The 288,358-nt window shown below is 37.2% G+C and overlaps 10 protein-coding genes across 31 annotated transcripts in view; 5 read left to right on the plus strand and 5 right to left on the minus strand.

Moving 5' to 3' along the window:
- Positions 1-1,993: 1,993 nt before the first annotated feature.
- On the plus strand, positions 1,994-64,176 carry card11 (caspase recruitment domain family, member 11). Of its 2 annotated transcripts, none has more exons than XM_088612164.1 (24): positions 1,994-2,170; positions 24,783-25,006; positions 34,370-34,507; positions 35,288-35,613; positions 36,978-37,157; positions 38,715-38,867; positions 40,893-41,018; positions 42,423-42,620; positions 44,319-44,486; positions 44,807-44,858; positions 45,042-45,151; positions 45,478-45,587; positions 45,950-45,987; positions 52,990-53,122; positions 54,839-55,040; positions 55,447-55,573; positions 56,119-56,359; positions 57,196-57,280; positions 58,223-58,318; positions 58,704-58,821; positions 59,537-59,716; positions 60,201-60,325; positions 60,594-60,709; positions 61,383-64,176. In XM_088612164.1, exons 2-24 carry the CDS (start codon positions 24,805-24,807, stop codon positions 61,585-61,587), a joined length of 3,429 nt encoding a protein of 1,142 aa, XP_088468290.1. In that variant the 5' UTR covers positions 1,994-2,170; positions 24,783-24,804; the 3' UTR covers positions 61,588-64,176. The 2 variants fall into 2 exon arrangements, with proteins under 2 accessions (XP_088468290.1, XP_088468291.1); XM_088612165.1 differs by having other exon boundaries at positions 24,786-25,006.
- Positions 64,177-73,113: 8,937 nt separating this feature from the next.
- Positions 73,114-132,208, plus strand: gna12a (guanine nucleotide binding protein (G protein) alpha 12a). The gene is made up of 4 exons (XM_088613431.1): positions 73,114-74,020; positions 96,803-97,018; positions 125,039-125,089; positions 127,498-132,208. Exons 1-4 carry the CDS (start codon positions 73,703-73,705, stop codon positions 128,065-128,067), a joined length of 1,155 nt encoding a protein of 384 aa, XP_088469557.1. The 5' UTR covers positions 73,114-73,702; the 3' UTR covers positions 128,068-132,208.
- A 2,705-nt stretch (positions 132,209-134,913) lies between these two features.
- Positions 134,914-148,247, minus strand: LOC148645076 (archaemetzincin-1-like). 5 transcript variants are annotated; one of them, XM_088613428.1, is made up of 8 exons: positions 148,110-148,247; positions 145,374-145,706; positions 143,118-143,222; positions 139,674-139,850; positions 139,422-139,550; positions 138,805-138,965; positions 136,941-137,117; positions 134,914-135,980 (listed from the first exon to the last, which is right to left on the minus strand). In XM_088613428.1, exons 2-8 carry the CDS (start codon positions 145,675-145,677, stop codon positions 135,393-135,395), a joined length of 1,641 nt encoding a protein of 546 aa, XP_088469554.1. In that variant the 5' UTR covers positions 145,678-145,706; positions 148,110-148,247; the 3' UTR covers positions 134,914-135,392. The 5 variants fall into 5 exon arrangements, with proteins under 5 accessions (XP_088469554.1, XP_088469552.1, XP_088469553.1 ...); XM_088613426.1 differs by having other exon boundaries at positions 138,805-138,968; XM_088613427.1 differs by having other exon boundaries at positions 138,805-138,968; positions 148,045-148,247.
- Positions 148,248-149,402: 1,155 nt separating this feature from the next.
- On the minus strand, positions 149,403-161,494 carry brat1 (BRCA1 associated ATM activator 1). Of its 4 annotated transcripts, XM_088612936.1 has the most exons (14): positions 161,436-161,494; positions 159,307-159,444; positions 158,691-158,845; positions 158,017-158,164; positions 156,384-156,804; positions 155,851-155,970; positions 155,599-155,690; positions 155,363-155,481; positions 153,027-153,213; positions 152,833-152,906; positions 152,652-152,736; positions 151,302-151,400; positions 150,808-150,977; positions 149,403-150,547 (listed from the first exon to the last, which is right to left on the minus strand). In XM_088612936.1, exons 1-14 carry the CDS (start codon positions 161,479-161,481, stop codon positions 149,831-149,833), a joined length of 2,571 nt encoding a protein of 856 aa, XP_088469062.1. In that variant the 5' UTR covers positions 161,482-161,494; the 3' UTR covers positions 149,403-149,830. The 4 variants fall into 4 exon arrangements, with proteins under 4 accessions (XP_088469062.1, XP_088469060.1, XP_088469059.1 ...); XM_088612934.1 differs by having other exon boundaries at positions 149,403-150,544; positions 152,652-152,906; XM_088612933.1 differs by having other exon boundaries at positions 152,652-152,906.
- A 181-nt stretch (positions 161,495-161,675) lies between these two features.
- eif3ba (eukaryotic translation initiation factor 3, subunit Ba) lies at positions 161,676-172,884 on the plus strand. The gene is made up of 19 exons (XM_088612937.1): positions 161,676-161,922; positions 163,000-163,192; positions 163,701-163,820; positions 164,132-164,189; positions 164,667-164,795; positions 165,333-165,490; positions 166,278-166,409; positions 166,839-166,905; positions 167,108-167,154; positions 167,637-167,847; positions 168,291-168,363; positions 168,447-168,569; positions 169,731-169,809; positions 170,848-170,986; positions 171,267-171,392; positions 171,603-171,680; positions 171,800-171,908; positions 172,056-172,170; positions 172,414-172,884. The coding sequence occupies exons 1-18, from the start codon at positions 161,820-161,822 to the stop codon at positions 172,157-172,159; spliced, it is 2,049 nt and encodes a 682-aa protein (XP_088469063.1). The 5' UTR covers positions 161,676-161,819; the 3' UTR covers positions 172,160-172,170; positions 172,414-172,884.
- A 151-nt stretch (positions 172,885-173,035) lies between these two features.
- LOC148645079 (kinesin-like protein KIF19) lies at positions 173,036-204,580 on the plus strand. 8 transcript variants are annotated; one of them, XM_088612927.1, is made up of 21 exons: positions 173,036-174,284; positions 174,914-175,290; positions 176,497-176,577; positions 182,228-182,338; positions 182,759-182,846; positions 182,989-183,125; positions 183,531-183,656; positions 186,199-186,393; positions 186,887-187,039; positions 189,124-189,246; positions 193,875-194,034; positions 194,377-194,551; positions 195,262-195,457; positions 195,582-195,852; positions 196,750-196,871; positions 197,401-197,561; positions 197,920-197,983; positions 199,329-199,790; positions 201,416-201,581; positions 202,057-202,164; positions 202,587-204,580. In XM_088612927.1, the coding sequence occupies exons 2-21, from the start codon at positions 175,249-175,251 to the stop codon at positions 202,697-202,699; spliced, it is 3,054 nt and encodes a 1,017-aa protein (XP_088469053.1). In that variant the 5' UTR covers positions 173,036-174,284; positions 174,914-175,248; the 3' UTR covers positions 202,700-204,580. The 8 variants fall into 8 exon arrangements, with proteins under 8 accessions (XP_088469053.1, XP_088469051.1, XP_088469050.1 ...); XM_088612925.1 differs by having other exon boundaries at positions 174,975-175,290; XM_088612924.1 differs by having other exon boundaries at positions 173,036-175,290.
- Positions 204,581-205,338: 758 nt separating this feature from the next.
- Positions 205,339-213,077, plus strand: LOC148645080 (carbohydrate sulfotransferase 12-like). Of its 7 annotated transcripts, none has more exons than XM_088612599.1 (3): positions 205,345-205,461; positions 208,636-208,703; positions 210,251-213,077. In XM_088612599.1, the coding sequence occupies exon 3, from the start codon at positions 210,324-210,326 to the stop codon at positions 211,629-211,631; it is 1,308 nt and encodes a 435-aa protein (XP_088468725.1). In that variant the 5' UTR covers positions 205,345-205,461; positions 208,636-208,703; positions 210,251-210,323; the 3' UTR covers positions 211,632-213,077. The 7 variants fall into 7 exon arrangements, with proteins under 7 accessions (XP_088468723.1, XP_088468724.1, XP_088468722.1 ...); XM_088612602.1 differs by lacking the exon at positions 205,345-205,461 and adding an exon at positions 206,037-207,574; XM_088612597.1 differs by lacking the exon at positions 208,636-208,703 and having other exon boundaries at positions 205,339-205,461.
- Positions 213,078-255,296: 42,219 nt separating this feature from the next.
- grifin (galectin-related inter-fiber protein) lies at positions 255,297-264,294 on the minus strand. The gene is made up of 4 exons (XM_088612725.1): positions 264,195-264,294; positions 258,279-258,358; positions 256,094-256,256; positions 255,297-255,765 (listed from the first exon to the last, which is right to left on the minus strand). The coding sequence occupies exons 1-4, from the start codon at positions 264,204-264,206 to the stop codon at positions 255,601-255,603; spliced, it is 420 nt and encodes a 139-aa protein (XP_088468851.1). The 5' UTR covers positions 264,207-264,294; the 3' UTR covers positions 255,297-255,600.
- A 7,657-nt stretch (positions 264,295-271,951) lies between these two features.
- On the minus strand, positions 271,952-278,529 carry litaf (lipopolysaccharide-induced TNF factor). The gene is made up of 3 exons (XM_088613401.1): positions 278,334-278,529; positions 277,420-277,576; positions 271,952-273,714 (listed from the first exon to the last, which is right to left on the minus strand). Exons 1-3 carry the CDS (start codon positions 278,527-278,529, stop codon positions 273,606-273,608), a joined length of 462 nt encoding a protein of 153 aa, XP_088469527.1. The 3' UTR covers positions 271,952-273,605.
- Positions 278,476-288,358, minus strand: part of rmi2 (RecQ mediated genome instability 2) — a 19,919-nt gene continuing 10,036 nt past the window's right edge. The window contains exon 3 of the mRNA XM_088613403.1: positions 278,476-278,541. The gene's annotated coding sequence lies outside the window, so the exon portion shown is untranslated. The remainder of the gene's footprint in view (positions 278,542-288,358) is intronic.

The raw sequence follows: 288,358 nt of genomic DNA on the forward strand, positions 1-288,358 counted from the left end.
TTGTAGCTGGTCTCTTGGTCACTTCTCTGACAATTACCCTTCTTGTAGTGTCTGGGTTGTCCCATGGTCTGCCATTTTGCTACAATGGACTTTATGGTGCTCCCAGGAAGGTTCAAAACTTTGCCAGTCTTTTTATAACCTTATCCAGCTTTTTTTCCTCCTAACAACCTCATCTTGAAGCAGCTTCTTGGTCTTCATGATAGGAGGATTGATCTGATCTGCTATTTCAGTTGTGAAACCTCACAGTCAGTGATATTTATTGTGCACTCAAGTAATTGAACACAGGTGGATTCAAAATGAACACCGGTGTACTTTGTTAACGTATTTAGTGTGATCTCTCAAGATAATTTAATACCTCACCCAATTAACGTTGTTAAAACAAAAGGGGTTAATACTTATGGCCAGCAGTCATATCACCCTGCAACTCACAACTGGTAATCCACTGAAGCTAAGCAGGTGTGAGCCTGGTCAGTACCTGGATGGAGACCTCCTGGGAAAAACTAAGGTTGCTGCTGGAAAAGGTGTTAGTGGGACCAGCAGGGGGCGCTCACCCTGTGGCTCATGTGGGTCCTAATGCCCCAGTGTAGTGACGGGGACACTATACTGTAAACAGGCGCAGTCCTTCAGATGAGACGTAAAACTGAGGTCCTGACTCTCTGTGGTCATTAAAAATCCCAGGGCGTTTCTCGAAAAGAGTAGGGGTGTAACCCCGGCGTCCTGGCCAAATTTCCCATTAGCCCTTATCAATCATGGCCTCCTAACAATCCCCCTCTATGAATTGGCTTCATTACTCTGCTCTCCTCCCCACTGATAGCTGATGTGTGGTGAGCGTTCTGGCGCACTATGGCTGCAGTCGCATCATCCAGGAGGATGCTGAACATTGGTGGTGGTGGAGGGGAGTCCCCATTACCTGTAAAGCGCTTTGAGTGGAGTGTGCAGAAAAGCGCTATATAAGTGTAAGCTCTTCTTCTTCTTATTATTATTATTATCAATTAAGTAATTTTCAGATTTTTATTTTTTTATATAATTCTGAAGACATCTAAATACTTTATTTCATTTTAACATTAGAGAGAATTACTTCTACAGGAATAGAAAAAATATCATGCTTTAATTTTACTTTGCAACAGAGCAGAAGAAGAAATAATCAATGAGGGGTGAATATTTTCCAAAGGCACTGTTCTAGATTAGATCATATCAACCTTGAACTGATAACAGTTTCATCCAAATAAGATGTTCTCAATAATTTTACTCAACGTTTATTCTTACATAGTTACATGTTATTTAATATAAGTTAATGTGGACTATAATGGAATAGTCATTTTTGTTTGTGTGTATGTGGGGGGTGCTTTGCATGTAAACGTCTAAATGATTAAGTCAGTGATTATACATTATGCAGGCTTCAGTGCTGATCCACTGTTAAATGAGGTACATCACATACTGTGAATGCTGCCTTTAAAATGAGAACGCACCAACAAGGCATTTAAATTAGACGATACCTTCTACAATAACCCCACTTCCTCAATATATTTTTTTATATATGCTTGATAACCACATACACTTATCATCAGATACAAAAGCAGTTAACTTATTCTCCACGAACTCTTATCGAGGACATCATACACTTTCCGATCCCACACATTTCCTAAAGGTCATAAGGAATATGTGGAGTATGGACACATCATGTCATGGCTCCGTGGTTTTTTTTTCAAATATCACGTTTTGCAAACAGGCGTACGTATTGTTAAAGGATTAAATGTAGCGTACTTTTCCCCCTATTTGTATCGAACATCGCTCAACTAAATTATTTTTAAAAAGCATTCCCGGTTTAATTTCTTGTAAAGGTTATACGATATAAAAATTGGTATCTTCTCGTTCGTAACTTTTATGTTTATTTCTTAGAATGGAAATAGTGCATTCGTGCCCTTCTATACAGTACGTACTAAGGCAGTTTTTTCTGCCCCTATAATATTTCCACGCCCATCACCATGAGCTTGACAGACTCTGACAGTAGTGCTTCCAAGTATGTAGCTTAATGTTGCGCAGGTGAAATTAGCAGAGACAAGAAGGCAATTTTCTTGTGGAACGCAACGCCCCTTGTTCATGCTTAAAAAATGGACGACTCTTGCCACTGATCGTGACAGCTAACTGAAGAGAAGTATTCTAGCAACAGGTAAGAAGACCTTTTTTTCCCATACTGGTAAAGACTTTACTCACTTTCAGTAAATTTCACTTTTTTTCTAGCTGACCGGTCACAAAAGTATAACTTCCTTGATAAAATTATCAGATAACATTTTTCGCACAAACAGAAAAGTGGAAATAGTGCGTTTCTACAGCAGAAAAGAAACTTATTGCAGGTCCTCATCTCATCTTTTTCTATCAGAATTTTAATATTTTGAATATTTTGAATTCATTATCTGGGAAAGTTTGAAGCAGGTACATTCAGACGATTATGCTATATTTCAGTACAGTAGCTAAATTAGCTTTTCTACTTTAACTGCAGTAGTGCAAATCCGCGCGAGAACTGAAGCCAATTTTGAACACTAGTTCAGAGGAAGAGCGGGCGTAGCTAAACTAGTTTGAAACATACAGTAGGTTGACTTTCCTTATTAGCAACATTTAATGTCGGGTATATCTGAAACATACGGAAAAAAATAAAAGTTTACTTTCTATTTAGTTATTTTTTCCATAATTAAAGAGCACATTGAACAGTAATTTATAGGAAGGAACAGGTAATTGAGTCTTAATATTGTAACAAAAATATGTTTTTAAATATCAGTAAAACTTTTAATTATCTAATGATTTTAATAACCATCACCATTTAAAATAGTTGATTACCATTTCTGAAAACCCAACTGATTAATCTTAAAATAGGACTTTTTCATTGCTCATAATATTTTTAATTTCATAAACTGCAACATCTCTCACGCTTTAATTTTTAAACTTCAAGCATCAAAATATTTAATCCCGATTCCCTTGAAAGCAGAACAGTTAAGATTCTATGGATTAGTGACTCCCTGTATCTCTTTAACTGTTTTGGTATGTGATTGGTTCCTGCTAATGTATACTGTATTTGCGATTCTGAAATGTGTAAAAAAGATTGTATGAAATTACACTGAAAATTTATAATTTGCTTTAATTTGAAGTTGAATTTCTTTCCTTTCCAAAATGCTCACATTCTCCTATTGTAAAATATATGTACATTATATTCTAAAAAGTTTGTTCTTTGTTACCATTCACCAATTCAGGTAGTTTCACTTCACTTAAGCTACAGTATAATTTATTTGGTAGCTATTCAAAACTATGAGCTTAAATTCAAAGTTGAATAGTTCAGTTTCATATATTTATGTCTAAAATGTTAGAATTCACTGTAGTCTATTAAACATTTGACAAGTAATGTGAATTAAATTAATACCTTTTTAAGCTTCTGAAGTCCAGTTGAGTTTGCCCGTAGTGTTAAGCACTTTGTCCAAAAATACAAAACGATTCCCTGCAGGAATTATAAGCAACAGCAAGGCTGTAAGTGTACAGTAGCAATATAACACAAACACATCTAGGATGAAAGTAATATCTGAAGCCCAAAAGACTATGGAGGAAAGATTTAATAGGTTACATTCACTAGATAACACAAGAGTGACTTGTACTGAGCAGGTTTGGTGGGAGTGGGCTATAATTGCTTTGATAATACTTATTGCTCCAAGGCCTTAGAATTTAGCTTCAGTTAAAATTGCAGAAAATTGAAGAATTTTCTCTTTGGCAGTTTGACAGAAGGATCTCTCACCCAACAGTTTCTTAAGTAGAAGCCAAGACATAGACTTCAATAACAGCTTGTTCCATACTCTCATAATCCTTTTGCATAGAGAAGTGCTGCCAGTTTTGGTTTTAAACTTCCAGACGTCTTCCCCACAACTTCCATTTGTGTTATCTTGTTCATGTTTCACTCTTGATCCTAAAGAAGCACATTGGGTTGACTTTGTCAATGCCTTTGATAATTTTGAATACTTCTATCAAGGTCCCTTCATAGTGTTCTCTGTTCATGACTAAAAAGATTGAGTTCCTTTAGTCTGTCTGTGTAGTACATTCACTTAATCCTGGGAACGTATCTAGTTGCTCTTCTAGGACATATTTTTGTAACATTGTGTCCAAAATTGGTAGTAAGTCTTGAATTTAATTTAAATCTTTTTGCATTTCATTACCTTCATTTACAACATTTGTTAATCCTTCTGTTTTGGTATTTTCAGGAAAACTGGCTAATAATATACTAACTCTACCAAAGTCTAGATGCTTAATATAAATTAGGAAGAACAGTGGTTATATTACAGATCCCAACACTAATTCAAAATTTTGTTATTATTTCAAACCCATGTGTGCACTTAATGATATAATTTATGGTATTACATATAAGCACGCAACATAAACCAAACAGAAGCATGAAGAAGCTAGTTACCACAGTGTTTTGTATTGTTTTGTAACAATATTTTAGATAGGGCTAAAGCAGTCACTGCAAATGCTGCAAGGTGCAGTATCTGAGCAAAAAGTATGCAGAACAACATGAATTGAGCACGTAAACTGCTCCTGATGTGAAATTCTGTTTTGTGAAGTGGAGAATACCATGCTGGTTACAAAGCACAAGCTGCAATGCAGAGAGTTAGAGTACGATATGCAGTTTTGTGGATTTGCTGGAAGATGGTTAGGAGTGGTGAGGTTCTGTTCACAGAATATGGTGAGAGGGGGTTAGGGGAGGAGAAAGTATTGCAATGTAGGTTTTCTAGATGTAAGTTTCTGTGAGATCAAAGTATAAACTATACAGATGTTAATAACTTTGACATGCTGGAGGAACTAACCATTGATCATTATTAAAATCATTAACAACATTAGCAAGGAGAAAACTCATACAGACATGCAGTAAGAACATAAGAAAGTTTAAAATTGAAAAGTGGCCATGAGATCCATCTAGCCTGTTTTGTAATTAGTAGTTTATTGATCCAAAGATCTCATCCAGCTGTTCCTTGAAAGGAACTAGGATATCATCTTCTCTCTAATTTACCTACTCTCATAATTATTTGAAAGAACATGCTTACAACTTGGCTTGGTGCAAAATCTTGGCTGGATATGTTGGGCTATATTCCCTCAACCCTTTGGGTAAAGAAGTTCCTGATGCTCTCAGCTTAGAATGCACTTTAAAGTAGTTTCCACTTGAGCCTTCTGGTTCGTGTTTCACTGTTCTTTCTAAAGACATCTGCTGGGTTAATTTAGTCAGTGTCATGGAGGATTATGAACACTATCAGATCCCCTCATCATCTTCTCAAGATTAGAAAGATTCAGTTCTTTCAACCTTTGGACCATACCCTAACCATGAAAAGCAAGTAAATATGGTTCAATGTATATTCATGAAATATCTTAAAGATCTTTGGTTTCAGTAATTTTTGTCAGATTGAGGAATTTAAAGATTTTCTGTAATGTCATTTCTTAAGGTGATAACGAAATGGAATTTAGTTTTCTGGAAAAGAGGCCCGAGTTTTGTTGGACAGTAAATGATTTTCCACCCTTGTCATTCTTGGTGTGTGATTTTTTCTTTGTTCATTTCATGTTCTTTTTTTCGCTCTTTGTGCTTATGACATTTTTGCCTAATAGCAGCTCTGGCAGATATAAATACAGTTTGGATTTGCAAATGAAGGACAATGAAAGAAATTAAGAACACTATATAAATTAAATTCTTCATAATGTCTTGTAGTCAATACTATACTATTTAATGCACTTGCTTTGTAGGAACTATTTAACACAAACATTTTATAAGTTAAAAAGAAGTACTAGAATTTCATAACAGATAATACAGATCTTTTTTGGTTACCTATAATAGTAGTGTTGTAGAATATAAACAACGTTTGGGGGCATATCTGTGGGGGTTAAAAGCTTTCCTTCTTTTACATAGCACTATATTTATTTTAATTTTACTCCTTGTTGTATTAGGGGTGAGTGTACTGTGATCTAATCTTTCTCATTCTTTTACCTGTTTTGTTTGTATTACATAAACGACAATGTACCATACTATGAAAGTGCTTATAAGTAAAATGTTTTATTATTATTCTCTAAGTTAAAATATGGTTTAGCATTTTTCCAAAATGGGCTTTTTTGAGGTATTAAAATGCTTTTTACATAAAGTAAGACATTAAATGCTGTTAAAGCATCTGTTGAAATTACCTTTTGATATGTTCTTCACACTATTTGGACATCTAGGCAGCATCCCATGAGCAGTGTAAGGAGCCTAACCAATGAGAATATATTTCTACTACATACGTTATGAGAGATGTGTGTTTGCAGCAATTAAAAAAAAAATAAAAGCAAAATGCTGGGTACATCAGGTACATGTGGCAGAGTTTGAAGAGCAAGAGGATTATCCTGGTGCTTAGTTGAAATCCCACTCAGGGTGTACCCAATTTGGCCTCCCTAAATGTTTACCTCAACTCCTGATATATCTGATGTGCAGAAGAATGGAGTTCCTGGTGCATATTATCTGCCATGTATTACCCAAGTGAGTGCCACTTTAGTGGTAGGTAAGGTGGATCCTCTCCTTATACAGTTTGTGCAAGTAATTGTAATTATTATAAATTGAGACACTGGTATACAGAAAACTAAACTTTAATGTCCTTAACCATTTTATGAAGAACTGAGGAATGGCAAGTTAAACGATGTGGTATCTCAAGACATTCTGGTGCAAATACTATTCCACTTGCTCTCAAGGCCTTCTGCAGTATGGTGCGGCGACAATACCCTGAACCTATCAAGGAAACATCTGATTACGTCACTATCGCGTTTCTCTTCCCTCTGGAACATAGATCAACTTGCAGCTTTGGGGCCAGCAGCTCCAGCTCCAGGACGTTTCCTTATGAATTGTGCAGTAGGGAAACAGTAAGTTCCACAGCCACCTCCTACTTCCCAAGTGACAGTGCTGGATGCATATTCCCATCTAGCTAGGAAACTTAGGAGCACACTTCAGGGTAGAACCCAAAGCTCTGAAAAAAAAATTTGTCCAATTTTTGGTACCTTTACAGTTCTGCATGGGGACTCAATCCTTTAGTTCAGTTTACATAGAATGATAGAAGAATAATTAATCCTGAGTAGGTGCTTCAATCCTGGTGGAGCTCACTGCAAAGTGCTCGTGAGTTCTGAACTTTTTATAGATGTTTTTCTGTGTGCATTTCACTTGTGATTACCTGGGAAAAACTGAGTGTTGTGCATGTACCCTCACATTTGAGAGTAGTGGGAGTGTGAGAGACTTCGTTTTGCTACCGTGATTACAGCTGCAGATGCTAAATTTAGCAGGAGCAGGAGGAGGGGCACCTTCACTTCCCTTTTCATTTTGGAGACGTAGGTAGTTTCCGATTGAAACTCGAGTATTTTATATCTTCAATAACACATAAGCTTTATTTACCCGTAAATGCTTACTAATAATTCTTATTCGCATATACAGTACACTAAACAAGATGAAAGAAAGTCTCTTGGACTTACAAAATTTCATGATGTTTCTTACAGTAGTTTGCCACACTGTGTCACAGAGCATAGTGAAAACTAAGTGGTTATTGTGTAATACGATATACAAGAACTTCTACAAGTCTTTGCTTTTTCAATGCTCTGTATGTTCTTTATTGTGATTTTACTTATGTTCTCCTTTGGTTATAGATAATAAATTCTTACTTTCCATAGAATTTTCTTTTACCTCTTTGTAAAAGCTAAAATACCACCATACAGATACTTTGTCAAGCTAACTGTAAGTAACTGAAGTTGTATAGTACAAAAACCAGAATAACCCCTGAGCTATTGCAAATATGGGTCCTACTTTTGCTGGCATTATATTGTAAGAACAAACCTAGTGAAAATAAATGTAATCAATTTAGAACAAATAATTTTGCTCCTAAAGAATCAATAAGTGTAATAACAAGTGCTTCAAAGTCTATTTCAAGTACATATAAAGCACTGAAACATAAATGTATTTCTGTCTTATATTAAAATATTTAACATTCCCCATATATTCCTAAAATATAATGAATAATATTTAGATTTAACAGTGTAAAAAATAAGTACAAGTGTATTACATATTGCTATATACCTACTGTATATCAATAATGTGTTATTATAAAAGTAAAGAGTAATGAGTATTTTGTTTATATACAGTAAATCTCCTGTTCTGTGACATTGTGCGGTATAATGAAATGTAATATCATGTAAATATTTCAGAAATTATATATTGAAGCTTTATGATTTAGCATTATACAATATGTAAACACAGCAGTATCTAAGTTACTGATTTTGGAATAATACTTAATTGAAGGCAGACATAATGTGTACAGTACCCTTGGTTGACTAATAATTAAGATTGTTTTAAAATGGATTTTAAACAAGGATTGAATTAGTTTACATAGTATCACCAAGATCAAGATTTTATCCTTGGAACTATCAAGACCGTATAATTGCTGTTTTTATGGCAGGTTATTGTTCAAAGTACTATTACTCATTTAATAGTGTGACTTCTTTACTTTTGAGACTGTTATTACTAAAAGTAGGATTTTAAAATATTACAAAATCTTAATTATGACAAAGCCTACTGTATGTATTTACAGTAACTAAGGCAATTTATTATTAGTACAATCTGTGAAATTGTGCAAAAACACAATGCAGAGTGATATAATATATAATATATATAATAGATATAATAATTCTCCAATATTTAAGCATTTCTGACTAATTGTTTGGAGATATAGTTTTGAATACATATTTGATCACAGTGAAAATATTTAAAAATTGGTAATATTTTATCTTTAAAATGTAATCTAAATCTTAAATTCTGAGTCTGATGCTTGTTGATACTTGAAATATTCATTTGGATTTCATATACCTATGTGATACCACAATACCTATGGCAAAAAAAAAACATTTTATGGGGAGAAGCATGGGTTAGTAAAGTAGATAAAAGATCACCTGGACCACAGCGGTGAACCCAGGTGGGCGACTGGGTTGGCTGACTCGGCAGACTCCAGGGCATGAAAACATAAACACCCCTGACTCGCTGAGTGTCGCTTGAGAGCCTCTGCCTCACCACTGGGAGCTAAGCCCTCAAGTATAGGGAAGGAATCAGAACACTCCATCAACTCGCTTTTAGAGGCTGTACCTCAAGACCAGGCACTGCCCTCAGGGAATAGAAAGGAGGAGATAGCTCTTGTGAACGAATCCCTCAAGGGGGAAGAGAAAGAACCCCCGACTGGAGGAATCAGGGTGGTCGTGTCATCCTGAGATTTGGGGAAGTGAGCTTCAATTACCCGCCAAAGATGGACCCCAGACCAACTCTTTCCCTCCCAACACTCGTGAGGACAAACAAAGTGTGTGCCAATGCATAATTAAAACAAACATGAGAAAAGAACAGGAGAGGAAGGTGAAGAGGCTATGTGTGAGCCTGACCGCACAGTGGAGAGGAAAAAAACCCTACAGTACATGCCAATTCAGGGGAAAACCTCTGAAGGCCCCTGCAGAACAGACACCCCCCACTCCGGGCATACTAGCAATAGATAATAAGCAGCTGAAATGCCTGAGAGAGTGGTGTTGATGTAAAGGTGGACTGCAGAAGAGGACAATTGGCCCGTTGTTTAAATAAGTTGAATATCCAGGGTAGCTCGGGCACTGGAGATGGCAGCTCCAATTCTGAACGAGGAGAGTAAACTGAGGGTTGAGACCAACGTTGGAGATTGAAACTCATAGCTGAGGAGAAAACATGTGTCTGAGAACTGAAGTATCCACAATGAAGTGGATCAGGCTAGAAAAAAAATGAGAGGCTGGGATACAAGTCAGGTCACTCAATTCTGGAAAATGGAATACAGACAAACTGGTAAATTGTGCCTCTTAGAATCAGCGGCAGTCAAACACATTGCATCCATAAGAGCATCGTTGAAGGGGTAAAATTTCCTTGTCTCTGGAAAAAAGCGGAGGATGTTGGAGGAGATAGGCTTCCTGGAAGGAACTCTTAGAGGTGCTGTCTCTGGATTCCACGAAGTGCAAGATGGAGTGCTGGAATAGAAAGCAGAGAGGACATCAAAGAGACTGAAACATGGGGCAGAACTGAATCCCAGAGGTAAAATCCTGTTGCACTTGGAAAACAGAAGAGAAGAGCGAGGTTAAAATGGAAATAAAGGCGGCTTGTGGAATGGGGGAAAGGTAGAGCATGCAGTCCTGGCAGAAGAGTAGGCTGTGTGGACAGATGGGCTAAAGTATTTAGTAACGTGTCCATTGAAGCTGGGTGGAGATTTGATTCTAGAAAACAAAAGAAAGCGGAACTTGGACCTTGAAGGGAAAAAGAGCTAAGATGGGCATGAGGATGCAGGATTTGGGTAACTGCGAATGGTAAAAAGCATTGTTTGTAGCATTGGAAAAGCCAGGGAGGTGATCCTAGCTAGAGCTGAAGGAAATCCAGGTGAGATGGCGAAGGAAACTTGAAATTAGGGGAAGAGGATCTTCCTTTATCGGAAATGGAAGTAGTGGATTTAATATCAGAAATAATAATAATAATAATAATAATAATAATAATAATAATAATAATAATAATAATTGCTTACATTTATATAGCACTTTTCTGGACACTCCACTCAAAGCGCTTTACAGGTAATGGGGACTCCCCTCCACCACCACCAATGTGCAGCACCCACCTGGATGATGAAATAAGATTGATCACTGGTTCTTAGGTGTCACAGACATGGATAGCAGCAACAATAGGGTAGAGCTCTAAAAGGGCTGACGATTGTACAAGGGAGAGAGAAAACCACTGGCCATTGAATATTCCTGAAAGACTGACAGAAGCATTAGAGATAAGGGGGAGGTTATGCAGAGTAGAACACCAATTCTTGTAGAAGATAGAGGCAGTTCTCAAGACGGAGTGGAGATCCACAGTCTGATATCCTTCTGAGCGTCGGCTGAAATAGAAAGTGGAAATTGAGAGATGACGGTCGTAAAAAGCAAGAAGATGGGAGAAGGATTTGGCTTGAGGTAGAATATGGATATCATAATTTTAATGCTCCGACTAGAATAGCAAGTTACATCAGTGATAATTTCAAAATCTGAAATGAAAATAGAGACAGCTGTTTGGAGGAAGGTGTACTGCAAATTTAACCGTATCTAGAGTGATAGGGCTTTTCTGCTGGAAAGCTTACGAAAAGCAATACCAAAAGGGGGTGATACAGAATGACGAAGAGGAGACTCTAGGAAGGAGCCAATGAGAAAACCTTTCGGAGCTCAGCTGTAATCAAGGCGGCAATCATCTCAGGCTCAGGAGTAGAGAATTGGGACAAGAATAAGATGGAATTAAAAATGGGCCAGTAGAAACATTTCAAAGAACATGTAGAAGGTAGTTAACAACAAGGGAGGGAAGATCCTGAAGGGTGCTTTCCCAGGATGGGAATACAAATGGGTGTATGAACTTGAAAGAAAAGAATCATTTTGGAGCAGTGGGACGGCTCAGTCTATAGAGGGTGAAACTGCTAGGTTATGAATATTCAAATAGGGGTGTGCCTTAGAACAGGAAAAGTGGATAAATTACAAATCAGTTCAAACTGAAAATTTCATTGGACAAAATAAAGAACCACGTTAACAAAGATAAGCAATAGTAGTCCACTCCTGACGCCATGGAAGGTGGAAAGAACAGATGGTGTACTTGAAAATAGAGAAATTCAGAATAAATTCTCAGAGAGTGAAACTTAAGAAAACATGGATTCCACGATTTAGAACAACTGGAGATCTCCAGATTCCACTACTCAGTAATTCCAATCAGAGCCATCTAATGTGAGAGAAACAGAATTGACATCTTCACCTTCATGGATCTGGCGGCGAAAATGAGGGTGGCCTGAGAGCAGCATAGAGTCTGAGTCTTTACTGTACTGAGGGTGGGGAAAAAAAAGAGACTGGAGATAGGCGGGGCTGCAAGAAGCAGAGCAGAATAAAGGGAATTTTCAAGCTTGAGCAGACAGGAGTTGATATCGGCTACAGAGCGAGAAAGTGGTTAGAGAGTTTGAGAAAGCTGCTGAGAAATCTGCAGAGAAAGAGAATCTGCTAGAGAGCTGGGTAGCTGTGGAGGAGGAGAAGGCAGAACTGGAGAGTTGAGAGAAGGGGGAGGGGCTGTCCGATTTGCAGACACTGCTGTAGAGAGAGAAGGATGGAGGATGGGTTGAGCTGAAATGGAAACGCATGAAAGTAGAAAAGAGGGCTTAATGGTCAGGGTGAGGAGGAATAGGAATATATCTGTCGAACAGTGATTTGAGGAGCCTTGGAAGAGACCAGTCCTTGTAAAAGAGACAAGTCGGCGTACAGTATCAGAGGTGGTGTGGCAGCGTTTGAACGGCGTAATGCGGGAGGCTGGATGGGAGAAGCAGAAGCATGGCGACGGGGGAGAGGAGGATAAGGTGGAAAATTAGAAGGTCGAGATGGCGAAACAGTGGAAAACGAACGGCGTGGAGAATCTTCAAGGTGCTGTAGGAGAGGAAGGTGGTCTGGAGATGACGGAGAATTAGGTCTGTGAGCCATTGTAGGTCTAGCGCTCAGAATTCAAGTAAGTTGAATTCAAAACCTCTAGACGTGTGTGTTACCAGGGTTAGGGTTTAAATAGGAAAGAGATAATTGAATGATAGAGGAAGGGGCTGAGCACCTCTGCACACTTCTCCCCTAGAACTCCACCTATCGGTTTCCATTTAAAATATGACATTTCAGTATTGTTTCTAAATAAACTATATACAAATGAAACAGAGTTTTCCTCATTAACTTGTGATATTACCAAATTAAACACTCTTTAATTGTGCATATAACAGAATTCTAATTTACATGACAGGCACAGTGCCTAATCTCAATACCATAATGTGCCTGTTGGCCTTTCTGTCTGATAATTTGGAGCATTATCAGACTTTATACTTTTTTAGAACTTCTTTATTGTCTAGTCTGTGGGCTGTGGGTTTGTATCAGTAAAAAGGAAATGTTTTGTCCTTTGCTGACCACAACTCCATGAAACATAAGAAAAAGAAAGTATTTGCCCTCTATCATTCTGTTGAATGGAAGTGCAAAGAAAGTTTCTCTCTCTGTATACCCCTTCACTCCGTTTACTCCTCGCTCACTGTTGAGATAGCCTTCTACCTTCTCTTCGCTTTATTTAATCTCTGTTTACTGGATACTGACCCTGCTTGCTTCTGACCATGTTTCCGTCTCTGACTCGCGTTATTTGGATTTGGATACCTCACTGCCTCGATCTTTGGATTCCTGACCCTACTCTGCCTCCGACCTCGACTACTTCTTTGTCTCGCGTCTTTTGGATTTGGATACCCTGCTGCCTTTGACCTCCAGATTCCCGATCTAGCTTGGCTACCCCGACCTCGAACCTCGTCCTACGTCCTTTGGAAGTCTGAGTTGATTCCTGTTAGCTCCACATAGGGTTCGTTCTTTACCACCGGTTCATACACTTTATTGTGACATACATGTTATCTTAACAACTTTTGATCACTGATATGACAGGAACTGGAATGTGCAGTCTGTGATGTACAATTCAGTGCATGACTATGAATGATTCATAATTTGAAATTCCTTGTTTCATTGTTTTTTCTTTTTCAATTATAGTGACAGTGAAGCTAACTATACTGTATACAGTAAATGAAACTAGAAGGTACAATTTATATAAGTATATAAGATTATTAAATGCTCTATATTCACATTTGTTTATCTATATGTTTTGTATAACATTAGATATAATAATTTATAGGTAGGAAACATGATAATATTTACTGTAGTACTTAATAGAGAGAAATCATCAACATGCCTCTAACCTGGGAAAGACAAAAAATATATTGAAATGTATTAACATGTCTTCTGCCAAAGGGACAGAAATACTTGGGTACAGAGATTTCAGGGCCTGTTGGTATTCTATCAACTGTAGCTTAAGTAAAATGATATATTATTCATAGGCCATTAACAGAGCTCTTGTAACAGTCAAGACAGGGATGGTCCCCAGTTCATGGACTGGAATATTGTTCATGAAGTGCCCAACCATAAGAAAAAATTGAACCAAGTAATTACAAACCAGTAAGTCTATCTTCTATTACATGTAAGATAATGGAAACAATCAAAATTAAAGGATCATCTAATTTAAATGAAATTCCTGGGGATGGTCATGTATTAAGAATAGATAAGTTGTACTTAATAAGTTGTTAGAGCTCTGTTGAACAAGGAACAGCAGAACAGGTCATGCGCTGAGAATATGATATGGTATTTAGATTTCTGAAGGCTTTGATTAAGCTCCTCAAAAAAGATGAATTATCAGTTTACATTCAAGGGAATGCTTGTATTTGGATTAAGAATCGGTTAATGAGTAGCAAACAGAGGATACAGATAAGGGGTAAATGTTCCTATGGTGTGATGTGATTAGCAGAATAGGGTATCTGTACTAGAACAGCTGTTCTTCCTAATTTATATCAGTGAACTAGATTGTGGTGGAATTATTATATCAGCCAAATTTGCAGATGATAGTAAATAAGATGATTAGGAAACTCTATAGAAGCTGCAAAGGAAATTAGCTAATGACATATAGTTTCAATATATAGTGTTACTTGCAGTTGACAAACTTAAAGATAAAATAGGATGCATAAACCATCACTCCTCTAAAGCAATGGCTGAATGTGACCTTGAGGTCATTTCACTACAACACAATTTGGACCTGAATTTCTGAACTATAGCATTACATAAATTAGTCTATAACAGGTATTGTCTTCGGGATTTACAGTATAGCTAATTGCTAATCAAATGTCTCCTTTAGCTTTCTCTAAAATACTATATACTCTACATCTACAGTAAATGCACCTAGATTTCGAGCATGTGCCACAACATTTTTCACATTGTATTCTGTTTGGTTTTGCTTGTATCTGCAGTAGAAGAGGTCACTGTGCATGTTACCTGCTCTTTAGCCAGTTTTATGCCCACTGTTTTCTCTGGACCCAGGGATCCCACCTTTCAGATATATTGTGCAGCTAATATTTATTTTCACCCTAATTAGCCATGGGTGTTTCATGTGATGAAATTATTTTTTTCAGTAGTCCAAATGGTACGAAGCACTCATTACAAAAGTTTAAATTCTCTTTGCCTGATGAATCAACATGTGGATCCCGCTCCTATTTTATACAGTCATGCTTTCAGCCCCAGCACTGAGCCACATTGGTAGCACAACTCACACCTGCATGCAGCCTGGGCCTTTTTTCATTTCTGTTTTGTTTTAGCAAAGGTTCAGATTCATTGTCAGATTCTTTAAAATAGTTCTGTTAGTTTTTTTAATGAAAAAAAGTTTATTTGACATCCTTTGGGCTATTCGGACACAACCAGTGTGCAGATTCAAAGTTAAAAAGGATGTTACATTTAGAAGCATTTTAAAACCTTCTTTAAAAGAAATTAAAAACAATCTTTTTCTATCAACTGCTCCTGCCCATTGTAGTCAAGGCTGTAATCTACTTGTCCAGTCCAGTAAATCATATCAAGAGATTAGCAGATGACAGAGTTGAAATAGTTGACCATTCCTTCTTTAACTAGTTCATAAAACACCAACTAGAAACAGTACAACTATTGATACAATCTTTTTAAAAAACAGGATACCATAATCATCTTTATTTTATATGGCATGTTTAAAAGAAATAATCTCAAAGTGATGCTTACATATTGCAAAGGTTTACATATTGCAAAAATGTTTTTATAAAATATGTTTCGGACCTGAAATAATACATTTTTCCCCATTCTACTTGTGGTACGGTATGCTTTATTCTTTCAGTATTTTTCTTTCCTATTCTTGTTTTCCATATGCATACTGTAGATGTTGTTCCTCATGACAAATTATCTTCCTACATGAACAGCACAGCTACTAAACTAACTGCCCATCTGTTAAAAATACAAAAACAATTTGAACAGCTGTATGATGGATTTTGTATAAAATAATGACTTAAAATGCTGTGTTTAAATCTGACTAGAGGCAAAGAAAAAAATAATATATTCAGTATGAGTTAATTGATTTTAGGTACAAACCTGTAATTGGAGAAAAGCACTGATTTATGAACAAGCATATATTCAGTCGTAGTCATATTTGTAACTGATTCATAAGAATGAGAAAACATTTAAATCCTGTATAAGAACATAACAGTAACAAACAAGTAACTGTGAATGGAGACTATTTGCTCCATATAGCTATGATTATATTAATTGTATAAATATGTGTCATGCTAAGTACTGATTATCTTTTCTAAGAATTGATGTGGATCAGAATCCTCAGTATTGTCTTTCAAGGAAAAGTTACTTTGATCAAGCTCCAGTACCTTTCTTTAGGGAGGTTTCCATTCTGTCAATGTGAATTCTATCAGATAGGCACAACCCTTTAGTTCCGCTGACCTGATCTCGTAACAATAGCCTGTTTGTTAGCATAGAAAGGATAAAGTATTAGTTTACCACTCAGGTATCTGTGTGGGCTTTTATTGGATGCAGCAGATTCTCAGAACAACTGAGTCTTTGTTTTTAATATTTTGTTGAAAACATACATCATCTTTTTCTCCTTATTATGGAGTTGTAAAACCTTATGACCTCTTTGCCAATCATAGGAGAAATTTGAAATGGACTATTCAGGAGCAGGCATTATAAATAGTGGACCTTCTCATGGGTTTCAGTACACTAATGCTGGACATTGTGTTTTTGTGTTTTGCCATCTTTTGTGTATTTGGTGTCTTTTTATAAAGTCATCTGTAGATTACAGGATGTCAAATGAAGGTGTTACTGCAGCTTTGAAACAGAATTACATCCCATATGTGGTGAATGATTTTTAGTTCAGAACTATCACAGGATATTATATTGTTGTAGATGGTGCTATCAAACAGGTTTTCAATTTTCTGTTTGCTTGGAAAGAACTGCAGTAAGGCTGGGCAGAAGAGGAGGCTAATGTTAAATGTCAGTGTTTACCGATGGCATGCTCTGTGCTCTGTCACAGTCTTGCATTCTCTTTGGAGAAAGATGGTTGTGATGCAAAGTGTGTCATTTTCACACTGGCTATTCAAAGTGTTAATAGAGGCTGTCATGGGACTGCTCATTTGTCACTTCTCATACATGTTTATCCTAAAGCTGAAACACTAAAAGTGTGAGAACCACCTTTTCCTGTTTAAAAACACTTCTCAAATTATTGTATCCCCTGCTAGCCCCCCCTGGCTCTATCTTAATTATGTGTTGCTTCCAAGACAGAAAAATAACATTCACAAATTTTGTCCTGAACAGTGAGATTAATCTCTGCAATAATATTTAATAGATCATTTTTTACTTGCAGGTGATGTTAAATTCTATATAAATCTAAACATCTGAATTTTGACACAGCCCTGATAACTAATGAGGAAATCCCTGATCAGGTTCTAGGTAAGCAAATGTACAGAGAGAAAACAGTAAAGGAAAACAGAACATGAAGAATCTTTAGCTTAAAAGTTGGAGATCTTCCAGGTTTTTGTCAAAATATGAGTATATTAGATTACATAAAGATTTTTATGGATGTGCATCTCATGAATTTCATGTTATCTAATACATTTCTTTCTACTTTAAAAACTATAGACATCAGCGTTTCTACATACTTCAAAATATGTAGAAATAATATCTACTATTTAGAAAAAGTAACTGTATAGAGAAACAGGCTTATTAAACATGCAAAGGCTCTCAGATGACAAAAGATCCTTGTGCATCCTCCCAGATTACAAGTTGTTTAGTAAAAGGAGGACAAACTGAGGACATATATATCAATATCTATAATATATTATTGAGCAGGCTGTTAAATTATTATGGAATCTGCTAAAACAATTTTCCTGTTCTGTGGTGTTTCCAAACGTTTGAAGCATATGGAATTGATCCATCTCCCTGTATATAACATACACAATATTTGAACATATCTTTTTCCTAATGCATATGTTTTGATTAATTGATCATTCACTCAAGTTATTAAGTCCATAACCACTAGATCATCTCATTAGTGGGGAAATGAGGGGATGAGGTGATTTAACCTGTTGGATATCAAACCTGGTGACAATCCAATAATGCAGGACAGAGAAAGGAAACAATATTCTTATCAAGAAAATAATGCCTTTGTGCTATCAATATGTTGGAAGCTGAACTAAGTCAGTGACTACTGGATACTGACTGAAGTGTTCACAATCAACAGTTTCTAATAGGCCAAGATGTTACAGCCAATCAAATGATAGGCCACTCAATATCATGTTCCATGTTCATGATCATTTTTGCACTGCTAATTCCATTGTCATATACACGCCAGGTTGCAACAACCTGTGCATCAGCAGGTCTACTGTGTGGAGGTTGCTAAAGAGTCATCTTTTGCAGGGTAGATGTCTACACATGGGCCCAGTTCTCACCAATGTTAATCAATGCAGCAGAATGAGGTGGTGTGAGCAACACATGAAGTGGACTCAACAGTAGCCAAGCCAAGTTCTCTTAAGCAATAAATCAGTTGTGTACATCAGATCTTCACATTTGGCACATGGTCTTCAAATTTGGCCAGGGCAAGAGTGTCTACTTGCAGTGATTGATGGCATTGATCAAGTCCTGGAAGCCCATTTGGTGCCCTTTCTGAAAGGTTACCCTGGCATTACAACAATCTAGCAGGACATCATGTGTCGTTTTCCTGTTTGTGTAATAACAGCTTTCTTGCAAGATGAAAAATGTAAAAGGTTACGCAGTGAATGCCCTTCTCGCCACGGCATCCACATTCAGGTTTGGAATTTGAACTCGTCATACTTGAATGAACTTGCTTGACATGAGCTATAACAATATTCTAGAGCTCAGAGGCCATTGAACATGCACAAGTGTGTCCGGACTTTACAAGAGGAATGGAACAGAATCTCATAGTATGCACTATAGCTGTGCTTCTTGTGTTGCTTCCTACAGTGACCACACACTTACTTTACCTTGTCATTTCTGTTCAGTTAAATGTCAGTAAACGTGCCAAAAAAGATTTGGACTTTTTCCTGATCATGATTTTGTGAATCTGTTTTAGTTCAAGACTATATTTATGAATTTTATCTTCTGTTTTATTTTATTATGTATAATGTAACAGCTACAATAGATCACTGTTGTAAACCTCAGATTGGAACATGGACTCCTAGTTCATATACACTGATATTTTATTTTTGCATAAAACCAAGGCTCTGTGCTGTTCCTCTTAAGTCACAGATAGAGCGAAGTCAAAGTTGATTGGCTGCAGACTTGCTGTTGGTTTGTGGTTGTTCTATAATCAGATCAGGCTGATAGAGCACATGGTAGGTACTTCCGGCAGCCTTACTCTCTGTGTTCCTTTGTCGCTGTGTTTATACAACCCGGTCGTTACACAAAAGAGTTGTTTAGACTTTTATTCATTGTGTGCAATTGAAGATTTTGGAAGCGATATAGAAACACTTCAAACTCTGTCTTCTTATTTTAAAGAATTCTTCTTAGCACTTGCACCCAGAATCTTTAATGAGATCTAATTAATTAGGTGCAATTCACTTTATGTGATAAACTATATTTAATTTTGAGTTATGCTTTGTGTTATGCAATGACAGTGCTGCCTTGACTTGTTATCCTGTTGGATCTGTCACTATTCATTCACATTGCTATGCTTGGTTAAGCATGATTTGTTTTTGATTTTGATAGATTTTTAGATAATATTCTAGCACTTAATATTTATATGTAACAGATGAATAGATGTTTTATTCTTATTCTTTCTTTGGAACTCTGATTCACTATGTCACACAGGATGCCATATATGTGGGCTGCAAAATCTTTGCTGGCTAAGACAGGCCAACACATCTGTTAAAGAAATGAGGAACTAAAGACGGCTTCATTAGTCACTTATTCCAAAATAAGAGCAGATAACATCTTACCATGAGCCCTTGCAGCTGCATGGCAGGGCAAGTGAACACTTGCAAACCTGGCAAAAATTGGACCTATTGTGGAGACAGGATTTTGTGGCAACCACTAAACTCCTTTGTGACATGCACATTTAGGAATTAGCTACACAAAGCTCCTTTAAATTCTACCTAAATTTACATGTATTTTTCATGCATTACTAGAGAAAATGCTAAATTAAATCTAGTTAAAGAATACTGCAGACATAATTTCTTGTTTTTACATCAATTTAATTGATATTTAAGATATTAATAATAATTAGTTGTAATTAAAACTATTTTCTACTGCTTTTATGCATGCTTCTTATGCATTATTGAATACTTAGTCTTCAAAGCCAGATGCATATGGAAATTAATTAAGTTAGATCATTGTACTATATGGCTCTGTATGAAAGTGTTTAAATGCTCAAGAGCAGTTTTATTTTATGAATGAAAAGGTGCTGGGATTACCACCTAATTGTGGTCTATTAGCTTTCTTTTCTACCTCAAAGGACACAGAGCATTCTTGCAATTAGTTAGTGCTCTCATTTCTTACACTGATGAGCTCTTTATTTATTGTTACACAATTTGCACAAAAATCAGGGCTACTGCATGTAGTTTCACTTTTTTCTTTAAATTTAAATGAAGAAATTGATTTACACTTATTTTGCCACAGTTTACTATTTATGATGAGCTACAGTGTAGAAAAATGGTTATTGCACTAGACGTCTCCAAAAGGGTTAAGGATTGATATCCAATGTCGAGACACTGTTGCTGTACCCTTGAGCCAACTGAGCTTTGTACCAAAAATTATATGTATATAAAATTGGTAAGTGAAACTAATAATATGTTTCAGTGGTCTGTGAATTGCTTTAGATGTAAAATAGATTTATCATAATGTCAATTTATCAATTTATTTTACTCTATTAGAGCTTTTTCACATCCACTGGGAAAATACTGTTATTAAGGGCAAGAGTATGCATGATGAAACCAGAAATCTAACATGAAGCTTGAAATTTTGATCTTTGATTTGTCTGAAAAATCATCTATTATTGTTTTTGCAATGCTAATGAAAACTGAGCATGTACAAATAAGGCATTTCTACATAAAGTTGCCTTATGTAAAATTCATGTTTTGCAATATAATTTGACATATACCAATATCAGTGTAAAATTTGCAGATCATACCATAAGAAATTATTTTACTGAAAAAATATTTTGTAAAAGGAAGATTAATTCAATACAGATTTATGCTTAATGGCTACATGTAGACTGCCGAATAGGCTTCTTTTGATAAAAATATTTGTCACAAAAAGTGAATCACAGGGCATGTAATTAATACAGTATGTTAGGTGAAATATTGTTTGAAATCTCATGAAAAGTTAAAAACCCTTATTATGAAAAATGTTTTCACATCCAGATGAAAATAAATATTGAATCTTAAAAGTATTGTTCTCTTATCACATTGTTTTTACTGTGTTGCATAAGGAATAAAAAGAGATGCCCAAACTTTTTTGTGGCTTCATCAAGGACATCATTAGCATGGTACCAAATATGATTAACAATGGCTAGAGCAAATTTCTGTATTTACATTTTTGTCTTTGCTATAACATCGCATATCACAAGAAGCTCAGCATACATAAATGTTTTTTACCAAAACAATTGTGCTGTAGAAGCACATGAAGTAACAGCAGTGAAAATTTGGTCAATTTGCTTAAATTTAACACTTTTTCTTTAAATGCAATTGTAAAATTTTACACAGAGCTGTGTAAGGCCACAATTTCTGCATTGCACATCTTTAATCTTCAGTTTGGGATTTTTTTAATTTGCTTTTTTTCAGATTTTAGAGTTCCACCCTAGTGTGCAGGCTATATTTATAAATATACACCTCCCAAAGTGAGCAAGGGAGCCATGGTAGTTCAGACGGCAAGGCTGTCTAGCTCCTGACTGGAGGTCTTGGGTTCAATCTCAGGTACAGGCAAGCGAAGTAGCTTGCTCTAATTCCTTCCAGAGGGCTCCCAGGTCCACTCAGCCTGCTTTCCAAGTGAGTACCTGGGGGGGTTAATCTTTCCAGGGGTAATAGGCCGGCCGGAGCGTGAAGCTGACTACATCACCTCCATCTCCAGTGTCGGGTGGTCAAAGAAGGCCCTTGCCCCCGTTCCCCATGGGCCTTTATGGTTTGAAAAAGGACGTGAAGTGAAGTGAGCAAGACTGCAGTTAACTAACAGCCATTCACAGCCAGGCTCTGAGGATGGAAAAAGGTGCAGTTGTCTCCACATAATTAGCAAATTAGCAAAATCAGCTAGCATTCGATTTTTAAAGTTGGTAAAGCAAGATAATGAAAGATGAAAGTCATATGCAAATGCCATTGTAGGAACTGGGGTGATATCAGATATCTTTTTATTTGCAAAGTTGCAATAAGTAAAAAAAACAAAGCAGGGACTGTGCCTGCAAAGGTGATGAACCACAAACCGTGGCTATGTACATCTTTGTAGGTGAGGTGTAGAATATGCAAAATAGGCTTTTCTGCTCTTTCTGCTTTCTCTTTCTGCTCAGAGGCTGTTATTTGTTGATTTTTGCTGACATATGATACATGTATGAATTGACTCTCCTAATAAAATCTGCCTATACACATAATTTTTCACATTGACAAGCTGTAAAGTTCATTGAAAAAAAACTAGAATCATTAAGAATGTTTTTTTATCTTACTCATACTTTATTTAATTTTTTCCATGTGTGTAGTTAATGGGGAAAAGTAGAACCTTAAAGAGTAAAACCTTCTCACAGTGCCATCCATGTAGGAAGTGCAATAAGTGTATTATCTTTTGATTGTGACCTTCATCTTATTTTCTGTCTAAGGTCATTCCTTGGACTTGTGCTTTCGAAATTAATTCACAGTATTATCAATGGATAGCTGTTAACCCTGGTTAATTCTTAATTATTCATTTTTATTCCTAACGACCTTTCAGTGAGAAATACAGTTTTTATTTTACAATGATTACACACAGGTGTGCTTTGCTGATTATGGATATAACCTAGTGTGACACTGAACTGCTTCCTTGTTTCGTTTCCTCTCTTTCAGTCTGAAAGGATCTTTTCATAAGTTGTTAATTCTGACATTGTTAGCTTGCATTTTCAGGAAAACAATCAAAAACAATGGGCAATATAGACAACCGTAGAATCAGCCATTTCAATATCAAGAAGTTGCTAAACAGCAAAATGCAGGTGGTGTAGTAAATTTCTTAGAAATCAGAGGACCCAACAGGGAAGAGAGCTGTCCCTTACATGAAAAAGCTTTGCAGATTTTTGTAAGGGAAGTCAGTCACTATGGAATGATGATTAAATCTAGGAAGTAATGTTCTGCAGTAGCTCTCATTTATGTGTAGTTTAATGCCAGTAAGTGACAGGACTACTTTTTAAATCAAATAACCTTGCCAATAACAACATTGAGTATTTGCATGAACTATGAAGACTCATATTTGAGTTTAGTTTTATATTTTGTTTTTCTGTGTAACATGCTATATTTTTTAATCTTCAGAATGTGGTTGGAATACCACTTAAAGTGGAGTAACACTTCTAGTCTAACTCTGCAACAGCTAGGAAGATTGAAATGCAAATATAGGAAATAAATGTTCCCAGTTGTCAAGGGACAATGCTTTTTTACAAAAAGGCTCTACTGTACTTGTGATAAAGCATGCATATGCAGTTGCCTGTGGTTTACCTTTTAACGTCATGTGGAGGAGTGCTTGCTCTGGTGTTTCCTGCTCATGTTTTTAATTTCACCCAGATTTGAAACAAAAAAGACGTTCATCACTTGGGGATGGCAGAACATTTGCTAGGTTGTAAACTGTTGCAGTGACATTGTTTTCCCCCACTCAGCTTGCTTTTTTCCCTTTTTTCCTTACTTTCCCTAATGTGATTTAAGGTCAAGTATTTTTGTGCAGGTCCCCCTAGAAAAAAAGGTATCTGAAATTGCAGTATCATAGACAGCTCAAGTTTAAAACCTAGATTTCTACTGGATTCACCCCATCCCTTGACGGTGTTCTGCTCACCACCAGTGGGAGTGGGGGTGGGGGGGTCTGTTCTGCGCATATGCTGCTTACTGGCAGAGATAGATGTGGTGGAGGGTTGGGTTTACGCACATCCGCTTCCCCTCTGCAGACTTCACACTCACATCCAGGAGGCCTGCTCACACTCTCAGCTGGCAGGGGAGTGTTAATCAGATCCAGGAGACTCCTGGATGATTTTGAAATTCTGGTCTATCTGATATCAGACATATCCAGTTTTAAACACAGCTTATTATATTGACAAAGAATAAAAGGAATACAACAAATACTGTCATTTATTTGTCTTCAGATTGAAGGTTATAAGTTAAAAACAGGCCCTGACTAGCTTTCTAAACTGGGGAACTAAGCATGATATTATCCCTACCCTGTGATCAAGGAACGACTCTTGAGGTGCTTAAGCAGCAGATATAAGGTTGCCTTCTGTATTTTATGGGTACATTATTTCCTTTTAGAAAATATATTGTCTTCAGAGAAAGATGTACAGTGTGCTGTTTAGTTGTGTTTGACTTTGGCGAATAAGATAAGAATACAGATTGTTCAGTTAAATTTGGAACAAAAATATTTTTTTTATTTATTATTGTTATTAATTGCAATTAAATGAGAAAAGCTTTAATTTCAGGTGCAAATACTGAATAACAAAATGAAGTTCATCAGCCAGTGTTAAGGGATGTGGTATTTTAAGATCCGTTTGAAACAGACATATCGTGAAATATTAATACAAAAAGATCTGTGTGTTGCTGCAGCAAATATAAGGTAATTTATTTTTCCAGTAGGTTGCGAAGGTGCCAGAGGATGGAGAGTGGGTGCACAGAGACAGTGAAGGAAGATGAAGAGGCATTGTGGGAAAATGTGGAGAACAATCGTTATATCCTTGCTCGCTATATCAGTCCCAACAAGTTAACCCCCTACCTGCGCCAGTGCAAAGTCATCGATGAGCAGGATGAAGATGAGGTGCTGCACTCGCACATGCTGGTGTCCAAAATCAACCGGACAGGTAAAGTATCAGATATTGCCATGCGATCCAGCTATCACTCTCAGTGGCCTGTTGGTGTGCTTTGAGAATCTGCAGAAAATTCACTATCAGAAACAGAACAGGCCAGTTTAGTGTATTCCTTTTGAAACTGGTACCCCAAACATGCACACTCTAGAAATTAAACACTACAACCAAAAATGCATGGGAAAGGAAGAAAACAATGTTTTGTTTCTAGAATGTATATTTTTGTACAGTATGTAAGCATTGCATTAAATTGTTTGTTTTTTTTGTAAAATTTTTTGAATTTGCTCATAACTTGTCTAGAATAATTGCTATGCCTTATATTGTAAATAGCATTAGCACAGTAAGATTCATAGTGATTAATTTGGTCATATTGTACTGGTGTGTGAAGTGTGCTTTATTGAAGAAGAGAACTGATTGAAAAGGCAAACGAACATCTAAAGTAAATTAAAATGTTTAACCTTTTGTGAAGTATGGTGTTGGCTTCAATTGAGCCTGTTTTCCTGATGTAAGAGCTGTAGCAGCCACAAATAGTTACAAACAACAATAGCATGCTTCCCTGCAATTTTTAAGCTTGGGGCAGTTTCCAGAAGAACCTGGAAGATCCATTTTGTTTGATCTAGAAAACAATCCTTATTTAAGTCCGTGGGAAATGAATTATGGAATTAATGGTTTCTGAATGTTCATACATAACTTACAGTAATCATTTACATGACTACTTCCATAACATCCTAGAACAGGTGTCCGGACCATTCCAAGCTATAGCAGACATTCTTTTAAAAACATCAGTTCAACCATGCACAAGGCATTATGGGGCCTTAGAGTAAAACTTCTCTACTTTTTTATTTTACTAGGACAAAAAATGGAACAAAAATTAACTTCCCTTCCTCATGTGTGTCCTCCATCACTGCCATCACTGAGTATGTCTAACCAAGGGCAGTTACTAACTGCAACACAAGAGCATTCTACTCAGAAACAGGAAAACAAAGCAGAAAAAAATCTGTGTTATTACACAGAACATTGTAGAAAATCTGTGTTTTATAAAAACCATTTATAGACACCATTTCCTCCATATGCCACCCTGCCCCCTTCCAAAGTTTATGTTTACAGGTGAACATGAGCACAGACTTTACACAAACAGACAAATAGTCCTCTATCTTGTAGGCATGTAGTTCAGAAACTTTTTGGACCAAGTAACACCCCTGATAAAACCAAAACATCCAAGTACCATCTACAAGTCATCTTCTCATAGGAACCCAGAAAATCTCAATGACCAACATGAGCGTGCGTGTGTGCACACACTCACATACACATATAATAAATATAATAATAAACTTTATTTGATATAGCACCTTTATAGGTAAAGTGCTCAATGCGCTTTACAGAATGACAAAAGGAACAACAACAATCAAAAATAAACAATAAAAAAGCACCATTACAGTGAGAGTGGTGAGCCTGTGTAGTTGAACAAAGCAGATGTGAATTCATTGGTCGAGACTTGTTACAATTCACAACAGAGTCTAACAGATTTTAAATCGTCAGGCATTTTCTTGATGGCCAAGGCCTCGCGGTGGATGCTGCAGTTCATATCTGGAGCAACCTCTCTAATTCATGCAACTACATCGCTGTGCCGGCTTGTCATTGCTCTAGCACCGTCTGTACAAACTCCGACGCATTTTATCCAGTCGATGCCATTCTCTTTGGTAAATTCATTCAGAAGCTGAAATATGTGCTCTCCTCTTAACGTGCTCTATCAGTGTACTTTAGACATCATCTGCCATTTCAATAATTCTATGAGTGACTGTGTCTTTCGGAGGGGGCAGTAGGTTGAGCTGTTCAGCAGCTTTTTCTCCACCTTTTTCTCCACATAATATCTGGCAGCTCTTTTGCCAATGGAAAACAAAGTCTTCACAAGTAGTGTGGGGCTTACCTGCTTTAGCAGTCCCCAGGCTTGCATTTTTCCCCTGAGTTTGTCTCAGAAGTTAAAAGAAGTTTTTATTTCATGTACATGGGAGAGAAACACAGAGACGCTCTGTGTATTTTTCTCATATTAACCGAGAACAGTTCTTATATATTATATATTATTCTGTTATCTATCACGCTTTCCTGTGCTCACAAGATTGCCAGCGTACATAGTATGCATTTCTATGCTTTCCTGTGCTTACAACATTGCCATTGTTCCAAAATCACACACATTCTCCTAACTCCCTATTTGCTGGAGATATCTTTTTTTAAATACAATTGGTCACTTACTTTGTAACACGCATTCCTATAGAATGGTATAGAATTACATTGTAGCTCTTGTGTCCACTCAAGTATTAGCGTGTGCTGTATCGTAGTACGTAGGCTGCGTATTTGACACAAACTAATTTTATTAAAACAGAAAATATGAAAACCAGTCCCAATTTTTCAGTGCACACAATAAAGTTCCAGCATCAAATTGTCAACGAACAGTTCTTTCCGGGCCCTATGCAGACAACACGATCCGGATGGTGAGGACACAGTAGGGAGAAAATCATGCAGGAGAGGGTATGGAGACAGGGGGGCGTGTCCAAGGTGAGCAGGTGTCCGGGGGAAGTTAGTCCGGGGCGAACAATCAAAGACGAAATTCTAAACAGGGTAGCCAAAACAGAAGAGTAGTCCAATGCCAGACGATCCATCCGAAAGAATTAAAAACCAGGAGCCGGGTCGGGACCGGCGGGGAGAATCAGGAACAAAGGTTTAAAACCATAACGGGTGCAGACGCAGCAGGACCCCGGGTTCTCACGAAGCAGGATTCAATGAGGAACCACGGGTGACGTCTGCGTCTGGCTTTTAAGGGGGAACGGAAATCAGAAACAGGTGCAGGTAATGGGGCAGAACAAGGAAGGGCTGGAGCGCCCTTAAGAGGAGGAGTAGTGATCGTGACACATATGGCGTACCGCCTGGCAGCGCTCCGCATACCACAACTGGTATGCGTACCACAGTTTGAGAACCACTGTTGTAGGCAATCAACACTCTTGGATAGTGCGGTAGAAGCCAGGCACAGAGATATCTTCTCCTTTGTTCACTTTGCTAGCAAGTGAATGCTCCTCTCTGGAAGGGACAGTTGTCTCACCTCAGTTTGACACAGGGGTATCCTGCTGTGTATCTTCTGGTTGCTGGTCCATGCACTCAAATCCTTTGTACCTTGATTCAGTTTAGGTGGTGAATCGTGGGATTTTCCCATGACTTGTCCATCTTTGTGCTGCATCCTTCCTTCAAATCGAATTATGTAATCCACTCTCATTATTTAACCAAATGGCATCCCCTCCCTTAAATGAGCCTGTGCTTTAACTGCTGTCACATGGCAGATGGTCCTAAGTGATAGAAAAAAATATCTCTGTGACTGCAGCTCTTCCTTTACTGTGTGGGGTAATTTGCTTTGTGTTGCTCTGGTTTTTTTTGATGTTCCTGTACACCCGCACGTAAAGACATCCATTTTCTTTCTTATAATCAGGCTTGCTTACCACAGAAATGGCACTCTTGAAAGGCTTGCACAGTGCAAACTGGCACCCCCTGCATACTCTGATGGGTTGTGCGACCAAATTTGCCATCTACCATGGGTCACTTCTGACTGCCTTCAGAAGTTGCAGTTCCATTTCCATCTAGGCTACAATCCAACATTGTAGAGAATAATGTCTCACTCGAGTGGAATAGTAATAGTTTTGTTATGACATGATAGCTCTTTAGGTCCCCCATGGCCATATGCTTCACAAGCAGCACCTTTTTAATTGCCACCATTAGTCACCTCTGTGTAGCGTGTAGTGTGTGTTCCTTTTGAATCACAAAGTCACAAACTGATGATGTCCGCTACCCAGGACTCATGGGCTATCTCCACAAGACCATTTCATACGTTGAGCATCCTCCTCCCGCATACCAGAGCATATTCCCTTGTAAACATTTGCAACGAGTTGTACACTAGTGATGGCTGCTGTCACGGATGTCAGAAGGGACGAACCGTGGAATGGCAGAAAAGTGGAAAAAGACCCTATGTGTAGCAGCGGCACGGGGGTTAGCCCGGGCTCAGCAGTTCAGGAGTCTTATAGAAACCTATGCCCTCAGGCAGCGGACGTGGGGCGACCTGGTGCTAGGCGGGTCTCAGGACATCCGAACGTCAGTGCTGAGCGAAGGGGAATGAGTGACCCGGAAATATATAGCCCCAGAGAGAGAGACACCGGAAGGAGAGCAAAGCACAGGAAACTTGGGACGGGACAGAGTGGGAGCGCCCTTTGGCTGCAGAGGGCATGACAGTAGTTGATATTACTTTAGTTTTGTTTCTGAGCTTAGAGCTTTCAAACACTGGTAATAGTGATTCAGGGATCTTCTGTATTTCTGAGGTGAGAGCTCCAGACTGTATAGTAGATCCTGGTATATAATGTTTGCTGGCTACTGTTAGAAAGACTCAAGATCTAAAGCTGCACAAAGGGTCTGGTGCTGCTTCTGTCATCAGGCAGTGCATCAATAAATTGGTCTCCTTCTTCTAAAATGTTAGGATTTGGTATAAACGGACAAAGGTGTTTGATGCTCTTAGCCCGCTCCAGTTGCAATAATTCATCCCAGAAGGAACCAATACTGCACTTCAAGCACTTCAATATCTAGCGGTCTATCTTCAATATCTATCCATCTGGTGACCATTCCTGCACAAACACAGCAAAAATCTATTTGTGTTGTGTTGTATTATACCTAAGAAGGGACATATAATCATATCTGTTCCAAACAGGCTGTTCTTTGTTATCAGCCATCTTGTGTGTCCTTCAGTTCTTTTGAATCATATTTCAAATACCATTTGTTACGTGGGTGTTTTTTCTGGCTCAGTTAAGATTGAGATGAAGACATGACAGTCAAAGACTGGAAGAAACTTTAAAAACTTTATTAGCTGTGCAAAGGGATAATCAGAAACTGGTAAGGATAATGAATAAAATAGCCAAGATTTTAATAATCTCTTTAGGATATAGATTCTGGCCACATACAGTACTTTGCCTTACCACCAAGGATGCTGGGTTTTTACCTTGGCTTGCCTCAAGATGTTATTGCTTATTTAAGAACTATAGCTAGTGCAAATGGCCTCATTATTGCACCATCCCAATAGCTTCTATTTATGAGCTTGAGCCGTCATCCAAAAGTATCCTTCAGATTGGTTCCACCTTCAGGGGTTCTGGCTTTTAAGCCTGTGGGACATAGTGTACATAATTATTTACATAACGCCTTCCTGGAAGTTCTTACTGTACATAACAACTAACATACGGTACCACTAACAACGTCCATAACTTTGCAAAACAGTCTAATGCAGAAAAGCTACAAAATAAAGCTCAACATTCCAATGAAACCAAAAAAGGGTATTTTTCTGCAGCAACTGAACCTCTGAACCCATGATATGTAGATTCTTCTGGGTGAATGACATTTATCTTTATCCATACATCCAGAAAATGGTTATCTGTGGTTAGTTAATTAATTCAATAATTAATACAACTGTGAATACAATTAAAATTGAACTGTACAGGATGATTCCCCATCTCTCTTTGCCTGGTTAATAGTATATAAGTATACTTTACATAGGTATACCATTTAAAAAATAATATTTCTGTTATCAGTATTCAAAAACAAAACATAAGAGGATAAATTAAAACACATATGTAACGAACAGTTCTTTCCGGACCCTATGCGGACGACACAATCCGACGAAGTGGGGGAACACTAGGGAAACGTCATGCAGGAATACGGGGCTGAAGACAGGGGGGCGTGTGCAAGGTGCGCTGGTGCACGGGGAAGGTGTGGCCGAGGCGAACAATCCAAAAGAGTAGTCCTTAGGGAATATCCAAAACACAAGGGTAAGTCCAAAACCAGGAGATCCATCAGAACAAGGAATTAAAAACACGAAGGCCGGGTCGGAACCGGCGGACAGGGAACAGGAACGGGAACCGAGATTAAAATCTTAACGGGACCAGGCGCTTCCAGGTCCCGGACTCGCACGATATGGAAATCAGATGCAGAGCCCGAATGAGCGTCAGCACCTGGCTTTTAAGGTGGGCTGGGAATAGGGAACAGGTCCACAGAATAAAGTCTCACGTGAAAGGGCTGGAGCACCCTTAAGGAGGGGGGACTATAATCGTGACAGTACGCCCCTCCTTTTCAGGGCGGCTCCGAAGCCCTAAGAAAAAAAAAAGGGGAAGAAAAAAAAACAGATGGAATCCAGGCTGCCAGGGTGCCGTCCGCGGGGTCCAGGTGTTGGCTCTGCATTCTTTAACGAACAGTTCTTTCCGGACCCTATGCGGATGACACAATCCGACGAAGTGGGGAAACACTGGGGAAACGTCATGCAGGAATACGGGGCTGAAGACAGGGGGGCGTGTCCAAGGTGCGCTGGTGCACGGGGAAGGTGTGGCCGAGGCGAACAATCCAAAAGAGTAGTCCTTAGGGAATATCCAAAACACAAGGGTAAGTCCAAAACCAGGAGATCCATCAGAACAAGGAATTAAAAACACGAAGGCCGGGTCGGAACCGGCGGACAGGGAACAGGAACGGGAACCGAGATTAAAACCTTAACGGGACCAGGCGCTTCCAGGTCCCGGACTCGCACGATACGGAAATCAGATGCAGAGCCCGGATGAGCGTCAGCGCCTGGCTTTTAAGGTGGGCTGGGAATAGGGAACAGGTGCACAGAATAAAGTCTCACGTGAAAGGGCTGGAGCACCCTTAAGGAGGGGGGACTATAATCGTGACAACATATTCATGTAGTGAAAATAAGTTATTGGATGAGTGCATTTGTTGAGACAACTAAATTGAAAAAGACAAATATCCCTACATACAGTACTGCGAATATTTTAAAACTAAAGTATACTGAAATAAGTATAATAATAAGAACAAGAATAATTGTAAGATTGGAAGTAAAGACTATAGATTTTTTTGGAGGTCCAAAAGTTTATATAGCAAAAAAGATTGATATGCTGTTATTAATTTAATTGCTCCCAAACAACATAATTTCTTTGACTTAAATGAAAGCCAGTTAAAAAAAATGACTTATTTTCGCTAGATATACTTTAGATTTATTTTATCTTGTGACAGAACAGTTTTTTTATACGGCAGTTTTGATGTTTAATAGTGTATATACACAGCTGAAAAGTAATACTTTTCAGTGAAACACACATGAAGATTGCAAAACATTTTATTGTCTGGTATACCAAATTTGTCATAACATTCATTTCCAAGTAACAATTTAAAATGGAAATTTTAAAATCTCAAACACCATTGCATCTTTGAATCTTCTCACTGAAGGAAAATTTTAAAAGGATGAAAAATGGTACATGGTATGTGTTTGCTTTGATTCAGGATTTAAATTTATAGGGTGTTGTGATGAATGTTGAATTTGTCAGAATGTTTTTATATTGTAAACAAAGGTTTTTGTACACAAAGGATAGAGAACTGCTGTGCACTGCTTACATGTGCTCAGTTGGAGGTTATGCATCTTTAAATGGTGCACTGTTTCCTGCTTGTACACTAGTTCCTGATCCATGTGCATATCTCCTTGATTTTCTATAGCTTTAATTTGATATTAAATCTGAGAAATTGCTCCTGTGTTCTTCATATTCTATGGCACAATTTTGGTGAAAGAGTAATAAATCGGAGTTAAAACTTGGACAATTAAACAAATAGTTATTAACAACAATTATAAACAACACAGAATGTTACTCTACATAAACTAGGTGCACTGTAACACATACACACAAGTCTATAGACCAGTATTCTAGCCCTGTAACTTGAAAAGCACTATAAATTATCTTAAAGAGGTCAAAAAGAGAAAGGCCTGTGTCATAATAAAATTTTGGATGGAAATCAATATCCATATTCTAAAAATGTAACACCAGTTTAGAGAAAATATTTTTAATCTGAGGATTCCACAATACAAGAAATCACAATTTCCTAATATAAAATATGACAGCAAGCACTCTTTCTCTCTGTTTCTCTGTGTTCCTGCCATTGTTTCTTCCTTCTTATTTTTGTAGGCTGTCATCTATTCTGTGTTATATATGCCTGTTTAATGCTCAAATGATTTACCATGAACTTAATAGATCAGAGTAAGCAACACTTTATGTGTGAAAATACATGTTTAAAGAGGTACAGTATTTTGATCCAAATGCTGAAAAATCCCAATTCTCAATATTTTAAACATTAGTGGTTTGAAATCTCTGTGTATTTGCCTTATAAAATTGGCATCTGAAACATTGTGTCTCAAAAATAAATAGGTGTTTAAATGATAATGTGACATTTTGTGAAAAAAAAATCACAAATTGCTTTCAAAATGCAAGAAGTTTGACATCTCTTAGTGGTATTGTTAAGAAACTGTTGAAGTACGAAAAATAAAGATCGAACGAATATTGAATTTCAAGCTAACTTAATGGTGGTGCATTTCAAAATCTTCAATCCACCAAATACTGAAAAATCCATGTCACTGGTATCAAAGCCGTCAGGTTTAATCAGAAAAGAAAACATCAGGCCAAAACACTGGAAATCCTGAAATCTGACAGAAAATTCTGATACCAATTCTTGCATGTGTACTCCAAATTTCGAGTTCATTCATATGCGTAGTATGTTGTAAAGAGTCAAGCATATTGTTTTTATTGTTTTTTTAACTTGTTTTTTTCATGGCTTATTTGACTTTTATTTCACATGCTATTAAAAATCCCATTACGCCCCAATAATGGCATGTGTGGCATAGGTTCCAACCCCTGTTCTGTAACATATGGTTGACATCTTCTATTATCATTATCCTAGCGAATTTACTACTTCTTTATCATTTCCTGTTATAATTTTTCTGTTATTTCATTCTTTACTTTTACTTTTGCAGTTCATACCTGATGAAGGCTTGACAGCAAAAGCTTTGTGGTTCCTCTTTATTCTTTTCAGCATGGAATTAACCTTTCCTTATTCCATTTTCTAATACTATTATTTATTAGCTTTTATCTATTTAGACATTGAGCTTGAATGGGACTTATTCAGAAGTATACAGAAGTATCTCAGTAAAAGATTATTTTAGAGTTTTCTTAGACTACTGTTTGGCTTTGTAAAGAGATGACCGGTACAGTAAGCCATTATGAGATCCATTCTCTGAAACTAGAGTGATTTCTAAAAAGTATTTGTTTCAGCTACAATACTAATGGTGTTAATGTCAATGATAAATAAAGTCACCAAATATCATTGGGAAGATTTATTTCCTACACTCAGCAAATTTACATGCACTCATCATTACCCTAGTAAGAATGTGTTGAATAGTGTAATTGAACACTTATGTTTGCTATAAACCCTCACATTATATTTAGGACCAATAAAAATTGTTTTTCTTTAAAGGGCGGCTATTGGATATATTGCACACCAAGGGTCAGCGGGGCTATGTGGTGTTTCTGGAAAGTCTGGAGTTTTACTATCCTGATCTTTACAGACTGGTAACTGGGAAGGAACCCACTCGCAGATTCTCTACTATTGTTGGTAAGCTATTTAACACAAACCTCCCTTCAGCAAGGAAAATTTACAAAAATAGCATTACATGCTGATGTTCAGAAAGAAGTGAAGGTCAATCACTTGGGTTTGGCCAACAGTTATGTGGACTTTGTGGTTTCATGTAGTCTAGATTAAATGTTACGCTCCATCACGTAACGCCTACTAAACGACACTATACTTAGTAAGTCTAGTCACGGTTGTCCAAACCTGGTCCTGGAGAGCCCGAGTCCACCCTTTTTATAGGTAACCATTAAGTAATCAACTTCTAAAGACTGGTAACAATTGATCATTGGTCAATTAAGCAAGTAATGTGTTCAGTTAAGTAATTTAGAGATTATTTTGAAAAAAACTTTATTACCCCTCTGTCCTCACTGGCAAGAGTTTCATTCTTTAAACAAATTGCTTGCTTAATAGGTCAAAGGCTTAAACTTTTTGTTTCTAAACTTTAAATAATAAATTAATGTGACGTATAGGAATAACTGGGCTGGAGTTCTCCAGGACCAGGGATGGAGTCCTCCAGTCTAGGTATTGTAAAGTGTTAAAATGGCATCATCAGTTTGCCATTTGAGGGACTTTTCTTATGCAACAAACACCAGCTCACAATACACTCCTGACTTAATTTTTTGTGGTTTTAAGTCTCCGACTCTTTGAGACTACCCATCAGTATGCAGATGGTATGGCATAAGGCATAAAATGAGAGAACTAGGTCTTTGTAGGTCAGAAGAAGAACTTTAAAAGCTGTCATATAATGAACTGTACTATTTTCAGTGGAGGAAGGTCATGAGGGGCTGACACAGTTCCTCATGAACGAGGTGATCAAACTTCAGCAGCAGGCCAAGGCCAAGGATGTGCAGCGTGTGGAAATCTTGGGAAAGCACCAGACTCTGGAAGATGAGCACAAGAAACTCCGTCTAGTCAATCAAGAGCTGCTCACCTTCCAGGAGCGCTACAACAAGATGAAAGAGGAGAGGAATAACTGCATGGACGAGCTCATGAAAGTCAAGGATGACAATTACAACCTGGCTATGCGCTACGCCCAACTTAGTGAGGAGAAGAACATGGCTGTCATGAGGAGCCGTGACCTCCAGCTTGAGGTGAGGTTTGTGCTTCTTCCTGTTGATTCCTGACTCCTCAGTGAGTTGGATAACTAAAGCTAAGGAGTGCCTGCAAATGATCAAGGCTGTGCTTGAGAAAAACAGTAGAACACCAAGATGATTATTCTTAAATTAATACATTTTCAGAATTAGTTTCTCATGCTGTTTCATTGAAAAGCGTTCTTTTATTAAACGACAAATTCTTCTCCTGACATTTTATTGGCTTGACTGTAAGGCTGTTGTTCCTTTTTTCTCTTTGGAACATTATACAGATAATATAAATAGACAATTTACAGTATATATACAGTATATCAGTTTATATGAGAGTATCTCACACTGCAGCAATTCCAGTGAACTCAATTGCAGTAAGTACTTCATTGCAACCAGTTTTACAGTTTCTAAATTGTTAACTAGTTGGATTAATATAGCAGTTTGTCCTCTTGTTATAATAAAATACTGCAACAGAGTGAATTGAAAGGACAGCAGTGCAGCGGTTTAAGAAAACCTGGACTATGCTGTATTTAGTATAGGGGAGGTGGGGGGGAAAGGTCTATATGGAAGGGAAGTATTTGGTATACTGTATGTCAGGCAATAATTAATGGCCAAATTTTTTAGTATCAATCTTACCTTTGACTAACCCTGCATTATACGGGGCTATTTAATATTTCTTTTGCTTGCTTCGCATTGAAAAACACTTTTTGTAGACACACTTGCCATAGTAATCAATAATTGTACTAAGCTAATTACCAAGTAGCATGTTAATTCAGTACCTGTATGAAAATATGCAGTTTAAATTATGATTGGGAGTATAGAATAATTGTGCACTATCTTACTGTATGTCATTCATAGAATGAAAAGAGTGCTGAAAACGTCTATAAGTTAATTGGCTTATTTTAAATACTCAACAGAAATATTTAAATGAAAGTAAATTTCACAGTTGCCACAGACTATTCATATCCAAATAATAAGAAGATAAGTATACATAAACTTTTGTTCATGAATAGACTATTTTCATGCAGGAAACCTTTGACTAATTACACAATTGACTGGCTGATGAGGTTCTGAATATTTAATTTCCAGGATTTCTTGAAATGAAAAATATATGTCAAGACAGCTTTTCATCACTCTTCTGTGGATGTAAGCTAAATTTATTTTACATTATTTTTACTTTCCTGTGGTGGAACTTTGCTCCACTAGCCCCAGAAAATGAACTGCCACTGATCACTGTCATTTAGTTTAGGATATTTAGTTTGATTCAGCTAGGAGTCAAAGTGTATAATGTTATTTTTCTGGGATGTTCATGCAGTAAAATGCAAAGTCTGTACCTGCCATTAAAAAAGGCTGGCAAATTGTTTTAATTTCAGATTGACCAGTTAAAGCACAAGCTGAACAAGGTGGAAGAGGAGTGTAAGCTAGAAAGGAAGCAGTCACTGAAGCTAAAGAATGACATTGAGAATCGACCTCGCAAAGAGCAGGTCCTGGAGCTGGAGAGGGAGAATGAAGTGCTGAAGATGAAGGTTCAGGAGCTGCAGTCCATTCTACAGGTATTCAGTCTGTGTCAATGCAGAAAGGCACATTGAAAGGCATAGTCCCTGAAAGCAAGAACCCAAAATCGTGCATTGTGACCATTCAAACTTGGTATGTTGCCTTTTAATACAAACAGATTTTTCTGGGTAGATGTCTGTAGGTGTGGAAGCAGTTGTAAAATGCTAAGCAGCTGTTTTTTCAGCCAGAAAACAAACTTTAAAGGAATAAGAAGACAAGATGATGAAAATGTAACCAGATACCAGATATAGGATAGATGAGCTAAAAGTTAAGGTAATGAGGTGATTTAACCTGCTGAAAGTCATGTCTGGTAAGAACTGAGAAAAAACAAAAAGAAAGTAACCAATATGCCCATTTATCATGAAAACAACACCTTTGTTCCACTGTTTTGTTGGAGATTTGACTAGGTTACCTCAGATGGACTCTCCAACAGGGGAGCTAAGTCCTTTTTAGTAATGAAGATGTGGAGAATGATTGTTGGGTGCAACAGTTCAGGTGATGAGGAAGTCCAAATACGATGGTCCAGGCAGGAATGTCTAGATGATTGATAGCAAATGGATTGCACAGTGCTACATTCATAAAGTCCTACATCATGAGACCCATCGAATATGTGTGTAATGAACTAGGATGACATGTTCATTGACTAGTAAAAGGACTCAGAGATCAGTGAACAGGCACATGCTTGTCCATGATTAACAAGATGAATGGAATAGAATCCCACAAGACACCTGGTTCAAAGCATGAGCCATAGTTACACAGCTTGTTTTACTTCCAACAGTAGTCATGCACACCGATAGCCTGTGACATTCAGTGTAACCCCCTGTTGATCAACCCTGTACACGATAAATGTTAATTAAGATAATGAATTTATCTTTGTCATGTCTGTTGAATAAAAGGTCAGTGCCCCTTACTGTATACTTAAAAGATTTGATCACTTTCCTCACAATGAATTTTGTTCATTTGTTCCAGTTGTATGCGAGAAGTTTCTATGTGTTATCAGTATATACTGTATGTAGAAGAATTCCTGATTCATTATTATAACAGAAGTTTAACTGAAAGCTATTTTTGCTGCTTGTTTGCTACTTTGATGTGTGTTTACCAGATTAGTTCCAGTTCAGCAGCTACAGATAAAGCTGTGATGTTCATGGATTTACATCAGCTTCAAAGTTGCAATTGTTTTTTAAATCAACTAACTTAGTGCAGAAATCTATACATTTCAGTGAAAATATGGAATGTACAAATAACAATGAAGTGTATAGGCCTCCACCTTCTGTCTCTTCACATTTATTTAGTCAATAATGGTGATATTCTTACATTTTTCTTAAATATTGTGATTTTTTTTTCTTTTGCATTACTTGGTGTGGATATTTGTCATATACTCCACAGTGAAAATATCAGTAGGAAATAGCTTTCTTCATTTAAAAATCTTACTTTCTGGAACATTGTGTGTTTTTATGAAGTTTCTTAGGCTCTAGGTCAAACAAGTCTTAAAGACAGTTGAAGACAAACACTAGACATTAACCTAACTCTCTGTTTTTATCTATTTTTCCCAATAGCCTGGAAAGCAGGTCCTGCCAGACTCAGAGAAGGCTATACTGGATATCCTAGAGCATGACAGGCAGGAGGCTCTGGAGGATCGACAGGAACTTGTTAACAGGCTGTATAACCTACATGAAGAAGTACGCCAGGCGGAAGAGCTAAGGGACAAGGTGAGAATGCATATAGTTACACTTTCTGAGCTCTGTCATAAGGACACTCGCCATGTGTGGTTACACTGTGGAGCATTGGTATTTAGAGGTGAAACAAGTGAGTACAGGATTTGACGATGACACAGTTAAAGTATGTGTTATAATTGTTGAACACAGAGAAAAAAATTATATCTAAACTGTTTTTTGACTTGATTGAAACTACAATAATAGAACATAGAACAAGCTTTGAAAGCGATGATTCCAGCAGAAGGAGGGGTTTTGTTTATTTTTGATTGGGTTTTATGCTTGTTCATAATTCTTTAATGATCTCTTTTAGTTTCTCAAATTTAATTAAAATAAATTAAAAAATCATCTTTGCTTCTGAAACATTCATTATGAAGATTTTTCTCCATGTTGTCATCATATTTGTTTTGCTTCCTCAGGCTTTTTTTCTCCTAAAAGCCAAAAGAGACTTTCACATAGTGTATAGACAGTCAAATATAGTCACATTTTCAAGTAAAGTTACTCTAGCAGCATTGCAGTAGATTATTGGTTTTTTATTGATCTATGAATCTGTGAAGTACAGGTGTTTTTTGCAATCCTAAATAAACAAGTTTACTAAATACTGTTGAGTGAACCCAACAGTACCTTTATGGCTACTAGGAATGCTAAGGACTTAAAGAAATACAGTATATTCCAATTTTATTAATACAATAATAAAATATGCAAAAAATGCCAAGATAGGGTATAAATATACAGTATATGAATCACTCTGCCATGCTAAATTTGGCTGATCACTAATTTAGGGATGTACAGTATATCAGTATATCAGAACATAGTTAATATATGCTGACTGTTATAATTTTATCCAACCTCATAATTTAGTAAGTCTCATATAATAACTTCAACAATCATGTGGTCAAAAGAAAAGTAAATATTAAGTTACTTTCTTAAATTGTTTGTAATAATATTATAATTCTCAAGTATTTCAAGTAGGTAGCTGCGTCAGCATGCGTAGGCTACAAAGGAACAAGTAAAGGTTTATTCCATGCTGAAAAGGGAAGAAAGGAAACACAGTGTTTCGACAATGATATTGTGTTTCCTTTCTTCTCTTTTCAGCATGGAATAAACCTTTACATGTTCCTTAATAATTCTCAAGTGTGATTATGTAAAAAATGGAATTTATACTGATCAAAAGAATGTTTGGCCAGGCTGTTCTGATGTTTTTCAAAAGTCCACAGGGAGAAATATGGTGGATTTAGTCACAGCATCCAGTCCTTTGTGTTGAGTTGATCCTGACACTAAGCCAAAGGTGGACAAGCTGGTGCAGTAGAAAAAAAGAGAGAGTTCCACCTTACATTGAAGTTGGCTTCCCTGAAATGTCAAAATAAGGAATATAAGTCAAGACTTAAATGGGGAAAAACTTAGAAAGACTGCTCACCTGTATTTTGTAGCTGCTTAAACTGATTATTCACTGATATTCAATGGTATCGACTGAAGTTCCACAGTATTATTTCATTGATCAGGCAAAACTACAATTTGGATCTTGCCACAAAACTTTTCCTTTGGCAGAGGAAGTCTTGGGCAGAATTCTGTTTTGCATATGGTCTCTCGGCCAAACAGATGCTTTCAGCTAAGTCAGGTCAGTTGCATGTTCAATAGTGCTGGTTGCATTTACATAAATTTTCTTGCTCTCAAGTGGTCAGGGGTCTTGAAGAATTTGTTGAATTTGTTGGGCAAAGCCTTTTATATTGTGTTGTTATGAGTGACAATTGGTCATGTTGTCATCAGATGTAGGGTTCATGTGGCATGTTCCTCGTTGACTTATAAATGGCCCTGATGTGGAATTATAACAGGTTCTCTCTATCTGTGGTTCAAACCCAGGTGTATCTCCCTCTTGAAGTTGCAGACTAAGAGGCATAATTTTGGGCAGGTCATTACAGGAAATATCATGAAGAAATCCATAATGTCAATGTTCCATCTCCATAGTCAATCTAAAGTCTTACCTATGTCACAACTCGTTTGTGTTTAACAATATTCCTGCAGTACTTGGAAGAAAAAGAGGATCTGGAGCTGAAATGTTCCACACTGGTAAAGGACTGCGAAATGTACAAGAACCGCATGAATACCATCATGATCCAACTGGAAGAGGTGGAGAGGGAGCGGGATCAGGTCTGCTTTTGGATTATCCTAAATGGGAGATTTTAGTGATTTGGCTCACCTGTGAAATACACAGATACTGTGAGGATGAATTCAGAAAATTATTTCAAGTAGGTAGCTGCATCAACATGTGTAGAATGCAAAGGAACAAGTAAAGGTTTATTCCATGCTGAAAAGAGAAGAAAAGAAACACAACGTTTCGGCTATAGAGCTTTCATCAGGGGTGAGAGAGAGAGGAAAATCGACAGCTGATAAAGCAAGGGAGAACAAAAGTCGGGAGTGGAGAGGGGGTTGGAGCAGGAGAGAAGCAGAGTCGACAGTGGTGTGAAGTCGAGAGAGCGAGAGAGGTGAACAGAGGTGTGAAGTCAAAATCTGCAAATGAATAGAGAGGAATAGAAGGAAATGAGTCTGTCATTCAGAGAACGGAGAAGGTGTGATCCTAGTTTTAGGATAATTTTGGTTTCAGGTGTCTTTCTGCAATAGGAGTTCTGAAACCCCTCTTTGGGAATGCAGACGGAGAGATCAGTATGGGAAATGGGAAACTATGGGCTTGGAAAGATCTTTGATCCTCACAGCCCTGACATGTTCCCTGAAGCGGTCTCCCAGTCTCCTTCCTGTTTCACCAATGTAGATAGCTGGGCAGAAAATTATATGTTTTCAAAAGCCATGCTTGATAGGAAAAACATGTAGGTTCTAACCATAATAAGTATGAGGTTGCCAAAGAGTCAAACACATTAAGTATTCCTGAAAAATGCAGGAGAGTTCTCATATAAGCTTAAAAACTGAATGTTATGTACAAAATCTCTGCTTTTGCCAAACCCCTTCTGTGTTCCTCAGAAATATCACAAGATTTTTTTTGGATAGGTGGTTTCAGATCTTTTCAATGTTTTCAATCTAGCAATGCTACTGTATATAGCAAGTAAGAATAGAAAATACTGTCCAGGTGTTTTGGAACTGGTTAAGGTGCAGACCATATTTGAACATAACCTTGATAAACACCTTAGGTCATGAGTGTCCCTTAGAGGAATCTATAAATATAGCAGTGATTGATAGGAAACTATCCATTCATCACCTCATCTGTTTTTTCCATTGTGATATTTAGTTTTTAATAGTGTGTCTAAAAGTTTCCATTATCCTCGGCTGTGTGTCCTGACTCACTGAATACTAGAGCACCATAATAAATCAATAATTGTTTTAGAATCTGCTTCCATGTCCCACTAAAATGTAGAATTTGATCTTTCTGATCACTAAGATTGCCAAATGTGAAACTGTGTTCCATAAAATTCTTAACTGATGCATTTGCAATTTGAGAAAAAAAAAAGACTTTTTGGAGTTTTATAGAATAGAAACTAACATAAAAGTATTTTCCTGGGAGAAGTAGCCTAATTTTTTTTTTGTTTGCCTTGGGTGTCTCAGGCCTTCCGTGCCCGTGATGAAGCCCAGAACCAGTTCTCTCAGTGCCTCATTGATAAAGACAAGTACAGGAAGCAGATCCGTGAACTGGAGGAGAAGAGTGATGAGCTGCATATTGAGATTGTGCGGAAGGAGGCCAGAATTGTCAACCTAGAGTCTAAACTCCGACGCCTTTACAAGGATGCCAATTGCTTGGATCAGGTTAGCAAGAATGAAGGAGTGTGGTCTAAGATTTTCACTTTTTAATTTCATGTAATTTAATTTCAGTCTTAAAATGCCTATACCTGTATACTCATCCAATATACTTATAAATAAGCAGAATTAGTTCCAAAACTTCTGCTTGAAGGCAACAATTCCTAAAAGCTACACTATTCCCATTAAAATACATGTAGAAGCCTCTGATTCTTACCAGGTTCTCATAACTGGACATAAAACAAATTAGCTTAGGAGCTTAGGTGTATGTGATGTATTTGAATATTTGCAAAGTATATGTTACAGCATTTTTGATGCAAGCTGCTATAGTATGTTTAAATGTATTATGAAGCAGTCATGTGGAAAAATAAAAATTGCATGATCTCTATAGTACACATAAAATGATGATAAATGACATGATCTAATAAAAAATTCTTACTAAATAAAAATTGTTTATTATTTAGTTAATACATTTTGTGCAGTCAAAGACAGAACAAAATCCATAAGATCAAAGCATCAAACTGTCTGGTGATATTGATACCATGCATTCATAGTGCACATTTAAAATGTTCAAATTCATCAATAAACATTAATTTTGAATTTTGCATTAAAAAAATATTCTGCACCTTATTTAGTATAATACATTGACGATAACAAAAATACATATGTAAACGTATTGCTCTTTTTAACACGGTCTTGTAAGTAAAGTGCTCTTTAGCAAGGTATGAATGTATAAATGTCCTTTATTTTAAAAAGGGACTTCTCCTATCCCAAGTACCAGTGTAATGAAAGTGGTTGATAAAGGGTGTATTGAGTTGTTTTCATGCTGGAGTATTTAACTAGAAAACATCAAATAGAAACCACATGGCTTTCCCACTTAACCAGGCTGGAAATGTAATGACCGGCAGCTAATGTGCCTTTGTGGTATAAAAAGAGAATATAGGACAAGAAGGGGTAAATATAGAAAGAAAGTAGAAGCAACAAAACAGGAGACAATGAGTTATAGCTTTACAACCCATTTTCTCTACTGGATTCCTCCTTGATGAACAGAAACCTATCAGGTATTTGGCACTGAAGGGACATAATGTAGACTAAAGTAAAGAAGTATAGTTTGTCGCTATTTGGATGTACCTTTGCTAGGAACCAAAGGGCACCTCCTTTGTGTCATTAATTTAGAGGGCAGGCTTATACTTTATTTAACAATGTATATTGAAGCCCAATTGATTTATGCTCTTCTGAGCATTAGCTAATAAATTTTAGCGGTCTAGCAGAAGAGTTTGGGTGATCTCTATCCTGTTGTACATTTTAATTTATAATAGTTTCTACATGTTGTGACTTTGGTGTGTTAGTTTAATAAATCTATGTCTTGTAATCTATTTCCTGTTCTAATTTCTCCTACCAAATTGTTCATGGAAAGCTGAAGAAGCCACATGACCTTGCTGAGTATTCCTTGGCTCATGAAGGAGAGTGAATACTTTTAGAAATTACTTGTATTCATACTGGTTTCAGATGAAATAATTATTATTTTCTGTAAGCATCCCTCCCTTTGTTAATAATAGTTTAAATTTAGAAATTAAAAATTAGCATGTGCTGTAAATCAGCATTACTTTGAATTCTTTTTTTTCATAGTAAAAGCAATGCTGTTTCATGCTGGATGTAATTGTGAGTTGCAGAATCTTTTTGTTTAAAACACTTTTCCCTCCACAGAGTTTACCCCGAGACATTCCCATAACAATCATGTCCCAGACCTTTGGACCTCAAGACCCAAAACCCAATGGCCAAGAAGAGGAATCTGATGAGGAATCTCCTGAAGACAATAAGTTCTTTCAGCCTGAACCTCGGCTAAAACGCAGGCCTAACCTCAAAGGACTGACAGTAAGATTCCTGTGCATAGAACTGCAATTTGAAAAAAGTATTGTCTGAGATGTTTATCATTACTTTTTAATCTCAACAGCTTTATACTGCTTAAAAAGTGTCTAAATTTGATTTAAAGAGTCAATAATATTTTTCCTTGCATTATAAACTTTAGCATATTGTACTGTAGTTTTTTTTTGTTTCAGTAACCTCTTAATGTTAAGAGTATCAGTGAGATGCACTACTTGATATTTTATATGGTTTGAACAGTACCTTTCTTCTGTAATTGTATACTCAAAGATTATGTATAATATAATGTATCTTTTATTTTTTATTTACAGAATGTAAGAGTGAAGTCTCCAATCACTGTTAGTAAGCCACCAGATTTTCAAGGTAATTAGCTAGAGTTCACTGCAAGTTCTCACAGTTAATGATTCATGGGAAATGAAATTTTGACTAAACATGACATTGTTAAATTTTGTTATGCAGAAAGAAATTTTCTTTGTTGTTTTGGGGTCTTTTAAGAAAATTAATAATACTTTTGCTGCACTTTTCTTTATCCCTCATCCCTTTCAGCCGCGTTAGCTGTATTAACTCCTGGGGAACTGTCTGATGGGGCTAGCACAGGGACAGACACCGCCTCTACAACCACAAACATGAACACATCTGAAGTGTTGAATAAACATGTGAGTTCTAATTGGTTTATTTATGGGTTTGTTTTTAATGTTCAGAAGTATAAGTAAAATAATTTATTGAAGTCTGATTCTACATTCTATCTAATCAAAACAAATATATTTCTTTGTGTACTAATTTAGTCACAACTTTTAGGAACATGCATGAACATAATTGTGAAATTAATTGTGCTTCCAGTCTTGACTCAGCATATAATATGAAAGCAGATTTTTGGTAAGTGTTTAGAAATATTTTAGGAGAAATGTAAAACAGGTTATGTACCTGTTGTACCATACAAAAGTGTTAATCTAGTTTTCTTTTCGTCTGTTTCTCTAAAAAGCTCTTACGGTGTCGAAATGACAGTATAATGTCCACAACCGCAGAGCCACCAGGGAATGACTCCATTGTCAGACGTAATAAAGAAGGGGATCATGAAACTCAACCAAGAAGGTAAATTCAGGAGACACTTTATTCCAATGCCAGTCTATCTGCAGGGATTTTCCTTGTCTTCTTTGTTGATGTTTCTGGGTAAATTTGCATTACTCTGTGCTGCAGAAAGACCTTTTGTTTTTTCCATTAGACAGAACAGAGAGCTCTGTAGTGAGTGACATTTTGCCCTGTAAAAGTCCTAGGCACTAAAGACTACAAATCCTGCTTTTTATGCTCATCAGACATTGGATATGCTAAGTATAACGCATAGTATGTACTCTATAAATCATTGGGTTTGGAGTCTGTAATTGACTGGTTAGTGTTTTTATTTAGTTCATATTTTCTTGTATTCCTTATTCTAACTAAATGTTTCTCTTTTTTAGCTTAATGGATTATGATTCTGACAGTGTGGATCTTTGTGGTAAAGTAACTATTTGTTCAAACTTTTTGCTATTTCAAGGTTGACACTTTTTAAAAGGGCAAGTCAGCATGACTAGAACTGTTCTAAACAAAAGTTCAGGAGTTGGTCAAACTGTATATCACTAATTTCTGACTACCTATGTATCAGTATCCCATTTCCTATTTACTTTTGTTTTCACTTGTGTTTTGTTTTTGCACTTATCTCAGAAATATTTATAAGACTATGGTAACAGCATCCCTACAGCAGCTCTTCTACCTGACTCCTGCTGTGCTCCCACAATCTTCACCTTAGACTGCCTGCTTTTGTAGCCCAGGCTGGCTATATTGTAATAATCAGTGGAAGATTGATTGTTCCCCATTCCACAGGATCCACAGATGCCTGCTTTTCCTGTCCCCCTTTTCCACACTTTGCTCACTTTAGGATAAGCCTCTTAGGTATAGCCACGCACGTGTATTCTGGTTAAATGTGCTTCATTATTGATCTCCCCTTTTTATAACTTCCCCGCTTGTGGCATTAACAATTCTGCTCCCTAAGACCTCTAGCATTTCCCAGGTACTGCACTGTCCTAGGCATTGGTTTCTTACAGAGGAAAATAGTTCAGGTCCTTTTGACCTCATGAATCTCCTCAGATTTCCCTGTAGAGATTTGTAATCTGTAACCTTTTGTCATCGCCCCTATTCCTTGGGCTAAGTTCAGTCATATATCCATTTTATATATTATAAATAAAGGCTTGTTAACTCATGGCATATCATGAATTTGCAGAAGTCTGTATTACTGCATTCTATTTGTAACCAATTGTTAATATGCTTTAGCACCACATTCTTTATTGCCATTTCTTTTTCGGTGCAGCAGCCATCACTGCTCATCACGGAATCCCAGTTGCCATGTTTTGATTCCTTGTGTGCTGGTCCTCTGATATACTTGAAGTTTAAATAAAATTTGAATGTAATCCTCTTTAATCATGCTCACCTTGTACCACAACTGAGTATTGGAGGTGGTGGAGGGGATCCCCATTACCTGTAAAAGCGCTTTGAGTGGAGTGTCCAGAAAAGTGCTACAGTATATAATTGTAAGCAATTATTATTATTATTATTATTATTATTATTGTTGTTGTTGTTGTTGTTGTTGTTGTTGTTGTTGTGGAGAAGCAGGATCATAGGATGCTTATTTGTTCCCCTTTTGCATTTTGCTCAAACTGTATTCCCAGGAGTATGTCCTGAACTTTTCTCTCTCTTTGATTCAGAAATCAAGCTAATATGCTAATAAAGCTTTCTTTTGACCTTTCATTTTAGGCTTTCTTTATCCTTGCTCTTATTCAGTTTCTTCTACATGGCGTTATATGGTCTCTCGTGTTTCTTTTGTGGATCCTGAAAGTCTCATTCTTAAGAATGGGTTGTCATTTTCCTCAGCCAGGCAAGTTACCCCAATAAAACACGCTGTTCTAATTGGACATATTGGACCTCTGCTTCATCTTAATGAAGGTTTTGACCGAACTACTGCTGAAAGACAGGAAAGGACTGTTAAAAACCTGTACACATACTGTATATAACCTAGCTAGTGAAGCAGTAAAAGATGTCGAATAAGAACCTAATTTATTTTCATAAGGAAGAAAGCACTAGAGTATTTGATGCAAAATATTTTAAAAATCACATACAGATGCAGCCATTCAAAATGCACAGTACAAACCTGTACCGCACACAACTACGTGTGAGCCACCACGCCATACCGTGGTATATGATTGGCTGGCCAAAATGACCGACAGGGGTACTCCTGGTGCATTGGTCGGCAGTGAAAAGATTTAATCATTTAATCTCTTTACTGTGTACATTTTAATCTGCTTAGTATTGAATATTTATATGGAATTTTACCACTAAAGGGAAATTTTAGTAGCTGAGCATAAAAATAATAGAGCATAACGCATCTGAAGGTCATAAACGATATTAATTTAGGAACATAAACATATTATGTAAACTCTATATTGCTGGTATTGGTGTTTTAAGAAAAAATACACATTCCATTTCTCCCTAAACATTTTAAGTATCAAAGTCTTACATGTGGTTATTTCTAAACATTTTTACGTGCTCCTTCTGACCATATTACTGTACGTTAATATACTTTGTGAAAATTGATCGTTTTAACCTTTTCTGCGAATACGCTCGTTATCTGATTAAACAAAAGCATACTTTTAGAATTGGATTATTAGGGAATATAAAATGGATTCATGTATCTAAATAAATTAATAACGGTATAACTATATTCATGTACTGTTGCACAAACAGCAGTATAAGACTTTCCATTGATATGTGTATGGCTGTTTCAGTGGATGTCACATGACTTGCCTTGGTGGCGTGACATCTTAAGTGACTGATTTATAACCCAGGTCGGGTGTTCAAACCCAGCTGTTGCCATGAGTTTTCTTTTAAAAAAATAAACATTTCTTTTACTAAAACTAAAATAACAAATATTATTGGCATTATATTGACATTTTTTATATTTCTAAATATCACAACATGTTCGTACTGTATGTACACAGCGGTACCGCAGGGTGTAGGGCGCAAATCCACGTGAGCCCGAAAAGCCTACATTAATATTGTGCATTCACCTGGCACTGTGCGATTTTCGCATCTCTCTGTCTCTCTGCGGGAGTGCTGGCTGTGCCATATTTCACTCCACTGTCCAAGTCTCTGTGTTTACATTGTTTGTAAACAAACCAGTTTCACAGGTATTTTCAAAGTAGAACAGGGCAAGTCTTCCAATGAAAGACACACACTCCATCTTCCCCCACAGACACGTTTTCTTAGAAAAACAGATTCACAACACGAAGCTGTCTGTCTTCTGTGTAAAAATAAATCGGTTTGAACACCATGTTCACCATGCTGTTTTTAAGATGGTGCTGAGTAAAGTATAGGAATTTCCTGCTGTCAGCAGTATCTTGTATATAGTTGACCTTACCTGAATGAAAATAGGACATAAAGAAAGGGTTTCAGAAATCAAAGAAAGCTTTATTCCTGTGCTTACAGTCTGGGTAATTGGAGGCTACGCTGTTATGCTTCCTATGGTGATATACAGGTTTTTTCGCATGAAGCCGTATTGAGCAGTTTTTCTTACGTTGTGAACATGTGTACACAGCGATCCCCTCGTGTTCCAATTAGTGCATAATTACGCATTGATGAAAAACCCGGAGGTTTAAAAAAAGAGAATTATCTCACTGCTAGTTTTATGTGCAAGCTGTGAACATTTTCACAAGTTGGGGTCTTTTAAATGCATTTGGTTTGAAGGTTTTCTGTGTTTCCCTTCCAAAGATGTGATCAAAAGAATATTCGAGCGTGGTAAAATAAATGGCTTAAAAACGACATAGTGAAGGCTGTGAAAACTTTGTACACACCGTAAGTGTTTTCGGAACTCTAGGAGGTTTCGTGAAAAAGCTACAGGTGTGCCAATATCATTTTCGAACTTCAAGCTAACGTTACCCCAGTGTGGGCACCGCATTGTTATTTCAATCACCTGCTAATTCGTTTTACACCACGGGAAGACGGGAGAATGTAATTGTACTGTATCTGTATGGAATGTGTGTTCCGTTTTCCAAATTAAAGTGTTTAAAATGTATAATTACAAATTTTAAAAAACTTGCAGCTTACTCAAAGATTCTAAGATGATCATGAGGAAGTGTATTGCATGTATAATGGTCTAACAAAAACTACAGTATGCTTAAGATTTGTTAAACCGGTTTTTATTTTTCAGCACAGCCAGCTGGCGTGAACCATACAGACACCACCTAGCCTGCTAGAGCGCCACAATTCACACTCAACCACATCACAGATCACAGATCAGTCCCAGTGTATGAGATATTGCTGTTTGATCTTTGATCTGAGCTTTAATAGAGAGCTTATCTCTATTAATATAAGTATCGAGTGGTATTAAATGCAACTTTTTTGTATAAATGACACTTTTCTAAAATGTATTTAAAAAATAAAAATGATTACACTCTAACCTTTCCTCTTTTCTAATCTAGAAAATTTGCTATTTTAGTTTTTCAAATAAATGTTTATTTGTTAAAACACATGAATATAGTTACAGTGCCTTGCGAAAGTATTCGGCCCCCTTGAACTTTTCAACCTTTTGCCACATTTCAGGCTTCAAACATAAAGATATAAATTTTTTATTTTATGTGAAGAATCACCAACAAGTGGGACACAATTGTGAAGTGGAACGAAATCTATTGGATTTTTGAAACTTTTTTAACTAATAAAAAAATGAAAAGTGGGGCGTGCAAAATTATTCGGCCCCCTTGCGTTAATACTTTGTAGAGCCACCTTTTGCTGCGATTACAGCTGCAAGTCGCTTGGGGTATGTCTCTATCAGTTTTGCACATCGAGAGACTGAAATTCTTGCCCATTCTTCCTTGCAAAACTGCTCGAGCTCAGTGAGGTTGGATGGAGAGCGTTTGTGAACAGCAGTTTTCAGCTCTTTCCACAGATTCTCGATTGGATTCAGGTCTGGACTTTGACTTGGCCATTCAAACACCTGGATACGTTTATTTGTGAACCATTCCTTTGTAGATTTTGCTGTATGTTTGGGATCATTGTCTTGTTGGAAGATAAATCTCCGTCCCAGTTTCAGGTCTTTTGCAGACTCCAACAGGTTTTCATCCAGAATGGTCCTGTATTTGGCTGCATCCATCTTCCCCTCAATTTTAACCATCTTCCCTGTCCCTGCTGAAGAAAAGCAGGCCCAAACCATGATGCTGCCACCACCATGTTTGACAGTGGGGATGGTGTGTTGAGGGTGATGAGCTGTGTTGCTTTTACGCCAAACATATCGTTTTGCATTGTGGCCAAAAAGTTCGATTTTGGTTTCATCTGACCAGAGCACCTTCTTCCACATGTTTGGGGTGTCTCCCAGGTGGCTTGTGGCAAACTTTAGACGAGACTTTTTATGGATATCTTTGAGAAATGGCTTTCTTCTTGCCACTCTTCCATAAAGGCCAGATTTGTGCAGTGTAAGACTGATTGTTGTCCTATGGACAGACTCTCCCACCTCAGCTGTAGTTCTCTGCAGTTCATCCAGAGTGATCATGGGCCTCTTGGCTGCATCTCTGATCAGTCTTCTCCTTGTCTGAGCTGAAAGTTTAGAGGGACGGCCAGGTCTTGGTAGATTTGCAGTGGTCTGATACTCCTTCCATTTCAAGATGATCGCTTGCACAGTGCTCCTTGGGATGTTTGAAGCTTGGGAAATCTTTTTGTATCCAAATCCGGCTTTAAACTTCTCCACAACAGTATTACGGACCTGCCTGGTGTGTTCCTTGGTCTTCATGATGCTCTCTGCGCTTTCAACAGAACCTTGAGACTATCACAGAGCAGGTGCATTTATACAGAGACTTGATTACACACAGGTGGATTCTATTTATCACCATCAGTCATTTAGGACAACATTGGATCATTCAGAGATCCTCGCTGAACTTCTGGAGTGAGTTTGCTGCACTGAAAGTAAAGGGGCCGAATAATTTTGCACGCCCCACTTTTCATTTTTTTATTAGTTAAAAAAGTTTCAAAAATCCAATAGATTTCGTTCCACTTCACAATTGTGTCCCACTTGTTGGTGATTCTTCACATAAAATAAAAAATTTATATCTTTATGTTTGAAGCCTGAAATGTGGCAAAAGGTTGAAAAGTTCAAGGGGGCCGAATACTTTCGCAAGGCACTGTATACCGTTAATATTTTATTTAGATATGCGAATCCATATTATATTTCCTATTAATCAAATTCTAAAAGTATGCTTTTGTTTACTCCGATAATGAGCATATTCACAGAAAGGGTTAAAACGATCACTTTTCACAAAGTATATAAATGTGCAATAATATGCTCAGAAGGAGAACGTAAAAACGTTTCCGAAATAACCACATGTAAGACTTTGACGCTTAAAATGTTTAGGGAGAAATGGAATACTGGTGTGTATTTTTTCTTTAAACTACCAAGACCAGCCATATACAGTACAGTTTACATACAGTAATATGTTTATATTCCTAAATTAATATCTTTTATGAGCATGTGAAAGGCATGGTGAATTGGAGATTCTCAAGACTTACTTTGTATGATTGGAAACGAATGCGTGATTGGATCAACGAAATGTTGTGGTGTTACTTATTGTCAATGAAAAAATAAAGTATTTTCATTTACAAAGACGGTTACAAAGAATGTGGACCAGGACAATACTTTGAGTTTACAGCTTGTCCAAGGTCATTCATTATTAATACTATTAGTAATATCTTCGCTAAAGACTTTGATGCATAAAATATTTCTGCATAATTAAAATATTTATGATAAAGGTGGTAGGTTGTGTACTTTTGTCCAACTGAGCAATCTTGCTTTCATAAAATATACCAACTTTTAATGTAGAATGAAATAAGTAAAATGCTGTAATACACAGTTTAAATTTAAAAGTCTAAAGAGTATACAACTTAAATTCTTAATTGAATAGATTGTCCCTCAGCACTGATCGGGATTCGAAACCGAGTGTTTTCTGGTGACAGCTCAAATGCTGTACATGAGAGGTTAAACTTCATTAGCTCCACCTGGCAGTTTTACAAGGTAATTCTGGATACTATTAACATGATCTAATTTGCATACAGTAGGGCGCAGTACGACGTGGAAAGACGCATTATGAAGCGTTTGGATGCAACACTCCCACCATGTTGTACCCCAGCATACCCCGCTCGTTTTGAATGGCTGCATCTGTATATATTTTAAGAACTATTATTTTGGTAATTTTATTTTGGTAAGTTTATAATAAAACACATGTATTAATTTGTGTTTATTATAAATGGTTTAAGGGAAGTATAAATTATAGTTAAAAGACAGTTGTAAAAGCTTACAGCTGCACAATGCATATACTGGGAATGGTTCTAAACTGAAAAACTAAGAATGCAAATTCTTAATTTCTAGGACAGTAGTCAAACAATGCACAGACAGTTCTCAGGCTTCTTCTCCACATCTTTGTTACAGATGAAGACACTGACACATTCTCCCATGGGCCTCCATCTGTCCACTCTTCTTCATCTTCTCATCAGTCTGAGGGCCTGGACTCATATGACCTAGAGCAAGTCAACAACATTTTCAGGAAGTTTTCACTTGAACGGTATAAAGGCATCACAGATAGTTTGTTCTCATTTACTTATTCATTGTACTAATTTTGTATGTTTTATGTAAACCTTAGAGAATGGTTCCTATTATTACCCTTAATAGAATCTGGCAATTTGGTTCTGTTCCTTCCAGGTCAGTTGTTCAAAAAAGGCCTGTATACTTTATCTCTGAAACTTTACATGAAAATCTAACAATAGTAATTAGTATTTATTTATACCAGTTTCACTACTGTTGCAGAGCTGTAAGAAGCTATTTTCTGCATTTTCATTGTAGCCATAATAAAAAAAAACAACATTCCTAATATATTATCAGGAGATAAAAATGTACTTCAATATATGCTTAAATGCCAGGATAAATTTTAACAGCAAATATGCTACCGAAAGTAGTTTCAGCTGGGGCTTAAATAAATTCATGTACAATACTATGTCTTTAAAAATATTGGATTCTGTAATGAACTTTATAATTCTTATTTAACAATTCTAACAGAATATGCATTCTTAGCTTCATTTTTTTCTTTTTAAATAAAATGTAGATAAAATCATTTTTAATATGCTTTACATTTAATATGCTATTCTTGTGATATAATCCAGTACCATCTGTATGAGTCATTATCATAATGTGTAGGTGTGAAACTGAGTAAGCTTTCATACATGAAGAACTAGAACAGTCATTTATCTCAACAGATGACAAAAGAAATACAGTCTTTTTAACCTTAAATGAAACTTTTAAAGACATCTACAAATCAACATAACATACTTTGTGAAATGCCATGTTGAATATCATTATTTCTCAAGCTAGGTTGCATTAAAAAGCAGAAGAAATTCTTGTCTAATAACTGTAAAAGTGAAAGCATTTTGAATTGCTGTGCCTGAAATTTGTATTAATTCAACTGTTTTGTCATTCATACTTTGAATAATGGTTTTTGTTATGAAAAGCATTTTTTACCCTGTTTTTAAATTTCACATCAAACCTAAAAGCCTTTTAGCTGTAATTGTCAACTTTTGTGTTCTAATTACATCAACAGACAAGGATGGAAGAACACTGTAGTACATGTTTTTAAAGTTCAACTGAGTCATGCACACTTTGAAAGAAAACTCTCCTATCTTTTTTGGAAAGAAGGAATGTATGAGTCAACACTTTATTTCGTGGAGGTCCTTCTTAAAACTATTCCTGTCAGAGAATATAAGCTTAAAGGTGTAAACAATTACAACACATTCTAAAACTTTTAAACATTTTTAATATTCATATAAAATTATTTAATTGAAGAATACACAGATTAACAAAAATGTGTATATGGAACAAAGTCAGAATGAGTATAGTAAAACCTTGGTATTCTCGAGTGTTGGGTGTTGAAATGGGGTATAGGGTTCATGAAACAACCATTTACGTAGTAAATAGTTTTGTTAGAACTGTTATCTATATCAGAAATAGTGTTACAAGTAGTAGTTATTTGTAGTATTAATAATGAAGGTGAAGTACTGGAAAAAAGCATTGTTTTCCACCTATAATTCAGGTTAATACAAAAAACATTATAAACTACTAACATTAAACTTTTCACTCCATAATCTCCCTCATAAGAAATGCTTTATAATGATTTTCTATCAAATATCTGAAATCGTCAATAATTTAAAAAATGTCCATGCAGTCCATACTGTATGCTTAGCGAATGCCTGTTATGTCTCAAAACTCTCTGAATGTTTTCTTGTTCCAGGCCCTTTAGGCCCTCAGTTACCTCATTCAGCCGTGTCAGCAATACCCTGAGGCCTGTGCAGGATCTTTCTCTTCCTGGGGACTCTCTGTTGTCAGAGATCACTCTAGTTGGAGGAAACGACAGTGGGATTTTTGTCTCCTCTGTCCAGCCAGGCTCCAATGCAGAGATGGCTGGGCTGAGAGAGGGCCATCATCTCCTGCTGGTAAGTATTACTACAGACCTGTCAGGCTCTAAGGTGTACAGAGGACCAGAATTATCAAACTTATTTTTCCTAACTTTTTTTAATTGATGTCAATGGTTACATCTAGTGATGATAACTGTGAGTGAAGGTGTGTTTTGATTTACTTAATGATGCTGAATGCAGGTTGTGTTTTGCCTGGGAGAGACTAGAGTATGTGACTTGCATAGAGTTTTATATTTAATTATTGCTCTAATAATGATGCATACACATTTACTACAGTGCTGTAATCTTTTGAATTTTTTAAATAATTATCCAAAGTCAAAACGTATTTCTTCTTAATGATCACTGTATATATATCAGTCTAGGTACAGTAGTTTAATAGTATTAGCTACAAACCTTTGGACTCATTTTGTTTCCTGCAATGTAGCTTGAAGGTTGTATAAGAGGAGAAAACCAGAAGGTCCCTCTTGATGCTTGTACTAAAGAAGAGGCTCGCTGGACACTGCAGAGGTGCAATGGAACAATCAAACTGCATTTCAGATCCAACTTTGATGGTAAGATGCAGTGTATCTTTATTTGTATTAAGTTGTTTAACAGTTTTGACTAGTTCTTTTGGAAAGCACTATGTACTGTATGATTGATGACACAGATATTCTGTGCTACCTGCTTGGATTAAATTCTGGGATGTAATGTTCTATGATACAAAGTCTCTTAAGTACTGCAAAGCAGTGACAGGAATGTAATTTCCAGCAGCAAGATCCAGTTAATTCAACCAAAATAAAATGGCCTAAAACCCAGCCTAAATAAAAAATAGCACAAAATTAAATTATGTTCCTAATGGTTGAAAGAAACACAATACAAAATGTCTTTTTAAATTTCACATCTGTTACAAACTCTTTTGACTGTTCTGTACCAATACTTCTGGAGTCCACTGTAGGAGTAAACTAAACTGGTTAAGTACTGTACATCAATTAGTCAAAAAAGTTATACTATTACAATAACATGGTTAATATTTGTGTTAAGGCTTTTCTGTTCAATTTCAGTGCCCCTGTTACTGATTTTACTTCAGATGGCCTAAAGCAAACTGTTCTCCTCTCAGCTTACAGGAAGCTGATGAAAGATCTGGAAGATGGGTCCCTGGTATCTGGAGACTCCTTTTACATTCGACTGAACCTGAATATCTCAGGACAGTCTGACAGCTGCTCTATGTGCATGAAGTGCGACGAGATTGTACATGTGCTGGATACCATGTACCAAGACAAGTGTGAATGGCTGTGTGCACGAGTCGACCCCTTTACAGACAAGGATCTGGAGAAAGGCACTATCCCAAGCTTTTCCAGGTAGTGTGTCACAAAGACCTTTGCTTTCAAATTGATAAGATGCTAAAAAGATCCAGGTGGCTCAACCCGTAGAACTGTTAGTTTGGTGTGGATCTTGAGCACGTAGTTATGAATAGAACTGCCCATGTGGCAGTGTACATTTGTCCTGATACAACTGAGTGAGTTGGGTTCAAGCAAGCTGAGGTAACCTTGAATTGCCAACAGAATGTAACAGAGCCTCCTGTATGGTAGCCAAGTGTGGGAGGAAATCTGCCACATTAACCCACAATTTAACCTTTGTAGGTAAGCAAGTAGTTTCCTGTTTTTAGAGGAGCAATGACAAGTATTTAATCTTGGTTGATTCCATTTGGCAAGTCTCATTCCACACCTGTCTTCTTTTTACCAGTGAGCAGACATGGAAACAACCAATGCCATTACTCTAATGAGAGCTTCCGTGCTCTTGGCAATCTGAATCATCGATGTCTAGCTGTTCTCTATTCCTAGATGTCTCAATCCTAACCTGAGAGTTTAACCATTTTCCACTACAGTCCGGTCTCTTCCCGAGACTTCCACTGGAGCTCCCTGTGTCTCTCTCAACAAATGCCTTGTCCATAGTGCTTTGGATATCGTTAAAATGCTTTTGTGTTTTGTGTTTATCAGACAGAATAATATTACTATATTGACTTAGTAATTATTTTTCCTTTTTAAAAAAACAATATTTTTCCAACAAGCTTTTTCTTCACAGAAAAAACCTGTATGTGCCAAAATGTTTTTTTTGTATCATATTTTTTGTATGACAATAAAAACCATTGAGAAGAATGTTCTATAATGAGGTTTGCTTAATCCTAATTCCTCAGGGCTCAGCAGCTGCTTCTTGTAAAAATTCAGAAGCTAATGTGCAGAGGGAGCAGAGATGAGACAGAAAATCTGCGTACACTCAGGGTAAGTTTGTTAATTTTGCCTAGCTCTTAGCAAGCTGAGAGTTTGACAATAGCCCAATCCTTTGTCAAAGGATCTCAGTAAGGGAATTTCCTGCTGCTATTGGTCAGCCTGACAACAGGGACTTTGTTACAAGCAAATTTAAAGCAATGTTACAAAAATGGAAGAACTCCATTCAATTATCAGAAACCTTTACACCCTGCGTTTTTAATGCAAAGTGGAAAAACATTCACTGTCTTTAGTTACATCACCATTTAGTCAGTACAGAAATAGATGTAACATGTTAAGTATCCTTAACAGGAACTTAAAAAAGTAAAAAGTCACTCAGAACTATCAGAAGTATTTCTCTTGGTGATTTCTTTCCCTGGTGCCTACATATTAAAGACTTACATTATATGTAAGGGGGCCAGCAGGGGGTGCTCACACTGCGGTCCATGTGGGTCATAATGCCCCAGTATAGTGACGGGGAGACTATACTGTAAACAGGCGCCGTCCTTCGGATGAGACGTAAAACCGAGGTCCTGACTCTCTGTGGTCATTAAAAATCCCAGGACGTTTCTCGAAAAGAGTAGGGGTGTAACCCCGGCATCCTGGCCAAATTTCCCCATTGGCCTTTACCAATCATGGCCTCCTAATAATCCCCATCTATGAATTGGCTACATTACTCTGCTCTCCTCCCCACTGATAGCTGATGTGTGGTGAGCGTTCTGGCGCACTATGGCTGCCGTCGCATCATCCAGGTGGATGCTGCACATTGGTGGTGGTGGAGGGGAGTCCCCATTACCTGTAAAGCGCTTTGAGTGGAGTGTCCAGGAAAGCGCTATATAAGTGTAAGCAATTATTATTATTATTATTATTATTATTATTATTATTATTATTATATGTCCTCATATATACTCTAAATAGAGTGGAGAATTTTTTTAAATGCCTCTGCTTTTGTTTCAGAATACGTTGCAGCCAGAGGAGTCTCCACCTCCCCCAGATCCAAAATCCAGCCCACGTCTGTCTAGGGCAAGCTTTTTCATCGGTCAGATCTTACAAGTAAGAGCACCACGTAATCTAGATCTCCATTTACGAAGCCACAGAATAGATCTGTGGGCTGTCACCTTCTCAAAGTGAAGGTGGGCTGCATTTACTTTAAAACTTCACATTTGATGCAGGTACCCTTTTGGTTTGGTGGACTGTGTTGAGATGATCTGGTAGTCATAGCTTGTATTTTAATCAACGCTGCCTCATATGCAGTTGTCTGAGTGGTAACTTATGCTGAGCTTTGTTTTGTCCTGAATTTTGGGAAACACCAAACTTAGATTGTTTCTCTTGGAGAAGGGGTTTGGAAGGGTTGCCCTCTTTAATAAAGTATGCTTACAATTTTTAATTAAGTCTAATTACAATTTCAATTGAATTACAAAAATCTTTCTTCCCTCAGTTTGTAAGCAGGACAGAGAACAAGTATAAGAGGATGAACAGCACAGAGAGAGTGAGGATCGTTAGTGCTGGGACCTCCTCACTTCCACGGCCCAGTTTTGAATCAGTGAAGACAGATGGTAATCTTTCCTTACCTTACATGATCCCAGCGATGAGATATAATTGGGCACCTTGTGAACACCGTCAGATTCTTTGTATGAATAATGACACCAAGGTTTCTGTAGAGTAATGTCTTCCTTTATAATAATATGAGAGTCCCAAATCAAAGATATATTACTTAAAATACTTCTTAAAGAATTTAATTAAGGTACAGTGACAAATAAAGTTCAAACTAAGGCATGACTGTACCTATTATGCTTCAAAATGGTTATTTCAAAAGTGTTTTAAAATAAAGAGAATGCTATAGAGAGGACTGTTGGGCATATAGTATTGATTTCAAGCGCAATGCACCTTTCTCCTGTAATCTAATTTTGAAACATCAATGCCTATTGTTGTGTCTGAATTATAACTGGTAAATAATTTTTCCATAAAACACAGAGAAAATCAGATTTTAAAACATTTACACTTTAAGTACTTTCTCCTATATTACTTATTTTTACTGAATGCAAAAAAACAACTTTGGACAGCATTTTCTACCCCTTGTCAAAGACAGATTTGTATCTGAATAATTGCATATCTGAAAAGAGTTTGTAATTTGCTGAGATTATTGTTGTAATCTGAGTTTTTAATTTCAATACATTGTTAGCAAAGGTTATTGCCTCATAGACTGCAGCATGATATTACATTTTGCAACCTAGAAATGCTTTTCATTTGTCGTGTGTTTTGAACTTTCAGACTTGGACACAGAGAATGACCTGAACAAGAGTTTAAACTTGATTCCATACAGCTTGGTGACTCCGCATCATTGCCAGCGTAAACGACCTGTCCTTTTTGCACCAAACAGTCTGGCCAAGACTATTGTACAGAAGTTCCTCAATTTAGGAGGAGCCATGGAATTCAACATATGCAAGCCAGGTAATAACAAAATAATACACATGCCTAAAAAAGACACAAAGGGACTATGAAATGAATAATGTAAGAATGTGCATCAGTACTGTATGTGACGGTGTATTAATCCCGAATATAAAGGATAAAGATTTATGTATGATTATATGATGAGTGTGAAGTTATGTGGTATAAAAGCATTAAAAAATACTGCTGGACCACCCTAATATAGCATAATATGAAATGACATTAAAGCTTCAACCTTAGAACAGCAGTGGAGAAATAATCTGAACCAACATGGCTAATTAGGTTTAACGTGGTTTAATGTTTAACATTATTTTTTTCCAGGATATGCCTTACATATAGAATGTTATTCAAAAATAGTGGTACTTTAATTTGGATTTGATTTTCATAAACATTCCAAAGGGATAATGTCCTCAAGTATTTTGCAATGATGTTATTGTACTTCTGCTGCTATTGTACAGTCAAGTCTGTCCCCTTACTTTCCTTTTAGATATTCTGACAAAGGAAGAGTTTCTTCAGAAGCAAAAGATAGAGCCTATCATATATTCAAAAGAGAAGCATGCCAATACATATGAATGTATCACAACAGAAAACATTGAAGCTGTTGCTGCCAAGGTATTGCCAAAATCTTTTAACATCAGAGTGATCCAGTGGCCATCAGGAGGGCATTACTGCCAATGTAGCTTCTTTTGGGCCAACAGCTAGTGCTGTACAATAGATAAACAGATTCTTTAAAACTGCTAGTGCACCTTTTTCTAACAGCAAGTATCCTCATGTACATTTGACACTCAATTTAGTCTTTGTGAGGAGATTGTGGTTACCTCAGTTGATTTTGCATTTTTTAAAAAGACCTAAAGAATGGATTTGAATTCTCGTTCCATAGAATAAGCATTGCTTGTTGGAAGCTGAACTCAGCTGCACAAAAGATTTGATCCGAAGGGAAATCTATCCCATCATCATCTACATCAAAGTCTGTGAAAAGAACATCAAGAAATTCAGGTACTGGTGCTGTTTGAATAATTTAATTTATATGCACAGAAGAAAATTCCATGAACAAAAAACCCAGTTACTATTGTGGTTTACGAATTATACTGTATGCCAGTGCTGCTTGCATAGTCCTGCATCATTAGGGGTTACATTTTCTAAACTGTAGAAAAATTGTAAAGCAAAGGTGCATATCATATGTTTTGTAACACATTTCAGTTTAAGTCCTGCATTCTTTCAGATTTTTCCAGTGAGGTTCTCTGTCTTCAATTGTTTACTGTAGATATCCCAAAACATTTGTAATTCTTATTTTTTAACTAAAAATATATCTGTTTGATTTTCATTTTGGACTTTTTTCTGTTATGAGTCAATTAATCCTTCCTCAAACAGTGTTTAAAAGTGGCTTGTTATAGGAAAAAGGATAACAGTAAATACAAGCCCAATAGTTAAAGGTCAAAGCTTTGGAAAGTAACAGAAAACTCTCTAGAAGATGCTGTCATTTTGATAAGAGAACATTATAAGCATGTATAGGGTGCATCCCACATTTTTTGATCAAACCAAATGACGCATATATGGGCATTTTTGGGGTTTCATTTTTAAAAAGATGTGGGAAAATCTGTCAAGTTTGAATTGACCATTCCACCCAGGGAAATGTAACTTAAATATCATTCAATCATTTTCTTTCCAGGAGACTGCCATTAAAGCTAGATTCTGAGGACGAGTTTCTGAGAAAGTGTCGCTCAAAGGAAAAGGAACTGGAGTCCCTCCCTTGTCTCTATGCTACAGTGGAAGCTGATTCGTGGAGTGGAGTTGAGGACCTCTTGAAAGTTATCAAGGACAAAATCCTGGATGAACAGAAGAAGACAGTGTGGATTGAACAGGACCTTCTCTAGTTAATGTTCCAGAGTTGCTTAATGAAGCAGTTAATTTCCGAACTTTGTGAATGAAGTGGTGGCACATACTTTAAGGATGGAACAATGCAGTCTTAACTTTTCAGTGCGCCCAGACTATAGCTGTTTTGACTTCAGTGGAAGTTTGTAAACCATGTACAAAGAAATGCACAGGAAATGACTGCAACCAGAATGTCTGCAGCTGATTAAAAATGTCTGCAGTAGACAGTCTGGCTAAATTTGAAAATGGCTTCGGCAGAAAAAAGAAGAAAGGATATACTTCTCTAATACCAAGTTGAAAGTTCTCAATTGCAAAACATCAAAGGTCCTAGGAAGAACCTTTAAAGATGTCTAAACTGCACAAGGAAGTTATATTGGGACAGAATAAATACAGTAACATTTACAACAGAATTTAATGAACTGTGCATCCACATATACAGTACATTACTTCCTTGTGTGCACAAACACTGGAAGCTTTTGCACTTTAGCCTTAGATAATTAGGCTAAATAATGAATTCCATCGATACGTCTATACATCTTAGTACATCTATATAGATGTACATCTATAACAAAGAAAAAGACAAAATATAGAAAATAATAAAAAAATACAGAAAATAATATGCAAGATTCTAAAATTGTTATGATTTATAGATAAGTAACAAGGGTACCATATTGACAATGGAAATTGTATTGTGTAGGAATAGGAGACTTAGATGCAAAATCATGTTTCCTGCAAATGTTTGAAGACAATGGACATTCAATGTTCCTGCACAAAGAAAGATGCTGTGATATATTTTTTTGTGCACGGCTTAACCAAAATCTGACAAAGAGATTATCTGGATTACCACACTGTGAGACAATGATTCTACTAATGCTGAACACTTAAATGACAAAACAGTAAACTGTCACTGTCATTTAAAGAACCATATCTATAGTAGTGTGTTATTTTAATTGTTATGTTGTATAAGTTTATATTAATACAAATTAATTATTTATATAGTAAGTTATATATAAATAATTACTATACCATACTTACATACTGTATAAGATATAGAAAATTGACAAATTGGAACATAACTGCATGAGAGCTGCTCCAGTACTTTTCCTTTTTTTCCAGCAAATTTGTGGCACTTTATTTGTAGAATTTTTGGAATCTGTGTACTGTACTGTAATTTTCACCCCACACACACAATTTGTATTTCAGAATCATTGTGTGCAGGCTTTGATCAGGCCGTTAATATCACAATACACACAGGGCTTTCCGAAAAAGTAATTAAGTAATTGAAAACTGGTAAAAGTAGAAAGATAAATTAGTAAAAATATGAACACCTTCCAGAAATATACTGTACAGTAGTCAATAACTGTGTTCTTATCATAGCTAACACAAACACAAAATGTTGAAAACAAAATGTTTTCTTCAGAAAGTAATTTGGATACATTAGAGACAAAACAAGGTTTTTAATTTAAGATGAGATTGTAGTTTGGTTCTGTTAGACATTGCCACATAACAAAAACTCAAGACATCGCCAGTTCATAAATAACAGTACTTTGGGGTGTTATCGACATGTTATGAAGATGTTTGAATAACAACTGATGTTGCCAAAAAGGTATTCAGTAACATCAACAGGTTTTATTTCTAAAAGAATCACGGATGGGCTGGACAGGGGGCAGATTAAATGAAAAGTAGAAATGGGCAGGAGGATTATTAAAATGTGATATTTGTTCAAGCTCTTTATTGAAAGTAAAGTTAATTTGTGCCTAAAAGTGAAACTTCATCCTCTTCAGCCTTCAGCCTGTATATCTTTTGTAGAAGTTTTTGACATAAATAGTGGATGAATATTTGAACCCCTTTTGTAGTAGAAGGAAGCCAATTTATGCAGGTCCTTTCCAAAACCACAGAATCATAAATTCTTTATTTTTTCATTTTTGTCAGTTTTGGGTTTTAGCTCTTTTGCTTTTCTAAACAAAATTCCTCTTGGGTACAGATTATTTCATGATATTTAATGTGAATCAGAATTATCTGACATCATTTTCTATTTACACATACAAAGATTTGGTTTGTAAACTGACAGTATTGTCCAGTCATCTCAAACCATTTTTTATTAGTTTATAGGCCTATATTCTCCAAATACTGTGGATATGATAGACAATGGAAACAGAAGCTTTATTTTAAAAATATTTTATGGCATCTAAATTCCTCTATTTATTGCTGGCAGAACATTTCATTTCTAAAGAATACAGAAAACACTTAAAAGGAAAGATTACACAGCACAGAGGAACTTTACAGTGAGCAACTGCTAATAAGGTCTGCAGAATAATACGTCTAAGGAATGTTTAGAAATAGTACTCCTTTTCTGCTGTTGCAATGCATACAACTTGAAAAAGGTTTCTCATATATAATTGTGACAGCAGGGTTAAAGTATAGTTGAAACCATTTCTGAAATACATTTGCTATGTTTTAGAATGTTCTTCACTGTGTAATTGAAAAGCATTTTGTTTTCATTTTGATTATAGTGTTTTATCTATAGATAGTGTTTTATCTAGATATCTATATATTTTAATAAAATATATTTATAAGACAACAACAGCAAACCTAACTAATCCTTTGTTTTAGAAACTGATATACCTAAAAAAATACTCCTATTTTTTCATTTTAAACCATATAGCCTTGAAAAAATATTCAGATCTTTCAAAGTTTTCACATTTAGTTCCTTTTAATGTTTGCATTCCTTATGCTTTGAACTAGTAGTTAATATTTGTTATTGTTATAATACCGTACACAACCTACTCCATATATTCAAAGCAAAAAACAAGAAGAAGGTAATAAGAATACATTTGCAAGGCAATGTATATAGCATTGTGTTATTTATTTTTTCAAGGGATTATGCAAAGATATAATCATATATCAGCCACTCCTCTAACCAAAATCTAACTACTAAAAAAACATCACCATGAAATTGCATCACGATGCTGTACAAAATATATGATATTCACAGGACATTGAACTTATACTTTACACAGTTCAAGACAGTTTAAAACATTATAAGAATGTGACATAATAAAGTAATTTTATATTTGCAAATGTCTTGCAGGTATTTTGGTATCTGCAAATTTTGACTTTCATGCAGCGTGACAGAAAAATGAATACATTTAACAATCAAGAACTGTACATTTCAAACATTGTACATCCTAAATTTCATTCCCAGTTGCAAGGAAGCATCTGCATAAATTCTGCTCAGGTTATGTAAAGCGTGCTTCACTGCCACATTGATCATAAAGTGCAGAGCAAACAAGCAGCATCTGATCCCAGCTCCTCTGATGTTATTTATGTCTTTGTCTGAGGCTATGAAGTGTACTCTTATCTCTTCAACCCAAGCCACACATTACTGCTTTTTCCTCTTCCAACTTAAGATTCAAATTCACATGAATGAAATGTAACCAGGAAGTGCTAGGAGGACATAAAACTTTCCACCTACTGCCAACCCACTCTTTCACTTGTAAGCATCTGCCCACATACTCTCAGAGCTGTCAATACATTGACACTTGAGGTAGATGGATTACTGTCAATGTACAAAAAATAGAAATAATAATAAAAATAAAAGATCTGGATTGTATGCGTCATCAGCAAACAGTGGAAAAATCAGTTAATCATAACTGTATACCACTGAATATTGTATAAGATGTGGTAGTTTGTTTCTGGTTATCCTTCCAGTGCTGCTGTCAATAACAACACTGACAGTAAATTAAATTTCCATTACAATCATTTCAAACGAGTTTGAATTCACAAAACCTAAACCGAGAGAGGTCAAAATTACAAAAGCACAGTACACAGTTGAAAGCAATCAACCACTTTTGAGCAGTATTAAACAACAAAAACAACCAAATGATTAGTGAGATTAAAATTGTTAGATAATTCTGTTTTGAGAGCTGACAATTTTCTTCAGGGAGTGTATGAGCTAAATGATTAGCTTAAATGGTTTGCTACTTGCTCTGAAGTCTTCTTTTGCTGGGTTCATAAATCAAAAGAAAGCTTTTTTGTCAAAAGAAACAAGTAATTTAAACAAATAAAGAAATTATCTGGAGGAGAAACAAATCTTACATTGAAGAGGCTAAACTGCATAAAAATGCTTTTGCAAAAATGGAAAATATAATTTAAAAAAGCACATTGTTCTTAATTGTGACTTGAAAGTAAAGTCCTTAAAAATCAGATACCCATGCTTCTAATACTTGAGTACTGGTAGGAAGGTTCTGTCTGGATTCTAAATATATATGGAAACTCCATTTGTCATTGCATGCTACTGTGTTAAAAAAAAAAACTAAATGCAAACATTTGAAAGTACCAAAATAAATTAATTTCAGACATTGCCTTGCACATGGAATTAAGACAGATATGTGGTATGGAGAGTAAAAGACTTATAGATTATAGGTACTGTATACCACAAAATAGAAATAACCTGTGTAAATCTATTTTACATACAGTATATCCTGACTGTATAAGGACGTAGCTACAAAATCAGATAAACTCCTATGAAACATTATTTTAAGGCTTTCTTTTACTTTGTCAGTACAATTAATAAATTAAATATTGGAACTAATCTCAAATAGATTTGTTTTGGAACAGTTGGTCACATATAAAGACGAGTAAGCATTAAAAAAAAAACGTTTAGTATTATTTATGCCAAATTAACAATAACAGCTTGTACCACTTGTGTACTATAGTCTGTATCTGGAATAGTTCAGTGGGGGAAAAAAAAACTCATGGGCTTGTTTTCTCATGACTAGCTACAGTATAGTCATCCAGAGTTGCCTACATTACCCCTAACAGTGACTTGACACTGATTGTATCCCTCCAGGACTGGGCAGTATCCCCTAAGTAACATAGAAACTAACATCCCTTTACTCAGTGTCCTTGTATACAGTACATCATTTCAGCAGCAGCTCTTTGCGAGACATTGTGCTAGTTGAGAAATAGAATTCTCCATTAAAAGACCAGGTGGAATATGATCAATCTGAAGTGTCCCAGTTGGTTGTGGCATATGGTTTGTCAATCTGCTTCACTGATATACTGTCTGTTAAAGAATAAGAGCAACAGCTGAAACAAAAATGCAAAAGGAAAAATCACTCTCAAAATGTATGTTTAACTGACATTAATTATTTTTAAATGAGAAAATGAGAAATGAGCTATAACACTGACCATTCTGACTCCATTCACAGCAACACGTGCTGTAAAGCTCTATTACAGCAATCTTATGAGCATTGCCAGAACCTATAACAACTATGAGAGGGATACTTCAAATTATATTTATACACTATCAGTATTTTTCTGGCTCAAAATTCAAAGACACATAAGGGGGAGAAGATGAAGCATTAATCCAATACACTAAAGCCATCCTACAACCTGTCACTATGTGCTTATATACTCAAAATTAAAGAACATTAGAATAGCAAGCTGTTGTAACAAGACTGCACATTCTTTCAAGCTTGAAAATGAATGAGGACATGGATTTTTGTTGATATGATTAAAATTTGTTTTAATTGAATTCTCACTGCCTCACTTCAAAATATGTGGCAAAAACAAACAGTATTATACAGTATACAGTGCCTTGCGAAAGTATTCGGCCCCCTTGAACTTTTCAACCTTTTGCCACATTTCAGGTTTCAAACATAAAGATATAAATTTTTTATTTTATGTGAAGAATCACCAACAAGTGGGACACAATTGTGAAGTGGAACGAAATCTATTGGATTTTTGAAACTTTTTTAACTAATAAAAAAATGAAAAGTGGGGCGTGCAAAATTATTCGGCCCCTTTACTTTCAGTGCAGCAAACTCACTCCAGAAGTTCAGCGAGGATCTCTGAATGATCCAATGTTGTCCTAAATGACTGATGGTGATAAATAGAATCCACCTGTGTGTAATCAAGTCTCTGTATAAATGCACCTGCTCTGTGATAGTCTCAAGGTTCTGTTGAAAGCGCAGAGAGCATCATGAAGACCAAGGAACACACCAGGCAGGTCCGTAATACTGTTGTGGAGAAGTTTAAAGCCGGATTTGGATACAAAAAGATTTCCCAAGCTTCAAACATCCCAAGGAGCACTGTGCAAGCGATCATCTTGAAATGGAAGGAGTATCAGACCACTGCAAATCTACCAAGACCTGGCCGTCCCTCTAAACTTTCAGCTCAGACAAGGAGAAGACTGATCAGAGATGCAGCCAAGAGGCCCATGATCACTCTGGATGAACTGCAGAGAACTACAGCTGAGGTGGGAGAGTCTGTCCATAGGACAACAATCAGTCTTACACTGCACAAATCTGGCCTTTATGGAAGAGTGGCAAGAAGAAAGCCATTTCTCAAAGATATCCATAAAAAGTCTCGTCTAAAGTTTGCCACAAGCCACCTGGGAGACACCCCAAACATGTGGAAGAAGGTGCTCTGGTCAGATGAAACCAAAATCGAACTTTTTGGCCACAATGCAAAACGATATGTTTGGCGTAAAAGCAACACAGCTCATCACCCTCAACACACCATCCCCACTGTCAAACATGGTGGTGGCAGGATCATGGTTTGGGCCTGCTTTTCTTCAGCAGGGACAGGGAAGATGGTTAAAATTGAGGGGAAGATGGATGCAGCCAAATACAGGACCATTCTGGATGAAAACCTGTTGGAGTCTGCAAAAGACCTGAAACTGGGACGGAGATTTATCTTCCAACAAGACAATGATCCCAAACATACAGCAAAATCTACAAAGGAATGGTTCACAAATAAACGTATCCAGGTGTTTGAATGGCCAAGTCAAAGTCCAGACCTGAATCCAATCGAGAATCTGTGGAAAGAGCTGAAAACTGCTGTTCACAAACGCTCTCCATCCAACCTCACTGAGCTCGAGCTGTTTTGCAAGGAAGAATGGGCAAGAATTTCAGTCTCTCGATGTGCAAAACTGATAGAGACATACCCCAAGCGACTTGCAGCTGTAATCGCAGCAAAAGGTGGCTCTACAAAGTATTAACGCAAGGGGGCCGAATAATTTTGCACGCCCCACTTTTCATTTTTTTATTAGTTAAAAAAGTTTCAAAAATCCAATAGATTTCGTTCCACTTCACAATTGTGTCCCACTTGTTGGTGATTCTTCACATAAAATAAAAAATTTATATCTTTATGTTTGAAGCCTGAAATGTGGCAAAAGGTTGAAAAGTTCAAGGGGGCCGAATACTTTCGCAAGGCACTGTATAGCACTAAGTAAGTTCCTAATAATTTCCCAAAGTTTAAAGCCATTAACTTAAGATTCATATTGGATATGTTTTACTTTTTGGAAAAATATGTGCACAAGAACCATTAACTTAATGTTGCACATAAAATGCACATTTTAAAATACACATTATGTTAACTTCATGCAACACTCAACAATTTCTGCAAATACCCACTGGGTATATTTTGGGGCTTTGTATCACTTTTTATTTTGGTAGAATCACTCAAGATTGTTTGCTGTAGACATAGCTGTAAAAAATGTGCTTCCTTGCAATATTTACTTGTATTCATATACATGTATGCATGCATGTATTCATATATGCATACCTACACAGTTTGTATCAAATGCAAAAGCAAATCTATTAATAAAAAAATTAAAGGTCTTCAAATACACTATGAAACTTGCATTGTTTCTTTTTATCTTTTGATACTTTTCATTGGTGTATAATTCCACCAAAACATGGGTTAAAGTAAGATCTTTCTCCCATGACCATTAGGTACAAACATATTAAATGACAATATTGCTAATAAAGACTGACAGTTAATCAATGTAAAAAAAATACTTGTTTGGAAAATTGATGTTTGTCACTAGGGTTGCTTGCTGCTAAAAGGGTCCAAAAGCATGCCCAGTGAACTGCAGAATTTGGAAGTGTAAGAATCACATTTTGCTCATGTCTCTCAAGTGGTTGATCCTGACTCTTTTAAAATGGACAAATTTAAAACAGAGACCAACTGAGAAAACCTCACTGGTACAGCATGTGCATGGCTAACCACGAGTGAGAATAAAAAAAGCATGTTTATTTGTGACCAACTAGGGGATATTGTAATCATTTAATAACTCTGGGCCAAATTATTAAATCATTTTCTCTACATGAATGAGAATGATTATTTTCTTAAAACATTAAAAATGGCTGAATCTGGCTAAATGTCTGATTTTCTCTGTTTTGACTGCTGTACATCACAGATCTACTTGTGCAGCATGAGTAGAGCAGTTTACACATTATTTTTCTCCACCTTTGCAGAACACTGGAAATTCCTGGATCCAGATTCCACTGAAAACTGCGGCAGGAGAATTAACAGAATGTCATTTTCAATATTTTTCCAAAATAATTATGGGCCAATTTCCTTCTCCCTCAGGGATGACATTTCATAACAAGGGAGACATCTTGTAACAACCCTAATAGATCCAAAACTATTCACAGTAGGTTTCCAAACTGAAATATAATTTTATTAAAAGAACTTTGTACTGTAAGTCAAGACTTTTACAGTAGTATAATCTACCTTTAAAAGATAATGCTCATACCAGACACAGCAGCTCATTGGGCCAGAACTCATCCTGATTTCTGTTGCATTCAGTGGACTAGAGAGCACAAGACTCCTCTCCTGATGGAAAGATACATCACAGTGATTACCCCCAACAATGCTGTTCACACTTAGAAAGCTGGTTGGACTGAACCAAATTGGGTAAAGTACTGTACCTCACTCATGGTGCAACAGCATATCTAACAAATGCACTGGCCTTTTCATGCAAATATCGCCCGCAAGCAAATGCACTACACCCACTTCTGTCTCCCTATGACACGAGCAGTTGTCTCAGCACCTATCCTTGGTACATAAAAATTTACCAGACCCTTGGAAATCAAAGAGACTTGGAAGTTCTTGCATGACAAGGCATGTTCTCTTTAATGCACAGCAATCTACTTAACAGGCTGAAAACTAGTAAAACCATATTGAGTAATAAAAAGAAAGGGTCAGACTTCTTAGCTAACTCTAGAGATTGAATAATTTAAAACAAGGCAAGAATATCACACTACATACTAACAAGGACTGAGCTCCAAGGTAAATTGCTGAGCCACGGGCAAAGGGTCAATGCAGAAGGAAATAAGAAATTATTTGCATTGTTTCATATATTACTTATTATTTTTGCTTTATTATTTTCTTTTCAAATAACCAGCGTTTCTCATATTGAACACAGAACAATAAGAAACAAGTTTGTATTTTATTATTACACAAGAAGAAATGGTGCTTATATAAAATTGTTACTAACATTTCTGTGGAGGAAAGATGACAATTTTTGTATGTAGTGCATGGTTATTTAATTCACATATAGAGAACATTCACGACGACGGTTAACTCGTGGTTGCTTCTAACTGAAATTAAAGATAAATTGTTTTTTAAAAGAAATTACAAAATTTAAACTCCGAATTTTCTTACTCTTTGCATCTGTTACCTATTCAAGATAATAGCCTTGTGGTGTCCATGACTTAACAGAAGTGCGTCAATTCAACGTTAAAGCGGTTAATGTTTTACCGCAGATCACTGCCACAGTAATTCTGTCGTGGGCAGAAGGAAAAGGACCGAACGATAGTCTCACAGTGCCCCCTGTCGCTGGCAATGAATAATGTACTTGTACCTGATAATTTTTGCGAGCCGTCTTCTATCACGTCTTCGGGTCCATATGAACCAAAAAATGACCTTTTGATGAAGTTAAGAACAATTAAGGATACGCCTAGCCTGCAAACAATCTGAAAAAAAATGAAAAATATAACTAGAATCAACCTGTTGTGGAGTTGATAAAGCGCTCTGCCATTAATAGAAAATCCTTCAGTAACTTAGAATCAACTAAAAAGGTACAGGTTCTTACACTGACATCTGCGTATCCATTTTTGAATGTAATCCTCGTGATTAAATATATCAAGAAGGTAGTGAAGACAGACTGTAAAGGTAATAAACACAACAGGAAATTGTGTGTTATTTATAGTTTTGGGACAAAAGACAATTGGTGAGGAGACGTGACTATAATGTTGCATAGGTTAAATAATTAAAATATTAAATGAAAACGAACCAATTTTTTTTAACAACAGACAAGACTTAGGTGACAAAATAGAAGTTAGACACAGTTCCCACAGTCAGGAAACCCTGAAGAGACTTTTCAGATGAGGAATTCCGATAAATTGAAACAGTAGAGTTTGTATTAATGTGGAATTCAGTGTTGTCTTGTAGTAATTTGAAAAACGGTAGTTCTCTTTGAAATTTTTGAATTGCTGAATTGCTGTCATTAACTGTATGAACGTGAATTTCTTCTCACAGTTTGAAGCTGTTATACAGATGCGTGAATAAAATATTGTATAAATGTCACACTTTTTCGAAACAGCAGGGCGCGCTGTTCTATAAGAAACTATTTCGCAGAAATTACCGTGACTCGTAAAGAAGCACATAGTGAGTTGTCATTTTGTGTACATGTGTGTACGTGCTCACAGCTGAAGAAGGCTCGACGGCCACAACGTTGAGTTTTCTTTCTTCTCTTTTCAGCATGGAATAAACCTATTACTTGTTCCTTTGCAGCCTACGCATGCTGATGCAGCTACCCACCTGAACTATGTTGTGTACATGTCGTATATGGTGCAGAAAATAAACGCTGACTAGGGAAATGTTTTAAAATTATGCATGGGTCAAAACTGACATTAACAGGGTAATATTTACCCTCGTGACTCATTAAAAATGACTGTTTCGTGCATAAAAGCAAAAAATAATAAATCAGTTTTATTAATAAATCAAAATAATAAATCAGCACTATTTAACTTTTTTAAAAAACATTTGCAGCGGTATATGTAAATTGTCTTAAACATTTTGACAACGCATATATTCCTAAATATAACATTTCAAATAGCATTTTCAATGTGAAAATATACAATGAATGCGATAGATATTCAAGATCTTTCAGTGATTTTACTATTTTCGGCTAGTTTAGATGCATTACTGGTACCTTCTCGCTCAGAGCAGTGCTGGATATTCAGGAGATGTATTTGTCATAAAGCTGACATCTATTTTATTAACGTTTCAGGCAATGATATTTTAAAAAGCATACCACGGTAAATGTTCCTAATTATATAAATGAATCAGAAGATCGACGTCATCTCTAATGAATAGATCCATTTTATAAAAAAGTTTCAAAACTTTTAAAAATACATCTTTTGGATGGTCTCCGACTTAACCGAGAAGAGTTAAACCGAGGACTGTGCATTTTTTAGAACGGTACTATTACACGCCCCCCCATTTAAAAAAACGCCCTCTCCATTCGATAATCACCATAACGCACTGCTTTTCCAGACTATGACATCCTATGGAAAAAATCGACCCCGACCCAAAGAAAATCATATCCCCAAGTTCAACACGATTTCAATCCAATAATGTCCTGACCTCTACGCACCTCCCCTTGCAGCCCTGCAACTTCGCTCCCCCTACTGGCGTTTCCCAGATGTGCGCTTGCAAAACGAGTTCAGATAGGCTGGGATCTCAATGGGCCGACAGCGGAACAAAGTTATCAAACAAAGCGGCGTATTAGTTTCAGAATTCCAGAAGTAAGGGGAGTGTTAGGACCAGCGTCCGAGGACTTCAGGACTGTTAGGTGGTTGACGTTTTCATTTTTGGGCCAGTGAAAGTTGTGTTCTAACTTTTGTGTTTTCTTTTTGATTCAGAGAGTATATGCGTTCTTCTGTAATTTGAGAATATTTTAAGGACGGATTTAACCAAGATAGTATTTTTCCTCCTGGATATTTCGCGATTTTTAAAAATCCTTTCCTAAAACCGAATTGGGGACAGCACTTATTCTGCAACAGATCAAACATGTTTAAGAAACCACCGGGAATACTTTAAATGTTGCAGGTCTCTTCTGTATGTTCATTTTGAGAACATTTTGGGATTTGATTTTTTTTAAGAATAAGAGGATTGTTAGATTTTAAAGAAGTCGACACAACAAAGCTGTTTACCGTGTATCTGAATTTGTGAATTAATGCTTCAAGGGCAATTTCCTACAAACAAATGCAAAGGGTTTTGAAATTAAGAACATAAAGCTGTCTATATTTCGCAACGATGTCTGGCGTGGTGCGCACCCTAAGCCGGTGTTTGCTCCCAGCCGAAGCCAGTCGGGAGCGAAGCAATAGCAAAGAGAGGAGACGGGATCGGGACTTGAGCCAGGAGCGAGAAGATCGTCGCCGCAGTCGGGAAATTGATTCCATGTTAGCCCGAGAGAGACGCTCCATCCGCCGCTTGGTTAAAATTTTGCTGCTTGGAGCTGGAGAGAGTGGCAAGTCGACTTTCTTAAAGCAAATGAGGATTATTCATGGCAAAGAATTTGACCAGAAAGCACTACTGGATTTTCGAGATACTATATTTGAGAACATTATCAAGGTAATGGCAATCAAGACCTACAGTAGATAAATAATTGTATACGGTAATCTAAAAAAACCCCAACGAAATGCGTTTTACATATAGGTTACTCTTGTTTTCAGATTTTGTAAAGAACTATTAAACTACATTTCCTTGAGAGTTTGTTGTTGGTGTTCCAAAATTCTAATGTTATTTTATTAGAAAGGACATATTCCAGCACAGTTACCATATATAGAATTTAAAGTGCATATTGTTAATTTACAAATTGGCAGTTTTATCGTCTTTCTTAATGTCCACTTATCTCGAATTTGCGTTTGCGCAATGTGCACAGGTCTTTCTTGACGAGTTTACGCAAACCGCGCAGCTGAACCCCCAAAAAAGGGTGACTGGTGTCCTGACTAAGTCAGGAAACACTTTAATCAGTGATTTTACAGTACGCATCCAGACCTGTAATTAATGTAGCAAACGGACAGTTTCACTTTCAGGCGTTTCCCAACAAAAAGTCATTTATGGCAAGGAACAGTTTGCCGTTTGATATCTGGTAAAAGTACAAAGTTGATGTTGAAGCTTTTCAAATTTACTTTAAAAAGATAAGAACTTTACAATCGTGAGTTGGGTCAGTTCATGAAGAATTGCCCCATGTTTTTGAGTATCATTTATACTCAGCACAGTTAAACCCTTGGGCAACTCTTCATGTGGTTTGTTTTTTTCAAGAGAGCAAGTGTTACATTGTATTTAGGAATAAAAACTCCAGAGTAAGCGGTTTAACTTGCACTTGATTCTAGGGGTCTTGCACTGCTTCAGGCTGGCATGTGAATTTTGCATCTCTAGGTAGAGTCTTCAGTAACCGCTTGACCCTGAAATATGTTGTGCTGAAGTCTTTGTGATGCTTGTTTTGTTGTATTGTTGTGTTGGTCTCTGCCACAAAACAGTTTTGCCCCAGGGGATAATAAAACTTTAATTGAATTGATTCTTAGAGGATCAAGGTGTGCCAGAGCGGAATCTTAACAAGGACAGGGTGCAAAATGGGACTACCTTCTGAATGGTGGGAGAGCATCTATCCAACCATCCTTCCATTTTATATCCACTTCTTTCAATTCAGGGTCAAAGTACACCTAAGAGTATCACAGGTGTTAAGCGTGAAGATCAGTGTTCAAGGTATTCACCATCCTTTTATTGCAGATGTGTACTGTAAATTGCTGGATGCTCTATCAAAAGAATTGATTAAATCAAAGCTGTTGTAAACATGAAATTCAGAACTGAATGTAAAGTAGCATCCTATGAACACTTGAGAAAGATTAATTTTATGCATAATTAAACTAGGTCAGTGAGCCCTAGGTGGAAACCTTGGTGGGAACTATGTCTGTTGGTTTTTGTCCCTGCTGAGTTCTTAATCACTAATGCTGACTAATTAATTGGTCTGTTTTTTTTGTTTGAACTGTTTGTAAATTTTGCACCATCTTTCATTTATTGCAATCTCCTCAACCTAGACTAGGGGCTTGTGCCCTCATTTCTGTCTAAGCAGCTGTTAATGGGTAATCAGTTTGCGATGAGCAGAGATGGGTGTGAATGACAGTGTATCAAGTATTCCCCACAACAAGCTTTGTTTTTAACATATGAGATGACACATCTAAATGTGAGGATTTACATCCATTTTCAAACCTAGGTGTCTCCTAGGACCAGTGTTGGGGACCACTGGACTAGGTTATGGAGTTAAGTGAGGTGCTGTTTTTGGGGGCTGACATCTTGGTGAATACAGGTAGGTGGGGAGGTCTGTAGTTTCATAGAGCTGAAGAGTAATCAAATGTCACGTAGGTGTGATAATGAATGGTTTGCTGTAAAAGCTGTGCGACATATTGTGGCAGCTTTTTTGAACTTTTAAAAGTACAATTACAATTGTGAGAAACAACTTAAATCACCTTTTATTCAGTGATGCTTGTACTCGTTTAAAGGGAAACTTCAACGCTATTTTTATATTTCTGGGTTAGAACGAATTGGCATTGATGAGTGCATTTCAAACCATAATGGAAGTAAAATGTACAGTGTGACATGTAAAACATCCAGTTATATCACAAAATAGACAAGTTTCAGGTATGCACAGCACCATATTCTGCGATTTGGAATGAGGCAACAGAACTTCAGATGATGAGAAATTGCCTTATTACATTATAAACAAGCAGATCTGTTATTTAATCTCTTTTAATTCAATATAAATGTTCCTCTTGACTTTTAGATGGTTCTGCAGACATATACTACTTGCTTGTTTACTGCAGATCTCGTTTGAACATGTCAGGCGCACAACCTGTACTTATTCGGTCGTATGTCACATTAGGTTAGACAGTACAGTGACTAGTGAGCAGGAAAGGCTACTTCATATTCCATTTTGCGCAAACTCTCATTCTTGTCAATGGCGAGACCAGGATTTTCAACAACATGGTGACTATTCAGTACTTTTACAAAGCTCACGATTTTGTGCTTAATTGAGAATTTGTAAAATGTTGCAATTCTGTCAATGCATTTATTCTGTGATGGAAATTTAATAACCAGTCTGAGAAATTGGGATAGCAGGTCCCCTTTAAGGGTTAGCCACACTCACACACCTGTCTTATGGTAGCTTTTTAAATTGTTCTTTATGAAGTTTAAACAATATTGATTTAACAAGGATGTTTACCAGGAAGCATGCATCTGTAAATATAGAATTTATGTAGTTCATGCCTGTCTCCTTTTCTGTTCAAATAAATGTGCAAGCAGTGAATTCTAAATACAGTATACGTATTTTTAAAAAAGTTCAAACATCTCAGTGAAGACTCTAATAATAGCTAAAATTGGTTTACTTGAGGAAAAAATGATTTAATCTAAGCCAGTACAACTGCACTGCTATATCTTTACCTTCATAATAAGCAGTTGCTCTAGCCTCAGTACATTTTGCCCTCGGCTCTGGTAACCATTTTAAAATCAGTCTTATTTTTTATTGCAGAGCTATAATTTTAAACGGCAGTAAAAGGCTAAAGATGAAAGTTTGAACAGCTCACTTTTAGCAGCTTGCAGCTAACCACCTTGGCTTTTTTGGAGCAATCATCAAAGGACAATTTATGTCCACCACTGTTTATAAGAGTAGAGAGAGATCAGATGGAGTTATGTAGTGTTCACAGATCTCTATCAGTAGTTATTGCAGAATTAATTATTTTGAGCAGATAAGATGTGGTAAAAAAATGACAAATAAACATCTGAGGTAATACATTTCTGACTATTGTCACTGCATTTTAGCAGCCAACAAATTCTGCAGACATAATCATGATGAATTGTTTTTGACTGAATATGTCATCTCCCATTGAAGAATCTGCTTATGTTGCAGTATGAGAGTTGTTAAGTCAAGGAATATGGTGGAATAATGTTGTTGATCTAGCCATGTCATAATGAATATAATGTTGTCTATCAATCTTGCCCCCTTCTCTGCACATTGTTTTATTTTGGATCTGCCTTGTGCTGTAATTTTTACCTGTGCTTGCCTTAAATCACAGTGCACCAAAATCATGCCAATCTTGAAATAAATACACGTCTTGGGTTATACAGCAGACTTCTAAAAGAAGATACAAAAGTACTAAAAAGTATTCTAACCCGGTTGCTGTGGTTATGTAATGTTTATATACTTATACCATAGGATTTGTTCTTGGAGTAAATTATATAGCTTGTATATATGCACAAATATAACTTTTGTGCTGTTGTCCTAAATAGCTACTCATTTGTTGTAATGCACACTAATATTTAATTCCTTTCACAAATATTACAACATATGCAATCATTTTCAATATGCAACATTAATAGAAAAATATTTACAACCTTCTGAATAAAGCTCTATTGTGCAAAACCAATTAATATTAGTTAACAGGAACTCTGAATTCAATGGCTTTTGCTTTAGGAAATAATCTCCCACAACACCCTTATGTAGTTGTCAGAAATGGAAATGTTCTGTACTCCCATTATTTTAGTGGAAAGCAAGCTATTATTGAACTAATAAATTTTTTATGACAATATAAAGAATAAAAATTGTTTTGCCGGGCAATTAGAGTCTATGTAACACAAGAATTGCTGATTAATTAAAGGTATGGGAACTTAATTTCTAATCAGGCTGTTAAAAACTTATACTTTAATGTTCTTGTCTATTTTTTTCTCTTAGCCAATAATCTTGCTGTTCAAACATGGATTTGTGAGGCACAAGACTGCTTTAGGTCCTGGGCATGAAGTAGATCAGTAGCAGTTGGGGATCCTTTTATTGATGCATGGTTTCTGCAAGTTGGAACAGAACAAGTGTTAACTTGCTTCAGGGTTTCATATTCTCACAATGACAGAATAACTTTCTTAAATCTGTTTGCTGGGATTATATGTGCATGTAAAATGGAAAGGTTTTTTGGATACAGTCTCATCTTTTTTTAAAGAAGGAAAAGAAAGAAGGACAAAATTATGAGCAAAAGAATAGCAACATGTCACCTCCAGAGCTTACCTGTCATAACCAAAATCAACTCGTACATCAAATGTGCAGCTCTCTATGTGAGAATGTTGCTGTCTTCTGTGCTCAGCGTTATTGTAAAGATGCAATGCCTCTTAGGATCAGGGAATGGTAGAGTTTTAGCTGCACATTTCTTTCCCCATCCCCTCTGCCAGCTCCCAATTCCAACAGCATTCCAACAGCATTTTCCAACAGATAAATTAGTGGTTCTTAACCTGAGATGTATATACTCCCTGGAGGTGCGAAATACCCTTTTTGGGGGTGAGAGACATGCCAGTTTTTTTAGAAGATTAATCATCAAAAACATAATAAATACAGGCACTTTAGTACAACTATTTTGTTTAATCAAATCTGGGTTTGAGATAACACATGAAGAATTAAATTAAGTTTTTTAATTTTACTGTGAAATTAATGTGTATTATTCTATCTCTTTCATTCTCTAGAGATAGAATGTGATAGATTCTGTTGTGATATATTTTAGGTTTAAAGAATTGACCTACTTCAATGATTTTTGATAAAGGGTGAAAGAACATACAGTATTTTGAGAACCACAGAGGTGAAGGCTGCAGTAAAGGTTAAGAACCACTGGTCTAAATCCTTCAGCTTTTGGATGATATCAGAACCCCCCACCCAACCCCCAGTGCCACTGTATTTATCATCTCTTTTGTTCTTTCAACAACACACTGTTGGAAAGTGACAGTCCTCTTGGAGAAAGTTGTGCTAGGTAGGTGGTCTTTTAATTCAGAAGATATTCAAAGTCTTTTCAGGAAAAACTGGAGGAATACAGAAGTTAGTTTTCCTTTTACTTGGCTGACCACTTTTCATGTGTATGACCTCCCCTTATCTCTTCTATATCTGCTTTTTTCTTTATATACGAAAAGGGAGGAGCAAAGGCCTTTGAGTTTATGAAGAACATGAAGTACTTGATTTTACGGTTATGATTTCAGATACAGAAGGACTTTCACTACTTTAGCATAAGTAGGTCATTTTGAGGAGATAACCTAGTTAAAACTGCAAATTGAGAAGATTGGGGTGGGTGAATTGTCCAGGATTAATGACGAAAAGAGGAATCTGTAGAAACAGGATTGGTTTGAATGATAAAACTGTTGCCTTGCATTTGAAAAGGCTAATAGGAAGTTTTCTGAACAAAACAGAAACAATGCAGAAGTTTGCATTCTGGTATGACAATGAAAAAGGAAAGTTTTATAAAAATGTGCTATATACTAGTGTACTTTTTATAATATTATAACAGTGTTAAAAAGGAAACATTGGGGTGTTTTGATGCTCTTCTGTACTGTAGATATTACCATTTACTGTTTGTACTTACAGTATAGTGCTGTGCTGATTGTAAGCTGTTAATAAGTCATCAGCTGCTGTCTGATACAGTATATTTCTATATTTCCTCTTTACTACTTTAGCAAGTATTTGAATGTTTTATATTTTTTAAGTCTGCTGCTAAGTTCCATGCATAAAATAATGCATTTTTGCTTGGACATTGTTCCTTTCATATGCAGGGTGTTGTCTTTTAGTCAAAGAGTTGTGAAAAAGATTCCTGACCATGTAATTTGCACAAAGAGTGGTCTGCAGTGCAGTCTCACAAGTTAAGCATGTTAACAGATGCTTTTTGTTTATGTGAAGATGATACATGATAAGCTCCAGTAAGTGACAAGAGCTGAGTAATAAAAAGACTTGCTTGTCTGTTTTGTGAAAAGAAGACCTGTTTTTTTTCACCAGGCAGGGGGAATCGAGCCTCGAGCTTGACCCCCCCCCCCCCCCTCCATTTCTGGAGACTTTTGATGATAAGGGTGATGATTCTTTCTGGGTGTGTCCTTGATTGTTTTAGAAGAAATCTTATCTTGCTTGATCTCCATGTCAATGGTTTTCTGGTAGATGCAAGCTGATGTAGACTTGTAAAATAGGTTTTGTTTTGTTCTTTTTGAAAGCAATGCAACAATGCAGTTTTCATATAAAACAGAAAAGATTTGTACATATTTGCACAGCTGGGATTTACTAAAGTGATTTTAATATAATATCTTGCTTAAGGCTACGACTTTTCCTACTTTGGTTTTGGTTCCACAGCCCTCCAGTAGTCCAGAGTCGTAACCACTTTGTCACAATACTGCAAAGTTGCACAAAACGTTGTGCGTTGAAATGATATAGGGTTGTTGTTGGCACACCCCTAAAAATAGCACACCCCCTAAACTGGTAACATGACAATATACCAACATATACCAATATACCAAGTTCTTATTTCATTCTTCATCCCCAGTAATACACTCATCCAACATTAGTTACGCAAGATTTCTTTCTACAGGAAATGACCCCTGACACTACCTGGTGTTGTTTCATTCTCCCTCAATGCACGTCACCACAGATTCATGTTAATTGCTTTATGAGTCAAAAACTGAAACCAAGTTTAGCTTGACCAAAGCAGTTATTACTGTTGTTCTAATGCATCTGTTTGCCACTGTTTTATGCTTGGGTATTAAGTCTCATTATGAATCATCTTCCTGTTAGTTTGTTCTCTGTGTCTTATGTGATCTACAGTAAAGCTCATATCGTCTCCAACATGCAGTTTGGCGTTTCCATCCTTTTGAAAAATTGAATCCCTCTAATCCAAATGCATTTCTTAGCTGAATAGTTTCACAGTAGAGCTACATAGAGCATTAACAGAGACAGTGGAGAGGTCACGGTAGTTTTATGAAAATGTCACAGAACTCATTGCAAAAAATGTTTGGTGTTCAGTTTAAAAAAACAGTTAAAAAAATGTAATATATAGTGTTTTGTGCACCAATAAATTCCTTGTAATCTAAAGATGACTTTACTTAAGTCCGTGTGCAATGAATTTTATGAATATTGAATATCTGGTATAAGTTAAGATCCCTGGAAAAGGGTGTTTTGGGGTTTATTTTCTTTAGTAAGCAGGAGAGATGTTGGAATTCTGTCACATGAAGTGCCATTTAAAGACACCTCTGTTGATGTTTCACAATGAATGTTAGTTCTTTGCTCAGTTGCTTGAGATGGGGAGTTTGAATTTGTTTGCACATTTCCAAAGGTCGGCAGCAGTATCAAGTAAGAGTCAACAAGAGTGCTGTGGTGAGCAGGGTGTATTTAGCCAGCAGTTGCTCTGCTATCAGTGATGATTTCAGAGTAAATATAATTTAACTGCCTGCCTGCAGCTGTGAGGCAGTTTGTTATCGTAGCTGTAAAGAAAAATTTCACTGCATGACTTTTTTGGAGGCTTTAGTTTAGTAAGTTTTGTTTTATATAAGATAAAAAACTGTACTGTACAAACTGCATGTTTGAGTGGGTGGTGGGCATTGGCTGCAAAGGACAAAGTAAAGATTTATTCCTCACCACAGAAGGCTCATTTTATCTCTGGAATAATTAAAACCTTATTAAATGCATTGATTAATTAAGCCTGTTTTGATTAGTTTCAGCTCCTGTAAAGTCAATATTCAACATTTATTGCAAATCAGTGTTTTTAAAAAGGTTTAGTTTACTAGCTTAGATTTCAATTGGAATATAAACAGAGAGACTGTATTATTGGGTTATTAATTTCAGTCAAACTTGATTTTTGTAGGGTAGATGCCAATGCACTTGATCATAAGCATACAGAATAAGTTTAAGATTAAGGTGCTGCTTAAGAAATTAGGTAACACTTGTTGTTGCTCTCCCTGAGTGACACTGTTTTAAATTAGTGTCAAGTTTTTTTGTTAATATTTTTGTTTATTTAATCTTTCTGAGCCAAATTTTGGATATGAAATCATCTATGTAACAGCTGCACTCAGATGATAACACAAAGCTTGTTAAATAACTGTTAGTTTAAATAACTGATAGTTTTAGTATTCTAACGTAATGCTTAAATATTATCCATTAATGTTAGGAATCCATTAAATATTTGTTGGTTTAATAATTGCCTTGTGGGCCAGCATTTGTAATATCCATGCTACCTCACCTTTTTCTAATGTTTTGAAAGAATATTGAAACCATAAAGTATTTCAAAGAAAGGTAAGTTTGGTTACAGACCTGTAAGCTTCCAAACCTGCTTTCTGTGTTTTCAGTATTAGGTGTGTCGATAAATTACAAGCACAGAAGTTGATCAGTTGATGCCTTAAATAGGAACTTGTCTTTAAAGGTTTTAACTGGGCAACATTACGTACATCATACTTTAAAACGTTTCTCATTTGTTTGATGTTAAGCTAGTTAAAATGTAAATGTAACTTGCAAATCTGACAAAATCATTAAGGGGGATACAGGACACTTTATAAACTAAGCTATTAGTTGCCTGTGGATTTTGTTTAGGGTCATTTACAGACAAATTAAATGTTAAACACATCTTTTCCATGTGCATGTTGCGATGGTTACCAATGTTTCTGTATTGGTTTTCAATAATTAGGGATTCTGTAATGCATCTTATGCAATGAAAACTCAATATATCTGGTAGATGATGTCCTGAGTTAACCACTGCTGAAGGATTTAAAACAATGTATAGAGGATCAACTGGTTAGCTTGTATGTCCAAAGATTTCTGGTTTTAATTGTAATATGTTTAAAATTTTATAATCAGCCAATTTGGACTCTCAGATCTCCAGCTGTTTTTTTTCTTTCAGTCCACAGCAATAACACAGATTTAGTTAATACCAAAATCTATTAATGGTCACTTAAACTGTAACCTATGCTGATGATTAAAATACTTGTTGTTTCTTAATATGAAAGAAGAATAGAAAAGTCACAACAACATAAGTATTCAAACCCAAATTAATTTAGGTTGCACAAATTTACCTTAATGAGCCACACAATTTTTTGAGTGACCTCTGTGCATGTGCAATAATAGTGATTCTCATGCCTCTCTGAGAGGTTCTTTGCCTAGATAGTCAAAGATTTAACTGAGAACTAGCTTTCAAAAATGGTCAAGCACAAAGAAATTAAAAGGCACAGATCAAGAGAGGGGTGAAAAAATATTGAAGTCTCTGAATATGCCTGTGAGCAGAATATAGTCATCAAGAAATGGAAAGTTTTGCTGAGCAGATATTTAAAGAATGTTAACATTAGATATAGATTTGTGCATTTCAAAACACTAATATTAATTAAATCATGTACACATTGTGTAGAACGTTTTTATGTTTTACGTACCCCCAAACACTGCCTAAAAGCACAACAGGCCATCCCTCCAGACTGAGTAGCTGGGTAAGGAAGAAATTGCTGATGGATGATACTGTGAGTGTAACAACAATTTTAATAGAGATACAAAGTTCAGTTGCCGAGGCAAGGAAAAATGTGTATCAGCTGTGCATATAGGACCTAGGTCCTGTAATCTGGCTTCTACTTGAACATTTGCTGGCTCCCAGCATTATGGTTTAGCCATTGGGATGATGAATGTTCTTTCACCCTGACTAACTCACCAGTCTATCTCCTTATGCTTATAATTTTATTACTACGTTTGTTGCTGCCGAGCCTATGAAAATACCCATGAAGAAACCCGTGAATTCTGCTTAACATCGATCCTGTGTATTATGTTTATCCCTTCATAGGCTTGAAGGTATGATTCACCCATTCTGTCAGATAAGTCTGAGGGTGGAATGCTGTGGTAAACACCTTTTGTGTCTTCACTTCCCTTAAAGAAATTAATCTAACCCACAAACTACCATAATCAACCATGACCAGGACCTTTTGATACTGCTCTCTATTCTGGGAAAATGGTATCTTAATATCTACCCCTAATATTTCTCCTGGCTCCTTTATAGCAGTAGATTGTAGGTAACCCAATATTGTCCTATTTGTCAGAAATGTGCCACAGTTAAAAACATTTCATATGTAACCCCATGTCTTTCCTAACTTGTGGCCAATAAATAACCTAAAAAACTCCTTCAATAAGGTCTTAAGTCTAAGTTAAATGTCTGATCAATGGGCTGTCATGGAAGTCATTTAAAATGTCTTTCCTGAAAGTTCAGTTGGTGGCTTTCTTGTTTGACTGGCACCCACCAAACAGAAAACCATTTGTGATGTGTTGTAATTCATGATCCAATTTCTAGGTAGATTCTATCTCAGCCTGGTCCACTGGTAGAGAACATCATTATCTGAGACTTGACTAATGCAAAAGCCTTCTCTCTGTCCCATTGTCCTCAATATTATACATGAATCCATGAGTATGGCATTGGCATTGTACCAGCGGTCCTCAAAACTGCTGCCATTACCCCTGTGCCAAAAAAGCCTAACATGGCTCTCAACAATCTTAACAATTTTCGCCCCATCTCCAACTTACCCTTTCTTTCAAAAATTCTAGAACGTGCGGTCACACTTCAGTTACCACCTCATGACAAACAACCTTTTCAAACCCCTCCAATCTGGCTTCCGTCAACTTCACAGCACAGAAACTGCCTTGGTCAAAGTCACTAACGATTTTCTAATAGCTTCTGATTCTGGTTCTCTTTCTATACTCATCCTTCTTGATCTCAGTGCTGCTTTTGACACTTTTGACCATAACATCTTACTTTCTCATCTCGAGACTGTGTTTGGAGTTTCTGACACTGCTCTCAAATGGTTCAAATCTTACTTCACTGATTGCTGTCACTTTGTCTCTCTTAATGGGTAAAGGTCGGAAATTGGTCTTGTTAAGTCTGGTGTTCCCCAGGGCTCAATACTGGGCCCCTTGCTCTTCAGCATTTATATGTTTCCACTTGGTCAGTTTTTAAGATCACATGGCCTCAGCTTTCATTTTTACGCTGACGATACTCAAATATACATCCATACCAAACCTGACACTGATGTGGCTGTCTCTATTCTATCTAATTGCATCTCTGACATAAAAATTTGGATGACTCAAAACGTCCTTCATCTTAACTGCGACAAGACTGAAGTCATGCTTATTGGCACCCCCTATCAACTTTGTAAAGCCAGTCCTGTAACACTATCTGTAGATGGTTCTGTACTTGAGCTTCAATCAAAATTGAAAATCTTGGGGTTATATTAGATTCTGGCTTAAGATTTGACCCACATGTGCAGCATACTGTCAAAACATCTTTTTTTCACCTCAGAAATATGGCTAGACTACACCCTATGCTATCCCTAACTGTGGCTGAAAAGCTGCTCACTGTAATGTTCTACTTGCTGGGGTATCTAAATCTACTCTGAACAAACTGCAGTATGTCCAAAATTCAGCAGCCAGAATCCTGACCAGGTTTAATGCAAGTGTTCACATTACTCCTATCCTGGAGTTCTTGCACTGGCTTCTGGTCAAATTCCGTGTAGACTTTAAAATCCTCATGCTCACCTATAAGGCTCTGCATGGCTTGGCACCTCAGTACCTGTCTGAACTATTATCGCTCTACTCCCCACCTCGCAACCTTCGCTCTTCTAATTCTGCTCTCCTTACTGTCCCCCAAGCCCATCTACATTGTATGGGTGACAGGGCCTTCTCCTGTTATGCCCCCAAGCTCTAGAACTCTCTCCCCAAGGATATAAGAGAGTCACCTTCTCTAAACTCCTTCAAATCCAGACTCAAAACCCTCTTCTTCAGAAAAGCCTTTACTTAACTGGTTCCATTCTTCACCCCTCTGCTTTTCTTAGTACCACCATCCACGGTCTCCTCTATATTTTGTAATTGTGTTTTATCTTGTGTATTCTTCTTATTTATTGTTGTTGTCATCCTGTGAAGTGCTTTGAGAAGCCACCTTTAAAGGCGCTATATGAAATAGTTTTATTATTATTATTATTATTATTATTATTATTATTATTATTATTATTATTCTCCTCATTGTTACAGGTTCCAGCATCTATTACTATAGCATTGATGTGCACTGGGAAAGGTTGGTTTTAAAAGGAAGTTAGTAATATGGGAAGATCAGTCAAAGATTGCTTTAAAGTGCCAAATGCTCTTTGGTATTTGGGGTTCCATGCTAATGGTGTAATGATCCGTGCGGCAAGATGAAAAATAAGTCAACAATGGCACACAAAATAAACCCAACACTCAGGACTGAAATTCAGTAGCGGCTAGGAAAAGGGGAAGCTCTGAAACAACAAAACAAATGTAAAAAAGAGAAAGATAACTGGTGTTATCCAAGAACTTTGGGGTAGCAAACACACAGGAGCTCAGCTAATGACAGTGCCCTGAGTGAAAGGCTAGGGAAGTATTTAAAGGAACACCCGAAGAAGGCTCCACAGCCGAAACGTTGTGTTTTCTTTTTTCTCTTTTCAGCATGGAATAAATCTATAGCTATATAAATCTATTACTTGTTCCTTAATTGGAAGACCGCTGTGAAAGCCTGCCTGAGCATGTCTTAACAGCGCAGGGAGGTGTGCTGTCCCATGTGTGCTTGCAGGACCGATCAGCGGTGTCCGCTCAGGCATGGCAAACAGTACTTTCTTCCTTCTTCAAGTATTTAATGGATCTGACTTGTCTGCCGAATCAGCTATGAAAAAATTATACCAACCAGCCATTCGCAAAAAATGCTACAGTCCATTCACATGGAATTCTGTATGACAACGTACCAATAAATCTAGGATCTACTTTGATTTGGGCCATCGGTTATGTCATTAGTGGTGTTTTGTTACTCAGTCATCTATAATTGTTACAGAATGTGTAACAATGACCATGGGGAACAGGAGGGTTGAATTAGGACCTTTGTTAGTATGTTCTCAACATCCTGATCTCTAACACTTTCCTTTGCTGGCAAAGGATGTTAAGTTTTCTTCCTCACAGGAATTTCATCCACAGTGTGAATGCTATACTTGACCAGCTTATTATTTTAAGAAATGGCTGGATGGCACCCTCAGTTCAGTTAATTTCTAATACATTGAGTTTTCAACATTTTTTGTGTTAGTATCCTTAAGGGGAGAATAAGAATAGGTCAGTATGCTCCTCTGAACCATTTATCCATTAGAGCCATTTATACAGACACCCAGCTATGCAATGCCTCACAGGACAGTTGGCATAAACCAGAGGAATGGTGCATCTCTGTTTTACTGAAAACCTGTTGAAGCCTGGAGGAGCATACTGTTGGAACCTCTTTTTCTCTAAGAACCAGGAAAACACTGGTCAACTAGTCCTAGCTTTGCCCTTGGGTACTATTGTCAGTTTGATTCCGAGACTGAGAATGACCAGTCTGAAGCTGAGCATTTCTTGAGGTGGTTGAGTTTGAAATTGGCCATGTTTTATATGTTTCTTTTTGTATGTCGCAGTAACACATTACTGTAGTTGTGTGAGCAACTTGGTCAAATGACCTGATGGAGAGCAGAGTAGGAGGTTGCAATGGGCAGTGTTGCAGATTCCAGGTTGATGCAGAGTTAAAAACAATACTCAGCCATTTTTAATTTGGAATAATTTGGAATTTTTAGTTTGTCATTTTTAGTGATTTTCATTTAAAATAAAAGTGGCAAGGTTTCTGACCCAGAAAATTCAACATCCCTTAAAGGAATGAAAGTTTATTCGCACCCAATCAGAACCTCAGGTGATAAGTGCTGTTAGATTTCCTATTGCTAACACCAGGGATTTGGTTGACTGACATGTGCATGGTTACTGTAGGGTTTATTTTCCCATTGCAGCAAATATGCTTTAAATGACAAAGGCACAGGGTTTCACAGCAGGTGACTTTATTTATCAGGACATGAAGGGTCTTCATATTTCATGGAAAATATCCCAATTCAAATAGGTGATGTGAGAGACACCATTAATGAAAATGAGCCAGAAAATGTGATACAAATAGTGTTTTTTTTAGAATTTTTATTAATTGAAACAATTGAATTAATCAAAGAGAATAAACATTCTTGTTAAAATTTAGAGTGATACAGCTTATGTTTTTCAAGTGTATTTTGTTATGCCAAAGATCTATATTTTCATTTCAGTAACATGCGATTTGGGAGTATTTTAGAAAGCATTATAAAAACTGAGGAGTAATAATTAAGAGTTTAATGTGTACATTTTTGGCACTAACAAGGCCTTTGGACTTATGAAATAAATATATAAAAGTATTTTATATGTTTAACATTTCTGTAGTAGAATATAGAGATCTGCTATGAAACAAGCCTAAATATTCAATTAAGATCTGCTATGATACACTTCCTTTTCTCCAATTTGTCTTTGAGTGGGGTTGGGGAATGCATCTCATTTTGGAGTGATTTTAAATTTTAAGATGTATTTGAAATGTTGGAAGCCCTATAAGTGTTTCTGTGTGCATTACCAGATGTATAATAAGTACCACTGCTTTAATATTTCAGTGTATCTGGGTGCTTTAAGATTGAAAAATTATACTGTGAATTATACTGTGCAAACATACTGGGTCGAAATTGTTCAATACTGAAATTATTAGACCTTTTTTGCCTATGTAATAGGACCCTCCTGTACTCCAGTTATGTCATAATGAACATAGTGGGCTTTTCAATTGTTTATACTACTTAGCAAACTTGTTTATATATTATTTTGTCAAATGATTATTCTATGTAATATATATAAATATGTAGGCCATTATTCAAACTATATCTCTCATAAACACACAAATTGCTCTCGCATACACACAAAATGCGTTCACACTCTACATTTTATCTCTCACAGTCATATACAATGCTTTCACACTCTGCATTTTACCTCGCATACACACAAAATGCTCTCACATTCACTAGTTTTACCTCTCACGTACACACAAAAAGCTCTCACATTCACTAGTTTTAATTCACACATCAACGTGTACATTATTTTGTGAAATGATTATTTCTATGTAATATGTATAAACAGTTATTTATTATGAGGTGCAGTTTAGGCCATTATTCAAACTATACCTCTCATACACACACATATTGCTCTCACATACACACAAAAAGCTCTCACATTCACTAGTTTTACCTCTCAATTACACACAAAAAGCTCTCACATTCACTAGTTTTAGTTCACACATACACATAAAACGCTCTTGCATTCACTAGTTTTACGTCTTACAGACACATAAAACACTCCTTCACACTGTAAATGTGAGAGACATTTGTGAGAGCATTTTGTGTGTATATGCGAGAGAGAAAATGGAGAGTGCATGTGTATGTGAGAGGTGAATTATGGCCCAATATAGGCGGTCCGTCTAAATGGCACAATATGATTGGCTGAGAAAATCTATCGACAAGCTTTCTCATTTTCTGCTGTGCTCCAAGATGTAGGAAAGAAATCAACCTAAACCACAACAAGCACTAAGCCAAGCCATAGCTTTATTTAATAACATCTTAGCCACACCAGAAGCAATAGCTTCCTTGTCATCGGCTACAATGCCTGCGATGAGTGTTCTTCCTTTAAAGCAGCATGCAGCTACCGAGGTTAAAATAAGTACTTTATTTCGACATAATTTCTTTGGGTTTCGTATCATACAGACTGTCTCCGAGCTGATACTGGTGCTAATGTTCCAGTCCCAGCTTTGACACCACCACCATTACGTCGCAATACAGTACTTATTTCAGCTTCGGTTGTTGCATGTTCAGACCCAGTGCCACCGGGGGGGGGGAAGGGGGTGTTGCCCCCTCAACTGAACTGTCCCGCCATATCAGTTTTGGACAAAATAATTTTCCAACACTTTTGCTTACTTAACTTGCTTAAGTTGTACTTTGTCAGAAAATTACACTAACACCGAATTCAGAGTTACTACATCTTACTGTTTGATGTGCAGGAGGGCTATCTGTCCAGGAATGGCACATATTAAATAGTGTCTACGCTATTGGGTGTAAACATTATTATGATCTTGTTTGCTCAGGTGGACTGATTCCTTGCAGTAGTTTATCCTTATTCCTACAATTGTTATATAACTAGGACTGTAGTTATAAAAGTTTGTGCTCTCTGTTGGTTTTACAACTATTCTTAATGATTCAGAACCTCGTTACCGTCTATGTAGCTGCAAAAATGAATGCATATGGTATTTTGTCACTCCAGGATATAAAGCGAGAGTGCTGATGAATGTGAAACTGTACTTAATCGCTAAATACCAGATTGCTCGTCATTATCTTCTATCATCAGTGGCATGGTTGCGAGAATTTACTTGGGTAGTTGCAATGGTTCTGTTTCACCGAAATATCGCTGCCCTCCTCAGAATTTCAGCCGCCCCCTACAGATTTTTCCCCTGGCGCCAGCCCTGTGCATGCTGCGTTGACGGAAGAACACTCATCGCGGGCGTCCTAGCCGATGACAATGAAGCGATTGCTTCTGGTGTGACTAAGATGTTATTACTTAAGGATACAGCTTGGCTTGATTTCTTTCCTCCATCTTGGAGCGTAGCAGAAAATGAGAAAGCTTTTTGATAAATTTTCTCAGTTAATCACATTGTGCCATTTAGATGGACCGCCTACATTGGGCCATAGTTAACATCTCACAAACATGTAAAATGATCTCACATTCATTAGTTTTACCTCTCACATGCACATAAAATGCATTCACATTCACTAGTTTTGCCTCCCACGTTCACATTGTGAAGGAGTGTTTTATGTGTTTGTGTGAGGTAAAACTAGTGAATGTGAGTGCATTTTGTGTGTGTGTACGAGGTAAAGCTAGTGAATGTGAGTGCTTTTTGTGTGTATGTGAGAGCAATTTCTGTGTGTGTATGAGAGGTAAAGTTTGAATAATGGCCTAAATGGCACCTCATAATTTATGCTTGTATGGCATCATCTCATTTTAATTTAAGTTGCATAAGTTAACAGCTATTGCAAAAGCCTAAACCCTTTTATTTGTATCTATTTATGTTGTAGTAGTATTTTCTTATTTTTTGGGCAGAAAAAAAATATTTTCAACGATTGAATTTTTCATCATATAATTGATCACAAATCACACATCAGGTTGCTTTGCACTTTCTAGTACATTGCTGTTTTCTTTCAAACTTCTGTTTTCTCTTGGTGACAGTTGGATTTTTGCTGGTTAGTCTGAATCTCTTCTCAGTATTATAGGGGTTGTAGTTTTGAAAGGCAAACCTTTTGTCTCTTTATTGTGTTTGTATTATTGAAGTGTTTGTAGCCCCCTCAAGAATAAATCGCAAAGCAAAGTTTCATGTCAACATACTGTCATCTGAAATCTATTATTTCTCTTGTAAAGTTTAAGAAAAAGATAGCAAGGGCATTAACAAACATTCTTTCTTCAGACCTTTTGAAGAAGTTCCTTTAATCCTTAAAAGCTGAGGTGAAGTCTATTTAACCATAGAACTCGGAGTATGTTTTTTTTTTTATTAAGCTGAACATCTTGAATATCTCGTTATCCTGGAGCCACAGGTGATGTACACCATTCCACTACCTTACATTTTGAAAAATATTTTTTAAGCTAAGTACAAGCACAAGCTATTCTTTTCATCAAGGAAATTTGACTTTGTCACATGGTCTCAGTCCAGACATTTTCAGAAATTTAAATGAACTGTAAATGATTTCCTGTTTTCAACATTGAATAGGGAGTTGGAGTGAATCCAGAAAACAATGCCTTAAGTAGCCTTTTTATTCTTGCTTTGATAATGACAAAGAATGAAAACATTAGAATAATTACAAATGAGGAGGCTGTTTTGCCTAACTTGCTTATTTGGTGGGTAGTACAGTACATGACTGATCCAAGGAACTTCTTGATTATGTTCAACAATTAAGCTAGGCAGTTTATTCAAGTCCTCCAAAGCTCACTTGGTTACCACTTTACTGGCATGACTTGTTAGTTACCTTCTCAACAGTACCTTTCAGGATTTCAAGACTTTTAGCAAGTCAACTTATAGTTTCCTCAGTTCTAGAATGAAGATTAGGTTACTTTTACCTGTCTGTGACAAACATTCTTGTAATGTGAAGAAAAAACCTTTTTGGCATTCTTTGAACTAATTCACAAGCAAATGTATCTTAAGTGTGAAACTATGAATTTTCTAAACAGTCAATTGAGTGCTATATGTCATGTACATATTTTAGTACTAGTTTGACGTAGCCATTATATTAAAAAGTTATTTTGCTTTAGTGGTGTCATGGGCTTAGTTTTATTGAGTGTCAGACGGATACAGTATGTCTGAAGCATATTAGAAAGCATGGAGTGGAAAAGGAGCTGTATTTATCTGAAATTGAACCTGGGTAGGACAAAAACAAAGGCTTTAATTAACAGTTTAAATTGTCAGTATTTCTTAAATGTGCTACAGCTTTACTACTCTCTACATAATAACTGTATGTGACTACTGTACTTGTTTTATTTGCTCTCTGTGGTCTTATACTTTACCATTTGTTTTCTAGTTGTAAGACTATCTGCTATCATGGAGGGCAAGTTGTGAAGCTTTCTCAAAGAACACTTATGCAAATATAAAAAACAGTGTTAACCAAAAGGGAATTTGCAATGGTAGTTGTGTATAAGCTCTTTCTCAGGCAATTCAATGCTTTTGTAGTGTGTGAACCCTGCAGCTGACCTCCAACTATGACTGAGGGTTCAGTGATAAAGCAGCCCCCTTAGTTGGAAGTTGTCTTGTGAAGCGCTGGAGGAAGAGCCTGTCTGTTCCCAGAAAAATTACACTGAGGAAGTGGGTGAAAGGTCACTGGTGGCTTGCGTGGGCTGGAGCTCGGTGGGGGCAGCTTGCTAGAGACCAAACAAAACTCAGAAGGAAAGAGGAGGGGGATAGAGCAGCCCACAGGAAGGTCCTTTTTACAGCACTTCAGAACATTGCTCAGATTGAGACATTTAGTTTGTCAATTTGGAGAATTCTCCAGGTGAAATGGGCTGGAGTGATCCTGAAGGCAGCGAGGGTGTGGTGTGTGTTGGGTCTTCAGCTGGCAGTGGAGAATGTGTTCTGAAGTAATGGGTGTGGAATGTACCTAAGAGTTGTAATTCTCTACATTCTTTCAGAAGACCATTGTGTATGTGCTACATGTCTTAAGGTTGCTTAATATGAATTTGTTCTTTCTCTTACTTATTTGTTGTGCTAACTGCTCCAGGAAAATGACTGAAACACTTTCCATAGCCATTAAGCAGAATGTGAGCAGAAGGAACAGATTAGCTGGTTTCTGACATATTGCTAACTATAATTTCTATAATGTCATCTACACTACTGTGTAAAAGTCTAAGAAATTATTTCTATTGTGTTCTATTGTGTGGATGTGTAGAGAGGATAAAAATGATGTGAGTGATGATGAGCACCAGCTAGTGACTCAAGTAGATTAGATGGATTAACTGTTGCAACACTTCATCTGCTTCTCATTCATAGTTTTCCTTTTTATTGTGTTTAAGATAAAAAGGATTTTGCTAAGTGGGAAATCAAAAGATTAGTTAATGACAAAATTGGGTTCTTTTCAACTCAGCTGAAGTGTATTAATAACAGCTGGATTTGTTACAGTAGTAGAGAACAATAGTGAATGATTTGAGCAAATTGATGCTCATAACATGTTTTGCAATGTCTAAAATGTTTGCACAGCATTGTATAAAATACTTTCTATTTATCATTCTATCTATTCAGTTTTTTTATTGTTGCCAGATATGATTATCTAATATAGCAAATGGCAATCTATTCAGAGAGTGCAGCAAGGAAGCACAATAACAGGATGCATAAAAAATAATAGGGTGAGTAACCCATAACAAAATACAATAATAACTTGTTTCTAATAAGTAGGCTGTAAATGTACCCCGTCTGTATTTTGCCTCTGTAGATATAATAGTTCTGTAGATGCTGTTTTTTACGTGGCCTCCAGCATGTTGCCAGTACATTGTAGAAGGGCATTTAAAAAATATAGCAGGAACAAATATAGCAGAAACCATGCACTGTAGAATATTTATATAAAGTGAAAAATATTTAGATAGTGTCATTATTTATAGTGAATTACTGGAATATGTTTACTAGTTGTGTAAACAAGAACTATATTGCAGTGGGCCCTATGTTATCTGATCATTTTCTGTTATGTTAGTTTAATAAAGAACTGGGTGTCAGCAGTAGAAAACATGCATTTTTAAAGCTTTCGTGAGGTAATTAAGCAATTTGAAAGTCTTTTAATTGCTCAACCATAACTAGTTTTAAGTCATTACTTTAGCATGAGCCTGAGGCTTTGTAATGGGAAAACATTTTATTGTTTCATAATTAAGACAATTATGCCCTAGCAGCCAAGCTATGCAAAATTTAAAAATTGATGCTTTTTATACTGCAGTAATACTATAGTTTCAAGCTGGTTGATTTTCACAAATCTTGACATTCATCAACAGTTTAAATCACCTTTTGATGATCACTATATAACACACTGATCTTGTAAGAGTCACGCTTCACAAAGTGGCTACAACCTTCCAACATTTAGTGAACTTGGATTTACCACCTTGTTTGTGGGATTTTTATATAGTTAAAGAGATCACGTATACTTTCAAGGTCTTTGGAACAGTGTATACCCACTGTTCACCTGAAACTACGACATTGTAGGGGAGCTGAGTGATGTCGTGACCCTGAAAAAACAATGCAAAGTTTTGTCATTGGAGCACAGGTGAGTGTTGAATGGACATGCAGATTCGTATGCCAATGGTGAGGTCCATTATGGTCTGGGCATAAGTTTCTAGTTGCTACAGGACTTCACTTGTAGTGTTTATTGGCAACCTGATTGCACAGCATAATTTTGGGTTTTTTTCTATCCTTTCTGGGAGTTCATCTTGACATCCACAGTCTGGTTGTGTAACAAGGCTTTCTGGCAAGGTGAGAGTTTGACCAAATGAAAATGTTTGTCCAAGTTTTATGAGAGAAATTAGAATTTCTGATCACAAGGGCTCCTGAAGGTCAAGGTGAGATCAATTCTAATCAACTGGCATAAATCTTGCAAATGTGATTTCGTCAAGGAAACATTATCTCATTTGTTTTACAGATTACAGGAAGCTGTTGAATCATGTTTTAAATATGCTCCACCACTAGACTTATGAGTTTCAAAATCTTTTTCTCATTAAACCAAAGATAAGATAACACATCCCCTAGTCTGTTGGTAAAATTATGATGACAAGTGGTCAAATGCTACATTCTTTGCAAAACTATCACCATTAGTACAGAAGTAGATAGTGTCACATGTCATAAACTTCTAGATAAGCATTTTCCAGTACTTGATTTTTTGGTCGATACTTTTTTGTAAGTGAAAAAACTAAAGCTTTTACCACTTTGGCGATTTACCAGTGCTACCAAGTGTTCTTCATTCAAAACAGATTTATTTGTTCTTAATAATCAGTAGATTCACTATAATTGTAAACTGTTATCAAAGCATTTTAAAACCAAACATAAGTATTTGCAGAAAAGGTTAAAATATAACTTTTTACTTATAGTACTTATAAGTATATAGACTTAATATAGTCAGAAGGAGCACGGAAAAACTTTTCAAAAATAACCACAGTATGTAACCGAATGCAAGACTTTGATGCTTAAAATGTTTAGGAAGAAAGTGGAATACTGGTGTGTATTTTTTATTTAAACTACCAATACCAGCCATTTTACATAATTTTTTACAGTTTACATAATATGTTTATGTTCCTAAATTAATATCGTTTATGAGCAATCTCCGGGAAACCATTATAGGCACGGTGAATTGGAGATTCTCAAAACTTACTTTGTATGATTGGAAACTAATACATGATCGGGTCAACGAAATTCTGTGGTGTTACTTTTTGTCAATGAAAAAAACTATTTTCGTGTTGCAACTGTTAAACTGATGCAGACGGTTACAAAGAAAGTGGACCACAGTAATACTTTGAGCTTACAGCCTGTCCAAGGTCATTAATTATTCATACTGTTAGCAATATTTTGATGCATAAAATATTTCTGCATAATTAAAATATTTATGATGAAGGTGGAAGGTTGTGTACTTTTGTCCAACTGAACAATCTTGCTTTTATAAAATATACAGACTTTTTAATGTTTAATGATTAACATGCTGTAATACACAGTTTAAAATTATTAAAAGTCTGAAGAGTATACAACTTAAATTCTTAATTGGAAAAAGATTGTCCCTTAGCAGTGATTTGAAACCAGGCATTTTCTGGTGACAGCTCAAATGCTGTACATGAGAGGTTAAGCTTTATTAGCCCCAACTGGCGGTTTTACAAGGTGGTTCCAGATACTATTATCATAACTGCGGTATGACACGTTATGATGCGCCATGCCTACCGCGTTTTACTGCAGCGTACTCCGTGCATTTTGAATGGCTACATCTGTATATTTCAAACTGTTTTCATGCAGAGACAAAAATTGTATAAAACTGTATATATAAATTTTTTAAAAAGCAAGGTTGTAGTATAATTTATGATGTGTGTTTGCTGATGCTCTAGATGCTCTTGATGCCCAAGAAGCAGCAAGAGAAATGTTGCAAATGTCTTTTATTTTATTGCAGGGTATGAGAGTTCTGGTTGATGCCCGTGACAAGCTGGGTATTGCCTGGCAGAACACGGAAAATGAGAAGCATGGCATGTTTGTCATGTCCTTCGAGAACAAAGCGGGAGTACCTGTGGAACCCTCAACCTTCCAGCTCTACGTCTTGGCCCTGCGGGCGCTGTGGCAGGATGCTAGCATCCAGGAGGCTTACGGGCGTCGAAGTGAATTCCAGCTGGTGAGTGTACTGCACAGTTAAGATCATGGATACAGAATGGAGTAAATCCCAGCGTTTAAAAAGGTTTTAAGTTTCCTTATGCCTTAGATCAGTCTCATTCATGTTCTTTTCTGAGTATCCTTATTGTTCTCTAATGTGTGAAAGTATACTAGGACAGACGAGTCCAAAAGGGCAAATCTGTGTGTGATGTCCTGTTCTCTATCCATTATGTGTCCTTCATTTTCCAGCTCTGGCTTTTTGTTGATATTTTTTTAACCAAGATATACCAGTCATTAAATAGAAAAAGAAGTCATAGATTAATAAAAGGTTAAAAATGTGAACTTTGTTGAGAAAGAAAAAAAAAACTTCAGCTGATAAATACATGTATTATGTTTTTAAAAACATATCATTCTCAGATTTGAATTAATTGATCATTCATGTCTGAGCTTTATGTACTCTTAATACATTGTTGCAAATTCTTTTCATGAGAGAAAAATTTGATTGAACACAGGTGATGACGTTTTTTGACCTGTTAAATGTCAAGCCTTGTGAAAACTGAGACAAACAGAAATAATTCAATATTTCCTGCTTATCAAAAACAGTGCCTTTGTGCAGTCTTTCTGTTGAAGTGTACTCACTAACAGTTAATGAAGAATATTTATATTCTGAGAGGAATGGGACCGAAACCCACAATACATCTTCTGTAACCATGTGTAAAGATTGTATTGCTAATGAAAAACTTGTATTGTTTCCAGTGTTAGGCATATGCTACTAGCATGTGCTTTAAACAGCAAAACCCCTGTTGATTAACCCTCTTGATAACAAATATGAGCCAACATGATGAATTTATCCAGAGCAGCAGTTCTCAACCTCCGTGTCGTGATACATTGTGTGCTTTCAGACATTAACAGGTGTGCCAGAGTTTTCAGTGTTGCATATGAAGAAATTTTAAAAAATAATTGAATTTACAGTATATACTTGTTTTGTGGTGTGAACAGTGTTGTTGTATATGTGATGCATACAGATAAGACAGAGGCCAAGTTCTAAGACTTAATGTGTGTCTGACTAACACCACAAGCAAAGCTTTTCAAGTTTGATGTATATAAAAAATACAGTATATCTGATAGAAGTTGAGCAAGAGCTCCACGTTTCAGTTCCTGCCGGGATAAAACAACTATGCATTTTTCTATGCAGAGTCAGATTAAACTTTGAAATAAGTCTTGTTTAGAATATTAATAATGTACTTGGGCCTGTGATGTGTGTTTGTTTGGGGAGGGAGCAGTGTGCAGAAAAATGTTTATATTTATGTCAGTATACTGTGGAATGGAAAAGGTTGAGTAACACTGACCGTAACTATTCTAAATCTTAAAAAAAAACTAAAATGCATGAGTATTCAGCCCCTTTGCTATGGCAAGCCTAAATTAGCTCAGATGTAAAAAAAAACTACTGATAAATCAGAATGAGATGAATGGCTTCTATCTGTGTACAATAATAAGGGGTCACATGATTTCAGAATAAATACTCCTGTCTCTGTAATGTCCGTCAAGCAAACATTCATCCATGAAGACTAGGGATTAATATATCCTCTTACTGCACCTACTACAAAAATTGTCATTTTCCTGATAGCTTCATTAATTTGTTGCATTTATAATTGGTTTATTTTGATGCTGTATATTTTAAAAACATGGGAAACGACACAGAGATTAAAACCATGGAGACATATGACTCTGTTATCCATGGAAGTGTTCATATCTATGTAAGGGGTGTCTGGGGTGAATGCAGAGTTTAGATCAGACTTGAAGCATATAAAGCCCAGCCTTGCTTTAATGTTTAATTTGCCAGTCTAGTGTGTGGGGAGTAAGTTAACGTGCATATCTCTATGGTTTAGCATCAAGATAGTTCTGATTAAATATTAATGAGTGTCACTTCTAAATTCTTGGTCAGTGGCACAGACAATTAATAATTTAAAACAAGATCTGAGCTACTTTCATACTTTATACATTCATATCAGTACAGATATAGTCTTTGTTCCCATATTTGTTCATGTTCACTATATTTCTTATGTTAAGATAAACAAAACAAGCCCAAAATCCTGTTTATCAAATTCAGTGCTGACAGGCAAAGTGTTTGCTTTTCATTTTCGACTGAGCTAAAATCAATGCAATGGAGTCCTTGTTACAGTATAAAAGATTTTGAACGGTTCTTTGGGCCCTAAATAATTTCTATAACTGCTTAATAAGAAATTTAAAATAGGAACATTATTATTTCTTACAGGAAAAAGGTGATGAATCTAAAATTTCTTCACTTTTTATCCATTTATTAGAATGTAGATCTCGTAGTTTTAGGTGAATCAAAAGATATAAAGAGATGCAGGTACCTTAAAAATCAGTGTTTCACTTCAGGATAAAAACATTGCTTGCTACTGATTGTACTTGCCAGTTATTCTACAGTTTATATTCCATAAAATATAAACAGTGTTGAATAACAATACCTAATGCATAAGAATTTCTGATTTCTCTCTAGGATTTAAAAATTGTTTTAAATAAGTATCTACAATACTTTGATTCTTCCTTTTTGATTAGTCATGTTTTGGTAACTTAATATTGATATATCACAAGGATATTTTTGAGAAGGAATTCTTCTCCCTAGTTTTACTCAAAACTGTTATTGTTAATCAAAATGGGAGTTATCACTTATAGTGTGGGTGGGATGTTGGACCATTGCAGACTTTTCTCAGAAAAAGAAAAGTACTCAAGTTAATGCTATTAAGAGCCTTCTCTAACGTTATTTTCTGATTGCTTTTGAAGTTTAAATTAGCAAATGTAGACTGGGATGTAAAAATCTGCCATTACATAAAATAAGATATTTCCTCTATTTTAAAGATTTTTTTGGTGTTTGCCAACCATTATATCTCAGTGTCTGGTTAGCGCCTCCCACATTAGTTAAGTAGACAGTGTAAGCAGAGGCATGTAAATTAAACTTCTTACATTGTGATTAGGCAAAACGAAAAATGTTTTTGGCATTACTTATTATTATTAGTCTTTGCGAGCTAATGTATGAATTGTAGTTTGATGTGTCTCTTTGGGTCAGTGCGATCACTCTACCAAGGTTGATCTTTCTTCTGCAAGGACATGATTACTTGGTCTTATCTGGCATGCTGTTATGCCTTATTTTAAGCCCAGATTTGCCAAAAACACCCTTCCTATCATCCTGTTGGGATGAAGCTCTTCGTGTAGCTTTACTTTCTGAGGTACAATTATCAGTAACTGAATGTTAAATCTTCAGATTGAAACAATTTATCTCTTTCTGTTTATGTTAAACCTATTTTGAAAGGTTCTTTGAATTTTGTAAAAAAAAAATCAGTTATGACAGAACCTAAAAGGATCACGAGTATTTGTAGACAAGTTTGCGGACGTTGTATTTACATAAACTTTTTTTCCCTGAGAAATTTGCAGGAAAGCTAATGTGTATCCTGTTTTAACAAGTGTACAAGACTCTGGCAGAAGCTAGTCATGGGATATTGTCCTTGTAATTCAGGTGAAATGGGACATTAGGAAAAGAAACTACCACCCAAAAAACAGCATAAATTTCAATGGGTTATAATTCAGTTTCTCCCTCTCATTTGACTCATTAAATTAAATACATTTATTAACTTAGACTTATTCATTTTAAGAAGTATTATATTTGGTTAATTTGTAGGTATTCTCAAAGTTATAAAGTTCATAGACTATTTCATAGTGCTAGACTCTTATTGCCTTAGTGAAAGGCATTTTCAAAACAGTCCAGATACACTGACAAAATAAAACTTGCATCAGTACCCTGGGCTGAGAGCCCTGACTGACTAATTTTGCCCCCTCACCCACCACACACAGTGTGCACTGCTGACTTGGGGAGTCATGAGCACAGTTGGTCACAGGCATGACCCAGACTGTAATCTTGTAATTATAGAGCTCAATCTGCAGTCAGGCAAGCACATTTACCTGTTGGGAAGTTGGGAAGCCCCAGGAGTACCTTTGATATACAAAAAAGCAATACCTTTGTACTACAGTTTATTACTGTTCCAGTGTTTACCCAAGAAACAGAAACTCCTAATTTTTATTCTGATTTCAATAAGAACTTTTTTCCTTCAACACAGGCAAGTATTGTAGTTTTTGTTTCTTTGCCTGAAATGCACTTTTCATTTAAAAAAAGCTGTTATGTAATAAAAAAGCACACTGTGGGTATCATTCTCTGCATTTCTTACAAGTGGGTAATATCGCCTAAATGAGAGAAATATGATAAGGGTAGTGCTCAATGAAAGAATGTATTTGGAAATAAATTAAGATGGCTGTCCTAACAAAACACAATCTGTAATTATTTGTTCAACATTATTTATATACATGTTTCCCCTCAATAAAGCCTTTGTCATATCGAGTGAGCTTCTCACAATTGAGCTTCTGTCTCTTCTCCAGATGTTCAGTTTCTTTGGCTGGCACCAGTACTTCCTGTTGTTCACTTAGGTACTCAGTCTGGTGATGCAGATCACAGATGCATCGAAAGTCAAATGACCTTAATACAATACTTCTATTTGTAAATCTTATGAAAGTTATTTTTCTTTTTTAGTCAAAATCTAAAATTGTGTAAATGTTTTGTGTGATCTGGTCAAGGAATCCAGTTCATACAGTTTGTACATTGCCTTGCAGAAGTATTGAGATTCTTACACAGTTTTCACATGTTCTTGTTTTAATGCTGGTAGGTTACATATGACCAAATCAACACATTGAAGGCAAAAAATAAAGAGGTAAAAACAGTAGATCATTAGCATGAAAGAAAAAATTAAAATAAATACTTGTTGCATACTGTACATATTCAAACTCTTTGATGCCTAAAACCTGAAAATTAATTAGGTATGCAAACTAACAAGCCACTCAATTTGTTGAGTGGTCTCTGTGTTATAATAATGGTTCGCCTGATTTCACAATAAATACACATCTCTGTAAGATAGTAATAGTCAGGTAGTGAATTTCAAACAAAGATTTAGTTTTGAAGACCAAGGAGTCTTCTCAGGGATAAAGTTGTATAAAGACATATATATCAGAAGAAGCATATGAAAACATTTGAAGGGCCCTTAAAATTTCTTTGACTCAGTCGATTACTGAGAAGAAACTTAGCAGCTGAACAAGGAGGAAATGCCAATAGAAAGGGATGCCAGTAGTCAAAGAACACTTAAATGAGTTCAATGGCTGAAATGATAGAAAATGTCAATGCGTCAACTTTTTCAAATGCATTGGGAAAAATTGCACCACACAGATGTGAAAAGCTGTCAGAGACTTGTGCTTTCAACAAATATTGAGCTCTTGGATGAGAAAACTTATGCAGGATTTTCACATTGTTTCCTCTTCAGTTTTTGCTGACATTTATGATCGTGTACCTTAGAAGTCGAGATTTTGAATGTTCAGGTTTTGCATATGAAATTAAATTTTAAAAAAAGCATTTGTAATTTCACAAATGGGACACCATGGAAAGGGTCTGAATACTTGTGCAAGGCACTACATGTAAGACATGCTGCTTGAAAGCACTGTTTCCAGAAATTATTTTTTGTGTCAGATCGCTTACACTGGCTTTCAACTAGGCTGGCATTTTGCAAAAATATGTGATTTTTCACATTAAAAATGGGTCACCTGGTTATGTCGTGATGAATGGTGCAGCTGTGGTTGTCTTACAGATTTATGTTAAAATATCCAGTCAAAGCCAAGTTGTGATGAGGACTTTCTTTTTAAGGTTTGCCACTAGTGGTATACTTTTGATATTGTAACATTTACTACTCTTAAATGATTAATATATCCAGTTTGAATCTTATTATTTGCATCCCGCTGATCATTTAGTTATCTTTTTTATGTACCTGTAAATTAAATGGCAGCAAAAAACAGATTTTTGCATAAATTGTGTTCATAGGAGAGCAGTGTCCACCTGCCATTATATCTGTGCAAATAAATATTTACCTTTGATGTTTTTTTTCAGTTTGTGTTTCAGTTTTCATGCCAAGAATGGTAACTTAAATAGTATTTGGTGTACTGTGACATAAAGAGAATATGACGGAGGTTTGTAGTATCTGTTATGCTCTTTTCATTGGAATTAAGGTCTGCCACTGTCCAAGTTCATTCAGTGCCTTTTAGTGGGAGGAATCCACAACAGCTATATTATCTGTCTTGTTCTGTCTGTATCCACAGTACAAATCACTTTAACTGCAGTAAACAGAGTGCCAAGGCTGAGTGCCTGTCAGATGCCTCTCAGAGACAGTCCTGTCTGAACAAGGACTCCATTGTGTGGGCGTTTTCCATTGTTGGGTCATTGGCCTTGATGAAGTCATTGTTATTATTAAAATGTTATCAGCAATTATTGAGAGCGCAAGGAGTGCTACCAGTGTAGAGTCATTTTGTAAAGAAAAAAACATGAAAATGCTTTATGGCTCATAATTCAGTACAATATCATCTTTGTCTAAGCCCTCATTATGTCGACCACACCTGACTCACTCTTTGCACATTTAAGCATAAATACATTTCTCTCTTTACCACATGCCTATCGTTGGTTAACTGATTTTATAAGTGGCATTGAACTTTCAGAAATTGGGCTATGCAGTGTCACTGAATTAGTTTGAAAATTCCATGTCTGCAAAAGTCTTGTGTTCTAGATGAGCATTTTCCTGTCTCTCTCCCTTGATGTTGAAGAGTGAGAAATGCACGACTTGCCTGCTGAACTGTGTTTGATATATAGTACCACACATCGATTGCATCAGGACCTTTACAGGGATTTTCCACAAAGAGAAACTTATTCTTTCTACAGCTCACAATGTCATGGTGTGAGATGCTTACAGGTGAAGCTCTCATCAATTTGTTTGCACTTTTAAGTAATGTTGCAGTTAAAAGGGAACTGCAACGCTATTTTTTATACTTCAGGGTTAGAAAGAATTGGCATTGATGAGTGCCTTTCAAACCAGTTTGAAAGTAATATGTACACAGTAACATGTAAAACATCCAATTTACATCAAAATATACTGTAGATGAAATTTCTGGTAACACCTGTTACATTTGAATGTAAAAGGTTGCAGAAAAGCATTTATTTGAGCTGAAAATGACGTTTTGTCACCTTCTGAACATTGTTGCTAACATCTGACTCAGTATGTAGTTCTGGCCACAGTTGTTACAGTTGGATGGTAAAGGTTGCACAAACGCATTTATTTGAGCTGAAAATGACATTTTGTCACCTTCTGAACATTGTTGATAATAGCTGAGTACAGTGCAATGTTCTGTAATTCAGAACAAGGCAACAACACTGCCGGTGACGTGAACAGGCCCTGTGACTTTGTAAACAAGAAGGCTTGTGAAGACATCTCTTTTAAAACAATAGAAATATAGCTCTTGATTTTAAGACAGTTTGGCTGACAAATACAACTTACTTGTGAACTTGGCATGCAGATCACATTGGATAATTTCTGCAGTGAAATGTCTGCTTCACAACCTGTACATATTCTGTCTTCTGTCGCATTACATTACTCATTACAGTGACTAGTGAGCAGGAAGTGCCGCTTCACGTCGCAATTTTCTCAAACTCTTACTCTGGCTGTGGTGAGGCCAGGGTTTTTTGACAACATGACGACTATCCAATACTTTCACAAAGTTTGCGATATTGTGCTTAATTAGGGATTAGTCCAATTTTGTGAGAACATCAATTAATTTATTTTGTTACCAAGACTTAACAACCAGTCTGAGAAATTGGGTCTGTAGTTCCCCTTTAAAGTGAGGTCCTGACGCTGTTGTAATGCATCTTGAGTGAAGTTTTATTGTGGTTATACAAGGCTTACATGGTGATTTTTAACCTGGATTAGTCAGAATTGATTTCTGTTATAGAGTTGCCTGATGTACTATAATATGTATTCTGTTAGTCTAATATGGAGACCATTGTTACCTTGAACAGGTAATTTGAGTGCTTTTCTTTTTGGTTTTGTTAAATATACATAACTTCCCATAATACCGGGTTTGCATTATGAAAGTGGTGACCCTGCTGCTTTCCTATCAAATGTTTCCCATGAATCTCAGATAAAGCTCTCCAGAGAAGCCCTGTCTGAAACCACTGTTTAATTATGTACTATGATGCAAAGATCAGGTTCTGTGGAGAAAAATGAGTGAACTTATTTACTGGTTGTATCTAAATAAATATTTTAAATAAGCTATCTGTGGCTTATCTGGTTGAAGGAAAGTCGTGATTTAAAAAATGATTTGTAGAAGATTTTTTATGAGACATTGGGGTGCCATTGATACTTTTATTGTGTGGCATCTTTAATAAAGTTATCAGTTCTTTTAATAACAGTTAAGTGTATGAGCTTTTTTAATATCTAATTTTTAATATCTCAATTAAATCAATTTGGAAATTATTAAACATGCGTAACTGTTCTTTACTGGTCCATCACTGAAAGATAGGAGAGGGTCATTTGTGCTTTGCTAAGATCTAGGTTGTGCATTTAGCATTTTGGATTTGTTTGTTTTTAATTGTTAAACAATTGTAACTATAACAATTTTACACTATTTTAGTTTTCATCAAAATAAAGATTAGTGTGGAAGCTTATTAGCACCACAAGAAAAATAAACTTGTTTATACAAGAAGAGTATCTTGTTCATAAGATAAAACTAGTCTGTTTAAACCCAATAATTAATTTGTGAATAATGTTGCATGCTATATTGTAATGGATTCGGGTTCTCTGGGCATGTGCCCTCACTTCTCCTACCTCAGGTTGGCCCTCCACCGCTTGGACTCGAACCCGGGTCTCCGGCGTCATGCAACAGGGAACTTGCCGGCTGAGCTAAAGGAGAACTACCACGGCCCGGGCAGCCAAGCTCCCTGTTATGTGCAGGGGCGTGTTCGTTACAATATTAATACAGTAAATTGCATTGTACTATATATGCAATAATATTGTCCCATGCAAAGTAGCATTGACTTTTACAACAGCAGAATATCATGACACTCCTCTTTTGTGGGGAAAAAAATCTAATCTAAAGGGGCACATGTTCTGTATTTTGTAAACATGAAGTACAGCACCATGTCAGTAAGCATTCCCAGGTTAAACGCATATTGTTTTCGCCATTTCTCTAACAAGTACAAATTATCTTGCTTTCCAAACGTATGCTATGTTGTGAAACTGCAGCAACATCTACTGTACATGGGTTTTTGCCAACTCTTTAAACATTGAATGGAATACATTTACAATGACTTGACACTCAGACATAATACCTACTGTTGGCTTAATTTTACTGTTATTGTTGGTCAGTCTTTAAATCCTCAAAAGCTTTTAGACTACAGTATGCTGACATCAAATGAATTTTAATTTGGAATTACACTGCAAAAAGCAGGAAAAGTGTATTTCAAAGGGAGAAGAAACAGTATTTGTGTGTCCAGTTGCATAGACGTGAATATAAAGAGATGGGGGTAATTCCAAACAAAAAGAAGAATTACAGGACGACACACAACCTGTTATACAGTCTGTATGTCGTTTGCTTCCCGTTTACTGTTACAAACAATAACAATTGGTACAGTATTAGTGTTGCAATCAAGTCATCGAGAATGCATTCCGTTCAATTTTTCAAAGAGTTCAAAGAGTAGGCAAAAACCTATGTACATGTACATGTTTCTGCAGCTTTACATCAAGAAGAACATACGTTTGGAAAGCTGTCATTTCTACTTGTCACAGAAATGGCGAAAACAATGTTTAACCTGGGAATGCTTACTGACACGGTGTTGTACTTAATTTATGCAAAAGACAGAACATATGCTCCTTTAGATTTTCTTTTTCCAAAAACGAGGAGTGTGATGTTATTCTGCTGTTGTTAAAGTCAATGCTACTCTGCATGAGACAATATTATTGCATATACAGTTGAATGTAATTTACAGTATTAATATAGTAGTGTTTAATAGTATCTCGTTTATACAAGAAAATTATCTCAAAATTTTTTTTGCTAATAAGCTTCTGTAGATTTGCCCAAATTGGTCACATAGATTTATTTCATTTGCATTTGCCTTAGAATTACATTAAACTACTCTGTCCTGATGACAGTGTTATAAATATACTGTTATTGTGATTGTATCAGGTGTAGGAGGTGTGTGAAATTCATCTTCATTTTCTCTGGATCTTTTCTGATTAATAACCAGGATAAGGATTCATATATTTCAGTGATGAATTAATCACATCTTTAGAACAGGAGTCCTGGGTAAGTGAAACCCCATTAATGTTGTGCATATAAGGGATATAAGAGTAAGAGCTTTTTGATGCTCATAAAATTGAGTGTTTTTGTTTTTTTACTGTATGTCAGTGTTGTGTGATGGGCACAGTTGTGAAAATCCTTTATGAGAAAAAAACAGCCTTGGGCTTGAAACAAAACAAAAAACATCCAATAGCTGTTCTCCTACTACTATAACCCTCAGAGGATTCACTTGAATGTACAAGTTCTTTGGCGGAGGCTGAGCACAGCTGTTATTAATCTGTATATTCCCATCAGGAAACACTGGCACAGACCATGAGAAAGAGAGGAAAACACTCGACCGGAGACAGCCATCTTCTGCTCATTTTTATATAGTCACAACCAAGCCTTTACAAAGAGAAAATAAGGCAATTTCTGATCTTATGACCTTTTTCTTGTAAGGGGTATACAATGCTTTTCTTAGACCATCATGTGCTGCATCCTGGCCAACAGAAAAGTTCATATGGAAAAAAAACCCTCTCTGATTTTCTCAGGGCAAGTTATGGGATCCAGATTTGTTTGCAATCTGCCACAGAGAAAGGAACAAATATCTGAGTAATCATTAAGAGTAAAAATTATAAATAAACTTATCAAAAGGACACATTTAAAGAGTATTTTAAAAGATGTGGACATACAGTATTTTGGATCATTTATAGTTATCATTATCATTTCTAATTTTTCAGGCTCCAAATACTTGATTAATAATCATTACATTTATTTTACTTTTCATGACACTGCACTCAAAGCACTTTACAGGTAATGGGTACTCCCCTCCACCACCACCAATGTGTAGCCCCCACCTGGATGATGTAATGGCAGCCAAAGTGCGCCAGTACGCTTAGCACACACCAGCTATCAGTGGGGAGGAGTGATGAAGCCAGTTGATATACAGGTAGGGGGATTTTTCGGAGACCATGATTGGTAAAGGCCAGGGTGAAATTAGGCCAGGACACTTGGGTAACATCCCTACTCTTTTTGAGAAATGCTTTTTTACAGTAGTGTCCACATCACTATACTGGTGTATTATGATCCAAACAAACCACATGGGGACTGCTCCCTGCTGGACCCCCTAAACCTCTTCCAAAAGCAGCCTTTGTTTTCCCAGGAGGTCTCCTATCCAGGTAAAGGCAAGACTCGCACCTTCTTAGCTTCAGTGGGTTGCCAGTTGTGAGCTGCAAGGTGATGTAAAGTAGCTGCTGGCTGATTATATTCTCAAATAAGTCCTCTCAGAAAGAAGATCTAATTTAATTGTCTCCTGAATCCACATTTTTCAGGAATTTAAGTTTTTTTTGTGATATTAGCAAAAATTTGCTTTTAATTATGTTGAACCTTGTGCAAGGCAAAGGTACAGACACCGATTATCACCTTTCTTGCTGTTAAGGAACTTACTATTAAAGGGAGACAAAATAGACTGACATGGAAGTACATGGAAGTCTGTCTGCATCCGTTTACTGTGGCTTTTGATTTTTTAAGGCCAGAAAGTGTCATGCAGCAGTACAATATGACTGATATTTATTTATTTGTTGCTTTGATGCTTTTATCTTAAGTAATGTAGATTGTTAACCATTTATACAAATGTGCATTTTACTGGATCAATGTGGGTTATGTTTCTTGTTCAGGGGTACGATAGCTATGAGTTGAACCCAGAACCTTCCAGTTATGTTGAATATATAGGGTGTTAAGATGACAAGTGGCATTTCCTTCTAGTAATCAATATCCATCCAGTATTCCTGAAAAGTTATTTTGTATGCCACAAATTTAGCAGGTTTAGTAGTACAACAGTTATATTCAGCTAGGTAAACAATTATTACTTTTTCCATAGCTTTTGTATGGTTCTTGATAACAGTTTACTTCAGTTTTTATCAGTTTTGGTATATTGTCTCCTGTCTGAACTTGCTCTTTTTAAACCATACACATGGTTTTAACAGTTTAATGTTAGTCACAGTTTTAACCCATAGATGACAACTACTGCCTACCATGTAGAATTATAAGAAAATTAAAACTCTTCTAATTCATTATTCATTTTAAATGTAATTTTACCAAGTAAACACTGATCAACAGATTTAACAGCATTTGGTTTTTATTAACCAGCTTTGATCAGGTTATTGACAGAAACAAATTTAAAAAGGTTTAAGTAGTGCGAGCAATATTAAATGTCAAAAGTAAGACTTAAAGGTTTGTATTAAACTTACTCACACTAGTTTAATTAATTTTCCTAGTTAAACTCAAAGCAGCTGTGACAAATTCACCACAAAATGTAAAGCTAAAACAAATTGCAGGCGTAAACTCTTTATGTTCTGAAAGAGCACTTAACTTACATGAGCTTCCTTCTTATTATAAACTTATTTTGCCATAAAGACTACAGAGTAATTGAGTGTGACATTATTGTACTTCTTTTCTGGTTTTCTTTAAATAACATTTTTAAGCTTCGCCAAGTTCCTGAATAATATTGCAATTAATTAAGATACAGAGCTGCAAGCATGTGAAATTAAGAAATTCAGATCTGCTTCATTTAGTTTTAGAGGGGAAGTACTGTTTCAGAAATCTTATAGTTGTGTGTCTTTGACCAGTTACCACCACACACACCAAAAGTAAGTGCTGGTTGTTGTTTGCTCAGACTCATAAATTGCAATGAGAAATGTACTGGTGTGTCAATCACATTGGCAGCACACCAGCCTCGATAAATTGAGAAATTTTAAATACAGGATAATTCCAGACCCCTAGATTTAGGACTGGACAGGACTGTGTTTCTTTTACATGTCTTGACCCATTTGAACTTTCACCTTGGGATGAATCTGTACAGAGGTCACAGAGTTCTCACTTTTGTCTCTGGTGCAAAAACCCACATAAAAAAATGCCATTAGTCTTTTTAAAGTAATTCTGCTTTAGGAATTACAGTATGTAATGTAATTGTTATAAAAAGATATTAGAAAGCATAACCTTAAGATGTCCAGCTGTTTAAAACTTTACATTCAGACGTTTACAAAATGTTACATGGGGTTTGGTCTTGAAGTAAAAAAAATAATTCAGATTTAAAAGAATCCTGTGTGTTTTTGTCCATTACTGTGTTTTGTTTGACTAGGCTGCAGTTTGTGACTATGCATAGTATAAAAATGTTCTATATTTACAGTAAATATGTTTATATTTGCTAGACAAAAATATTGGATAGAAAGTAGTTGTTTTGTTTTTAGCTCTTATATCGGTTATATAAGAGTTTCTGGCACAGTATAGATCTGTGTACCACTGAGCTGCTCTCAAGATGGGTACTGCATGAAAAAAACAATGCATAACTGTAGTTTGCTTGTATATTCCACTGGCTTTCCTCCTGCAAAAACGGAATCCAGACCTCCCTAACAAACACCCCTGAAGGCTTCTTTTCATACACTGTAGCAGGTTAATTTCATGGTGACTTGGCTGCATAGTTGGGTTTCCAGCTGTGTCACTGTATTCAAAGCGGGTGAAAGACTTTTCAGTGACAAGTTTGAAGAAAGGCTGCAGTAGAAATAAGCTTGCAGTTATAGACTTGCCATAATTTGTGTGAAAACAAAAAAGTTGAAAAGGTGAGTGTTGGTCCCCCCGCCCCATACCTTACAGTCCTCCTTAGAGAATCTGGAGAAATGGGAGGCATTCATAGAATGAGTCAGAAAACAGAAACTTGCCAAACCTAAGTCCTTTTAAAATGAGTTTGTCCATTAAAGTACTTAAGACTGTCCTCCATATGATGTTTTATTTCTGTAGCCCACTTGCCCATAAAGTTTAACTACAAGAACACAAATATTTTAAGTATTTACTATTGATATTGTAAAAAGGTAATTTAGCTATTTTAGTTTAGTTATTTTAACCTCCTGTTTAGTATCCTTTACTGGAAATTGTCTAGCTCAGAAACACTGGTCTAGTTTTGAAGACTTTTCCTTAGTTTTAAGTAATTTCAGTATTCAATTCAATTTATTTTAATATAGCACCTTTCACAACAATGTTGCCCCAAGGCGCTTAACAATACAATTGATGATACATTTTGTCAATACACAACAGAAGACCAGAAGACAGTGGAGGAGAGAAACCAAAAAGCATCCCAAATATGGGGTGGGAGACTGTTCCATAAGCTAGGGGCCCTGTAACTAAAGGCTTTACCACCAACTGTTATTTTATTAATTCGTGGAATATGAAGAAGACCTGCATTCTGTGATCTTGGATGGTAAACATTAATAAGTTCCATTAGATAGACAGGTGCCTGACCTCTGAGAGCCTTGTAAGTAGAAGGATTTTGAAGTCCGCCCTGTACCTGACAGGAAGTCAATGAAGAGAGCTAAGTATGGGATTTAGATGGTCGTACTTTTTGCTCCTAGTAACAATTCTAGATGCTGTATTCTAAATTCGCTGTAAGGTGTTGAAAGAGTGGTTGGTGCTTATTGATAATAGGGCATTGCAGTAGTCTAACCTGCTGTATACAAGAGCATGTATTAATTTCTCTGTGTCTTGAGTGGAGTGAAAGTACCATAGTTTTCCAATATTTCTTAACTGTAGGAAGCATGTTTTAGATACTGTTTTAACATGAGAGTTAAATGAGAGCCTTGTCACTAATATGACGCCTAGGTTACGTGCTAAGTCTTTGAGGCAAATTTTTAAATCCTCTGAGTTAAGTGCTAAAGTTATAGTAGTCCTATCAGTATTGTTTCCTCCAAACAACAGAACCTCAGTTTTATCAGAGTTAAGTAACAAAACATTTTCACACATCCAAGTCTTTACTTCATTAATGCAATTAACTAAAGTGATAATAGAAGAGTTGTCGTTTGGTGTAAATGAAATGTATATTTGCGTGTCATCAGCATATGAATGAAAGTTAATATTATGTTTTTGTATTATCCTACCTAGCGGCAGCATGTAGAGAGAGAACAATATTGGTCCCAGCACTGATCCCTGTGGTACCCCAAATTGAACTGGTGACATTGATGAAGCAGAAGAAATATTAGATATCTGAACATAATGAAAATATGAAGTAAACCACATAAGGATGGTTCCAGATAAGCCAACCTCAAACTCAAGCCTGTGTAACAAAACAGAGTGGTCAACCATGTCAAAGGCAGCACTAAGATCTAGAAGCACAAGCACTGTTGCATTATTCCTTCCTATGAATAAAGAAGTTTGAGATAGATTATTTTTTTATCTGTGTGAGATATAGACTGCAATGCCAGTTAGGAGGTGGACATGCATAGGTGCCTTAGATTTGCTGTGTGTTGAAATACATGTAATCTTAATTTTCCCATTGTGTTATTGTTATTATTTCTGTTACTAAAGTTGATTATTTTTTTCATGGCTTGTTATCTTGAAAATGAAAGATACTGAAATTTGAAGATTTGTCTCCTGAAGCAAAAAAATGGAGTCTTGTGGACAAAGTTTTTTCATAGATGCAAATGACAGAGCAATCCTTGTTGACTGTCCCTTCTTCATTCTGTGGAAACCTGTTAGTTGAGCACTGGCCAAGCAGGGAGCAGTCTTTCTGTCTGTCTTATGCTCCACAAGTGCACCTCAGTCCAAACCTTATTATTTCCTGCCGTTAAACCTTGGGCTTCTGACAAGAAAACATCCAAACAGGGCTGTGCTGAGTTGTGTGGGTGGTTAGGGTTGCAGCCTGATGGTCTACAGATCCAGAGTTGAGAATGGTAAACATGTTTGAGATTACATTTCAGGGGTGATGGAGCAGGAGAGGTGGATTTCTTGGTGGTGTTAACTACTCCCCATTCCATGCCCCCCTCCCTCCAACATGCTTATTCATGCATTCTGGCCACTTGTTTAACCTTTTCAAACATTCCTTTTGTACAGCCTGTTAATCTGGGTACAGAGACTGTGAATTAGTGCCAAACTGGAGACATTGTTTCATCCTTATTCATCAGCCTCATACAAATGCAGTAAAAAGCGTGATGGCTCTCTCTTGTTTTAGTCAGTTCAGGCTGCTTGACATTTTTCACTTCTGACCTTACGTGACATGTCGCATTCCCCATTGTGACATCATAACCAATGTGGAAACGGCTCTCACAGGTGCCGTTTTCCAAAAAGGATGGAATAAACTTGTCACTCTTTGCAAGAAAAAAACAGGAGCTAAAAATAATATAATTTTTTTGTTGTCAGGATTTTATTCCTGGAAGAATTTTATTTTTAAAAAGGTTTCCAGCCAGGTGTTTGAGGCCCAAATTCTGTGTTTCTTTAAGAAATGATAGGACAAATTTAAGATTTACTTAGTGACTAAACTATAGAAATTAGTAAGATGGGCCAAATGCAGACCTTTAGTTTTTATTTAATTGAATAATTCTTATTTAATTACCTTGAATTGAGATTGTTTTTCTTTTCCAATGTGACAAGTCCACTAATTTGAAATTAATTTAAATTAAATTCGATCTGTGTTTGATCATTGTCTTGTTCAACCAAATATCCCTTGGTAATTAAATAATATGATGCCTCTGAATGTCTCATGTCCTCTTTCAATATTAAATATATCATTTAAGATATTTTCATTTAGGATATTTGATATTTCAATATAATTTAGGATATTTTTAGTGCAATAGTCATCTGGAAGTGCATTGTAAGGGCAGATGTGTTCCAGTGCCAGAAATTTGACATGAGATCACAGGGAGCTAACAATCCATATTGAAGTTAGGAATATACTTAGCAAATTATTATTTTTTCTGGGATCTATCATATCCAGCAGACCTCTAAATAATCTATGAGCTGAATTTGTTTGAAAGGGTACAGTTTGTACAAAAAAAAAAGAATTCTATAGGTGTAAGGTTTTTGAAATCATATAAGAATAAGCACCAGCCTGCTGTGGTCACTTCTTGCGTGTTGTGATGCACTTGTGAGATTAAGGTTAAAGTGCCTAAATGGTTGTGAAGCTCATATGTAAAAATGGAAGAGGAATAAAGTTCAAGACATTGGGAACTTTAAAAACCCCATAAAAAATTCCTTGTTGTATTTCTTCGAGGTAAAATAAATGTTCTTTTTGGATTGTTTAATCTCCAGATGGTCCAAGAGTAAAGACATTTCCAAAAGTACAGTATGTAAAGTAAAAAGGTTTACAAACTTGTTTTGGTTTCATTGGAATTTAGATTCATTAACAGGGGCTGAGTTTTTCTTGCATAAATCTGACATTTGATAAAGATGTCTTTAGATAAGCTATCCAATGGAGGAATCTTTATAGAGGAAGGGATTATTTATGTAGTTAGCTGGCTTAGTCCAGAGCAATGATTTGTCTTTGATTTCAGTAGTTCATGAGCAGTGCCTGAAGATCGATGGGCAAATAAAGTGAAGCACATTTCTCAAGGGTAAATTTTTCTTTAATGTATTAGTTTATAATAACCCTATAAATGATACATTTCAACCATATAAGGTATTGAAAAAATTAAAGGATAATGCCATGGATTTTCCCTCTCTGATAAGGTTTTCTGTCTCCTGCAGAGGTCCTTTAATATTTTAGCTGCTTGGGCAGGCAAGATGTAAAATTAGAATGGTTGAATTGATGTTTCTGTTTTATCTGAGCAAAGTGGCAAAATAATTCCATTGTTCAGCTTTTAGCATCTAAACTTTTGACCAGAGGCCCATTGACCTCTTGAAGAAATTGAACAGCCTTATCTTTTTAAACTGAGCTATGGCACTTTAGTTGAAATATTTCAGTATTGTGTTGAAATGCAGTTTATTCTTTGAGAGAGGAAGCGGAGCAGCATGACCAGTCCACATACTGTACTCGAAGCCTTATCTAAATTACTGCTCAGTTTGTAACTGAAAACAAAGACATGCTAGATATGCTGCGAGATCACAGTTTCTAATAATTTAATTTGGTGTAAGACATGGAGTCATACTTCTGTCAGGTTAATTCCTCTGATATTAACTTCACCTCCTATATTGTGTCCTGATGTTCACCAGTATGAGTGTTCACAGGTCAGTATCACAACTGCATGTAAAGTGTACAATTGCCCATTAAGTAATGGAAGGTTACGCTTTAATACAGAGCAGTCATTCTGTCATTATAATTATGACTGCAATTGTATTTTGGTCCAAAACATGGCCAGATGCATGGAGTGAACGGTGCTTACAAAGCATATTTGAATGGAAGCCAAAGTCCTTGTATAGACCTACAAGGAGCTTACATTAATGAATATGCAAATTGTTGCTAATAGAAGTGCATCTATGTGTTAGGTAGTTAAATGTGAAGTTAGACGTTTTTGCCATGTTTTAACATCCATGTATTTTTAAGATGCATGTGTGAATGAATGTTCAGGATTTTTAACTGCCATAGACTCAGCAGTACAATATTTTACCATCTGGTGAAAAGTCAACCAGAATGGATAGGTCAGGTCAGAGATTACTATGCAGTAAATGAAAGCTCTTGAAAGTTGATACCACTGGCACTGAGAATACTCTGCTGCTGTGGGGGACCCTGGAGAATTTCACCAATTTTGAGGTTGCAGGGCTGGCTGGTCAGATTCATGGATGTTTCTCTGTGGGTGTGGTTATTCCATTAGCTGCATAGTCTGGTGCTGATGCCATGAATTTTGGGAATTCAATTTTGTAAATGTTATTTTGGTATTTTCTAAATGAAAATTGGATTTTATAATTTAGAAATAATGCTTATTCCGCATTTTCCAAAGAGCAATGAAATATTATATATTTTAAAGTCTGTTGCCAGCTAAATTGTTTTTTTCTGGTAGCTGAGGGACATTGACCTAATTTGAATTAGATACAATGATTCAAAGTACCTTGTTGTGAATTTTATTTATAGTGTATAGTGTAAAGATTATTGATTTAATGTGATAATATCATTATCAAAGCTACTCTGCAGACAACACTCCTAATCTCTTTTATAACACTCAGAAAGTCTTTCAAACTAAAACCTTTAAACATTTTTATGTCTGTTTTGAAGAAGTTACTTAGACTTTTTTGTGATTTAATTATGATCATGTACAAATATCCATTTAGTTTTGTGCAGCATTGTGTGTAATGTAACCTACTTTATATAGGGGGTCACAAGAAATGGCAGATGTTGGTATTATGCTTTGGATGATTGTTATGTAATTTGTGATTATTTTTTTACCAAATACAATACAACTCTAAATAATAGATGAAAGCTTGATTGTAATCTGTCTGTAGTACATAACAGCATAACAGCTGCACTAGAGTTGAAGAAAGTTGATTCCCTGTGGAACATTTCCAGAAAAGTTTTCCCAGTTTCTTCTAGCTTTTTTTCTGACTCACCCTTTGTCAACCCAGCTGTGGTAAAGCTTAGCAGAGCTCATTATTTCCACTTGCAGTACTCTGTGATTAGTCCAGAATCAAACTGTACTTCCCTTTAACACCTCCCAACCTACTTATTGCCAAATGTTTGGAAAGTTTGTTCAGCTTAACTCCCCCAGTTCAACAAACTCCCAAGTCCTCTCAGTCCCATTGGACATGAGAGCATTAATATGAATGTTTGCCTTATCCATCTGAGTAATGCAGCATGCATTATCATTTCATTTAATTAAATGGTTTTCCACGCAGGCATACCTTATTCTTATGGGAGGCAAAGAATCAGAAGAGCAGCCATCACACAGCAGGAGGTTCATTGTGTCAGTGAAGGGCATTACAGAGGGAGTTTTAACTTTCTTTTCTCCTATCATTGTTTTACACCAACTAGTATAAAGCTGTTGCATTGTTAATTTAAGATCAAATCAAATGTCACCAACAGGTTATGCAGGTTCAGTGCAAGTGCAGGTTCAGTAAATAATTAAAAAACACAGCATGTCAACATTTTCATTCAGTTTGACCTATCACTGCTTAGAGCATCCTAGAGGTAACTTGTCTGTGCCTCTTCATAAGAACCTTTATTTACTATATTTTCTTTAGTGGTGATTACTTTGATATTCAAATTACTTTTTAAATAATTAATGTGTTCATCATGTTGAACTAATTATTTGGGGATGTTTCACTTTTCTATCCAATGTGCACTTGTATCCTGCCAGTAATTAAAAATAGTAGTGTTTCTTTTCATCTGCAAGGTTTATTTTTGTATAATGCACTATTGAAATGTAGACCATTTTTTTGCTAGACCATAATTTGGAATGCATACTATATCCTTGAGCTCTTTTTAAGTAGTTAACATAAAAACTATAAACTCATTTGATGCTTTTCACAAAGAGCAGTTATAATCCATAGGCTTCGGGACCCACGCACTGTTTTATAAACCAGGAATTCAACAACTGTGAGAAAAAGATTTGATTAACAAACTGTGCAGAAGACATTTTTAACATTGTTCTTTCTTTATAGATGCAAATTTTAATTCATTGTTGAAGCAGTGTACCGTGACTAGTTCTATATATAAGTTTACCAATTGAGATTACAGTAGAGTGAAAACGTGGTTTCTTTAATATGATGCATGTGTTTTCTGTAATTAATTGAAATGATGTGCCATATTAACAAAGAGGTTTACCTGCATTGCTGTTGTTTTTATTAAGATAGTAGATATTCTCTGCAGTCCATCCTAAGAGTGTTTCTCATTACACTGTGTTATCATGCATCACAAAAGAAATTCATCTTTAGTTATGAGATCTTTAGAAAAAAAAAACATCTGCTGTATAACTTATCTGATTGTAAATTTGCAAATGATGAAGCAAATTATTAATTTGACTTTCTCAGAGTTCTTTACATTATTCACGACTAATGTTTAGTGACTTTAAAAGCTTTTGTTTAACAAATAGGAAATATGTTTTTTTCTCTGCTAAATTCCAAAACCAAGGGAGCAAGCTATAAAAAACAATTCATGATCAGCCAAGTCTTTAAAAAGTTGTGCTGCAGGAATAGAATATTACAAACATTTTTTCCCCCACTGTTCCTGAATTAATTTGTTTACAGACCTTCCCATCTTACAGTTCTTCCTCTGTTGTTTCCATTACTTTTGGGAGGTGATAAGATAAAAGGAACATAGGAATGGCAGCTTTAATCACAACTTGTTGAAAGTGGAAGGACTTAGCCGGGTTTGATTCTAAACCAGCACAGTGAGAGGAATGAGTAAGGAAGTTTAGAGATTTGTTCGGTGTTCTTTGCTAACATCTGTGATCTAAACAGATGTGTCAGTTTTTTTTCTTTGGAGCTGGTTCTAGTGAGAGGCCATGGACCAGAGGGTAGGAACATCCTTGAGGTTTGTATGGAAAAATGCCAAAGAACAGATCTGTCTTTAACTGGAGCTGCAGTTCTCCCCCTCAACAACATGTAGATCCTTTGCTGCAATACTGTGGAATGTCAGCGTATCATAATACCTGAGGGGAAGCGAAATATTGTCTTGTTGGGCAAGCACATAAAGTATGTGTGAACGTCCAAGAGAAGAATATGTAAGACATGGCTCTGTAACTGATAACCAGAATGGATTCTAGTCTGAAGCAGTGTCTGCAGCAAACATTTGCAGTCTTCAGTCAGAAAATAGCATCAAACAAAAGTGAAACCCTTTCTGTGAGTTTGCTTTTAAAGAACATTTAAGAACTTTAACACTTAAGCGAAGCATTTTTCTGTCTATACAAAAATTGCTTGCTGTATGGTGCAATGACAATTTTTTATTAGCTTGTACACATATGTATTTGGCTCCTCCCAAAACTGATAAATTTAAGAAACAAATTTAAAAATAAGTTAACGTATGTATACAAGTTTACTGTGTTGAATGCAAAACCCTGTTGGTGATTCATTCAATGTTTAATGTTTAATGAACCAGAGGTGTCAGACCTCCACATATCTTAAGGACTGTAGGCTCTACTTGTTTTTTGGAGAGGAACTGGGACTGGAGAGGAAAATGTGTGTATGTATAGTATCTAGTAAACTTTATGGAATTAGACCATTCTTTTCTCTGGCTAGGTTGTAAAGGTTTGTTCAATGTTCACGCTTATCAGAACATTTTAAAACAGTAACGAGATTTAGATTCCTCTGTGCTTGCCTAAGATATCTTAACTCTTTGTTAGGCAGACTAAATTATGTGTTTAGGGACTGCTGGTTTGCATCCCAGTAGCTTGTGATTTTGATTTGGCAGGTACTCATGGGAAGTGGTGCACAGGAGTCAAATGGGCAGATCACCCTACAGTGTCGGGAGATAACCACTTTTAAACTTCGCCTGCACTGTCCTTAGATAGGAAGAGAGCAGTGAAAGCGATAGCTGTACAGACCAGCACAGACTCCATTAATGTGTTCAGATGAGACCTTTGTCAAAACGATGGAACTCTATTGTTCCTTTGTTTTTTACTTTCCTGTAAGTCCTTCTGAAAATTAGACATACCACTCTAGTTAGGAAAGCTGAGAGATCAGAGAGCGCTAAGAGATATCCACAAAGAAGCCAACAATTCTTGTCTTGTTTTCTGGCATAAATCACATATTCTGTTATTATATTTTAAGATTTTTCTAAATCTAGAAAACATTGTTTTGTTTGTGGCTAACCCTGGCAGGAACAGTTATATTTACAATGGAAATTATTTCAGATGTTCATTTTAACTACATTTAACAGATTCAAAACTAGATTAACTGAGATTCCCTGAGATTAGAATTTGGTTTTTAAATCAGTATTTATAAGGGTTGATCTCACTCATTCATATGATCACATTAATTGACTCTTGTAAGGACCCTAATAATTGATAACCAAGAAAATTTGAACCAGAGTTAGAATGGCAAAACTAAAATTTTGTTCAAACTAAAATATGTCTTCAAGTATTACATTTTCATACCTCATGTTTGATCTTCATCAAGGAGTCTATTTGAATTATCTTAAAAGATATAAGTGTGTATGGCGTTTTTCTTTCTAGACTTTTCTTTTTGGAGTCATTTTATTAGTCTAATACCATGAAAACAAATTAAAAGCCATACTTAATATACTATTTAAAGGTTTCCTTTCCATTTCTTAAATTTTAAAAGATCAAAACAAAATGTTGACCAATATAAAACTTTTTCATACCAAGGATATGAAGTTAGATTTAAATAATATTTTACTGGGTGTGTTAGATCGCATTGTAGGGGATAACGTTTGGATCTTTGCCTTTATCCAACTCAAACATTTAAGTCACCACAGGGGCCTTTTTATAAATGAAGCTTTTTGGTCTGAAGCCAAGGATATTAAGTATGTCAATGGAAAAAAAATCTTAGGTTAAAGAAGAAAAAATATCCCTCTCCAAGATATTTCATGGATATGCAGCCATGTTTCTAGATTTTGTTGGTCTTTTGTGGATTTTCTTTTGTAGAAACAAAGATAAAGATATAAATGTCTTAAGCCATCAGTTTACACTTCATTCAAATGTGCAGTTACCCAGCAGCACAGTGAGCACAGGAGGTGTTCAGGAGTTTGGATCAAAGCCAGCAAGAGATGCAGTTCTAAAAGGCATTTAAGTTTCTTTATAGTGTGAATGCCTCAATATATACAGCAATTTAGCAAGGGTAAACCCTCCCAATAAACTGAATGTACGTTAAACCAGATCATATCTTTTCTGACAAAAAAAGTTAGGTGTCTACTTTTTTTGCATTAGGATACACATAATCACATATGTTTATGGGAACCCTGCTGATAAACGCCTTATTTACCTATAAAAGGTAAAAATAATTATTCATTGAAATTGTTGCTGGGTAAAAGCATCCACTAATGAGGGAAATTATCTCGTCTCATTTTTGTAGTTTTTGGCATCAGTACAGCCATTTCTTGGAATGCAAGCTTGTGATTCTCACATGCAGTAGGATAACGTGCAAGTGTTCCCATAGGCTCAATGATCCTCTAATTTATTGGGCATTGTAACAGAATCACATTTACCCATTGCAAAATGGCAAAGTTTAGCATTCTAAAATTGTTTTATGTGTATTTTATATTACCAGCAATAAAAAAAACATAGTTGTTGGAAAAAACAGTATATTTTTTATGTTGCCAGACATAACCATCATATTAGTCTTTGTCTTTTCCTTATAGCATTTAAAAGGGTGTTTTCCTAAAAGTTGAGACGACTAGATTACACATGAGTTAAAGGGGGAGTTTAGGTATCTCTTGAATTATTTAAAAATATTTTGCATACATAAAACATCATATACAGAAACTATAATAAAATATTCTACTTACATGTATCCAGTCTTTCTGATGTAGAAAGGTACTACATTAGCAATGTGAAACTAATGATTTTTTTTTATTTTTGTCCTTTTTTAAATATGCTTATTTTATAAGCCTTGTTTTGTGGTTGTGGGCACAAGTTTAACAAAAATTCATGAGCTGGAAACTTCACACAGCACAGTATATGCATTCCCTATATAAATAGGAAATACAATAAAATAAAAGCAGAATTTTGTCTTTCATGCTCCTAGTTGCTTTTCGATTGTGTTTTTCTCAGCTCCATTGCCGGAAAACACTATGTGCGGAATGTGCGGAAACCTTAGGGAGGTGCATTACAGCACCAGGAAACCTTCTGGTCTCTTTTATGGATTTAGAAAATAGGCTCTTCCAGGAAGGAACTGCTGACCCTGCACTAAAATAGAATAATCTGAAATATCTCTAATACAACTCAAAGCAACAATGTTTCCAAACAAAACATTTGCTGGAAGCTGGAAGGTCCAGAGGTACCAGATGAACAAAATAAGATGATACTTATTTTTAAGTTGTAATGTCTCTTCTTCATAGAAATACCTCCAGATCACAAATGCTAAGGTGTTGACTTTGTTTTGTTTTAGAGATCCTGGAACGAATCTGCAATGTTTAGGCCATGTATACCCATGGGTACTTTGATATTATAATTATTTTTGTATTGTATCTGTGAACTACAAAGTTTATTTTTTTAATACATTTCAAATGTTTGGTTTAGTAAGAAACAACCCTGAGTGAAACTGATCATGATGGAGAATTCTCTCTTAAAACTTGCCTTGTTACTTTCAAGATAGTTCTGAAAGAGAATGATTGACTGTATTGTTATCTTTAGTTGCAGAATTGAAACATTTATATGTGTTTTCCCATCTGAGTAAAATTCAGCAACTACATACTTTGGTAGTTGTGAGACTTTAAACAAACCCTTGTGCAGTAAAGAGTTTTTTTACCCTTCTTTCCCACACTGTCAGATCACAGCTTAAATGACATACAGGAGAGAGGGGTCAAATGTTTCGAAGTCATTGAACTGCATAAAATCTTCATAAAAAGAAAATGAGATTTAAAAGCATTTACATCTGAAGAAAATGATTTTGTTTTTGCACAGTTTGACCTTTATTTGAAATGCAAAAATTTAAGCCTGGGAACAGTTATTTCAAAATGTCATTATCAGGGTTAAGCATTGTATTATTTTACTGTGACACTGTATACTAAATTCAACTAAAAGGACATCTATCCAAGAAGGTTGGGCATCTTAGTAATAGCTTTTAATAACAGTCCCTTTCTTTTTATGCTGAGTTTCTCAGTTAATGGCTTCATTGAACCTTCTCCCTTGGGCTTATGTACCTTGGCAACAGCTCCTGTTTTGGTTTCCTTGGTGACTATGTGTTTAATCTGGAGGTTAGAGGGCACCGATTCTCATTTTTCTGGGTTTGATTGTTTCCTTGCTATGAGTTGGTGGTAAAGTCAAGAGCTCTTAATTCAAAAAGAGATTAGAAATGAAAATTTTATTTGGGCACTGTAGCATTTATCCATATATTGCTATCTCATTTTTTTACAACTACTAATGCAAAACCCCACTACATAAACATTGTAAATACAGAATAAAATCATATTGTTCATATCTCCATTTCAAGATTCTCTTAGTTGGCTTCAATCTTTAAAGCTTTATTTCCCTTCATTCACCGGTATGGGGCTTGTAAATAAGCAGGGGCCAGGGTTAAAGCCCCGGGTGGCACTGTCTTGTAAATCCTCCTGTATCCACACACAGCTGTTTCCTGTTGGGAGCGTGGGCAGACGGGATGTGTAGACACCTCAGTGCAGACAGGAACTTGAGCAGAGAGCCATGGTCAAATAGGTTTTCAGAGACAAAGCTTCAAAGCAATTCAGCTGTTCACGGACACTTTTTAGTGGCACACTATTGAAAAACAAGGCTTGAGTTAAGGGGGGTCTCAGGGTAAGAAAGTGACAAAGAATAGAAAAAAATGTGAAAATATCTATTTCAGGAAGAAGGAATTTGTATGTAGTTCTTCACAATTTGTTTGATGTTGGCTTAGATATGCTGAATAAATACCAGTGTTACAGCTCTGTATGCGATTAAAGATAACCAATAATCAGTATTTTGCCACAAGCAGCAACAGCAAGCTTCTATTACTAACACTTAAGTACATTTTACTTACAGTATGTAAATAAGACTCAAATGTATCACAGTCTGACAAATAATTGAAGTGTTTGTCTGTTTCATGGGAAAGGTGTAGTACTTTATACAGAATATTAAACAGCATACAGTATGGAAGCTCAGCAGTTTTGTATTTCTTGGAATACAGAGATTTTTTAACTAAAAATATTCAGTATCCAGACTTGACAAATGCATCCACAAAAGACATTTTTTAGTGCTTCATTACACTTTTTTAAAATGTATAATTTCTTGGATAGATTTTTTCTAATTCTATGCCTACTCTGTTACCGTGGGTTTGCCAAGATGTCCCAAATAAGTGGATAGCTTTTTACGTTTTTGTGCCATTTTACAAATGTTCCACATTTAACCCTTAATATATTCAATACATATTCAGGAGAATACAAAATATGGCAGCATAACCGACTCTAAAATATGTTCAGGAATAAAGCAGTGCATCTTGAAAAGTAATCTGGAACATTTTGCTCCTACATATGAATAGATCTGCTGTTTTATACATTCTTAAATTGGAGGTTGTAAAAACAGTAACCTTACCCTTTAAAACTTTCATTTGTTTTGTTATGCTAAAGCTATTCCTTTCGTCTTTTCTATAGTTTACAATTGCATGTACAGAATGTGTGAGGTTGAGAACCATGCTACCTGTAGCAGGTATTCTGTCTGTAACGCACTCATATAAGTTTGTCACAATACATTTTCCCATCACTTTTTTACACTTTTTCTTTTTACTTTAGTGCACTTAAGCATTTTATACTTCTTAGTGGTTTTTAATATTAAAGAAGTCAGTCCAGTGGGCTTCAATGAGTAATAACCCTTAAAAAGGTTTAAAAGGAAAAAGCAGTGTTTACAAAAATATCTTCTCTTTAATGACTAGTAGGTTTGGGTAAGTTACAATGCAATTAGGAACCTAGAGTTAGGAAGTTCATGAAAGGATGTTAGAACAAAGTCTCCTCTAGAATCAAAATGTATTCACTGCAACAATATGAGAGACTTATTATTTTCTTAATCTTGTGGATAGAATTCAACAGTATTTTGCGCTGCAGTTATTTTCTACTTTGATTTATTATTATTACGACATTAATAGCTCATTTTGCTCTGTGTTTTTGTCTGTCTTCTTGCTTATGAGCAAATCCAGAACAGAAGGTCAGCAGGCTAGAACAGGCCAACTTTATCTATGGTTCTTAATTCTGCTGTATTTTGCTTGTAATTTGCTTTACACTGCTGATAGCTGTTCTTTTTCAGATCCTGTTTTGCATATCCCTCTTGGATACAGTGTGGTTTTGAGCATGGAGTAATTGGAAAAAGTAATCAGAATAGATTACACTAAAAGTGTATACATTGCAAATGTGCAGTAATCTGCACTAAGAACAGTATTTATAACAGAAGTACACCAATCAAGGAATTCTCCTACCCCACAAACAATATAAATCATTCTAATTGGTATTACCAAAAGTAAAATATTTTTTTTTGTTCAGGGTGAATCAGTGAAATATTTCTTGGACAACCTGGACCGAATTGGGCAACTGGTGAGTATGCATATTCGCTTAATAATGAGTTTCACAAGCCTGTGTCTGAATAATACTGTTTCATGCCTCAAAAGTGTATTCTCATTGAGAATTAACCCAGTTGCACTGACTGTGTGAACTATGCTATTCCATTAGTCACATTCTACATGGTTTTCCAGTTTATATCAATGCAAAACTTGAACTTGAAAAAGAGCAAATTAAAAAACATAATACAAGACAGCCTACTCTGTTTTTGTTTCAGTTATGTACTTAGGATCGGGACAAATGCCAGCCTTCTTCAAGTTCCATTTATGGTCAGATTTTGTGTTGGTAAAAAAAAGTAGCTTGAGCAAGAACCCATAATCCCAATCCAATGAGAAACAGGGATCTACTTCACTACAGTGTGCAGGAATTCTGTATCTTGAATTTTGGGCTTGATTCCAAGGCCTTCAGGAACTGCAGTGTGATGATTTCCTGAACATCAAAGTCTTGAGTCAGAATACCATTAACTGCCAAATTCAAAAGGTCTTGCAGTGCTTTGTATTATGTGAGAATTTCTGTGGTGGTTTTTGAGGTTCCCTGAGCCTCCCTTCATTCATTCAGTTCATTCAGATATTGAATTGCTTAAACAACTTCCAGCTATTTAGCTGTTAGTTTAAATGTACAACCACTGGGAGCCTTTACAACAATATTTCAAAAGGTGTCCTGTCAATTCAGCAGTATTTTCTGTTGTTTTCAATATATTAAATTGGTGTGAAATTCCATATTCAATTTTTCAGTTGTATTTTAAAAAATACAAATTTGTTAAAATATTATTTTTAAAATAAAGATTCACTCTCCAAGTTCTGTCACTTGAAGCAGATAATATTAGTATCACAGTAGCCAATCAGTGAACCTTTTAATGTTAATGTTAATTTAATTTAATGTTGCTTAATTAACCCTATACAATTTCTTGCATTAGGAATTCATCTTTTTGCATACCCCAGCTTGCTCTCCATGAGACACAGACAGGGAGAGAAGCTCAGGGTCAGAGCGCAGGGTCAGCCATTGTACAGCAACCCTGGAGCAGTTGGGGTTAAGGGCCTTGCTCAGGGGCCTAATAGAGTAGGATTCCTCTGCCGGCTGCGGGATTTGAACCGGCAACCTTCCAGTAACAAGCACAGATCCTTAGCCACAGAGCCACCGCTCCACTCTGCCTTATACATTTATATCTAATTTTAACCTTATATCTACATCTTTAATAAAAGTAAATTTAATTTCTTAGCATCTCTCTCTCTGCCGTTTGAAAATTGAATATATAATTTTTAATAGGTTTAGATTGCTGTCTTATATATTGCAAACTTTGTGTACTGGTGATCTGTATGAATACAAATCACTGGCATTATACTCTTTATTTTCATTGGAGAAAGTTTTGAAAAGTATTTTTATAACCTTTCAAGATACAGCTGCATATTCTTGTTAATTGTCTTTATTTTTCTAACCACAGTAGTAGGTGTTGCAGAATGAGGCTTCCTCTATTGTTTAATGATAGTAACTTCAGTGCTTCAGAAATGTTTTTTAGTACTTCAGAAAAGTTTCTTCAAACTGTGTAATGTAGAGTAGCGTTTATATAAATATGACATCTGGTTTTAAAATTGTCTTGGATTTTAAAAGACTTAACAACTGTTCTAAAACATAAGTTTTGGTAAAATCAGATATGTAAAAATCAGATCAGAAGATTTCATAACAGCAAATCAGTAAGGTCCTGTTCACTTAGTCTGCTTAGCATTGTCATCAAGTCCATTTAAACATTTACACAGGAGTGATAATCCTATGAAAATGTGTTAAAAACTGAGGTTTGATTAGCCAGTCATGGAGTAAGATGCAAATCAGAGTATATAAAAAGAGTATTGTAACAGTAAAGTATCCAGTACATCAAACAACATAGAGGTTAAGACATATAGGTTATGTGAAATTATTTCCATTTTTTCTATGTTTTCAACCTGTCCACCTGGTGCAGGGATCTCCAACTCTGCTCCTGGAGATCCTCAGTTCATCACATTTCAGAGGTCACTATTCAATCACCAATTTCTAGACATGGAACAATTACCCTGTGCTCATAATGCAGATAATTTGTTTAATTAAGTAATTTACAGTCAAGACTGTCAAGGAAGAGGCTTTCCTTTCTTAATTGAACAAATTACTTGGATTATTAAAAAGCTTGGAGCTGTTCTTAATCTTTACAAATATGCGACCTGTATAACTAAATGGTTTGGGTCTCTCTAGGACAAGAGTTGGAGACCGCTGCTTTAGCATTTATCTTTGATGTGATGCACAATGTGACAAGTCAAAATGTTCTTCATCCAGCACAAGGGTTATTTGTTACTAGCCACTTAGTGTGGTTAATAAGGTAGGATACTGATTTTTTTATTTTTCATAATCAATTTCAGAGTTATATCCCAAGCAGGCAGGATATCCTGCTGGCAAGAAAGGCCACCAAAGGGATTGTGGAGCATGACTTTGTAATCAAGAAGATCCCATTCAAGATGGTGGATGTGGGAGGTCAGCGCTCACAGCGACAGAAGTGGTTTCAGTGCTTTGATGGCATCACCTCCATTCTCTTCATGGTGTCCTCCAGCGAGTATGATCAGGTGCTGATGGAAGACCGCCGCACCAATCGTCTGGTGGAGTCCATGAACATCTTTGAGACTATTGTCAACAACAAGCTCTTCTCCAACGTGTCCATCATTCTCTTCCTTAACAAGATGGACTTGCTGGTGGAAAAGGTGAAGAAGGTCAGCATCAAGAAGCACTTCTCCGACTTCCAGGGAGACCCTCACCGACTGGAGGATGTGCAGGCCTACCTGGTCCAGTGCTTTAATCGCAAGAGGCGGAACCGAAGTAGACCCCTCTTCCACCATTTCACTACTGCCATCGACACAGAGAACATCCGCTTTGTCTTCCATGCAGTCAAGGATACCATCCTGCAAGAGAACCTCAAGGACATCATGCTGCAGTGAACGCACCTCTCTTGGAGTGCCTTGCGTCCATTCCTGTGCGATTGAACACATTCAAAGTGCAGATGAAAGTTGCTCTCCTCCCCATCTAATGACAGTAGTATAACTCCTAGGTTTTATAGGTGTCAAAAAAAATCCAGGTCTTCTAAATTTTTAACCAATATACCAAATAAGAGATGAATTTACCAAATTTTCATCTACAGTGGTAAGAGCTAGATCTGATGAAAGCATTTGCCCTGCAGGGTATATATAATATTCCATGCACAGGATCAAACATTTATTTTTCACAAGTATCCATTATTTTTCCCATTGGTTGTAAACCCTTTAATTGTATATAGATAGTGTTAATATACAGTATGCAAATTAACATCGTTGTGGCTATATAATAGTATTGCACTAAAGACTATTGCATATACTGCAGTTATATCAAACTGAGATCTAAGTGCCTGTGTGACAGATTAGTTTCTTCATTGTTTGAATTTACAGCAGTGTTTCTGACAGCTTGTTAACAGCCATTTTCCCCCTAAGGTGTCAAAATAATGAATTCTATAGACACCGATGGTTAAGGGGAATATAAAAACATGTATATGTGTTTTTTTAGTCTGCACCGCCTTTGTCAAGAATGCTTGTAATAGGAAGGGACAGGTGCCAACTAAAATCAAATCAGATTGACTTCTTAATTTGTATAGCATTTTTAAAGAAATGAGAACAAAAAGTATTTTGGGGGGGTTCGAAGGAGAGAAAAACCTATTTTGCATTATCTAGTGTTACGGGGTAAAAGGCAATATAGGGTATTCTGTCTAACAACTAATTCAGACTACTGTAGTGGAACTGCTTTAACATAAGATCCTTCCTTTTAGGACTGAAGTGTTATTTAACTGTTAACTGTTGTGTCTTCTTTCAGTGTGCCTCTAGATCCAGTCTGAAAAGCCTAGCTATAAGCACTGGAAGCCAAAACCAAAAACTGAAAGAATTCAATTTATCGCATATGTATTATTAAGAACTGTAGAGAACATTAACTGAACAATTAAATTTAAAGCTTTACACTGCCATCTGTTAATGTTTTTTAAAAGCCAATAGCCTTAAAATTAACAACAAAGCTGAATTTTTAAGCTTCTACAGCACTGATTTAACCAGTAACCTGACAGCACGCTCATTGTGCTGAAGGTATTTGTAAAGGGATTCAAATTTTTACAGCTGTTTAGTTAAAGCAATGATTAAATGACTTTCCACATTATCACCATATCACCTCCTTAGTTAAAATATCTACTGGTGAACACTAATATTATTTAATTCATGTTGTTTTTGTGTAGCTTTTATTTAGGCAGAATAAAACCTTGGGACACATTTTTGTATGACAGTAGATAGCAGTATGATGAGAAGCAGAACTTAGAAGATTGCTTTTTGTCCAAGTGTAGGCTATAGTGCCTATGACACATCCCAGTGTGATAGAGTTCCAAGTCAATGCCTTCTTGATATTTGATATAATGTCTTTCCTTCTTCACTTCCTGTCATAAAGCAGAGACACTTATTGTGTAACTGCCACAGATGTGCACTTTGCTTAATCAGCAATTCTCCATTTAACCCTTGATGGTCATTACAACTCTATTCTTGAATATGACCATTAAGTGCATACAGCAGTGTGTCAAACCTCTTTCCTGGCTAGTCTTGTTCTTAGTGTTCCCTGTAGCTGTATAATTGTTGCGTTCTCTTTGAGAATGAATAATAATCTGATAATTTAACAAAATCTAACATTTCCTTGTGTCTCCATATTGAATTTTTAGTAAAGCCAAAATACTTAACTGATTTATGGCTCAAATAGCCCAATTCTTTTTCTTAAATCCTTCAAAATGTAATTTGGAGCGAAGGGAGGCTTTACTCAGTTTTTAAAGAATATGAATACCACTGTACATTGTAGATTTAGGAGATTGTGTTCATTCCAAAGGTGTAATTTACTTTCCGTTGTAACACACAGCTCTAATATATTGAATCCTCAGGTCTATATTGGTTTTGTCAGTAGTAAAAAATGGATGAGCTTAAAGAAAAATGCCATTACGATGTACAGACTTTTATAGGACAGTCTTCTGTAAACATTATTTACATAATGGTTTCTAAATTCTGGAAAAAAAGCAAAATGTGTATATTGTAAATATTATGTATAAAGTGTGTCTTCCATTGTTTGTAACCCCTTAGTGTATTTTAACCTTTATGTTAGTATTATTGCTTCTGATATCAGATTTCAAAGTCACACTTTTTTATGAAAGATGTCAAGAGAGCTCTGATTGATTCAAAACTAACAGATGTTTCATTGTTTCTTTATTTTGCAGGCACTTGGTTCTTTAAATTGAATTCTTGACTAAGGCTATTAAATTAGTCACTAAGAGTCCTTAAATTCACAAAATTGCATGTAACTGGAGTGGAAGAGTGTTATTTTTAGTAACAAATATTTTTTGTTGTGGAGGAAAAGGTTTGGAAAACCTGGCATTTAACAACATATTATAGAACCTAGTGATTCCAGAATAGCATTCCTACTAAAGTTGTCCTGAAGATGTCCTATATTTTTTACTGATAAATGATGGTATTTGTAATTTACATTTTTTGCACTAGAAATCTTATATGTGTTTCAAGCATGTTTTGCAAGGTTTTTGAAAGATACTGGTTTGTAGTAGTGTCCAGTAGGATCCCCTGGGGATAATGCCTTTGTTCTACAGATGTGTGATTGACCATGTAGCTAACCTATTATGTTGCATTTGTAGGGCTTTAATGCTAAGAGATAATTCTGTTCTTTTTTCAAATAACTTTTAGGTATTTGTCATGGGCACAAAAAATTAAGTCCTGGATTTAAAAAGAAAAGACTGCAAATAGAAATAATTTATCAAGTTAAGGGACATTATATGGGTCAGTATTCTGGAGCTCACAACTAATGAAATAAGTTAACTTCTCACATTTAAATTAGGCTGATTTGTCTAAAAACTGGCAAATACAGAATGGCTAAACAGTGAATGTTTTATGTGTATCTGAATTATGATCATTTTTAAGTAATCTTTTCCTGTAATCTGGTTTTGTCATCAGTATTTGCTTAAATAGATTCTGCAAACTTAATAAATTTCCTCAAATTGATTCCACCTGGTATAATATATAGGCCTCACATAACACTGTAGTGTATTCAAATTATTCTTCTTATTAACTTTATTTCCTTTACACCCTCTCCATATCAGGAACATGCAGTAGACCCCTCTGATTTTCCAGTCCTAATGATATATTTGTTGCTCGTCACATCTCATAAGTTTTTTGACTGATAAAAATAGTGCTTTTGTATGTGGGGAGTGGATTTTGTGCTGTGGTACTTCAGAGGAATGAGAACTTGCGTGATGTTATTTTGGAATTACAACAGTTTACGTTGAATGTGAAAAGTGCTGTTGTTCTTTATGATTAGTAAAGGTGAAAAGTGGTACAAGGTGTCAAAGGAAAATCTAAGGTTTTGTTTCTGGAACAAAGGAACTTGAACTGATCAACATCTGTCCTTCAAATTAGTAAAAGTTAACCAACATTTTAACCTTGCCAGCTTGAAATAAATTCTGGTCTCCTGGCTTGCCCTGTAATCAGAAGACTAAATTTGCTTTTGCTGAAAAAACTCCTATAGCCAGGATTAATTTGGAACTGACTTACATTTTAAAGCTTGTAAAGTTCATTTATATTCCCCCAGCTTCCCACACACCCATATCATCCCCTAACAGGCCTCTTTATTTAAAATGGCAAACATCTAGCACAGCTAAATGCCAGTTAAGAAAGACTGTTGTTTAGTCTGTCTGAGTAGCAAAAGTCCCACAAAACAATTTCTGATTTTATGAAAGCCTTAATAAAAAAGACAGATATTGACCTTTAGTCCCTTGCTGATTAGAGACATGAACATGAAAATTAGCTTAGCTATGAAATATAAGACTTTCATTCTTATGATGACCATTTAAAATTATCATGTGTTTATTTTAAGAACATAATATAATGGATTGTGGTTTGTTTTCCGGATATGATATAATGTCCAAAGGAATTATCAAGACGTTATCTGATTTTAGAATTTGAGATACAAAAATTTCAAAAATAATAGAACTGGATATAAATGCATTGGTTTATGTAAATATGAAAACATTTATGTTTACAGTGAATTTAATATTTAAATTTCTTGATCTGAGTGCCATGATGCTTTGTTGTGAAAAAGTACTTTGAAAACAAAATTAGATCTGATTTGCTATAACCAGAAAACCAGGAGTACCAAAATTATGTATTTCAGCTTTCAGGCCTCTTTCATTCTTCTTCTATAGTGTTTCATTGAGAGTGTAAAACCACATGGTTGTTCTCTGTTCACTTAATTTAGCACAGTGATTGTAATGAAAATGTCCCTTGATTGTAAAAAGTTTTACATTCTGAATTGATTAACTGTATTGCAGTTGTTCTGTATATATGAATTGTATAAATACATTAAATATACTATATGTTGATTGAAGGTTTTTTTTTAGATTTTATTTGGCAGCAAGCCATATCCTGCATTCTCCCTAAAAATGTTATAAGCCAGGGTTAGATGTCTGGTAATCACCATATCTAATGCACAAATATGCCACTGCAGAGAATATGCTCCTGTTAATAAGAGAGCAAGTTTATGGCCTTGGTAAATGCTGAGCAGTACCTAAAATAAATTCAGTGCATCAAGATATTATAAAGACAATTATGCTGTTACTGACAACCTAATTCTTTAACAATTGGCATTCCTTTCCAGATCATTAACCTGTATTAGAGGTTAAGAAGAATAAATATTTTTTTAAAAAAGGTTTTTCTACCTCCTCAAAGTTACTGTTAAAAACAGTTCTTTCAAAACATTGAAAGATTCATCTTGTCCCCACAAAGGGAGAATAAGATGGAGGGAGACCCATAGTGGGCATTCAGCTGACTGGGTAAGTTTTGAGGATCACTGAGCTTGGATGATATAGTAATGATAAAAAGTACTGCAGAGTACTTTTTCAACTGCTTCTGAATAGACAAAGTCTAATAACTTGTGTATTATTATGTAGAAAACTAATATTACAAACCAAGGAAAAATAAATTAAGCAGTATACAGTGTACATCTCTTTTGTGCTATGAAGGTGAGTGTGTTGGAATGCATGGACTTTACTTTCAAGGTCAAAAATATGGTTGTGCAAGAGTTAATAAGCACAGGAAGTTTTATCTCCAGGAGTCTGTGGTTACTTATTTAATTTCTGTCTGAAGCTTCATTAGTTCAGCAGAATTTAATACTCTGACCTTTTTACCAGTTGTGATTACCTGCTTTAAATACCAAAATCAGATGGAAATACAGGACCTAGAAAATGGTGGATTTTGAATCATCCTACATCCACAGAGTTTCTGGATGATTAATGATGTCTCTAAAACAGTTAAATCTTAGATGTGAGACAAAGACAAAACAGGAAAAGATACAGCCAGATTTTTGCCTGTTTTTATTACTGTGAAATTAAACTTCATATTTTTTATTAATCATGTCTGAGTTTATTACAAGGTTTTCAGGTCGATCAACATCTTGTACTGTTGTGTTAGTGAGTTCTGCTATCATGAAAATGCGGATAGTTCATTTTTAACCTTGTTAAAACCTTTTTACTGCCATTGTATCAAATGAACCCGATACATTAGGACACAAAATAAATACTCTTCAGATAACCCTTTAGTAAATGGGCACATTTCACAGTGGAACCAAGATGCAATCAGGAAACTTACAAGGACTCTTTTTCAAGCAGGCCATGGATTGAGTAAAATCTCATGACTCTTGTTATCTAAACATTTCCTTGAGGCTCAATTTAATTGAACCAAAAGCTGAACTCTGATATTTAATAATCTGCTATCATCACAGAGCAAATGGGCAGACACCAGCTGAGGCCCACTGGGAAGGAAATCCAGTTTAATATTTTTTAGCATTTTTTTAAACTCGTTTTTTTAACTAGGTTAAATGTCTGATTGTTGACGGAGAACATTGAATATGAAGGAAAGTGCTAAGTGACAAAAGACTGAAGAACAGCACTTTGAACTGGAACATCACTGAAAAGTCATTTTCTCTCTTTTTTAAATATGTGATGAAATGTTAGAAAGGAAAACTAAAAGAAACAAAAATCCTGTGCAGTACCTAGGTACTCAGAATTCTGGCACTTGCTTTTTAATACATCTCAAAATGATGCTCGATAATGAAAACATGAAGAAACATGACTAATCCTGCATTGAAGAATGCAGTGTTCTTAGCATCTTAAAAATGTTCTGGGTAGCGTCCCTAACCACCCGTCTGCTGTTGGGAGGTTTAAGACCTGATGACAATCCCAGTGTTTTTCTTTTGCCTTCTACAGCGAGCCAACTCCTGAATTCTGAACAAGTCTCTGAACAATGATGAACAGGAGATGCTTCTGTGTGATGCTTGCCTGAATTTGTTTTCAAAACCCTGGACCAGTAAGAAGTGCTCTGATTTGTTTCAGTTCTATGACATGCTACTTAAGGTTAGAAGGCTTGACTACAGAAAAGATTTAATTATTTCCCTATCACATGTTTTCTTTCTTGGATCTTCTTATACTGTCATTCACATGCACATTGGGACTATAATCCTTTTCTACACTACTTGGAGACATTAGGATACTGATGTAGTAGGACTAGATGCATTTTCAGAGGTCACAATGAATTTAAGGATTTGAACTAAAAAAATACAACAAAACAGGAGTGATGCCTATAGAATCTACGGCCAGCTCTCAGTAGTTATTTTTATGTTGTAGGCCAAAATTGCAAACTGGATCTTTACAGTACATACATGCACAGAATATAAAATCACATTTGGAAGATGATGTAATTTATTTTTCCATAGCATAGTATTTGACATTTAATTATACTTTTGTATATTTCCATTAGAGCTATAAGGTGAAAACAGTCTTTTAAAATTAAAACTCCCATACTCATACTGTATGGTGCTTGTCTAATTATATTAATGTCTTTATTATTTACACTGCATCACAGTCTTGCGCTTTTTAACAATTTTATTTTAACACATGCCACAGCTACAGAAAAGCATGTGAAATATTCACAGTATGAAACTTTTGTCAAAGAAAGCTAATGTTTGTGCCCTTTGTACAGCAGGGGACGAATACTCTGTATGTGATAATACAAGCTCTTGGGATAAAACATCAGGAGTTAGCACTGATATCCATGGGTTATCAGATGTGGTTATTGTTTTAATCTCTTCTGAAACTGATTTGTTTTCTTATAGTGAGACAGGTTACATGGATAACACCCTCATTCAATCTATAATACATTCAATCTTCCCCACTATCATCAAACGAATGAGACATTTTCAGCTTCCTTGAGCTCAGCTTCCTACATAGAAGGGAAAACTTCTGCCCAATAATTTTTTTCAAATGTCTGTCCTCTTTAGGAGCCTCAAGAGATACCCTTACAATAGGCACTCGGTCTAGGATGGTACTGTGAGGGGGCAAAGCATCCACAAGATTGTCCAACTGAGAGAGCTTGTCTTCTGGAACTTCAGTCTCAAGGTTCGTGATGCACAAATCCAGCCAAGCTTCATAGTCCTGAAGTGGGTCTGCAAAAAGTTCAACACACACCACTGTTTCCTCGCTTCTCTGAGTCTTGCATGTGCCAGAAAAGGAAAACAAAGCTGCAGCAGTAGGATGTCCATCATGTTCCAATGCACGAGCAACAGAGACTTCCTGGTTTTCTGCATTTGGGCTGACGGTCTCCAAGGTTGCAGACAGAGGCTCTGACACATTCTCACAAGAAACGCCAGAGTCGGAGCTGAACAAGAAAGGATCCTCTAAAGTAATTCTGTCCACATTGTCCTTGGGGATCCAGGTGAAAGAAGCATGTTGGCACCAGGCCTGAAGCTTCTGTTGAAAAGGATAAAAAATTGGAGGGATATCTGATTAAGTCTCTCAGAGTTAAAAACTTTCGTTGGTCATGTGACCGATTTGGTCATGCAACGTTTTCTAGTTTACATCAAGCTGTATTTTTTAGATATTAACAAACAAGATCAGATTAAATCCAAATGTTTAAGAAGCAATCAAAATGAACAAAAAATGTCATATATTGTAATGTTTATGAAGTGTTTACAGTGAAAGTACAAAAAACAGCTGGTAACCCTGAATAATTAGCTGAATAACAGTTAAGGGTGACTGTCTCTATCTCCAATATAAATAATAAGATTCCTGTTTAAAAAAGAACAGATGATGCCAATTAGTAGCAAAAGTTGTACTACTTTAATGGAGATCACTTCATAGGGTCATCATCACTCACCTGAGAATTGTGGGACTTTGGCTTGTTTGGCACTTAATCTGTTAATTTAGAGCTCCCCCTAATGTTGAAATCCCAAACCAGAATTAAAAAGCGCTGTGTAACTATTCATTAGTTTCTCTTCAAAGCTCCAGAAGCTAGATTTGAGGCTGCAGAAGTGAATCTGTTTCAAGACAGATTTGTTTTGGCAGACAACGCAGTTTTTTTTAAATATATATACATACATCTATGTTATCGAACTGTATTGCATATAGCTTTCTATTAAATGCACAGCACTAGACAAGTAAATTTCTTTCAGGAGACTACAGTACCCTCCCACATATTTGTGCATTTAATTAAAATTTAGCTTTCTGTACTTCACAGAACATGATAAGTTGTACAAGATACAAAATTACATTTTCACAGTGTCATCCAGTCAGATTCAACAGAGGTTTAAAAGTGGAATTCCCCAAAAAAACGTTCAAAATTTATCACAAGTCTGTAGAGTTTAATTTGGAATCTGGAAAGCTACCTTACAATATGTGACAATATAGTACAGTATGCATCATGGTCTTTACCTTGTAGCGCTCTATCAGAGTGAAGCCCAGGGCAAACTGTAGCTTCCTGAGGCAGATGGGACAGAGGTCTGTGGGCCTGAGGAACACTTCGTCCTGGCTTGTCACTCCTTGCATTGCACACCGCAGCCATCGGCAGTGCTCCAGGCCTACCAGGTGACACACTTCATGACTGACCACCTTGAAATCAAATATTGCCAAGTGAGACATGCTTTTGTAGGCTTCCTGAGCCATGACTGTGCTCACTAATGACAACGTATCACCTGTGTCCAATGAACTAATCAAATAATCAGATGTGCTTCTGCCACACTCTCTCTAGTGGATCATGGTCACTCACAAATCATCAATTACTCAAAATTAAGCAAAAAACTTTTAATCTACATCTTAAAATGGAATCCTTTCAAATGTATTGAAACATACAAACACAATAGAGTGATAAGTTTAATTTGCTGCACAGTATGTAATGTTTAAATCCATATAGCTCTAGTATTTGTAATATGGCAAAATGATACCCTATATCGTCAAAATTAAAAATACCAACTAATCACCAGTAAATAACCAATAAATGTATCTGGTCACACCAATCATTTATGACACCCAAAGAAGGCTCCGCAGCCGAAACGTTGTGATTCCTTTCTTCTCTTTTCAGCATGGAATAAACCTTAACTTGTTCCTGTAGTAAGATAAAGTCCAGTGTGATCTTCCTAATGCTTTTCCTGCTTCTGGAAAAAAAATGAAATTTAAAAAACCTTCCATTCTATTTGAGAGTTACCTGATATGTCTGTTTCATTATAGGTAGTATTGATAGGAATATACCATGAGCCTATTAAATGAAAATACATTATGTGACCATAAAATTGAAAATGTATCACTTTTGTGGAGATTAATGATTGTAACAAAGTCCTGGGATGAAAGGAAAGCATGTACACAAATACACATATAGTGACAAGCTTATTGAAATATGTACCTCATTACATTTCTTAAATTTATTTTTTTACCATGTATATAGTAATTTAATAAATTCAAAATTATCATGTACTTTGATTTTCTTTGATGTACTCTGATTTTCTAACATATTTTTACTGAAATTTGTACAAATGAAATTAGTGTTAATTGTTTACTTAATTGTTTACTTAAAATCAAGCATTAGGCTTACAAATGATTACCTCAGTTGTATTTAATGTTTATAATTTATCATTTTTATCATTTAATTAGTTGTATTTTGTTTATAACATAAGCTAGAATCATGCTACCTGCACATTTATCTTGTGTTCTAATTAATCCCATAAACTTGTCTAATCAATGTTGAAAATAAATCTGGTGGTAATATCTATAGCAATCTATAACACAGTTCCATCGAGTTAACAGTGATGTACAATTCCAAACCACTCACAACTAATCTCTCACTGTGAGATTGCTATGTCAAAGGCCAAACTTCAAACATCAGTGGGAGTGAGAAGCAGGGTTGTAACAAAAACAATTAACAGCAGTTATGATACAGACACACTCTATTCTCAGGTGTTTTATTATAGAAAAATCTCACTTAATTCTTTCAAAAGTCTCATGTCAAAATTCTAGAAGTTGGATTCTGTGCTCTCAAAACTAGACACTATATTTAAGGAATGCTCAGTGTAACCAAGATGTTTGATTTTCAATGTAACAGTTTACTATGCTCCAGTCCTAAGACGTTTATTTTATCCTTATAACATCAGTTTTTTATATGCACTTAATTAGATATACAGTATTAAAATTGATGTCTAAATATTTTTGACGGACCTTTCCTTTTGACTGAGTGCTTAACATAAAAAAACTGAGCCATGTGGGAATAATCTTTTCATCCTTTCCTGCTGTCTGTCTCCCTCCTCACCTTGCAACACTGCAACAGTTCATTCAGAGTTAAGGTTTCTGGCTGCTCTTTCACATGCTGACTTTCCTTTCTGAGATGGTGAGTTTCAGCTTTCCATTCACCTGCCTCAGGCACTTTCTCTGAAGTTCTCCAAGATAATCGGGAAAAGCTGCAGACTCCTACTGCTGCACAAAAGGTAAAGAGAATATATTAAGATCTAGTATAGTCTGTAAAAATACAATGTTACATACTGCTGTATATTGCCACAACATTTTTGATGATTTAATGTTCTGTGTAAAGTAGTTAATGTTCTTCATGTTTACTACATTATTTGATTTTTGAAATATGGCATGTTTTTACTATTCATTCTCATTGCTCTGCTATTAATTTCCACAGTGTCCGTCATGATCTATCTACTGTTCTGCATTTTAACAGACTCTTAAATCATTTAAATTATGCCGTTCTTGCGGCATTTCATTCTTCATTCTTTTTTATCGTGGTTTACTATGGTAAACTTTTATGAGCTTTGAGATATTTTTTCTACTGCAATGATAGCAAGTACTACTGATTAATGTATGATATCATCATTCAGTTGAGAACCTAGAAATGCAGTTTAACAGATAACGTACATAACTTACCTTGCTCATTTAAAGATTTTCCATATGTATAGTTCCATGTGTCACAGGAGTAAAGGTCACAAAAAGTCACACCAAGGACACAGAATGCATCCATAGGTTTTAACGCCTTTAAGTGTTTCAGAATTCCATCTAGCAAAAGAAAGATGGGTTTTAGCATTATAAGAAAACCAACACCCTCACTACGTAACTACACAAACAGGAGTTAAACCTTTGAGTGGCAAATGCTATCTTGTGACTTGTATTTGTTCTCACCAACATGGAGCTGGATTTTACTGGAGTCTGGAATCCGACGGATATCGCACTTTATAGACAGTGAAGATATTGATGGGAGAAACTTCACATTTAAACCCAGGAAGAACGCCCCCAAATAAGATTTGAGGTTGTCAAGGAAAATAACCATCCATTCTCCTTCTTCTCTTTCATACATATCTGAAAACAAAAAGTGCTACTTAATGTAATAGTGGTATGGTCAGTCCATAAATGAATATAGACAGCAAGAGACAAGAAACTGTAGATAAGCTTAGGACAAACTGATAACTCAAAGTGATGTTGAGTTACAGTGTACTTGTATGAAATTTGGATAGGCAAAAGAAACAAATACTATAAGACTTACACTTTTCTTTTACAAAAATATACATAAGCAATACACACAAAATGTATTACAATTCAAAGAAGCACAATAAATCTGTTTACGTAGGTATTCATTGCAAATTAAAATTACCTTATAGTACTTTTATTTATTTAATTCTGCAGTTTTCAAAAAACAGTAATTTCTACACATAGACACATAAGAAAGGATATAAATGAGAGGAGACCTTTTGGCTCATTAATAACTTTTTAATTCAAGAATCTCATACATTTTTCTATTTTAAATGAACTTTCCCTTAGTTTCCATTTGTGTTTCACTGTTGATTCTGAAGGGGTCCAGGGAATTGACTCTGTCAGTGCCTTTGAGGTTTTTGAACATTTGCATAAGGTCTCCTGATAGTCTCTGTTCAACATTAAAAAAGACTCAGTTCTTTTGCTTGTCAGAGTTGGGCATTCCTTTGAGCCCAGTAATGTATCTGGCTGTTCTTCTCTGGATCAGTTCCAGAGCAGCAGTCTCTGCAGTATTTTTGTCTTTGCAGAACCCCTATCCTACCAATTTCCCAATTGCACAAATTACTGTGCCTGGCTAAGGCGATTTTTTGTCTTCACAGAGCTGCGGGTATCGCCGCTTCAAATCAATATCTCTCTCTCTAGAGGAAGACAGAAGACCAGAGTAGAGAAATAAAAAGAACTTTTCTTCTTCAGGTGAGCTTGTAAGGCTCGAGAGACAGATATAATCCTATTAGATCTAGAGAGTACGATTGCCTTCTAGCTCAAGAACTACAGATGGAGAAAATCAACAACCGTGGGGCTGTCAAGGAGGTGAGAATCGAGCTGAATTCCTGGTCTTTGAGGCCCTCTAGCAGAAACTAGTGGGACTTTGGCTAACTGTGTCACATATCCTTCCCCCAGCTCAAACATGTAATCTCAGAGCGCTCAGTATTGTGAGACACTGGATTCTGGAGAAGGCATTGGCATTCCCATGCAATGATCCAGCTTGGTGTTTGACCATGAACCTGCAAGGTTGAAGGTCAAGGAACCAGAAGGTGATCCAATCGTTTTTGTCCTTACTGGCCTTCATCCAGGTTAACAGGGTATGGTCTGTAACAAGAGCAAATGCCCTGCCGAGGTAATAGCAAAGGGTTTCGGTATTTGATGGTGAGACATTCCTTTTTGACCACTGTTAAATTTCTTTCTCCAGGGAGAGGTTTGTGTCTATGGTAAAGGATAGGATGCTCCACATTATCAGTTACCTGAGAGAAAATGGCACTGAGCCCTTTCTCAGAAGCATCAGTCTTCAGGATGAAACCCTGATTGAAGTCGGAAACTTTCAGGACTGGGTCCATACAAAGGGTCTGCTTCAGGTCTGCGAGAGCATCTGCAGATTCCGGAGCTCAGCACACCAGTTTCGGGGCAGAATGGTGGGTCGGGTCAGTCAAAGGGGTTGCCCGTTCTGCAAATTATGGGATGAATCTCATGTAATACCCAACCAGACCCCAGAAGGCTCTCACCTGAGTTTTGGTCTTGGAAACTGGCCAGTGTCGGATTTCCTTGACTTTGTCGACCTGGGGTCTCACCTATCCACCTCCCACAATATAGTCAAGTAATGGGTGAAGCCGAAGCATCTTTTTGCAGGATTGATGTGCGGGCCGTCATCAGCTGGTGACAAGAATACACCCAAGCACTGTAATAGGTGAGGATCCCAGCCCTTGGTGAAGATCACAAGTAGGCAGAGGCATCGAAGCAGAGGTCGAAGGAGGGGATCCGTCATTCTTTGAAAGGTGGCTGGAGCACTATGGAGACCGAAGGACAGGACATTGTAATGGAACAGACTGGTGGGTGTAGAAAAGGCAGTTGTAGGTTTGGCTTCTTCCAAGAGGAGGATCTGCCAATAACCATTAGTGAAGTCCAGGGTTGCAAGAGATTTTGCTTTCCTCAACCTCTCCAGAAGCCGATTGACACTAGACATCAGATATACTGCACATGGAAACAAGAGACTTCATTCAGTTTCCTGAAGTCAGGAGCCATCAGGTTTTGGTACCAGGACGCTAGAACTGGACTAACGGCTATTACTTTCCTCGATTATATCAAGATCCAGTATTTTCTGGACCTTCCGACAGACTTCATTTCATTTGCCTTCAGGGATACAATAAGGGGAAAGGCTTGCAAATACTCCAGGGGCGTTACAATGTAGTGTTGAATGAGGTGCGTGCGCCAGGGAAGGAGAGAGAAAACAGTGGTGTTACGGTGCAGTAATGCGGTAGCTTCCTTGCTCTCTTTTGGAGCGAGATTGGGAGAAAGCACTATAGACGCATCTGTTGAGCAAGTGAAAATGCAGAAGCAGTGGGCTGTGGTCCCCTCCTCTAAAGAATAGTCTCGCCAAGGTTTTAATAGGTTGATGTGATAAATGTTTTCCTTATGTCTATGGTGATATATTTTATTTTACATCGGCCCAGTCCTTTTGACTCCCTTAAAGGGACTTTGCCAGCAGTCTTATAATTTACACTCTGTGTAAATTAGGTAGGTAGTGTGGTGTCACCGGGGGAAAAGTTAGTGTAAACAGGATGTTACTCACACCACACGGTTCTTCTCCGTTAATTTTGTCCGATTATTTGCTGATCCCAATCCATAATCCGTTCTCTCTGTACTTAAACAATCCAAATTCCAAAGACCATATATCCACAAAAATCCACTCCGTATCCAAGCTGCAAACTATAAATCTTAATCTGTAATCCTTTTGTTAGTCCGTTATACCTTAATTCCTTTAAACACAATCTTACTCCTGCTCTTCCACCAAAACACATTCACCTCATCGGCTTCCGCGCTGGCTCACTGCTTCCGGAGCATTTATATTTTGTTTCCTGATGTAGCTCATCTGTGTCTCATTGTTTCGCTGCATAGGCCTTTTCCAAAAGTGGGTCAGCTGGTTCTCCTTGGTGGCCATTTTGCTCAGGTCTATATCAAGTATATTAAGTGTTTCGTTGTTTCGTTCTGGAAATACCGGTTATAAATTACCCTTCCCCTGGTCATCTTACAGTAGTTAAAACATCACCCAGTCCCTTAGTTAAAAGGTTCAAGTTTCGGCCCACATATCATAGTTGCTTCTACCTGTTCCTGAAGGTAACAAGTCTGAGCTGCTGGTGTCTCCTGGACAATGGACAACTGTGTTTGGAGAACTTCCTGAGCCCTCTGTTGTAGCATATTGGCCTCTTGCTGTGTGACAACAGACTTTGACGGTCTGAATGGCTTCCTTGAGGACAGAAACATGGTCATGTTGACCTCGTGAACAATGCAACCCCACATTGGGCCTCAAAAATGTCACTGTGTGAGGATTTGAATGGAACTGTGGGTATTGCTGGTTCAAATCAATATCTCTTTCTCTCGAGGGAGACAGAAGACCAGCATGAGGTCACTTTGAGAAAGAAAAAGTTTCCTTCTTCAGGCGAGCTTGTAAGGCTCGAGAGATGGATATAATCTCATTTGATATACAGAGAACGACTGTGTCCAAGCTTGAGAGTGACAGGGTTCTGAAAATGAATGAACTAACGTCCGTGTGGGCATCTTATGTCGCTGCTCCTCTGAGTGGGAGCAGCTGCTGGCTATAAACTGTCAATAATTGCATTCTCATGCAGCTGTCAAAGAGGTGAGAAGTGAACAGAATTCCTGGTCATTTCAGGATGTCTAGTGGTTATTATCGGGACTTCGGCTCACTGTGTTACACTACATTAAGTGCCATCTGCCAAAAGTTTATCTTGGACCCTATCTACATTTTTTTAATTTCCTTTGTAGCTACTACAGTGCTAATCCTCCTACAGTATTTTGGTATGATCTGTTAACTTGATTTGTTTGTTAACTGTCCCAGATCTAGATCATTGATACAAAATAGAAAGAGCAGTGGTCTTAATATATTAGCTGTATTATTCCCCTGATAACATCAATACTATTGATGTAATGAGGAGCATTTACTTCTTAATTGTTTTCTGTTTTCTATCCATGAACCATTTCTTAATCCAAATACACGTATTTTCACAGGATGCTTACTGTCTGCAATTTGAGTTATTTAGAGCTTCCATGACCTTACACATAATAGAAGCAAGCCTATAATTACGTGGTTCACTTTTGCAACCTATTTAATGGATGTAACGTACATTAGCAACTTTCCCATTAAAGTTTTCCATAAAATGGATGTTACTGGTTGTTTTGAATGACTGTTGAGGTTTTGTTAGTGTCCTAAGAATAAAAATGTCATAATTCCATAAAATTTCCATTCACTTTCTAGTTGTTTTTTTCCAATTCAGGGTCACAGGGAAGCCAGAACCTGTCCTGGCAAGCAACAAAAGCAAAGCAAGGTGAATAAAATCTTATTTCTTCAAATACAATTGCTAAAATGCCATCATGTCATGGATATTTGTTTCAAGTTCTTTTATTTGGTAAGCAATTGAGAGAAATACAGTCTTATTTAGTGCATCAGTCATTTTCCTTTAATTATCTAAACAAGTGGTTCTTTACCTGGGGTGAACACACGCCCCTAGGGCTGCGAGACACCCTTTTCTAAGGATGCGAGACATTCCAGATTTTTTTCAAAAGTAAAAAATTAAAAAACAAATTACGTAAATGATTTTTGATCGGGGTGCACAGAACAGACAAGGCAGTGCAGGTTGCAGTAAAGGTTATGAACCACTGATCTAAAGGCTTCCTATTTTTATCTCTGTCATTATACACAATTAGGTTCATATAAATGCCAGTGACTAATATAATGACCAGTGTCCAATTGTTAAAGATTCGGCCAATGAAACCGAAACCGAGTAATGAACCCACTTGCGGGAGCTGAAATATAACCCTGAAGGAGATCTATACTGCGAACCAAAGTCAAGTCCAAAGGGGAAGCCAGTAATCCAAAAGCAGGGAGAGAGTTACCGAAGCCAAGCTGTAATCCAAAAGCCGTAGTCAAAGGAGTGAACCAAGAGTCCAGGGGAAGCCAGTAATACTAAACCAGAGAGAAAGTTACCGAAGCCAAAGGAGAAAACCAAGAGTCCGTAACCAAAAAGTAACAATGAGGAATAAGGTGTAGCGCAACAAAGTAGCTCAAACTGAAAACCAATACTGAGCGAGGAGGTAGGGAAAAACTGTGCTTAAGTACAAGATTAGACGGAGGTGTGGTAGTGAATACGTGCTCTTATAGGTTGTCTAATTGAACTTGGGCTTCGCCTTCTTCTGCCTCTTCTGTTGCCGGGAAGCAGGGATCGTAACACCAATTTGTTAAGCCAAACGTGTGGGAAAGCCAAGCAATAGTGTACAAAGAATATTCAGCACTCTCAATTTACATCAACCTGAATGCAAAAAATAACACTGAATTTGTCTTACCTATTGGCTGTATGTAGATGGTTCTTTTGTAAGAGGTGCATTGGCGCCAGCGAGCAGAGTTATAGAAGCTCTCAAAGTCTTCTGGGGCTTCAGGACGACTGATAAGCCAATCAAAATCAGTCCTTATAAGTAGTGTCTGGAAGAGGATTCTATTTGTATTGTAAGCCTCAGATAAGAAGCATTTCTCTGCAGTGGAGAATGTGCTGGCATAGAGATCCTTCAGGTAAGCATTGGTAGAGATAAGAGCTTCTTTCAAAGCTTGAGGTCCGAAACAAAACTCTTGGCTCTGTCTGTGCTGAAGCATTCTGTATTACATGGATTTTCAGATGTCAGCTGAAAGAAGATGCATTTAGTTTGGTTGCACACTGCAAGGGACTGAATAACCACATTTCAAGAGACATTTCTAGACCATGATTGCTTAACCAAGGATCACATGAAAATGGCTTGCAGAAAAAAAGTATTTTCCTGGTCTGTCATCCTAGATAACTATATATTTCCTAAACATCATATCAGATTAAAATGTACCCACAGACTGTCAAATTCTTTTAATCAGCAATTTACAGATACAGTCTTATCAATTGATATGAGTAGTGTACAGAACATGCTTTTCGCCAAAGCAAATCTTTTCACTTCTCAAAACCATACTTTAATTTATATTTAATTATATTTATAATATTATGTATTAGTAGCTTATTTTATAATGCTATCTGAATGCAAAGTGCAAAAGAAAATATGTTTACTTAGTCTATGCAATATGTTGCAAGACAGCAACTATTTCCTTAGGACCAAAAAAAGATTATGCGGTATAGCGCTCTTATATTTTTTATGAGTTACTCATCAGTTCATGAAATCTACTCCTGGAGTATCCTGTTTGTTGGAATTGTTGCTGTTTAGTGAAAGAGAAATGATGGCACCACAAGCAAAACTATTCAGTATGAATGTTTTTGAGAGAGAGAGAGAGAGAGGTGCAGGGCCGAATTAGGCCAGTACCCACTATTGATAAACATACAGAAAAGAATATTAAAGTATTGGCTACACCTAAAAAACAGTGACCAAAATTCCTACCACCACAAAGCCCTGCTGAGCCAAGAGCTGAGCCCAAAACAGAGCCCCCTGAGCCAGCTGGTCCTGAGGCTCACCGACCTGAGCCACACCAACACTAACCAGCCTCAGGACAGCACTGCTAGAGCACCACAACCCAGACTCAACCACATCACAGCACAGATCAAACAGCAATATCTCACACACTGGGACACACACACACAAACACAACATAAACTGGAATGCTACAGAACCTTAAACAGACAATACACACTAGCCGAATATTTGACCAAAATAAAAAATTACAAACAGAAACAGACCCTGACGAAGTACAGGCTCAGTGACCACAACCTGGCCATAGAAACTGGGCGACACAGGCAGACCTGGCTGCCCAGAGAGGACAGGCTGTGCTCCCACTGCCAGCAGGGAGAAATAGAGACAGAGGTGCACTTCCTACTGCACTGTGACAGATACTCTGGGATTAGAGAAACATTCTTCCCGAAATTCAGAAATCTAATCCCAGAGTTCCCACACCTGCCAAAACCACAACAGGTCCCAATCCTACTGGGAGAGGGAGGAGGGAACTCAGTTGATCTGGCAGCCCAGTATGTGATCTCCTGTCACAGCCTGAGGAACAGTGAGTCCGTCTCCCAATAATGCTCCAGCCGCCTACAGTATATGTCAATATTTTATAATATGTCTTTGTTGTAAATGTCTGTAACATGTCTGTAGATTTTATTTTACTTCTATTTTTTGTTTTGTTCTATGTTAATTTTATTATTTTTATTTGCTTTGGCAACACTGATTGTACCTATCGGTCATGCTAATAAAGCACCTTGAACTGAACTGAACTGAGAGAGAGAGAGAAATCTTACTACAGTACATCTGGAGTGAAAGTGGCCATGTACTGGCTTTTATTCATCCATCAGGGTGTAGTTTAGCAAAATATAAAAAATGGGAAATGTATTTCACAGAAGTAACAGAAATATTCCGTTAATAATATAATAATATTTTAATATAATATTTCAGTAAGCCTCTGTGCAGTTAAAAACTAACCATCAGTATGTGCTAGGATGCGGTCAAACTCGTGAAGTGCTAGGCATAAAGCTAAAATCACGCCTTACTGTGTCTCTGTTGGGAGAAATGAGGTGTTTCATGCAAATAAAATATCTTACTTTTAAATTAACAACCGCCAGTGTCTAGCGCAATACCTCTGTAGTAAAAGTCTTTGTTTTCACATAACATATTTTCACTTTGCACCAAAGGCAAATTATTTTCTTTGTGCACCTTAATTTCTCTGATACCCAATTATTGAATTTTTGCAAAGAGCAGTACTAAATTCAGCTGGCGACGTAATAAAGTCATAATCAGATGCTATTGAACAAAATCCTTGTCAGTTAAGTTCCCAAGCTTGGTGTTTTTGTGGCGAACAAAATGCACTCAAGATACCTAAAGACCAGCTTGCATGAACACATACTGTACCACACAAACGTTGTAACGCGAAAAGCTTGCAGTATGATTGCTATAGTAACAAAAACCGTAGTACCGAGTTTCTAAGATTTAGTCATTTTTAACTTTCCCCTCGTCATTTATATATATATACTGTATATTATATACAGACATGCAGTACCTCACATCTGCAACGCCAATCGTGAACGAGTATGAGCTGTCCTCTCTGGTTTACGGATGCCTTACCTGTATCATAATAATCATAGACCACTTCTTGGCAACGAATAAAACGTCTAACATTTAAAGTCGCACTAAAAAATCAGGAGGTTTCAGTCGGACGTCACGAGAACATTCAGAATACTGAATCTTGTTGTGATCTTGTTGATGAAATGCAATCCGTTTTTCCGCATAAACCACACTTTGAGCAGGCTGCGTTTTACTGGCGTATTGACCAGATGCATTTATTAATCTTATGGTACACATAAAACTAAATCTCGGTGTTCAGTCATGTCAAGATGGGTAACTTGAAACGAAATTACTGTACAACAGTTTTTAACGTGATGTCATCTGTTAGGACAAGAACTACTGTATGTCAAAAACAAATGTCTTTAATTTCATGACCTACCCAGGAACCAAGTTTTATGTCTCTTGGCTCCCGAGTTCCAATCCAGACTTTTCTATGGGTTTCTGCCAGATGCTCCGGTTACCTTTTACCTTCCAAAGACATACTGTAGGCTAGATTAACTGTTGTCTCTAAATTGTATGTGGCAACAACCCAGGATTTAATCCCACTTTAAAATTAATAAACAGAATTTTGATAATGGATGGGTATGTACTTTCAACAAACTGCACAGTTGGGTTTTTGTCAATTGATATCTGGTTACCAGGTGATGCTGTTGAACTTTACATTCCAGTCACTTCAGCTACAATTTGGCATTTCATATCAAACTGGCAAATGCCAATGCATAATTAAGAATGCTCAACAATATTAGGACATCCATACATCTAATGTTTTGTAATATAAATGCTGAAATTCTCCTGTATAGAAACATAATGGAAAATAAATTTGCACTTTGGGCTCATCCCTGACAAAAATCTTTGTTTATAGTCCAGTTCAAATATAATGAGAAACAATAGTTACAGGTTGGACTATGGTGAATCAAATTCATTGGTAAAAGTAAAGTTCATATTCAAGTATAGATTTTATCCAGTGCTTGGATAATGGACAGAGGTTACATGAATATCTTTAATCGGATGAGATTCTGATTAATCATAGGGTATTTACAACATAAACCTACAGTTAGAAGAGCATGGTCTGTACAATAAACTGTTCCATTTGAAAAAGCTCTGGGAAATGTAATTCAATGATAAGTTTTTTAATACTGTATTTATTGTCTATTTATAACAGTTGATATGATGAATTTAATCTAGTTAATGCTATCCACCCCCTTTATATATAACAAACATGACGGGCAATGAAATAGCTAATCAATGTGTGTTATAGTCTGTCGCGATAAATATAAGTCCAACACAACCAAGTTGTTGAAAACTTACTTCTTTTATTGTGTGCTCCATCAGACATACGTTAACTGTCTCCTACCAGTTTTTTCCCCACACTTTCTCTTACAGGTCATGAGATACAATACAAGCAATGCAATCTTACAATATATCTCACGATTAACTTGGACTGTGGCTTATGCAGAGAATAGACAGCTTATGAACACTGCCTAACTACACATTTACTGTTACTTTAAAAATATACAAATCCATGCATTTATAAGCTACCAGATTTATGTTCTAAAATGATCTGAAACTTGTATACAGATAAAAAAATCTAACTTCCTGAGAAGACATACTTTGTGAAGGGAACAGAACACGAGGCATATCATGATCAAATGCACTATAGAAACAGAAATATAAAAATATAAGTTATTTGACATTACAGAAAAAATTGCAAACTGATTAAATTAGTAACAGTCCACAGCATTGTCCGCTGTAGTGTGAGTAGCTGCTAGAATGTCTTTCAGGAGGGAACGAGGGCTATTTTCTATGTGGTCACTACTCTGTCCCAAGGTTTGCTGCATTGCTTCCAAATCCAGTGAAGAAAGAACTTCCACAATGCCAAGTTGTCTTTGTTGATCTGTACTGACATGGACAGACTCACTTCTTTTGGAGAAATATTTTGTTAGTGTATCTGCTGCCCACTGTTGTCCTTTTAGGTCATAGGTCAAAGTGCAACGTGTTACACTGCTATCCTCAATGATAACACGTTTCAGTGACAAGAGAATTGAGCATGCCTTCTGTGCCACTGGCCTATCACAGTCAAACAATCCATTAAAGAGAACATCAAAGATTTTTAAATCAAGAAGCTTCTGTATGGACTCGGTAAGGCTCAAGATAGAGTGTGTGGGCAAAGCCACAGTGTAAGGACAACATGACAAAACAGGTTTTGCCAGAGTCTGACTGATCCAAATTTCTGCAAGCTCTAGTGTGTGAATTTTGACTTCCCAGTCTAAGTCGTTGCTGCCCAGATCTAGCACAGTAATGGCATTTTTTTCCCAATGCTGAATTGGCTGTTGGGATGGGTGCTTTAGCCACTTAGAGAAGACTCTGACCACAGCCCTTCTGGGAAAGCACTCCGTGTCATTGGCCAATATGTCCACTAAATGCGATGCAAGCTCCTTCTAGGAAAGAACAAATGTAATGTTGAAAATAAACCTAAACCTCAGCATCATGAAACAGACAATAACAAGCACACAATTTTGTTTACTTAAAGTATTTGTAAAGATACCAGTGTGCTTCATTTGATATCACAGCTTATCAGTGTATTATTAAGTTTGAACCAAACTATTTAAAAACATTAACACCAGCTTTACTGTATTAAATTGGAAAATAATATTAATTAACAATAGATACGGAACTGGCTGCTGAAATTATGGTTCACCTGCACTCCAGGGACAGATTTCATGTCCTCTTCTTTGCCCATGACAAAGGAAGTTTGTCCCAGGGCATAGATTGCACTTGCTCGCACATAACTTTCAGGGTCAGACAGCAAAGAATGCAGGAGGCTAGGAACCCCAGTACTCATCAGGATTGCAGGAAATCCCCCTTTGTCTTAATTTAAAAAAAGAGTTAATATTCAAGATTATTCAGGAGTTTTTAATTTCAACTATTTAGCTGAAATTAATCTTCGTGATATTAAAAAAAGGGATCTATAAAGAACATGAAGACTCTTAATAGCCCCTCTGTTGAGTGCATTAAGTTAGTTATACACAACAGCATTTTGATAGACCGCTTTAATGCTAACTTGAACAGAAGGCACACTCTTGAACCTATTGGAAATTATAATAATGGAATCTGTATAAGATTAACTTAAAGTATGATCTCATTAAGTCAATAAAGATGCAGATGAATCCCGGTGAAGTGTACTAAGCTCACCTTGAAACTGTATGGTAAGCCGAGTTAAAAACTCCAGGGTTGAATCTCTAACCTCCCATCGAACATCACAGAGACGCTTCTCCAACACCGAAAACAGATCTGGGTAAATGAAATCGGTGTCAGCGCAAACAAAGGTTAGCCAGCGCAGGTGTAACAGTAGGTGTAAAAGCTATGTACAACTAGAAAGAACTAAATGGTTAACTTCTAATTCAATTGTTAATTTAGCAGATATTCTTTGTTTCATCCGTTACAAAATTATTTTAATTAATGTAATCCATTTACATTAAAATGTAAGGCTGTAATTTTCAAATTTCCAATTCTCCTTAATTATATTAACTTGTATTTTCTTAATAATATTGTTACAGTTTTAGGTGACTCAGAAGTGTCTCTTAGATCTTAGATCAAGTCCATGACACTGGGAAGAGTAAACACTTCAAACTTCAAAGGAGAGAGGATGTTTGCTGGATTAATGATTGGCTAGGAGCAGTCCAGACACACACAATATAAGATCACATGAAGAGCAGGAGAGAGAAAAGAGGGCAGGAAGAAACAGGGAGAAGAGAGAGGAGTCCAGAGGAGTTGGGACTTGAAGCTTGCCCCAGACGAGAGCCCCTACTTCTTGATCATCCAAATCAAACCTGACTGGAGCTAAGTATTTGAACCTTGTTAGAGAGAGTGTGCTTTTCTGTGTTTTCAAGGATCTTGAGTTTCCTGAGTAAAAGATACCCGAGTTAGAATCATCTTTCCTGCTTAGGGTACATTTTTATGGATAGGGATATAGGCTCCCATTTATTTTGTGGCATCTGGGATGCAGAGAGAGATTTAACTGCAAATTACATTGTATTTAGTCAGAAGGCAGCTCATCTCTTGTGTGGCCTCTGTAAGCATATTAAGAGTTTAATGCTTAGTAGCAGTCTGGGGTTTTCTGGGTGACCAGAATGATAGACGTTTGCCTTTTTTCTAAATACTGTACATAAAGTAACTTGTGTGTTTTATGTTGTGTGTAATGTAGTTTGTGTGTAATGTCATTGTAATAAATACTTGTTAACCAAGCGTGTCTGGATTATTAGTCCTCTCAACAAAGCTGTGCCAGAGAACAAAGAATTCACGTGCCTCAAATTATACCAACCTCTCAGGTATGTTTCTAGAAATTACTTACAAGTTGAGGGTTATGAATAATTATTTCACTGATTGACTAAACCGCTCGTTCTATTCTAGATTTTCACTAGTTTTGTAACCCCCAGTTGTAACACTATTCATTAACATACTTTAAGGATTAAAGTGTCTCTGCAAACCATATAAATCTAGCATTATGAAATCATCATCCTCTGTATAGCCTATATATTTTACCTTGTTTAAGAAACAACCAAGTTAATGGTATTTCAGAACAGCAAAACAACCAGTTTAAGACGGCTTGCATAGCTTTTGTGAGAACCTGAAATGGGAAGAATAGTCTCATTATTTCAAACAGACACAAACAGTGTGATACACTGTATACAGTATACAAATAAAACAAGAAATTGACTCCTACTGAGGAATCTGTGTCAGAATTTTGGAGATACTCGTGAAGAACCAAGAAAGCCTCACTCAAAAATTCACTGCTTCCTAAAAAAGAAGAAAAAACAGGCTAACTGTAAAACCAGTAAAACTGGGAAATCTTAACTTTGACAAGGTTAAGATCAACATTTCTTAAACTGGTTACTGATCATGTTCGTACTGCATTACCTGAGCACTGTGCAAGCCTGCTCAGTGTATCCATTGCAGACTTCTGGACCTTGGTACAGCCAATCAAGTTTTTGAAGATGTTGCTGTTTTTTGAGCTGCAGGGGAGTGCCATTCCAATGCAAGCCCTTAGCACTGTGAGAACAGAGCAGAACAGGGACTTGCCTGGAACCTCCAGGTGCAGTGTGTCCTGTACACACAGAACTAAAGATAATTTTTCGGAAAAGTCATCTTTTCAAGTGGCTGGACATACATAATGTTCTCCAAATCTCAAAGTTTTAAGAGATTTGATGTAATTGATGTAAGATCATTATTAAAATTGTATCACCCCTCTGTTATCAAGAAATAAATTCATCTCTCTGCAACAACCATTGCCCTTACACAAGAAAGAAACACATTTTTGTTGGAGAGAGGACAGATGCAGCTCTCTGTGATAACACTGGAAGCTCACAGTTGAATCAAGGATGCCTAAGTTGTTTCAATACCATTTATCCCAAGTAACACACAGCCAGATGTGTATTGTTACTTGAGGAATCCCTGTTATAACTAGCCACTGCCCTAAGGCCTATTAGCTCTCAAACTGTGGTATGCCAGAAGACCCTGGAAATTTGCTGTGTGCACTGAAAAATTGGGAATTAAAAACTGAATAATTAAAAATTATGCAAATGTTTAATCTGTGATTTACTTAATCGGTTTCAGAAAGCTTGAGATGGGTTTTTATATTTTCTATTTTAATAAAATTAGTTTGTGTCAAATACGCAGCCTACGTACTTGGCTACATTGATACAGTGCGCGCTAATACTTGAGTGCTCATACTCCTCTCAATCTTTCAGAGACACAGCTTAGTGCCACATTCACCAACAGAAAAAGTGATCAAAAATGAATAACTAGCAAAAATCAAGTATTATGTCATGGCTGAAAGGAATAGATGCCAAGAGTACTAATTCCAGCTCTGATAGATCATGCACTCCCATTGAGAATGAGGATTATACATCGGCAACTAGAGTTACCATATTTGAACATAAAAAAAAAGAGGATACCCTGAGGAACTTTCCTATTGCCTTGTCTGGGAAAGGGATTGGGATGGAGAGGGTTTTCAAAATATCCCACGTTTTATGTTCATTGGTAAAGTAACTGTGATGATGTTTAACTGTGTGAAATGCACAAATCTCTTCTGCCGCAATAACAGTATCCTGTTTTGCTGCCAGATTTTACAAAATAATCTGTTAATTTGGTTGACGAACTCTCTCCTCGAATTGCCTTTTTCTGTTTGTCTTAGTCAACATGAGCTTGCAAGTCAAGTACACCTTTATTTGCCACTGAGATAAAAGCACCAGGCTTACACACCAAACATTCAGCTTCTCAAGACGTATACTTGGTATACGGAAAAATACATTTCTGTGTTTTCGAAGTGGCATTTTCTGCCATTTCGAAAACACTTAAATTTACACTTTCACTTTGGCATTGTTTTTGAAGGTAGGAAAACAAGAAACAATATAGGGAGCCTCTCGAGGGAATGCTTCTGCACTGCACAGACTGGGTAAAGACACTAATATTGGCACCCATTTTCGCACTTTCATTACATAATCATACATGTGCAGGACGAAAACTGAACTAGAACGTAGGTCGCGAAGCGAACTAGAGAAGTTTATAAATTCTCTCACTCTCTTTCTAACCTCCTCATCTACTATCTTTAAAACTTTTGTTAATTATTTTTCATGGTGAAAATAAAGTGGTTGAAATCCTGGACATTTTTGGATATTTGAAAATTCCCCCCAGACAAAAATATAAGGATAAAAATGGAGGACATGTCCGCGAAAATCCAGACTTATGGTAACCCCATTGGCCACCGAAACTAGCTCTGCTGCTGAACCTGATACTGACAGCACTGCTAATGTTAGCAAGTGTCGGAAAACGGCTATAAGGTGGTACAATCCAAATTATCTATGTGCTCAGTGCTATTTCTATTATATATGTGTGTGAGTGTGTGTGCGCACGCGCTCATATTGGTCATTCAGATTTCTGTGGTTCCTATGAGAAGATGACTTGTAGGTGGTACTTGAATGCTTTGGTTTGATCAGGGGTGGTCCAAAAAGTTTGAGAACCACTGCCTTAGGGTATAGGCAGAGTTAGCTAATGGGGCTCAATACCTCTATACTGGTATTTTTACCAGCTGAGCTATTCGGAAGCACCCACAAAAAAAAGTTTCTGTTCATATTTTACAAGATTTCAAAAAGGAAGGATGGAAACACCACAGTAACACACCAATAATTTATTTATTCGAAGAAAACATAGGTCACAAATAAAATAACTGCTTTAAAGCAGTAGAAGTAACTTACCATGCATAACAGCTCTTCCGTGTGGTACAATGAAAGGCAAAGTAAAGATGAACAGGATCCTTTCTGGGACAGCTGCTTCTTTGTAGCCAATTTTTCAAGAACAAATCCACCCTCCAAAACTTTTAAGAGGAAAAAAAAGTGACAATGATTGTTAAATTCCTAATATGCTGGTACTGAAGTAAAATGAAATTGTGATTATGCAACAAAGTGCAGCTTTTTTACTGTGTTGAAAATACCTGAAGACTGTTGTTGTTCATCTATTGCACCCATAATACAGTCCAGTGGCTGGAGGATTACTTGAATCGCCTTGCTCCTCAAAATATGTGGGCTGCAATACAATTGTCTGAATAACATATTTGTTTGCAGAAAGCAAAACAACTGTTACTTTGATCAGATACTTTTTAAAACAAAAAACAAACAAGCAAAAAAGAAAAAGTCTCTAAAGCTTTAAGCACTAATTCTGCTTAAGTCCTGAAGTACATGCTTACCAGTTTTCTAATTTGAATATTCCTAAAGCAAAGGGAATAGCTTGTGTGGGGTTCAGAGTACACAGCATCAGATCCATCAGATTTACCAAGTTGGAGTCCTCTTTGTTCAAGAGAGCAGTCCTGAAAACCAGTTTAAAAACTTCAAATTACACTCATAAATTAACAACTGAAAAAATAACCTTCTCCAGAGCTCATTACAAGACTAGAATGTAGTGCAGAAAATTAACCCTTTACACAAGGAAACAAAAGCAGAAACCAACAGTAAAATAACTGAAAATACAAATAGCATTTTTTATTCCCATAACGAGGCACAAGACATAACACTATAAATAAAAATAAGGTAATTTTTTTCCTTTACTGAAAGAAATGAAAAACTAGCCCTGTTTTAAACAATGCAATGTACCCTCTCACAATGCATTCAAACCAGGCCTTCAAGGATATTGGCACACTTCCTCCCCTTTTTTATTCTGATATAACCAATTTAAAAATAATATTTTTTAAAAATGAATTGAAGACAAAGAATGTTAAATAACCTTGATGCAGTTAGAAGGACTTCCAAGAATGGCTGTTCCATCACGATCTGGCCATTTCCCATCCGTGTCTTAATAGCAGCCTCCGTCTTCTGCCAGAGTACTTCCATGACCTGCGGCTGGCAGTGTACCAGAGCCAAAGTCAGGAGCCTTAAGGACTGATGGGTGTGGAAGGAGATGTCAGAATGCAGTGCATCTCCCAAATGTTGTGCAATTTTAATGGTGCAGTTAGCCCATTCAGTTTGTTCAGCATAGGTGTTACATTCACAGGCCACAGAGTTCTGCCAAATATCACTGTTGTCTGAAGATGAATGTGCAGGTACTTTCTTTGGGAAGTTTAAAATGTGAGCCACAAGCTGATTAGCTGCTGAAGCAACAAAGAGGCTTCTGTCTATTTGTAAATTCAGGATCATTTTAGTAAAATCTGTGAAAAAAAGAACAATCCAAAGTGCAAAATAAGTACTGAATTAGGTTTGGGAGGCAGACACTCAACATTTGACATTTAAGGCATTTGACATTGTAACTGATTTTTTTTCAAAGCTAGCTTATTTCTTTGTCTAATTATACAATTTGTAATATAAAATCAGATTTTTTCTCCAAAAAGCAATCAAGAATTAAACAGATTTGTGGCAATTCAACATTAAAAGAAAAGCGCAGTACCAGTTAGTGACACAAGAGGGCCTTATATCATGTGAAAACTTCACAAACCAAACACCATAATGAAACAAGTGGAGTGTTCTTCCGATGCCGAAACGTTTCATTTCTTCTCTTTTCAACATGAAATAAACTTTTTACTTGTTTCAGTACAGCCCATACATGCTGATGCAGCTACCTACTTGAACTTAAACCCCTTAATTAATAAGTCTCAAGGGGATCCCCACAAGAAAATAATAATAATAATAATAATAATAATAATAATAATAATAATATATAATAACATCACTTTATTAACCCTTTACAATTTCTTGCATTAGGAATTATCTTTTCGAATACCCCAGCTTGCTCTCCATGAGACAGGGAGAGAAGCTTGAGGTCAGAGCGCAGGGTCTGCCATTGTTCGGCGCCCCTGGAGCAGTTGAGGTTAAGGGCCTTGCTCAGGGGCCCAACGGAGTAGGATTCCTCTGCCGGCTGCAGGATTTGAACTGGCAACCTTCTAGCCTATATAAGTAATAGCAATTATTATTATTATAAGATCTCTGACTGAACTAACAGACCTTTTTTAGAGTCTTGTCTATGTACAAATGCTGAAATACATCACAATTTTAAAACAAAACACACACCCTCCCTACAAATTTTAATTTGCAGAAAATTCTCAATTCTGCATTTTATCAGCTTAAAAATCTGCATGTATGAATTAAAATTATTTTTAAAAAGGTGTCTTATGATTAAATTAAAAAGACACTGCTATGCAATCCTATTTAATTATGTCATTTCATAGCTTTCCCAATATTTAGTTTGGAGACAAATGGTCATTGGATGGCAGAATTGATCATTTGGACAGAGTACAATGTCATCATTATTCAGATGTTTGAAGTTCATAGGAAAGGAGCTGTAAAATGACATACTGGGGAAAGAGTAAAATGGTTACATTTAAAGTTAAATAAATGTTATGTGCATTACTATGTGCAATTCCCACCGTTCACTATGATGAAATTCATAACCCTCCAGTGCTGGAGCATGCTCCATAATCCATTGATCCACCCACTGCGCACTATTGCCTCATCCCACAGCTCTGTGTGGGTCAGGCCTGGGTTTCCAAAGAGACTGTGCAAAATGTCCTTTTCCTGAAGATGACAAAAGTTTTCACAATTCAGGCTATTCAATTTCTACATTTCAAGCATCATAATTATGATATCTCCAATGAAGACTGCCAACACTAACCCCTGAGCACTGAGATTCAGCCTACTTATTTCAGTCATTGTTTCTTCTTCATGTGGCAATCAAGCAACAAGAGAAACAGGAGAGATTGAAAAGCCAGTATCTGAAAAGTTTATAATTTAAAAGTTATATCATATTCTGTTTAAATATTCCTGCTAGAGCTGCTCCAATCTGAAAAAAACACAGCTGTATGTAAAGTTAGCAGAACACAGTCAGTTCCTCTTCCAAATTGATGATCATGTCTTACATTTTATCTACAATACTTTGTAAGAGCTATATTGCCAGCAAAAAGGTTTTTTATAGGTTAAACTTTTAGAGCACAAAGTTAAAAGCTACCAAATGAAATATAGTAGGTATGAAATAATTTTCCTGTAGCACACTTCCAGGAATTGTATGTAGAGAAAACTTCAAGAGTGGCTTTGATCAATTTACCTCTAAAAAGCAAAATCCCTCTTCAGTAGCAGCTAAGATCCCAACCAGTCTCAGTACAAAGGAGAGAACAGTGGGTTCATTTGTCTTCAATTTACACACACTGGATATCAATTCAGTTAAACATGGATTGTGCTCCAGCAAAGATGCCCCAGATACTAAAAAAGAAGAAATAAAGCATAATATTATATATTCAACTTGTAAAAATGAAGTATAACTGAAGATGAATTCACTACCTATGCTTAAAATAATACCTCCATCTTAGTGTGTTTAAAACTAGACTTACTAGTGTTACTGAATAGCCAATACCAGCAGCTTCAAAGCCAGTAAGTGCACCGTACCTAACTTGGCAAATTAAGTAGCCATCAATAGTCCCTTTCCATGCCAGCTGTACTTTGCAAACATGACCAATATGTCACAATCTAGTTTAGTATTAGGCTGACTAAACCTAATTAACACATTAAAGTGTTCAACACCAGAATTGTCTGAGAATCTTCTCTAGTGGTGCACATTTATTGATCTCTCAGTTTCCTTTAAAAAAACCCTTAACTGTATAATTGAGTGTGAATATTATAGTCCCTTTGAAAATTACAGCTTTCAGTCTGTTTCAATAGCTCACCCTTTTTTGTTAGGTCTTTAAACCAGTCCAGCAGCTTCTCAAAGCAGGTATCATCAGGGAGTGACTGCTTTGGATTAACAAGAACTGTACAGACAAGAGGTAAAAGCTCTGCACATTCACTATCCATTGTTTGGTTATCTGGAATCCGAAAACAAGTTTTAATATTCTCATTAACAACATACAAGTTAATAAGTTTTCAATTAAATAATGTGCACTTCCCCCAAAATAACAGATATAAATAATCTCTACTTCTATTACAAACTCATACAGCTACCTTCTGTACAGCTCATTTCACCCCACACATACTAAAAATTCTGTCCCCTTTTCACAGCTTCTCAGGTTCTGACGACTTTGCAGTGACATTGACTTCCAAAACCAAGCCCTTAAAATGCACTATTTTATCATTAACAGAGGATACCCCACCCATATTATTGACAGGGCCCTTCCCAGAGCCAAAAATAGCCCTCAGACCATCAACTCAATTAGGAATTCCCGGCTTCACAACCACATTCCCGTGGTGCTTCCCAACCACCTTAACACCCTTTCTATCCCCAGGACCATTAATGACAACTTCCACATCTTAAAGGATGATCCCTCCACTGGCACTCATTTTTTCGTAAAACGCCCCATCATCTCATATTGCCAACTACCTAATCTAACCTTATAGTATACTGCTCTCTTGACCGCAGTCAGCAATCATCCACACCAAGCACCTTGCCCTGCAACAGAACTCGCTGCATCACCTGAAAATATATATCCAATACCATGCACATTCAAGGCCCATCTGGACAATTCTGGATCACTCAGGTGACATCTTGTATCTCCAGCAAATTTATTTACTGCATCTCTTAAAGAAAATACCCAGCTATTTACATTGGTGAAACAGGAAGGAGACTGAGAGACCATTTCAGGGAACATGTCAGGGCTGTGAGGATCAAAGATCTCTCCAAGCCCACAGTTTCCCATTTAATCGCTAACAGCCATGATCATACTGATCTTTCCATCTGTGTTCTCAAAGAGGGGGTTCGGATCTCCTATTGCATCCAAAACCAAAATTATTCTGAAACTAGGATCACGCCTTCCCCCTTTTCTCATTGACAGACTTGTTTCCTTCTAATCCTCTGTATTCATCTGCAGGTTTTGACTTCACACCTCTGTTCACCTCTCTTAACTTCAAACCACCTGAGTGTCCACTCTGCTTTTCTCCTGCTCCCACCTCCTCTGCAGCTTTTGTTCTCCTGTGCTTTATCAACTGCTGATTTTCCTCTCTCTCACACCTGAAAAAGGCGCTACAGCCGAAACGTTGTTTCTTTTCTTCTCTTTTCAGCATGGAATAAACCTTTACGTGTTCCTATAAATCATCTAAATTCAGAACACATAATCTTAATTGAGTCTTATAAGAATTTAAGCACCTTCAGGTTTTGAATTGAGGGCTCTAAATGACAATTTGCTATAATATTAGTTTTAACCTAATTTATTGAATTACTAGTAATCACAATTTTTCATTAAGTAAACAGTAGTAATTAGTAAGATGATGCCTGTGCCATAAGAATCATTTTCCCTTTAAGAGTTAGAAGTAAACGCATCGAAAACTAATACAAATTCTAAACATAACAGGGACCTAATAAAATGTCATTTGCTTTTTTCCTCTGTACAGTAACATGCGATTATTTGGGTCAGTAAAGTAATTATGCGCATTAAAACACAACAGATTTAACAATACCGGAGTTTGCAGCTTCCTTATCTTATTGTGGCAAGCACAAAGATGAACGCCGAGGCGTAGATATACCTTCAAGGAAAAATTGTCGTTAACGTCTGAAAAGTGAAGGGTGGGATCCCAATCTAGTGTTTACGTCACGTGTAGCTACAACTTTACTTTGGTTAAGAATAAGAATTCACAAAAATTAAAGAGAAAATTATAGTACACAACACACATTCATTTTACCACGTGCTCTTCTGTCCTTACTAATCATAAACAATCAAAGATAGTTACAGACTTCTACAATAAAACAAATATAGAGATTCTACATTTAAACGTTTCTCAGTTTAACATAATTTACGCTGACTAACACATCACAATCAATAAAATCTCCGAATTTGGGATTTGTGAAAAGCCCAACCCTTCTTACATTTCTCAAGCACTTCCTCCTGTAACAGGAAATAATCTGGAGGCATCCATTTTTAGAACGAACCAAATTGTGTGAGGGGAAATATTTAATAGAGTATTCAATTTTTTCCCCTTCAGAATATGCTAGAAATATTATAATAAAATTGTCATTTCTATTATATTATAAAATCGAGGTTTTGATAGGTGTTTTCGTTTTACGTGTTTAGAAAACACTACCTGTTAATCCTTACCCCCATCCCTCCGAAAAGGTTGAGTCCTTTTTCACTGCAAGTTGGCTCGCGCCGGTTGTCGCGCACATGGCCTGCTGAGCAAATATCTAGTTTATTTGATAGAAAAACTGGTCATATTAATTTTCCATAAATCTATTGAAAGGGTAAAGCTTTAAATGCGGGATACGGAGAACATGGCGGCCGAAGCCGAGTTTGAAGAGGGTGAAGAGCTATCCTTCAGTGACCCAGAGGATTTTGTGGATGACATCAGTGAACAGGGTAAGCGAGCGGAGGAAAGCACCCGGCTTTGCGGCCTGGTTGGAATAACTCAAATAAAAATAAGCGCTATTTAATTAGCTTTCTTACTGTTAAATGTAACGATGGTACAACTCGCGGCCTAAAAATAAAGGCACTTAATCGTGCATTTCCGTTCACGGCACTCATTTTTTAACAGTTTCTGCCCGATTGTGGAGTCATTGATGAAGCGAGCATGTCGCAGCTGGATGAATAAGTTAAAAATGATAAAGCAACCAGTTTAAGGACACGAGTAACACATTCTTAAGTAACACTAACGTTATAGATCGAATGTTCGGTCGTATAGTAACAAAGACCTCAGTAATTCAGTGTTGAGTATGCAGCAAGGCAGAGTAAATTAAAGTTACCACGGTTTTTTTAATTTTCAAATTAAATGTATTAATTCTTATATTTAAAAGGTGCAGAAATGTCTTTTCAGGTGGCTGTCTATTGTACATTTATATTTTGTTGCAAGTTTCTGTAACAGTATTCCAATATGTTCGTTATAGGCAAATTAGTCGCTTTTCGTCCTGTAGTTGATCTTTACCGGACAGATAATGTACAGGTTTATTTAACGCAATCCTGACTATTTTATAATGTTCTGAAATGTTACCAATATTTTGGAGTTTTTTACTCCAACATGTTATTAAGGAACTTGTTAAACTGAAATGTATAATTAAAATTAAATTGAGTAAAATGACGAAATTACACCAATCTGGTGTAAAAGTGGATGTTAGTTACATATTTATAATGAAAGATAAGCAGCGCTCATCTGTCGTTACTGAAATTGCAGTGGTAAAACCACGGTATGCTCATTGAACTGTTGAAATGTCAATGTGTTTTTATAAACCGCCGAACTATATTACGTTTATAGTTCAACTTAATTACTGAAATAAAAAATATTAAGCCTGCTGCTGTGTTAAAGTACAGATGATGCTGTCTACAATAAAACATGGATCTCGCATTTTGTGGGTGTGTGCTCAAAAATAACTAACTGTAGTTGGGCTTTACTGATAACATACATGTACTGCTCTTGGAACTGTATTTCTGCCTGTTTTTCAGAACTGTTGGCTGATATTTTGAGGGAGAGGCCCCAAGAGGCGGACGGTATTGACTCGGTTATTGTGGTTGACAACGTTCCTCAAGTTGGACCAGAGCGCTTAGAGAAATTGAAAAATGTCATACATAAAATTTTCTCCAGATTTGGCAAGATTACAAATGAGTTTTATCCAGAAGCTGAAGGAAAGACAAAAGGGTTTGTATTGCATATTTATCATTTTGCTCTTTAAAAAATTGCATTCAACATTTACTACATGAATATGTATGTACACTCATTGATTTATTCTCATTAATGCATTTATAACTTTATTTTCATTGTGTTTAGTCTGGTTCTACTGAACGTGTGTACTACTGCTGTGCAATTATTTATGTATACAAAATAAGTTATTTTAATATAATGGTATAGTTATTAATTATATATAGATTAATTCTTCTACGTATAGTTAGTTTTTTGTTATTCATGCTATTAAAAGTGATTTGGACTTGAAGTTAAACTCAGGTATGTTCTAGATTATATCCAGGTTATTAGCTATTAAAAACTTGCTTTGAGGAATAATACAGCTCTAACAAATTATTTTGAAGACAAACATCTATTATTGATTTGTTGGTGTGTAAGACTATATTAAAAGTAAATCATGTCTTCTGGGGAAGTTTGTAGGTAGTTGTGCTTCATTGTATTTCTCTTGTGTAACACTTGTGTTTAGGTACATTTTTCTGGAGTATGCATCGCCAGCTCATGCTCTGGAAGCAGTGAAAAATGCAGATGGCTACAAGCTGGACAAACAGCACACCTTTCGAGTCAATATCTTTACAGACTTCGACAAGTGAGCAATTTCTTTTCATTTATACACTGTGTACTGTATGTCTCCGCTTTTTTCTTTGCCTCTAAGTGATACATCCAAGGGAGTTTGTTCAGATGGGTACCTGCTGGAGATGTGATTGAAAAACTCTATGGGTATCATGGATTGGATAGAATTACTGAACAGTCATCTCACTTGAGTTTAAAACCCAATTCTGTAAATGCTCTTTTGAGATTTATTTATAGGAAACCTGATTAGAGGTAGTATGTGAACTTGCAAACTCTTGTTGATATTGTTAGTGTTGCTATTTTTTAATTAGCATTATTTTTGTATAGGTACATGAATATCAGCGATGAATGGGAAACCCCTGAAAAACAGCCATTCAAAGACTTTGTAAGTATCATTACTAATTTGTGTATATCATTCAGGATTGCCTATACAGTTATCACTGCAAATGTTATATCTGTAAGTGATGCTGCACTTTTGAGACTACCATCCTCTTTAACACATTTTAACACATTAAGGCCAGTAAATTATTGTACAAACATTAAAATTATACTGAAAAGTATTTTATTTTAATCTTAAAAAATCTTTTAGCATTTAAGTATTTTGTTACATTTGGTGGCTGGCCTTATGACCACAAAGTAAAAAAAGTTATAAAAGCAGTGAAGTTTGTTGCAAACTCTGTTTGCTTATTTAATGTTCAGTTTAAAGATCATAAATTTAACATCTTCAAACACTTTGACTTGGGAAAACATAGTCAGTCAAATCTCATCTTTTAAATCTATTTAAAAAGATTTGACGATTTAAGTATCAGTTCTGATGACTAATAATTTTGTGATCGTCCAATCTGGATTATTCTAATTTAAGGGGAATCTACGGTACTGGCTTGAAGATTCTGACTGCCGTGATCAGTATAGTGTGATTTTTGAAGCTGGTGAAAGGACAGGCATTTTCTCCAATGATGTCAAGGAACCAATTACGATCGAGGAGAGAGCTGTAAGTAGTTTACAAAGGCAAGACTACTCTGTATTTTGCCCACGTGGCCATCATAAAGTAAGAGGAGACCTTCCAAGACATGTCCACTTGAACTGAACTTTTAATGTGTATGTACTTATGTTTTTAACACGGCCATTTTAATTAATATAATGCTCACATTGGCACCTTTTTGGAGGCAATATAGTTTGGAGTATTGAATGTGATAAGTAATATAGTCTACCCACAGAGGCAGTCTTGGTTTGTTTTGTGCCAAGACGAAATTTTTAAAAACAATACTCTGAGAAGTAGTGGAGAAGGATAAGAATTCCATATGCAAAAATAGGTCAATTCGGATGCATTTTAATGTAGATGGCATTTGCACTAATGTGGTGCACAGCATTAATGAACATTTGATGTAAAAAAACGTCTACAATCTTCTAATATTGCACTTTCACATCCCTAAGAGAAATGTATGTTCATCGGTTTCATTTTACTGTAATAAAATGTCTTTAATTCATCTAATTGAATATAATTCTTCGTTGTTGTTGTTGTCTGCAGCGCTGGACAGAGACCTATGTTCGTTGGTCTCCAAAAGGCACTTATCTGGCTACATTCCATCAGAGGGGTATTGCTTTATGGGGAGGAGAGAAGTTCAAGCAGATTCAGAGGTTTAGCCATCAGGGTGTTCAACTCATTGACTTCTCACCATGTGAAAGGTGAAATAATTGCCATTATCATTATCACAGTGATCAAGATTTTTTCTTAAAGTATTTTTTTTATTTCTGGATTTTTAAAAGGTTTATCCAACAGGTAACAGCTGGACATAAGGCATTTTAAATCCCAAATATGTCAGTTTAATGCTATGCTTTAGAAGCACAAAGAAGATTACAGCCAAAAAGAGGCTGTTCTGCACATCTGGGTGGACCATAAAAATAAAAATGTTTTTATTGTGAGCTTTGGGAAGAATCTTGGTGGTGCATGTTTGCTGTGTAAGGAAACTACAGTTTTAAGCCTTCTCTGCAAGGATCGTATAAAAACTTGTTCAGCCTGTACATATCTTTTGGATAAAGGAGTAGAAAGAAAACTGTATACGTGGCAGTAAAGATCTTCATTTGTGTAGAGTAATATATCAGAGTTGAATCAAAACGAACTTTGGAGACTAACCACAACATGCCAAAAAAGTAACATCTTGTTTCCTGCTTCACCTTCTTTAAAAACAATAATAATAATAATTGCTTACACTTATAAAGCGCTTTTCTGGACACTCCACTCAAAGCGCTTCAGGTAATGGGGACTCCCCTCCACCACCACCAATGTGCAGCATCCACCTCAGGTGAAAACATTAGGTGGAACTGCATTAAATTGAAATCTGTGTTGTTTGGTTATTGCATGATTGTTTCCACGTTTTTGGTTCTATGATCTTAAAATGTTTTTGTATGTGAATTTATGTAACTATTTTCTGCACATATGCATAAAAGATTTTAATTGTGTTTTCAATAACAGGTACATGGTTACATTCAGTCCTCTAATGGACACAAAAGATGACCCCCAAGCTATTATCATCTGGGATATTCTGACTGGGCAGAAGAAGAGGGGTTTCCATTGTGAGAGCTCAGCCCACTGGCCAATTTTCAAGTGAGTTGTGTTTGTTGTTTGTGCTGCAGTGCATTATAGTTTTTTGCCCTTTTTATTTATCTCCCCTTATTTTCCCCTAGTAATGGAATTTGAGCATTCATTTTAAAGATGACAAATAAATAATAGTTAACATTTGTACCTACTTTTAGTGACAGTGTAACTGATAGAGCCTTCATACTTGTTTTTTAAAATAAAGCCTTTATATACAAGAAGAAATATATTTCACTGCTGTAAGTCAACAGGATTGTAGTCTTTGCATTCAGAGAGTAGTGTTATAATCTACATGTCTTAGATTTATCAGTACTACTAGGGAGTTTATGCAAATTAAGACTATGCCTAATATTCAGTTTGGCATTTGACCTAAAGTATTTTGGTAGTTTTCAATCAATATTTTTTTAATCTTTATTTTTTGTATGAAATTATTTTCAGGTGGAGCCATGATGGAAAGTTCTTTGCCAGAATGACACAAGACACACTCAGTATCTATGAAACACCTGTAAGTCCCTTTTTTTAGATTTAATCATTGAATGAACAAAAAGACCTTCAGTACCTTTTGAACTAAGATAATCAAAGATCAAATATTACTATATAATTCATTTTTGTAGTTTTGACTTCACTTTGCCTAATGCTAGATTGTTCCACTTTAAGCTTAACAGTAATAACCATTTGAATCATGTAATTTTTTTCCTCCTCTTTAGTCCATGGGGTTGTTGGACAAGAAGAGCTTGAAAATTGGTGGGATAAAGTAAGTGTAAGAAAAAATTGAAGCCTTTTAATAATACGTTGAATACTACAAGTAGTGTGTAAAAATGGAATGAATTAGGCACAATAATGATATTAAAAACAAGGGCTTCCTCACCTTTGTGGTTAATGGATTAGTTAAGCCAATAATATCACAGCATGCTTAGGATCATATATAATATTGTGCGTCTGTAACTTTGAAAGAAGCGTGATTGTTGGGGCACATTTGTCAGGAACTTTAGTACTGAAAATGGCTCATTTTTCTGATGGCGGCTAAGTAAAAAATTGTCAGCATGGAGCTTGGAGGAAGACATCAGATCAATTGACTGCATATTATAAAGTCATACAGCTTGAAGTGGTGTTTCCATTATCTTATCCACCATTTGTATGTTGTAATTGTGAAAACATCGTTTTTTGGTTGTAATTATTTTTAAGTGAAATAATGTCAGTGATGTTGTGTGTTAAGTTATTTGCATATCTTTCCAGGGATTTCTCATGGTCTCCTGGTGACAATATTATTGCATTCTGGGTACCAGAAGACAAAGATATTCCTGCAAGAGTAACACTTATGCAGCTGCCATCCAGGCAGGAGATCAGAGTTCGAAATCTGTTCAATGTAGTTGATTGTAAACTGCACTGGCAGAAGAATGGAGATTACCTTTGTGTGAAGGTAGACAGAACTCCCAAGGGAACCCAGGTATAGTCAATGGAGTTTATCCACTGGAGCTTTTAATTGTTTTTGCAGCTCATTGTAAAACAAGTTTAATACAGTTGACTAGGAGGATAAGAAGACAACCGAGGAGGTTTTAAATGTTCAAACTATCATAGGTTTATTGCTCTCTATGTTCCTTGTTAAACCTTCAAATATAATCTAGTAATTTGACTTTTTTTGCATAAGAAAATGGGTATTTAGTCATTAATATCCTTAATTTGTACAATGCTTTAAAGCATGTGGGAAGGATATTTCAGGATTTTTTCAGAATTAAGATGGATTTCTGTTAGATAGGTGTTAAAGGATCTATTTACTGTTAAATTATTAAATCCATAGTTGTATTTAATACACAAGAGTACTAAAAACTAATTTAAGCTGTTTCTTTTGTAGCCAAATAGTCCTGCAAATGTTTTCTTTTTTATTTGTAGGGTGTTGTGACCAACTTTGAAATTTTCAGAATGAGAGAAAAGCAAGTCCCTGTTGATGTTGTTGAAATGAAGGGTGAGTATTTGCACTTCTTTATCATATTATCTGTTTATAGAATTCAAAGTAGAAACATGGTTGAATGTGTTTTGGTTTTGCAGAGAGCATCATTGCTTTTGCCTGGGAGCCCAATGGCAGTAAATTTGCTGTGCTGCACGGAGAATCTCCAAGGATAAATGTATCATTTTACCATGTTAAAAACAATGGCAAGATCGAACTTATCAGTAAGTGACTTTTCCTTTAATCATATTTGATTTATGAGTTTCAGTTTGTTTCTGTTTGAAGCATTTTGTTGCAGTAGGAAGTTCTTAAGTTGTACAATATTTGCATCTAATGGCAATAAATCATAAGTGGAAAGAGTAGGATGCACACAATCGAACAAAACGTGCAGAAAAATTCTATTGGGTCATTCCCAATTAATGAACTGGTGAGAACATACATTGGGAACATTCGTTTTAAAAATCTGTAAAAAAAAGTTTTCAGTGCTTCAAGAACAACAGTTCTAAAATTTAAGTTATTTTTATAGTGGATACAGAATTTTGTTATTGTGTGATATTTAGTTATCAACAGTCATCAAGTAGAACAATTTATAAAAATATAGAAGCATTAGGAAAATCCAAACTGCTTCCCTTTTGAAAGAACAATATCACAGTATTAGCATGTCCATCTCTCCTACAAAAGGAGTTTCCCAATGCCTACATATCCGAAGATGCATTGTTGTGGCACTGTGGCTAAGGATCTGTGCCTGTGGCTGGAAGGTTGCCAGTTCAATTCATGTGGCTGGCAGAGGAATCCTACTCCGTTGGGTCCCTGAGCAAGGCCCTTAATCCCAGCTGCTCCAGGGGTGCTGTATAAATGGCTGACCCTGCGCTCTGACCCCAAGTTTCTCTCCTTGTAGCGCCGTATAAATGGCTATTCATGCCCTCTGACCCCAAACTTCTCTCCCTGTCTGTTTGTCTTGTGGGGATATGCGAAAAGACAAATTCCTAATGCAAGAAATTGTATATGACTAATAAAGTAATCTTATCTTATCTTATGGAGCTGCAGTGTTGTGCTATGCTTTGTTTGAATTGCCTTTTATTTTTACCAACATACACTTTTTCACATGGACAAGAGATCATAAAAATGACGCCCTGTGTACATGAAATCCTTATATATGTATTTTTATTTTATTTACTTAGCTTACATATATTTTAAGTTTATCATATGAATTTTCTGTAAATGTTTTTTTTTTCAATTTTTACACCCCTTAAGTATGTTTTTAGCACACTGAGCTAGTCTTTGATGTTTGATATTTAATTATAGGTTGGAATTTGTTGTAAAATAACTACATTGATGTGAATCCAATATATGCCATTATTAATTTAGGCTTTTATTTTTTTAAGAAATGTTTGACAAGCAGCAGGCAAACAGCATTTTCTGGAGTCCACAGGGACAGTTCCTTGTCTTGGCTGGACTTAGGAGGTTTGTATCTCTGTTTTTTGTGGCATTTTTTGTTAAACTTAGTAACAGTAGTACGAAGTATGTTCCAGTGACATTGAGTTCGTTTATCACAGGAAAAGTCTAGTACACCTGGAGTCTAGATTGTGCGTTTGTCAAGTAACAAAAGCTAATAACCTAATAAGAAAATAAGTAATTCTTTAAAATGCAAAATAATTAGTGTTTTGTAAGATCTCAAGTTAAAATTAGATCTTTCATCTCTGTAAAAATATTTTTTTTTCCATTATTGTACTGTATTACATAGCAATATCTTTTGTCACAATTATTATTTTTGGCCACATAGACTTATGTTTTCTTTGTTCATCAATATAATTGTTACATTAATACCTCATTACGTAAATAGTTGTTTACATTTTAAATAATCTAGTTGATGTTTGAGTTGTATCGTTCTTTGGTTAAGTGATTGGTCTTAAAGGTGAATGAAAATGACCATTATGGAATGATTAAGAATCAAAACTGTATAATCGTTAAATGTTTTTACTTTAATGCTAGAACAGCTTATCGGTGAGATGTTATGTGGAGAACATGGTGTTCTTTTTCAACCTTCTAAGCCTCTGCACTAGTCCTGATAAACCGGGAAACTACTTCTGCAAGAAACAGGGTATATCGTGGACAACAGAGTCACTATACTGGCCCAGGACCTCCACATTTGTCAAATTCACAAGATCTGCAGGTCTTGCCGTGGCCAACCTTTTCTGCTGACCCAAGACCAATGGGACTTAATTGTGTTAGTGTTTGGAGAAACCATACACTAAACCACTTATTAACTTTGTAATATTTTCATATTGATATTGTTGTATTTCTTACATTAACTTAAGTTTCTTCATTAACTTAAGGGTGTTGCTTTTCTTCTGTTCATCAGGATATTTTGGATGAATTGGAAGAGTCAAATGCTAAATACCTTTAACCTGTTCTTAGAATTATTTCTTAAGCCACAATTAAGTAAGGGGTTTTGAAATAATGTCTAATTATACCCCTGTTTTGGTCTTTTGTTCTTTGCAGCATGAATGGTGCTCTTGCATTTGTTGACACATCAGACTGCACCATGATGAACATTGCAGAGCATTACATGGCTTCCGATGTGGAGTGGGACCCAACAGGGAGATATGTTGTGACTTCAGTTTCATGGTGGAGTCATAAGGCATGAAACTTATTTTTTCTCACAGCTGTGTTGAACAAGACCTAGTTAGGAGATCTGGAGAACTTGGGACTTCATCATGTTTGAGTGGTAGATTTTGATTCTGATCAATTTTAAAAACCTCACGAGCTATTTTATTTTTTCTAGGCACATTTAAACAAGTCTTTCTTAAAAACTTTTCTATCTTGGTCACTCGGATCAATCTCCATTCTTATAGTCAGGCTGTTATAGCTAATACAGAAAATGCGTTGCCATGTAATTTTTAACTCCCGGCTTTTTTCAGGTCGACAATGCGTTCTGGCTATGGACTTTCCAGGGGCGTCTTCTCCAGAAAAACAATAAAGATCGCTTTTGTCAGTTGCTGTGGAGGCCACGTCCACCCACACTGCTCAGTCAGGAACAGATTAAAGTAAGATATTGGTGAAATTTAAGGATATAACTTAATGGTATTGCAAACCTAAACCTTGCTTGTTCCTCTTCAGAATAAAATACTAGCCTTTTTTAGCAGTAATTATATGGAAGGAAACAACATTTACCCACGGTTTGGTGTTTTGTGGATTTAATGAACATTATCCATGTAGATAGTTGACTATTACTTTAAAGTATTTTAATTTTGCAGCTCATCAAGAAGGATCTGAAGAAGTACTCCAAGATCTTTGAGCAGAAGGACCGTCTGAGTCAATCCAAGGCTTCCAAGGTAAGGGCCATTATGGATTTATGAAATAAACTTAATTTCTTCTCCATCAGTGTAGTATCTTGTCCTGTGGGCTTTAAAGTTTACCTGTGCTCATAATGTTCTGGTCTTCTCCTGAACAGGAATTGGTTGACAAAAGACGCACAATGATGGAAGACTATCGTAAATACCGTGAGAGGGCTATGCAGATGTACCAAGAGCAGAGACCTCTTCGCCTGGAGCTCCGAGGAGGTAATGATGTCTTTACTTGTTAGATTAGGGACAGTGTGATAGCAGAAAATGTGAATTTGAATGTTGGACAATAATGAAATGGTTTGTAACTGATACTTGTACATCTAAAAAAGCGTAATGTGACTTGACCGTTTGTTTTCCAATTAGGTGTGGACACAGATGAGCTAGACAGCAATGTTGATGATTGGGAGGAGGAAACGATTGAATTTTTTGTCACTGAAGAAGTTATTCCTGTTGGAGATCTGGCGTAATCTTGTAGCAGGTGAATACTGAATATTTTTTTCAATTTTTATTCTTCTTAATATTCATAATTTTCAAGTATGAAACCTTGCATTAATGCTGTAAATTTACCGTATTATTATTTTTGAGAAACGGTAAAATGTGGTATTTCATACATAGGAATCCATTATTATAAATTTGGTGAACTGATAACTAATTGTTTTGTAGTTTATGGGGGGGGGGGAAGCTTTGGTAAATTTTGCTATCATTGTTTTTTTTTTTACAGATCTTTGCTCTTTGAAGAAAGGAGTTCAGTTGCATAAGGAGACGTCATCAGGAATTTTATTACTTTTTTTGTGGGAATTCAATGTTCCAATTTCCTCTGACATTTTAGTGCCTTTTAATATTGGTTACTGCAGTGGGAGAATTTTGAGCTCCTGTACATTGCTTTTGGCACCTGTTTCAGCTTTAGTGACCCTGCTGTAATTACAACATACTGTCAGTCCTGCAGGTGATATTTATTGTTCCTTTGACAGGTGACTGCAGAGATTTAAGATGTCATCATTTATCAATAACGCTTTTTACATCTCTAAATGGAATAAAGAGTGTTTTGTACAGAAGACTATCAAAAGACAGAAAAGGGTTGAACTGTATTTTAGTGTGCTGAAACAGCACTACAGTGGGCTGTATCCTCCTCCATTCAGATTACCTGATATTAAATGTGCTACAGGGGAATTAATAAAGTATACTTCCAAAATCTGTTGTGATTTTCCTGTTGTCTAAATTAACAAATTAGTGGTTTGTTAAACAGGCAAAATATTATGGTTCATATTAAGAGAAATTACAAAATGTATACAATTTATATATTCATTAAATAAAACTTGTTTTATAGTAGGTTTATTACAGTGTTTGGAAACTTGTTCCCCCAGAAGCATACAGTGGAGGCTAATCACCATTACAGCAACTTAAAAAGCTGAAGAAAGTGAAAACTTGATTTTTGTTACTAACTTCGCCAGGTTCTAAAATTTTTCAGTTGTTTTTGTGTTCTTGTAATATTAGGTTTTGATGTATTTTTAAATACTCTTTTTCATAATTGCTTATCTGAAAAAGGATATACTTGCAGAAGTCGTACAGCATGTGCAATAAGGAAATGAGAAAATGTCTTTCTGTTGACATATAAGGAATTATTTTAAAATTTCATACTTGGATCTTAAGTAAAAGACATAGTGTTTCAAACATTTTACAGAAGATATTTTAATGAAATTACATATCTACCACTAAGACCTTATAACAATTGGAAGTTTGAGTACAGGCTAGTTTGGTGCTTCTCATTCGTAGTTTAGACAGGCTGCACTTACACCTTATGGGTACCATTATGGGCCCCAAACCTTATAGGTAATCAGATATGGGTTTTATGGGTAACTTTTCATTCTCAGTCTGTTAGGACCTGGTAATTTTGGTTATAAAGCCCAGTCGTCTATGTAATTAAAATGATGTAAAAGAATCCCAGGTGTAGTGAAAACCAGAAGACATAGCAGGTCTCCAGCACCAAGAGAAAATATTGGTGATCTAGATGCTGGCTTAAAGCCTATACACCACATCAGTTCCTGTGGGTACAATGTAAGGGTTCTTTCGGCTGTTCATCTGTTCAATCTGACCATGCTCTGGTCATTCCAACTGGCCTCTCGATTATTTAACTGAACCTTCATTAACATTAATGGACCGTTTTTATTTTGTGAACCAAAACTATGGATTTCCTGGGGCAGGGCTCATAAATGCATTAAGAGTGAGAGTTTCCCAGTAGTCAGTTTTTTTGCTAATATTGTATTTGTTGTCCTAATTGTTAAGGCATGTTAGTGGACGTAGTATTTCTATAAAAAAAGTGCTTAGAATGTGATGTAACAGTTATGTGGGCAATATACAAAAGACTGTCAAGGTAACGTTCAAGTGCAACAAAGGTGAAAGACCACAATATCTCACAAGTTGAAAATCATGGTTAATTTTTAAACGCTGCTACAGCTCAATAGATGGACATAAAGCGCCACCGTAGACAATCGAAAAACGTCAATTCCCATAATCCCAATAACTCTGCTAGGGTTACTTCCTCGTTCGCGAGTGGTGTGATTGTTTCCATGGGGAAAGAAATGCTGATTTAAGGTAATTCGAATGCAAAATTCTCATGCAAATATTACGTTTATATAAAGGCTTCATTAATAAAAAATCCAAGATATTTTAGGAAGTATTGCTTTGAACGTTATTTGTGAGAAATTATGATCGCATGGAACATGGTTATTGATACAGATTGTTTGCAAACTGCTCAGTTTAATTCTGGTGTTGTATCTTTAAAATTCATTTCACCTTCGTTTATGAATTGCGAAAATAAACCAGATTAATATATCAACTGAATAATGCGTAATTTAATATTTCTTGTACTTATGTTAAAATTTAGACCGTTAAGTTTTTGACAGTGATCTTTATCTCGACACAGCAAATTAACTTTTGTTTGTTGAGAATTTGTGTACAGTAGTTAATAAACACAGAGCCCAAGATAACAGGCAGAACGCTGAACCTAAAATTAGGCAACGTCATTTTTCCTAGGTTACTATAGGATGGCAACCATTTTTAATCGTGCAGATATTATTTGTATAGTATACACGATTTACGTAGTTGAAAACGACTTGTGTTTTAAGAATTTTAAAATGGGTAAACAGATAACTGCAGTGTGAATCTGAGTGGCTGAACAGAACAGCTGGATCGAAGTTGTGTATTCTATTTACAAATTACAGGATTTACTTTTGAAACGGTTAGAAAATGATCACAATAGCTAATAAATGCATGCTTGATTAGCGAGCACCGAGAGATCGGTGTATGTGGCGCTGCTGCTGGCATGCTGAAGCCCTTGATGAAAGCGTGTTGTTGAAGAAGCTGGCAAAGAGCAACAACTCTCCAGAGGTTTATTGAATGCACGGCTGGTCAAGCGCCTGCATGGAGTTGACTAGAGGCTTATTAAGCCAGCAGTAAAATTCCGCAGAATGACGCACTGCCGACAAAAAATAATGGCGTTTGAAAAGGTCCTACGACAAAAGTGATAAAGACAAAAGTGACACGTCTTGAAGAAAACATGAAAGACCTTGCAGGAGAGAGGAAGGATCACCAGCTTACGGTAAGACATTCGCTTACAAACCACCGTCTTTGGGTGTTATTTACAGTTCAATAGGGAAAAGTATGGTTTTCGCAGAAATCATAATGGATGTGCAGCAGCTGCATTATGATCAAAATCTCAAGGTGTTACGTCATCAGTGATGTAAAGAAGTACGATGCTAGTAAACACGGCGTGTGTAGTTTAAATGTTACATACATAGGTTTCTATAATGTACATTATTTGATACTGCTGAATTATTACATCCATAATAAGTCAATTTAGGATTTTGGTTACAATAACAGGTACATTAACATTTAAAGAAGTATTTGCATACTTTTCCAAACTACAGTTGCAGATAAAATTAAAATATTTACTTCAGTGTTGTTGCCTGCAAGATAACCTGCGCAAATATATATATATATTATGGCTTAAACAGCTCTTGGACTATACAGAATATGCTAGAAAACTGGAAGGTACAGTATATCTGGAAAATGTTTGAAATAATCTACAATATTCGACGATAATGCAAAATTATTTCACATTTTATTGGATTTTGACACCTTCGGGTTTTTCCATTTATGTATATTAAGGTATGTTAAGATAAAGGAACTGTTTGGTTGGGGCCCATGTTCATTAATTTGGTTGATGAATTTGCGTTAGTTTTTTTTCATGAAAAAAATTCCAGTAAAACTGAAGGTTGTACGATTATATTGTTATGGTGTGGATCTTAAGTGAATTGCTCTCATCTTCAGGTAACAGATTTTCTTTACCCTAAGTAAACATTTTGAACATATGATTGTATATTATTAAGGTACTAATTTGTGATGTTTTAAATATGGTTTTGAAATGTAAAAGAAAAAATAATAATATACAGTATAATTCCATTTCTTAGAGGGTTTGTCATATCATTTGTTACTGGCTTTGTAAGGAAGTCAGGCTATTCCAAGGAAATACTCATGAAAACACAAATTATATGAAAATTATTAGTATTTTTTCAGTGATTCCTTCAAATTGTTATTCCAACATTTGTCAGCAGAAAACCTCAAAAACTGAAAGACAATTTTTGGCAGACTTGTCTGTTTTATTTCAGTTAGTCTTTTATTTTGTACATTTTATTATGTGTTTAGATATGTGGTAGAATGATAAGTATAAAAAATCAGAGGGATCGAGAGGACATCCTTTAATATCCATTTTGATGTATCTGGGTGCATTTATTTTTTCAAAAAGGTGGCTCTCCGTATTCGTCCAATCAGTGATGCTGAGATAGAAGAGGGGGCTACAGTGGTAGCTCAGAAGTTGAATGATCAGGTAGGTCAATTCATAGAATGTGGGACAAACAAGCAAATAGATTTGTGGCTCATACATGAGGTTGCAACATTATTCATTCTTTAGAACATATTCTTTGTACTGCTTCTTACTCTACACAACCCCATGCCTTTGCAGTTAAAGAAAGGTTTATTGGACAGAAACATTACTTAGTGTCATGAACCTCCACAAGAGCTTTGAATTATATGCTTTCTGGTCTCTTTGAAGATTCTGTTTGATCAAAGCATTTCCTTAAATGTTATTCATATTTGTATCTTGTGTTATGCTGTTTTACTTCTAATGCAAAAGAGATAAGATAAGATCACTTTATTGGCCATATACAATTTCTTGTATTAGGAATTTGTCTTTTCACATACCCCAACTTGCTTTCCATGAGACACACAGACAGGGAGAGAAGCCTGGGGTCAGAGTGTAGGTCAGCCATTTATACAGCACCCCTGGAGTAGTTGGGGTTAAAAGGCCTTGCTCAGGGGCCCTACGGAGTAGGATTCCTCTGCTGGCCATGGGATACGAACCGGTAACCTTCCAGCCACAGGCGCAGAGCCACCACACTGCCCCACATCTCATCCTGATGAGAGATAATATTGATGTATTTTATACTGCTCTTTCTGCTGTTTTAACTAATCAAAAATACATTTTTACTGTACTTATTGAATCACTATGCACTGTTATTGAATTGTATAAACATAAAAACATCAGAAAATATTGGCTTATAATATAGTAGAAATAATTGATGCACTTTAAATTATTACATATCAATGTAAGTGCTTTGCTTTCTCCTAAAATATTGCGTTTAGGGTTTTGTATTTTTTATTGCCATTTTCTTTATGTGGAAATCAACAGTATAAAATGCAAATGTCCGAACAAACTAATGATAATTGCTATTCAAAAGAAGATAACTAGGAATTGTTAATTTGTAAAATGTTTTAGAAGAGACTGGAACTTATCATGGCTCTTACATGTAAGAGCTGTTACTGGGAGGTTTCTTTGAGTTTATGTGGCTTAGCTTGAGCTTTGTTTCAATCTGACACAAATCCTGATTAATGAAAGGAGGCTTTATAGCGGCCTGTCTGTGCCACGTACTGCAACAGCTTTGGCAAATATGTTTAGATAATCTGTTTTTCTTTAGAAATAATCCAAGCGTTATGACCGAAGGACCCATTAGTTTGTAAATGAACGTAAAGGTTAAATATTGAACTACAAATGTTTGTGTTTAAGTTATATTGTCATATTTAATGTTGGTAGCATGGGTCTAATAAGCAATTTAGTCTCTGTGAAAATGCCCAAGTCACATTCTCTGATTTTTGTCTCATAGGTGTAGAAAGTCTTTGGGTTTATTTAGAAAAATACATTGATGTCAGATTTCCGTGTGTAATAAAATAAACTAAAGAAGACTTAAAGCTGTAAAAAAATCTGTACTGAAAAAGGATAAACTAATATCAAAGGTCAGAGTTCTTGTGCTTCTTGTCTCTTTAGAGGTATGGTGCTCTTTTCAACAGCTCTGGTCCTTACCGACCACTTTGCCGACTTTTTTTCTGAACTTGAAAGTGATCACATCTCTGGAAGAGATTTGCCATTTCAGCATATACAGTGCTTTGCAAAAGAATCCAGACCCTGGATGACAATGATACTGTGTAATAGCAATTAATATTTTTATATAAACAATCAACTCCACACACTCAAAGCAAAAGACAACATTTTGAAAACTGATCATTAACTTTAAAAAAAGGGAAATCCATGTACAATTGCATATTGCATAAGTACCTTTTTCTGACGCAAATGTAAATTAATTTTGGTGAATAAAATTAATGAATAAGGCATACAATGAGCTGAGTGGCCTATATCTGTTAAGTAATAGTGGTTTGCATTATTTAATAATAAACATACCTGTCTCTGTAAGGTCCCTCAGCCATAGTCATTCCCTGAATTTCAAACAAGGATTCAACCATGAAGACCAAGAAGCTTTCAAAATAAATAAGATGTAAAAATAATGTTCTTATTACCTAGCTAGAATCTAGTCTGCAAGACTGAACAGCACATGGACCTCTCGCATAGCACAAGCTTTGAGGAATGATAATGGTCATGCTCCTTTTTCTGTCTTCCCATTTCCTTTTCCGTCCCTGTCTTCCTCTCCTGTCCATCTTTTCTTTTCTCTCCCCCGTTTCCTTTATTTAATCAAAGTAAATAATAGAAGACCTTTTGATTATCTCCCTCTTAGCCCACCTATGGTTAGGCAAACATCTCAAAACCATGCTCATTGGTTGAAGTTTTCTGAGTAAGGCTTTGATTAAGATAAGATTTTATTGTCCCCTGAGGGAAATGTTTTATGGACACCCAGCACTCCTGTACATTTAAATAGAATAGAATGCAAAAAAAAAAAGGAGAGAAGAAAAACATTGCACATTTTACAATTACAAAAAATAAGAAAAACATTGCACATCATTCTATTGCACATGTACAGTATAACACATAACAACATGTAACATTTATAACATATCACAAAAACATATTGCACTCAAGTGGGTTGTAAGAGTCAAAATTGTGTTTATCCTTGACATGTGTGTTGATAGCTTTAATGGATAGTGGAACAAAGGAATGTATGTATCTGTTTGACTTACATTTGGGAACCCTAAAATGTTTGCCAGAAGGAAGAAGTTGATATTCAGAGTTGAGGATGTGGGAAGGATCTGATATAATTTTTCCTGCCTGTTTGATTAGGGATTAGGGATTTTTTTTGATTAGGGATTTTTCAAAGATTGTCTGCAGAGAGGGGTGCTGTTTCACTCCCATGACTTTCAAAGCTGTCTGGATGTGGCGGGTAATTTGCGATTTAAAATGAACAGATAGATTAGCAAACCACACTGAAATACCATACCTGATAATGCTTTCGATTACAGCATTGGTAAAAGAGTAGCATTACTTCCTGTCGAACCCCAAACACTCTTAGTCTTCGCAGGAATTATAAGCGCTGCTGAACTTTGGAGCAAACACTCTCAACATAAGTAGACCAGCACAGGTTATGGTCTATGTGTACACCTAAGTATTTATATGAGTCAACCAGAGTGATAAATGTGTTGTGGATTACTACCTGTGAGTGATCACCAACAGTTCTGGGATCGAAAACTATTTCTTTTGTTTTATTAGCATTCAAAATTATACTGTTGTTGTCACACCATTGCACAAATCTTTGGATTTCTGACACATACATAGATGAGCTGCTACCTCTATGCATTAACCCAAGAACAGCTGTATCATCTGAGAATTTGAAAATGAAGTTGCTTAGACTACTGCTTGTACAATCATTTGTATAAAGTGTGAACAGAACTGGAGAGCTCACACAGCCCTGAGGGGCACCTGTGCTAATAGATCGTGACTCGGAAAGAGTTTTGTTGACCCTAACATACTGTGTGCGGTTTGTTAAAAATGAATGGTACCATCTTATAATGTTATGGTTAATGGACATTTGGTTCAGCTTACTAATCAATAGATGGGGCTGCAGCATATTAAATGCAGAGCTGAAGTCCACAAACAGCATCCGAGCATAGGCATTGGGGTCCTCTAGGTGTTTTAGAAAAGATGCATAATGCTGTTATTTGCATCATCAGTGCCCCGCCGGTGTTTATATGCAAACTGATATGGATCAAGTACAGTGTTCACTTCTGAGCACAGCACGGATACCATAATCCCCTCAAAGCATTTCATCACAACAGACGTCAGTGCTACCAGCCTCTAGTTATTGTTATCTGATGGGCAGAGCTTTTTGGGTATTGGCACGATGATTGCTTTTTTCCACAGCACTGGAACAGAGTGAGAGTCAACTGACTTCTGAAAGATAGGACACCATGCTGGTGTTAATTCCTCTGCGCAGTTTTTTAAAAGAGAGGCAGTGATGCCATCGGGGCCTGTTGGCTTTTTTGCAGATATGTGCCTGAAAAATTGTGTGGTCATCTGCTGACTTATTACAAGCCTACCAGCACTACTGTCAGCTGTAATAGTATCTAATATATTGTCACATGCACCAGATAAGTCCTGTGTCTCTAACCTCAGATAGAAGTCGTTCAGCTCGTTTGCTTTAGCCAGCTCATCCATTGTATGGAAGCTCTTCTTTGAAGAATTCATGTTTGTGACTGTTTTCGTTGTTTGCCACAACCTCCTGGAGTTCATTGTTTCAAAGTCACTCTCCATTGTCTCCTTGTGTTGATTCCTTGCATTCCTGAGTTTTAGTTGAGCTCTTTTTGCAGTACTTTCAGTTGCACTTGATCCTGGTTTTTAAAAGCGAGACTTTTGCGGTTGATGCAGTCTATCACATCCTTAGTTATATATGGTTTATTATTTGGGTACACTGTAATGTTTTTCTTGGGTATGACACTGTCCAGAAATTAATGTAGTCTGTAACAGTCTCTGTTGCCTCATATAGCCTCATATAGCCTCCAGGCTATGAAATATCTCCCAAGTCTGTGCAAAGGAAACACCCTTTCAGCATCTCAATACAATCACCAGTCCATACATTTACAGTCTTAATGACAGGTTTGCTGCTCTTCAGACCTGTCCAGTAAGTGGGAATGAGGTGAACAGTATTGTGATCAGAGTTAGACAGAGGTGGTTTGGCTTTGGTGGAATAGGCTTGTTTTATATTATCGCAGCATTTGTCTAGAACTCTGTTCCCTCTCGTCCCACATTTAATATACTGTTCAAATCCAGGCAATGCCATCTCCAGTTTACAGTGGTTATAGTCACCCAAAATAAACACGGGAGCTTCCGAAGTCTGCTGGAGTTGCTCATGTACACAATCGGCTACCTGAGAAGCAGCAGCCGCTGCATTTCCCCTTGGAGGACCGTAACAGTGCATATAATAATGTTACCGAATTCTCTCGGAAGGTAGAAAGGCCTGAAACTCAGGCACACCTGAAGAAGGCTCCACTCCACTTTTTTTCAGCATGGAATAAACCTATTACTTGTTGCTTTGCAGCCAACGCATGCTGACGCAGCTACCCACCTGAACTACTTAAGAATAAGAAACTGATCGTCCTTGAATGGCCCAGTTAAAGTCATACCTTGACTTCCCTTTTGAGAATTTGTGGAGACATGGGAAACCTGCTATGTATAAACGATCCCCAAGTAACTAGACAGATCTTGAGTAAATATGACAAGAAAACATAGGCAAACATTACACCAAGCAAAGTTGGTAGAGACTTATATAAAAAACCTGCAGCTATAATTACCAAAAGATACTTTCACCAAATATTGAGTTGAGGGATCAGAATTTTGCTAATATTTAGTGCAACTTAACATATTCTTAGAAGTCTTCCATTTGATCCCTCAGGATTTGAAAATCTTAAAAAATTTGTATGGATCCTTTTGTGATTTCAAAATGTAAAAAGGGCCTCCATAAAAAAGGTATGAAAAGTTTTGAATGGCACTGAATATGATACAATATCCAGTGGAATAAATTGAAGAGGAAACAGAAACAAATAAATTAAAATTGAGTCAAAATGTTTCCTATTTTGTTTCTCAAAGATAGAAATGGTTAACAATCATATATGCACCAAATACATTGCAAAACAAAAGACTATTTAAGAAAAATGTAACATTATTTTAATAAACCTCTTCCATAAATTTCTTTTTGTTTAAGATGCTGATTCTTTTGGATCCGTGTGAGGATCCTGATAACATTCTGCGGGCCAACCGATCGAGAGAAAAAACCTTTGTATTTGATTTTGCATTTGATCACACAGCATCTCAGGTAAAAATTAAAATAAACATTTTTGTGCAATTTTAAAATTAAAGTTTTGTCAATTATTGTGTTACAATTTACAAATTTTGGATGTAGAAAATCAATAATTATTTTTTTAGTATTCTAACACATATTGATTTCCTCCATTTATTAATTTATTATTCTTTACACATTGCTGCCTGTACAATATGCTTAACATAAAGAAGAGAAACCTGAAAGACACACATTTCAAAGTGACATAAACTTTTGTTTCTGTAATTCCATTTCCTGCTCATACCTCTGATTTAAATTTATTTTTATTTAAACAGTACCTATTAATACAGTGTATTTAATATATTATTTTAAATGACAAAATATTTTGCTGAAAGTACTGTTTCATTACTGTACAGTGGTAAGAAAAGAAAATCTTCTGAAATTTTCTTCTTCCAGGAGGATGTTTATATTGCTACCACAAAGAATCTGATTGAAGGGGTTGTTTCAGGTTACAATGCCACAGTGTTTGCATATGGACCTACAGGTATGAGGTTACATAGACATAGAAAAATATTTTTTCTGTTGGAATCCGTGGAGTTCTTATCACAAAATGAAAGATGGTCTAATTTCTGCATTTGCACAGTTGATTATGGCACTGATTAAATGTGCTGTTTTTATTTGACAAGGAGCAGGGAAGACGTTCACAATGTTGGGACTTGACTCTGACCCAGGCATCTATATCCGAACCTTGAATGACCTTTTCAAAGCTATTGAAGCGGGCAGTGATGATATGGATTACAGTGTATATATGTCATATCTAGAGGTGAATATGAAAGGTTTTCTAATTTGTTTTTACATAAAAGGTACATCTATGTTATTGTTGTGTTTTGTGTAAATATCTTCAATATTTAATATGAAGGAGCTTTCTACCACACGGACCCATGATGCCAGGAGGAGACAGTGATGGCTTAGAGTGCTGCAGCTGATGTGGTCAGGTCCTCACAGTGCCTCTGTCATAACTGCCTCTGGCCTACTGATCTTTCAGATGGAAACTTAGACTTCCACCAATCTCATGTCAGCGTGTTTGTTATTCATTCTTATCTTATTTTTATTAAAAGTGGTTTGCAAAATATTTGACATGCAACACAACATAGAAAGTTAATGGTTAAAGACTTAAGAAAACAGCTGGATGTACTTCAATACAATATATTTTTATTGTTCTTTCCAGATATACAATGAAATGATACGTGACCTCTTGAACCCTGCAACTGGGTATTTGGATCTGCGAGAAGATGCTAAAGGTGAAATTCAGATTACAGGCATCACCGAGTTCTCCACTAGCAATGCTAAAGAGGTAAAGGTTAAACAGATCGCACTCCATTCTGAGCTGAGTGAAAAAAGTTTGTTCGTAACATTAGAACATTATTCTTTGTCTTACAGCTATTATTATTTTTTTTATTAATGACCTTGTAATTAAATACAGTATCCTCTCCCTGGGGTTAACTTAAACACAATTTACACAAATTCAACTTAGTGTGAAAATCTTTCAAGGGTCCCATAATAAGATTTTGTAGTTATGGAAAGTTTACATACATTACATTCCTGAAGAGGAAGTAATGTGGTAAGTTCCTTCCACGGGTAAATAAACGCAGGTTATGCTAATGCTACAAGGGTTAAAGTGAAGTGTAAAACAGAGCCCTGGAAGTTACCTGTGCCTGATGTGCTGTTTTATAACCTCTGCTTTTTCTCAGAAAACTGTGAGTATCTCTTATTACAATCATGTCAGAGAAGCCCCCAAGTGATTTTATTATTAGTAGTAAAATTCAGGTTACGAGGAGTGGGAGTAATCGTACTCCTCTCTACACTTGTCAAAAACAAACCTTGCCTATGCAAAATCTCAGGCATTACAAACAGAATGACACTTTTGAATCAAAGCTTCATGTACATCAGATACATAGGTTTTTCAGCTGTACATTTAATCTAAAACAGTGTTCTCAGTCCTGGTCCTGGAGGACCAGTGCTATCCGGTGGCATGTACAGTAAGGATCTACTTGCTGGTTTAGACTTTTTTTTGCACTTAGTCCTATGTTTTAAAAATACCATTGTTAAAGTGCATAATTTCCAACAACTTCAGCACACAAAGCTTTATGCAGTCTATCCTTTACTTGCTGATTACAAATTTGCTTGTTTATTTCTGAGTAAACAGCTCTTAAAGGGTGATCAGTGGATGATCAGCAGATACCGCTGTGAATGACACTGCATCAGACAACTTCACAGTGCTTCTGTGTTTTCCTTCTGCATAGGTCCAGTTGCTTAGATGTCATCTAACACACATGAATGAGTGCAGTCCTGTAATGGTTCATACCAATTACAGATATTTTGTAGAGTTCCTCAATGCAGACATTACAAAATGAGAAAGTCCTTTATCCCACATTCAATAAAACTACTCAAATGAGTTCTCAATAAAGGAGTATTGGTTTAAGGGGTATGTGCAATTATAGGGGTTTAGGAACTGTGTTGACTCCTGTATGAGTGATAATAATAATAATAATAATAATAATAATAATAATAATAATAATAATTGCTTACACTTATATAGCACTTTTCTGGACACTCCACTCAAAGCGCTTTATAATAATAATAATAATAATAATAAACTTTATTTTATATAGCGCCTTTAAAGGTGGCTTCTCAAAGCGCTTTACAGGATGACAATAACAATAAATAAGAAGACTACAACAATAAATAAGAAGATTTCACAAGATAGGACACAATTATAATTACAACAATACAACAATAACAATAGAGGAGACCATGGAAGGTGGTATTAAGAAGAGCAGAGAGGTGAAGAATGGAACCAGTTAAGTAAAGGCTTTTCTGAAGAAGAAGGTTTTGAGTCTGGATTTGAAGGAGTTTAGAGAAGGTGACTCTCTAATATCCTTGGGCAAAGAGTTCAAGAGCTTGGGGGCATAGCAGGAGAAGGCCCTGTCGCCCATACAATGTAGACGGGCTTGGGGGACAGTAAGGAGGGCAGAATTTGAAGAGCGGAGGTTGCGAGGTGGGGAGTAGGGCGATAAAAGTTCAGACAGGTATTGAGGTGCCAAGCCATGTAAAGCCTTATAGGTGATCATGAGGATTTTAAAGTCTACGCGGAATTTGACCGGAAGCCAGTGCAAGGACTCCAGGATAGGAGTAATGTGAACACTTGCATTAGACCTGGTCAGGATTCTGGCTGCTGAACTTTGGACATACTGCAGCTTGTTCAGAGTAGATTTAGATACCCCAGGGAGTAGAGCATTGCAGTAGTCAATTCGAGAGAATACAAATATGTTGATCAGCTTTTCAGCCACAGTTAATGATAGCATAGGGCGTAGTCTTGCGATATTTCTAAGGTGAAAAAAAGCTTTACAGGTAATGGGGACTCCCCTCCACCACCACCAATGTGGAGTAATGTAGCCAATTCATAGATGGGGATTATTAGGAGGCCATGATTGGTAAGGGCCAATGGGAATTTTGGCCAGGACGCCGGGGTTACACCCCTACTCTTTTCGAGAACGCCCTGGGATTTTTAATGACCACAGAGAGTCAGGACCTCAGTTTTACGTCTCATTCGAAGGACGGCGCCTGTTTACAGTACAGCGTCCCCTTCACCATACTGGGGCATTAGGACCCACGTGGACCGCAGGGTGAGCGCCCCCTGCTGGCCTCACTAACACCTCTTCCAGAAGCAACCTTAGTTTTTCCCAGGAGGTCTCGTAAGTGATGCGTAATAACTTCTTATGGGTTGATGTCTTTTATGTAATGTTATATTCATTTGGTACATTTTTTCTTTTCCCATTTCTGTTAATGTTAATCTTCAGTTTAATGATTGAATGTCATCTAATGTTGTATCTTAGATTATGCAGCTGCTAACTAAAGGAAATAAACAGCGGACTCAGGAGCCGACCACTGCCAACAAGACATCATCTCGCTCTCACGCCATACTGCAGGTCAGAGTGAAACAGAGGAACCGGGTAAAGGACATTAATGAAGAGGTTCGGGTGGGGAAGCTTTTCATGATTGACCTGGCAGGGACTGAGAGAGCGTCGCAGGTGAGAACCTCCAGTAGAACAAAAAGAACAAAATCCATTGTAGTTACCCCACCTGAGCTCGCATTTTGCTGTTTTTATTGCTTAAAGAAGAATTTAATTATTCATCTGATTCATAAGGAAAGCTGTTTACCAGGCAGCACATTGTTTTTGTAATATAGTTCAGTGACTTTTTGAGTGATAGATAAGATAAGCTCTCTTTATGGCCATATATAATTTCTTGTATTATTAATTTGTTTTATTTCACATACCCCAACTTAATTTCCAAGAGACACCAAGACAGGGAGAGAAGCTTGGGGTCAGAGCACAAGGTCAGCCATTTATATGGTGCCCCCGAAGCAGTTGGGGTTAAGGGGCTCAGGGGCCCAACGGAGTAGGATTCGAACCGGCAATCTTCCAGCCACTGGTGCAGATCCTTGGCCACAGAGCCACTGCACTGCCCTATCTTACAAGACTTTTTGAGTGATACAGGTCTACTTCTGTTATTCCAATTCAGACCCAGAATCGAGGGAAAAGAATGAAGGAAGGAGCACACATTAATCGCTCTTTGCTTGCCTTGGGCAATTGTATTAATGCCCTGAGTGAGAGAGGAGGAAGCAGAGCCCAGTTTATCAATTATCGTGACAGCAAACTCACACGTCTGCTGAAGGTAAGGATTACCTAAAGGCATTGTGGTATATGCTGACTTTCCTGCCACCTAATCAAATCTTATGTGCTTATCACCACTTCTTAAACTAATGGATTTGATTGCTAATTAGCAATCTCAGCATTTCTTGGCCAACCTACCCTAAACTGCAAAAGACTGGTTCTTTATATTACTAGTTAATGGTCTCAAAACTGGTATTTAAATTGTTATTATATCAAATACAGTCATGTGAAAAAGAAAGTACACCCTCTTTCAATTCAATGGTTTTACCTATCAGGACATAAATAACAATCGTCTGGTCCTCACCAACTTCTATAATTAGACAAATCTAGCCTCAGATAACAGACAACACATAACAGATTTCACTATGTCATTATTTTTATACTTTTATATTTATATTTATTTAACAAAAAGTAAGCCAAAATGCAGTACACCCTTACTGCTTCCAGGGGAATTAAGAAGGTAATTAGCAGCCAGGTGCTGCTAATCAAATGCATGTGATTAGTTGATCATCAGGAAGTGTGACTACCTGTATACAATTAGAACTTTGGGGAGTTTGGTGGTCTGGAGCATTCAGGTGGGTGTTAACACCATGCCAAGGAGAAAAGACATCAGCAATTGTTGCTGCTCATCAATCTGTGAAGGGTTATAAGGCCATTTCCAAACAGTTTGAAATCCATCATTCTACAGTGAGAAGGATTATTTACAAATGGAGAACATTCAAGACAGTTGCCAGTCTTCCCAGGAGTGGGCATCCCAGCAAATTCACCCCAAGGTCAGACCGTATAATGCTCAGAGAAATCGCACAGAACCCAAGAGCTACATCGAGGAATCTACAGGCCTCGGTTAACAAGTTAAATGTTAAAGTTCATGACGGTATGATCAGAAAAAGACTGAACAAGTATGGCTTTCATGGAAGGCTAGCCAGGAGTGAGCCCCTTCTCTCCAAAACGAACATGCCAGCGTGGCTTAGGTTTGCAAAGTTGCATCTGAACAAACCACAAGTTTCTGGAACAATGTCCTTTGGACAGACAAGACCAAAGTGGAGATGTTTGGGCATTATGCACAACGCCATGTTTGGGGAAAAAAACAAACACAGCGTATCACCACAAACACCTCATACCAGCCGTCAAGCACGGTGGTGGAGGGGTGATGATTTGGGCTTGTTTTGCAGCCACAGGACCTGGGCACCTTGCAGTCATCGAGTCAACCATTAACTCTTCTTTATACCAAAGTATTCCTGAGACAAATGTGAGGCCATCTGGCCACAGCTAAAGCTTGGCGGAAACTGGGTCATGCAACAGGACTAAAGATGGTTCTACAAGCTACTGAATCATGGGGTGTACTTAGTTTTTCACACATTGCTTCGGCATGTTAGCTTATTGTTTGTTAAATAAATAATGACATAGTGGAATTAGTTATGTGTTGTTTGTCACCTGAGGTTAGATTTACCTAATTTTAGGACTTGGTAAGGACCAGATGATTTTTTGTTATGTACTGATATATAAAACCATAGAATTGAAAGAAGGTGTACTTTTTTATTCACATGAGTGTATACTATCTGTTAAATACAACATTTGCTAACATTTTCGCTCTCAGAGTGCAATGGCTTGTTTGTAGTCTGTGTGATAGAGTCGGATTCGATAGGGTGCTGCCTGAGCACTGGCAGAGCGCTTCTTATTCCTATGTGGTGTGCCAGTGTGTAGTCTTTGGAGAAGGTGACTGTTCTCCAGTTGATGAGAGAATCGTTTCTTAATGAGAAGAGTAAATTCTCTCGTAGCTGAGAGCAATCGTTTGTGTAGCCGGCTTGGGAGCACATTCGGTGCTAGACTTGAACGCTGTCTGTAAGCGCATGTGGGGATCTTAAAGCGCATCCCTGATTAGCCTCAGGTGTGGTAGCTGCACATTCCCACACGCCGCGGAGTGGGGAGTGCAGTGGGAGGTGTGTTCCACTGTCATATCTGAGATTTAATCTCTTTCAAAAAGAAATAGGAAATTAATATGAAAATATATTATAATTTCAGATTATAATGTAATCAAAGGCCTGTTTCTCACTTATATGTACATAATGCTTTTTTTCTGTCTAGGATTCACTTGGTGGGAACAGCCGGACGGTCATGATCGCTCATATAAGCCCTGCCAGCACTAACTTTGAAGAGTCTAGAACAACGCTGATCTATGCAGACCGGGCCAAAAACATCAAAACTAGGGTAAATATAAGGCAGTGGAATGTAAGGATTTCAACATAACTGAAGACTTCTTTTTGTTTCTTTCCAGCCATTAGGTGGTCTTTATGGTTCAAGAGTAATCAAACGAGAAAACGAGTGTACTTTGTTTTCACTTTATGACTGTATTGAGCACAACTAATATTCGTTGCTAGTTAGGAAATGGCCTGATAGGAATGTGCTCATTAATGTTTGGTTTTTAAGCGCAGTCCTTTATGGTGGATGAATATACGGAAGATGATTATGCAATAACAAACGTATTATAAGAATATTTGATGCAAGTGTTTATGAGGAAAATCAGTGCTAACCTGCCACATGCAGACCTATTCCTTGCAAGTAATCTAAACATTTGTGTCAGTTTAAACACAAACAAAAAGACACTGAGATAATAAAGGAATAAGATTAAAGTTATTTTAAGGACAGTGAAAAGAAATTGCATATACATGAGGGGAAAGATTAAAATGATCTAGGGATTTGTCGACTTCACAGCATGGTAGTTAGCACTATTGCCTTTCAGTACCATAGTCCTGGGTTTGATTCTGGTTGGGGGTCTGTCTGATTGGTGTTTGGATATTCTCCCTGTGTCCAGGTTTTCCCCAGGTGCTTGGTTTCCTCCCATCTTCCAAACACTCGATTTTTTATTATTAGTGTAGTACCCTTCACAACTAATGACCACAGACCTGTAACGGACACGGACTGGAATCCGTGTCAGATCTTGTAGAAGACCCTATGCGATGCGGTAAGAGCTGGAGTAAACAGGAGGCGTGGTAAAAAGGAACACACAGGGGTTTAATAGTGCACAAAATAATAGTGACAGTCTGTGAGACAGTGTACGGGGAAGACAAAACGGCATCCAAATCCAAACGGGTCCAAGGGCAGGTCAAAGCACAGTCCGAAAGTCCATAAACTGGAAATCCATCCTGGAGCGCGACAAAGTTAAAATCCCCGGGAGGGGGGAGCACACGGACAAACGAAACATGGAGGTCCAAGGGTGACGGGGCGAAATCCTCCAGACCCCGGGCTCAGGAAGCGGGAGGTGTCGGGGATGAGGCCTATGCCCTCAGGAGACGGACGTAGGGTTTCCTGGTGCTAGGCGGGCCTCGCGACATCTTACCCTAATGATGAGCCCCGAGGACTGGAGGAGCTGGTCTTTAAATAATAACGCTAAAAGGGTACACCTGGAGAGCTAAATGACACGAACAATAATGAGAGCAGTGGAGCGCCCTCTAGGGAGGGATGTCGGGCGTGACAAGACCTTTCACAAACTGTTAATCAGTATACGAATATTCCCTGTTCTGATCAAATTAGTGTATTTATAAAAAAATGATTGTGAATATGTGTTTGGTTTAATCTTGACACTCATATCTTGCCATTCACAGGAAAAAATATCTGGTCTCTCCATATAGATTTAAAGATGTAATTTCTAGTTAGACATTGTAGACTGCATTTTGGCTTGATCATTATGCACTAAATTAGATTTGGTGCTCATCAGGAATACAAGTAGACATGGCCTATTTTCCATAATCATAAACTTATTATAGGTAATTTACCTTTTTCTTTTTTCATAGGCGTGACAAAGGGATTTTCATACATATTTTTTAATGAGGATGGTCTTCATTCTTTCCAAAATTGGCAGTTGCAGTGCAAGCTTTAGCTTCTAGCTTCTCTTTCTGTAGTTACCTCTCTGCTCCTCAGTGACTGTATATGGCATCCCTGAAGGACTAGTTTGTCTTTGCACCAAATGCATAATCCCTGGGTCTCTCACAGCAGTAGAAATGGATCATGATGATTGGCCTGACAGCAAATAAAAAAGATAATTAGTGCACTGTTCTCAGCCTCTGAATGTAATGATCATTCAATCGCTGGCATCGATGGATCCTTTTGTTCTGTGTTTAAGAGGATAGAATTAATAAAAATGGGTCCTTAAGAAATATAATTGTATGTTCATCAGGGTGCCAACAGGCACAGAGGTGAGAGAGAAATAAATGATTGTGTGGGGGTCAAAGGCCTATCAGACTCAATAGAGGTTGGCTAGGAGTGAGTTCATTTAGTATAAGAGTGGACTTCTATAGACTGTTCCAAGAAAGTAAGTACTTGAGTGCAGGTGTCCAAGCTGTAAAGGTTGCGGGGTAGTCAACTAGCAGGGGTCTAGAGTCTCAGCTCTGAAATCCAATGTCCATTTTTCTGTGCCAAATGGTGCCATGGGTCCATCGCCTTGGATCCATCTTATTGCGTCAGTTGGAAGACTTGTACAGCACCAACCAGAAGTGCCAAGGTAGGGATTAAGGTGCAAGACAAAAGGTGTGTTCGTGTTCATAAGTGAGAATATATTTTGAAAATTAAGCAAAAGAACAAATAACTTGTTTGAACACAGTAGTCATTGCTGCTAATCATTGAAGGGATATTCACAGAAGGCATCTCACAGTGATGTCATCGATGACGTACCCTCTCCCTCAAGTTTCTTGGACCTGATGTAGTTGTAATGTCTGGGGCTGCATTTATCTTCAAGTTTGTAAGCAGTGATCATCATGTTTTGTTTTGTTTTTTTGTACAGTAAGTACAAAACGGTATTTTTACGTGAGATCTGAATTTCATCTCCATGTATGAGTGTAACTTGACTAGCGTCATTACTTGTACATTACTTTAAAAATAAAATGCTGACTTTTTTCAGTTTTCATTTTATTTACCTGTAATCATATTCAATGCTTTGTTTTTATACCTTACATAAAACTTAATACCTGTATAGTAAAAAATAAAATACAAATGGTGTACGTGTACTGTAACCTTTTAATCAAAACATGACATCGTAGGTGGAGACTGATATCTTACCTTTCTGATGGTATTAAGTTAAAAAACATTCAGGGTATATGTATAAGCTATATTATGAAATGTAAATGGATATCGTGTTTAGACTTGGGTCCCATCCCCAAGCTGTCCCATTTTATAGATGCAAATATAACAATATTCCAAAATCCGAAAAATTCTGAAATCCGCAACACTTTCGGTCCCAGGAATTTCAGATAAGGGATTCTCAACCTGTATTGCTAAAACAAAGACTCTGGACCGGCTCATTGATACAGCATCCATTTTAAAATCCTTGCTTTCCAGAGTGGGTAGGGAGCGAAGTCCCTGTGTGCTGTTTTGTGCCAGAAAAACTCCTTGCCCCTTGGATATAACGTGGGGGCTCACGAACCAGGTCTCTCTAGCCTCCCTAAACCTTATCAAGACATTGCCAACGTGTGTGAAAAAAAAGGCGCAAAGCCTTCACCACATTGTGAATATTAATGCCCCATCGATGCGAGGCAAGTTGAACAAAGGTCACCACAGCTCAGTCCTCCGAACCGGCCCCCTCAAGTTCTCCTCCTGACAAACTATGTTTCAACACAAGCCCGACAGCATGTCCTTCAATGCGGTTATTCATCTACATTAGCAGGACATCCTGGATGCACCTGCACACTGGAGCTCCTATTTCTGTTGCCTGTCTGTGAGGACTGATGTAACAACCTATGTAAATGCCTGCACATCAGGCAAAGGACTCCAGATGACCACGTGCTGGACTTCTGTTACCATTCTGCTATCATTGCCCAATCCATACCGGTCATCTCTACAGATTTCATCACGGGTCTGCCCTGATCCCAGGGGTATTCTATATTTCTCACAGTGGTTGATAATTTTTCCAAAGCCTCCACTTCGTATCTCTGCCCGTACTAACATCTGCAGCCCAAATGGCCAAAATATTCATAAAAGAGGTGTTCCGTCTCCATGGATTTCCATTCACAATCCTGTCTGACAGAGGGTCCCAATTCGTTTCTATTTTCTGTGTTACCATTCAGAGACCTGAGACTTGGTTTGAACGAGTAAATCGTGACCTTGAAATTTATCTAAGCTGCCATCTGTCCACATTTCAGGATGATTGGGCATCCCTTCTTCCTTGGGCTGAGCTCTCTCTGAATATTTTAATAGTGGAAGTGAATAGTTACACTTGACTATCTACATCTGAATGTCAGTATAGGTTCCAAGCTCCTCTTCTCGGAATATCAGCCCAATTCATGAACGTCCAGGGCAATGAATGTGACTTTCAACCTGTCGCCTGAAACTCAAGCTGCCCTCTCATAAACTGGCTCCCTGCTACATTGGCCCATATAAAATCCTGGAACTAGTAAACACTGACAGGCTGACCCTTCTGCACTCCCTTGGGCGAAAATTATCCTATTATCTTATTAAAACCCTCTCTGACTACCACAAACATACTTACCATTACTGCACTGTTGGAAAATTCTGATGAACTTTTCTTTCTGATTTCTTCTTCCGTTTATTTTTTGGTTGGGAGCTTTGCTTTTTTTTAGACAGTTCTTAATTAACTGACCAGTTTCCAACCTGCATCATTTCTGTTGTTTCCTTATCATGTTTATCATGAAACTGCAGCATAACAAACACAACATGAAGCCTTATTCAATGACAGAACTCATCGTAGTTTAATGTTGTAAAACAAGCCCTCTGTTTAATCTGAGTTCCTACGACATTTAAACGTTGCCTCCAAATAAGCTATGTGCAATGGCTTTATTCAAAGATAGGTGCCAAACATTTATCACTGTTTCCTGTTTCTTCTTAAGGTTAAACGTAATCTGCTGAATGTGTCTTACCACATTGCACAGTACACCAACATCATTGCAGACCTTCGGAAAGAAATTGAGAGGTTGAAAGCCAAAGTAGTTGAGCAGGGGGCAGAACAGCAGAAGAAAGGAGAGAAGGCCAACATCCGTGATGTACAAGGTCAGTTAAGACACAAAACTTTTAATAATGATAAAATAAGAAAAAGAATGAAACCAGAACACATTTTATTTGATAATCCTCTTATTACCACTTGGTGATTGGTTGTTGATGTGAAAGTATGGTTTACTTCCTGTACCAGGCATGAGAGGAAACTTCTAAGGCACTTCTATCACACACATTTTGAAATGACTCCATTTCATATAGATTCCAGATATTATCAAATATTTTTAAAGAAATACAAGAAAATAATTTTATGAGTGGGGTTTACTTGAAAGAATTGTATTGTGAGTGTTAGATCTAATTTGGTTTTTAGGTAATCACTTGTAATTGTTGCTTATCTAGCAGAGGTACAGCAGCACTTATCTCAGTACAGCCGCAGGGAGATGGGTCGACTGGAGGAACAACTAATGAGTGCGTTCAGAGAACAGATGGAGATCCGTCGCAGCCTCATGGAGCTTGAGAATTCAAACATGGAACTGCACATAGACACCTCAAGGCATCTACTAACCATTGCAGAGTGAGTGGTATTTCATTAAAACCAAATATTGTTACGTATTTAATTGGAATGTTTTGTCAGTTTAGCCCTGCTATACAGCCCTGAAACCCAGCATGGAAGAGATGGTGTACAGTACATGCACATTAGCTAAAATATACTGCAAGACCTAAGTGCATCATTTGATTGTCAGTGGTATACCCAACCGCTGGATCAGTCTGACAATTCCAAACACAGTCGGCTAATAACAGTCTGAATTAATTTTTATGATCATGGCTGTGATCATGTAATTATTATTGCTTTTCCATTATGGTATTTCCTATTCTGTCAGATTTGTAAAAAAGACCAATTCCTGTGACTCAGGAATTATACAGAATTTAATAATATGTGGTTATAATAGTCAGTTGGAAAGGACTGTATTATTGCAGAGAAAGATGCCAAACTAGTTACATAGTCAAAGTTGCTTTTAAGTTTGTACTTGGAAATGATATTCACTCATCTAAACTCACTGGAATCAAAAGCTATTGCTCGGATGCAAACGAATTAGGATTCAATTAAAAAGAGTGTTGACACCTACCTAAACAAGCTACCAAAGGTCAAGACGGACAGCATTTTGTCTACTATGATAAATGTTTTGGTAATAAGGATAATAAAATAATGCTTTCCATACTTCTTAGTGGATATTGTATTTTTAAAGATTAAAAGTAACACACACATGTATATATCTTTTTCAGCTGGGAAAGGGAGAAAGCTAGGCATGCCAGAAAATGGAGAGAGGATAGGTGCAATGAGAAGGTGCACAAAGGAGAGGAGAGAGAGGGAGAGAGTAGGAATGAGGAGATGGACACATTGGAGCCTCAGGAGGTAACAGCTGCAAGAGAGGAGATTGGGATGCTGCTGGAGGAGCAAAGAAAAACTATGGCTCTAAAGGTAACGCATCCAATATTAATTATCAGGTCCATGTAAAGTATAACTTTCATAACATTACTATTATGAATGGTTTCTATGAGGAGCTAAAACTAAATTTAAAATATTTTTTCTTGCCCCATGTCAGTCAGATTTGGAAGAGAAGTTGGCAACTGTGAAGATTAAATCTTCCAAAATGGAGGAGCTACTTCCAAAGCAGATTAACAACGAAGATCAATGCGAAATTCTCACCCTGCTTTGTAAAGTTCATGAGCTAGAGGTGGAGAATACAGAGATACAATCCACAGTGTTGTGCAAAGAGAACCTCCTGCGGCAAAAAGATTTAGTCATCCAACACTATGACCAGCACAGGACTCTATGCGATGAGATTATACAGCAACAAAAGGCCCTCATCAAAGGTATGTTACCTTTTTAAAAGAGCTTTTCTTTTTTCCTTTAGCACATCCTAATTTTGATAAGTTTATTAAGTATTTACAGAAGAAAAAAATACATATTTTCAGTTGTTTTTCTTATAACTGTAACAAGGTTTTCAGGTAAATTATCTTCTTTGCGGCATGTACACTGACAAGTTGGTGAACAGACATGTCGGCTGTAGATGCATTTGCTAAGATCAATGAGGTTAATCAACAGTGTGTCTGCTGTGCAAGTCATAGTATAGTAGAAAACATAGTCACTGTTGGAAGCAGTATAAGCTGTACATCTATAGTGTGACTTGTGTTTTGCTGTCTTGTGGGATTCTGTACTATTCCTTTTACAGAGCCTTAACAAGCATCTGCCTATTCATTGGTCTCTGAAATCTTGTCCCAGCTCATCCTTGTTCAATAGGGCTCATGCATGTGACAATATGAAAGTATGAAATTTCATTGCATGTTCCTGCTGGAATGAGAATGAGCTACACTGAAGTAACTAGACACTCCTGCCCAGACCATAAGATTTGTACTTTGGTATCGTTATTGGTGAGGTCACGTATCTTGCCTTATCATTGACGGACTGTTTGGCTGTAACATTTTGCCAGGGTTGTTCATTGAAGCTTGAGCGTGCAAAAATGTTGCACGACCTTTGTTCCATTTGTCAAAAAGCTATTTCCTTTTGATCTAATCTATGGTGTGTTGCTTTCCACATATTCTGAACATCTGGTGTGGCTTGGATGTATTTTTCAAATTGAATTCTAATTCCTATTCTTTAATTGAGTGAACCTGTCTTTAAAATCCTTCTCGTTTGTGGCACCTGACTTTAACATTAAAGTAAAGTAAAAAAGTCTTGTAAAGATGGCTTATCTTTTTATATATTTCTAGACCATCAGCTATCTACACCTCAACAACTTGAAGATCTCTACGCACTGTATTTCAGTGAGCTGGAGGACCGGAGTATTGATCAATTTTTGATGCTCTATAATATCACCTCTAGTGCACTACAGGTGATGTATTTGCTTTTTATTTTTTATTTTTGCTTTCTTCTTAGTAATCTCACTATATACTGTAACAAATACATTTGTATTAATAATTGCTCTACACACAAGATGATCAGCTTTGATTATTATACTGTGAATCTTTTTTAAAGCTTTTATATGTGAAAGTATACACATTTATATGTGGAATTTCTTCATCCATCCATGTAAAAACTAGCATTAAAGCAACTAATGAACAATTTATTTTGCATACGTGGCTAACTAGAGCAAGATCATAAAAGAAAAATGATATGCAAACACATTGGACTTAATGTAGTTGTTACTTCTATCCGATGTTTTTTTATGCAGCCCAATGAAATGAAGTGAAATACAGAAGAGTTCTAAAGTATTACAAAAGAACCATACAGTATATTTTTTGCAGGACAGTATCTGATCATTTTATACTTCAGAAAATATACATAAAAGTATTTTAGATTAAACATATTAGAATTGTTTATGGATTACTGCTTATGTTTTTTTTTCAATATATGTTTTCTAGGATGGATCCATATTAAATGTAGCAAAACAGTTAAAGCTGGAGGATTTGATTCCTGAATTAGATAAAGATGACCTCAGCCCAAGACCAGATGTGCAAGAGGACAGGAAGTATCATTCACGTAATAAGTACATCCTTCCTTCAATAGTCTCAGAATATGAGAGGTAATTATTTAAGTGTGATGTTCCATTTAACAGGTCTTCTTTACTCATAAGAAAGACTTTCCCTGCAGGAAAGCAGAAGGCAAACAGTCTATTTGATTAATGCACTGTTGACTGGTCAATTTTCCCTATAGGGAAAATAAATGCATCCCATATAACTTAAAATATTTTCTGTCCAATTTTGAATTTGGATTTATTTTTTCCAAGCATAATTGTTCTATGATAATCATTAATGTGATATGCTCTAAGTTAATTAATGAAATATTTATCTTAATATTAATATACCCTCTAAACTGTTGTGTAGAACAGCGCAAATTTATCTGTTACAGGAATTAATATTTTGGTTTTGTTTTAATGACAGCAATAAGGTGTTAAAATCCACTATAAAATCACACCAGATCAAAGGCCAACCTTCATCAAATCAGGTATACAATATGTCTTTTTATATCTGGCTTTTGTTTACTTAAATGTTTTAGCCAGTTTGGAAATTTATTCAACATTGAAATAACCCTCAGTGTCTTATCTTTAATTGCATTGGAACTACCAAAGATTTTAGTCAAATTGAAATAAGGTATATATGAGAGTATAGTTTCACCTGTCCACAGTACACAACGTGATCAGAAACTTGGTCTCCTGAAAAGGAATTTACTCATCACAGTTGGACAAAATGCATTGTCACTGACTTCATACTTAGAAGTCCAAAATACCAAATTAGTCTAATGGGAAACTGGGAAACCCAGCCACGTCATTCAAGGGCATATAACAAATACAAATTTCATAGTCAGCTAGCACAAGCTCTTGAGTCAGAGTCAGCAACATTATTAAAATCACTACTGAGGTCCCTGATATCAAAGAGATTTGAGAAATCTCTTACAGTTGAGGTAGAGCCCATGTTGCACAGATATAATAGATAAAACGATGCACAGATAACATAAGTTGACCACGTGATTGTGGGGGTCAGTGCAATACAGTTTAGAGTTGGAGAGCATATTGGGGTTTATCGGTCTATAAGACCTGTGTAGATGTCTTTGAAGTACTCATTGATTGTTGTTTAGGTGAATGTTATAGTTCTTAACACTGAGGGTAAAATGCACAAGCTTTGGTCTCAATTCTAAAAGTTAATGCTCAGTCTTGGACTGTGATCCTCAAGGGTGGGTTTCCTGGTCTTTGCAGGTGAGGCAAAAGCCATCAAGAACTTAGTATGTTTTTGGAGGAAGTCCAAATGGTGGTCCAGATCTATAAGGTTCTCTAGGAATATAAAATAGTTCCAGTTTAAAGTTGTGAAATTATATAAAAATAGTATCCCATGCTAGTCTTACCAATCAGACCTAAGGGCCTAGGGTAAGACTAGCATGGCACTGTGTTAATACTCTTCAGAGGGGGCAATAAGAAAACAATGAAGCTGTCTCGCAATGAGGCAAAAATTACCAGACTCTGCAATCCCCATTTCAAGAGTAGGGGCAGCCCCCTTGGGATGACATGGCTGGGTGCCCACTGGACCAACTTGGTACAAGATCTCAGGATGATGCCAAGGCAATTTCACATTGTTAATGACTGCAGAGTTGTTCTACAGTAGCTTAATGGACAAAAAATATATGGTACAGTATGTAGAAATAGATATGCATTTGTTTATACACTTAGAAAATAAGAATTGAGAGGCTAGTTGAAGCAACTTCATGAAATTTGAAATTCTGAAAAAGTTTTAATTTTGTATTGTAAACATAAATGTTCTATTGTAAATTGTTTGTTATCACCACCCAATAAAAACAGAGGCTTACCAAAGGTAAGGACAACGATCAGTCAGCATTTGAAGAGATCAACCCTGAAACCATGACAGAGATTGTTTCAGGCACGAAGAGCATTTCTGTCATTGCAGCCAAGCGCCGATCACGAATCCATGCTACTGACTCAGCAAATGGATTGTCTCATGCAAAAGAGAAAAGCCTCATATCAGTGTATTCTTTAGAGGAACTGGATAAAGATATATCGGAAAGATCATTGTCAGAGCCTCATGAGACTCTAGCCCCTGCCATAAAGCCAGCTGTCAGTATTGAGAATCTAACAATGGGCAAGACAAAAGGTCTTGATGGCCGAAAGAGTTTTCCAGGGACCCAGGGCAGCTCACACCTGAAGTCAAAAAAAGAATTGGGGAAGACTGAAAAAAGGGATGATTCCATTGAAAGACGAGCACTGAAGAAACGTTCCATGTCATTTGAAGTCAACACAAAACGGGTATGCTATATGGAAATGAAACTTAATATAAAACATAAATAAAAAGTTTTAGTTCCATGCTTGAAATAAAAAAAGCCACCATCTTCAGCTGTGTGCATGAAAAGGAACTGCTGTTTTCTTTTTACTTTTTAGTATGGAATTCAACTGTGCTTCTCTGACCTCTTTAGACATTGGCACCACATTGGTGGTATAGTGGTGAGCATAGCTGCCTTCCAAGCAGTTGACCCGGGTTCGTTTCCCGGCCAACGCATCACCAAACGTTTGGGCTGTGCGGTGGCTCTGTGGCTAGGGATCTGCGCCTGTGGCTGGAAGGTTGCTGGTTCATATCCTGCGGCCAGCAGAGGAATCCTGCTCTGTTGGGCCCTTAACCCAAACTGCTCCAGGAGTGCTGTATCAATGGCTGACCCTGTGCTCTGACCCCAAGGTTCTCTCCCTGTCTGTTTGTGTCATGGAGAGCAGGTTGGGGTATGCAAAAAAACAAATTCCTAATACAAGAAATTATATATGGCCAATAAAGTGATCTTACTTTATTGTGTTCAGTGAGCAACCATGGGTTTGTTAAAATTGCCTGCAAGAACCTTATTTTAGAGTACTGAAGCAGGATTGGAGTCACACAGGACCCGAACTAATTGTTGCAGACATGGGACAAATTTGTTGTTCTCTGTGCAGGAGCGAGTACTTAGATATTAAGGAGTGGACAGTAATACACACATAATAATAAGTTTGAAAGCTAACTTATTATTGTGTGTGTATTATTGTCCACTCCTTAATCAATCAATGTTGATTAAATATAGAGAACATGCTTTTAATTTGGAAAGGAACTTCCTCATTATACAGTACCTCACATACTGTACTCCTTTTCAGTGTAATGTGTGAGACCGCAGTGATGGTAGAATGCCAGTTTTCAATGCAGAAGGCACAGTCAGTCAGCAACATTCTTTTAATCATTTAACTTGAAGTAAGCTAATTGAATGGTTTACATTTGTTTTTTTATTATGATTTGAGTTTACAAGCTTTTATAATGAATTACCATGAATGGACTGTTTAAACTGTGAAGGTTTAAATGTTCGTTAACATATTAAAATGTTACATATTGAATAATGAGCTCTTTTGTGTGGCTTTTGGCTAGATATACCTACAATACTGGAATAGAAAATTAAAACTGAGTGGAGGTGCTATTGAGGGACTTGAAATAAAATATTGAGGATGAAGTCATAATTTCTTGCAAGGACGTGTAGGTGCAGTCAGAATATTAGCAAGAGTTGTCAGGATTGAGATGGATAAATAATCTTGCACAGGCCTTACCTTATTAGATAAAACAGCATTCTGACCGTTTATTTAAAGAGGTTTAAATTCAGGTTGAATGATTAAATTCATTCAGTTATTGCTGTTTTGTCTTTCTGAATTACATAAATGTATCTGCTGTCAACTTACTAAGGTGTATGTCTGTTTTTTCTTATGTAAAAACTTAATATTTCCTAATTATTATCATATTCTAGTATTTATATACAATTTATTGTATAATAAACATTATTTTAATAAGATGGAATGTGTGTTAATGTGACTTTTAACCAGATGGTAATGGTTATTAATATATATTGTTTTTTCTCTTTTTAATCTTAAAGAAATCAAAGACCAACACATCCAGGAATCCAGTTTTAGAAAGTATTTCGGACAACAGGCTTGTTCGACTTTCCCAAAATGCAACCCATTTTTTGCAATCAAAGAACATTGGTCACCCTCCCAGCCTAACAGCAACTAAGATCAAATACCCTATCTCTCATTATGCAGGTAATACTGTATGTCAACATTAACATGAAAGTAAACTTTCTCCACTTGAACATAAATGATATAATTGTTGTAGATGGGCACAGGTGGGAATTACAATGTATGGGTAAGTTATGTCCTTAGTTATTTATAGGAACAAGTTAAAGGTTTATTCCATGCTGAAAAGAGAAGAAAGGAAACACAGCATTTCGGCTGTGGAGCCTTCTTCGGGTGTGAGGGGATTATTTAATAGGCACTTGTTCTGATTTTGCTGAACTGTTTAAATTGAATAATTTAAATGAAAATAATTAGACTTATTGTTAATTTCAAACCTCATTAAACATTTTAAGAGCTGAATACATTTTAAAATATATCTAATGAATGACATTACAAAAAGGTAAAGTAATTAGCTAATTAGACAAGAGTTAGAACGAAAACCAGAAAATAAACAGGGTCCAATGGAGACACATGAGAAGACCTGATCTGTGGTTTTGTTCAGGTGAGAGCCAGCTACAGAAACTGGAGATGCGAGGTACCCCACCCAGCACTATCCACCAAAAGAATGTAGAAGGAAGAAGAGGGCAAACTGTACACAAGAGAGTCAGAGGTCTGTATGTCATTAACTAGCTTTCTATCTTAGGGAAAAAATACCAATACTTTGGTCGTAATATTAAGAAATATTTTAATATTGGCTAGATATGTTGTGGGTGACATGGTGTAGCAGTTGTCAGTAGTGCTGGGGCCCCATATTCAATTTGGGAGTTCTGGTGCTGTCTGAGTGAATTTTGTATGTTTCCCTGTGTTTGTGAGGGTCTCCTCTGGGTGCTCCAGTTTCCTCCCACAGTCCAAAGACATACTGGCAAGGAAATTGGCTTCTGAGAAAATTGATCCTGTTGAGAATATGTCTGTGTGTGCCCTGCAGAGTGTACTTTTTGTAGTTGGCATCTTTAGACACGTTTCATTGTTTCTACAGTACATTAAATTAAAAATATATCATATTAATCCTACATTTTATTTAATTTCATTAAGGACCTGCAGAAATGTTAAGCACAAATCGGCTCCTGCAACCTGGGAATTCCAAAAGGATAGTCAATGCCAACATGAGACACAACGAAACAACTGAAAAAAAGCAACAGAAGTGAAAATCGTAATGAAAAGGGATCACACTAAATTTGAGGAACTGCTGTAGATTCTTCAAAAGAGGGAAAAATTCGTCTCTGAAGATTGTCTTCAGAAAGAACACAAAGTGCAGTTGTTTCTGCAGTAATACTCCTGAAATTCATCAGAGAAAGGTTTCTTCTGTTTCCTTTTGACCTTTCACTAATTTAAATGTTTTGCACATCCTAAAACATCCTTCACCAATTTAAAGAGCATAATCCTAATTGAATAAATTCACCTGTTCAGAATAATTTCATTCAGTTGTTGCTATTATTCTTGCTACATACTGTATAATTTGCTCAGAGAATATTTTTGTTTTTAATTGCCAATTATTTGTTCATTTTCTGTAACATCTGTTTTTAAGAAAAGGTCATTTTGGAATGCATTTCTTTGCTAGTAATAATGGAATTCATTAAGAATAGATTATAGATCTGATTTTGATGATGAACATACTATATATCATGGATTTCATTTTTTTTAATTCATCTTACTGGCTAGGTCAAAGTATGTTTTGTTTTGCAATTTAGCAATACATTGAATTTGGTTCCAATAGTGTTTTAGTTGCAATGTGAATGGTCCTTTGTTGTGTTGTCTGTATTAATATAAGAAACTTATTTTTGGAGTACTGTAATATGCATTCTTATATGCAAGTTTTTGTATAGTAGAGATTTAACTATATTTTATACGTAAAGTAAAACATTGTGTCAGAAAAGCATATAATATTGAAGGTTTCATTTTGATATGTTTCTAAAAAACAAATAGCACTTTGGAAGATTTGCCAATGAAATGATAGTAACATACCAAAAGGAGTTTTTAAACTATTTACAAATATGTAGAATATGTATTGTATATAATACACACCAAATAATAATGGTGGGAATCTTAAATACTGCATGGGTATCTTTTTAATTTAGTTAATAAAATTACATAGGTCATACAGTAAGAGTTGTACTAGAATACACTAGCATTCCTCTAGGTTTTGAGAACAGTTATAAACCAAAGAATGTAATGGTTGTAACATTCATTACTGAGATAGATTTCTTTTAACATTATTTTCTTTTGAGTTATATTGTTTATTATTTTAGCTGAAATAAAATCACTGTTTTCTTGTATAAGAACTGCTTGAACACCCAAGTATTTTATAACTGATGTCAGACAAAAGGCCATTGTTCATTACATGTGTAGGTTTTGGGATGATGTAAAGACAAAACAATGCATCTATTTATAAGTTGCACTTGAAACTGTTTTTCCAGAAGAATTACTACAGATATATCTTCTTGAAATGCACTGAGCATCAAAACTACTTATATAGTACAACTACAGTTGCACTACAGTAAGCTGTAACTAGAGTAGTTATAACCACAACAAATTCACAACAAACACAAATACAGTATCTGTCACAAGAAAGCCAATGTAAGACAAGCAGAATGAGGATCTGTTCAGTAAGGCAGGACTATTATACAATATACAGTAAATAAGGATAAGCCCACAGTAATGGCAGCAATTAAAGCATTGTTTTCTTGATAAGTGGAGGATATCAGTTCCTTTTTGCATTTGATTTTGCACCAGGATTAACATTCAATGGGTTAAATCATCTTATCGCCTGTCCCTAATCAACTTTCTTACTAAAAAGGTGATTTTATTCAACAAAGGCAATAGAGTCAATTATGAAATGATCAGTACAAAATAACACTAAAAGCCAGAACCAAAATCCAATGTCTGTATATGCTTTATTAATTATTAATAAGTATCAGTTTTATATCCAACTAACAACTACGTTTAATGTCCTGACTTTTACTTTTTTATCCATGTTTAACAAGGCACTCCTGTGTTGTTTTATGGCAATAAAACTTATTACTGAATAACTGCTTCCTTACACTATATTATCTCTCTGGAAACAACAGAAAATATATGTTCAACAGATGAGGATTTTGTTAAGTGTTTCACAACTGAATGGCTATAGAAAGAAACATCTCAGAATTTATTAAAATTTGGTTTTATCTATGATCCCCTGTGTCGTTAGCCATGAAGGGCTTATTTTGTCAGATTTCAGGAGCTGAGCCAAGGCTTGGTCAATACTGGAGTGGAAGACCTGAAGAAAAAACAGGTATGTTGAAAAACGGATATCACTTTGGGATGACGATTTATACTAGTTTTTGGCTGATCCGAGGCCGTTTCTTTAAAATGTCAGGGTATAGACTTCAACAAGGATTCCCACACAACTCTGTTTAAAGAGGTTACCCTATTCTGAGCTAAAAAAATAATTTCTCTGTAGTTCTTGCGTGTCATTTGGTTCAATTTCACCGCTGAACAAAAACTGAAGTACAGAGCCGCACGTGACAAACACGGTTTTAAAAGAGGCTCCTGACGCCTGCCGGACATTTACATTTCTAACTTCATTCTGGCCTCGTTCCTTTGATCATCTTTTGCGGACATACACAATGCGCAGTGGGCACAATTGTTTCAACTGTAGCTAAATTTGTGTGATAGGAAGACTAGACCTCTTAAGCACAGAGATACATTGAAAATGCCGCTATACGTCCCATCTAGTATTCATTTTCATATTTATGCTCTTGCCACACTTCCTCTCCAGTAAAAAGCAAGTAAGGCGAAATCTCGCGAGCTTCCAGTCCCTCGATTCCTCTAGGTCTGTGTGGCAGCCAGGCGGCAAGCAGAGCTGCTCACAGATACAGATACAGATTTGGGTGGGGAGGCGTAGAGTTACAGCTGCGGACCAGGGCGAGAGGTGAGGAGATGTTGCAAGGTCCAGGAGATCGCACGAACCAGGGTAGATCATCTATAAGAAATATGCAGTGCCTATTAACTTAAATAAATTACGCCTGTTCGTATACAAAAGTCGTAAACAGTCGAAAAATGTGTCATTTCTTGAATGTTTTTGGAGAGGTTTGGAAAAAAGTGAATATGAAATCGTTAGGGGTACCAGATGAAATATTCGGGGTTAGATAGATGTAGAAGTAGGGAAAACGTAAGATAATTTTGGACGGCGGAGAAATTCCTTGTGCTAAATGTAATGATGTTGGCAGACGAGGAAGGATATGCAAGTCAGCTGGCTGAGGAACAGCCGCAGAAAAAGGAACTGGGTTGTAGCGAAGCCTCGGTGAAAGGACTGTATTGTACACGGTAGACTCGAACCATGAATTAACTTTACTCACGACACCTAATCTGAACAAAATTAAATATATCTACTGTGGACGTTTTGGATGATGAATGAAATGACCTAGACGAAACAGCAAGCCAGGACGTTTATTACTGAAATGGAAAGTGAGTTTGCAGAACTGAAAGGAGCAATTAACTGAATGTGATTTAAAATAGAATCGTACATAGCGCGGATGTACATTTTTTACTGTGACACATTTCCTTCTACTACTAAATCCTAGAATGTTCAAATGTTAAATCATCTGTTTCGTATCATCAACATCTCTTAGAATAATGGGATGTTGGTATAATATAGAATCAAATTCAAAGCGGATTTTTTCTTCCCTTTCGGTACACTTAAACACTCTTCATCCATAATTTGACATGTTCGTAGCCTGTATTTCCCTGAACTGAGTCTTGCAGCCGAACATCAACTAGAAAGAAAAACAACTTTATTGATGTTCAAAAATGCCTAAGAAATCACGCACTAAAACCCCAGTAGCTGCTTTCTAGTTAACTCTGGGTGATGTTGTTGTTACAAGTTAAAAATAACGAATAGTATATATCTTTATTTCCTAAAACTGATTTTGAGACAGTGGGTTTGACGTCATCGTAAGATTAGCTTTCAGATCTTGTGAAGAAAAGTTTACCACGATGTCAAATTTCTCTGAATGATTTTGGGATGCTTACTCAAACATTTATTCCACGTTCCTGAAAATAGCTGCGTAGTGCAGCTTCCAAGTGTTTTATAACTGTAAAACATGTCTGATGATATATGTGTTTGACTTACATTCTAAATCTATTTAGCATAAAGACATGCATTTTTATTAGTGATCATTTGGTTTTTAAAACGTTTTCTAGATTGTGTGTGTGACTGATGAAATGGCAGTGAGAGGGTTGAGTCATCTTAGAACATTTTCCACATGAAGTCTTTGGGGTTCTTTTTCACAGTAAACAGATTGTACTATTGAATTTGTCATTGTGATTTGTGGAATCGTTAGTGCTTCAGAATTTTGAAAAGTGGCTTTAGAAAAGTTAAGGCTTAGCTTTGTTGGATTTATTTATGTTTTTTTACTTCTCAGGGGTGAACAGATATACTGTATTTAAAGTCAAATAAAGTCAGTTGTGGTAGTGTTTTAAATGTAAGGTGTTTTAAATGTAAATTTACCTAATTAAGTGCTAACTGTCTATGTATACAAATGTAAAAAAAAACAGGATGGGCTTACACTATGAGAAAAAAAAACTGCAGTGAATTATAATTGTTTATGACTTACGCGCCTATGAGGATTCAAGGTTTGGACACCTTGAATTCTACTCTCTGAAATGGTAATTTATTTCACATAAAATAGAAAGTTTAATTTAACACACTGCACTGAAACCAATGAAAAATGTTTAAGGAGACTCCTCCGCACCTTGCTTTTCATCTTGGATGCAATTGCAATGTAAAAAAAAAATATGTTGTATCTAACTGTGGACTTGTCTGCATTGTGAGAACTGCTTTGCTCTTCTGATTGATCTTACAGGAGACCCACTAGAATTTCTTGTGATTTCTTTTTCCACGGTGGGCAAAGTTTAGAGAATGTGTGTGAGCTCCTGTACTGGTGTCTTGGATGTGGTTAAAATGACACTTCACTACTACCAGCTCTTCAGCATCAGAGTGTTTTCAGTAGGAAGGAGGGGCGCAGGTTTCCTTGCACCTGGATGTGAGTTTAGATGTTTAACTTGAAGTCAGTCACCACAGTTTGTTCTATACAGAAAATTTCAAAACATGTAATTCTTGAAAGTACCTGGAGGGTGTTTTTATTTTTTCCCCTTGACATTTTCACTTCAGAAAGTAAAATGTTTTAAAAGACTAGAATTAGAATTTACCATTAAATATTGTGAATAACATGGCCGAAGTAGAATACAAAGGCCTAACGGAACGCAAATACTGTGGATGAAAGTATAATGGAACTTGCATTGTGTATTGTTATGCAACAGTGATGGTATAAATACAATATGCAGCCATTCAAAATGCACAGTACAACCCCGTACCGCCCAAAATTACCCACAGTTCACGGCGTTGTACCGCGGTATGTGACTTGGCTGGCCAAAATGACTGACGGGGGCACTCGTGGTGCATTGGTTGTAAGTGAAATGATTTAATCATTTAATCTCTTTACTGTGCATGTTTAATCCTCTTAGTTTTGAATATTCATATGGAATTTTTCAACTCAAGGGAAATTTTAGTTGGTGAGCATAAAAAGAAGAGGAGCATAACACGTCTGAAGGTCATAAACGATATTAATTTAGGAACATAAACATATTATGTAAACTGTATATGGCGGGTATTGGTAGTTTTGGTACTGCATTTTTTTACTGTGTTAATGAGCGTAAGTATTCACAGAAAAGGTTCAAACATTATAACTTTTTACAAAGTATATAAACGTTATATAGTCAGAAGGCGCACGTAAAAACGTTTCCAAAATAACCACAGTTTGTAACCGAATGCAAGACTTTAATGCTTAAAATGTTTTGGGAAGAAAGTGGAATACTGGTATTTAAACTACCAATACCAGCCATATACAGCTTACATAATATGTTTATGTTCCTAAATTAATCTAGTTTATGAGGAATCTCCAGGAACCCATTATAGGCATGGTGAATCGGAGATTCTCAAAACGTATTTTGTATGATTGAAAACGAATATGTGATCAGATCAATGAAATGCTGTGGTGTTACAATTTGTCAATGGAAAAAATAAAGTCTTTTTGTGTCGCAACAGATAAACTGGTGCAGACGGTTACAAAGAAAGTGGACCACGACAATACTTTGAGCTTACAGCTGTCCAAGGTCATTCATTATTAATACTATTAATAATATCTTCCGTAAAGACTTTGATGCATAAAATATTTCTGCATAATTAAAATATTTATGATGAAGGTGGAAGGTTGTGCACTTTTGTCCAACTGAGCAATCTTGCTTTTATAAAATATGCAGACTTTTTAATGTTTAATGATTAACATGCTGTAATACACAGTTAAAATTATTAAAAGTCTAAAGAGTATACAACTTAAATTCTTAATTGGAAAGAGATTGTCCCTCGGCAGTGACCGGGATTCGAAACCGGGCATTTTCTGGTGACAGCTCAAATGCTGTACATGAGATGTTAAGCTTTATTAGCTCCACCTGGTGTTTTTAAAAGGTCTTACAAGGTGCTTCCGGATTCTATTATCATAATCTAATTAGCATGAAGTATGATGCACCACGCCTACCGCGTTTTAACACAGCGTACTTCGAGCATTTTGAATGGCTGGATCTGTACATAGCTACACAGGATGTGTATTGTCTATCAGAGGGTATTAGTAATTAAATCTTACCTGATTTTTTTAGAAATATATTCCTGTCATAAACACTATATACAATATCATCTGAAGTTTTTCTGGATCTCAGTTTTCTGTGCACCTTATAACCTACACTTTTCTCTTCTCCTTATTTAGCAGTAAACAGGCTTTTCGACAGCCTTTTTTTTGTCATCAACACAATAGTACACACATCGTTGAAACCGCAGGACCAAATTACATTTTCCACACTTATATGATACTGTCGAATGAATCAAAGTTCTATTTTAATTTCTTTTATTTTTCCTGTCATGTTATTTGTTAAATACAAAACAGTGGCAGATGATATGGTATTCTAGACTACATGTTCTTTTGTGATCTCCTGGTATGAAGGACTGCTGGGGTTGCAGAGGTCTTTGCCCACATCCACAAAAAAAGGTCGTCACAACTATCTTTGAAGTGATTCTGAAAGTAGATAGCTCCTGAGTCATGCTCTGGTACCATTCTGTTTACTTGGGCCCGTTACCTCATTAACTGGTCATTCACTCCAGCCATAGGGTTTTGAATGACATTCCAGGGGAACTGGTGGCATTATTCCACACTATCAACCCCCTGCAACATGTAGCAAGCATGCTGTATGTTTTGTGGATAATGATCCTTTGGTACACAATTTTGGGATGGTATAATAAAAATATCTAAATTGTATTATATAGCTAATTTTTGTTTTTATGCTTTATTTATGTGCATAAGAAGCATAAAAAACAACAGGACTAGGAGCCTTGCATTTTGCAGACCTGCAAACGCAATGCTTACATTGCCAGAGAAGGCTACATTATTGACAATAGGCAGACATATCAGACTTATGAAAAATACTTAAAAAGCTCTCTCCTGTTTAGATTAGTCATTTGTTAATGTACTACCATATGAAGGTTTCCTAGATATTCTTTCACAACGTTCAGTTTTCAGCTATTGTCTTCCATCTTGTTCCTAAAAAGGTTTTATCATGCCATCTTTCACTAGGTCTTTCACTCACACTTGTGTTATTGCTTATACATACAGGGTTGATGTTGATGTTGACATGATGATGACATCTCCTGAGGGGGGAAGATAGAAGCTTGGAGCCAAGATAAGAATGGAAGATACAGCTTTTGCACTGGATAAAATGGGAAAGTCAAGACTTTTTCGAATCTCCTTAATTTTGGGCTCCCTCTTTATGATCCTGCTGATCATAATATATTGGGATGATGTCGGAGCAACACATTTTTATCTTCACACTACCATATCTGGACTTCAGTCTTCACACCATCTTGCTGAAAGTCATTCCATCCCCAAAGAAAAGACTGATTTTGACAAAGAGACCTCCTTTTTATCAGACATTGATGCATTTATTAACCAGTTCTTGGAGGCCACCACCGAGCCCAGCATGCATTCAAGGGAGGACCAAAAAACATCACTTGAAATGTCTGGGAAGATTACAGAGCATGAGGAGGAATATGTTCCTCAGCGTGCATGGAAAGTCCATTTGGCTCCTATTAGTTCCGAAAGAAAACAAAGACAGAACATCAGGAAGCAGCTGCTTCATGATGTGTGCACAAACAACACCCTGGACTTCCCAGGGAAAAACAGAACTTTTGATGATATTCCAAACAAGGAGTTGGATCATTTGATTGTTGACGACCGACATGGAATCATCTACTGCTATGTGCCCAAAGTGGCTTGCAGCAATTGGAAGCGCATCATGATTGTGCTGACTGAGAGCCTTTTAAATGACGGTGTCCCTTACCACAATCCCCTTGACATCCCACTAGAACATGTTCACAATAGCAGCCTCCATTTCACTTTCAACAAGTTCTGGAAGCGCTATGGCAAGTTTTCAAGGCACCTGATGAAAATCAAGCTGAAGAAATACACTAAGTTTCTGTTTGTTAGAGACCCTTTTGTCAGACTGATCTCTGCTTACAGGAATAAATTTCTTCAAGAGAATGAGGACTTCTACAAGAGATTTGCTGTTGTTATGTTAAAAAAGTATTCCAATTATACGGACCCTCCTGCTTCAGTTGTTAAGGCCTTTGCAGCAGGAATTCGACCCTCCTTTTCTAACTTTATTCAGTATTTATTAGACCCTCAGACAGAACAAGAGATGCCCTTCAATGAGCATTGGAGACAAGTATATAGGCTGTGTCATCCCTGTCAAATAAATTACGACTTTGTGGGGAAGTTGGAAACCTTGGAAGATGATGCAGAGCATTTGCTTCGCATTCTCCGGGTTGATAACATTGTCCAGTTCCCACCAGGATATCGTAACCGAACTGCGAGCAGCTGGGAGGAGGAGTGGTTTGCCAGTATTCCCTATAAATGGAGGAGGGAATTGTACAGACTTTATGAAGCAGACTTTACACTGTTTGGATACTCAAAACCTGAAAAACTATTGCACGAATAAGGGCTTTTATGAAAATGTGTTTTTAGAAAGACTTTTTTTTATAACTTACCAGCTGTATTTCTACTCTCACTTACACCATGTGTGAAGTCTAAACATTCCTCTCTGGTGTAACTATAAGGTAGCATTAAAGATGGAATAGTTTTATATTCTATAAGGTTCCTGGTACATCCCTGCATGCATAATCGTCAGCTAATTCCCGTAGGTAACTTGAAATTTAAAAAAGTATTTTAAAACAAAAAAGGGACATGGTATTTATAAATTTAATTTGGTAGGGCCGAAAAAGAGATTGAGTGATTGAAGCGGCACAACTGCTTTGTGAAAAGTGTGAGACTTACATTTTTATCTAAATTAACAAGATGTAAATCTAAAGCATAGACTGAAATACTTGTGGGTGATGTATTTAGAAAAAATCTACTTTTTCAGTCACCAATCTAAAGGAAATTAATTAGCATCTAAATTCATGTTATAGCTTCAATGTTTTTTTTCTGGATTAACAAATTATAGCAGAACAGCTCTGAATAATTTAAATACATTGCTGAGCTGCATACAGTATATTATAGATGAGCTGCAGTTGTGCATGTTTATGCAAATTAATGTTAACTAGTAAGAAGAGACGTTCATGAAACTTGAAATAAAAGCATTTGTTTTTTGAGTTGCCAGCATTCTATTGGTGCTTCATTGGGACTCCACTACATTGTATGTTTTGTATTCAGTGAGTTGAGCAATACAGTTGTTCTATTTTTATATTAGGGAAATTGAAATATTTCAGACTGTAAAATATTTTATTAAAATAAGGTATAAAAATTGGGATATTTATGCATTTCAGAGATTTATAACAACGTTTTTGTTTATTTCATAACCCTGACTTTTCCTTGCTTTTCATTTTCAGACACTTTGTTCTCAGATATTTTGTTTTACTTCTTATGATAATATCTAAGTGCATATAGCACAGGAATTATTCCAGTGGAACTCCAGTTGTTTTTATTTCTGTAACTCTTTATTAAGCTTGATTTTAAACAGACCCTTGTAGAATTTAATCTACATATAATGTTTTAGTCCCCACTATTTATGGATTTAAGTGTGAACTAGCATATAAATCTATTCAGGGTAAGATAGGCTGGGTTTTAGTTGAATAATTTAAAGAATCAGAGAATTCTTCTTTACATCATGTACCTGGTTTTATGGAGACTGTAAAGGCTAAGTAAAGACAGGCACATACAGTATCCCTCCTGCTCTTCTATCTCATGAGGCTAAACCCCTTGGAGTCTTGTTTTCTGTGTAACTTAACTGGAATACCATTTTTGAGATATGATAACATTTTTTAAGTGTTTATTATATGCATTAAAGTGTGACTTTAATTCACTTGTGTTTTTTCACTGTGTGGCATATGCCATTTGATATTTTGTCTTTGTGTCTTTAATAAAATTAAAAAATGTATTATTTTAATGTTCTTTTCCTTTATTAAACATTAAAGCATTTAGAAAAGGAATAGAATTTGCATGTATCTGTTTTGCTGGTAAGTATTTGTTAATTAGTTTCTGGGATGTTAATTAGTTTCATGTGTGTTTGTAACTGTTCATCTATATAAAGTCCTCTTGTTGTTTATAAGAAAAGTATAATGAAATAAGAAAGCCTCAGTTCACAAATGCATGATGTTCTTGACTATAAAGAATAGATGGGGGAAAAGGTGAGTGATTTTCATTTTGAAAGCCTACCAACCTACTGTATATGATTTATTTGTCCTGCTTTTCTTTTGGTTGTGTACATGATCATAATCTAGAGGTGTAAATTGTAATGCAATGGTAAAGAAATTTAGAAGCTTATTGTGGCAGTGTTGTTTGAGTCTGTTGTCACTAAAAAGAGCGCCAGGGGGCATTGCCTCATTGATGCCTTGGTTTCAGTGATCAAGGAATACAACACGCTGTGGCATTGTTCTTTTGCAACTGCTGTTTAATACACCAGTTGGTAAGGAGAAGTTCAAATAATTCCCACCAAAAACACTTCAGATATACCATGATTGTTTAAAAATATTTGAAAACAGATATTCTGAAAAGAACGGTTGTGTAGTGATTCATAGCCGTTCAGGGACGCCAAATATGTAATGTTAGTGGCTCTCTGAAGGCACCAGTTCTGTAGGGTTTGGGCATTTACTGAGACAATTATTAATTGTAGCAGTAAATCACAAAGTTGATTCTTTTGATGGCTTTAGAGTCCAACCATGCGACATAACTCAAACAACGCACTCACACAGGTACTAATACACGAGGATACATTTATTAATACATAGAATATGCCTTAAACTAACAGATCTTATCGAGAGGGTTATCAGAATACAAAAGATATATATTCAATCAGTTACGAAGTGTTACATATATCAAGAGGACATACGTTCAGTATATCATTCATTAAGACCGTTTCATAAATGAACTTGGTTATAACTTCTACATTAGATACTCGAAACAAGTACATAACTCTTAGGAATTAAATTGATATCAACTGGTTGGGATAACAATTGAATTCTTGAGCTGTAATGCATTGAAGTTGAATACTCATCCAATCTTTGGGGATTCAGATCTCCTGCGGGCACAAAGAAACAATTGCAGGCTGTTGCTGTCCAATCCGCGCTCTCTGGCTCGGTGCCAGGCTGTGCTGTGCGGCTTGCGACGGTGCGCTGCTGATGCTCACTGACCGGCTAGTTAGTGTTGGCTTTAACTAGCAAAGTTTGTGCACAGGAGAAAAGATGACTGTGGGTCCCAGCAAGTCAGGAAGAGGACCGGTTCGTTCCTAATGAAGAGCTAGTTCTGAATAGTGATTCAGCTGTCCACAGTTCCGACCTGTTCACGAGGCCTGCTGCTGGTTACTCTCTGGCAACCTCCACTCTAGACTCTTAGAACAAAGGAAAGTTCTGGCACTCGGACACACTGGCCGTTCCGTGGTTGTCCGGGCTGAGTCTCAGGATGGTCAGGAGGCGCGCTGCGAGGATGTCCTGCCCTTGGGAGCCTTCTGCTCCTGGGCCGTCCTGCCCTGGAATTCTCCTTTGAATTCCCTTTAGAACAGTCCACAGAATCCTCTCCAGAATCCCTTCTGAATCTTGTTGAATCTCTGTGTTGCCTGTTTTTACCTGGAGGAACTTCAGCTCATTGATTGGCTGAAAGTTCCATGGGCATCAGAGTCCCACGTGGGTTACTCGGCCCTACCAGTCCCTGATTGGTTGATCAAGGTGAGATATGAGTCACTTACTCCTGACACTTAGGAATGCAATCCAGATGTCCAACTCGCACTCCCTAGACAGATAGGCGCCAATGGATGACCATTGATCATGATAGCCAGGCTTAGCTAAGTGCATCCCCCTTTGGGAGCTGGTTTCTTATCACAAGAAAACATCTTAAATCAGCTTGCATGAATTCTTTCTCTGTGGCTGCACCACAGAGATGAACAGAGAAATTAGGCCTAATTTGGGAAAGCTCAGAAACACTTAATTCTGCCTTATTAATAAGCCTCACCGCTACATATCCCCCCTTTTTGAAGGCCACGAGGTCCCGAGGCATTGTTGCCTTCAAAACAAAACAGAGTTAAGTGATGTCCCTTGCCATTAGAACATTAATCTTAAATGTCTACATTACTCCTCGAGAATTCATACCGGAACCAGCATTGGAAACAAACAGGATGAATAACATCTGGAGTATGTATAAACACGGTAGGAGACATTATCTAAGTCTAGGAATTACACATCAGGAAGTTCACTGTCAATATCTGATACCTCTGTAGTAGATATTTGGGGAGAAGTCACTTCCTTTCTTTTGACATGCTACCTTTGACTCATTCATGCTACCCAGAGTACATCTTGATGCGAGAGTACAGCATTCAGAGTACACTGTCAGTCATGATCCAACTACCCGGCAGTAGTGTTACAATAACAACGGTTCCTGTTCCCAGCCCTCCGATAAACCACAACACCTGTGTTGGGTATCTGCTAGGGTGGTTTGGAGGTTTGTTCCATTAAAGCAAACTAACTACCTGTACCTCTTCAGGGCTTACTGTTTCTTGGATTTCTATCCAATTCAATAGTGTGGCACCTGAAGGCATCCAAGACCTCAAGTTTGGTCTTATATCGTCTGGTTCCAGACCGTACAGTGTTAAGTTACCATGCTGTACTATGGCCTCCTCGGGAACTTACAGGAAAACTGTTTGATTAGGTAGCTGCATTGCGGTAGCTGTATCATGCCCGTCACAAGTCATAGTGTCAGTTAAATGTGGTGTGCTGACCAGCCATTTACTTCCCACCTGCTCTTCATGGGGTCCATTAACCTCCCTCTGCTCGTTAGTAGCTTTACACCCTTCATTGGTGAATCGTTTAGACACAGCCAATGGATAGCTTTGGTAGCCATACCCATCTCAAGACTTGGAACCGAATTCAATCTTGGATTGCCTTCTGGGTGAGCTATGAGCGATGGGGTTAATGTCACATACTCCTCTACTGAGAAGAGTGGAATCAAGTGGGTTGGGAATTGTGCCATGGCTAGACTGGCCACAGTGGCACTAAACTCCCTTAACAGGTCTTGTGTCAACATTCTGGCCTGTTGCACACAAGCATAAACCCACTGTATAACACCAACAATCATGTCCACTGTTTGGGGAATAAGGTTTAACCCTGTTGCATAGGAAGTTGCCTGTAGGGTTTTCCCTAAGCTTTCCAACTTTTGCTGCTGTCGATACAGTCTGTCACTACCCTCTGGCCTCTCTGACACCTGCCTTCTTGGGGCAGTCAGGGTGAGAGTGCCAGTAGCACACAAACCTACCAGAAAAAGCAAACGTGCAACAGTGGCGGCAGCAATCAGTCCTCCCAAAAGTCTTTTCGGGTGGCTGATCCCAGTCATCTCCTTCTGAGTGACTGTTGCCTTTCTAAGCTGGTGCAGCGTGTACATGGTGTCTTTCTCAGTATGCCATGTGGCATCTTGGGCACCAACATCCTGGAAATCTGGGGAGATCTGACGCAGCTGCTGATGCTGCTCCTCCTTTTCCAGGGCATTTGCTTTTTCGATTTGTTCATGCCTGTGCTCTAGGAACCCTGCAGGGGGTGGTGCAGTGGTGGAGCATGCCTGACCCTCGGCTGAGTGGTCATCTGGAGCACCTGAGTGATCTGGGATTGTTATCCTATTCTCACTGTTCAGGTCCACCCTGCACACTTCCTGAGTGAGGAATCCCTCTATCGGCATGTTTCCAATCGTTTGCTGGGGGTAGGTGTAGGACACCTGCTCGCTCCCCCCTTCCCTCGCTAGGGGTTCAGGGAGCTGCCCCAGCACTGGGATAGCTAGTTCACTGTCTTTGAACTTACTATCACTCACCAGGCCCATGTCAGTGCAGGCGGGGATTCTGACACCTCTCTTTGCGATGTCCTGCACTGGCAGGCGGGTGACTTGACCATCCAGCTCCAGTCTGGCTGAACCACTGTTGGTCAGACTCAGACTGACAGACTGAGCTGGTGGCTGTAAGAAAACCGGCTCGGCTTTCATTCCCTGTCCCTTCTGGGGGACTGGGTGTGTTGGAAACCCTGCCGTTGAGGCAGGAACAATCAGGTCAGTCTCACTCACTACCTGGTAGTCGTGAGAAATAATGTTACCTGACTGCAGGTTCCCTGGGTCAAAGCAGAGGGAATCAGCATCTGGGATCAGGTGTGTCCACAGCGCAGTAGTCTCAGCGTCCAGCTGGACCTCCTGTCTAACCTGTGAATGTTGCACCAGGGGCACCTGGCGGTGGCCCTGTGACAGCTGCTCAAGCAGATCCTCACTAATAGAGGACCTCTCAGGGCTAAGGGTGGGGGCTACATCACCAACCTGCTCTCCTGCCATCTGGATCCTTTCCACCACTGCGGGGTGGTGGTCCTGACCCCTCTTGGGTGCCAGGGTGCACAGGGAAAGCTCCTTTTCATCGCCAGGTGGGGAGATCTGCTCCTCTTTAGGGATGTAAAAGGTGTGTGCTTTACCTGGTGGATCAGGCGGCTGCTTGGAGCACCGCTCCTGTGGCAGGGAGGCTGTTGAGACCTCGGCCGGGACACGACTTCCCTGTATATTCGGGGAACAAGAAAATATTTTTATTTCTTGTCCAGAGGGAACAGAAGGAATCTCCGCATGGGCTTCTGTGTTCGGTGGGCACTGTGTGAGCACAGTCTGCCTCTTGGCCCCCCTTTCCTTCTGTACAGAAGACTTAGGAGCCTTGACCTGTTTCCACACTTTGCCTTTCTGGTGATCCACCAAAGGTTCCTCTCTGAGTCGCATGCCCTTTTCTTTTTCTACCCGTTTGAGCTTGCCGTGTGACATCAAACACCTTTCAACCTCAGTGTCAATCAGTGTCTCACTGGGTAAGACATCTCCCATGGCAGCCTTGAGGTAAAAGCTTCCTGCTTTTCCTCTCTGTTTTACTGCCTGCTCTGTGACTTCAGGGGTGGAGTCAGCACTCGCTTGGGAGTGGCTGACCTTATCCAGGCAGGAACTCTTCCGCTCAATCAGATAGACTGAGGGAGGGAGAGGGGGCGGGTCTCCGCCTCCTCCAGTGGAGAGTATCAGCTCATTCACGTTTCCGGCAGCCTTGGGGAGCGGTTGTCCCTGTCTTAATAAAGCTTGTTCAAGCCTGGCCAGGCGGGCGGCTACTGAATCCTTTTGTTCAGCTTTATCTAGCCCTTTCCCTCCCCCGGTGTTCTCATGGCACTTAGGACGCTGGGTGCGGTCCTGTGTGAGTGCTTTGGAACGGGGCTTAGCCAGCTCAGGAACCTGTGCTCCTTCGAGCAGGAGGGAGTTAACCCTGCTGGCTCTGACGGCGAACACAGTCGCTTTAACAGCTTTTTTCTCAGAGCGACTTTGGACATCATACTCCCAGGCTTTCTGCACGAATCTCTTAATATCAGTCATTTTCATGGTGTGTGCATCTGTATGCATTAAGATCATATTTCTGACTGATGGGTGGAGATTCGCAATGAATAAACCCTTGAAATGTGTGTTCTCTTCGCAACCCTCATCATTTCGCCCTGCAAAATAAGTTCGTCTAAGTCTCTCGTAATATTCGCGAGGGGACTCTGCTCTCTCGTGCTTAATGTTAAGAGCGGCGGCTATCGCGGCAGTCGGGTCAATAAACGCACTGTATTCTTCGATAAGTGCATGACAAAGCTGCTCAAAGTCATTACAGACTTCTTTCATCTGCCTAGCCATCCACTCATGTACAGCTCTGCTGGTAGTTTTTCTAACCAGAAACACTTTCTCCTGTTCTGTGGCGTTTGGCAGGTACTGCAGGTTATACCTGAGGTCCTGAATATAACTCTCGATATTATTCTCTGACACTGCGGGGTCAAATCTCTCAATGTCCTTCGCTAGCTCTCTCAGAGAATGGAGATTTATTCTAGCTTCTCCGCTGACGGAGATATGGAAGAGATCGTGGTCAGACCTGTCGCTGCTAGAGAGAGTGCTTAATAGCGACTCGAATTCAGACCTTTTAGCAACCATCGTTAAACTTAAAGAGTATTACTTTTAAGTACAAAATCACAGTTTTACCACAGAAAACCACAAGATCAAGTATGCAATCAACCCGGTAGATCGCAAAAGATCACAAAACAATCAAGCACTGCTTAAAGAGCAAGGGGAACTTTTTTTCCTTTCGGCTTTCAGCACACTGTATTGTCGTGTATGAAACCCGCGGCGTTTTATATGAATTATTCGCTTGGTTGACTCATTTCAGTCTTGCCACGCCCACCCAGGGACGCCAAATAATGTAGTGATTCATAGCCGTTCAGGGACGCCAAATATGTAATGTTAGTGGCTCTCTGAAGGCACCAGTTCTGTAGGGTTTGGGCATTTACTGAGACAATTATTAATTGTAGCAGTAAATCACAAAGTTGATTCTTTTGATGGCTTTAGAGTCCAACCATGCGACATAACTCAAACAACGCACTCACACAGGTACTAATACACGAGGATACATTTATTAATACATAGAATATGCCTTAAACTAACAGATCTTATCGAGAGGGTTATCAGAATACAAAAGATATATATTCAATCAGTTACGAAGTGTTACATATATCAAGAGGACATACGTTCAGTATATCATTCATTAAGACCGTTTCATAAATGAACTTGGTTATAACTTCTACATTAGATACTCGAAACAAGTACATAACTCTTAGGAATTAAATTGATATCAACTGGTTGGGATAACAATTGAATTCTTGAGCTGTAATGCATTGAAGTTGAATACTCATCCAATCTTTGGGGATTCAGATCTCCTGCGGGCACAAAGAAACAGTTGCAGGCTGTTGCTGTCCAATCCGCGCTCTCTGGCTCGGTGCCAGGCTGTGCTGTGCGGCTTGCGACGGTGCGCTGCTGATGCTCACTGACCGGCTAGTTAGTGTTGGCTTTAACTAGCAAAGTTTGTGCACAGGAGAAAAGATGACTGTGGGTCCCAGCAAGTCAGGAAGAGGACCGGTTCGTTCCTAATGAAGAGCTAGTTCTGAATAGTGATTCAGCTGTCCACAGTTCCGACCTGTTCACGAGGCCTGCTGCTGGTTACTCTCTGGCAACCTCCACTCTAGACTCTTAGAACAAAGGAAAGTTCTGGCACTCGGACACACTGGCCGTTCCGTGGTTGTCCGGGCTGAGTCTCAGGATGGTCAGGAGGCGCGCTGCGAGGATGTCCTGCCCTTGGGAGCCTTCTGCTCCTGGGCCGTCCTGCCCTGGAATTCTCCTTTGAATTCCCTTTAGAACAGTCCACAGAATCCTCTCCAGAATCCCTTCTGAATCTTGTTGAATCTCTGTGTTGCCTGTTTTTACCTGGAGGAACTTCAGCTCATTGATTGGCTGAAAGTTCCATGGGCATCAGAGTCCCACGTGGGTTACTCGGCCCTACCAGTCCCTGATTGGTTGATCAAGGTGAGATATGAGTCACTTACTCCTGACACTTAGGAATGCAATCCAGATGTCCAACTCGCACTCCCTAGACAGATAGGCGCCAATGGATGACCATTGATCATGATAGCCAGGCTTAGCTAAGTGCATCCCCCTTTGGGAGCTGGTTTCTTATCACAAGAAAACATCTTAAATCAGCTTGCATGAATTCTTTCTCTGTGGCTGCACCACAGAGATGAACAGAGAAATTAGGCCTAATTTGGGAAAGCTCAGAAACACTTAATTCTGCCTTATTAATAAGCCTCACCGCTACATATCCCCCCTTTTTGAAGGCCACGAGGTCCCGAGGCATTGTTGCCTTCAAAACAAAACAGAGTTAAGTGATGTCCCTTGCCATTAGAACATTAATCTTAAATGTCTACATTACTCCTCGAGAATTCATACCGGAACCAGCATTGGATACAAACAGGATGAATAACATCTGGAGTATGTATAAACACGGTAGGAGACATTATCTAAGGAATTACACATCAGGAAGTTCACTGTCAATATCACTGTCAATATCTGATACCTCTGTAGTAGATATTTGGGGAGAAGTCACTTCCTTTCTTTTGACATGCTACCTTTGACTCATTCATGCTACCCAGAGTACATCTTGATGCGAGAGTACAGCATTCAGAGTACACTGTCAGTCATGATCCAACTACCCGGCAGTAGTGTTACAATAACAACGGTTCCTGTTCCCAGCCCTCCGATAAACCACAACACCTGTGTTGGGTATCTGCTAGGGTGGTTTGGAGGTTTGTTCCATTAAAGCAAACTAACTACCTGTACCTCTTCAGGGCTTACTGTTTCTTGGATTTCTATCCAATTCAATAGTGTGGCACCTGAAGGCATCCAAGACCTCAAGTTTGGTCTTATATCGTCTGGTTCCAGACCGTACAGTGTTAAGTTACCATGCTGTACTATGGCCTCCTCGGGAACTTACAGGAAAACTGTTTGATTAGGTAGCTGCATTGCGGTAGCTGTATCATGCCCGTCACAAGTCATAGTGTCAGTTAAATGTGGTGTGCTGACCAGCCATTTACTTCCCACCTGCTCTTCATGGGGTCCATTAACCTCCCTCTGCTCGTTAGTAGCTTTACACCCTTCATTGGTGAATCGTTTAGACACAGCCAATGGATAGCTTTGGTAGCCATACCCATCTCAAGACTTGGAACCGAATTCAATCTTGGATTGCCTTCTGGGTGAGCTATGAGCGATGGGGTTAATGTCACATACTCCTCTACTGAGAAGAGTGGAATCAAGTGGGTTGGGAATTGTGCCATGGCTAGACTGGCCACAGTGGCACTAAACTCCCTTAACAGGTCTTGTGTCAACATTCTGGCCTGTTGCACACAAGCATAAACCCACTGTATAACACCAACAATCATGTCCACTGTTTGGGGAATAAGGTTTAACCCTGTTGCATAGGAAGTTGCCTGTAGGGTTTTCCCTAAGCTTTCCAACTTTTGCTGCTGTCGATACAGTCTGTCACTACCCTCTGGCCTCTCTGACACCTGCCTTCTTGGGGCAGTCAGGGTGAGAGTGCCAGTAGCACACAAACCTACCAGAAAAAGCAAACGTGCAACAGTGGCGGCAGCAATCAGTCCTCCCAAAAGTCTTTTCGGGTGGCTGATCCCAGTCATCTCCTTCTGAGTGACTGTTGCCTTTCTAAGCTGGTGCAGCGTGTACATGGTGTCTTTCTCAGTATGCCATGTGGCATCTTGGGCACCAACATCCTGGAAATCTGGGGAGATCTGACGCAGCTGCTGATGCTGCTCCTCCTTTTCCAGGGCATTTGCTTTTTCGATTTGTTCATGCCTGTGCTCTAGGAACCCTGCAGGGGGTGGTGCAGTGGTGGAGCATGCCTGACCCTCGGCTGAGTGGTCATCTGGAGCACCTGAGTGATCTGGGATTGTTATCCTATTCTCACTGTTCAGGTCCACCCTGCACACTTCCTGAGTGAGGAATCCCTCTATCGGCATGTTTCCAATCGTTTGCTGGGGGTAGGTGTAGGACACCTGCTCGCTCCCCCCTTCCCTCGCTAGGGGTTCAGGGAGCTGCCCCAGCACTGGGATAGCTAGTTCACTGTCTTTGAACTTACTATCACTCACCAGGCCCATGTCAGTGCAGGCGGGGATTCTGACACCTCTCTTTGCGATGTCCTGCACTGGCAGGCGGGTGACTTGACCATCCAGCTCCAGTCTGGCTGAACCACTGTTGGTCAGACTCAGACTGACAGACTGAGCTGGTGGCTGTAAGAAAACCGGCTCGGCTTTCATTCCCTGTCCCTTCTGGGGGACTGGGTGTGTTGGAAACCCTGCCGTTGAGGCAGGAACAATCAGGTCAGTCTCACTCACTACCTGGTAGTCGTGAGAAATAATGTTACCTGACTGCAGGTTCCCTGGGTCAAAGCAGAGGGAATCAGCATCTGGGATCAGGTGTGTCCACAGCGCAGTAGTCTCAGCGTCCAGCTGGACCTCCTGTCTAACCTGTGAATGTTGCACCAGGGGCACCTGGCGGTGGCCCTGTGACAGCTGCTCAAGCAGATCCTCACTAATAGAGGACCTCTCAGGGCTAAGGGTGGGGGCTACATCACCAACCTGCTCTCCTGCCATCTGGATCCTTTCCACCACTGCGGGGTGGTGGTCCTGACCCCTCTTGGGTGCCAGGGTGCACAGGGAAAGCTCCTTTTCATCGCCAGGTGGGGAGATCTGCTCCTCTTTAGGGATGTAAAAGGTGTGTGCTTTACCTGGTGGATCAGGCGGCTGCTTGGAGCACCGCTCCTGTGGCAGGGAGGCTGTTGAGACCTCGGCCGGGACACGACTTCCCTGTATATTCGGGGAACAAGAAAATATTTTCATTTCTTGTCCAGAGGGAACAGAAGGAATCTCCGCATGGGCTTCTGTGTTCGGTGGGCACTGTGTGAGCACAGTCTGCCTCTTGGCCCCCCTTTCCTTCTGTACAGAAGACTTAGGAGCCTTGACCTGTTTCCACACTTTGCCTTTCTGGTGATCCACCAAAGGTTCCTCTCTGAGTCGCATGCCCTTTTCTTTTTCTACCCGTTTGAGCTTGCCGTGTGACATCAAACACCTTTCAACCTCAGTGTCAATCAGTGTCTCACTGGGTAAGACATCTCCCATGGCAGCCTTGAGGTAAAAGCTTCCTGCTTTTCCTCTCTGTTTTACTGCCTGCTCTGTGACTTCAGGGGTGGAGTCAGCACTCGCTTGGGAGTGGCTGACCTTATCCAGGCAGGAACTCTTCCGCTCAATCAGATAGACTGAGGGAGGGAGAGGGGGCGGGTCTCCGCCTCCTCCAGTGGAGAGTATCAGCTCATTCACGTTTCCGGCAGCCTTGGGGAGCGGTTGTCCCTGTCTTAATAAAGCTTGTTCAAGCCTGGCCAGGCGGGCGGCTACTGAATCCTTTTGTTCAGCTTTATCTAGCCCTTTCCCTCCCCCGGTGTTCTCATGGCACTTAGGACGCTGGGTGCGGTCCTGTGTGAGTGCTTTGGAACGGGGCTTAGCCAGCTCAGGAACCTGTGCTCCTTCGAGCAGGAGGGAGTTAACCCTGCTGGCTCTGACGGCGAACACAGTCGCTTTAACAGCTTTTTTCTCAGAGCGACTTTGGACATCATACTCCCAGGCTTTCTGCACGAATCTCTTAATATCAGTCATTTTCATGGTGTGTGCATCTGTATGCATTAAGATCATATTTCTGACTGATGGGTGGAGATTCGCAATGAATAAACCCTTGAAATGTGTGTTCTCTTCGCAACCCTCATCATTTCGCCCTGCAAAATAAGTTCGTCTAAGTCTCTCGTAATATTCGCGAGGGGACTCTGCTCTCTCGTGCTTAATGTTAAGAGCGGCGGCTATCGCGGCAGTCGGGTCAATAAACGCACTGTATTCTTCGATAAGTGCATGACAAAGCTGCTCAAAGTCATTACAGACTTCTTTCATCTGCCTAGCCATCCACTCATGTACAGCTCTGCTGGTAGTTTTTCTAACCAGAAACACTTTCTCCTGTTCTGTGGCGTTTGGCAGGTACTGCAGGTTATACCTGAGGTCCTGAATATAACTCTCGATATTATTCTCTGACACTGCGGGGTCAAATCTCTCAATGTCCTTCGCTAGCTCTCTCAGAGAATGGAGATTTATTCTAGCTTCTCCGCTGACGGAGATATGGAAGAGATCGTGGTCAGACCTGTCGCTGCTAGAGAGAGTGCTTAATAGCGACTCGAATTCAGACCTTTTAGCAACCATCGTTAAACTTAAAGAGTATTACTTTTAAGTACGAAATCACAGTTTTACCACAGAAAACCACAAGATCAAGTATGCAATCAACCCGGTAGATCGCAAAAGATCACAAAACAATCAAGCACTGCTTAAAGAGCAAGGGGAACTTTTTTTCCTTTCGGCTTTCAGCACACTGTATTGTCGTGTATGAAACCCGCGGCGTTTTATATGAATTATTCGCTTGGTTGACTCATTTCAGTCTTGCCACGCCCACCCAGGGACGCCAAATAATGTAGTGATTCATAGCCGTTCAGGGACGCCAAATATGTAATGTTAGTGGCTCTCTGAAGGCACCAGTTCTGTAGGGTTTGGGCATTTACTGAGACAATTATTAATTGTAGCAGTAAATCACAAAGTTGATTCTTTTGATGGCTTTAGAGTCCAACCATGCGACATAACTCAAACAACGCACTCACACAGGTACTAATACACGAGGATACATTTATTAATACATAGAATATGCCTTAAACTAACAGATCTTATCGAGAGGGTTATCAGAATACAAAAGATATATATTCAATCAGTTACGAAGTGTTACATATATCAAGAGGACATACGTTCAGTATATCATTCATTAAGACCGTTTCATAAATGAACTTGGTTATAACTTCTACATTAGATACTCGAAACAAGTACATAACTCTTAGGAATTAAATTGATATCAACTGGTTGGGATAACAATTGAATTCTTGAGCTGTAATGCATTGAAGTTGAATACTCATCCAATCTTTGGGGATTCAGATCTCCTGCGGGCACAAAGAAACAGTTGCAGGCTGTTGCTGTCCAATCCGCGCTCTCTGGCTCGGTGCCAGGCTGTGCTGTGCGGCTTGCGACGGTGCGCTGCTGATGCTCACTGACCGGCTAGTTAGTGTTGGCTTTAACTAGCAAAGTTTGTGCACAGGAGAAAAGATGACTGTGGGTCCCAGCAAGTCAGGAAGAGGACCGGTTCGTTCCTAATGAAGAGCTAGTTCTGAATAGTGATTCAGCTGTCCACAGTTCCGACCTGTTCACGAGGCCTGCTGCTGGTTACTCTCTGGCAACCTCCACTCTAGACTCTTAGAACAAAGGAAAGTTCTGGCACTCGGACACACTGGCCGTTCCGTGGTTGTCCGGGCTGAGTCTCAGGATGGTCAGGAGGCGCGCTGCGAGGATGTCCTGCCCTTGGGAGCCTTCTGCTCCTGGGCCGTCCTGCCCTGGAATTCTCCTTTGAATTCCCTTTAGAACAGTCCACAGAATCCTCTCCAGAATCCCTTCTGAATCTTGTTGAATCTCTGTGTTGCCTGTTTTTACCTGGAGGAACTTCAGCTCATTGATTGGCTGAAAGTTCCATGGGCATCAGAGTCCCACGTGGGTTACTCGGCCCTACCAGTCCCTGATTGGTTGATCAAGGTGAGATATGAGTCACTTACTCCTGACACTTAGGAATGCAATCCAGATGTCCAACTCGCACTCCCTAGACAGATAGGCGCCAATGGATGACCATTGATCATGATAGCCAGGCTTAGCTAAGTGCATCCCCCTTTGGGAGCTGGTTTCTTATCACAAGAAAACATCTTAAATCAGCTTGCATGAATTCTTTCTCTGTGGCTGCACCACAGAGATGAACAGAGAAATTAGGCCTAATTTGGGAAAGCTCAGAAACACTTAATTCTGCCTTATTAATAAGCCTCACCGCTACATATCCCCCCTTTTTGAAGGCCACGAGGTCCCGAGGCATTGTTGCCTTCAAAACAAAACAGAGTTAAGTGATGTCCCTTGCCATTAGAACATTAATCTTAAATGTCTACATTACTCCTCGAGAATTCATACCGGAACCAGCATTGGATACAAACAGGATGAATAACATCTGGAGTATGTATAAACACGGTAGGAGACATTATCTAAGGAATTACACATCAGGAAGTTCACTGTCAATATCACTGTCAATATCTGATACCTCTGTAGTAGATATTTGGGGAGAAGTCACTTCCTTTCTTTTGACATGCTACCTTTGACTCATTCATGCTACCCAGAGTACATCTTGATGCGAGAGTACAGCATTCAGAGTACACTGTCAGTCATGATCCAACTACCCGGCAGTAGTGTTACAATAACAACGGTTCCTGTTCCCAGCCCTCCGATAAACCACAACACCTGTGTTGGGTATCTGCTAGGGTGGTTTGGAGGTTTGTTCCATTAAAGCAAACTAACTACCTGTACCTCTTCAGGGCTTACTGTTTCTTGGATTTCTATCCAATTCAATAGTGTGGCACCTGAAGGCATCCAAGACCTCAAGTTTGGTCTTATATCGTCTGGTTCCAGACCGTACAGTGTTAAGTTACCATGCTGTACTATGGCCTCCTCGGGAACTTACAGGAAAACTGTTTGATTAGGTAGCTGCATTGCGGTAGCTGTATCATGCCCGTCACAAGTCATAGTGTCAGTTAAATGTGGTGTGCTGACCAGCCATTTACTTCCCACCTGCTCTTCATGGGGTCCATTAACCTCCCTCTGCTCGTTAGTAGCTTTACACCCTTCATTGGTGAATCGTTTAGACACAGCCAATGGATAGCTTTGGTAGCCATACCCATCTCAAGACTTGGAACCGAATTCAATCTTGGATTGCCTTCTGGGTGAGCTATGAGCGATGGGGTTAATGTCACATACTCCTCTACTGAGAAGAGTGGAATCAAGTGGGTTGGGAATTGTGCCATGGCTAGACTGGCCACAGTGGCACTAAACTCCCTTAACAGGTCTTGTGTCAACATTCTGGCCTGTTGCACACAAGCATAAACCCACTGTATAACACCAACAATCATGTCCACTGTTTGGGGAATAAGGTTTAACCCTGTTGCATAGGAAGTTGCCTGTAGGGTTTTCCCTAAGCTTTCCAACTTTTGCTGCTGTCGATACAGTCTGTCACTACCCTCTGGCCTCTCTGACACCTGCCTTCTTGGGGCAGTCAGGGTGAGAGTGCCAGTAGCACACAAACCTACCAGAAAAAGCAAACGTGCAACAGTGGCGGCAGCAATCAGTCCTCCCAAAAGTCTTTTCGGGTGGCTGATCCCAGTCATCTCCTTCTGAGTGACTGTTGCCTTTCTAAGCTGGTGCAGCGTGTACATGGTGTCTTTCTCAGTATGCCATGTGGCATCTTGGGCACCAACATCCTGGAAATCTGGGGAGATCTGACGCAGCTGCTGATGCTGCTCCTCCTTTTCCAGGGCATTTGCTTTTTCGATTTGTTCATGCCTGTGCTCTAGGAACCCTGCAGGGGGTGGTGCAGTGGTGGAGCATGCCTGACCCTCGGCTGAGTGGTCATCTGGAGCACCTGAGTGATCTGGGATTGTTATCCTATTCTCACTGTTCAGGTCCACCCTGCACACTTCCTGAGTGAGGAATCCCTCTATCGGCATGTTTCCAATCGTTTGCTGGGGGTAGGTGTAGGACACCTGCTCGCTCCCCCCTTCCCTCGCTAGGGGTTCAGGGAGCTGCCCCAGCACTGGGATAGCTAGTTCACTGTCTTTGAACTTACTATCACTCACCAGGCCCATGTCAGTGCAGGCGGGGATTCTGACACCTCTCTTTGCGATGTCCTGCACTGGCAGGCGGGTGACTTGACCATCCAGCTCCAGTCTGGCTGAACCACTGTTGGTCAGACTCAGACTGACAGACTGAGCTGGTGGCTGTAAGAAAACCGGCTCGGCTTTCATTCCCTGTCCCTTCTGGGGGACTGGGTGTGTTGGAAACCCTGCCGTTGAGGCAGGAACAATCAGGTCAGTCTCACTCACTACCTGGTAGTCGTGAGAAATAATGTTACCTGACTGCAGGTTCCCTGGGTCAAAGCAGAGGGAATCAGCATCTGGGATCAGGTGTGTCCACAGCGCAGTAGTCTCAGCGTCCAGCTGGACCTCCTGTCTAACCTGTGAATGTTGCACCAGGGGCACCTGGCGGTGGCCCTGTGACAGCTGCTCAAGCAGATCCTCACTAATAGAGGACCTCTCAGGGCTAAGGGTGGGGGCTACATCACCAACCTGCTCTCCTGCCATCTGGATCCTTTCCACCACTGCGGGGTGGTGGTCCTGACCCCTCTTGGGTGCCAGGGTGCACAGGGAAAGCTCCTTTTCATCGCCAGGTGGGGAGATCTGCTCCTCTTTAGGGATGTAAAAGGTGTGTGCTTTACCTGGTGGATCAGGCGGCTGCTTGGAGCACCGCTCCTGTGGCAGGGAGGCTGTTGAGACCTCGGCCGGGACACGACTTCCCTGTATATTCGGGGAACAAGAAAATATTTTCATTTCTTGTCCAGAGGGAACAGAAGGAATCTCCGCATGGGCTTCTGTGTTCGGTGGGCACTGTGTGAGCACAGTCTGCCTCTTGGCCCCCCTTTCCTTCTGTACAGAAGACTTAGGAGCCTTGACCTGTTTCCACACTTTGCCTTTCTGGTGATCCACCAAAGGTTCCTCTCTGAGTCGCATGCCCTTTTCTTTTTCTACCCGTTTGAGCTTGCCGTGTGACATCAAACACCTTTCAACCTCAGTGTCAATCAGTGTCTCACTGGGTAAGACATCTCCCATGGCAGCCTTGAGGTAAAAGCTTCCTGCTTTTCCTCTCTGTTTTACTGCCTGCTCTGTGACTTCAGGGGTGGAGTCAGCACTCGCTTGGGAGTGGCTGACCTTATCCAGGCAGGAACTCTTCCGCTCAATCAGATAGACTGAGGGAGGGAGAGGGGGCGGGTCTCCGCCTCCTCCAGTGGAGAGTATCAGCTCATTCACGTTTCCGGCAGCCTTGGGGAGCGGTTGTCCCTGTCTTAATAAAGCTTGTTCAAGCCTGGCCAGGCGGGCGGCTACTGAATCCTTTTGTTCAGCTTTATCTAGCCCTTTCCCTCCCCCGGTGTTCTCATGGCACTTAGGACGCTGGGTGCGGTCCTGTGTGAGTGCTTTGGAACGGGGCTTAGCCAGCTCAGGAACCTGTGCTCCTTCGAGCAGGAGGGAGTTAACCCTGCTGGCTCTGACGGCGAACACAGTCGCTTTAACAGCTTTTTTCTCAGAGCGACTTTGGACATCATACTCCCAGGCTTTCTGCACGAATCTCTTAATATCAGTCATTTTCATGGTGTGTGCATCTGTATGCATTAAGATCATATTTCTGACTGATGGGTGGAGATTCGCAATGAATAAACCCTTGAAATGTGTGTTCTCTTCGCAACCCTCATCATTTCGCCCTGCAAAATAAGTTCGTCTAAGTCTCTCGTAATATTCGCGAGGGGACTCTGCTCTCTCGTGCTTAATGTTAAGAGCGGCGGCTATCGCGGCAGTCGGGTCAATAAACGCACTGTATTCTTCGATAAGTGCATGACAAAGCTGCTCAAAGTCATTACAGACTTCTTTCATCTGCCTAGCCATCCACTCATGTACAGCTCTGCTGGTAGTTTTTCTAACCAGAAACACTTTCTCCTGTTCTGTGGCGTTTGGCAGGTACTGCAGGTTATACCTGAGGTCCTGAATATAACTCTCGATATTATTCTCTGACACTGCGGGGTCAAATCTCTCAATGTCCTTCGCTAGCTCTCTCAGAGAATGGAGATTTATTCTAGCTTCTCCGCTGACGGAGATATGGAAGAGATCGTGGTCAGACCTGTCGCTGCTAGAGAGAGTGCTTAATAGCGACTCGAATTCAGACCTTTTAGCAACCATCGTTAAACTTAAAGAGTATTACTTTTAAGTACGAAATCACAGTTTTACCACAGAAAACCACAAGATCAAGTATGCAATCAACCCGGTAGATCGCAAAAGATCACAAAACAATCAAGCACTGCTTAAAGAGCAAGGGGAACTTTTTTTCCTTTCGGCTTTCAGCACACTGTATTGTCGTGTATGAAACCCGCGGCGTTTTATATGAATTATTCGCTTGGTTGACTCATTTCAGTCTTGCCACGCCCACCCAGGGACGCCAAATAATGTAGTGATTCATAGCCGTTCAGGGACGCCAAATATGTAATGTTAGTGGCTCTCTGAAGGCACCAGTTCTGTAGGGTTTGGACATTTACTGAGACAATTATTAATTGTAGCAGTAAATCACAAAGTTGATTCTTTTGATGGCTTTAGAGTCCAACCATGCGACATAACTCAAACAACGCACTCACACAGGTACTAATACACGAGGATACATTTATTAATACATAGAATATGCCTTAAACTAACAGATCTTATCGAGAGGGTTATCAGAATACAAAAGATATATATTCAATCAGTTACGAAGTGTTACATATATCAAGAGGACATACGTTCAGTATATCATTCATTAAGACCGTTTCATAAATGAACTTGGTTATAACTTCTACATTAGATACTCGAAACAAGTACATAACTCTTAGGAATTAAATTGATATCAACTGGTTGGGATAACAATTGAATTCTTGAGCTGTAATGCATTGAAGTTGAATACTCATCCAATCTTTGGGGATTCAGATCTCCTGCGGGCACAAAGAAACAGTTGCAGGCTGTTGCTGTCCAATCCGCGCTCTCTGGCTCGGTGCCAGGCTGTGCTGTGCGGCTTGCGACGGTGCGCTGCTGATGCTCACTGACCGGCTAGTTAGTGTTGGCTTTAACTAGCAAAGTTTGTGCACAGGAGAAAAGATGACTGTGGGTCCCAGCAAGTCAGGAAGAGGACCGGTTCGTTCCTAATGAAGAGCTAGTTCTGAATAGTGATTCAGCTGTCCACAGTTCCGACCTGTTCACGAGGCCTGCTGCTGGTTACTCTCTGGCAACCTCCACTCTAGACTCTTAGAACAAAGGAAAGTTCTGGCACTCGGACACACTGGCCGTTCCGTGGTTGTCCGGGCTGAGTCTCAGGATGGTCAGGAGGCGCGCTGCGAGGATGTCCTGCCCTTGGGAGCCTTCTGCTCCTGGGCCGTCCTGCCCTGGAATTCTCCTTTGAATTCCCTTTAGAACAGTCCACAGAATCCTCTCCAGAATCCCTTCTGAATCTTGTTGAATCTCTGTGTTGCCTGTTTTTACCTGGAGGAACTTCAGCTCATTGATTGGCTGAAAGTTCCATGGGCATCAGAGTCCCACGTGGGTTACTCGGCCCTACCAGTCCCTGATTGGTTGATCAAGGTGAGATATGAGTCACTTACTCCTGACACTTAGGAATGCAATCCAGATGTCCAACTCGCACTCCCTAGACAGATAGGCGCCAATGGATGACCATTGATCATGATAGCCAGGCTTAGCTAAGTGCATCCCCCTTTGGGAGCTGGTTTCTTATCACAAGAAAACATCTTAAATCAGCTTGCATGAATTCTTTCTCTGTGGCTGCACCACAGAGATGAACAGAGAAATTAGGCCTAATTTGGGAAAGCTCAGAAACACTTAATTCTGCCTTATTAATAAGCCTCACCGCTACAGTTGGTATCAGAATACCAATCTGATCCCTATACCTCAAACCAATTCTTTAAACAGAACAATTCAGGCCTTACCTAATAAAGCAAAAAAGTTTTTTAAAACCCCTGCATGACCTTAAGGAGTGACTATGCCCATATCTTTCAAATAAGAGACAGGCTTTGGAAAGAAATAAAGTGCTTTTACAATAAACTGAAATATTTGGATCTTTAGAGAAAAAGATGTGGAAATAAACATGGAAATAAGTGCTTTCTCATCTGCCAGTTACACTGTTTGTTTTTCTCTTTTGATATTTAAAACTTTTTTAAATTAATTTTAAATAATTCCTTACACTTATATAGCTCTTGTTTTTCTGATCTTTTATTTTTTCCACACTCCATTTTAATATTGTTTTTCATCTGTTCTGGCCTACTAACACCTGTGTAAAAATCATTAGGAATTTTCTTTAAGTGAACTCTGTCCCTGTAGAAAGTGCTTTCTTTTTCTTTCTATTGTAGTTGCAATTTATTAAAATGGGTGATGCAATGGCATAGCAGTTAGCATTTCTGCTGCACACTTGAGTTCTTGGGTTCTATGTTCTCTTCTAGCCTAGGCCTTCTATATAGAGCTTGTGTATTCTGCCTGTAGTTGCTTGGGTTTTTTGACAGAAGCATTGGGTTCCTTCCACTGTCACAAGTGTGCTTACTCTTCAAACTTTCCCTCATATGTGTATGTTCCCAGAGATGTACCAGTGTCCTGTCCAGGGTTTTATCTTGCCCCATCTCACCATGACCCTATATTGGCATAAGCAAAAATTCAAAAAGGAAGTATGATACCTGATTAAAGTATTACAGCTAAAAAGAAAATGTAACTTTCTTAAGTAGGCCAATGCAATGCAACAACACAAATGGAATGCTCTTACATAAGAAAATGACAAAATTAACCTGTTAACCACTAAACCTCTCCCCCCCTTCCCAGTCACAGTGACTAATCTTGCCCCATTGTTTCCATATATAGCCATATTTGAGCAAATGCACTACAAAACAAATCCACTATCTTACAGTCAGTAGGTTCAACGTAAAAATGTTTAAGGTTGAAATTCATTATATATCATTAGGATATTACTGCAGATTGTTTATATCTCCTCCCTAAAAGATGAAGGAACTTTTACTGCTGAATCATTTCCTTCCCTACTTTACGGGAACTCAATAATATCTTTTAAAAAATTAGTTCCTGCTACAGGGGTCTGAAAACAGAATGGTGTTTCATCAAGAAATTAAGTGAATCATGCTTGCAACATGATTACTAGAAGAGAAATATAAAATTTCTGAAAAGTTTGTGTTTAACTTTGTATCCTGTCTTGTCTAAATAGGTTTATCCTTGATAAGTTCTTTGTTGCTTTAAGCTTGCAACAAAGCAAGCTTGCTTGTTATTTTGAAGTAAAATGGTTACGATTCTACAGTATTCAAATCACATCTTGTGGCAAACATAAATTGACGTAGATATACATAGTTACCTTAACACAATTTAGTGGCCTCTAAATGTGTGCAATAATAGTGGTAGACATGATTTCAGAACAAAAACATTTATCTCTGTGAGGATGGTCAGGTAGTGAAGTCTTGCTGGAAGACAACTAGTCAGGTGACAGAGCAACAGCTCATTCCCCAACGATTTCTGGTGCCATTAAGAAACTCCACAACCCCTTCTCTTGTTGCACAGTTTCACTTTTTGCAAGATTTCTGTACTGTTCACACTGAGTCTCTAAGGTTCTTTGAGTATCAGCAATACTTAGTTATTTGACTTCCCAACCCAGGAGTATTGTAGGGAAAAGTATATGAAAGGTTCCCCCTTCGACTTGGACTGCCACTATCTCAATTGTTGCAACACACCTTGCTTTCTTAGCAGATTTGAATCTCTCTCCAGTTTTTTAGCAGACAACAGAGCTTCAATCGCCTCCCACTTTCTCATGCTAGATTATAGGCCTTGACTTTTTCTTCTTGAATGTCTTCTTTCAGTTTTGGAGAAACACCTTATGGTTAGACAAGAGTTTCTCCTCAGCAATAGCTCGTCTGAGCTAGGACTGTGCTCTGGCTCGACACACAGGTCTGGAGCCATCTCTTACCTAGTCTTTTTCAGCTCTTTCTGGAGGTTGTGTTGTCGCTCTGGGATTCTCAACTCTTTACTCGTTTCATAAACACTACTGCAGACTGCGCTTTCAGGCTAGTTGTCCCAGCAGCCATCTTCATTTCTAGGCTTTCTTCTGCTATTCAGGCTTTAGGGCATTACTGTTCTCAGTCATCACATTAGTCCATCTAAAACACACCTGAAGCAGTAACATTGTTTTTGCTTGCAGTCGCTGCAATAACAAGAGGTTGTGTCCCAATCCATAGCCACTAATTTCTTTTCCTGATACATCTTCTTTTCATCATAGTAAGGTTCACATTCTGCCATTTTCCTGTTCACAACTGCATCTTCATTCTGCTCTCTTCCTCATAAAGGCAGATTAGTGTGTTGTGGCCAAATTCGATACAGGTCAAGCATAATGGGGTCCCCTCAAGTGTAATTTGCACCTGCTCCTTCTCCCAGGCAAGATTTGCCATGAAATCGAGGGCTCTCATCGAACAGGGAAAGTCCTCATCCATTTTTAAAAACAATTTCACCTGAAGAAAGGTACTTTTTTCCTTCCAGCACAATGCATTTCAGGGATTGCTCATTTAAATTAAACTCTTAACTTGTACTTCTTAATGCAAACGTGGTTGCAAGTGGCAACGGTCTTAGAAACTTGACTTAAAAGGAGCGTCTCACTTCATTGTTTTACATCACCAAAACCAGAAAATCTTTTATCAATCAAAAAAGGACAACCAGAGCTTAAAAAAACAAAGACAATCACAGACACTTTTTATCTGATGATGCACTTCCAAACTTCCAAACAAAGTGCATCGATAAGGTAATCAATAAGCCAGCAAAACAAGACCGCAAATGGGCATATCCCATGTTTTTAACTTATTCTGAAGCACAATATATATCCACAAAAGGCTAAACTGACCCACCTCCAGACCTGGAGGAAACTGAACATTATTGACTTTGGAAAATATATTTGAAGCAGGACCGCCAGAAATAAGGCAATCTGGTTGGTAACAAACGCTGTAATTCATTGTATTTTCAGCCATTCAGAGCCCTAAAGGGGTGAGACTTCCTCTAGAAGCCTTAGGCTGCATTCTGCCTGCCTTATAGCTGTCAATCATTGACTCAGATGGGGTAATCAATCAGTTTCTTATCAGTGCTCCTTTGTTTCACACCAGAAGGCAACTCTGAGGTTTGTTTTCAATGCCTAACAGCAGAAAAGGGCTCTCTAGCTGTGTCAAAAGGTTTTTATAGCAATTACAATGGTTTTTATTGTTATTGCTTTCAATATTTTTTATAATTTATTATATGCGAGAAATTTCATTCCAGGTCCAGTCTTCACAAAACATTATGTAGAATTTTGCAAATTGATCAGTTTGTCCCAGATTTTTATCCAAGCTAGTAGACACCTAGGACAATGTCTACAAAGCATTTCCAGCTACCTGACAGGCCTAGAACAGAACATTGTGACCTCTGAAGACCAAAACAATATTTTCGCTTGCTGTTTTTTTTTCATATGTTTGTCTGCTGAGTGGACACATTAAGAAATAGAAATTTGACTGTTTCCACTCAAAGCCAAGGAGCATACAGTGGATATAGAAAGCCTACACACCGTTATTGAAATTGTCACAGGGACATTGAGGATACCAATCTAGTATGATCCTCATTCATTTTTATGCAGGCATAGCAGAAGTGTGAAGCAGTAGTATGGTCACATACACTAAGCTGAAAGCTTTCTTTTGGTGGGAAGTACAAGTAGGAAAAGATCTGTATAAAGGAGACCAAAGTTAGTAACAAAATTAGCTATCTCTGGGGTTTATACCTTGTGGTGTAGGCTTTATTGATTCTGCTGCCACAGTCTCCTATGAACTGTAGATTCACCCCTACACACTGTTGGTTGTCGGCGATTTCACTTACAAAAAATGTTTAGATCAAATTTCTGTCATTAACTAGAGATGCTGTTCTTGATTAAAAAAGTTTTGGCCGAGTAAACCCTTTGCTACTATCTTCTTAGTATATTTAAATTTGTTGATGTTGGTATGCCCATTTTCTGTTATATGCTTCTGATTCGGTTTTTCTTTTCCTGAAGCTTTAAAATTGCCTGTTTTTCTTCAACAGAACAGTTGTGAGTTTTGTTTTACTTTTTACTTTCAACTACAGACTCCAAACATTGAAGTCACATCTTTTTTTTAAGCCAGTCCCTTGCAGAACACATACAGATACAAACACGCACACCAGGACCAGTTTTTACACAAGCTAACTTAAAAGTATGTTTTTGGACTCTAGGAGGAAACCAGAGCACATGGGAGAAACCCATGCCAAAAGGGGGAGAACATACAAACTTCATGCTAATGGCGCCCCAGGAATTGAACCTACAGCCTCAGCACTGTAAGGCGCAAATCACTGTGCCACTGTGCCACCCAAAATATATTATACAAACCAATGAAGACCAAGGAGCTTTCAACAACTCAGTGATAAAAAAATATAAAGACACTGATCAGGAGAAAGGTATTAAAACATTTAAAAGAACTTAATTATCTCAGATGCTGCCAGATGCAGAGCAAGGTGAAAATTGATTCAGCATGCAGTTGTGACTTTGAAAGTTATAGAATTCAATGGCTGACATGGGAGAACATGCAAAAGGTGTCCTATACTGCAGAGTGGAAAACCCATCTCAATTCCTACATGGAGGTTACAATACAACATTGTAAACATGACACTGCGAACTTTGCAAAACTCAGTTAACATCATCCCTACTAACATATATTGTGGTGGCAACATTTTTATAGTTATATTCGGGCGGAGCGGTGGCTAAGGATCTGCGCCTGTGACTGGAAGGTTGCCAGTTCAAATCCCACAGCCGGCAGAGGAATCCTACTCTGTTGGGCCCCTGAGCAAGGCCCTTAACCCTAACTGCTCCAGGGGCACCGTACAATGGCAGACCCTGCACTCTGACCCAAGCTTCTCTCTGTGTCTGTGTCTCCATGGAGAAAAGCTGGGGTATGTGAAAAGATGAATTCCTAATGCAAGAAATTGTATAGGGCTAATAAAGAAACATTATCATTACATTATTAACATTATCATTATTACTTCTCATCTGCAGTCACTGGAAATTGTGTTTAAGACTGATGGCATCATAACTGGAAAACATTGCTGGCAAATATCTGATTCAGATGCGAAACAGGGAGAAAGTTCATTCCATCTGTACAATGACCCAGATCCACTGGCAATGAATGTATTTGAGTGGTACAGTCAAAGTCCTTCCCTGAATTCTATTGACAACCTGTGGAAAAATGTGAAAACTGCTGCCCTGTACCAAGGGCACTATACCAAGCCAGTGTGCAAAGTTAATAGAGACTTATCCAAAAGGTTTGTGAGTATAATTGCAGCCAAAGGTGATTCCACCAAATATTGAGTTTAGGGGTCTGAATATATATTCAAACAACATATTTTTTTCTTTTCTCTTTAGTTTTTGCTAACATTTACTGTAAATTACCTTACCCTTGCCTGTTCAGCATGAGATGTCCAGTTGTGAATAAAATTCTACTTTATAAAATGAGCATGAATCATTTTCTAATTTTCTAATTTAACAGCTCGGTCTGAATATTTTTGCAATGCACTATATTACAAAGTTCTGAGAATGCATTGTTTCTCCATGTATCGTCTTGTCCTGTTGCTGAGAAACATTTATTTTTAATTTACATCAATTCAGAAATAAAATGTTATTTATGTTAACAAAAGGCTATTTTCTAGGATTATGCATAGGTCACTTAAAACTTTTGGCTTATACACTGCCAATATAACTAACCTCTTTAATATGGTATAATTGGATACTGGTAGAAGTCCTTTTGGATAATAATAATAATAATAATAATAATTGCTTACACTTATATAGCACTTTTCTGGACACTCCACTCAAAGCACTTTACAGGTAATGGGGACTCCCATCCACCACCACTGTGCAGCATCCACACCTGGATGATGCGACGGCAGCCATAGTGCGCCGGAACGCTCACCACACATCAGCTATCAGTGGGGAGGAGAGCAGAGTAATATAGCCAATTCATAGAGGGAGATTATTAGGAGGCCATGATTGGTAAGGGCCAATGGGAAATTTGGCCAGGACACTGGGGTTACACCCCTACTCTTTTCGAGAAACACCCTGGGATTTTTAATGACCACAGAGAATCAGGACCTCGGTTTTATGTCTCGTCCGAAGGACAGCACCTGTTTACAGTATACTGTCCCCGTCACTATACTGGGGCATTAGGACCCACATGGACAGCAGGGTGAGCACCCCTTGCTGGCCCCACTAACATCTCTTCCAGCAGCAACCTTAGTTTTTCCCAGGAGGTCTCCCATCCAGGTACTGACCAGGCTCACACCTGCTTAGCTTCAGTGGGTTGCCAGTTGTGACTTGCAGAGTGATATGGCTGCTGGCCATTTTAAAATACAAAGAACTAGGTAACTTGTGATATTTGCCACTAGGTGGTAACCAAGTTCTACAAAAATTGTAATTTCAGAAACATATAGCAGACTTTTTAGAATTATTTAAAATAGCAACAGCAGTAATGGACACATACTGTATATACCCTCTGATATGTTGTCAAAACACTTTATAAAAATCCCTCAAAAAAGATTATTTCTCAAATTGTAGTCACATACATATTCAAAGTACTGCATGTATTTCTATTAAGAACTCTATATTACATTAATTAGGCTCTGATCAAACTACTGAAGAGGTTATATTTGCTATAGAAAATGTTGATACAGAAAGTAATACTCAAAAGTCAGTATATGTGGCAGAACAGGTGAGAATCATCAATATTTTGTCTTAAAAACAGGCATTACAGTTGGACCCAACCTCTATTTTTCCCTGAACATATGTATTTCAATATTTTTAATTGTAGAAGCATTATTTTGGAATATGTCAATGTAATGTATCATTGATAACATGAACTGTAGCCTGTGCTTCACTCACAACATTGTTCATTGTTTGTTATTACTTTTCTACAATAGCCCCTTGTGCTGTTTTTGTGGTGTGCAATGAGTGAGCCTTCAAAATATAAAGCCGTATACTTAAAAAAATCATTATAGTGTATGTTGGTTATTACCCAAGTCAATAACTTGCAATTCCTGAAATCAAATTCCTGAATCAAATACAGCATGACATGGAATAATAATTTTAAAAATCCAGAGATACTTTATTCCTTGTTATTATATCACTGACTTTTATTTAAGATGACCTACTTTTTTATCAAGACAAAAATGCCATTAAAAAAGTGTCTTTTAAAAATGTACCACATAAACCACAGGAACAATAAACAGCAATAACATTGGATGAGAAGAATGATAAGTTCTTTCAAGATTCAGCTCTTCATAATGACAATAAAAATGATGTCATTCTGTCAGACAAGCTACTGATAACTGAGTTGGTTAATAAGAACAGAGCCTGTGATTGTGACATGAATTCACACAGTTTCAGAGGTAACTATTGTAAAGGGTTGTGTATTTTGTAATTTTGTAAAGAAAAAAATCACTGTTTGTAGGCACAGGTTTGGTGGGGGGACTGATAATTGAAAATCTCAGGAATGCCTTCATATAGTTGTGCACTTAAATGTAGAAAACATTAATTTTTTATGTTTAAATTTAAGATATGTAGCTTTGAATTTCATGGTTTGGCTTAAAACACATTTTTTTATTTTGTATCTCCCCTGTGTTGATTAATTAAGTTCAAAATAAAATATACACGTGATCAAGGAAATGTAATTACTGTGTATAAACACGATAACCCTAATATTTCATGGTTTTGTAAGATTACACAAGTACTACATCAAGTACTTACTGTATTGCATCTACTTTATTTCATAAACTCCCCTGATATAAACAAATCTTTAATTGATTCCCTTAGCTGTTTGGAAATATGAATGTACTTGGTTTTTTAATATGAAGAGTCTTAGAGGCTGATGCTCAGAATTCTAATCTCCAAATCCTTAATTAAAAAACATAATGCATCATCATTTAATTATTTGTTCAATGCACAGTCTTTCCAGGCCTGAAACAGCTAGGACAGGAATTATGCATCTTCTGCAGTGTGACTTGAATACAATGTGAATCTGAATACAGAAGCGCTTAAAGGCAGTTTAAGTAGCCAAAGTTAACTTGGAGAGTCAGTTGCGGAAGTAAGTTTTGACCTGGTAATCTCCTAAACCTTTAACTGCTGGACAGCTCAGCTAGAGTTATAAAATTAGACATTATGCAGTAACCTTATGCATAAATGCTAAGATAATTTGAAATATTTATATATACTGCTTGGGGAATATTAAATGTATTTTTAAATAAGGCCTGAGAACAGAATAAAAGCCAATCAACTAAGTAGATCAATTTCTGGTAGTAATTACCATTGGTGATTAAAAGACCTAGTTAAATCAAAGAGCAGCAAACGTGAGAACTCCAGGACCAAGTTTAAGAACCATTGACTTATTATAGTTTTTTATTTTGTTGCAATTTTAGTAGACATTTAATTTCTTTCACCAAAAAACTGTTCTGTTTAAGCTTATAATCATTACACATATTCACTTAACGAGTGCATACATCATTAGTAATTCAACAAAATTGGACATTATTAAAGGGGGTGAATACTTTGCAAGTAATCTTAGCATGTTTCACCAAGAGACAAAGGTTGCTGATCCATAAACCAGAAAATATTGCACATAATAGTAATTTGACTTTACATATAGTATCACTGAAGACGTTTTTAATACAAACTGGTCTATATTTAAAGGCATTCAGTGAAATAGTATGACTTACTCTATTAATTAAATAAGTAGTCTTTGTGCACCATAAATTAATTTGGGTTTGAATACTCACATCAGTCATGATTTTCCTTTTAATATATAGTATTTACTGCTTTTTGCTTTTTGTTTTTAATGTGTGTTGCAGATTGTGTATATACTACTACAGTGACACGACTGCAAGCTTCAAATCATTATGTTTCTGATCACTTTAAGGAACCTTCCTTAACACACTCTCAGGCATGGGTAGTGCCTGAGTGTGTGCAGGAGTAGCACTTGATTGTATGTGCCTAGTAGCAGCAGATGGCAGTTTTCGATAAATGACAACGTTTGCGAGGGTTTTCTGTCAGGTTTGTTGAGCAATCTTCGATGACATTTTAACTCACGACACTTTAACTGTAATGTGGAGTCTCGACACACAACAAAACTACTAAATCATTTTAATCATTTTAAATTTAAACATTTAAATTTTGGAGTACTGACATACTGAAGACATGATGGCTGGATTTATACCCTTATTAATTTATTCCTTTTTTTAATTGTATAATGTTAGCATGCCGAAACGGGTTGGGCAGCCAGTTGACCTTGGACCCCTAGAGGTTTTTTTCTCCTTACTAAGGAGTTTTTGGTTCCTCTCCTCCGGTTATTTCTGTTTTGTATTCACAACATGTATGGTCACTTGCTTTGTTGCCTTGGGGCAACCTTGTTGTGAAAGGCGCTATATACAAATAAATTTAATTGAACTGAAATTTCAGAAGGCAGAGAAACAGATTATGCTAATACAAGTAGGTAGCTGCGTCAGCATGCATAGGATGCAAAGGAACAGGTAACAGATTTATTCCATGCCGAAAAGAAAGGAAACAAAAAAGGTCTTCTTTTCAGCATGGAATAAACACATTATCTGTTCTTATGCTAATACAGATCCATTAAGGTGATTAGGAAGAATGGAGGCCAAGTTGCAATTCTGAGCATAAGTGCAGACTTTAACCACAACCTACAACTGCTTTTTTACAAAGTAAGAAATGTTCTTTCTTTGCCATATATCTGCCATTCCTCTGAAAAAAAGGTTCTCAGAGATAATGAATAACTTTGCGTATAGCCAATGAATCTGTTAATGGTATGCTTTCCTCCTTGGGTTTGATCGCATGCCTATTCATCTTTCTTTTAAAGTATAGAATGCAGTTATGCTTAGCTCACTGTGCGTGCAACTGTGGTAATCTCTGCAGGAGTCCTGTCAAAAACCTTTACACCACTTCATTTTCACTGGATAAGAATTCCCGCGTTGAGAGCAGAAACACTGTGACAATTTTGTTCTTCCATACAACACAAAAAAGCCTACATCCTGTCCACCACCACTACCATCCAAAATATGTAAGAGTGGATTTTTATGAAGGAAATGAGACCCACTATAACAAGCAAGTTTTTAATATGCCTGGACACCCTCCAGTAGATGCTGTAGTTCAGCTGGTACTTAAGGGAAATATGTGAACAACAGGTGTGGCCCAGGGAGCAAGCAAAGGACTGCTGATGGCTTTCGCAAAACATGCAGCCAATAAAAGGAGCAATGAGCTCTCGGATGATAGTATTATGTCTTATGTCTATAAGTCTATATTATGTCTATCATCTTATGCTCTGAAGTTCCTGACCTAGAGGTGAATGTATGTCAGGAACTGCAGAGCATAAGATATTCCTATATAGAGTGAAGAAAGTAAGGTAGAATGGAAAAGAGAGGCAGGCATCAGCTGAGTGAGTTTCTATGGAAGTGGAAAGATAACATATCTTGGGGACTTGACTGAGCAAGTTGTGGAGGCACGGAGGTCAGATCAGTGTGGCTGGCTTACAAATGTAACTGTTGAAAAATTTGTGAGCAACTGGTGTGACTGCACTAGAGAGACAGGTGAGCATGAGGAAACAAATTACTAGGAGACGGTCTCTCATGGGCTCTGAAATGCCAGAGTGCATTATGGAATTATAGAGTGGTTGGCACAGTTGCATAATGATAGAAGCCCACTGCAGAGAGGAAACAAAAACTCCCAATGTTAGAAAATTAACATCTCAGTGGTTCTCCCTTCCCTACACGCTGTGGTAGATTTAATTTTTTTAGACACTCTGCTTTCAACTCAGGCAGTAATGCAGTACCTCATGCTGCCCTAACCTGGCAGCAGCAGTCCAAGGCCACCTAAGCTGAGATCAAGATTGGTTGGAGACTCAGAAGTGTCGCATGTACTACTTGTTAATTCTTGCCAGTAAGCAGGAAGTTATGTTTTTGGTTTTCTGTTTCAGCAATTGCCATATTAATTAATTGCAACAAAATATTCATTTTCCTGTTGCCATATTGTCATAAACAGATCGCAGCAGTCTACTTTTTCAAAATCAGTTAGGATTGTTCTTTTGAGTCATTGTTTTTTAAATGGATCACCAGGGATGGCCTTGGTAAAAAAGCTTTATCTCTTGTTAATTTTATTTTTAATTTTATTAAGTTTATTTTCTTTCCACATGTTGGAAATAAAAACTTATTCAGAGTAATGAAGAAAGCTATCCTTTTAATGGAATGAGAACAAAAACATATAAAATTGTTGGCATCATGAGTCAGAACTGAGCAGAAAATAATAATAATAATAATAAAATAATAATAATAATAATAATAATAATAATAATAATAATAATAATAATAAAATAATAATAATAATAATTAGCTTAGCTTCAGTGGGTTGCCAGTTGTGAGTTGCAGAGTGATATGGCTGCTGGCTAAAATGATCAGGTGTCTGTGATAAGGTTTTGGATAGATGAATATAAAGGAAGGAAGCCGTTAAGATTCTAATTCCTTGAGTAAACTAATTTCTCTGTGAATGCAGAATCAATAAAATGTATCTGGACACACACAGAAACTAAGCAGAACTGCATTTAAAACTGAGTACAGGAGCATTTCTTTACAAAGAGGGTTGCAATAAAAATTGAATAAATGATTGAGTTGCCCCTGTCATTTCCAAACATTCTTTTGTTCTTATCTTGAGGGTTTCAGTTATTTTTAAATTATTAGAAATTATTATTTCTAACTAACTGTATTTTTGAAGCCTGGTCACTATCATGTGTCTGTTTATTTTTTTAAATGAAAATAGCTTATTTATATTTCTGTTACAACCACGGACTGAGATCCCTGTCAGGTCTTGTAGTAGACCCTATGTGATGCGGTAAGAGCTGGAGAAAACAGGAGGCGTGGTAAAAGTAAACACACAGGGGTTTAATAGTGCACAAAATAATAGTGACAGTCCGTGAGACAAGGGAAACAAAGAACGGCATCCAAATCCAAACAGGTCCAAAGGCAGGTCAGGGCACAGTCCGGGAGTCCAGCGGCGAGTAATCCATTCTTACCCTAATGATGGGTCCCGAGAGCTGGAGGAGCTAGTCTTTAAATAATACACATAAGAGGGTACACCTGGGGAGCTTAGAAACAATCACAGGAACAATAATGGGAGTAGTGGAGCGCCCTCTAGGGAGGGATGTCAGGTGTGACAACTTCATATTCTTCCCACTTCAGGAATTGGCTTTATCTCTGTTTCATTATCTCTGTGGAATTTATCCACATGACAATGAGCAAACCATTCCTCAAAAAATGCTTTTGATTTTACAATAGACACTGAGTAGAACTGGCCACTCTGTTGATTTAATAGATAGGTGTACAGTATAAAATCAGCCAGGAGAGGATAGACAAGTACACTGTGTCTAGTGAGTAATAGATTTTGTATACTTGTGCTATGAAATGAGCAGAGAGTTATGCAGTCTCAGAGGGAGAGAGGTTTAGATAGTCATCAAATGGGTTGCTGCTGTGTTGGTGGCGCAAGTAATGGCCAGACAGGATCAGCTAGTATAGATGGGGTTATTAGTGAAAGCAAGATTTCAAATAATAATAATAATAATAATTGCTTACACTTATATAGCGCTTTTTCTGGACACTCCACTCAAAGCGCTTTACAGGTAATGGGGACTCCCCTCCACCACCACCAATGTGCAGCATCCACCTGGATGATGCGACGGCAGCCATAGTGCGCCAGAACGCTCACCACACATCAGCTATCAGTGGGGAGGAGAGCAGAGTAATGTAGCCAATTCATAGAGGGGGATTATTAGGAGGCCATGATTAGTAAGGGCCAATTGGAAATTTGGCCAGGACACCGGGGTTACACCCCTACTCTTTTCGAGAAGCGCCCTGGGATTTTTAATGACCACAGAGAGTCAGGACCTCGGTTTTACGTCTCATCCGAAGGACGGCGCCTGTTTACAGTATAGTGTCCCCGTCACTATACTGGGGCATTAGGACCCACATGGACCGCAGGGTGAGCGCCCCCCGCTGGCCCCACTAACACCTCTATGGTTTGGCAGTACAGAGTTTATTTGGCAGAATACACCAGTGTCTCATTGTGAAAGACTGTGAACTGGTTGTTAAGTTTAACAGCTGTTAGCTGAGCTGAATGCACCAGTGTCTCTTTTTGTTTATAAATTGCAATTGAATTAATTTTGTAGAATACATTTTTAGTAACTTTGTGATTGTAAATCTCATGTGAAGAATAACTGAACAGAGGACTGCAGAATTTCCTGAGAGGGGACCACTTAAACATCTAGGTGCCTGGGGGGTTCTGTCTGCGAAACTGAGTGACAGGAGCCTAAAAGGGCAATAAATTAGGGTGATATCCTGACTATTAATTAATAGCATTGTCATGAGGAATAAATACAAAAATAAAGAAAATATTTAAATATAACTGAGTTCCTTGATTCCATTAGGAAAACTTAGGAAACCGTGCAGTTTATGTACTGCCATTGGGTAGCACTGCTTATGTCCAACCTGGTATTTTCTGAATATAAATATTTAAAGTAGTTCAGGTGGGTAGCTGCGTTAGCATGTGTAGGCTGCAAAGGAACAAGGCTGAAGAAGGCTGAAGAAGGCTCCACGGCCAAAACGTTGTGTTTTCTTTCTTCTTTTTTTTCAGCATGGAATAAACCTATTATTTGTTCCTAAATATTTAAAGGATCACTTGATATTCGCTTTGAAGGAGGCTGCCTGTGAGACATATGTCTGATCAGGCGGATTTTACTAACTTTTTTCTTATCTGCTGCTTGCACAAGCAGTACTTGTAACAGAAAAAAACTCCTTAAGAATGAGCTGATCATGCAAGGCAAAATCAGATTGTTCTTTGCACTTTAAACAGCCATATATTGTCTTTAAGAATATTGTGTAATTTAAGCAAAAATATTAGTCAAGAGAGCAGAAGTCGCTGTGATTGGTGAGAACTCTCTCCCACGCTGAGTTTCTGTTCTCTATAAAACTGTATATTATAAGCAAACGTTTGAGTCTAGCTTTTCAGATCTCTTTAGTCTGAAGATGCACCTCCTGCATGCATACATAATAAAGGCTTTCTCTTTATCTCTCTCACAATGGAGTCCTTATTGGAGACACAACAATTTTGGAGTGGTTGCCAGGATATCCCTAATATGGCTGGGGACTCCCTGTCGCCGGAAGCATCGGACCTAGGCGCCTAATATTATTGCTAATAAATTGCTTGTCTGCTGTATGGAGGGAAACTCCTGTGGTATCTGGGGACCGAATGAAACACAAGGAGTAAGGAGAGTAAGGAGATTGCTGAGGAAACCCTTGTCCAGATGAAGCAACTCGTTGAGATGAAAAGGGAGGAATATCCCCGGGCACTTGGTGCCCTGGAAGAGCAGTACCGTTGGGTTAAGGGGGGTGGATATAGTGCTCCAGGATGCAGTAAAACCATCCATGGTTGCGTTGGTATGCAGGTACGGTAAAACCAACAGTATGTGTTGGTGCACAGAAAAATGATTAGAAGTATTGGACTAGGTGTCAGAAAAGAAAAAGGTAGAGGAATGTGAAGAAAAGTTAAAAAAGAAGTATGTGGTCAGAGTCGGAATGTATGACGATGGTGTGTGGTGAGTGTTCTGGCGCACTATGGCTGTCATCGCATCATCCAGGTGGATGCTGCACATTGGTGGTGGTGGAGGAGAGTCCCCATTACCTGCAAGTTACTCAGTAGTGATTCATGTATGTGGACGATCTCTTAATAGCGTCCTCTGATGAGGAGACCTACAAGAATAAGCTTTTTTAAGTTTTAGATTTACTGGCAGCTAAGGGACACAAGGCGAGTCTGGAAAAGGCTCAGGTGTGTTTACCTACTGTGATTTATCTCAGACCGGAGATCAGTCAAGGCAAAAAAGAATTGACTGAGGACAGAGCCCAGGCCATTAGAGGCTTTCCCGTACCCCAGACTGTGAAAGGTTTGAGGTCATTCTTAGGGTTGTGTAATTTTAATCGGGTGTGGGTAGATTCATACGCTGAGCGGGCTTGTCCCCTTACTCACTTGTTACAGGGAGGGTATGCTCAGAGGATGAGGTTAAATTTGGCTAAAATAGCATTTAATGATTTGAAACAAGCTCTCTTGCAGGCTCCGGCTTTGGGTTTCCCTCAGGTGGACCAACCCTTTTATCTGTATGTAACTGAACGGAATGGAATTTAGACTTCTGTGCTGACACAGGATCATGGAGATAAGTATCGCCCAGTAGGGTATTATTCCGGGAATTTGGACTCAGTTGCCTAAGGATGCTTAGCCGTGCAAGCAGTGTGCAGTATGGTGCCCCTATGCAGTTCACACCTTGCTCTCCCTTAACAGGGTAAGCCAAGTGACAATGCAGAGATGGACCAAATGGCAGACCCTCTTTGAAAATCCCAATATTGTAGTTGAATGAGAAGGGGCTTTAAATCCAGCCACTTGGTTCATGCACCTAACAGTCCACGACTGTGAACCCTGGGTTACCGGAAAGGATGAGGGGCCGAACAGCCTTTGGGAAATGAGGATCTGTTTCTTTTTACTGACGGGTCCTCCCTGATCCATGAGGGAGAGTGCAAGGCTGGCTGGGCCGTGACCTCTGATGTTGCAATCTTGGTCACTGGTAACATGCCTCCCCAGACCTCAGCACAGCAGGTCGAGTTGAAAGCTTTAATAGAAGCCTGTAAATATTCTAAAGGCCAAACAGTCACTATTTACATGGACCTCTAGGTATGTCTTTGGGGTGTGTATGATGGGGTGTGTTTGGTGGGACAGATGGTGCACAGATTCTCTTTTAAAATTGAATAGGGACTGGCTTCACTGCAGTAGCATCAGATTTGTGTTTGCACGGTGTGAGGCATGCCAGAAGAACACGACTACAGCACAAGTGCGGGTGTCTCCACTCCGGCGACCAGCTCCTGCATGCACTGGCAGGTTGACTACTGATCTCTGCCTACCTGTAAGGGGAAGGTAGTGATGATAGATTTGTTTTCTGGGTGGGTGGAGGCATTCCCTGTCAAAAGGGCTATGGCCTCTGTAACAGCCAAGCACCTGATGATTGACATTATTCCTAGGTGGGGGTTACCCTGCCGCTTGAACTCGGATCAAGGCACACACTTCACGGGAAAGGTGTGCCAGGCAGTGGCGGCCTCCCTAGGGGTTCAGTGGGACCTGCACTGCCCATACCACCCACAATTCGCAGGCACTGTGGAGTGGATTAACCAGACCCTGAAAGTTCTGTGCAGCCTTCAGGCTGGTCCCAATCGAACAGTGGGACTGACCCCATTTAAAATCATCACCGGACGACCCATGAATCTACCAATGAACCTTCAGGTTCATTGAGCTTATTAACAGATTCCCTGTCACAATATTGCAGGCTTTTGACAGTTCTGTAGCTGGAGCACGATAGCAGGTGTTGGACACCCGGGGACCTCCTACATGGACACACCTGATCCCCGGAGAGTAGGTGTGGATTAGAAAGATATCTTCACAGACCCTACAACCATGCTGGGAAGGGCCATATCAAGTGCTGCTAACAACGCACACAGCAGTACCCGTCACCAGAAAGGAATGAAGAAACATTCAGACATTCAGTTCTGAGATTGAGACAGGTTGACAGAAGGTTTACTGAGCATTGGTGACAAACAAGCAGAAGGAAATTGTTATCCTTCCAGTTTTGTTTTTTGTTAATAAGTTGTATTTTATTTAGTTGTTTTGTATTGTATTTAAAATACATTGAGTATTATACTTTAGATAGTTACTCAAGGCTTTATGATTCAAGTTCTGAATGATTGCTTTTTATTACACCTTTAAAATACCTGTAAAAATAACTCATAGGCAGAGACTTCCTCTGCAAAATATCTCAGAATATCCCATGTTTATGGGGCTAGGACACATATACAGAGTTTGTGTATGCATTGTAAAAATAAATAAAATATAAATGGAAAATAGATAATAATAGAAAATATAACCCATTACAGTTAAATGTCACATTAGTCTCACCATTGGCAATGAATGTTAACTTTCCTTGTCTTCACAAGCAGGCATATTATTCTTGTTTGTTTATAAGCTTAGACGAATGAGAATGCAGTTGTAGCTTCACCTACACACCATACTTATTAAAGCAGATTCTAAACACAATACATACAAGTAACATATTTCCCCCCTTTCTTTACATGGCAGAATATCCAGGGATTAATACACAGTAGACAGAACACACGAATGTGAGCAGTTATTGTTATTTGCTAAATTAGAGTATCCATAATAACACTTTCACTTTTTCAGTACAGAGCACAGAAAACCATAATTTGTAAAAGAGGTATATATCTTCTTGGATTTAATACTGAAAATACTTCACAAATATAATTTGTGAATGAATTTCTTATTCATATAATTATATTGTTATTTTATGGAATCTTTGCTTTCTGCATGGAGTATAGAAAGATAACTGTGGCCTGTGTACAGGCCAGTGATCCAAGATGTTTGACAACTGATGACAGAAGTATTTTTTGTTTACACTGATAACAGTCAGACTGAGCACACTGGCTGAAACAGAGACAGCCTGAGTGAAAGGTACAGCCCTGCAAAGAAAGTCACCATACACCCATGCTGTGTAGATCTTGTTACCTAGGGTTATGGGCATGCAAATGCAGACTACCATTAAGTCACAGACAGCCAGGTTTATCAGTAAACCTCTTGTGGCAGTAACACCAGACAGCCTTTTGCTTCTTTTGCCAGTCAGCACTTTAATGGACATGATATTCCCTGTGAATCCAATCACAAATGACATGATGTACATCACAATAAGAGCAATAGTGGTGGGCTCTTTGATTGTCAGGAGCAGAGTATTTTTAAGCTCAGTATTTGCGTACAGGAAGAAATCACTGCTCAAATTACCTGATCATGCCGATTGGTTGTTAGCCAGTAATAAATAAAAAGGATTTAGTTGTGAGTCATAGAGATGTAAAGAGTAATTCATTTTTCTTCTACAGCAACGATATAATGTCCAACTCTTTTTAAAGTGTTTTTTTATAGCTAAAGTAAAACAGCAGGCATGGTTAATTCAGTCATCTGCATCTGCATCATTAAAGCAGTGCATTTTCAATGTTTGATGTGGAAATGGTAACAGATGCCTAATTGTATTTCTTGCTGTCCTTATGAGTACAATCCCTCATTCACTATTACTATTACTGATCATTCACTATTACTGATAATGAATATACAGTACTAATTTGTATATTAAAAATCTAACAAATAAAACTGATTTGCTTCTTTGAACAGAAACTTTCATGTGACTAAGGTATCTTTTTATGTTTTGTAAATATATCATTTCCAGTCTATTATTAGGCTTCCAACCTATTATATATATATATATTGTAATGCAATTCACTGTAGGTTTTAAAAATTAAATGTTTTTTAAAGCTTTTAATAAGAAATTCTTAAAAAATACTAAATGTCTGCTTTGGTCATTTTATCACAGTAAAATGCTAACAGCATAAGCTTTAGCCTTAATGTAATTAATAACTAAGACAGACCTTGACAATTTAGTTTATTAAAGATTTTGATATTTACTCAAATCATATTTACTGAAATAACTTAATAGAAAGATGTTCCAATCTACCTGGGGTGAGTTTCCCGAAAGCATCGTAGCGCTAAGAACATCGTAAACTCGCTCTTAAGATCGATTGTTAATTTACGAGTGTTTCCCAAAACCAATCGGAACTAAAGTAGAACGTTAAATCCTTCATAATCTACGTGCTCCCCGACCCACTCGTTAATCACTGTTTCTTAAACTGGCTTCCTCTTGCGCCAACCTTAGCGGCAGAGATCGCCAGACAGAGCACATTCAAATTCACGTCATGGGAATTCTCTGGAAATATAGAATACTAAGATTTTATATTAAGGATTTTGGTATTTTGTTGTACTACAGTATGTAAGAGGAAATTCGAAAAAAGAACATTTCTACAGTAATTAATTTATTAGTCATCTTGGGTAAATTTCATATTCATAAGTCAAATGTTTTAATAATACTCCCTCTTTTAGTACTTTTGGGGTGGGGTTTTAATTGTATTTAAATTCCATAAAGAACGTGAAACATGTAACATGTACATGTATTACAATGTAGCGCCACGCAGGGCGGGCTGAGAACAGCACCTGGGGACTACCGGACTGTATATAATAATAATAATAATAATAATAATAATAATAATAATAATAATTGCTTACACTTATATAGCGCTTTTCTGGACACTCCACTCAAAGCGCTTTACAGGTAATGGGGTCTCCCCTCCACCACCACCAATGTGCAGCATCCACCTGGACGGAGGCTGAGATACAGTCTCTTCCCTTCGTGTGTGTGTTAGTGTAGGTGCAGCGCTGTAACCCCTGTCCCTTTGTGTGTACCTTTCCCAATTCGAGTCAATAAATGTGTTGTTCAACCCCACTCCCTGAGTCCCACGCCTGCTCCATTCCGTATCGAAACCTGCGGTTGATACAATATTTAAAGTTCGAATGCCGTTTTATGTTCTGTCATGATTGTTGACGGTAAAGCTTAGACCTACTTGTTTTTATAGGTCCTGTATTTGTTGAGTGACATGTGCCAAGCTTAGTTGTTAATTTTTCCATTGAGTTCCAATACACCCAATAACTATAAATAACAACAGTTTTTTTCTCATGGAACACTGTGATTCTTAACAATGGCAGCGCGCCAAAAATATTGCTTTAAATCAAAGACGTCGTGCAGGATGCATACACTGTCCACACAGTTAAACTTGGTTTTCTTTTACGGCATGTCAGTCATTTATTTTCTTTTCTCTTAGAAACAATAATGGTCCTGTTTTGTACCTGTCTATACACTTTCGATTAAATGGTTGTTAAATTATGACGTCATGTTTGCTTCATATTCCTACACAACTTAATTTCATCCCACTGAAGAACCAAAACCGACACCATATAATGAAAGTATTGTCAATAGATTGTTTTTCAATCGACTTGTGATACTTTTTGCTAAGCGACTTCAGGGGAGGGGTTAACAAAGAAGTACTTTATACTCGCTCGTTAAATGACCGATTAAGAGGGGTTTTGGGAAACGCACAAAAACGTAGCTCGTACGTTACGTACGTACATCGTAAAGTTTCTCGTTAGTCTCTAAGATTAATCGTTTTCGGGAAACTCACCCCAGATTTTAATGAACACAAGTATTTTTAATCTATAGCAGAAGTTACAGCAAATGGATTTTTAACTCATTTATTACCAGTTAAAACAGTGCCCGATTAACAAATAACTTTGACAGGCAGTCCTACAAAGTTCCCATGAAAACCTTTAGAATAATAAACCAAAATAATGACATATCGTAATAAAAGTATTCCCATTTAAAAGGGAGAACCATAACTTACAAATTATAGAGAAAATTCACAGTGTATAGATTGTAATGAGAAAAATAATCTCTCTACCAGATGTATCTTCAACCACTGTAGCAGACATTTTTCACCATCCACATCATTTCATATAACAAAACCAAGCAGTCATGTACAGTAATTTGATCTTGAGGGATGCTGTAAAGCAACCTTTGGACAGATATTATGTACTGTGATTCCTGTCAAATACATACAGCATACATACTCTTTTGGGAATGGCACTTCTTACAGATGTGGCAGATGAGCTGTACATCCCTACTTAGACACAAATGAATAATGTTAACCATACTAGAAGAAATTTGCAAAGGAAAGCATTACAGGCAGCAACAGATGTCAGACTTTAATCCAGTAATGAATGAATAAATGAATGAATAATATGACCGCTTTATTCTTCAAATGGATCTTCTGCATAATCTATATAATCTCAGCATAGTCAATGAATGCCATCTGTATTATAACAGTAGTTCATGCATTCTATTCTGTCCACCTGGTCCATGGGCTGTCCTAACAAGAGCAAGTGTATAGGAACTTTGCAGGTACAGTAGGCCCTTATGTCATTTATATTCTGTTAGAAACCATATAAAGCACATCTTGAAAGAATGATAAATCTATCACTCGGACTGGATTTCTCTTGTCTGCAGACACTATTTATTTAAATTCTGCATTTCTTTTCAGACAGTGATTAGCTTCCACTTTTTTTTAGATTTTCTTTAGAGCACACCTCCAGGCCTCCACATGGCATGCATTGTGCTGTTAGTAATTATGATGCCATCTTGCATGAATTTTTAAAATAAACCTTGTTCTCCCATACAGTGCTATAGACAAAATCCAAATAAGGCAAATGGATGCATCAGAAATACAAATTCACCATTTAATAAAAACAAATCATCATGTTATTAAGGAAAAAATAATCATCTTAAATTCAAGTAATTTAAGACCTGTAGGAGGAAAGACTTCAAAAACATACACAGGACAAGATTTTTCTCTCTAAATTTCATCTGGAAAAATTGATGAGGAAAGCATACAGATCCAGTTTCCATGTGATTTATTGTTAGACACCTAAATACATAGATCAAAATAATTGTGAGTCTCTAAGCAAACTGCACTGCAGTTATTTGTTCTCTGAAACTGGCAGCTATCATGTTAGATATGTGCTGCACAGATTTCCTTATACATTTAACCCTTACATTATACAGTTAACCGTTATGGTTAGTTACAGCTTACCGTTATACAGTACCACAATACAGCAAATGAAGAGCTGTAGCTTTTCATTTTTTTAATTAATCAAAAAAGAAATCTTTTTCCAAAGTGTTTTTAAGTTTAATTCCATTGTCTTTCTGCATAAGTTTGAGAACATATCTTACTTAATCAGGCTTTGTCAATTAGTTGCAAAACAAAATAAAAACTGGTGGAGTGTGTGACAGTATTTCTACATTTCCTTGTGGCTAACACAAGTTTAGGCTAACACCCAAGGAAATAAGAGATACTATTCAGAAGCCATTGACACAACACTTACAACAGCTGCTGAAGACAGAGGTAGTACCCAGGGATTAAAGAATGACTACTGTAGCACCCATCCATAAAGAGGTTGAGAAAACTGCAGTAACTTTTGTATCAGTATGTCTCACAGACAGAACTGCTATAAACAATTACAAGACCTAAACTGAGGATCACCTATTGCATAACCAATTTTAGATGATTTTAAACAAGTAACAACAGTAATTCAAATATATAGGGTATTTGATACTGTGCATTTAAGTTTTCACAGACTTTGGTAAAATTCCTCAGACAAGGCATTCAGGGAATTTTGAGCATTTAGATTGAATATTGATAAAACAAGGGGTATAGAGTGGTGTATATTCAAATTAGGGTGATGTAATTAGTGGGATACCACAGAGATAAGAGAACCATGTCGTAAGCAACCATTACTTAACTTTTTCTAAAAAAAAAGTTTTTTAGAAATGCCACATCCACAGAGATACTTTTACATTGCGAGCACAACTGAATTGTTCATACACTGCACTTTCCAATAATGAATATCAGTTCTGCTCTCCATCTATAGTACATAACTGCTAGAAATGCAGAAATGCTAACTCAGCATTTATTCACACCACTCAACGTTCATGAAACCATTAATATCTACATCCATCATATAGTCAGTAAAATGATTTTTTTTGTTTTGATTGTTTTATATCTTGAAATACAGTAACATGCAAATTCATTGAATTTGTAATTTATTATTTCTGAATGTGCTAAAACTGCTAATTGTGGAACTTACTATTACAATGGGACGGCATGAAGCCATGGTCATTTAACACATTACAATATATTCTGTCAGGCCTTGAAATAATGATCAATTATTTAACAGTATTGACATGACATGAATAACACAAGACTACACACAAAGAATGTATTTAACTATTTAATTAATTTAATGTGTTGTTTATTTAAAGACCATATATTTTCTCTTAAATATGGTGTCCAGGCACACAGTCTTTAGGTTCAGATGCATGAGATTAAAAGAGATATTAACATAAGCACTTTGTTAAAAAAGTTTAATCAGAAATGATTGTCATAATAACTAAAGATTCATAACAAAATTCTCAGACAATGAATAAAGAAACTTTTTTTAGCTTTACATTTCTTATAGAAAGAGCAAATGTTTCTAAGTAGGTTTTGTCAGTAGACACAAGCCCCTTAATAGATTCTTAATCTAAGAAAAGGGTTTCTTAGTGATCTCCACTGAAGAGATGTTTATGTCATTTAACACTTGTACTTTTGTTATTGTCTTCAGGTCCTCAATTCGATGCTTGTACTGCATTATCTTGGATTCATCAAGGAAGACATGGAAGTTTTCATGATCGGAATAAATTTCAATCTGTTAAAAAGATTGAGATATAATATATAGCATCACCTTCTGTAATTAAACATAATATTGAGTAACCAGCCAATGACAAACAATACATTTAATTATGTTTCCTGTTATCTAAATCAAAGACATGGAATGTTTTGGAAAACTACTGCATATTAATTGTTTAAAAAATAATGAAAATACATTTTAAAATATGAAGATAAATTGAAAGTACTTGTTAAATTTACTGTAAATATTCCATTAAAGCCTACTTGAGGAACTATGACCTCAATCACTGTTGTCATATGATTGACATGTTTCTGAAGTTATAGAGCTCATAGGAACTTTGAAATACCTGAAAGGGCTCCTCTGCCCCAAAAGGGAAGGTAGTACATCGCTCCTCTTGACCCCAGTGATTGGACACAAAAGAATTGCAAACGATGTCTGATTCCGTAAAGCGAGGGTTAAAGTGAAATGCTATTTTGTCGTCTCGTTCACAAACAAAGTTAATCTCAAATCTGAGTGAACAAATGAGAAAAGGCAATGCAGTGAGTTTCTCTCTTTGTATCTAATGCAGAAATATTAATAAAACATTAATTTTAACAATAATCAATTTATCTTTTCTAAGGATTAGGTGTTTATTATTTATTTTGATTTAGGCAGAATGGAATTTGCTAAAGAAATTAAAGCACCCAAAGACCCATGAACAAGTTTGTTTGCAAAATTTATTCATGACAATTTTAAACTAATTTACACAACATGTATTGTAGTATCTAAATGTTAATTATGCAAATTGAAAAGAATGATGGATGAATATTGTATGTAGAAAATCCCATTAGCACTATTGTGTTTTTTTTCCTTTAAAAGGTAGAAATGAATTAATCATGCTTTTCATGCAACTGCAGAAAGGTCATCCTGATTTTAACTGAGGTCCATAATATCCACAGATACCATGGTGATGGGCCAGACAAAGCAGATTATTACAGTTCCAGACATTTTGTTCATATACATTTACATACACAGTAAGAGATTTATTTATTTTGCCAAATTATACACGCATGTACAAAAAAGTCTGGATTGCACATTTTAAACTTTTAATACTTAAAATGGAAGATTTATTTATCTTGTAATAAATTTGTATACCAATGGTATTATATGCTCTGTCCATGAATCTACTTACTTAGTGGGGTGCATAAACATGGTCCAGAGGTACAAGTCTGAGGGCTACTAGAACTACTTAGCATCTATCTCCTATCCTCTGTTGTACTAGCTTCCCATTTTTAGAGTGTTCTTTAAGATTATCCAGCACATGTGTAAAGTACTGAACAATTTTAAGCGTTAATAAATCTTAAAGGTTTATTGCATGAGCATAATCCAATGCTCTTTTTTGAAAAGCACTGAGCGAGGCAGCTGTCATTGATACAATCCAAATAATTGACAGCTGAGTTACTTCCTTATTTAAATGTGTGCTCTCTTTGTGGCAGGTGTATAGAGTTACCAGGAGGGCTTGTGATACTGTGCACATGAGGTCTGTGAGACACTGCTGAAAACACTGCTGAAAGACAGCTAGAGAGAGAAAGTTCTGAAGGAACAAGTCAACAACAATCTTTTTTAAACTTTGTTTTGAAAACAAAAATTAATTACTGCAAAGACTAATGAAAGTGAAAGAGGCAGTGTGAGGCTATTCCAAAAGACCTGAAAGTTAAGAAGACAATATAAGGCTATCCCAACAGACTTGAAGGTGAAGGAGGCAGAGTGAGGTGAGGAGCGAATGGAATCCAGCATTTCTAATGCATAGCAATTAGTTTGCTTGATTCATTGAGGTTGAAGTGTACTGCAGAGGAACACAGTTTAACCAGCAAAGTCAGGACACCCAACCAACCGATCAGGTGCTCAGAAAATCAAAAAGAAAGTTAAACCCGCAGTAGTAACATCTAAGGATTTGCAGGCCTCTCATGCTGTGGCTACTGTCAGTGTAGAAAAACCAAGGATGAACAGGAGTGGTTTTCACAGGAGGGTGGCCAAGTAGAAACTTCATCTAGAATATTAGTAGGGAGCATCTTATTAATAGTAGGGAGGATCTTTGGTGTCTCAGGATCTGGACATCTTTCTATTATTGGTAGAACCATGAGTTTGGCAAATTCAGGATGAGAATATCGGGCCATCCATTTGGCATCTGAAGCTGAGCTGAAAGTGGGTAATGCAGCAAAACAATGATAAAAAACATACAGGTACAAGTAGATCTACAAAAAATTGTTAAAAAATAAATTTCACCTTTTTTTAATTTTTTAATTTAGTCTTAACCTAAACCATGTTGATATTTATTTTGTTAATTCAATAACCCAGATCTACAGTATCTTGTGTCATTGTGTTATACCTTTAATCAGGTAATCTTTTTTTCCTAATCTTTTATACAGACTTTCATGAAGATCTAGTACTGTATGTTTTATGTCTAAAATATATGAGAATACCAAACTACCTAGGGAGTTCACAAACTTTTTTGGCCCTGTGCATCTAAATATTAGCTGAATTCTACTCACTTGCTTGCCTGAAAAGGAGGATCTCCTTTCAGAATGAAGCTCCATCCTGGACATAGACCCTCAGGACAAGCAGCTTCAAACTAGAATAGCAACAGACACAAACAGCTATATGACTTGGAAGGAAGTTGACCTTTAAGAACAAACCTGCATCTATGTATAAAAAGCTGTCGCCATAAAAACATTTGTGAACTTAATGCCATATCTATGTCTTTACAAATGAAACATATATTATTAATTAACAGCAGTAAAGATTAGGACAAATACTCTTAGAGCTAAGTTTTGAATAAGTTCCCCTATTCATTTCTTGACTTTCAGTTTCCATTAAAGTGTTTTATAATTATTTTAGATTATGCTTATAAAGCTTTTAAGGGCCAAATGTTATGCCTTTCAACTACATTTGAATACATCATTGAAAATAATGGACCTTTGTTATTGTGTTCTGAAGATTATATTGGGCACAGGAAAAAAAAGGCTCAAGTGACATGATAATAATGGACTAGGGTTGTTAGAAACAAGTGCAAAAAGACAAATTTCTAATGCAAGAAATTGTATATGGCTAATAAAGTGGTCTTATCTTAAGTACAAGAGCAGAAACAGAAACAATTTATTGTAAATTGTCATCTCCTCCTGCAAAAATAATAAACTTCATTGAGAATGTTATTTCCAATGTTGATGAAATATGTAGTGTGATGCAATGTGGTTAGCATGGCTGCCTGGCAGTGCTGGGGCCCTTGGTTCAACTCTGGATCTGGGTGCTATTGGGAGTTTGTATGTTCTCCCTATGTGTGGGTTTCCTCTGGGTGCTTGTGTTTCTTCTTACATTCCAAAAACATACTGATAGGCTAATTGGCTTCGGCAAAAAACTGACCCTGGTGTGAGCATGTGTTTGTGTCTGTGTGCAAAGAACTGGGGTCCCATCCAGGGTGTATTGCACTTAATGCCTGTTATGTGCTGGTTTCCAGCTCCCTCGTAACCCTGTATGGGATGAAGTGGTTTGAAAATGGGAAAAGAGATTCAGTAACTGGGTAGCAAAGTCACAGATAACTTTGACAGTCTGATTGCAGACAGTAAATTGGACAGGGTTGGTTGATACAAAGACATTGGTGGTATCATGGTATCACTGTACCTATAATACTTTAAGGAGAACACTGGGTCTCATTAATTTAACATTAAATGACAATTACATCCTCAGAGAAATGTAACTTTGGTTAGCTTTAACAAATTTAACAAACAAGACCAAATAAATGTATTTATTGCAAACAGAAAGGTGATTTAGGCCCCAACTAGCTCTGTTGGTAGAGCATGAAACTCATAATCTCAGGGTAATGGATTCTTGTCCCATGTCAGGCGCCAGGTCCTCCATGTTAGAGGCTGGGCACAAGGCTAACAACCCTGTCCCGTAAAAAAAAAATATGTTATGGAAACAGCAGCAGGATGTTGCTGCCCTACATGCTGGAAGCCATAACGGACAAACATCGACATCCATAAATGTGATTTAGACTCCATCAGTTCTGGATCACATTAGCATACTGTATGTAATTAGTTTTAGTTTAAATACTTATTCAGCACATTGGCTGAAGCCCAGGAACATGTCAGGAGCAGTAAACATCATTTTTATAATACAAAAATAAGAATTAACATCAGTCCTCAATCACCAGCAGACTGATGCACAATGATAATTTCTCCCATTTATTATGTTTGCGGTTTCCCTCAAGAACCACAGCAGCATAACTCTACAATATCACCAGTTCTAATCGATCTTCTGAATGCTGACTATACCCTCATACTGTATGTCAGCAGGGGATATATGTTCTGAAGAAATACTTTATGCAGAAGATACTTTATGAGGAGATTTATATACATTCTCAGGGTATAATTTAAGGACCCACAAAGATTAGGGATACTAACACTCCCACCTATATATAATCACATTCCTAATTAACTGTTGAGTCATTTCTGAAAAGAAATGAAAAGAAAAAGCTCAGATTAAGAAAAAGAAAAAGTAATACAGTAAAAATAGAAGTGCAGCATAGAAAAAATAGAAAAAATATTGCAGCATAGTTCCAATGTACATTATTGTGATGAACAGCTTTTGAATTTGGGGGAAACAAATTAACGGAGGTGTGAGGAGAATAATTTACTATGATAGTATATTTCCATATAACAATTACAACTTGCTGAGCTGTTTGAAGAATGGAGCATCCAACTAGAGCTTGTTCAGTTTAATAGTTTTTTTTTACAAAATGGAGCATCTCTACACCTTCAGAGAGGCATATACAGTACAGCAACAGATTAAATGATCCAACTATGACTGTTTAATGCAGTTAATCATTTAACATCATATTTGCCTGTCTCTGGCATGATATATTCAAAATTCTTTTAAATTCACTAAAATTCCTATACTTTAACTTAAAAATCCACAGATAAAATGTGGCACACCTGTGCTGGATATTGGCTATCACCCTAAATAACTGAATGCAATGCCTGCAAAAACCTTACTGTCTTGTTTTTTAGTTGATGACATTTTATTATCACAAACCTGAACCTTTAGAACTGGGGTCTACAACACTTGATCCTGGAGAGCCACAGTCTTTCAGTTGGAGGTGCTCTTAAACGGTCAGTGAGTCAGTGAGCAAAGATATGGAAAGTATGTGGAAACTCATGCTTTTTAGTTATTGATTAGTCCAATTGTGTTATTCAGCAGACAGCAAGGATAAAAGCCAGTATAGCTTTTATCAAGTGTCTCTACAGACTCAGGGCTGCAGAGAACTTTTTATCATATATATTTATAAAGTTAGTTCTTCTTGCCCAAAAGAGTTACATTTATTAGTGCATAATAAATGAGAAAAAAATTCAGCTCATGATAAAAGAAATCCATGAAAAAGTTTTTATGGTAGTTCAAGTAGGTTGCTGTGTCAGCATGCATGGGCTCCAAAAAGGAGCAAGTAAAGAGAAGAAAAGAAACACAACATCTCAGCTGTGGAGCCTTCTTTGGGTGTGACATTTCTTTACTAGATAACCTTTCAAGCTGCTGATAATGTCATCAGATTCAAATAATGCTCCCAGTGTTATTGTTTGCATCTGGGATCCAGAAGAGGTTCACCTGATAGTGAGTGAGAGAAATCCAGGCCCATTTTGAATGTATACATTTTGTTATAACTACTTAATTTTCACTGAAAAACTGGTTTTTTTTGTTTTATTCAAATATTTTGTGCATGAAAAAGTAGCCTGTTCTTTTTTATTTTTTTCTTAATTATATCAGAATATGATGGATAGAAAATGACAAATAATGAATTTTAAGAACATGCTTGAAACTGATGACGTATGACTGCACAATTTACCTTTCCCTCCACAGAATTAAATGAGAAAATTGAATTTGGGGTGTAAATAATTAAAATATTAGTTGGGTTAATTGAAGTCATAAAAGTAATGTCCATACATCAAAATATAACCTTAATAACCTAATAGAAATTAGCCCTCATCCTCACATTGCAATAATCTAATTTGCTCAGAGGAAGGTATTTTTTTAGAAACACAACGGAATGCCCTGGTGTTCTTATTAATGGTCAATATTTCACACCTGGAGCTAAGCTAGAAACTCAAGGCACTGTAAAAAAAAAAGAAAAATCTGAAAGATATATGGAAAAATATGCAATCATTATTTATTTTATAATTGCAATAGCTAATATAACTTTTTAATATATATTTTTAATAAATTTTCAGGGCCTGCAAGCTATATCATTGCAGGTCCTGTCTTCACAATATGTAGCTTTAATTTTTATCCAAGCTACTGTAGCAGATACAAAGGCCAAGGACTACACACAACTTAAAACATATATGTTTCTTGTTTTTTTTTCCTGGATATTTCCGTCTGGTGAGTAGCATACAAAAATCTGATTGTTTACACTCAGTACCCAAGGGGTTCGTCTGAATTTAAGCCATAAAGTAGGCCTTTACATTGCTGCGATATTACAAAATGCTTGAGGGGACATCATTTCAGGCAGAAATTGACTCTGATTCTCTGTGATAATAAGTAATGCTGAACACATCTACAGTATTAATTTATTTTGTCTAGAAGATCAGTACAATCTTAAGATGAAAACTTTTCAAAATGCATGCCATAGAATGACACTACAAGACAAATAAAACAATACCTCTGATTTACATGTACCTGTGTCCTTTGTTTCCTTTTGATTTTGTTTTCTTTTTGTTCCTTTGTACCAAGTTTGGCCCACACTTCACACATTGTCCCTGACAGTATGGTAATAAGATGCTATCTGCAGGAGTCATTCTTATGTTTTATTTTAAGTTTTGTCATTTATCAAATTAATATTTCTGTTAGAATGTTTTAATTCTCTTTCTTCCTGCCTGAATGTTGTTGGGTGTAAAACAAACTTATATCCTACTTGAAAAGCTGTCACAGCTCTAAAATGTGAGATTAATCTGCTTAATAAATAGAAAGGATGGACATGGTCTGTTGATTAAATAAAAGTGTGAAATAATGTTAATATTATGGTGCAAAACACAAAAACAAAAATGAATGCACAAACGAAAAATGACACAATGCAAACAATAATGGGGGAAAAAACTAAAAAGAATGCACACATGTGTGTTCAAAATGAAAATAAGTTCTCACAACAGACATGACATCTGTTGTTAGGTGAGAGGGCAGCTGAGTGGAGTGCATGTATTGAGTAATTGATTAGATGTTTTTGTGAATTTTCTAAAATCTTTAAAAACACCACAACAGTAGGATGTTCTGTTCGTTCTGTGGAGAGCAGCTTGATAAAAACCATTAATTTTGCCCACATTACAGGAAATAAGTAGATTTCTTCTTCTTGAAAACCTAGAAGGGCCACCCAGTTTTGTTTGGGATGTGTCACTTTTGTTTGTGAACTTTTTTGTTTGTGTTGTATTTTTTGTTTGTGTACTCTTTTCTGTTTGTGCACTCTTTTATGTGTTGTCAGTTTTTGTTTGTGTGCTCATTTTTGTTTTTTTGTTTGCACTTCTGGGCCACCGTGTAGTTGAAACAAAGAGCTTAACTTTCCACTCATTTAAAAGCTGCTGTTCATCATTTAAAACCATGGCTGATCAGCAAGGAGAAAGCTTTCACAATGTAGTGAATTGAAAATACACCAAGTGTCATTGCCTGTTCACTTATAAAATTATGAAAAAACATCAATCAGCCTGACAGAATTCACAAGTGGCACTTAAACGCAATACAATAAAATTCTTATGTAAGACACTTGCTACTTTCATAATAAGCACTACACCTTTGCTAGCCTCCTGGCTTAACAGACTTATTCATCTACTTTAATTTATAATCAGTGATTTTCAGATGCAAAATGTTGTAAAAAGAAGATCAGTCATTGCCCCAGACAAAGGTGGAAAGAGACAAAAACACCCCGAGCTTACATAAATTAACATTAAATATCTTGTTATCAATAACTAGAAATGACTGGAATCTTTTCAGGACAGAAGTTTGTCATGCACTGTAAAAAAGTCTTTCACTATTGTAGAAAATCATATAACAGTCTTTTTTTTGTCGGGAAAAAAAAGGGAAAACTTGGAAGGGACAAAACAAAACAGCTAGGAATTGCTTAATATGCTTTCAGTAACTGCTTTTTATGTTTATCTTTTAATAATGATACAAAGTGAGTTGGCTGGAGAATCTGCCTAAAGAATGCTGTATTGTAAGTAACAATAGCAGCAATGATTGAAATAATTTGAGCTCAAATGTGACTCTCTGGAGATCATTATTAGGAAAAAATACTCTTTTAACATAAAAAATACTGCCAAAGAGGTGTGCCTCTGAATACAATACAATATTGTATTGAAGTCTCACAGGCACTGGTTTTTAAGGAACTGTTGATGGGAAAAACAATAGTTATTATGGAATTAATGTGAATTTCTTACCCGTAAAGTCATTTTTGTCTGCAGTCAGCAAGGGCTCCCTGATTTGGTTGTAGAATCCAGTCAGTATTGTTTTCAGCTCTATCTGAAATTTAAAGAGCAGACAATAACCACGTGACCTGCGGTCGGAAATAAGGATTGTCAACATTTTCTGACTTCACATTAGGCCAATTCATTACCGCATAGTGTATGTGAAAGCCTGAAAGTTGGCCGCGGGGCTTTGTTATTACGTTTTTTTTTGGAAGACTCTGATTAGGCAGAAACAAGACTCTTATGTTTCTTTCAAAAAGGTAAAGAGCTCATAGTTACATATGTGACTAGCGAGCTATAGATATATAATATAATATAATATAATATAATATAATATAATATAATATAATATAGACATTAGATGTTACATTGCACAAAATTAACAACATTCCTTGTTATATGATACTACTAACAAAGAAATTAAGTGGTTCAAATGATGCAAAACACTGACTAAATACTAATAGGAGGATCTTATGAAACCCTTGTTCTTAAACTAACTGCCAGTACAACAGCAGATCTAAAGTCACCCACTAAAACCTTTTCATTTTAACCCTCTTTGTAATAGGAAAAAAGTGCTTTCTAGGCTGTGTTGTCTGTATGGAATGTTATACACCACATAAAATAATTTTATGATAATATATATAAATACATACATATATATATAATATTTATATTTTTCAGTCCTATGCTTTTAAGTGTAAAGGTATCATAGAGTACAACCCACTGTATTAGAAGACCTTAGCCCTTTGAGTTTGCTGATGAGGAAACTTAATAAATAAGACATTGGAGAAATCTGTAGTTCTTAATGTATTGAAGTAAACAAACTAGGGCTGAGAATGTTACAGTTCAAAAATCTTATATTTGAAAGGTAGAAAAATGCTTACACAAAAGGCCGAATCAAAAACATGTTGACAAGTAAGTTTTTTTGTTTAGTGCACATCACATTGTTCTGAAGAATTACCTAATTTTAATCCCCTGGATTAATGATGTTGTGGTGCTGTCTGTTTGGATTTTCCACCTTGCTGAATATGTCTTTGTTTTGGAATTTCCTGTTTAAATGTAAAAATAACACAGATCAAAGTGCATTAATCTCTCAAATATTTATCTGCAGGGCATTGCAAATTCTCTGCATTTTTATAACCTTCCACAGCTGCTATTTTTTCACATATATAAACTTTTAACTGTGTAAAATGATGCTAATATTTGATTTTTATTAGTTTTATAATTACTTTATATAAACAAAGTTGAGAAACAGACTGCAAATGACGAAGTCCACTTTCAGACAGCAATTTGAAATAGTGGTTAAGGTTCTGGATCACCAAACTGGAGGTCTGACAGTGAAAGTCTGGTACTGTAGGTTCTTCTCTTTTATCACTGAGCAATGTACTCAATTCTAATTTTTCCAGTACATGCCATGCTGTATATATCCATCTCCAGGTTGTCATTGGCAATCTTATCTGGCAAAAAAAAAATTCTGTAATATGTTCAGAGTCATCATTTATAAATAATTATTTTAATCTATGAAAGTGTTAGTAGTATATTATGCTTATTGGCAACCCCCATCAACTTCATAAAGCCAGTCCTGTAACCCTATCTGTAGATGGCTCTGTACTCAGCTTTAATCAAAATTGAAAAACCTTGGGGTTACAGTATATTCGATTCTGGCTTAACCCACATGTGCAGCATACTGTCAAAACATCTTTTTTTTACCTTAGAAATATCGCAAGACTATGCCCTATGCCATCATTAACTGTGGCTGAAAAGCTGAAATGCTGAAAAGCATTTGTATTCTCTCGAATTGACTACTGTAATGCTCTACTTGCCGGGGTATCTAAATCTACTCTGAACAAACTGCAGTATGTCCAAAATTCAGCAGCCAGAATCCAGACCAGCTCTAGTGCAAGTGTTCACCTCAGTACCTGTCTGACCTATTATCGCCCTACTCCCCACCTTGCAACCTTTGCTCTTCTAATTCTGCTCTCCTTATTGTCCCCCAAGCCCGTCTACATTGTATGGGTGACAGGACCTGCCCCTGTTATGCCCCCAGCTGTGGAACTCTCTCCCCAAGGATATCAGAGAGTCACCTTCTCTAAACTCCTTCAAATCCAGATTCAAAACCCTCTTCTTTAGAAAAGCCTTTACTTAACTGGTTCCATTCTTCACCCCTCTGCTCTTCTTAGTACCACCATCCACGGTCTCCTCTATATATTGTAATTGTGTTTTATCTTGTGTATTCTTCTTATTTATTGTTGTTGTCATTCTGTAAAGCGCTTTGAGAAGCCACCTTTAAAGGCGCTATATAAAATAAAGTTTATTATTATTAAAGAAATTAAGTGGTTCAAATGTTGCATAACATTGATTAAATACTAATAGGAGGATTTTATGAAACCATTGTAATGTCCTTCCATTCATTTTCTTACCACTTTATCTAATACACAGTTGCTGGGAAGCCGGAGTCTATCCTGGCAACCAACACTAGACAATTTAGAACCTGAAAGGGCCACCCAGGGCATTGGAATAGGGAATATACTGTACTTGTAGGATGTATTTGGACAGTGGGAGGAACCAGGAGCACTTGGAGGAAACCCACACCAAAACATGGAGAACATACGAACCCCATACAGACAGTACTCCAGGAACGGAACCCAGAGCCCCACTGGTGTAAGGCAGCAATGCTAACCCTGCACCAACTTGCTGCCCACAGTAAATATTTCTTAAGCAGCTTCATGGTAAGGTTGCTTTGCTGCAGGTATAACAGCAGATCACAAGAAATAGCTCAAATCAACAGTGAAGCTGCTAAATAATGATAAGTATAGATGCTTAGTACCAAAATAGAAGAAAAATCGAATTTAATGGAAAAAAGAGAAACGATAAACAGATTTTGAAAACTTGAAACTTGCCGAGAGTCTTGAGTGGCTGCCAATATCTTGTAATCACAGCCTTTCACCCGAGGAGAATCTGTGGAAATTATCAAAAATAGTAATTTGTATGACTATTTTTAGTAATACAATGTTTACAATATGTAAGTGAGTCCCAGGTACAATAAACAATGGACCAACCTTGTTTGAAGGAGTGTGAACATGAAGGAGTTCAGAGATTTATGATGGAGTTAAATTATTTAGAGCCTTTTGAGTCAATAAGAACTTGTTTTGAATATGTGACAATATGTTTACAGGCTACCAATAGAGAAATTTAAGAGTAGGAGTAATGTGCTGCCAGGGTCTGAAGTGTGAGTTTAGAACCTAGCTGCAGCGTTTTGGACATACTGCTGCGGAAAGTGTTAGGGTGCCCATAGAACAACGAATTACAGATTTCAAGCCTTAATGTTATTAATACATGAATCAAAGATTCAGATAGAAATTGCAGGCAAAATTTCTAAGATGGAAAAAAATAGGTCATAATCAGATTTTTTACATGGGACTCAAATGACAGGAGAGGATAAAAAACTTCCAAAATCTGAAGGATAGGTGACACCTGCATGGGGAATTACTGTGAAACTCTCCAGAAGACATCTACTGCCCACCAGTAAAATTTCTGTTTTGGCACTATTAAGCTTTAAAGAATTAGATGTCAGACAGAGCTTAATGCCACGCAGAGACGTGATAAGTGAAGGAGGTTCGAGATTAAAAGGAAAAGAGGCTTTAATGTACACCTGTCATCTATATAACAATGAAACTGAAAGCCACGTGTGTGTATGATCTGATCGAGAGTCATACCCTGTAAAAGATAAAAATGTTCTAAATGTTCAAAGGTTCAAAGTTACTTAAAAGTGTTCTGTTTTGTTATCAATCGATTATCATATTGATTTAATGCTCAAAAACTTAGGTAGGGAATAGAGATTTTTTTAATTTCTTAAACCTTTAAACTTCCAAGATAGAAGAGAAAAACAGAAAAACAACTAAAATAAATAAATAAATATATATATATATGTTCAATATGTTTCACATTTTCAAGGTTACCCTGAACATTCTATCTAAAACTGAATACTAAATGTTTCAGTTTGCTTTTGCAGGTTGTTAACTGTTTTTTACCTCAATAATGTTCTGCAGGTGAAATCAAATTGAAGAACTTTTAACAGTTAAATCCCTTGATTTCAAAACATCCTTTTTACCTGAATAATTTTCTGTCCCTAAATGTGAAAGGAGTATATATAAAAAATCTGGAATTTAATTACATTTTGATGCACTTTAAAACTGTCATCAAAAACTCAAAAATGGTATGTTCGATAAAAACACACAGCAACTATATCAGGTTTAAATGTCCATCGTGTTCTTTTTGGTAAGATCTTTGCCAGGTGTCTCACAAAGAAGACGAAAGGAAAGAGCAGAAAATTATTTCCTATGTAGCTCCTTTTGTCAGAAGTGCTGTAAAAGCCGATGGTCATATCCTGTCTGATTACATTGTATCTGGGAAACTGCACTTTCCTGCCTGAGGCTATAACAGGAGAAAATGACAAAGCATCACGTAATGAAGCACACTTTCTATTCTGCCATTGAAAGTGTGAAAATTGCCAAAGGAGGAAAATGATGAGCATAACACTGTAACATGGTAATATCTGTTTTCATACTTACTGAATTATACATTTAAATGACGTGTCTTTTAATTGTTGTGATTTTTGGATATTGAACTGTGAAAAAAATGTAAAATCCTATCAAAATGATTGTCCATGTTCTTCAAACAGTCGCTAGTTTGAGCCTATGCAACAATAACTTCTCCTCACCTCTTTCCCTGACTTTATTTTGTTTGGAGACTTAATGAAACACAGGATCTGGAACCTTAGCCTCCACAGGCAAATTCTATTTTAGGGCCTTTTGGCATGTTCGTTTTCTTTGTTAGGTTTTTAAAATGCAACATTTCCTTTTTGGACTGTGTCCAGTCTAACGGATGCTTTTTAGTTAGGTGGTGATGTACACAATTTTTGTCTGGTCACCATTACCTTGTGCTATCTTACAAATTCCATAAAACATAAAAATAAAAAAATAGCCATTCAATAGCATGATATTTTAAGTGAACTTTTGATTTAGATGTACAAAGTTCCTTGGAATGCAAATAGCAGGGTTGCTTTATTTATAAAATGCTTTAATTTGTTTGTCCATCCATTCATTATCAGAAAACCACATTCAGTATTCCTAATAACAGTTGTGGTAGACTGGAGTCTACACTGAAAGTATAATGGGCTGCCAGGTGAGACTTTACTCTGGGTAGAATACTAGTTCATTACAAAGCACAGACTATGGACAATTTAGAGACACTGTTTAGCCTAACTACTGTCTCTTGAGAAGATGTGAGGAAACTGGAGCACCTCGAGAAAATCCTTTTTACACAAAGAACATTTTACACAGAAGGTGCTCCAGTCAAAAATCAATCCCAACACCCAAGACCTGTGAGGCAGCACCGCACTCTACTACATCACCATATGTACTGTACACAACCATGTTTGTTCTCAAATATAATTTAACCAGGGGAAAATAAATGTGTTCTGTGAAGATACAGTGGTGTGAAAAAGTGTTTGCCCCATTCCTGATTTCTTATTTTTTTGCATGTTTGTCACACTGAAATGTTTCAGATCATCAAACAAATTGAAATATTAGACAAAGATAACACAAGTAAACACAAAATGCAGTTTTTAAATGAAGGTTTTTATTAATAAGGGAAAAACAAAAATCCAAACCTACATGGCCCTGTGTGAAAAAGTGATTGCCCCCTAAACCTAATAACTGGTTGGGCCACCCTTAGCAGCAACAACTGCAATCAAGCTTTTGCGATAACTGGCAATGAGTCTTTTACAGCGCTGTGGAGGAATTTTGGCCCACTCATCTTTGCAGAATTGTTGTAATTCAGCCACATTGGAGGGTTTTTGAGCCTTAACTGCTTTTTTAAGTTCATGCCACAACATCTCAATCGGATTCAGGTCAGGACTTTGACTAGGCCACTCCAAAGTCTTCATTTTGTTTTTCTTAAGCCATTCAGAGGTGGACTTGCTGGTGTGTTTTGGATCATTGTCCTGCTGCAGAACCCAAGTGCGCTTCAGCTTGAGGTCAGGAACAGATGGCCGGACATTCTCCTTCAGGATTTTTTGGTAGACAGTAGAATTAATAGTTCCATTTACCACAGCAAGTCTTCCAGGTCCTGAAGCAGCAAAACAGCCCCAGACCATCACACTACCAACACCATATTTTACTGTTGGTATGATGTTCCTTTTCTGAAATGCTGTGTTACTTTTACGCCAGATGTAATGGGACACACACCTGCCAAAAAGTTCAACTTTTGTCTCGTCAGTCCACAGAGTATTTTCCCAAAAGTCTTGGGGATCATCAAGATGTTTTCTGGCAAAACTGAGACGAGCCTTTATGTTCTTTTTGCTCAGCAGTGGTTTTCGTCTTGGAACTCTGCCATGCAGGCCATTTTTGCCCAGTCTCTTTCTTATGGTGGAGTCATGAACTGAGGCAAGTGAAGCCTGCAGTTCTTTGGATGTTGTTGTGGGTTTTTTTCTGACCTCTTGGATGAGTCGTCGCTGCGCTCTTGGGGTAATTTTGGTTGGCCGGCCACTCCTTAGAAGGTTCACCACTGTTCCATGTTTTCGCCATTTGTGGATAATGGCTCTCACTGTGGTTCGCTGGAGTCCCAAAGCTTTAGAAATGGCTTTATAACCTTTTCCAGACTGATAAATCTCAATTACTCTGTTTCTCATATGTTCCTGAATTTCTTTGGATCGCAGCATGATGTCTAGCTTTTGAGGTTCTTTTGGTCTACTTCACTTTGTCAGGCAGGTCCTATTTAAGTGATTTCTTGATTGAGAACAGGTGTGGCAGTAATCGGGCCTGGGTGTGGCTAGAGAAATTGAACTCAGCTTTCCAAAGATGTGATAAACCACAGTTGATTTATGTCTTAACAGGGGGGCAATCACTTTTTCACACAGGGCCATGTAGGTTTGGATTTTTTTTTCCCTTAATAATAAAAACCTTCATTTAAAAACTGCATTTTGTGTTTACTTGTGTTATCTTTGTCTAATATTTCAATTTGTTTGATGATCTGAAACATTTCAGTGTGACAAACATGCAAAAAAATAAGAAATCATGAAGGGGGCAAACACTTTTTCACACCACTGTACATAAAGAACATAAAGAGCCTCGGTTAGACATAATATTAGTTTTCTGCATTGCATACTTAACATTTGTTTTAGAAATAAAACATTGGGCAATGTAAAAAATTGCATAAAGGACATAAATGCATTTAAACAATTTAAAAATGTAATACTACACAGAGTTAGTTCAAGTAGGTAGCTGCATCAGCATGTGTAGACTGCAAAGGAACAAGTAAAGGTTTATACCATGCATAACGACACCCAGAGAAGGCTCCACAACCAAAATGTTGTGCTTCCTTTCTTGTCTTTTCAGCATGGAATAAACCTTTACTTGTTCCTTTACTACACAGAGAGTCTGAAAATGTATTTACGTATATTTGATTACATAGGAACCAATCTAACTGAAAGATGTTTTTGTTTAGGACATAACATTACATGTATCAGTATTTTTTTTACATTTAAAACCCCAAAAATGAAAAATCAGTCAAGCTGTGAGTAAAAAACACGTTGGTGAATGCTACATACAGTTGACAGTCTTACAGCATATAGTGTAGTTTTGGCAATCGCTCCACCTTGTGGCTATCTTTCAACATTACTGGTCTTTTTGTGTATTTTCACAAGAAAAGCAAAAAATTATTAGGAGACATTTTCCAGGCCTTTTTTTACTTTAATCCTTGAGAGTTATAATAACTGACTAGAAGCATTATACAACGTGTTCTGAAGATCACACAGCCATTTCTACAAAACATTTTTGAGAGCACTTTTACTTTTTCCCAAAGGTACACGCGTATTGAGGCACTCATTATTATTCATCACTAATGTTTTGCATAATAAAAATAAACACACTATGTCCTATATTTTGGATGTGTTCATAAATGGTGAAGCAGTTTCTCACTTTTCTATGTGATCTCTGCTGTTAATGGGCCCAAGTGCATCAGTGATAGATGAAGTGTATCACTGTGAGGTAGTGAGAAGTGGGTTTGGAAGAAAGCCACCTGTTAATAAGATAAAACCAGATTAAACTGAGACCAGATTAAATTATCTGTTCTAATTGAATAATTTCTATCTAGAGGGGATGAGATTCCTCATGAGGGAAACAGCAGACAGGATTGGTGTAGAATTGGCGTCTCCCCTGATCTACTGGGAAAGTTTATAAGAGGAGCTAGGAGGAAAATGCTTTCAAGCATTGTCTAGGCTCCAGTATGGGAGCCTGAGGGAGCTCTCAATTGTAATGGGTTGAGCTGGCTTACATGGTTTTGGGACTCAAGAAAGTAACAGATACTCGAGAAAGTACAGTTTAGACAACATGGAGGGGTATCAGAATTGCTGGATAGGCTTGGATGCTTGTGTCCATCTGGAGACCTCATTATACATCATATATTATTTACTGAAACAATCAAAATAAAGCATCTTGCTCAAGGGCAATAAGTTACCTCTCACCAGAGATTTGATCCCATGACTCTATAGACAGGAATTCAGAGCCTATACCTTACAAACCATTAAAGTTAAAGTTAATCACGGCCACATAAAATCTCTGAAAGATAAGACTGAAGAAAAAATGTAAAGGGATGCAGTCCCTCTTTTTTTGTTTTAAACATAATTGTATAATTTTGCACCACACCCTCGACTTCAAATTGAATTACAATGAAAAGAATTGCAAAGCAGCACAATTAAAAAAGCGATCACTGTGGCAAATGTGACAAAAATAATTGAAAACACAGAATCTTAACATAAATTACATTTAAATTAAATTTAAATCAAATTAAAATTACATTACATTTGATTCTTAGAGGATAAATTATCAACAAGAAAACCATAGGTAGCTGTGCAGTGTTACTCAATGTTGTAGCATATTTCTTCTTTATCACCATTTGTTGATACTAGTCTGACTACTTCACATTTTAAGCTTCAATCTGGTTTTATCAATATATCTGCATGCATGTAAGCAATACAAAAGTATTTACAAAGAAAAAAGGTTGCTCCTTAATTCACCAAAATTGGCTGACACATTGGCATTGTTTTACATATAAAGGTACCTTACATATAAAGATGCCTTTTATATGCCCACCATCTAGAATTAACTTGTATACTTCTCCACCTGTTGCAATTCAGATGTGGATTTACTTTAAAAAAGAAAAAAGAAAGAGATATCCACCAAAATAAATATGTATGTGGTTACAATATGCACAGAAGGTACAGAAACATGGATTTTAAAAATGAGAATGTGAGGAAATTATACACACAATGTCCTTCTTTTTAGTGAGCTGTTTCATCATTGTATAAAAGAGTCCTGGAGAGTATTATAAGCGTTTGTAGACTCCAAGAACATTCTTGCAGTTGGGGCAATAATGGGTCACATCCTTCAAGCTGTCCACACAGAAAGGGATCAAGCAGCATCCATAAATGCAACTACGAGAAAGAGAGTAACATATTAAATGTTTGTTATTTTTATTTAAAAAGAGACATGTGTCTTAATAACAAACTTCTTTTGGAACAAAAATCAAAGAGCAGGTTAGTGCAATGTTATTCCTCTGTCTACATGCCCAGTCATCCACTTTAAAACTTTAAAATAGTTGGTACTGTACTGTTCAAACATGGTCTGTGTGCTGTAGAAATTAACATTTGGTAAAATGTATTTATTGGCTTTTCTACCCATTTATTTATATAATATTTTAATATATTTTCCATGTTGTCATTAAAAATACTTGATTCAATTATTTATATATTTTTAAAGACTTGTTAAACAGAGGAAATCAGGAAATGGAATACCAGGTTTGTGACTGAGTGGAAGTTTTGTAATTCCAAAGCATTTTCAATCACATACAACAACAACAACACAAAAACCTTAAACTATATTGCTCAGCTGAAATGTTTTACACTGCTCTTAACTGAGAACTGAGAACTTCTTTGTTTTCTTGTATTTTACACCTAAAACATACAGTGCTTTGCAAACGTATTCAGATCCTTGCTACAGTGTCTCATTTTCTGAAGTCATAAAATGATGGTTACACAATTTTAAAAAAATCATTTAAAATATGGCAGCTCAAGATGATTACCTCTAAGGGTTAGATAAGTTACAATAAATGTTAGCAAAAACTAAAGAGCAAAAATTAAATATATTCAGAGAACTGACAATTCAAAATGAAACCTGTGTAAGATTTCATACCAAAAAGGATATATTGTTTTCGTGTAATCATGTATTATTTAATGCTGGTTAGTTAACCTCTGTATAAAGTTGTGCAAATATGTATGCTTTAAACACATGCAGTAGAGACAAACTTGCTATCTTGTCTCAAGTCACATAAGGACCCAATTCATAATTCTGACAAAACCCTAATTACTTTTCCACTAGTCTGATTTAACAAATTGCATGAAGCTGAAAGTATTTTTGTTATTAAAGTTTAACAGAAACCAGAAAAATACTACTACTATCCCTTAAAAATCTCTTACAGTATTTAAGTCTTGTGATCAAAGTCATTTTTCACCTGTTTGGATTACTTCCGCATCCAGTTCAGACAGGGTAAATCTAGAAAATGGTCAGGCACCTCTAAGAGCCTTTAAGTCCATAATTTTTCTATTTAAATACTTGAACTCTAAAACGTGTTTGCCTGTACCTGTGTTGCATACTTTTACAGCATATAGTTCATGTAGACCCACATGGAACATATATAGTGTGAACTAACGAAGTAGAACTACTCTGGACTTTTACTTAAGTGGTTTACTTTTACTCCACTACATTTCCCAAAAGCATCTTCTTTCCTCATACTCGCTAGGATTCTAATTGGTTAAAGCAGAACCTTACACACGCGCAATGCACCTGCGTACTTCTATGACGTACTATTCTGAAGCCCAACCACTGACCGTGGTGTTTTAAAAAATAACTGCTCCAATACCGCAAACCACAATGAGTGTGTTTTTATTTGATGACCTCTACAAATCCACAAATAAATGTGAGATCCTCTTACTGTGCTGAAAATAATATAAAACAACAAATGAAAAAATGCTAGTATTACTACATTTGGTTCTGTATGTAAATGCGATGTTTATAACAAAAAATACTGATACAGTAATGATGAAAAGTAATACAGGGGGCAACGTACAGTATATTGTCCTTACTGTGTACCCTAAATCATGGATGTTATTATGTCCAAAATACAGGAAACAGGATTAATGGGAATCAGGAGGACATACAGTAAATATTCATCTGAGGCTCATGTGTGACACATTTCTCCATAAGAATCAAAGTATTTCAACAGTAATGGAGACCAGAACTGTTTCCAGTTTAAACATCTGTTTCCAGTATAAACAGAATGCTGTAATGACCAGTTGAGAACTTAAATAAACCTTTAACCTATATTTGAAACATTTTATAAAACTCAGAATTTGATCATTAACAATTGTGTGTGTTTTGAGCGATGGACAACATTTTAAACATTACATTCAAACATTTAACTTGAAATGATTTTAACGTGGTGTATAACGTATAGTGCACGCGAAGAAGAAAGCAACTTTAAAATAGTTGAGCTTGTACTGACATTACTATATATACTATATAGTGTATTGTATATTGCGCCAGTAGCCAAATCACTCTGCAACTCACAACTGGCAGCCCACTGAAGCTAAGCATGTGTGGAGACCTCCTAGGAAAAACTAAGGTTGCTGCTGGAAGAGGTGTTAGTGGGGCCAGTAGGGGGTGCTCACCCTGCGGCCCATGTGGGTCCTAATGCCCCAGTATAGTGAGGGGGACACTATACTGTAAACAGGCGCCGCTCTTCGGATGAGATGTAAAACCAAGGTCCTGACTCTCTGTGGTCATTAAAAATCCCAGGGGCGTTTCTCGAAAAGAGTAGGGGTATAACCCTGGCGTCCTGGCCAAATTTCCCATTGACCCTTACCAATCATGGCCTCCTAATAATCCCCATCTATGAATTGGGTTCATTACATTGCTCTCATGATAGCTGATAGCTGATTTGTGGTGAGTGTTTTGGCGCATTATGGCTGCCGCTGCATCATCCAGGAGGATGCTGCACAGTGGTGGTGGAGTCCCCATTACCTGTAAAGCGCTTTGAGTGGAGTGTCCAGAAAAGCACTACATAAGTGTTAGCAATTATTAATTATTATTAATTATTACTATACTATATAGTACAAAAGTACTATATAAAGTTAAATACTCTACATATGATTTACAGGGAAATCCTATACAGTATAGAATAAAATAACTTATCTAACAACGCTTCTGGACATTTCTGTGAAATTTGTTTGGGCACTTTGCGTTTAGAGGAGCATAGAAAAATGCAAAAACCATGCACATCAAAACACATACAATTATAAAATACATTTTATAAACACAGTACATTTTGTATACTAATAAGTGTAAGAGCAAACACACAGACATGTCAGTAAGATTGTTGATAACACAGCCCTGGTCAGCTTTTTCAAATACCCAGAAAACCATGGGCCCATTCTAAATCATTTTAATAAATGGTGTAATGAGTACTTTTTGATGTTAAGTGTCTTGAAAAGAAAGGAACATTTTAGGAAAAATGCAACACTCCTCAAACCTACTGAACAGACTGTAGAAACTGTCAACAATTAATTGGGAATGGACTCATAGGCACAAACCTAAGATGTGACAAATGCTATGAGATCTATTTCAAGGTGGATGGAATGATTTTCTCACTTTTCTATAGGTTATGTATTGAAATTGTCTTAACATACTGTCTCACTTGTTGGTTTGGCAACATCAGTTTTGTAAATTATAAAAGGTTAGGGAAAATTAGTGAAAGTAGGTAAAAGTCATGGTTACATCAGAAAGGACAGCTACTTTTTACTAAAAACTTGAGTATAAGAGATGATATTTCTGATGACACTTCTGTACTTGAGTAGTTTTCATGAATGGAAACATTTACCAAATTATGTATTTTTGGTAACACAACACCACTTTTACTCAAGTAACACATCTGAGTACTTTTTACATCCCTGATTGTGCCTAAATTGTATTAACTGTTATAGTCCCAACTCATACAAGCTTCATTGGTATTTTATATCTGTGGAAGTCTAATACAGTATCTAATTTTTTTAATCAATTTATATGTGACGATTTCTTAATCATACCCAAAGATAGCAAGACCTGCACATGACAGCCAAGCCAACGCCCCTGAATTGTACTCCAGCTGGGTCGTAATCATCTGACGGCAGGCAGGGCAGTTCATCACCACTGGATGATCTGAGAACACCAGTCCTGGCTGCACATAGACAGACTGGACAGACACTGTGGAACAAGAACACAGAACGTATTCTGATGTATTTCTTTTGCTTGTTTCTTTATGATGTCATTCATAATCAGTAATCCAACTAACCAACTGAAATGACTGTGACGTTCACAGTCAGTGCAAACATCTGAGTTCTTTAAAAATCTCTAGGAATAGCATAGCAAAAAAAACAGATTATACAGCCAGTGAAACCCAAATATCTGTTTTTAAACTAACGTTTCCTTAGTCCCACATACAGTTGAAACTACGTCTGAAAAATATATTCCAATGAATAGTATGAGAAGTGTATGGCTAGCTACTAGAATTTGCATATCCCTCCCATCACTATCACACCATATGTTGTTTACAAGGGTTAAAGCCCTTGTAAGATTATTAAATAATATTGCTTTGTTTCAATGTTGTGATCTGTGATTTACCAAATGTTTGTGGAGAATGGTAAGCCAAAGAACTTGGCTGGTTTTAATTCATGAAGAGTGACTGCAACTGAATGTTTTTGGTATGCACAATATTGCCTTTTCTTTATTGTATGTTCACCAAATTTTTTTTTCAACCATATCTTGATTTTTGTTGATTTTAACCAAAGTCAAGAAAAATCTAAGCATGCAGTAACTGGTGACATGCTTTACTAGATACACTAGATACAGTGTGTTACAGGGATTCAAAGGCACAGCTGGGTGTTACTCTGTACAACACACTAGTTATAGAAGGTCAGTGCAATTATTTATTAAGATAGTAGATGAATAAGGAGTGCTTTACCAACTGGATGACATGTTACAGGTGGACTTTGAGGCTGGACAGGATACACTGGAGTATTCTTTGGCCCATACCCTGGGGGAGGGTATGTAGGATTCTGTGAACAGTGAGGGTATGGATGATTCATGGCTTCTTCATATGATGGAGGAAGAGGAGCTGTCAGTGGCATGACTACTTCAATTGGAGGAGCACTGGCCATTTTGGTTTTTATCTGGTAAAAAAATAATATTTTCATAAATAAAATTCATGAGAGGACAATGAATGTACCATGAAAAACAGTATACAATAAAAGCTTTAAATGATCAAATTTGATCCATTAAAATGTAAGACATTAAAAGTGATAATTAAGGATATAAACACTGACATACAGAATTATGTTATAAGCAGATTATCACAGAACTTCAGAACTTGTGGTTTGAGCCCTCAACATCCACAACATAAGTTGCCAATTAACAGTATTTTGCTCTGGATTCTGTAGTGCCAATGATAGTTCAGGGTTGATCTTGCAGTGTCTGAACTCATAGGGCTCAATTTACACTCTGAATAGGCACATTCACTTTTTGAATTACATGCACATGAGATTTTTCTGAGAATACTGTATGTTGAAACAATTATTTTTGACTAAATAAGTAAGGTGCGGTAATAGTCTGAAATATATTACAGTTCTCACTCCTGCTGTTAGCCCAGCATAGATTCGCTATTAGAGCCAGAAATATGACTGACTAAAAATGTCCTTCAATGTAAAAATACCTTCTGACTGATTAAACATCATCACATAACCATATACTGTAGGTTTCCCATGTGAAGAAGCAGCTGTATCATCAGCTGTAATAAAGAAGTAAATATCTGAGCTCAAGAAATACATTTCAGCTATTGTCATTGACCTGATGCAAATCATAGAGAACGCCATGGTTTTCATACCCAAAGTGTTCACCTGAAAGAAGAAAAAGTAAAGTCTAAATCAAGTAATACCAACAGAGACAGCCTGAGCTGTGACATCACAGGCTTTGATTCAGACAATCTTTCATTTTTGTATTTCTGGTATCTACGACCCTTTCACTTCCACCATCCCTGGTAGGATGAGAGGCATCAACTGCCTTTAAAAAAAAGCAGAATTGCAAAACAGGAATTGTTTATTTTAAAATGTTCTAACAGCCAACATCCATTCTTCTAATCCATCCAAAATTCTGAAATCATGATTTAATAATTCTAATATGGTTGTTTTAGATTATCATAAGAAAATCTTTTCTGTCGTTTTCTGAAGTACTGTAACTACTGGAGGTAGTGAACTTTTTAAACTCAGTACTTCCGGTTTTAAGCATTCTTTTGTTATGCAGCTTTGTTTTAAATGGGTCTGTGATATACTGCACATGAAAGTGAATTTTAAGTCAAAGGATTTCCTGTTTTTAAAACAGATGACTAAGAACAGATGTAACTTCAAAGTCAACACAAGCAGCTTTTATTTGTAATTTAAGATTTGCTCAAAATACAGACACAAAACCCTGCAAATAATATTACCTAGATTTTAATTATTTATTAATAATTTGCAAAGTATAAAAAGAGAAAGCAATTATTGAGCAAGTTTATATATTGTGATGTCCTACAGTAGATGGATTTGCCAATCTTTAAAATAGCCAGGAACACAGACACACAAACATTGCCAAAAGGTACAAAACAACTGTTTATTTACACTGCGACGGAAAACAAAACAACCACCAAAACAAAAGCCTAGCTGCTTTTTGAGACATTATCTAGACTTCTTCTAAGTCCCTAACTATTGCTGCTGCATAACTAAGCCACTTACTGGCTTAAAAAAACGAACAATTCTTAAACTCAAGTCTCTCTCTGAGCCTTTTTTCAAAAAGTATATCCAAAAAATATAAAAACTCAAGTTTTTATTGCAATTTACAATTTCTTGTGTACAGTACCTAATGAACCTTTACTATAAACAATAAATGGTTTCTGTTTTGAGCTTAAATTCAGGTAGCAGATTTTAAAGAGCTGAATGTACAAATGGAGATCTCTGTCTAGTCTCTTATCAAGTTCAAACCAAAACCAATTCACCATACTCAATCTGGTAATTTAAGGATTTTTGTTCCACAAACACTTTTGTTTTGGTAATTATAACACCTCATCAAACACTCTTCCATTCGTTTCATATTCTTTTTCAAAAATTGCCAAGGTACTCGGATTAATCCAAAAATTTCAGATTATAGCTACTCTATAGTTTATACAGAATATACTATACAATGGACAGCACATACTGTAAATGTGGTAAAAGACCACCTTAAACACTTGCAAAATAAAACAGTATTTTAGGCATGGAAACAGAAGAGAATGACAACCAAGCAAAAACATCCATAGCAAGCACTGACTTAAAACAGACGTAAGACCGAGGTCCTGACTTTCTGTGTTTTGGCATTAAAAATCCTAGGTGTTTCTCAAATAGAGTAGGAGTGTTATCCTGTCATGCTGGACAAATTTCCCATTGGCCTTTTCCAATCATGATCTCCTAATAATCCCCATCTATGAATTGGCTTCAGCACTCTGTTCTCCTCCCCACTGATAGCTGGCGTGTGGTAAACATACTGCCGTCACATCATCCAGGTGGATGCTGCACATTGGTGGTGAGTAGAGTGTCCAGAAAAGCACTAAAGTGTAACAAATTATTATTATTGGTCCTGAAAACATGAAAACTCATGATGGCACAGAGAATACAGAGGAGTTAAACCATTTTCCAAAAGCTCTTACTAGCACTATCAAGCCCTTTACATCATAAACATACTTAATGACACCCATGAGAGAATACAACATTCACCAACTATTAAATTAGTGGTCAACTAGGTAGTGTTTATTTACAAGCAATAGAAGCCTATATTGGCCACTAGTGGCAATAACTGTTTTCTAGTGGCTGAAAATCAAATGTTTCCCGACATGATCTTCAAAAAGACTTTTATGAACAGCAGGAACAGGTCTCTGCACGTTGAAAGTCATGATAGAAACTTCACAACTAAGACATGCTATTAAAATATATAAAAGTGCATGAAAAATAAAGATAGGTACTTAAGTATATGTATTATTCTTTCAAAACAACAATCCACTATAGAGTGTTTACAGTAAAGAGAAACTTAAGGAAACAAGTCAATAAAGTGAAAAGTAACTGGCTGACATTAAGAGAGTTTATTTATTAGTGTTTAACCTTTTGGTTAAATTTCTAATATCTAATTTATATTAATTTATACTTCATCAAAATGAAGTCATTGTAGTGTGTGGTTTACTGAATGACTGGTTTTCTGTTTGAAGATCAGAAAACATGAAGTCCAGAGAGATAGTCTTACTTTATCTGTGAAGACTGTTAGGTATTTGAGCACCATAACTCATAGCTTTGAGACCCAGCTTTTTTACGTCTGCTGCCACACAGAATTAGCACATTTGCAGTAACTACATGTTATACCTTACAAGGAGACTGTGTGCATGAAATGAGCAGTGGGATAGGAGGCTTCAGACCAGAGAGCAAGACAGAATTGGGCAGCATTCCTAGGACTTGCCCTCTTCAACTCCTTTCAGGCCTTGCTGGAAATAATCTGGGTCCTGACCTCCAAGAGAAAAATGGGATGACTAATGGGCTGTAGAGCATCCAGAAACCCACTACCCCCAGAATGGGGGAAATGAAAGAGAGGAACTCAAGTTACTGGACATACAGACAGTGTAGTGTGCACATGAGCTACCCAGGTTCTACACCTCCCTGAGTGAATGTGCTCCTGGCCAGAGCTGGGGTTGATCCAGATGCCATGGTGCATGTAGGCAAAAATGAAAAACGAAGGAGCAGGCTGACAATTCTGCAAGACATATTTAAGCATTTAGCTTGTAGCATTTAGCTTGTAAATGAAGGAGCAGAAAATAATCAGACATTCTACTAGTGTCTCATGCAATTCCAGGGATAAAAGAGGAAATATTAAGATTTAACCCACAGGCAATAGATTGGTGCAGAAAAGACAGAAACTGAAGACCAGTTGTGCACAGCTGCAGTTCTGAATGGCCATAGTGTCTGTGTGTTTTCATTTTACGTCTGCACTTAATAACCTATTTGACCTAATTCTTAACTAAAAAGAACAAATTCAAGACTTTTTTTTAGATGTCTCAAGGTATTGATTGTATAAGAAATCCTGCTGGACTCTGGTCCGGGAGACTTGGAGTTGTGCACTTTTGCCATAAACCAATCAAGTCTCTAATGTTAATGGTAAAGTTATGGAAACAATAATGCCAAATTAGAAGAATATTTCCAAAGCAATTTTAAAAGACTGACAGCAATGGTTTGGAAAGTTTTTATCTTTTTAGAATTTGTTGATCAATTAACAATGTCTGCAGATAACACTACAGCATGTGACCCAATATTCCACAAAGATTTCAAGATCCTTTCTTAAGGGCTGAAATTTATTAAATCTAACTCTAACATCTAACACACTGTTTCTGTAGATTGTTTTAGACTAGATAATGCAGGGAAACAAAAATAGCCAAAAGAATGCTTGAGTACATACTGTAGCACTAGGTTTGGAATTTAAATCCAGGGGACATCACCGAAAGCTTTACAAAGCACCAGAAAGCCCTAAATTCAAATATTGTGTTTAGCTTTGGTCACTATACCACAATAAGATTAAGTCTGAACAAGAACAAACTGAACTAAGAAGACCAACAACAATATTTCTCAGTTTCTGGGAACAGTCATATATGATACAGGTTAAGAGAACTGATTCTCTTCAGTTTAGAGCAAAGAAGACTGAGAAGAATAATAATATGTGAAGTATAACATATAATACATCCAAAGATTTACAGACAGGGTTAATCCAGAGAACTATTTCACACTCCGTACTGAAACAAGGAAACAGAGTGGAAATTAAAAAGGACTCATTTAGAATGGTTAAGAGGAAATGCATATTTACACAAAGAGTTGTGTGTGTCTGTAACAAACTTCCCACCAGATGTTTCAGGTCCAAACTCTGTATCTGGCTCTTCTAAGAAAGTTCTTGACTACATTTTAAATTAGCTTATTCTAAACTAACATGAGCAAGATGGGCCAAATGGCGTCCTTTTGGTTGCAACCTGTCTTGTCACCTTTGTGTACAAACTAACGTTTTTACCAATACCGCCAACTTCACATAGGCCCTAGCTTAGAGCATCATCACAGTTATGTAACCTTGAGAATTTTAAAATAAACACAATTAAGTATCTCAATCTGAAAAACAATAAAAAGGTGTGACCTTCTACAATATTTTCGTATAAATGTAATCAACAGGCTTGACAAAGAACAACGCAAAAAACTTCCCCGGTCCTCATCTTAAAAGAAAAAGAATAAAAAAAATGTAAGTTATACAAATTAAGAAAACAACATTTTAGTCACATCGCATGTATTTAATAATGGAAATATAACATTTTTATTATATACAGTAACCGTAAGAAACTTATTTTAAAAAGATAATGCGTCAATTTAACTTCATTTCCGTAAAGATTCGCGTTACACAACACTTCCTTTATAATGAAGCCTTTATGGTGTTAACCTTATTTTTCTAAGAAAACGAATAACTAATATTAGAGTAAAAAACGGTACAAACCCTCTTGTGTAAACTCGACGTTATCCAGAAAATGACACGGTAACAGGAACTTCAGGAAAAGAATACCCAAAGAAAAGCTACACAGTTTTGTTTTTAACCTCGAACGTTTGTTTCTTTTGTCGAATTACAACACTAATCAAAGCTGGGGAAAAGTTCACAAACAGTGCCTTCAGATAGCCTTAATGATATCAACAATTTCTAAAGAGGATAGAATACTTCCTGTGTCCCACTTAACTATTGCAGTATGTCACGTGATAGAAATACATTCTGTTTACTTACACCAGCCGCTTTCTAAGCCCCCTCGCTAAGATGTGGCTTGAGTAATTATTATTGCTACCGTAACTAATACATTTAATCAGTATCTTCCAAAATGTTAGTTTTTATCTCGTGAGTAAAATATATTTAAATATAAATTAGTAAAATCCGTTGCTTGTGTGGTGGAGCATGTCAGTACGTACTTATTAAACAGCATTCATACTGTAGTTGTTTAAGAACAGTGAGTTTCCATTCTTGTTCTAGCCACATAACACATCAGGTTTCATCACACTATTTCTATATTTGAAATCAATACAGTAAATAGAGTTAAATGGGAAAACCTATTAATTAAATTTAGTGTAACCCGTTTTTTTTAAAAAAAGGTTTTACTATCACGAGGCTGAAGCAGGCTTCTGATTGTGGTGGAGGGGAGTCCCCATTACCTGTAAAAAGCTTTGAGTGGAGTGTCCAGAAAAAGCGCTATATAAGTGTAAGCAATTATTATTATTATTATTATTATTATTATAATTCGCCAGCTTCTTCTTCGCGTTTTTCGTTCCACCTTAAATGCTACTGCTGTGATGTTATGCCGCCTTTCGCCTGTAGATGGCTCTCTACAGTCTTTTTTAAATGTACTTTAACGCATACGGCCGACAGGCACTTTGTAAGAGCCGGCTTACCAGAGCGGTGACGTCACCGCCCTTTCTGCACTTTCTGCATATTTACCACGACCTTGCCTTCTGATCATTAAAAGTCTCAAACTCTTGCAGTTTACAATACATTTTAATATAGCAGTATTAAATGGAACATTTAGAACATGGCATATGAGAATATATGGTTAACTGAGGATGAGCAAAGGGTGATCACACTTTCTGCTTATTGGTATGGCCCTCCCTCCTGATTATAAGATCATCTCACAATTCTGACACTGAGATGTGAGAGACAATGTCACAAACTGTCAAAATCTTGAACTTCAGGAAATTTTACTGTACCATTTTTAAAATGTGATCCTCTGAACATGGCATGAGAGAATGCTGTATTGCTATGGCAAAGATCTACAAAAAGAGAAATAAAACAGAAAAGGAGAGCAGAAAGGACAGAAATGCCAGTGCCCAGCCTTCATGAAGGACTACAGGAACTGCGGGGGGAAAAAATCACTTCACAAGAGTCTGCTGGAGTCCTAGGAAGATATGCAGTGTCGACGCAGAAAGCAACTCCAGCAACGTGGCAGGGGACTTGTTCGTAGGAACAGTTCACGCTGCAGGGAAAGAGGAAGATTGGACTGCTATTTACAAGGTAAAAAAAAAAGGTGAAGCTTGGGGCTTATAGCGGTGAAGCGATTCCCACTGTTGGTACTTGTATGTTAAGGCTAAACATTGAGGGAGAAACACACATGGTGCCATTTGTGATTGTAAAAGGTAACAAATCTTGAAAACATGTAATACGTTTGGTAAAACGTGTGCATATGGTGGATGATGTAACTGACACAAATGTAGTGAATGTTGAGGATACATACATTCATGCATTTAATGGCATCAGAAAGCTAAGGCTACAGCACAGAATTTAGTTAGAAAAGCCAAACAAGCCGGTAATACATGCACCAAGAAAAGTACTGCTTGCATTGAGAGACAGGCTATGTTTAAGATGAGCTTAAAAGGTTAGAAACCTTAGATATAATTGACAAGGTAGAAGAGCCAACTGAATGAGTGCACTCGCAAGTGATAGTAGAGAAAAAAGACGGCTCGTTAAGGTTGTGTGTAGATCCTAAAGAGCTAGAGAACAAATATGTTAAAAGGGAACATATTCAGTTGCCCACAAGGGGAGAAATCTTAGGGGATACAGCACGCGCTAAGTATTTCTCTAAAACAGACGCATCTGCAGGATTCTGGCAGGTCGCTCTTGATAAGGTCAGTGCACGGCTGTGCACATTCAACACACCTTTCGGGAGGTACTGTTTTAAAAGGTTGCCATTTGGATTATGCTCCACACCCAAGGTTTTTCCCAGGATGGTACAGCAAATTTTCGATTGCGTACCTGGAACGAAAGTGTACATTGATGACGTTCTGGTGTGGGGAGAAACAATCGAGGAACATGATGCCAGACTGAAAAAAGTGTTAGAGGTTGCCAGAAAAAATGGTTTGAAATTAAGCAGAGACAAATGCCAATTTAGAAGAACTGAAATAACCTTCTTAGATGAAAAACTCACACACAAGAGCTTGCAGACAGATCAGAGTAAAGTAACAGCAATAAAGAACATGCCAGCGCCTACAGACAAAGGTATACAGAGATTTCTATGCATGGTGAATTATGTAGGCAAATTTGTACCTAATTTAGCAACACAAACCAGTCAATGAGCAAACACTCCATCTAGAATTCAGAGATTGTTAAGTAACAGAAATATGAATTAAATCTAGAGTACAGATCAGGTAAGGAATTGACAGTAGTAGACACATTATCGAGAGCATTTGACAAGACAGTACAAACAGAAAACATAGGACAGGATGAAATTATACATGTTAATTTGATCAGGAAACAGTGCCCAGTGTCTGATGAAATGTGCAATAGCAAGAGCAACAGCAGAGAACAAAGTACTGCAAAAAGTAATACACGCCATTACACAAGGCTGGTCTGCTCATGCTGTCACTTCACCATATGTACAGTACAGAGATGAATTATCTGTTCTGGATGGGATACTCTTCAAAGGGTCAAGAATTGTGATTCTAAAGGTATTAGAAAAAAAATATGCTGTTAAAAGTACATGAGGGCCACTTAGGGATGGAAAAAAGACAGGCAAAAGCTGTGTTATTCTGGCCCAATATGAAGCAGACATAGAGAAAGCAATCGGGTTGTTAGAAGTACAGGTGTAGGCAAAGAAAACAGCCAATGTGGGTGGAAGAGTGCACTCCAGTGGGTCTTTAGAGTAAAATAGATTTTGATCTCTTTGCAACAGAGGGCAAGAACTCCATGTTAGCACTGGACTACTTCTCTCACTACCGAGATAGCATTGCTAAGACACTACAGCCGAACAGGTGATAACACAGATCAAATCTTTCATTGCACAACACAGCATTCCTGATGTAGTAATGACCGACAATGGGCCACAGTTCAGATATGAATTCAGACATGTAACCCCCAGTCCATGTTATCCTCAGTCCAATGGTCTTGTAGAGAACAGTGTCAAGATTGTGAAGCTACTGATAAAAAAGTCAAAGGATTCCAAAACTGACCTATCCATTGCATTACTAAATTACAGAGCACCACCACTCAAACACGGTTGGTCACCAGCAGAAATGCTGTTTAACAGAAAACTAAGAATCAGATTACTAGAACTACTTGATGGTGGAACTGAAGGATATAAAGAAATGTACAAACTTAAAGAAAGGGGAAAGGGAAACAAAAATGCTACTATGACAGAGGAGCAAGCTCTTTTACAGAGCTCAAACTTGATGATTCTGTTTGAGTGCATGATGGCCATAACTTGGACATTCAGGCAAAAGTAGTGAAAATGTTATCATCTCGGTATGATACACATGGAAACTGGCATGAAGTTATATGAGGTGTCCTAGTCTGAACAATCAAGTAGTGCAGGTGGTAAAGGTGTGTACAAAATGCCACAGGGTGGTGCAAGGCATGTACCCCTGAGAGATGCCAGCAAAACTGTGGTCATGGCTGCCCCTGGACCAGTGGTGATAGGACAGATGGTGTTGGTCGTAGTGGATGCCAACTCAAAGTGGCTAGAAGTCATTATAACATCATCCACCTCTTCAAAGGCTGTGACTGAGACACTATGTTGCAAAACATTATTTGTAACATTGTTTTCACTAGAAGTGTATTTTTCATTTTCTTTTAAACAAATGTAATGTTTACTCTGTACTGAATAAAAATAAATTGCAGTACAAATGTATTCAATCTTTTGTTTCAAACAACAATTTTTGATTTTCAAGGAAACAGAAGAAAGGGTAGTATTTACATTTTAATTAGTTATTCAAATTGAAAGTTATGCTAATGAATTCTAATGAGTAAAATGTTTATGTATAAATATCATTAAAGTTCCTTATGATTAACCATCTCACCCACAGAAGAGTTTGGAGATTGCCATTTCTGATTGGACTAAAATTAATCTCAATCATAAAGACACCCCCCCTCGTGTCAAAACATTGTGTC

The sequence above is a fragment of the Lepisosteus platostomus genome, chromosome 19 (assembly GCF_059453375.1).
Source record: "Lepisosteus platostomus isolate fLepPlt1 chromosome 19, fLepPlt1.hap1, whole genome shotgun sequence".
Classification (NCBI taxonomy): Eukaryota; Metazoa; Chordata; class Actinopteri; order Semionotiformes; family Lepisosteidae; genus Lepisosteus; species Lepisosteus platostomus.

Coding starts and splice junctions, on each gene's coding strand:
- card11 (XM_088612164.1), top strand. CDS start 24,805: ATGGAGAGTGGGTGCACAGAGACAGTGAAGGAAGATGAAGAGGCATTG. Junction 41,019..42,422: donor TGGAGAGGGAGCGGGATCAG/GTCTGCTTTTGG, acceptor TGGGTGTCTCAG/GCCTTCCGTGCCCGTGATGA. Junction 55,574..56,118: donor TTTCAGATCCAACTTTGATG/GTAAGATGCAGT, acceptor TTCTCCTCTCAG/CTTACAGGAAGCTGATGAAA.
- gna12a (XM_088613431.1), top strand. CDS start 73,703: ATGTCTGGCGTGGTGCGCACCCTAAGCCGGTGTTTGCTCCCAGCCGAA. Junction 97,019..125,038: donor GTCGAAGTGAATTCCAGCTG/GTGAGTGTACTG, acceptor TTTTTTGTTCAG/GGTGAATCAGTGAAATATTT. Junction 125,090..127,497: donor TGGACCGAATTGGGCAACTG/GTGAGTATGCAT, acceptor AATCAATTTCAG/AGTTATATCCCAAGCAGGCA.
- LOC148645076 (XM_088613426.1), bottom strand. CDS start 145,677: ATGCTTCAGCACAGACAGAGCCAAGAGTTTTGTTTCGGACCTCAAGCT. Junction 143,223..145,373: donor CATCTACATACAGCCAATAG/GTAAGACAAATT, acceptor GTTGTCACACAG/CAAGAGGCCAATATGCTACA. Junction 139,551..139,673: donor TAAAATCCAGCTCCATGTTG/GTGAGAACAAAT, acceptor TTCTTTTGCTAG/ATGGAATTCTGAAACACTTA.
- brat1 (XM_088612933.1), bottom strand. CDS start 161,481: ATGCCTCCAGATTATTTCCTGTTACAGGAGGAAGTGCTTGAGAAAT. Junction 155,971..156,383: donor GTCCTTCTAACTGCATCAAG/GTTATTTAACAT, acceptor ACTGGTTTTCAG/GACTGCTCTCTTGAACAAAG. Junction 155,482..155,598: donor TGAACAACAACAGTCTTCAG/GTATTTTCAACA, acceptor TCCTCTTAAAAG/TTTTGGAGGGTGGATTTGTT.
- eif3ba (XM_088612937.1), top strand. CDS start 161,820: ATGCGGGATACGGAGAACATGGCGGCCGAAGCCGAGTTTGAAGAGGGT. Junction 166,906..167,107: donor TCAGTATCTATGAAACACCT/GTAAGTCCCTTT, acceptor CCTCCTCTTTAG/TCCATGGGGTTGTTGGACAA. Junction 171,909..172,055: donor TCGCCTGGAGCTCCGAGGAG/GTAATGATGTCT, acceptor TTTTCCAATTAG/GTGTGGACACAGATGAGCTA.
- LOC148645079 (XM_088612924.1), top strand. CDS start 175,249: ATGAAAGACCTTGCAGGAGAGAGGAAGGATCACCAGCTTACG. Junction 182,847..182,988: donor GTTTGCATATGGACCTACAG/GTATGAGGTTAC, acceptor TTATTTGACAAG/GAGCAGGGAAGACGTTCACA. Junction 197,984..199,328: donor GCCAACCTTCATCAAATCAG/GTATACAATATG, acceptor CAATAAAAACAG/AGGCTTACCAAAGGTAAGGA.
- LOC148645080 (XM_088612597.1), top strand. CDS start 210,324: ATGGAAGATACAGCTTTTGCACTGGATAAAATGGGAAAGTCAAGACTT.
- grifin (XM_088612725.1), bottom strand. Junction 256,257..258,278: donor CCTCCTTTTCAGGCAAGCAA/GTGAGTAGAATT, acceptor TTGTTCACTCAG/ATTTGAGATTAACTTTGTTT. Junction 255,766..256,093: donor GGGCAGAGGAGCCCTTTCAG/GTATTTCAAAGT, acceptor TCTTTTTAACAG/ATTGAAATTTATTCCGATCA.
- litaf (XM_088613401.1), bottom strand. CDS start 278,529: ATGGCCAGTGCTCCTCCAATTGAAGTAGTCATGCCACTGACAGCTCCT. Junction 277,577..278,333: donor TGTAACATGTCATCCAGTTG/GTAAAGCACTCC, acceptor CTTGTTCCACAG/TGTCTGTCCAGTCTGTCTAT. Junction 273,715..277,419: donor GCAGGTCTTGCTATCTTTGG/GTATGATTAAGA, acceptor TCTTTCTCGTAG/TTGCATTTATGGATGCTGCT.